General features: G+C 42.7%; 6 protein-coding genes, 3 non-coding genes and 1 pseudogene across 15 annotated transcripts in view; 7 read left to right on the forward strand and 3 right to left on the reverse strand.

The window, feature by feature from the left end:
• Positions 1-11,316: 11,316 nt before the first annotated feature.
• On the forward strand, positions 11,317-79,924 carry LOC106564483 (RNA-binding protein 20). Of its 2 annotated transcripts, none has more exons than XM_045691040.2 (14): positions 11,317-11,888; positions 53,585-53,813; positions 54,065-54,997; positions 58,871-58,932; positions 60,072-60,187; positions 61,101-61,192; positions 71,184-71,330; positions 73,005-73,136; positions 73,265-73,344; positions 73,522-74,245; positions 74,351-75,185; positions 75,307-75,417; positions 76,568-76,689; positions 78,262-79,924. In XM_045691040.2, exons 1-14 carry the CDS (start codon positions 11,755-11,757, stop codon positions 78,328-78,330), a joined length of 3,786 nt encoding a protein of 1,261 aa, XP_045546996.2. In that variant the 5' UTR covers positions 11,317-11,754; the 3' UTR covers positions 78,331-79,924. The 2 variants fall into 2 exon arrangements, with proteins under 2 accessions (XP_045546996.2, XP_045546997.2); XM_045691041.2 differs by having other exon boundaries at positions 60,075-60,187.
• On the reverse strand, positions 41,368-41,441 carry trnat-ugu (transfer RNA threonine (anticodon UGU)). Its single transcript has one exon. It is a non-coding gene; the product is annotated as a tRNA-Thr (tRNA).
• On the forward strand, positions 71,506-71,639 carry LOC123725785 (small nucleolar RNA SNORA18). Its single transcript, XR_006758298.1, has one exon. It is a non-coding gene; the product is annotated as a small nucleolar RNA SNORA18 (small nucleolar RNA).
• A 4,619-nt stretch (positions 79,925-84,543) lies between the features above and the next one.
• On the forward strand, positions 84,544-100,016 carry LOC106564477 (programmed cell death protein 4). 3 transcript variants are annotated; one of them, XM_014130590.3, is made up of 12 exons: positions 84,544-84,674; positions 85,253-85,357; positions 85,700-86,011; positions 89,882-89,976; positions 90,195-90,308; positions 90,560-90,781; positions 96,943-97,040; positions 97,805-97,919; positions 98,310-98,417; positions 98,620-98,730; positions 98,985-99,124; positions 99,219-100,016. In XM_014130590.3, exons 2-12 carry the CDS (start codon positions 85,315-85,317, stop codon positions 99,277-99,279), a joined length of 1,419 nt encoding a protein of 472 aa, XP_013986065.3. In that variant the 5' UTR covers positions 84,544-84,674; positions 85,253-85,314; the 3' UTR covers positions 99,280-100,016. The 3 variants fall into 3 exon arrangements, with proteins under 3 accessions (XP_013986065.3, XP_013986066.3, XP_013986067.3); XM_014130591.3 differs by having other exon boundaries at positions 84,602-84,704; XM_014130592.3 differs by lacking the exon at positions 84,544-84,674 and adding an exon at positions 84,697-84,717.
• Positions 100,017-100,311: 295 nt separating this feature from the next.
• Positions 100,312-101,549, reverse strand: LOC106564478 (uncharacterized). The gene is made up of 3 exons (XR_014379663.1): positions 101,480-101,549; positions 101,159-101,223; positions 100,312-100,597 (listed from the first exon to the last, which is right to left on the reverse strand). It is a non-coding gene; the product is annotated as an uncharacterized LOC106564478 (transcript).
• Positions 101,550-107,541: 5,992 nt separating this feature from the next.
• On the forward strand, positions 107,542-149,834 carry LOC106564476 (leucine-rich repeat protein SHOC-2). Its single transcript, XM_014130589.3, has 10 exons — positions 107,542-107,665; positions 131,386-132,069; positions 133,889-134,324; positions 136,376-136,513; positions 136,912-137,042; positions 137,129-137,317; positions 137,863-137,985; positions 138,229-138,366; positions 142,605-142,722; positions 143,340-149,834. The coding sequence occupies exons 2-10, from the start codon at positions 131,797-131,799 to the stop codon at positions 143,546-143,548; spliced, it is 1,755 nt and encodes a 584-aa protein (XP_013986064.1). The 5' UTR covers positions 107,542-107,665; positions 131,386-131,796; the 3' UTR covers positions 143,549-149,834.
• A 2,745-nt stretch (positions 149,835-152,579) lies between these two features.
• Positions 152,580-155,043, forward strand: LOC106564475 (alpha-2A adrenergic receptor). Its single transcript, XM_014130588.3, has 2 exons — positions 152,580-152,833; positions 152,975-155,043. The coding sequence occupies exon 2, from the start codon at positions 153,174-153,176 to the stop codon at positions 154,482-154,484; it is 1,311 nt and encodes a 436-aa protein (XP_013986063.1). The 5' UTR covers positions 152,580-152,833; positions 152,975-153,173; the 3' UTR covers positions 154,485-155,043.
• Positions 155,044-166,788: 11,745 nt separating this feature from the next.
• On the reverse strand, positions 166,789-195,039 carry LOC106564482 (glyoxalase domain-containing protein 4 pseudogene; annotated as a pseudogene).
• A 35,942-nt stretch (positions 195,040-230,981) lies between these two features.
• Positions 230,982-238,742, forward strand: LOC106564474 (ribonuclease H2 subunit A-like). Of its 3 annotated transcripts, none has more exons than XM_014130584.3 (9): positions 230,982-231,063; positions 235,230-235,396; positions 235,630-235,701; positions 235,910-236,036; positions 236,161-236,248; positions 236,673-236,810; positions 237,105-237,192; positions 237,538-237,661; positions 237,932-238,742. In XM_014130584.3, exons 2-9 carry the CDS (start codon positions 235,270-235,272, stop codon positions 238,095-238,097), a joined length of 930 nt encoding a protein of 309 aa, XP_013986059.3. In that variant the 5' UTR covers positions 230,982-231,063; positions 235,230-235,269; the 3' UTR covers positions 238,098-238,742. The 3 variants fall into 3 exon arrangements, with proteins under 3 accessions (XP_013986059.3, XP_013986060.3, XP_013986061.3); XM_014130585.3 differs by lacking the exon at positions 230,982-231,063 and adding an exon at positions 231,064-231,136; XM_014130586.3 differs by lacking the exon at positions 230,982-231,063 and adding an exon at positions 231,120-231,263.
• A 19,036-nt stretch (positions 238,743-257,778) lies between these two features.
• Positions 257,779-288,358, forward strand: part of LOC106564511 (microtubule-associated serine/threonine-protein kinase 1) — an 85,628-nt gene continuing 55,048 nt past the window's right edge. The window contains exons 1-2 of one of the 2 annotated variants that reach the window (XM_045691045.2): positions 257,779-259,035; positions 273,453-273,484. In XM_045691045.2, the coding sequence (XP_045547001.2) occupies positions 258,997-259,035; positions 273,453-273,484 (71 nt within the window). In that variant the 5' untranslated portion in view covers positions 257,779-258,996. Of the gene's footprint in view, positions 259,036-273,452; positions 273,485-282,445; positions 282,882-288,358 lie in introns of those variants that run through there. The other variant, XM_045691046.2, reaches the window with a different exon arrangement.

The following is a 288,358-nucleotide window of genomic DNA, read 5'->3' on the forward strand; positions in this document are numbered from 1 at the left end:
TGAAGTTACACCACGAGGTGTAACGAGGGACCTATAATATACATAGTGAATGTCTAGAGTGGCACAGAGATTGATTAGAGATCATGACACTTGAGCCTACTGGTGTTTCATACTGGAAGATGTAATATTAGACATGGGGATCATATCAGTGAAGAGGCTAGCTACCAGAAACCCAGTTGAACATTCAATGGCCACCATTGAATCAATTTCAATCTGCCATGCAGGGCTCCTAAATATGAGAAAGAAAATAGATTTCTACCAATGAGTCTGACAGTATTTCTGAAGTTGGTTGATAAAATGTCAATCTGAAACAGTATAGTGGTGTGACTAGTCAGGAAGGTAATGAAACCCAGATTAACATCTGATCAATGGCCCTAATTGAACCATTGAATGGATTTCAATCTGCCAAGTGGGACACCCAGAAGTTAATTGTGATCCTCTCGTCTCCTCACACTTTTTATTTTCTGTCTGATGAAATCCCCGTGACCTAGCCTGGCCCAACGTCTGTTTGGGCTGTCTTGCCAGTTACGGTCTCTCTGGGACCAGGGTAACCCAGTGCCCTGTTAGTGAATGTGAAAGGGTGTGACCCCCCCCCCCCCCCCCCAGACCGTGTGCCCACAGTCAGCCAGACATCTGGGATAGATAGTCATCTGCTTAATGACCCTACTGACCGTGACTACAGTACACTGATTACTGACCTAACTGACCACCAGACTAGTCTCACACCCTGCCAACAGAACACCTCATACCCCTGTGCCCTGCCAGGCCCAAGCCATTAGCCAGGGAACAGGCAATACTCCACACTCTCTCACTGTCCCTAGTCAGCTGATCTGAACTCGGTATTTCATCCAAGTGTCAAGTAATTGCTGTCAGATGATATGACATCTATCCAAGACTACCCAGGCAATGTTGCCCCTCTCTCTCGTCAGCTGAAATGAACTCAGATCACATCCTCTTCCTACCATCCATTCTCTCTGCCTCCTCCCTTTCGACTAAACAATATATCTATCATATTAAAATACAGGACTCTTTTCCTGCCCTCCACCTCTCACCTCTACAGAACATACAAAATCAAGTTTCCAACCTCCCCCCACTTCCTCTCTTCCTCCCCTCAGTGGCGGTTCTAGACCATTTCAACTGGGGGGGGCCAAGCTGGGGCCAGTTGTACTGTTAGAGGGGCCAGTTACATTAGACGTTATTGTTGTCATATCGTTTTGCATGTGGTACGATACTGTTGTGTTACGCCTAAAGCCGTCCCTCTAGAAAATGTGTGGGTTAAATTAGTGTTCCGCGTTGCCACTGTCTAATAACGGATGTAAAAAAAGAACGATAGCAAAAATAATGTATGTAAAAATTATTTCATACTCCACATTTAGGGGGGCCACAAGGGGGTCCAAAATTGTTGTCACCCCCCCCCCCCCCCAGAACTGCTGGTCAGTTAGGTGGTCGTCGTCCCCAGAACTGCTAGTGCCTCCCCTGCATGTTAGTGTTTTTTGTCATGAATCTTGTTCTGGAGGCAGCTCTGCACGGTGGTCACTAGCTGGCACAGCCACAAAGTCATAACATCGGATTTTAAACCAACCTTAACCACATTGCTAACCCTAATGCCTAAACCTAACCTTAACCACATTGCTAACCCTAATGCCTAAACCTAACCTTAAATTAAGAGTTAAATGTTTTTTTTTACAATAAAGCCAATTTTGACTTTGCAGCTGACCTATCTAAGGGGAAGACTCATGACAATAAATGTCAACCTGCTCCTCCCCTCCCACTCATCTACCCCTCATATCCTGTGGAATCAGAGCTACATGTTCTGCCCCCTATTCCCTTTATCGTGCACTACTTTTGACCAGGGTCCATAGGGCTCGGGTCTAAAGTAGTGCACTATAAAGTGTCATTTGGGATGCAGCCACAGTAATCAACAGATGATCCCAAGCCCATAATCAGGCCAGAGACATAAAGCGAGAGACTAACTTCAATAAACCACAACATAAATCTGTCCGGGATGTACAGCCATTCACACCAACAAGTTAATTTGTTGTCGGACAGGTGCCGTTATGCTGCTGGTACTGTACGAATCAGACCTGGGTTCAAATACTATTTGGAATATTTCAAATGCCCGATCAAATGCCCGTCAGGCGCAATTGAACCAATAGAATAGATACAAAATAGCAAATCCCACCCATCTGGCACTCCAGGCAGGTTAAAGCAATCGCAAAAAGGATTTGAAATGTTCCTAATACTGTTGAACCCAGGTCTGACTCTGTGGTGATGGTAAGGGACCCGTTATTAACACTGGATGCCCTGTCCTTGCACTGCGGTGGTCTGGTCTGACAGGATCTGTGCAGTGTCACACATCCAATAAACATGTCATGGGGAGAGGACGTCAGGGAGATGAGGAGAGAACAGTTGTTAGGCAAGCTACTAGATGAGAGTCATGTTCACAAGGGCACCTCATGTGCAACTCCAGGGTCATGTTCATTAGGGCAGGCAACAGAAAATGCTTTTTACGTTTTGTAATTGCAACAGAAAATGAAAATGAGCAGATAGTGATCCCTCCCTGTTAAGTCAGTTTAGTTCCGTTTGGTGCCTAATGAACCCAGGGCTATGGTTGTCTGTGTGGAGCTGGGGCTGGAGGACTGGGGTTGGGGCTGGAGGACTGGGGTTGGGCCGGAGGACTGGGGTTGGGGCTGGAGGACTGGGGTTGGGGCTGCCCTCCCTCCCCCTGTTGCCCTCGCAGGAGGCCAGTTTAGCGGTTCAGACACCATGGCGCCGGGGCCCCAATGGAGATGAGATGGATTTACCCTCTAATTCAATTACTGTAATATTATATCAGTTGCACTTTATTTGATGGGACTGGTATTAAACTAGTGTTTGTTTGGTAACTAACTACCCAGAACTAAATGGTGTTGGTTTCAATGTAGCCCTTAGAGAGTGAGAGATAAAATAAAGTTACAATAAATCAAACTACAGTTTAGTAATGATTCTTTAATAAATGTGTTGAGTGAGTTGTTGGATTAAACTACAGTTGAATAATTCTTCTTTAATACATGTGTTGAGTGAATGTTGTTCGATTCATTTTTGCTGTAGTTGGAAATAGTTTGAAAATGTGGTAATATAATTTTAATTCATAGCCAATGACCTACAGTATGTCTATGGCAATACACAACATTTATAGTCAGTAGTTGTTTACAGCTGTTACCCTAGCCGTAACCCAAACCCTCAACCACAACCTAACCCTAGCTTCATGTCCACATCCGGTTCCACCCTAACCCTAGCCTCAACCTTAACTCTTTACTCAGCATCAAACGTCATTACAATGTCCATAACATTTGTTTTGCTACTTCAATCTTTTGGTTAACAACACTAGGCTTGTTTCATCCTGTGCTTTTACAATCCTAACACCTAGTGTTAACTAAGTGTTGGTGTGTGAGGGCTGTTCAATTCCATAAAACGTTTTGAAGTGTTTACAAAGTCTTTTTTTCACTACCATTTAAAACAGTCGTCTTTGTACCTCTTCCTCAAACCTAAAACCCCACTAATATAACACAGGAGACGGCATATCTGAACCCAGTGCCATGTTCAGCGCCATGCTCTGTCACTATGTACTTTTAGTTCTCCATAGAAAAAATGCATCTGTCATACCCATGTGAACAACGGAATTTACGAGCTGTTGTCATCGGCGACGGCCGGTGCCTTCATTCCTTTTTTAAGCCTATTTTATGAGGTCAGGCGTTCTCCGCATAGATATGGAGGTAGCAACAGGGACCAACGACCAACGTCCTCTGTGGATTGGGGGGCCGGCTCCAGGCATAAGCGACTTAGAGCCCCAGGCCCCAGTAGGGTTAGAGTGAGCATGAGAGGGAGAGAGAATGAAAGAGCAAGATAATGAGAGAACAGACAAGGCGAAATAGATACCTTCTTCTCATGCCATGGCTTTAGCCACAGCTGACCGTGTGTGTGTGTGTGTGTGTGAGTGTGTGTGTGTATGCATACGTCAAATACCCGCCGTCGAGTCCAAACACAGAGGGTTTAGCATAATCCTCGACTAACCGGTGCCCCGGCACATTGACTCTGTACCGGTACCTCCTGTATACAGCATTGCTAGTTATTTTACTGCTGCTGTTTAATTACATGTTACTTTTATTTTCTACTTATCTATTTTTTACTTAACACTTTTTTTTACTTCTTAAAGCGTTGTTGGTTAAGGGCTTGTAAGTAAGCATTTCACTACCTACACCTGTTGTATTCGGCGCATGTGACAAATAACATTTGATTTGATTTGGTAATGAGGCATAAAGGTAGCATATTCAAATGGTTTTCATTATAAAGCTAAGCCTAGATAATGACTTCACACATCTGGTTTAATCCCCCGCAAAATAAACACACCCAACCCCTTCCTGGGAATGCCCTGCGGCCGTGTTCTGGGGAATGGAATTCTCAGCTGTACCCTCCGTGAACGTTTCTGTTCAGGAAAAGTGATCGTATGGAGAGGGAAGGGAGCTGCTCTTAACCAAGCAGGGCCGGGTGGATTGTTATGGTTGTCTGTGTTTTGGTGAATTATTGTGACGAAGTGATGAGACTAAACCATAGTCTGACAGGGACACACAGAGCTTTTGTTTCACTTTCATTTATTGTTTGTCAAAACGTGTTCTAATCCACAGGTTCCTCCCACCTCTCCCTCAAATCTACTGTTAAAACCAAAAACACACATGTATTGAAAAAAAGACTGGAAAATGTGTTTATTTAAAAAAGATGGGCAACTCTCAGTTTATTAAAAATGATTGGCATCTGTCAGTGCTACGGCATATTTCATGCCAATTTTTTATCGCTTTGGTGCAATTTTCACAAGTATGTGGTACATTTTCACAACTCTTAGTACAAAACTCAAAACAATCAAAAAGGCAGTTGTTTAATAACTCTAAGCACATTTTCAATCGACTAAGTACAATACACAAAATCATACAGTCACTTTTTCACCAAACTTAATCAGTGTTTCATCTAAATTACATGTTTCACATTGCAATATATGTTCATATAAAGTAATTGCCTTTCGCAACGCCCACGTTACTTTTAATATGATTCTCTTCTCTTTTGTTGGAAGACATTTTACTATTACTTAATCCAACTGCTCTTAAAAGATGATCACTTAAATGTTTGGTGAACCTGTACATTTTACATGTCAATTGGTTTGTCTACTACAGATTCTGAGAACTGCAGGTCCCCAAGAACACGGTGGCCTCCATCATTCTTAAATGGAAGACGTTTGGAACCACCAAGACTCTTCCTAGAGCTGGCCAACCGGCCAAACTGATCCATCGGGGGAGAAGAGCCTTGGTCAGGGAGGTGACCAAGAACCTGATGGTCACTCTGACAGAGCTCTAGAGTTCCTCTGTGGAGATGGGAGAACCTTCCAGAAGGACAACCATCTCTGAATCACTCCACCAATCAGGCCTTTATGGTAGAGTGGCCAGACTGAAGGATTCGGGACAAGTCTCTGAATGTCCTTGAGTGGCCCAGCCAAAGCCCGGACTTGAACCCGATCGAACATCTCTGGACAGACCTGAAAATAGCTGTGCAGCAACGCTCCCCATCCAACCTGACAGAGCTTGAGAGGATCTGCAGAGAAGAATGGGAGAAATACAGGTGTGTCAAGCTTGTAGCGTCATACCCAAGAAGACTTGATGCTGTAATTGCTGCCAAAGGTGCTTCAACAAAGTACATAGTAAAGGGTCTGAATACTTATGTAAGCGTGATATTTCAGTGTTTTATTTTTTATAAATTAGCAAAAATGTCTAAAAAATCTTTTTTTGCTTTGTCATTGTGGGGATTTATGAGGGGAAAAAACGATTTAATACATTTTAGAATAAGGTTGCAACGTAACAAAATGTCGAAAAAGTCAAGGGGTCTGAATACATTCTGAAGGCAATTGTAACTCAAACGTACTACTACGATGATAACTATTATGATTTTACTTTACAGTACATTTTTTACAAATCTGATATCGACAAGATCAGAGATGTACTTTATGTAACAAATGAAATAAAACTTTATTGGTCGCGCATTAACATGTTACAGCAGGTGCAGCAAAATAATTGTGTTTTCTAGCTCCTACGGTGCAGTAATACAATATCAATTCAATACGGAAATAATCCAGGAAGTCCAAAACAAGAAAGAAATGCATCCCTTATACAGTAAACATGTATCCAAAAGGAAGTTTCTGGGGTCTTTTTGATTGGTGGGGGTGGGGTCACACTGCTTTACTAAAATTGCATTGGCCAATACAGTACTGTAATACTGTAATATATGCCATTTACGTAGCAGACACTTTGATAAAAAGTGACAACAGTCCACACATTTTGGTATGTGACCCCAGTGGGAATCGAACCCACAACTCTAGTGCCATGAACTGAGCCACGTACAGTACCACTACAAAACATAAGTACAGTACAATACTGTAAAATACAATACACGATTACAATATAGGTAGAAGATGTATGTTTGCCATCCCCAAGAGCGTACAACCCTTCTTCAGGCCATGGATGAAGCATGCAATGATTTCACTCCAGACATACAGTACCAGTCAAAAGTTAGGACAAACCTTATCATTCAAGAGTTTTTCTTTATTTTTAATATCTTCTTCATTGTAGAATAATAGTGAAGACATCAAAACTATGAAATAACACACATAGAATACTGTAGTAAAAAAGTGTTAAACAAATCAACATATATTTAGATTCTTCAAAGTAGCCACTCTTTGCCTTGATGACAGCTTTGCACACTCTTGGCATTCTCTCAACCAGCTTCACCTGGAATTGAACTCTCAACCACTGAACATTCCTAAATTAAACTTTCAAACACTGAACATCCTAAAATAGAATTCTCAAACACTGAATATTCTTTTTGAATGTTTCATGACTCTATTCATCAAGGAAAAAATCAACATAAACATGTCGTCCCCCACGAATGATGAGAGGGACCTATGTAACGAATTTCACGACTCTCGGTTGAACGGGGTGAGGGCCATGACTTTTTAAAGTTTGCATTTTCAATCTCTTGTTATAGCGCCCCCAACCGGGCATTCAGTGTCATGTTGTAAATGTCAGATTTCTATGGCAAGATGCACCATTCACCCAAGTTTCATAAAAATTGGACCAATGGTGTCTGAGGTACCGTGTGGGACGTACGAACGTACAGAGACAGATCCACAGTCCCCTCCCCGATTTCATCGCAGGGGACAAAAAGCACCTTTCTTCCTTCTGTCACAGGCTCAATACAGTGGTAGTATCTCTCTCCCGGGCCAAAAATACACAGGTGTGTGTGCTCACACGGTTGAGCTACATTTACATTTAAGTCATTTAGCAGACGCTCTTATCCAGAGCGACTTACAAATTGGTGCATTCACCTTATGATATCCAGTGGAACAACCACTTTACAATAGTGCATCTAAATCTTTTAAGGGTGGTGGGGGGGGGGGTTAGAAGGATTACTTTATCCTATCCTAGGTATTCCTTAAAGAGGTGGGGTTTCAGGTGTCTCCGGAAGGTGGTGATTGACTCCGCTGTCCTGGCGTCGTGAGGGAGCTTGTTCCACCATTGGGGTGCCAGAGCAGCGAACAGTTTTGACTGGGCTGCATGCTCCCCCAGAGTTACCGGGGGTTGTCAACAAGAAATCTATCAGCTTTGCCATCACTCATCCAAACAGAGGATGTGTAGATGTAGAGTTGATGTCTCCTGTCCAGGACACTGGGCCCTGAGCGGCCTGTACTCTCGGCATTATCATGATTTATTTGTCTATCTAGTTAGAAGACATTTATCTCCCTGTCTGTGGTTCAAGCACATTGGGGAGGCTGATCTGTCATCACCCAGTCAGAAGCGTTATGGTTTGATTAAGAGACGTACATGTTTTCAGGGATACAGATGTTGTTATGAACATGACGCCGCTGAGTACACACTGGTTGAATAGACGTTCAATCGACGTCTGTGCCCAGTGGGAGATGGCACATTTAACGGAGTGTTATACATGTGAAATTGTGAAGTCCATTATGTTCCATCAGTAGGGTTAGGTTACAACTGAATAATAGAAACAAGCTTTTCAGGGAGAAAAAAATAGTCGCTACTAGTTTGAGACAGGTGATACATTAGACGGGTAATGCGGAGTCATACATGTGAAATTGTCCGTTTTGTTCCATTGGTAGGCCACTATTACATAAGGTGTGTTTTTATTCTGTCTGAATGATGTGGTTATATCATCAAGCCAGCCATTCAGGACTATCAAAGAAAACTGTTGTGCTTTAATACTATATCTGGCAACGAGAAGAGAGAGGAAATCCCAGTTTAGACAATCCTCTACTCTTGTCCTGTGGAAACAGGCCTAGGGTTGGTTGCCAGACATAATATTATCCCCCCGAATAACCGTTTCTTGAATCAACTCCTCTGTTTAACGTGCAATATTCCACAGTCTGCACTCACCCTCACCCTGTCCCTTCAAGCAGTGATACCACAGTCTGATCCCACCACCACCCTGTCCCTTCAAGCAGTGATACCACAGTCTGATCCCACCACCACCCTGTCCCTTCAAGCAGTGATACCACAGTCTGATCCCACCACCACCCTGTCCCTTCAGGCAGTGATACCACAGTCTGATCCCACCACCACCCTGTCCCTTCAAGCAGTGATACCACAGTCTGATCCCACCACCACCCTGTCCCTTCAGGCAGTGATACCACAGTCTGATCTCACCACCACCCTGTCCCTTCAAGCAGTGATACCACAGTCTGATCCCACCACCACCCTGTCCCTTCAGGCAGTGATACCACAGTCTGATCCCACCACCACCCTGTCCCTTCAAGCAGTGATACCACAGTCTGATCCCACCACCACCCTGTCCCTTCAAGCAGTGATACCACAGTCTGATCCCACCACCACCCTGTCCCTTCAAGCAGTGATACCACAGTCTGATCCCACCACCACCCTGTCCCTTCAAGCAGTGATACCACAGTCTGATCCCACCACCACCCTGTCCCTTCAAGCAGTGATACCACAGTCTGATCTCACCACCACCCTGTCCCTTCAGGCAGTGATACCACAGTCTGATCCCACCACCACCCTGTCCCTTCAAGCAGTGATACCACAGTCTGATCTCACCACCACCCTGTCCCTTCAAGCAGTGATACCACAGTCTGATCCCACCACCACCCTGTCCCTTCAAGCAGTGATACCACAGTCTGATCCCACCACCACCCTGTCCCTTCAAGCAGTGATACCACAGTCTGATCCCACCACCACCCTGTCCCTTCAAGCAGTGATACCACAGTCTGATCCCACCACCACCCTGTCCCTTCAAGCAGTGATACCACAGTCTGATCCCACCACCACCCTGTCCCTTCAAGCAGTGATACCACAGTCTGATCCCACCACCACCCTGTCCCTTCAAGCAGTGATACCACAGTCTGATCCCACCACCACCCTGTCCCTTCAGGCAGTGATACCACAGTCTGATCCCACCACCACCCTGTCCCTTCAAGCAGTGATACCACAGTCTGATCCCACCACCACCCTGTCCCTTCAGGCAGTGATACCACAGTCTGATCCCACCACCACCCTGTCCCTTCAAGCAGTGATACCACAGTCTGATCCCACCACCACCCTGTCCCTTCAAGCAGTGATACCACAGTCTGATCCCACCACCACCCTGTCCCTTCAAGCAGTGATACCACAGTCTGATCCCACCACCACCCTGTCCCTTCAAGCAGTGATACCACAGTCTGATCTCACCACCACCCTGTCCCTTCAGGCAGTGATACCACAGTCTGATCCCACCACCACCCTGTCCCTTCAAGCAGTGATACCACAGTCTGATCCCACCACCACCCTGTCCCTTCAGGCAGTGATACCCATACTTATTTACAATTGACAGAAAACGTGTTAATAATTTACAGTACAGGTGTTCATATTTTAGATCCAATATTCTATGAGATGTGCCAGTACAATTGAAGGACTGTCTTTTGTGTAAAGTAAGCAAGGGGAAGGTTGTTCACTGACTGCTGACACTCTCACTCCTCAGTCAGCCAGCACTATTCATCCTTAGGAAACCTGTAGAGAGGGTAGTAGCTGACTCTTTAAGGGTAAAGTGAACCGATAGAGAGGGTAGTAGCTGACTCTTTAAGGGTAAAGTGAACCGGTAGAGAGGGTAGTAGCTGACTCTTTAAGGGTAAAGTGAACCAGTAGAGAGGGTAGTAGCTGACTCTTTAAGGGTAAAGTGAACCGATAGAGAGGGTAGTAGCTGACTCTTTAAGGGTAAAGTGAACCGATAGAGAGGGTAGTAGCTGACTCTTTAAGGGTAAAGTGAACCGGTAGAGAGGGTAGTAGCTGACTCTTTAAGGGTAAAGTGAACCGGTAGAGAGGGTAGTAGCTGACTCTTTAAGGGTAAAGTGAACCGGTAGAGAGGGTAGTAGCTGACTCTTTAAGGGTAAAGTGAACCAGTAGAGAGGGTAGTAGCTGACTCTTTAAGGGTAAAGTGAACCGATAGAGAGGGTAGTAGCTGACTCTTTAAGGGTAAAGTGAACCGATAGAGAGGGTAGTAGCTGACTCTTTAAGGGTAAAGTGAACCAGTAGAGAGGGTAGTAGCTGACTCTTTAAGGGTAAAGTGAACCGATAGAGAGGGTAGTAGCTGACTCTTTAAGGGTAAAGTGAACCGGTAGAGAGGGTAGTAGCTGACTCTTTAAGGGTAAAGTGAACCGATAGAGAGGGTAGTAGCTGACTCTTTAAGGGTAAAGTGAACCGATAGAGAGGGTAGTTGCTAAGTCTTCCACTCAGTACTTTTCTTCCCCAGTAGTGATTTATGATTGAAAGGGGTCCCAGGACTTTTGGCTCAGGCAGAGAGGTGTAACCCCAGACGGACAGGCCACCAGAAAATGTGAATAATCTGACACTGTGTCCTAGGGAATTAGGGACTGGGAGCAGCCCCTACACACACGCATGCACACGCACGCACGCTCACACACACTCACACATACACACACATGTGCGTGCCTGCTTGCATGCGTGTGTTTGTCGGTGTGTGTGTGTGTTTGTGAGCATGAGGTGATAATCAACAGCATGGCGTAAGGAGGACTCTTCCCCTGTTATTACACACACCGTCTGAATATGATGCACACACTACCACCACTGGGCCAGCAGGCAGGGACTCCCAATTTGGTCAAGAGTCTTTTAATTTACCACACCCTCCCTCCCTCCCTATCCCACTCTATCCCTCCAACTCTCCCCACCTCTGTCGTTTCCTCAAACTCTTCATTCAACTGTGGTCGTTTTCCTTTGATCACCCTCCTCCCCTGGGGTTTTACTTTCTGTCACTGGGGAGAAGAGGAGGAAGAGAGAAAGCAGAGAGAGAGAGAGAGAGAGAGAGAGTGAGAGAGTGAGAGAGGGAGAGAGGGAGAGAGGGAGAGAGGGAGAGAGAGAGCTAAGGCCAGGGGCTTTGCTGGCTGCCATTGTCGCTGTCTGTCAGGAGAAGCACCGGGGAGAAAGAGAGAGAGAGGGAAGAGAGAGGAAAAGTTCCTGCTGAGTGGGACCGCGCGTACAGTATTCAACAGCCTCCCTAGGCTAACGGTCAGCAATCGCAAGGGAGAGAGAGAGTTACACCAAAGGATTTTTTATTTATAGCCCCTCCAACGGTGACAGTCAGTAACAACTTTTCTGAGGGGTGTGTGTGGTTGGTTAGTGAAGATAAAGGACTAGTTAGTGATTTTGTTTGGCCATGCAACAGGCCTGGGATAAGGCTCTCTTTGAAGCTCACATCGAAGGTGTCAAGAACGGCCAAACTGGTGAAATGACGGGGAAAAGCCAAGGAGGATATATGGGAGCCAAGACGTCCAACGAACACTTCCAGAGGTAAGGGAAATATTGCTGCAAATATATGCACATATACCGGTATGCTATGTGCCATAGACAGGCTATGGGAAGACATATATATATATATATACATGCCATGACTGTTATCCCAAAGGCATGTATGAAAATGAATTAGTTCCAAGGGGGATTTAGGAGGAACATATAAATTAATAAATGTCTCCTTAGCGGCATTGAGGGAATTCCAACTTCCGTGGAATAGGGATGGAAAATACATTTGCTGAAGGGAGATTTGGCAGGCTGGTATTCATGAATATATCTTTCTCTAACTAGTTATGGATGATGGAATTCAAACTTCTGAAAAATAGTTCCAAGGAATACTGTAGTCCGATGGTGGCAGATGAGTTGTAGTGTCTATACGCTTCGGAAAAGCTGTGGAAAGAGGAAAAAAACACTTCCCAAAACTCCTCAGTGTCATCCCTGTGAGCAAGATGGATGAGGTGGAAGGGGTGGGCTCAATGGCCTACAGTGTTTCAGTGTTCATTCTCCCATGGAGCGGAGTAGCACGGTCTCAAACAGAGTTTTACACACAGTCCTACCATGGAAACAGTCAGGAAGAGAGAAAAAGAGAAAACAGAGAATATTAGAACAAAGATCTTTTATAGAAGAGCTGTCTCACTCAGTCTCAAACACACACATACTGTGTATGTTTATAACAGACAGTAAGGTCTCATATTGAAACACAAGCAGTACTATGCTCTAAGTAAAGTAGGCAGGACGACCTAAAGGCAAAACAGAAAATATTACATTGAAGTTTTAATTTTGTTGAAATTAAAATACATTTGCTAGTCATAATTACATAGAACTTTAGTGTGTTGAAGAATGTATTAGTCGTTTCTCCTTATATTTGTGTTTCCTAAAACATTCCCTTTGTTTTGATGTTATTATACTTTTATTTGTTCGTTTTTTTAGTATTTCTTCTTTAGAGAATATTAGCACAAAAATCCTTTGGGTTAGACTGAAATCCGGGCTTATAGGAGTTGAGGAACATTAGAAGTAAATGAAAGTATTAGATCTCCCTCTTAAATAATGAATACATCATTGTTTTTGTTAAATAAATAAGAAATAAACAGCCCAAGAGATTCTACAGATGCCAGTAAAAACCCTGACTTTCTAAATGAACGTGAGCTAAATACGAGACCTTTTATTAACAACTTATATTGAGACCTTGTGATCACAACTTTATTGTTATTTATATAACTATAACGATATGGAATATACCATTCTCAATATAGTGTAGAATAAATCAGTATATTTGTTTTTAAGAGAAATCACAAATACAATGTTTACCACTTTTGTCATAGCCTTTAGCTTTAACTTGGCATTCAAACACATTACACAAGTTGTAGTAAATACATATTTTATTTACTTCACTAGTTTAAAATACAACAATATGTATTATCGATAATGAAGAGATGAATTGAGTTTATTGAAGACTATCTCATTCTATGAAAAGAAAACGGACAGTTTCCTCTAATCCCCCTACAGTGTAGTTAGACATCCCTTCATTTTATTATAATGTCCCATCTTATGCTTACATTGTCAGTGGAACAAATGTCATAGCAACAATAAATCGCTATTTGATATCAGATTCAACATTTAACTTTGTAATCTTATGTAAAAAATAATATGTAATAAATAATCGTACGTGTGCAATGTAATAGCCTTTGGTGCTACAGTATCTACGGTAACGACACACACGGAATTTCCCAACCATGATTATTTTCAGGTGTGTAAAGTTTACCAGCGTCAGTGTAATATAACTGATTATCAATCTTGTATTATGCAACCTTGACCTTGACTTACATCTTGAAAAAAAATGGTATTATCTTATTTGCTAATCATTGATATATTTTCCACTGATTAAATATCATTTTTGAATGTATATTAGGTAAGCTGGAATTATTGACTGTATTAACATTTAATTCAACATAGGTGTGAATACATATGCAAGGGTAGTTTGTACTGGATTTAGTCTGGTTTATAATAGATTATCAATGTTGACTCTTATATAACATTGATTATCAGTGTTAACTTTTACAATAACAAAGTAAGCCTTTGTTTTTGCTACTACTTGTAATAATAAAGTTGGACCAACTGTTTACTGGCATGAAGCCGCGGTACTGTCCATGTCTTTGTACACCTAGTGTACACCTACTGTACTGTCCATGTCTTTGTACACCTAGTGTACATGCAAAAGGGTACAAGCAGTATTTTAGTGCACTAATATGTACGATTTGATCATAGAAAACCCCACATTTTACCATGTGAACCAGTGAGCCGTGGTAAAGTAGGCTGTTTGAGGGAGGAATATTGCACAGTTTAAAGGTGTACCTTATTTGTGAAGGGAGTTTATGGGGACTTATCATGATGGAGTAACTAAAAAAGGGGAGAGATCATAAGTAATATGTCAGATTACATGTCTCGCGGCTTAAAATATATAAGACGTAATTCAGTATAAAAGTCGTGAGAGAAGCGATCTGCTCGATCAAAACAAGCGAATGCAGCACAGCACAGGTTCTTGATGTCTGTTTCTAAATCACTTTTTAAATGTCATTTTACCAACAAATGTACATTTATTTCTGTTACTGCAACCAAAATCTATATATATTTTTTTAGAATTATAGCCCAGTGAAATGGCACAGGTAGGCAATTTTTCTTGACGTTTCGATTTTTGATCGTCGTCACAGAACATAATATGAGTCTATGAAGTAGGCCTTATGTGTTTGAGTTTGAGACAGTAAATAGTAGAGTAAATATGTGTAATTCACACCGATGTTTTACACGCCCTCTGATTAACGATAAGGACAAGAGTAAGGATTTGACTGGGGATGGAACGGAAAATAGTTAATTGTGTGTGTGTGTGTGTGTGTGTGTGTGTGTGTGTGTGTGTGTGTGTGTGTGTGTGTGTGTGTGTGTGTGTGTGTGTGTGTGTGTGTGTGTGTGTGTGTGTGTGTGTGTGTGTGGTGTATTTGCGCACGTGTATGCACGCGTGCGTGTGCAGAGAGGCGTAGGATCAAGCGGCCATGTTTGTGTGTTGCTGAGCTAGAAAGTGAAATGTTAGAGCAGTCCATATATGGCTTGCCTGCCCACTCATTCTATTTTAAAACAGCAACAATTTCTATATACGCAGACCCCTCACCTGACACACAACATGGTTTATAGCCGTCCATCAATTAGAAGAACATAGAATGATTAACCTCTCTACACATGATTTATAGCCTACTCACCAGTCCTGACTAATAATACACATTCGTTTTGGGTCACAGGGAAAGTTCAGGCTATTACAAATGTAGACATTTGTAGTCTCTCCTTGACCATAAACTGCTTTAAAGATAAGAAAACAAATATGTACATTTGAAATTTGGTTGAACTGTCAACTTGCAACCATTTCTTGAAACGTGTGTCGTTACATGCCACTACATAGTAACCACAGTAGCAGCTAATTCAATGGAAAATGACCTCGAGCAGTGAATTGTAAATAAATCATTGTTTCATGTAGAGAATCTGCTTTAACTGTGGGCAGATGTGGAGATAACTGATTATTCGGATTATAGATCAAATGTCTTGTTAAAAGGAGAAGTCTTCAGTCGCGGTCTTTGTCAAAAACATTACTCCATTCATTTCATGTATTTTTCTGGAGAAATTTGTCTAGGTAAAGACACTGATGGAATTACTTTTACACATCAGTATACGCTAGTTGTTTGTATAAAGTTAAGCAGTAAACCCTTATGTGCTCTCTCTCTCTCATTACTCATTGTTGAGTCAGTTAAGTTTTGATGTAACCTAGTCTCAGTCCAGCTTTAGAGCACCTGTCATGCCTGTCTTCTACTTTTACAGGACACAGGTTTTCTATCTTAGAGCATAGGGGAATACCAGTTCCTGAAGCATCTTAACATATGTTAACGCTTCACACAAGTAGCCATAACATAACATAGCCCAGTACTGTAGTTTATGTCCTATACATTACTACTACCGCTGGTTGTTTTTTTAACATTTATTTATTTCACCTTTATTTAACCAGGTAGGCAAGTTGAGAACAAGTTCTCATTTATAACTGTGACCTGGCCAAGATAAAGCAAAGCAGTTCGACACATGCAACAACACAGAGTTACACATGGAGTAAAACAAACATACAGTCAATAATACAGTAGAAAAATAAGTCTATATACAAAGTGAGCAAATGAGGTGAGATAAGGGAGGTAAAGGCAAAAAAGGCCATGGTGGCAAAGTAAATACAATATAGCAAGTAAAACACTGGAATGGTAGATTTGTAGTGGAAGAAAGTGAAAAGTAGAAATAGAAATAATGGGGTGCAAAGGAGCAAAATAAATAAATAAATACAGTAGGGGAAGAGGTAGTTGTTTAGGCTAAATTACAGATGGGCTATGTACAGGTGCAGTGATCTGTGAGCTGCTCTGACAGCTGGTGCTTAAAGCTAGTGAGGGAGATAAGTGTTCTATATATTATGGGAATACCAGGCAGTTCCTCTCTTAACTGTTCCTGAATCAGGAACCAGGAACCATATGTTAAGGTTTTACACCCAAGTAGCCATAACATAGTACAATAGGGAAGTGTATGTATCGCCTTACACAGTGCTTCATTTATATCTATACCTCTCTGTCTTACACACTCTCCCCTTTCTCTCTCTCTCCTCCCTTTCTCTCTCTCTCCCCCTTTCTCTCTCTCTCCCCCTTTCTCTCTCTCTCCCCCTTTCTCTCTCTCTCCCCTTTCTCTCTCTCCCCCCCTTTCTCTCTCTCTCCCCTTTCTCTCTCTCTCCTCCCTTTCTCTCTCTCTCCTCCCTTTCTCTCTCTCCCCCTTTCTCTCTCTCTCCCCTTTCTCTCTCTCCCCCCTTTCTCTCTCTCTCCCCTTTCTCTCTCTCTCCTCCCTTTCTCTCTCTCTCCTCCCTTTCTCTCTCTCCCCCTTTCTCTCTCTCTCCCCTTTCTCTCTCTCCCCCCTTTCTCTCTCTCTCCCCTTTCTCTCTCTCTCTCATCCCTCTCTTTCCCCAGCTGTGTGCTTTATATCACCTTGACCAGTTTGTCAGAGAAGGGGAAGTTGCCTCTGACCCATCTTCTTAGGCAGCACTGATTAGCGCCCCAGACACCATTCTAGGCCCACAACTCATCCGCAGCCTGAAGCGCGGGGCTGTTTTTCTTCTGCCATTTAGTTCTCTCTATCTCTCTCGCTCTCACTTCCACCCTCTCTCTCTCGCTTTCACTTCCACCCTCTCTCTCTCTCTCTCTCTCTCGCTCTCACTTCCACCCTCTCTCTCTCACTTTCACTTCCACCCTCTCTCTCTCTCTCTCGCTCTCACTTCCACCCTCTCTCTCTCTCTCTCTCTCGCTCTCACTTCCACCCTCTCTCTCTCTCGCTCTCACTTCCCCCTCTCTCTCTTGCTTTCTCCCCCCCTCACCTACAGCCCCTACAAAAGGCCTGCCTCCTCAGTGAATGTTCTTCTGAGGCTGTAGAACATGTTGTTGTTATGGATGTTGTTGTAATATTCCTATTCTTCTCTAGCTGTTATTGTTGTTATGGATGTTGTTGTTGTTTTGCTATTCTTCTCTAGCTGTTATTGTTGTTATGGATGTTGTTGTTGTTTTGCTATTCTTCTCTAGCTGTTGTTGTTGTGATGAATGTTGTTGTTTTGCTATTCTTCTCTAGCTGTTATTGTTGTTATGGATGTTGTTGTTGTTTTGCTATTCTTCTCTAGCTGTTATTGTTGTTATGGATGTTGTAATATTCTTATTCTTCTCTAGCTGTTGTTGTTGTTGTTGTTGTTATGGATGTTGTTGTTGTTGTTTTGCTATTCTTCTCTTGTTGTGATGTAGTAGTTGTTGCTTCACACTTGAATGATGTGGTGAGACTCCTATTGCAGACACAGTATGGCCATACTGTAGTATGACTAATGATTTAGCCTAGCGAGGGGATAGCTGGCCGTACTGTAGTAGGACTAATGGTTTAGCCTAGCGAGGGGATAGCTATCCGTACTGTAGTAGGACTAATGGTTTAGCCTAGCGAGTGGATAGCTGTCCGTACTGTAGTAGGACTTATGGTTTAGCCTAGCTAGGGGATAGCTGTCCGTACTGTAGTAGGACTAATGGTTTAGCCTAGCGAGGGGATAGCTGTCCGTACTGTAGTAGGACTAATGGTTTAGCCTAGCGAGGGGATAGCTGTCCGTACTGTAGTAGGACTTATGGTTTAGCCTAGCGAGGGGATAGCTGTCCGTACTGTAGTAGGACTTATGGTTTAGCTTAGCTAGGGGATAGCTGTCCGTACTGTAGTATGACTAATGGTTTAGCCTAGCTAGGGGATAGCTGCCCGTACTGTAGTATGACTTATGGTTTAGCCTAGCTAGGGGATAGCTGTCCGTACTGTAGTAGGACTTATGGTTTAGACTAGCTAGGGGATAGCTGTCCGTACTGTAGTAGGACTTATGGTTTAGTCTAGCTAGGGGATAGCTGTCCATACTGTAGTATGACTAATGGTTTAGCCTAGCGAGGGGATAGCTGTCCGTACTGTAGTAGGACTTATGGTTTAGCCTAGCGAGGGGATAGCTGTCCGTACTGTAGTAGGACTTATGGTTTAGCCTAGCGAGGGGATAGCTGTCCGTACTGTAGTAGGACTTATGGTTTAGCCTAGCTAGGGGATAGCTGCCCGTACTGTAGTAGGACTTATGGTTTAGCCTAGCGAGGGGATAGCTGCCCGTACTGTAGTAGGACTTATGGTTTAGCCTAGCGAGGGGATAGCTGTCCGTACTGTAGTAGGACTTATGGTTTAGCCTAGCGAGGGGATAGCTATCCCCAAAGAATGACTGTAAACATTTGTATATCTCTGTTAAAGGTTCATAGTGCTGTTAATGCACTCTTAGAAGTAAAGGTGCTATCTAGAACCTTAAAGGGTTCTACGACTGTCCTAACATTTTTAAGAACCGTTTTCGGTTCCAAGTAGAACACTTTTGTGTTCCATGTGGAACGCTTTCCACAGAGGGCTCTACATGGAACCTAAAAGGGTTGTACCAGGAATTAAAAATGGTTCTCTCATGGGGACAGCCGAAGAACCCTTTTGGACCCTTTTTTTCTAAGAGTGTAGCATGCAGGATATGGTACTGGGGTGCGGCTGATGACGGATAATGGAGAACATGGAGAACATGTTCTGAATGCTTTTGTTATTTTGTTCTCTAAGCTTTGCTATGTGTCCCATGCCATGATGGTGTAGAGGGATTCCGCTGTAGATCTCAGAAAGACAAATGGTTGAAGGCATGACATTCATGTTCTTTTGCAAAAAGCGCTCAACTACATTAATATGCTATTAGAAAGCAACAGCATGTTATTACAACATTGTTACCATAGTAATTATATTGTTACTACACAAGTATTTGAACAAAATAATACAATAATCAGAAATACCATAAGGACCATAAATGTTAATTGCTGCAGTAAAGTGCTATAAAGTGAAGTAAAGTGCTGCAGTTGATGAGAAAGAAGGTGTCAGTAGTTCTGTCACACTGACCAGACAGATAGGGGGACATTAACCAAAGCTCTCTAATGTGTTTTCCCAGGTCCGACAAGGCATAGTACCCCCCTGCCAGGCAATAATAATGTCAGCTTTGACATTAATTAGTGGCTAGATGATTGATTAGTGGCTATATTAACAGCTCTGGGATAGTAGACTAACAGTAGAGGGATTGCTTTGAAATCCCTGTTTGCTTTAGGGGGACATCAAGTTGAAATAGCATTACCCCACTTTGTATTTCTTTATTCAGGGAAAGGCAGGTTTATTTTTATTTATATAACCTTTATTTAACTAGGCATGTCAGTTAAGAACAAATTCTTATTTACAATGACGGCCTACCCCGGCTAAACCCGGACGACAGGTGCTTGTCCTAATCCTCGTGCCTCTGTGAAAGTAAACAGTTTACCGAGTCAAGCCGGGGAATGGCAGTAAGGAGAGCGATATAAAAACAATACTCCATGTGACTGTTGCTTCTTATAAAATGGATTTACAAAATACCATTAGAAGGACGTTAGCAACATTAGCATGACACGCTAACTGCCTTGGTGCCAGGGGACAGATCTTATTTGCTCTGCCCAACCACAGTAGGCCACAGCTGCAACACACACAGACCACCGACTAAGGCCTATTTGTAGATAGGTGATTTTATTCTATCATGGTCCCAGATCAGTTTGTCCAGTCTTGCCCATTCCTATGGTCAGCTGGCAGGATAGCACAAACTGATCTGGACAGGGATCATTTAATTCCTCCCTTGCTACAGAAGTTGTGTATTTGGAGCAACACCTCCCCCTCTTCCTCCTCCTCCTCCTCTTCCCTCACCTTCCTCCTTCTACCTCTCCACCCCCCCCCCCCCCCCATCTAACCCTGGACCCTGAGCATGTGTTCATTGCTGTGTTGACACATGGCAGCAACTGAGCTAATCTTTATGTTACATGGCTGACAGGTCCGTGGCACTAAGAAAGTAGCATGGAGCTCCTTGACCATGATGCTTCAGTTAGTGCTCTTGACCTGACTCACTACCATGTGGTTTCACAAAGATGTGTTTAGAGCAGGTTGTGTTTGAACAGTGTTGTGGGCACCGGGCATTGGGAACATTTTATCAAGGGGAAATAAACAGATATTGGAACGCTAGAAGGTTAGGTGTTAGACAGTTGTTGGGGTTTCTGAAGCATTTTGCCCATGCTGTGTCAGTGCTCCTAACTCCTGACTCGAATACCACATGGTCATATTTACAGATCGATGTTGCTTCAACAGGTTTTAGAAAAGTAATGTCAAGCGAAAATATGTTGATCTTGGAAAGGTAGGCTTACCCAGGTCAACCTTTCTAATGTTTGCATAGTGTAACCCAGTGGAGTTAGTAGAAGGTGCCGGGCTGCGAGGCTGAGGTTTCTGAGGTCTTTGATGCCTGTCTGACTATCTACTGTGTTCTTTCACAAAGTTATCTTTCGAAAAATAAGAAACTGATATTGGAAAAGTACTCAGATATTTTGGTTGATAGTTGATACATGTGGAAGAACAAAGTTAGCCTCTCTCTTTTGTTCAAATGAAACCCTCTGTGCGTCTGTAAAACAAAATCTACACTTCTCAGGAATCTTTGTTACATCAGATAAATCGTTGTAACTTAACTTACGAAACTTTATGATTTGATTGGGGAAGTACAAAGTATGTGATGTCATAGAAACATTGCAAAGTAACAAAATATCCGTGTTCAGAAGAATTAAGGCTGGTGATCCCAATCTAGCAGGGATCTCTCTTACATGTGCTCAGTTTCCCTATCAAAATCCTTTGAGCTGTACTATACGATTGAAAGAGCCTTAAAGCAGCCAGAGAGATTAAACATAACCTTTAATTACACCATTGGTAATATATTATCCTATAGATACTGTGTATGACCCCTATGACACCAGAGCTACCCTGCAAGGTACAGATGTAGGATCGATCACCCTTCTGTTGCTGAGAATTCTTCTGCACAGCAGTAAATGCAAACCTGAAGTGTATTTGAGGTTTAGAAAGGCTTCCCTGCTGTAGCAAACTGCCCCCTACATCCATAGATATCAGAGATTAAGAGAGATTTTTGTTGGATATGGAAGAGTTTTTTTCCTTACGGCCTGGTCCCAAAACTGTCTGTGCTGTTGCCAATGATCAGAGGAGTTGACAAGACACCACAAAATGATCTGCGACCAGGCTAGGAAATCCAGAGCATTTTATCGAAAGCATCTTAGGAACAGGAGGGCTGAATAATAACCCCATGGTAAAACAAAATCAGAGTAGAGGTGTGGAGTGTGTCGACTTAACAGTACTAAGCATCTGGAACTTTGTTCAGAACGAGAGGATTTTGAAGGGGTTTAAACGTCTGTTTGATAAGTCAAGGTTGACAGGCGAGAGTTTAGCCGACTTTAGATAAGCGCTCAATGAAAGATTGTCCCTTGGCTTGTTGTTTCTTACACAGCCAAGAGCTTTTCACACACAGAGATGGGAATCAGAGAGACATACTATATTCATTTCCACAGATCATCACATTTTCAGCCTTTGTTGTGGAAGGCTCCTCTCTGGGAATTCTATTCCTTTACTACTACAGATATATAGTGGACATTTAGTGCTATTTGCAGCTGGAAATATCTCCTTTAAAGTACTCATTTAAGGTTTTAGATCATATGTCACCATAATGGGCCCATTTACTGGCAGGTCTTTGTCTTGTACTGTAATTCAGAAGGCCAATCTGGCAACATGTAAACGTCCCAGTCAGTGTTAAACAGTCTCTAAAATGAAAAGAGCTGTTCATGTAGATCACACTAGGAATGGTCATGGTGAATGTGGGACAGGCTGTCAACTTTATAGAAAATCAGATAGCCTTTATTTGACTGTAAAAAGACGCAGTGTACCATGGGTAACATTTCAGAAAACACGTGGACTCTTTATATAAGAGTTTACAATTCAGAGTGTACGTGTGCGTCAGCGAGTGTGTGATCGCACGTGTGTGTGTGGGCATGCTGTACTTTGTGTGTGTGTGTGAGAGTGTGAGCAGGCAGCAAGTACTGTGTATTAGTGTGTGCGTGCAGTACTTTGTGTGGGTAAGTGCGCCTGTGTGTGTGTGTGTGTGTCAGTCACACACGTTAGTGAGTGTGTTTCAGCCTCAAATCTTTCCATCCTCCCTTAACATCAACACTTGTCGTACTTTATAAACCTTATGAACTTAGACATCTAAACGATGATTGAAAAAGTAATACGACCAGCTCAGGTGTGTGTGTGTGTGTGTGTGTGTGTGTGTGTCTGTGTGTGTGTGTGTGTGTGTGTGTGTGTGTGTGTGTGTGTGTGTGTGTGTGTGTGTGTGTGTGTGTGTGTGTGTGTGTGTGTGTGTGTGTGTGTGTGTGTGTGTGTGTGTGTGTGTGTGTGTGTGTGTGTGGACAATCCATTAATCCATGGTTTATATCAGAGGTCGTCAGGCTTGCGTAGGCATATCAAAAAAGAAAGGGTTTCTATCGACCGAGCATGTCACCAAAATTCACTTGGTTATTATTAGTGACAAAGAGATCAGGGCTTCAACGAAGTAATCCCTATTGACTTGCTCTCTCTCCGTCTTTCTCTCTCTGTATCTCTCTCTCTCCGTCTCTCTCTCCGTCTCTCTCTCTCTCCGTCTCCCTTTCGCTCTCCGTCTCTCTCGCTGCCTTCTCTCCCTCAAATACGTACCAACCACCAGACCTGGGTACAAACATTAGACTTCCGGGAGTGCCAGATGGGCAGGGTTAACACTTTTGTGACTACTCTATTGATTGCAACAGGCAAGATCAATCAAGCACAGACAAAACATTTGAAAGGATTTCAAAATAGTATTTGAACCCAGGTCTGCACCCAACCACGTGTGTGAAATGCTGAGGACATCCCCTGTGTGTTCTAATGTAGAGAATGTACTGTATGCATGTTGCTGCCCAGGTCTACCCAGTGGGGATCCTCCTAGCAGAGGTTAGCCTAGCAGGGGTTAGCCTAGCAGGGGTTAGCCTAGCAGGGGTTAGCCTAGCGGGATAGCCTGTTTTAAAGAAGATAACCACCCTGTATGAAGTCCAGAGCCATGCTGTGTGTGTGTGTGTGCGCATGCATGCACGTCTGTGTGTGAGTGTATGCGCATGCGTCTGTTTGTGTGTGAACAGCTGAGGGACTGGTAGAGTGTGCAGCACCTGTGCTCACCCCAAAGGCATCCCTCTGCTTTCATCTACATTGGAACAGAATACAGGAAATCTAATATAAACCCTCACGTTTCACAATGGCAGCAGGCTAATGCTAGCAGGCTAATACTTCAACCAGTTGTTCATTGACGAATGTGAACTGCAGGACTGGATGTGGGGTGCAGACACTGTAAAGTCCTACAGACTTCTTTCTTCTACACTTATTTGATTGCTCTGCTCAAATGGGTCAAATTCCCATTTGTGGCAACAGTTTGGACTGTATAGAGTACATGTAGGTTTATAGCTGGAACAAACAGCCATAGCTGACTTCAGGAAGCTGGTCAAAATAATGTGCAAAATATCATATCATGTTTATGTAAATGCAGTCCCCCTCTACATACGAATATTAATAGCAGCCCATTCTAATTTAGTTACATCATCTTAGATGTCCTTACCGTGTTTAGGCTACCTCCTTTAGATGGACCTACCCCCTGAGAGCTTCCATTGGTGGGGGTAGTGTTTGTCCCAGTGTGAGAGCCCAGAGCAGAATATAGCCTGGCCCCGCGCTCATCTGGCACACGCTATTACTTCTAATGACTGTGTGTTATTGTCTAGTGCTAACCCCCAGTTAATACCACATTCTATTTTCAAAAACAGCCGCGTTCGAGAAGCTAATGGGGAGGATGATGAAACTGGATATCTCACACTTGACAATGCAGACATAACATCACTTTTGAGTCAACGTTACAGTGTTTTAGTGTTCCAAAGTTGTGCTGTTAGTAGATTACGTAACAAAAGAGTGAGTGTTTTGAAGATGACAGAATTAAGGATTCAATTGTATAACGGTCAGAGCCGTGGTGTCGTGCCCTCATCCTCTCCAAAGGTGTCCTGCTATCAAAAGCAACCCCTTCTGGCAGCGACACTGGGTTCAGACTTCTTGGCCGTGTAGAAGATTACTGAGGAGGGTGCGTGGATGTTTAGACTCGATGGGGGGCTAAAGATGGCGTGTTAATGAGCTGGTTAATTATTAGTAATCCACCAGACAAATTACAGACAAGTGAAACATGACTCATATTCCTGACGTCAATAGATGTCTAGAGTTACGTCTCTAGACTCTAGATGTATGTCTCTAGATTCTAGATGTATGTCTCTAGATTCTAGATTTACGTCTCTAGATTTACGTCTCGAGATTCTAGATGGACGTAATGTCATTATTGTCATTATTTGATATTAGTGTTAGTGCGTGTGTGCGCTTGTGCGCGAGTGTGCGCATGTGTGCGTGTGTGTGCGCGTGTGTGCGTGCGTGTGCGTGTGCGTGTGTGTGTGTGTGTGTGGGCGTGTGTGTGTGCGCAAGTATGGCTTCTATAAGCTACCGTCGTGCCTTGATATAGTAGATAAAACGTCCTGTGGATCAGGTATAGCTTTATTGAATGTTTAAACTATAAATATGATGACAAGGAAACTGAAATATGATGTCACGCAACCTCATAACTGTATGAAGCAGTGTTGTTAAGATCTAGGATGCTTTTCAGTGATGGTGTTGTGTGTTTTGACATGTGGTGGGGTTTCGTCCTCCTCTGAAGGTTCTGGAATGCCCCAACTCATTAAATGCTAGCTGTAAGATGCGCCAGCCCTTAAATGTACCTTCCTGTGCAATTATAAGGGGCGAAAAGCAGTTTTGACCCCTTAAGATAGTCATTTTGACAGATTAGGCTACCTCAACAAAGCAGACAGACATGTTGAAATAAAGTCCTTACTTCCTTCCTGTCCTTTGATTATCTTGTTCATATTTCATCATGTTTCAGTTCAATTACATTACTTTCTTCTCTATTAATACATGCCACGTTATGTTTGGAGGAAAGATGAAGGCAGAGAGAGAAGGCTGATACAATACTGGTATATGACCAGAAGCTAACAGGGCAACGTGTGATGGTCAAACTACAAGGTTAACGGCTATAACAACAGTTCAGATGTAAGTGTAGAACCCAAAGTGCTGAAAGGTTTACAGTTCTACCCTGAAGATGAGCGTTACAGTTCTACGCTGAAGATGAACGTTACAGTTCTACCCTGAAGATGAACGTTACAGTTCTACCCTGAAAATGAACATTACAGTTCTATCCTGAAGATGAACGTTACTGTTCTATCCTGAATATGAACGTTACAGTTCTACCCTGAAGATTCAGTTCTACCCTGAAGATTCAAGTTACAGTTCTACCCTGAAGATGAACGTTACAGTTCTACCCTGAAGATGAACGTTACAGTTCTACCCTGAAGATGAACGTTACAGTGCTACCCTGAAGATGAACGTTACCGTTCTACACTGAAGATTCAGTTCTACCCTGAAGATTCAAGTTCCAGTTCTACCCTGAAGATTAACGTTACAGTTCTACCCTGAAGATGAACGTTACAGTTCTACCCTAATGATGAACGTTACAGTTCTACCCTAATTATGAACGTTACAGTTCTACCCTGATGATGAACGTTACTGTTCTATCCTGAAGATGAACGTTACAGTTCTACCCTGAAGATGAACGTTACAGTTCTACCCTGAAGATTCAAGTTACATTTCTACACTGAAGATTCAGTTCTACCCTGAAGATTCAAGTTACAGTTCTACCCTGAAGATTAACGTTACAGTTCTACCCTGAAGATGAACGTTACAGTTCTACCCTAATCATGAATGTTACAGTTCTACCCTAATCATGAATGTTACAGTTCTACCCTGAAGATGAACATTACAGTTCTAACTTGAAGATGAACGTTACAGTTCTACCCTGAAGATGAACGTTACTGTTCTATCCTGAAGATGAATGTTACAGTTCTACCCTGAAGATGAACGTTACAGTTCTACCGTAATAATGAATGTTACAGTTATACCCTGAAGATTCAGTTCTACCCTGAAGATGAACGTTACAGTTCTATCCTGAAGATGAATGTTACAGTTCTATCAGGAAGATGAACATTACAGTTCTATCCGGAAGATGAACATTACAGGTCTACCCTGAAGATGAACGTTACAGTTCTATCCGGAAGATGAACATTACAGGTCTACCCTGAAGATGAACGTTACAGTTCTACCCTGAGGATGAACGTTACATTTCTACCCTGAAGATTCAAGTTTCAAGTTGTATTAGTCGTATGTACAGGATAGACTTTATATAAATCGTCCAACGAAATGCTTACTTGCAGGTTCCTTCTCGACAATGCAACAACAATAAGAAATAATAAAAGATGAGAATACGATATAGTTATAGGTAACATTAGGGTAGCATTAGGGTTATAGGTAACATTATGGTAACATTAGGGTTATAGGTAACATTAGGGTTATAGGTAACATTATACCCTGACTACACCGCTCGCGTTGCGTGTGCAAGCGTTGCAAAATAAATTTTGAAATCTATGTTATTCAATTATTGCACCCACACTGCTCGCGCGCGTCAACGAGTGTCTGCGTTGCCAAGGGCTAAAATAGAAGTCAGTTCTATTTCTGACGCAGATCGCGCTGGAAGTCCTGCCTCTCCCATCTCCTCATTGGTTTATAGACGCAGGTACCCACGTGCCATCTCCTCATTGGTTATACCCACGTGGGTGATTGAAAGACCAACTGGTTTGCCGGTCGTCGTAGTAAAACTATGAAAGTTTAGATGCCAATCACCATATAAGTTCAAAGATGAAAAAGCCTGGAAGGAGGAGAGATGACTAGAAATGATTCGGTTGACCGTTTTATGTGTGGATTAATTGTCGGAGTAGAGGACCTTATGCATTTCAAAATAACAACTCAATGTTTATATCCTAGGATAAATTAGCTAGCAACAGCAAGCTAGCTAAATAGGACAAATTTGCTAGCAAGTGCAAGCTAACTAGCTAAATTGCCATAAATGTTTAATGCTTTTCGACCTGTCCCCAAATGAATGTAATTGGTTCAGAGTTTGTTTTGATATTTTAACCTCTGTTTCGTGATCGCATTTGGTGTGGGGGGGACTAAATAAATGTATGCACGATGGCGCACGCGCGCAGCCGGTTTGAGTTCCGTGTTAGGGTTATAGGTAACATTATGGTAACATTAAGGTTATAGGTAACATTATGGTAACATTAAGGTTATAGGTAACATTATGGTAACAGGTAACATTAGGGTTATAGATGACATTGGGGTAACATTAGGGTTATAAGTGAGTGAGTGTGTGTGTGTGAGAGAAAGAGAGAGAGAGAGAGAGCATACTGCCCACAAAATGAGGTGGAAACTGAGCTGCACTTCCTAACCTCCTGCCAAATGTATAACCATATTAGAGACACATATTTCCCTCAGATTACACAGACCCACAAAGAATTCGAAAACAAATACAATTTTAATAAACTCCCATTTTTATTGGGTCAAATACCACAGTGTGCAATCACAGCAACAAGATTTGTGAAATGTTGTCCAAGAATAGGGAAACCAGTGAAGAACAAAGACCATTGTAAACACAACCCATATTTATGTTTATTTATTTTCCCTTCTTTACTTTAACTATTTGCACATCGTTACAACACTATATAGACATAATATGACATTTGAAATGTCTCTATTCCTTTTGGAACTTGTGTGAAGGTAGAATTTACTGTTCACTTTTTATTGTTTCTTTCACTTTTGTTTATCCATTTCACTTGCTTTGGCAATGTAAACATATGTTTCCCAAGTGAATGTTACAGCATATTCATGGAGCATTAGATGAGTTCATGAGAAGAGGAGGCCTTGCATGGAGATCTACGCGAACCAGTTATACTGTAGTCTGTATTCTCACACAGAGGAAACCACAGGAGTAGAATTAGAACAATTAGGATCACATGGGAGAAACTAGCTGCTAAAGATATAGCTGCTACAGTATATCGAGAGAGAGAGAGAGAGAGAGAGAGGGTGAGAGAGAGTTCACTTTTGTTTATTATCGATTTCACTTGCTTTGGAAATGTAAACATATGTTTCCCATGCTAATAAAGCTCATTAAATTGAATTGAAATTGAATTGAGAGAGAGAGAGAGAGAGAGAGAGAATCATCATCCCATGTCCTCTCAGTCTCCCCCCTCTCTGGCTTCAGTCCCTTTTTGACACCTGGTTCAACACAAATGGGAACCAACATGGGATTTCTCCCAAAGGAGTTGGGATGAAGGATGGAAAGGAAATGGGACAAGCCCGGGTGGCAACAGAAACGTTCACGCTGTCCAATGGATACTGAGGGTCAGGAAAATCGACTCCGGCCCAGCTCCGGAAATCCGACTCCGGCTGGTCAGCCTGTCACCGGCACCGGCCAGGCCCTAGCCGTATTATCTTTCCATGTAATCAGAGACTTGGAGGGCCGTGCCAAACTCTCCTCACCTGCTCCTCACCACATTAGCAATTGAATGAATGGCCCACACATGGATTTTGTTTTCACAGAAACCTTAAACTGAAGTCATTTCAATGTGGAACAGTTGCATTAGTGATTCTTCAGTCTATCTAGGTGGGTCCAGATGTGACCAACCGTTAGACCCAGAGCCATATACACTCTATATACAAATTAGTGGATTCAGCTATTTTAGCCACACCCGTTGCTGACAGTTGTATAACATTGTGCACAACAGCCATACAATCTCCATAGACAAACATTGTCATTAGAATGGCCTTACTGAAGAGCTCAGTGACTTTCAACATGGCACCACCACCTTTCCAACAAGTCCTTTTGTCAAATTTCTATCCTGCTAGAGCTGCTACGGTCAACTGTAAGTGCTGTTATAGGAAACGTCTAGGAGCAACAACGGCTCAGCTGCGAAGTAGTAGGCCACACAAGCTCACAGAACGGGACCGCCGAGTGCTGGTCGTCTGTCCTTGGTTGCAACACTCACTACCGAGTTCCAAACTGCCTCTGGAAGCAACGTCAGCACAATAACTGTTCATTGGGAGCTTCAGGAAATTAGTTTCCATGGCCGAGCAGCCGCACATAAGCCTAAGATCACCCTGCGCAATGCCAAGCGTCGGCTGTAGTGGTGTAAAGGTCGCCGCCATTGGACTTTGAATCTGTGGAAACGCATTCTCTGGTGTGATGAATCACGCTTCACCATCAGAGTCTGACAGATGAATCTGGGTTTGGCGGATGCCAGGAGAACACTACCTTCTCCAATGCATAGTGGAGGAGGAATAATGGTCTGGGGCTGTGGTTCAGGCCCCTTAGTTCCAGTGAAGGGAAATCTTAATGCTACAACATACAATAACATTCTAGACGATCCTGTGCTTCCAATGTTGTGGCAACAGTTACATTTTTTATTTTACCTTTATTTAACTAGGCAAGTCAGTTAAGAACAAATTCTTATTTTCAATGACGGCCTAGGAACAGTGGGTTAACTGCCTTGTTCAGGGGCAGAACGACAGATTTTTAGGTTACAAGTCCAACGCTCTAACCACTAGGCTACCTGCCACCCCGAGAAGAGAAGGCCCTTTCCTGTTTCAGCATAACAATGCCCCTGTGCACAAAGCGAGGTCCATATTGAAATGGTTTGTCGAGATCGGTGTGGAAGAACTTGACTGGTCTGCACAGAGCCCTGACCTCAACCCCATCGATCACCTTTGGGATGAATTGGAATGTCGAATGCGAGTCATGCCTAATCGCCCTACATCAGTGCCGAAACTCACTAACGCTCTTGTGGCTGAATGGGAGCAAGTCCCCGCAGTAATGTTCCAACATCTAGTGGAAAGTCTTCCCAGAAGAGTGGAGGCTGTTACAGCAGCAAAGGGGGACCAACTCCTTATTAATGCCCATGATTTTGGAATGAGATGTTTGACAGGCAGGTGTCCACATACTTTTGGTCATGTAGTGAATATAGAGAGTTAAGACATTGAGGTTTCTGCATTATGGTGGATTTACATGACACTACATTCCATGGCAGCCATGTTAGCTCCGCATGGGCAATATTGACCAATAGCAGTCCACTGAATTTTCTAAATTTTAAACAATGCGATGTACAAGAGTCCAAATTCTCATCATGAATGGATAAATTGAATGCTCAAAGGCGCTAACATGGCATCCATTCTAAAAGTTGGCCCAGCTCTCTGGTTAGTTCTATTCACCACTCCATTAGACTTTGGGTGTTTAAATCCCACAACTTTTTAACACATGAATCATCATTAGTCATGACCGGAACACGTGAAGACGATAAATATAATATGATTGCTCATACAGTTAATTACATACATTATTATTTCCCCTGACATGGAGGCATTTCTAATCAAATGTTGCTTCCTTCCTCTTCACGGGAGGTTATTAATAACTGAGCCTCTGCAAGTCCCTGGATGTGCCTACACTACCTTGAAACTATTAATTAAGTCAGACGTCGACGATTATTCCTGATTTTTCCTCCCGTTGGCGAGAGTTTGATCACAGCAGGTGCAAAGTCAAGTGCAAATAACAATTTTTTTTGTGGCTTCATTAATGTCTTTATTAATGTCTTTATTTCATGTATTTATTTAATGTGTACTGTTTGAAATAGCAAGCGGGGGTCTGGAAAGGGCACATAGCTGGTGTGGAACAGTGTTAGAGACCTGAGTCTATAGTGACTCATATGACAGGTTGGTTGGTGGGTCTGAGTGAGTCACGACTGACCGTCTATACTCCTACACCTTGAATAACACGCACGCACGCACGCACGCACGCACACCACACACACACACACACACACACATATGCACACACCCCACACACACCACACTCGCTCGCACACGCACGCAGGCACACAAACACACAAACCGCACACACACACGCACACACACTTTGGTACTACAATGATAACTGACTGACCGTCTATACTCCCACACATGCACACACACCACACTCGCTCGCACATGCACGCAGGCACACAAACACACACACACACCACACATGCACACACATGCACACACACCACACGCGCTCGCACACTCACGCAGGCACACACACACACAAACCGCACACACACACGCACACACACACACTTTGGTACTACAATGATAACTGACTGACCGTCTATACTCCTACACTTTGCATAACACACACACACCACACATGCACACACACCACACTCGCTCGCACATGCACGCAGGCACACACACACACACACACACACACACACACACACACACACACACACACACACACACACACACACACACACTTTGGTACTACTTTGATAACTGGTTCACCACTTCTAGGGGGGATGCAATGTGTTAGTTTGAAGCAGCAGGCCTATAGTATGTAAACCATACCATAACAACACTGACTGAAGCCAGAGTCAGCCATGTGGGTTATGAAATGTGTCGCTTTGTGTTGTCGGTTATTAAATGTATTCTGAAGTAACCCAGTTTGGAAAGTTTGGATGGAAGGATTTGAAAATGGAAACGCCTCTAAATGGCTGTTTGAAGTACGAAGGTCAGTCACAGTGAGGCTTTTATCTACTGTATGCTTTTCTATGTTGTTTGTCAAGTGTTCTATGCCTCCTCTGAATTGGGTGCTATGGACGAGTCTTTCATAACTTTCATAACTAACAATTCAACGTCTATTCCTCATTGGTTCCACATCATTTCATTGAAATGACGTGGAAACAACGTTGATTCAACCAGTGTGTGCCCAGAGGGAAGTGTATTCAGGATATCACATGTAGGCTACCTTCATTACAGAACATACAGTTATGACGTCATTAATCATTCTCGGCTTAGACCAACTGCTGTGTCACCGGTGGTGCCACCGTGCGTCCCTTAAGCAAGGGCTTAATGAGATATCCTTCTATGAAGTGTCCTCCTCCCCTTGGCTCTAATCACGGCACCTGGCTCTGGAAAAAATTCCCCGGACCTCAGAATGCTATTCCAGACCACTGCTATCACCCCTTCCTCTACAGCTATCTGCTAACATGGACAGATGAGTGTCAGGGACGGACGTGGCGAGAGGGAGAGACAGAAAGATAGAGAGGCAGAGAGAGAGAGAGAGAGGATGGAGAGAGAGGGGGAGAGCGAGAGTGAGAGAGAGGGAGAAAGAGCGACAGATATACACAGAGATAGAGACAGAACGACAGAGCGACAGAGCGTGACAGAGAGAGTGCATTGTTGGCGGCACTCATTTAACATCAGGCATGTTAATGGCCTACCCCAAAACACCCATATCGGACAACAGTGAGGGCCTGGAAAATGTTGGTCTGTCAGTACAAGGTCGTGACTCCAACTAAAGAGTCTCCTGCTTATTAACTCTTAGCTAATCACTGGGCCCACAGGGAGAGGAGTCCAGGGAAGGGACTGGGGGAGGTAGCTGATGGAGACCCGATGATAGCTGCTATTAAGTAATTGGACCCTAGTTGTGAATGTATTCTCGCTCTGCAAGACAGAGATGCCAACTTGACAAGTTTGATTGTGTGTGTATGTGAGGAGAGAGAGAGAGAGAGAGACTTTCCGTGGTGAAGATAGATAGATAGATAGATAGATAGATAGATAGATAGATAGATAGATAGATAGATAGATAGATAGATAGATAGATAGATAGATAGATAGATAGATAGATAGATAGATAGATAGATAGATAGATAGATAGATAGATAGATAGATAGATAGATAGATAGATAGATAGATAGATAGATAGATAGATAGATAGAGAGGGGTGGCCCTCCTGCAGCTTCCAGGCTAGCCAGCCCCTCATTCCAGGTTGTTAACTGAAGATAATAAACCCACGTTGCTTCAGTTTGAGATGTTCAACTACATCCGAGGTGGGTTAGTTCTTTATTCTTTACTATCCAGACCAGCATACCTGCAGAGATGATCTGTAGGTCACAGAAAGGGAGCTGAAATAGATATCAAACTCTTGGCCTGTCTTGTTGCCCTCTCATCACCTATGGCTTTAAGCCATACATAGACTGTAGGCCTGGCCTGCACACACCTGGGAAATATTTCTGATTATATCTTGGCAACTTTGGAATCTTTTCCGATAACAACGTCTGGGCAAACTTTGGTGAAAAACGTCAGTGACAGTATATTATCTTACACAGGACCCCCTCTGGCATGACAATCATGTACCTGTGAAATATATCTGATCATTTCTGACAGTATATTGTCTTACATGGAATGTGACAATTCCTCACTCATCATCCCTTCAAAACAGCAGCCAAGATCCATTCTGGTAGCACCATCAATAAGCATAGCACTAGCTACCACAGTGACAGGAGAGTAGGAGGGAGGGGGGAGAGAGAAAGAGAGAGAGAGAGAGGGCGAAGCACCAGCTACCACAGTGACAGGAGAGTAGGAGGGAGGGGGGGAGAGAGAGAGAGAGAAAGAGAGAGAGAGAAAGAGAGAGAGAGAGGGCGAAGCACCAGCTACCACAGTGACAGGAGAGTAGGAGGGAGGGGGGGATAGAGAAAGAGAGAGAAAGAGAGAGAGAGGGCGAAGCACCAGCTACCACAGTGACAGGAGAGTAGGAGGGAGGGGGGGATAGAGAAAGAGAGAGAAAGAGAGAGAGAGGGCGAAGCACCAGCTACCACAGTGACAGGAGAGTAGGAGGGAGGGGGGGATAGAGAGAGAGAGAGAAAGAGAGAGAGAGGGCGAAGCACCAGCTACCACAGTGACAGGAGAGTAGGAGGGAGGGGGGGATAGAGAGAGAGAGAGAAAGAGAGAGAGAGAGGGCGAAGCACCAGCTACCACAGTGACAGGAGAGTAGGAGGGAGGGGGGGGATAGAGAAAGAGAGAGAGAGGGCGAAGCACCAGCTACTACAGTGACAGGAGAGTAGGAGGGAGGGGGGGGATAGAGAAAGAGAGAGAGAGAGGGCGAAGCACCAGCTACCACAGTGACAGGAGAGTAGGAGGGAGGGGGGGATAGAGAGAGAGAGAAAGAGAGAGAGAGAAAGAGAGAGAGAGAGGGCGAAGCACCAGCTACCACAGTGACAGGAGAGTAGGAGGGAGGGGGGGATAGAGAAAGAGAGAGAGAGAGGGCGAAGCACCAGCTACCACAGTGACAGGAGAGTAGGAGGGAGGGGGGAGAGAGAGAAAGAGAGAGAGAGAGAGAGGGCGAAGCACCAGCTACCACAGTGACAGGAGAGTAGGAGGGAGGGGGGGATAGAGAAAGAGAGAGAGAGAGAGAGGGCGAAGCACCAGCTACCACAGTGACAGGAGAGTAGGAGGGAGGGGGGAGAGAGAGAAAGAGAGAGAGAGGGCGAAGCACCAGCTACCACAGTGACAGGAGAGTAGGAGGGAGGGGGGAGAGAGAAAGAGAGAGAGAGAGGGCGAAGCACCAGCTACCACAGTGACAGGAGAGTAGGAGGGAGGGGGGGATAGAGAAAGAGAGAGAAAGAGAGAGAGAGAAAGAGAGAGAGAGGGCGAAGCACCAGCTACCACAGTGACAGGAGAGTAGGAGGGAGGGGGGGAGAGAGAGAGAGAGAAAGAGAGAGAGAGAAAGAGAGAGAGAGAGGGCGAAGCACCAGCTACCACAGTGACAGCAGCATGCCCTCCTGTCAATATAACTGGGCCCGTTCTGATTTGGGATCCAGTTTTGCCTTTTGGATCACAATGAATAAGATTATATGGACAAGGGGGGAACTGATAATAGATCAGCACTACTCTGAGACTTGGCCGTGGTTGCCATTTTTCTTTGGACTTTGACAAGTTTGCATGTCTTCATCCACAAAGCGCTCTGATTTCCTCAAAGGTCTGTGTAGTGAATGAGGGATCATCACACTACCTTTGGGCCTGCATGGCTTTGATATCCAACTGGGTTCAAATAGTATTTATTTTCTTTTAAATACTTTCAGCGTTTAATTGAGACTGCCTGGAGTGTGAGAGGGAGGGAGTTTGTACTGTTGGGACTATTTAATTTGTTCCATTGTGCCAGGCAAGCTCAATGAAGTAGCAGCTAAATTATTTGAAAGAAAGCAAATACTATTTAAACCCAGGTCTTGATATCCAGCGCTAGATGGTGATTATATCAGGGCAAATCCAACGCGTTCTGTCCACTGGCTTTCACTGAGCTGGCTTTCTTTCCTGTTGAAGTTCCATGGCAGCTGTTAGCGAGATCTCTTTGCTCTTCTTATTGTTTACGTTTATTTGTGCTAATGGCTATTTGTCTATTTATGTGGTCTGAAAATGATCCCAATGGCTTCTGGGAAGGAGACATATGGGACCACATGGCTTGGCTGTCAAAATCACATCTGCGTGTGTGTGTGTGTGTGTGTGTGTGTGTGTGTGTGTGTGTGTGTGTGTGTGTGTGTGTGTGTGTGTGTGTGTGTGTGTGTGTGTGTGTGTGTGTGTGTGTGTCTGTGTGTGTGTGTGTTTTGCAAGGTTTTTCCTAAACTGTTTTTCTCATCCCATCTGTTCCTCTGTCTTAACTAGAAAGCTTAATCAATCTATCCCCTGTACAAAACCCCTGTATTTGTACTGTACTGTACTGGCTTACAGTATGTGAAAAATGTACAATTATAACATAATATTTCAATAGCTTTGGCTTTCACACATTAGACAACCACATCAATCCACTCTTACTGGTGAGAGAGAGAGTACATGAGAAGACCACTGTGACTGACCCAAAGCTTTGACTATGTACAGACTCAGTGAGCATAGCCTTGCTATTGAGAAAGGCCGCCGTAGACAGACCTGGCTCTCAAGAGAAGACAGGCTATGTACATACTGCACACAAAATGAGGTGGAAACTGAGCTGCACTTTGTAACCTCCTGCCAAATGTATGACCATTTTAGAGACACATATTTCCCTCAGATTACACAGACCCACAAAGAATTCGAAAACGTACCCAATGTGTGCCATCACAGCAGCAGGATTTGTGACCTGTTGCCACAAAAAAGGGTCAACCAGTGAAGAACAAACACCATTGTAAATATCCCTTTTGTACTTTAACTATTTGCACATAATATGACATTTGAAATGTCTTTATTCTTTTGGAACTTTTGTGAGTGTAATGTTTACTGTCAATTTGTATTGTTAATTTCACTTTTGTTTATTATCTACTTCACTTGTTTTGGAAATGTAAACATGTGTTTCCCATGCCAATAAAGCCCTTATATTGAAATTGAAATGGACTAGACTTTTTTACCTTACATCAAGGCAGGGGTAGTTTGGTCTGTCTGGTTTTCCAACTTCTGTGGTCATGGTGTGTTGACAAGACAACACAAAGAAATCTGGTACCAGGCTACCTCACAGCAGAAGGAATCCAATACAGTTGGAGTCAAATCCATCTTAGAAATATGAGTCATGAATTGAACTGCACTCCTGTGGAGAACGGCCATGTCTAATCCATCTGACAGAGATGGAAGGAGAGCGCTTATCTTACAACGTAACTTAACTCAAGTAGGCTCAACACTCCCTGTCAGGGTGGATACGAATGAGATGTGAAAAAATAGTCCCACAGGGTAGAGTGAGAGATCTAGAGATGTTTAGGCTATGCCTCATGTTCTCTCTCTCTCTGTATCCCACTATCTCTCTCTCTCTTTTTTTCTCCACTCTTGCTACTTTCCTGTCTTACACTCTCTCTCTTTTACCTCTCTCTTTTCTTCACTCTCTCAATACTCACATTTTTTCTTCTTCTCTCTCCCTTATCTCATCTTTCCTCTCTCTCTCTCTTTCTCTCTCTCTCTCTCTCTCCTCCCTCTCTCTCTCTCTCTCTCTCTCTCTCTCTCTCTCTCTCTCTCTCTCTCATTACCCCACTCTCTTCCCTGTCTCTCCCTTGCCTCAAACTGAATTCTTCCACTGATCTATGTTCCTTCAGTCTGAGACTGCCATCGTTGAAGTCATTTGTGGTGACGTCAAAATGAGGGGTGTTGTACAAAACAAAGACAATGACACATTTTCAAACGCCTCTGTACCCACGTGTGTTCTGACTCCGCTCTGGCCCAACCCATTGGTTTCTGGGACCAATCAGACGTTCTAGAATGGATTTCCATTCTATAAATCGTCTGGGAGGTATTCAGATCCAGACTCATTGCGGAGAAAAAACTAGCATCAGTGGGCGTGGCGTTGGCCGGAGCAAAAAGTCTGGGTAGACAGGCAAGCCTTTTCCCTCTCTCTCTTTACTTCATCCTCTCCATAGTCTACTTTTTCTTCCCTCTCTCATTTCTCTCTCTTCCTCTGCTCTGAACTGATATACACGGACTGCCATGGCAAAGGGATCCTACTCATCTGTGCCCAGGGCACTATCGCTTTCAAGGAGGGCATCTCATCTTTAGCAATGAGAGTGCAGAGATGTTTGCAGGCAGACCAGGGAGAGAGGCTGGAGAGGCCTTACCTCGCACCTCCTGTTGTGAGTGGCCATAGTTTTCCATGTGTGGACAGCAGGGGTGGTAGGGGTCAGGGTTGGGGGGAGGGAGGGAGGGAGGGGGTGAGCAGGTGGAGGGCAAACTGTGTTCCGATTGGCTGATGAGGCACACGTTGCCAGGGTGTGACAGGGTGAGATTGGCAGTCACCGGCTGATGCCGCTGACAGATGGTTAAATGCTACGCTTGCTTTGGATAGAGGGACGAGGGAGGGAGAGGGAGAAGGAGAGCGAGGGAAAGAGAGGGAGAAAGAGGGATGGGGAGGGGAGAGAGAGAGACAGAGGGGGAGATACAAATGCGTCACCCTGTACTCCAAAAAAAGCTCCTGTGTTGCTGTCTGCAGAGAGGGAAGACTCCTGAGTGGCAAGGAGCTGCACTTCATCCTTCAAATTGTCCAAAATGTCAGTGGAATATTGGTTTTCACTGTTGTTTTGACTGTGGAATTTCATCAGGGAAAAAAAATGGCTTTTTAATCTGTCACAGGAACAGCTCAGCCAATGAAAATGGAAAATTGATTCTCCACAAGGGGACACTAGTAAAGCTATAAATATATTTTACAACAGAACAGGAAAATTGCTTGTCAGACTCAGCTGTTATAGCAATGATCCCTTTATATTATAGCAAAAACAATTCACTGTCTGCGCGGACCCGGGAGACGAAAGCGGGGGTGAGCCCTCGGACTTCCTCCCTGCGCCTGCCCTTTCTGCCCTTCTTTCCGCGGCCCGGGGGGGAGGGTGGGCGGGTTGTAGCGTCGTCGACCTGATAGTGGAGCGAAGAATTGACCTATTGACCTAGAAGTGATCCCTAAGGCCACCCACTATAAGTAATGTCCGTTAGTTAGTTTTAGACATTCTCCATCTCATCTACAGTTCCTAGGGGCCTCCTGTGTCAATCTGTAGACGGTCCAACCACCTTAGACACACACACGCAGAGCTCTATGCACACCTCACAATGCAAACCGCAGAGGAGCATTCGATACAGTGGACAAGTACTGACGAACAGTTTCAAAAACATTAGCTGTATTATGAGCTAGCTTCGTGCTCAGAAACACCAGCTGAATAATAACGCTCTACTCAGAGACATTATCTAGCTACTGAAAAACGTTAGCCGTATTATGAGCTAGCTTCGCGCTCAGAAACACCAGCTGAATAATAACACTCTACTCAGAGACATTACCTAGCTACTGAAAAACATTAGCTGTATTATGAGCTAGCTTCGTGCTCAGAAACACCAGCTGAATAATAACGCTCTACTCAGAGACATTACCTAGCTACTGAAAAACATTAGCTGTATTATGAGCTAGCTTCGTGCTCAGAAACACCAGCTGAATAATAACGCTCTACTCAGAGACATTATCTAGCTACTGAAAAACATTAGCCGTATTATGAGCTAGCTTCGTGCTCAGAAACACCAGCTGAATAATAACGCTCTACTCAGAGACATTATCTAGCTACTGAAAAACATTAGCCGTAGGAATGTGTTATATTCATGCAGTACATGTATAAGTGTTGGTCCATTGAGAATCAATCAATTAGTCGTTTTTCTGAAATATGTTTTGGTTGATATTTTGTCTGGTTGAATTCAGACTATTTTTCTCTTAAATTGCAGTTAAAGTGAGCTTGCTACTTACTACTGTATGGTTACAATGATTGATAGTTATAATGAAGGCAATGATGGGTATAGATTAAGGTAAATCCATTGTTTATAACCTTAACTTCCTGTTTAAATAAATGTTTTATTTAATTATTGCAACAGGTGTCACTGTATTTCCATAGTACTCTAGGGAACAATTCCTCACTTCCACTGGTAATCAGTGTCAAACACTAATTTAGGTATTTCCACTGTGTGTTTTAGCAGGAAGGCACACACACACACACACACACACACACACACACACACACACACACACACACACACACACACACACACACACACACACACACACACACACACACACACACACACACACCGAAAAGCAGGAATGAACACACACACACACACACGTATGATCATTTTAGCAGGAATGCTCTTAGTGCTGAAACACAGTTATGGTCCAGCTGTCTTCGACCAGAAGATTCCATTTGACCTGCGTGTTTCTCTGTGACCCCGATATCCTATGTTACACCTTCCTAATAGCTGGTGGCTGAAATAAGAGCTATGGTGAGTGTGTGTGTGTGTGTGTGTGTGTGTGTGTGTGTGTGTGTGTGTGTGTGTGTGTGTGTGTGTGTGTGTGTGTGTGTGTGTGTGTGTGTGTGTGTGTGTGTGTGTGTGTGTGTGTGTGTGTGTGTGTGTGTGTGTGTGTGTGTGTGTGAGAGAGAGAGAGGATTTGTGAGAGTATGTGTTTGCTACCATGTGACTCAACATTTATTTGACAGCAGAGGACAGAGGGGACGTGATGCTTTTAGTGTGTGTTACCCTAAAGTAAATGTTTTTATTTGACTTAATAAAAACCCCACATTTAACCTGCAACATACATTTCCACCTTTTAAAAAGGTCAGGTGGAATGTGCCAATCACTGCCATTATACTTAGACACCACACACACACACACACACACACACACACACACACACACACACACACACACACACACACACACACACACACACACACACACACACACACACACACACACACACACACACACACACACACACACACACACACACACCACACACACACACACACACACTACCACAGCTACCACCCATCAGCCTCATGGAGCACCAGTCCTCCAGGCTCCTCAGGATCCTGCCCATGTGTCCGTGGCCAGGATTCCTCACCCGTTCCTGGGCAGCAATAAATCAGAGGCTCCCTCAGCTGTGCCATATACCATGTATTTGATCCCTTGGAGCTGCAAAGTCAGGCTCAATCTAGCTGACCCAGACCCCCCGGACTCGTCCATACATACTTTACCCCTAGCCCAGGCCTTACCCCAAACCACCCTCACCCTCACCCCTCCTCACCCTAACAAACATGTAGACCACATGATGAGTAATCTAGCTGACCCATCCATCCATAACTCACCCTCCCTCACCTCAGTGAACTTGACAACCTCGTGATGAGTAAGCAGTCGAGCGGTATGTGATGGATCTGTTGAAAACTTTCATTAGGGTTGTGGGAATGTGATTGACTGGTTGTTCCGTATTGGGAAAAGTCAAGGGGCATGGTTAGGGTTGATAGCTTGACAACCTGATCCATGTCTCTTCATGAGATTGGGGGGTTTGGGTGGGTGCGTCACAGGAGGTTGTCGGCACCTTAATTGAGGGAGGACAGGCTCGTGGTACAGACATTATTATTAGCCGTCCTCCCCTCAGCAGCCTCCACTGGTGTGTGTTCGGGTGAGACAAAGACAGCGTAGCGGCATACACCTGTGTTAGAGAGATGGTCATCATCCTAAATGCATTATTCTTTATTATATTAACTATCAACAGGCCAGTGATTTTATTTACATGTTAGTCATTTAGCAGACACTCTTATCCAGAGCGACTTACAGTAGTGAGTGGATACATTTTCATACTGGTCCCCTGTGGGAATCAAACCCACAACCCTGACGTCACAAGCACCATGCTCTACCAACTGAGCCACAAGGGACCATTTTATGACGTACTCTCTGCTTTATCTTGCATTCTAATACTACTTATGGCTGCAGTTTTGAATAATATAATAACTATCCAAAGCAACTTAAAGTTATGCGTGCATACATTACATACGGGTGGCCCCAGCCAGAAACAAACCCATGACCCTTGTGTTGCAAGCACCATAAGTTACCAACTGAGCCACATTGGACCACATTTCTATCAATAATCAAACTCTTAGAAGTTGTGAGGACAGACATGACAGAGACATGATAGACAGACATGTTTTTATTTATTTATTTCACCTTTATTTAACCAGGTAGGCCAGTTGAGAACAAGTTCTCATTTACAACTGTGACCTGGCCAAGATAAAGCAAAGCAGTTCGACACATGCAACAACACAGAGTTACACATGGAATAAACAAACATACAGTCAATAATACAGTAGAAAAAGTCTATATACAGTGTGTGCAAATGAGGTAAGATAAGGGAGGTAAGGCAATAAATAGGCCATGGTGTCGAAGTAATTCCAATATAGCAATTAAACACTGGAGTGATTGATGTGCAGAAGGTGAATGTGCAAGTAGAGATACTGGGGTGCAAAGGAGCAAGATAAATAAATAAATAAATGACAGAGACATGATAGACAGACATGACAGTTTAGATCAGAGATCTCCAACCCTGTTCCTGGAGAGCTACCGTCCTGTAGGTTTTCACCCCAACCCTGTTCCTGGAGATCTACCCTCCTGTAGGTTTCCACTCCAACCCTGTTCCTGGAGATCTACCCTCCTGTAGGTTTCCACTCCAACCCTGTTCCTGGAGATCTACCCTCCTGTAGGTTTTCACTCCAACCCTGTTCCTGGAGATCTACCCTCCTGTAGGTTTCCACTCCAACCCTGTTCCTGGAGATCTACCCTCCTGTAGGTTTTCACTCCAACCCTGCTCCTGGAGAGCTACCCTCCTGTAGGTTTTCACTCCAACCCTGTTCCTGGAGATCTACCCTCCTGTAGGTTTCCACTCCAACCCTGTTCCTGGAGATCTACCCTCCTGTAGGTTTTCACTCCAACCCTGCTCCTGGAGAGCTACCCTCCTGTAGGTTTTCACTCCAACCCTGCTCCTGGCGAGCTACCCTCCTGTAGGTTTTCGATCCAACCCTAACATAGCACACCTGATTCTAATAATTAGCTGGTTGATAAACTGAACTAGGTTAGTTACAACTGGGGTTGTAGTGAAAACCTGCAGGAGGGTAAGTCTCTGGGAAAAGGCTTGGAGAACCCAGGTTTAGATTCATCAGAAAGAGAATGGTGCCCTCATATGGTTAAATCCTATCTCCACAGGGACTCCTGGAGCCACAGAGCAAAGCATTTAGTGCCATCTAGTGGGATTAAATTAGACTAGGTTAATTAAAGATTGTATTCATATAGAGGTGATGGTATGGTGGAGTTGCTTTGAATAAGGGGCTTCATTGATAATCTGTCAATTTCATTTATTTTAAAGTGAACAGGTTTGTAGGTCATATGCATTAATTCTGCTTGTCAATTTTGCTTGTCACTTTTTTATATTCATGATGATTATTGTGATATTAATGTTGTACTTTTTAGGCAAACGTTCGTCCTCTGCAGGCACATTTCTTGGTAACTCAATATAAAAGTTTTATATTGCGCAATCAAATTGATGCTCCCTGAATGATATTTACGGTCAGCGAGGTGGGGAGTTTACCTGTAGGCCACAGGCGTCACCTTGTAGGCTGCTGTCCTGAGAGAAACTCGGTGGAAAGAACCGTGTTGCACGGTGCACTGTATTTAGGGCCTAACATTTTGGCCCAGTCATGTCCTGTTCCGGACTTTTAAAAATAAGTTGGAGATAGGCTCACTAAAAGCAGTTTGTTCTCTCTCTCCACCGGATGGACCGCCCCGAGCTAAACTGCAACAGATGGAGGGGATGTAAATCTGTTGCATTGGCACCTCACAGGGAATAGGATGCCTGGGAGTTTAGGTAAAATGCTTGTCTTTATGAGAAACTGGAAACCAATGCGCAAAAGTGGTGAGATGTCACCAAATGAACTATCCGCATGTTAATAAAGTAGGCCTACAGTTTATTGATTCGAAGTATGGCCCAATCATAATTTTTATTAATGCATAATAAGGATATATTAACAGGATATTAGACCTAGTCGCCTTCACCAATTTTCTGGCAAGTTAGGAATGTCGTCCGAAGTGGGTAGTGTTTCAAATATCGATCGAATTTAATTAAGATCTTTATGTTGAGTTTTGAGAATTCCAGTGTTGACAAACATGAGGCAGAATGATGTTATCTGGGGACTAAAAGGCACAACACAAATTGTACATTTTTCTTCAAATAGATGAAAAAGTTGGAGAAAAGTTAATTGATTAAAATAGCCTATATTGTCCGCATTTGCTAACGTTGTATTATAAGTCTGTGTCGTAGGCTTCTTATTAATTATGTTGAGTCTTCTTTGTTATAATAGCATAGGCTATGCATTTTACACAACCGACAATATCAAACATTATCCAAACATGCTATGAAACTTTACAACTTAATTAAAGTTAATGTAGGCCTATTAATTTACTTTCATTAATTTGCTTGTGGACATTTTATCTAATTCTGATAAGCCTAGGAAAATTGATAAAACAAAAATATATTCATAAAACACATTGGAAGATGCAATAATATTCCTTCGTTGTCAAATTAAAATACACAATCTATACGAAGTTGTGAACATTCTTTTTTGGGTGCAAACTGATAGATGAAGCAGGCCTATGTAGTTGTTAAAAAAGCATTACTACATTGTCAGTAAACATACAGTTTTAACACCTAATAATTCATAAAGCCGCTCGAAATATTATCTTAATGAAAAGGGGTTCTTTGTAAAAATAATAATAACAATAATAGGTAGAAGAATAGAAAGAACATTTATTCAATTATCAGCATACCTGCAGCTGTTTTTAATATGTGTGCAAAGAAAACGTTATGTTGCTTAATGTTTCCTATTATAAATGTACCATATGGTAAAATATTAATATAATTCTGTGTGTGTGTGTGTGTGTGTGTGTGTGTGTGTGTGTGTGTGTGTCTTTGTGTGTGTGTGTGTGTGTGTGTGTGTGTGTGTGTGTGCCTACCAAGGTGGATAGATGTGGATAACATTTTATTTAAGCTGTGTTACGGTCAGGGTTGAACATATCAACTAATAATTGTTTTCATATACGTTATAAAGGTATTGCACCTTTATAAATACCATCTTTAACTGACCCGATATTCCATCTTATATCTAAAATATCTATGTTATGATTTAGAAGAAGACATTTTTGTTTTATGTATTTAGATGTCTTATCGTTAACATTATATTAACTTGCAACAGCCAAGTAATTTAAATATAGTTTATTTTAAACCTATAAAATATACATCTTTTCTAAATACTGTATTTTTTTGTCATAGTGGAATCCTAGTAGAGTTGAGCCACAAAATGGCCCCCCATCTCTCCCAATACATCTGGTGGTAAATAATAAACCAGGTGGGCTGGGGGACCAGCTCAGGGAAGGGCCGAGGGTAGTGGTATAGTGGTAAACTTAGCATTAACAATATTGAACTTACATAGGGGCAGGGGCACTCGCATATGGAATGGCACTGGTAGTGGTATTGTGGTGGAGTTATAGTAAAAGAGACACTCACATACAGGGACTCACAGGGCAGTGTGTTAGACTATAGCGTCAGTACAGGGACTCACAGGGCAGTGTGTTAGACTATAGCGTCAGTACAGGGACTCACAGGGCAGTGTGTTAGACTATAGCGTCAGTACAGGGACTCACAGGGCAGTGTGTTAGACTATAGCGTCAGTACAGGGACTCACAGGGCAGTGTGTTAGACTATAGCGTCAGTACAGGGACTCACAGGGCAGTGTGTTAGACTATAGCGTCAGTACAGGGACTCACAGGGCAGTGTGTTAGACTATAGCGTCAGTACAGGGACTCACAGGGCAGTGTGTTAGACTATAGCGTCAGTACAGGGACTCACAGGGCAGTGTGTTAGACTATAGCGTCAGTACAGGGACTCACAGGGCAGTGTGTAGTGGTGGAGTTAAAGTTAACTACATAGGAAAGGGTTGGGGTGGTGGAGTTAATTTTAACTACATAGGAAAGGGTTGGGATGGTGGAGTTAACTTTAACTACATAGGAAAGGGTTGGGGTGGTGGAGTTAACTTTAACTACATAGGAAAGGGTTGGGGTGGTGGAGTTGGTGTACAGTTAGTCACAGTGCTAGTAGAGAGACGGGCAGTAAGCAAGTCTCATGCCTCCTCAGCCACTAGACATAGGTCATAACGTAACTACAGTAGCTGCTAGTGGGGTGTAACATAGACAGGACTCCTACAGTGCAACCGCTGCTCCAGGTTGGTGTGACTTTTCTGTTCCTCCGGGAGTGTTTCTGAGACTGGAGATGACTCTGTTGAGTATAGGAGTATAGGAGTATAGGAGTATAGGAGTATAGGGTCAAGGCTGTGTTGTACAGATTGATAGCTCTCTGTAGGCTCGCTGTGTTGTACAGATTGATAGCTCTCTGTGGGCTCGCTGTGTTGTACAGATTGATAGCTCTCTGTAGGCTCGCTGTGTTGTACAGATTGATAGCTCTCTGTAGGCTCGCTGTATTGTACAGGTTGATAGCTCTCTGTGGGCTCGCTGTGTTGTACAGATTGATAGCTCTCTGTGTTGTGTAGTGGTGGGTTGTAGCCTGCGGCCACCTACAGAGCCATTGGCGTCGGCTAATGGGGATCTTAATTCATCAAATCCAAAAATCGAATTGATATCTCTCTGTAGGCTTGCTGTGTTTGGGCAGTGGTTCTACATCTGCATTGTGCTTCTACATCTGTATTGTGTGTTTCTACGTCTGCATTGTGGTTCTACATCTGCATTGTGTTTCTACATCCGCATTGTGTGTTCTACGTCTGCATTGTGTTTCTACGTCTGCATTGTGTTTCTACATCTGCATTGTGTTTCTACGTCTGCATTGTGCTTCTACGTCTGCATTGTGTTTCTACGTCTGCATTGTGGTTCTACGTCTGCATTGTGGTTCTACGTCTGCATTGTGTTTCTACATCTGCATTGTGCTTCTACATCTGCATTGTGTTTCTATGTCTGCATTGTGTTTCTACGTCTGCATTGTGTTTCTACATCTGCATTGTGCTTCTACATCTGCATTGTGTTTCTATGTCTGCATTGTGTTTCTACATCTGCATTGTGTTTCTATGTCTGTATTGTGTTTCTACGTCTGCATTGTGTTTCTACGTCTGCATTGTGTTTCTACATCTGCATTGTGTTTCTACGTCTGCATTGTGTTTCTACGTCTGCATTGTGCTTCTACGTCTGCATTGTGTGTTTCTACGTCTGCATTGCTTGCTCTTTGGGGTTTTAGGATGGGTTTCTGTATAAGCACTTTGGGTCAACTGCTGATGTAAAAAGGGCTTTATAAATACATTTGATTTGGTTGGGGAAAGCATGGGCCATCTTGTTCCACACACTTTCCCCTTTTGAACTGTGCTCCCTAAATTGCTTCACTCACTCGGCACCTTAGGGTCCAGTTAAGTAGTATATTTCCTCTCATAAAGCTAGCGGGACTTGGCCTATTTGGTGTGTAGAACTTTATGATGAAGAGTTCTCTTTGATGTCTTCAGAAGTGTTCTAGGTTCTAAGTGTTGTGTAGAAGGAACTATGGATCTCTACTAGAATGGGACTGGTTGAGTAACTCTGCTTATGTCCAGACCATATGGACTTATATCCGAATATTGGACTTGGTTTACTATGTCTGATGATTCACTGGTAGACACTGGGGGTTTGGGGATTTGTTGGAAAGTGGGAGTGATTTTGAGTTTGTTTCAGATAGGTTTTGACTTTATTTTGCTAGTTTTACTTTTGTCCACAAATAATGTGTTCAAATGATTTAGTTCAGATTTATTTATCAAATTATGTAATTGGTGTCCTTTTAAATTATTCAATGAATCAACATGAAGCTTTATCCCTGGCATTTTTACTGCACTACTAATATAAGATAATTATTTTATTTGTTTGGACACACGATTAATTAATATCATATCTCCTTCTCCCTAAGTCTGTTCAATTTACTATTTCAGTTCTTACATATTCATTCAAGTTCAAGTGCGTGTTAATATTTTCAGCAGGAACACTTGGCTTACAGACAAATCTTTCAGCGTGAGACTAAAATATAGTGTTAATAATATATTGAGCTAATTAATATATACTGTTTCTATTCATTTAAAATATGTATGTGCTATATCGATACTATGTTCCTAGAAATGCAATCCCCAACATGCAGGCTACATATAGTATGTCCGTGTAATGCGCCATACATGCACACACTCCATACATATAGCCATACACATATACTGTATTTACTAGCAATGTACCATATATGTATGTAGTGTAAGTTACAGAGTCCATTATGGAGACATGCTACACGGCTAAGCTACTCTGTCCTCATTTGTTATGGAGTCAACACTCATTGGGCTTTGAGACAGTCACATAACAGAAACGGGTGATAATGGTTAGTACAGTCATCTATCAGGCTGCAGAGGAGAGGGGGACTGTGTGTTTGAATGTTGGTGAGAAGTCTGATCATGACAAATTGGTTATACACACAGAGGAGAGGGAACCAGCTGCTCCAAATAGTGTCTTGTGTTGCATGGGAGGAAAGAGGGAACAAGGGAGAGAGAGAAGGAAAGTCGGGAGCGGAGATAGAGGGACTTGCTTTTGCTGGGTTGTTTTTGTTCATTTAGAATGATTCATTAAGAATTTTTTGAATTTGTGAGTAACATTTTTGTGTACAGTATCTTTTACACAACAATATGCAATTTTGCTAGTAACACATTTGCTTGAAGTGTTGTTTGGACAAGTAATTAGTGTTTCATAATACATAAACTGTTCCTTGTGTAAATGTAAGTTATTGAATTAAGTAGAACCCAACAGAATGTGTGGGAAACAATAATAATCAACCAATTTGAATGCCCTTGCTCCTAGCATGCTTTTGCCCAAAACATATACTATTATAATTATACTTATAACATACACTGTGTAGAAAACATTAAGAACACCTTCCTAATATTGAGTTGCACCTCATTCATTTTGCGCTCAGAACAGCCTCAATTTGTCCGGGCATGGACTCTACAAGGTGCCAAAAGAGTTCCACAGGGAACATGGAAAAAGCAGGTGTTCCTAATGTTTTGAAACACACAGTGTATACAGTAAGTATAGGTTAAATACATATAACTTAGGTAATGTGGACATATACTTAAATAAAATACATAATAAAAAAATATAATTTTATATAAACTTTATAAAATGTATAATATTTGTGTCCTAGTAGCAGCACAAATACAAATATGTCTATCGTTCATTTATTTCAATTACTGCCCATTTTCTATGAATAAAACTGTAAACGGAAAATTTGCTAATAAATTATTATTAGCTTAATTGTTTTCTGTTAGTAAAAGTTAGACGGCAATATGGTCTCACTCAGCATGTTGAGAGAAACAACCCAATTCAAATGAATAACAAAATAGTGACTATATTTTTGTTTTTGAACGCATACACTTTAAGTCAATTTGACATCATTAACATTATTAGTATCCTGTTTCTTTAAATGACTGCTTATATGAATTACATTTCCAACATTTAACATATTATCACATATTACCATATACGTACAGATGTAGGATATTAATTTGATCACTCTTTTGTTGATGAGAATTTTCATGCACTTTAGGATATGCAGATGAGCTTCATGACTGACATGAATTCACTGAAAACCCGCACTAACACATGGTTGGTTACACTAACAGTATTGCAGTTTTCATGTAGCCTAATTTTGGCCAGCTAATAGCCTAACCAACGATCAAGCAACATTATGGACTAAATGTTCAAATTCTTTTGCTGCAGGATTATTTTGCTTTGACAATACTGGTGAAATTAAGATCCAACACCTGTATGCAGCATAACAAGGCCAGTGAGCTCTCCGCCCTTCCCTGTTTATAATAACTACTACTAATTAATGATGAAGCATGTGGCCATACCCACAGCACAACACCGTCCCGTCCACATTGTTACACCATTATAAACAGGAGCATGAAATAGTTTCACACGAGAACATGACAAATACCACAGTTAAAACTAGTCTGATTGGGTTGAATTATATATATAGGATTGGATATTGCTAAGATTATTTTGGATGATTAATAAGTTGTATTTGTGATGTATTTCTGTATTATATTTATTCACAATGTTGTCTCTGATATAGTGATTTAAGAGATCCTAATTCTATTTTAGTTGGTGTACAAATAGACATACCGGTATGTACCTGTTGAAAATAATAGCTCACTCCCTACGTCGTTATTGTGTTTCTAAAACCGAACACCTCCAGCTATACACTCAAGGTTGAGCTTGTTGAACCGTGGCGACATAAGCTAAGGCAGCAATGACGTCACCCTGTGTGTGCGAGTCTTTTTCTGGCGTATAGGAGACTGGGTCCAGCATTTATGACATGGTAAGAGATTCCCAGCAGACAGCAGACACACAATAGGACCTCAGACAAGCATTTGGGCCTAATAGCCTTGTCACGTCCTGGCCAGTAAAAGGGTTAATTGGTATTGTAGTTTGGTCAGGACGTGGCAGAGGGTATTTGTTTTATGTGGTTAGGGGTGATGTGTTTTCTAAAGGGTATTTGATTTATGTATTCCGGGGTTTTTGGGCACTGTTCCTTGTTTATGTAGTTCTATGTTTAGTCTAGATTATCTGTTTCTATGTTGAGTTAATTGGGGTTGGACTTCCAATTGAAGGCAGATGTGTGGTGTTGCCTTTGATTGGAAGTCCTATATTAGTTGGGTGTGTTTGTCTGTGTATTTGTGGGAGATTGTTCTGCGTTTAGCCTTATGCTTTGCCAGACTGTTTTTGTCGATCGTATTCCTGTTTGTTATTTTGGTGTTCATTTGGTACTTATTAAAACGTCGAAATGAGCATTCACATACCTGCTGCGTTTTGGTCCTCTTTAACCGACGACAAGCGTGACAAGCCTAGTCAGTTACAAGGTCATTAGCAAAACAACAGGGGACTCAGCGTTTTTTTTAAAACCAACAGTTTATTCCTCTGTAATAAAAAAACATGTTTAACTCAATTATAATGCAATTACTTAGGTACTATTTAATACAACGTTGTTGCTTTAGTTAATACACAGGTATAAGAGCAACTTACCATATGTAGCCATCTTCAGCTGAGGATCGCTCCAGAGAAATTCACAGTGTGACATTCATATTGTCATCAGTCAGTGTAATATACACTGTATCCATCTCTGATTGGTGTAAAGGCCTCCAATCCTTTAGAGCACAGCTAATGATCTATTATCAGATCACGCTCCAATACCCCTAACACCTGGTTTGAATTTATTAATGATTGTATGACAGGCAGACACACACACACATTCTTCAGGGGGCATCTAATGATGGCTTATCATACCACGCTCCAATATCCCACCACCTGATTTTAATTAATAAATTACTGTCCGGGACGACTTGACACCTAGGTTACGTCTTAAATGGCACCCTATTCCCTATGTGTAGGCCGTCATTGTAAATAAGAATATGTTCTTAATTGACTTGCCTAGTTAAATAAAGGTTAAATAAAATAAAATAAATGTAGAAAACTACTCCTGAAGAGGGCCCATAGTAAAAAGTAGTAGTATATAGAAAATAAAGTGCCATTTGAGACTCATCCATGGATCTATACCTCTACTACTAAATCTGTTTCGTATTACAAGATCTGAACAGGTCTGAAGTGGCCTGGCTAGCAGCACTCAGCGTGCCACACCTCGGTTCAAATAGTACTTTCTGTATTTAAAATACTTTAGCCGTTTGATTGAGCTTTGCCCTGAATGCCAGGTGGGCAGTGTTTGAACTTTTGGGACTATTCCACTGGTCCCATTATGCCAGCTCAATCAAGAGCAGCTAAAGTATTTGAATGAACCAAATACTATTTGGACCCAGGTCTGCTCTACTCAGAGCCAGCTGCCTCAGTAAGAGCCGAGGCCATATTTGTCTATTAAGGGCTGTGTGTCAGAACAGATGAGAGACTAGTATTTTTAGCAGCGAGTCATCGGCTGCGGCAGTGTTTATATGATCCATCAGCGTACTTGTACTGATAAGAGTGTGTACAACATGCAGCACAGGGGGCTGACTGCCCTGTCAAGTGTCCAAGAGATCTAGTTCAACACTTACTTACATAGCTTTTAAATAAAGTACATATTGGTATTGGTGCTCAAAGCATCTTGTGGAAAGACAACAATATGCTGCAAAGTATTTAAATTATTCAATCTTTTTGCTTCCTTAATAAACCTGTATTTATAAATCACCTCTCATATTGTCCTATGCTCTAGCACAAGTCACCCTGCTTATCCACCTATACTGTGACAATCACAGTCTTTATCCGTTTACTGGGTGACATGACATAAACAGCTTCATCTGATCTGGGCAGCTAGGCCTATAGTCTGGTCTGTTCTGACTGAGACAGAGGGTATCATTGTGACATTACTGGCACTTCAATCTCAGCTAACAGAAGGACGACGAGGGGCAACCGGGGCAGTTGTTGTTTGTGTGGTTTTACAGCGTGCAGGCCGTAAAGCAGGTCTTTTAAAGATGGCTACGTATACTACTAACTACAGAGTTAGCGTGTGGTGGTGTTGCCAGGATGGAAAGACAGACAGGCAATTAAAAGGGCAGCTGCTGTGGGGTCCTAAAGTCTTAGCCTCAGTACAAGCTAGTATGTAATTTAACACAAAGCTCTGGTGCCATGGTGCAAACAAAGTATGATGATGTTATACAGTAACATGTGACCGTAAGACCAAAGTCATAGTGATATGATATACACAGTAATACTGTATGAGGATGTCAATATGAGGTCATCTTGTGACCGTTAAGTCATAGCGGTTAATTGCCCAAGTTTGAATTAGGTCACTATCAGAAGTGTGTAATACGGTATGCTAATATCAAGATGTCTCTAAAACATGTAAGTTGCAGGTACACTATAACTGTGTATGATGTTAGACTATTTTGTAAAATAAAGAGTAGCCTAATACTATGGAAAGATATTATTTGAATAATCTATGAAATAATGATGGCATATGATCGTTCAAATCGGTTGTTAAAATGGTAAAATCTCAATAACAAAATCAACTCCGTGGTCTATAATATACCTGATGTCTAATTTAGCGACAGCACTGACGTGATGACTTTATGATGTGGAAACGTACATCTTCGTAAGACCATATGACCACTCTACAAGCCAGTAGCACCACAAACCAAGAGGTGCTAATCCTCACAAAGATTCAGTTGCTTCTCCATGTCCCGAACAAAACCACAACGATCTAAATATCTATATTAATCTCTTGTCCATATTTCAGAATTGGAACCCAGCAGACACTAACCCTGTGAAGAAGCTGTGTTGTTACGTTTCACAAACAAAATGTCCCTTATGCGGGGCTATAGACCTTCATGTATGTGAGAAAACAACATGGCTGCCGTGTCCATCAATGTCTAAAACAACTTTCTCTTGGGACCTTGCCCACCCCTCATCCAGTTGGTCTCTCGCCTTCTAGTTCTAGAGTGTTGGATCGGGGGTGATGGTTGGTCGGGTTGGGCTGTGTCAAGTCATGGGGTTCTATAGATGATTTGATTGATAGTGCAAGATACTAAATTTAGCCAGCATGTGAGCACATTCATCAGAACACGAAAGGACAGGGCCCAGTCAAATGCGTTTGCATCCGGGAAGGGTCTGGGGTTGTGTGGTGGGTATGTGGGTATGTGGGTATGTGGATAAGTGTTCATGTCTACAGCTGGTTGGAAAACGTTGTTGTCTCGTTTAACCATGCTTGGTGCGAAACAAGCTGTTACTGCTACTGATTCCTCTATAATGCAATGGTCTATGATCCTGATACCAATTGTAGTTCCTCCACAGAAGCTAAATGTTAAGGCTACATAATGTATTTATTTATTCATTTTAATCAGTGGGACCCGAACCTGTGATTAAAAGCTGTGTTTTATAGCTACGGTTGTTTACATTTTCTCATCCATCTTTTCCCTGTTTGTTTTTAGCACCAGCGTGTCCGACGGCAATGATAACAAGCCCCAGCCAGTGGGTGGTGGCCCGGGCCAGCTGAGTGGTGGGGGTGGGACCCACCAGAACACACAGCTCCTCTTGACACCCGCCAGCATCCAGCTAGCCCAGCTCCAGGCCCAGCTCACCTTCCACCGCCTTAAACTGGCCCAGAGTGCTGTGGGGGGCAATGCAAACTCTGCAAACGCAGCCAGCATCCTCAATCAGGTCTGTTACAGAATTGATTGGTTTGCCTGTATTTTTTGGGGTACTTTGGAATGTAAGCTTTTATTTTGAAATACTTACAGTGTCATACAGTTTCCTCAATCAAGTCTGTAACAGGGTTGGTTGGTTTTCTTGTATTTACATATCTGGGAATTTTATTCTGAAATGCAAACTTTTATTTTCACACACTTTTCAAATAACTCTCTGCTGTTTTCGAGACTTATGTTTTTTCATCTATCTTCTCCCTCAATCAGGTCCTCGCCAATGTGGCCATGTCCCAGCCCTTCTTCAACCAGCTCCGCGCCTCGGCCATGGTCAATAATACCCAAGCAGTTGGTGGTGGTTTCCACTCCAGTGCCCTAGCCTTCCAACTGCCTCCACCGCCGCCACCGCCGCCACCGCCGCCACCCCCCAACTCTGCCCTGGGGACTTTGGTAGGGGCTGGATTCAACCAGAATCATGGTAATGTGAGGCTGAACCATTACGGAGGTGGGGGTGTTTCTGGGAACCAACAGCAGCAGCAACAGGCCAACCAGCATGGTGGATCAGACTACGGCAAGAAAGCTGGCTCAACATACCCTTCAGATACGGATAGGCATCTCCAGTATGGCTTCATAGGGGGGACGTCGGTGGCTTTGAGTGAAGCTGGAGAGGGACAAGGACAGTACGTGCCGATCATGACTCAGGCAAAGAGTACAAACCAAGGCTTTCAGATTGACTTCTATGGACAAAACGGTCAGAGTCAACAACAACAGGCTGGGTTCGGTGTTGGGAATCAACATGATCAGAACAAGAACGCTTTTAATGAGCAGCAGTGGAAAAGCCCAGCTCACATGAGCCACATGGGAAAAGGGTTGGACATGGTTTCTAATACTGCCACAGTATGGATGGGGACTGGGCAGCCATTCCGTTCCAGAGAGGAACTGTACAATCCAGAGGAGCCAACCTCTGACCCCAAGTTAAATTCTGGCGGTGGGGGAGTTACTTCCTCGTTCGGAGCAGGAATGGGTGGCACCAAGGGGTTTGTGGGATACCACAAGCAGCCCCTGCAGGGGGGAGAGGAGATCCTGTCTACAGGTGGTTCTGTACAACTCCAACCTCACCAGCTGAATGACTTCCATGCTGTGACGCCATCCCACCTGCCCCACCAGTGCACCATCTGTGAGAAGAAGGTCTATAACCTCAAGGTGGGTGGAGCTCACTGGACGGGGATTATATAATTTCCTGTGGGCAGTATGTCACTTCCTGTGGAGAAATATGTAACTTCCTGTAAAGTCTAGACTAGAGAAATACTTACTTACATTGAACAAGCTTGGTGACACTCCTATCAGAATGTATTGCTCTTTGAAACTGAGATGCAGGCATAGACGATGTGGGATAACATGGTTTTATTCTAGTGAACATATATCATCAATACCTTTCAATTTTAATTTACTGTAGTGTGTGAAACATAGAGATCCTATTAAATTACTAGAGGGGCTATGTCATAAACCCTCAAAGTTCCAGAATGAAGTGAAAATTGCAGCCATATTGGTCAGGGAGATATCCAAACCAGTCTGATTGGAATGATTGGCAGTAGAGGCATAATCCTGATTTTAATTATGCAGGAAAATAAAAGTAAGGCGTGTGATATATCGGAAATTGTGTAATAGAATTATTGTCAACCTAAAATATTGTCATATTATTATAAATACAGTTTATACGGGTTTTATACCAATTGTCTGTATAAATACCCTCTAAAATGATCAGGAATCAAGGTAAGACCCAGGCGCAGACTGTCGAGGTAACAATGTTGATTGTCGCAACAAGGGCAGGCAAAGACAGGTCAAGGCAGGCATAGGTCGAAGATCCAGGGTAAGGCCAAGGTACAGGACGGCAGGCGGACTCAGGGTCCGGGACAGGCAGAGAGGTCAGGCAGGCGGGTACAGGGTCAGGACAAACAGAGATCAAAAACCAGGAGGACGAGGAAAGAGAGGCTGGGAAACGATAGGAGCTGACAGGGAAATGCTGGTTAGCTTGAGCGAACAAGACGAACTGGCAACAAACAAACAGAGAACACAGATATAAATACACAGGACATAATTGGGAAGAGGGGCGACACCTGGGGGGGTGGAGACAAGCACGAGGACAAGTGAAACAGATCAGGGCGTGATAGTACCCCCCCACCTCTAGGGATGCCACCTGGCGTTCCACCTGGGTGGATACCTGGTTGACTGGGGTGCCAGCAGTGAAAGTTGGTGATGAGGGCCGGGTCCAAGATGTCTTTAGCGGGAACCCAGCACCTCTCCTCCGGGCCATAACCCTCCCAGTCAACCAGGTACTGGAAACCCCTGCCCCGTGGTCGAACCCACAGGAAGCGTCTCACTGTGTACGCTGGCTGGCCATCGATGACACGGGGAGAGGGATGGGCCTAGAAACAGAAGACAATGGGCAGTCAGACATGGTTTTGACTCTAGACACCGAAAAGGCAGGAAAAATATGGAGGGTACAGGGCAACAGAGGACAAACAGGAGAGGGGCTAGTGATCTTGGAGCGGGGGGGACAGGTCTCGGCTTCCGGGGGTGTAGCCACGGCCCTAAAGCGACATGCCAGTGCCTCAGACTTGACTTCCTTGGATACCGGTCGGTGCTGCGGAAGCGCAGTGGCCCGGGTCTTACTGAACCCATCCCGGAGGTCCTGGTACTCTGTGGAGCTTGCGGAGAGGTCCAGGGCAATTTCCAAGCCCCCAGGAAGATGCAGGCAGAGCTGACTTCAGGCAACCAGTGTGGCAGGATGGGCTCCAGCCCACAATGGCTCCAGCCCACAATGGAGGGATTGTGTCACTGGAGCCAAGAGAATCCCAATACCACGGGAACCTGCAGCAACTCAACCAGCAGGAATTGGATAGCCTCGCTGTGGTTCCCAACACTCGTAGGCTGACGGGGGTGGCTGGTGGGTGACCCAGCCTATCAAGCGCCTGTCTGGCACTCTAACACCCATGGGAATGGGGAAGGGTTGAGTGGGGATGCCCAGCTCGGACGCCAGGGTATTGTCCATGAGACTCACATCGGCCCCCGAGTCGATAAGCACCTGGAGAGACTTGGACTGGTCGCCCCACAGCAGGGTGGCATAGAGAGGGGGGCGAGTAAGGGGAGAAGAACAATTATCTCTCAGACCCACCAGTGTACTCACTCCAACGAATGAGCTAGCTCTCTTGAAGGGACAAGTAGACACAAAATGACCAGCAGTACCGCAATGCAGACAAGTCTGGGTCGCAAGTCTGCGTTCGCGCTCGGCTGGAGGCAGCCAGCCCTGCCGAGCTGTGTCGGCTCGGGAAGAGGTGAATCGGCAGTCTCCGGAGGCTCTTGGAGGGACTCGGGTAAGCACGGATCCTTTCGGGGACATCTGGAGTTTATCAGCTGCAAGGTGGGATCCCTGAGTGAGCGATTGGGACCGCAATCGAACCTCTTCTCCCTCCTACATTCCCGTAGCCGACCATCGATTCGGATGGTTAAAGCGATGAGTGTCCAATGCTTGGTCGTGACGTTCGGCCGTGGCCTAAAACCCCTCCATCATACCGCGAAGTAACTCCTGGTGCCTACCAATGGCGGCTCCTTGGGAGGAGATGGCGTGGTGGAGCTGGTCCAGGTCTGCTGGGTCAGTCATGGCCAGTTCATACTATCAGGAATCAAGGTAAGACCCAGGCGCAGACTGTCGAGGTAACAATATTTATTGCCGCAACAGGGGCAGGCAAAGACAGGTCAAGGCAGGCAGGGGTCGAAGAATCAGGGTAAGGCCAAGGTACAGGATGGCAGGCGGACTCAGGGTCAGGGACAGGCAGAGTTCAGTAATCCAGAGGTGGAGCAGCGGTACAGGACGGCAGGCAAACACAGGGTCCGGGACAGGCAGAGAGGTCAGGGAGGCGGGTACAGGGTCAGGACAAGCAGAGATCAAAAACCAGGAGGACGGGGAAAGAGAGGCTGGGAAACGATAGGAGCTGACAGGAAAACGCTGGTTAGCTTGAACGAACAAGACGAACTGGCAACAAACAGACAGAAAACACAGGTATAAATACACAGGGGATAATTGGGAAGAGGGGCGACACCTGGAGGGGGGTGGAGACAAGCACAAGGACAGTTGAAGCAGATCAGGGCGTGACAAAAATATATGTAAACAGACCATTAATGTCTCAATTTTAGTTTTCTTGGAATGCTGTGAGTGCTATTATATGATACAATCAGTACTTGTTGCATTTACAACTTGTCTAAGTCCTATCATCAACTGATTTCAGCCAGTGTATGGCTGTGGGTTGACTGCATTGTTTGAATGGAATGTTGGCATATTGGCAGTTCATTTGAATAATTATTGGAATCAAAACTGGCTGGCTAGCTAGCTAACAAACACAGTGCAGATAAATTCTTCAAATTCATTATTTTACACAATATCTTATCACAACACTGGCAAACCATGGTTGATCAACTTCCTGACCAAAATGGCTGACCTTTATCCCATCATAAGAAGGTTTATGAAGATTCTAGTATACTAATTCCTAATTCTATGGTGTGAATATTGAACTCAATCCCTTTAGCATCTTGCTCTTTCTAATGTTAAGCTCTGTAATAGATCATTTGCTCAACAACTACTAGTTCATTCGTGTGTGTGAACTGAACTGTAAATGGCCTCTTCCTCGAATGGGGGTGTGAGGAACAGTTTAGTTTTACTGTGGTGTGCAGGCTGTAACATCATTACACCACAGAGCCAACTACAGTTAGCCTGGTCCCAGATCTGTTTGTGTGGTCTAGCCAACACTTTTGGGACTCATATATCCCATTGGCAGGACAAGTTGGCTATACAGCACAAACAGATCTGAAACCAGGCTAACTGTAGCTGCTCCAGAAGCAGTTGCTCTCCGCGCTAAGTCGTTGCCCCTTTAATTATAGTCCAGCCACCCATGATCAGGGCCAGACACACAGGGGGGGAATGTCGTTGTGCTCAAAGTGGGTGCACTGAGGTAGGGGTTAGCGTTCAGTGAGTCAGGGTCTATCTATCTGACTGGGTTTGGTTGGATGTGTGTTTTTCAGGACTGGGACCAGCACGTGAAAGGTAAACTACACCTGCAGAACCGCTTGCTGTACTCTGAAGGGTGAGTTATAGGGATGAGTTATAGGGAGGTCAAGTCGATTAGACAGCACGTTGATATGCTTCTGTGTGATCTAGAAACGGCTTTCTGCTTCCTGTCTAGGAATAGGGAGTGACTGACAACAAATGAGTAATGTGTAACGTGCTCCGCTCATACCGTGTGTTGTGAAGTACAGTATTGAGGGAGCCTGTCAGTTAGATACGGTATAGGCTAAAACAATTTCTTAAATGTGTTCTGTTTTGATCTTGTTTTGACATTTTGTGTAACGCGTGCTCCACTGTGGGTTTGAGATATAAGGAAAACACTCCTTACAATAGGGTACCGTTCATATAGAGTTTAAAGGGTTTATAACTACATTACTGGTTATTTAATCGTTTGTAAATGCATTATAAATCATTAATAACATAATGAGAAATGCTTTAGAAAGTGTACCTTATTGCAAAGTATTATCAAAAACGTTTCCTAAATGTAGTACATTTTTGTGTTGTGTAGCAGCTGTGTAGCATGTGCTTCACTGAAAGTTTGTTCTTAGGGTACTTTTCAGTCAGATATAGGCTACAAAATTGTAATAACTTTAATGATTAAGCCATGATACCTGTTTATACATGCTTTATAAGTTACTTAATGTATTAGTTTCTGTCCTTGTTTTGTAAGTTTAATCGTCATACTCTTGTGACCCTTAAGTCATGTCTTCACCTTATTCTGATCTCCTCCGTTATTCCCAAAGTAAATATCCCCGGACAGCCGAGGCATTTGATTTTACACTTGTGTTCCATATACAGTCTTAATGGCTTTTGAATATGAGACTTGAGGTCCCCCGTCACAAGATATAACAAGAGCCAGGCATGGACAGTCGAGGGACAGTCAGTCTGTCAGAAATCTAAAACTAGTCTCCGGTAGCGTCCCTGCAGAAGGGCCATAATGCCCAAAACATTGGTGTAATTAATACCCATTAAATCATTGGGATATACTGTATATAGAGTGTGCAACATTCTTTATTTAATTTTCTTTCATACGTTTACTTTTCCGTTAGTCAGCAAGATAGACTAGCCAGGGAGGACAGAGCAGTGCAGGTAGTCAGATCACTCAATCAGTTAGTCAGGAAACTAAAACAAGCCTCTCGTGGCGTCCGGTTCTGTCAGCAGTGCTACAATCACAGCCGGAGCCGTCCACTACGGTCCCGCCGGGTCGTCTGAAGGATGCCTAAACAACGTCGGGGTGAATAACTCCATGGCTTACTCTTCCACCGCCAATCAAGGTAGGTTGGAGTGTGTGTCTGTGTCTCAAAGACTTCGGGTTGGAGGTTGAAGGTCAATGTTGTGGTGTTTCTAAGAGGGGAAATATGTGATATGTGGTAGATATGTGGTAGATGGGGGTGGAACTGCTGCTATTTTTAGACTGCAGGGTGCATGGCATGGGTCTCATTTTGGATTTTTCGATCTAGGGAGTAGGGAGCAGATCGAGCTAACTTGATGTGTTGATATCATCTCAATATAGTACTTATAAAACACAAATAAAACTTGTAATATCGATGTAAATTACTATTACTAATTGTGAAACTTGTTTTTTTACACTATTTGTCTGGGGTTTATAGTTTCTTTTCAATAAAGATTACAGTATTTTGAGAGTACAACTTCTTTTTGGGCTCCTGAGTGTCGCACTGGTCTAAGGCACTGCATCTCAGTGCAAGAGGTGTCCCTACAGTCCCTGGTTCGATTCCAGGCTGTATCACATCCGGCCATGATTGGGAGTCCCATAGGACGGCGCACAATTGGCCCAGCGTCGTCTGGGTTTGGCCGGGGTATGCCGTCATTGTAAATAGGAATTTGTTCTTAACTGGCGTGCCTAGTTAAATAAAGGTTAAATAAAATAATAATAATAATAATAATAATAATAATAATTAAATAATAGAAAGGTGGTATTTTCTTATCAGAGCCAATATTCTTTATTTTTTATTTTTAAGGTGAGCTTGTGAAGTAGACTGGTCCTTTAATTTCAAGAACAGCCATGATACAAACATAACAAGCAAAACTAGGATAGCATGACAACATTTTAACATAGGTCATTGTGATTTTCTGGTTTCTTCACAGTCAAGAATTAACACAACATAACTTCCTCAATCCCATGTGTTTCATGGTCCTGTCGTTCCTGTTTCCTCCACATTTATCCAGATGTATCATCCGGAGCTAACCTACCAGCTGGAGTAATGAGGACCTATCCCATGTCAGGGGCTGGATTTACCCAACTCCCACCTGGGTCAAAGGTCAGACAAATGTTTTGGCTTTCGCTTATCAAGATTAGGGGATATGTGCTACTGCTGTGTGTGGATGTAAATACGTGTAGGCTACAACGACAGATTGTACAGTTTGTAAAAGGTCAGATAAATGTTTGGCTTTCTCTTATCAAGATCAGTTAGGCTGCTGCTGTGAAACAAAAACTGTAAATGCCCTACTGAATGAGATATAAGGACTGTAGTTTGGGGTAACGTTTTACAATAACTTTCATTAATAAGCATTATTAAACAATTTAAAGGTCAATGTTTTGGCTTTTGTATATCAAGATTAGTGAATACATGCTTTTGTGAAATACATATAGTAAATTTGGGCTGAATGACAGAAAGATTTTATGGTAACACTTTATAATAACTTTATAATATAAAATATTATTTTAATTTAACTAGTCAGCATGCATCAACTATTTATACATAGTAATAAATATACGATCAATAAATTAGTAGTAATAGTGCATTTATAAACATTTATAAGCATTGCAAATTCTAAGCATTATATGCATTACAATCATTTATAAAGCACTAAAAAGCATTTAGTATGGCTTATTAATTAAAGTTACGGAGTGGCTGCAGATCCATGTTTTCTGGAACCCTCTTCCCGACAGCTAAAGGTCTGAAGCTTCTTCGCATGTGCGGGATTCTCTACTTTGCGCACAGCAGAGATGGAAGAGGAAGAGAGACATCGCACTCTCTCGTTTTTTCTGTTTCAATGGAAGTCAATGAACTAAGTAGACCAGACTCATGCTATCACAGCTTAAGTAGACAGGAACTGACCATTTTTTTTCAATGGTAAATGGCCTGAGTGAAGTATTTTAATTTAACCACCATCTTTGGCGCACAGTCTCTGCTCTTAAAGTTATTAATATAATTGAATTGAATGTGTCTATTCCTACATAATTAATCAACGTATATTTCATTTGGTGTGTTGTGTCTCTGTGAGAAAGCTGGTTAGACACGTCACCTTGTTCCACCTATGCCCTGGCTTTCCTCTGTGCCTAGAGAGAGCATGGCAGAGGAAGGGCTTAACACGGGGGCCCAACATGGGGGCACATAGCAGGCTATGTATTTGTGCCAAGGTGTATTTTTCTTGTTGTATGGCAGTGTTTCTCCAGTCAGTTCTACTTATTTGATGTATTTTTAAATACAGTATATGTTTTATTTCAAGAACTAAAGAACCATATTGACTGAGATGTGCACTCTTGTTTTAGTTTGACCACTGGCTTCCATCCATATCTCTCTGGTTTTGAGCATACGCATTTCAGCTGTGTTTCAGCTATTAGGATATCTAAGCTGTGGTGGCGGATGGTGTTGTGTGTTGTGTTAGTAAATAATAACGGACCAGCGAAGGGCCTCGTTGACAGCTGTGGATCCAGAGAGCAGCTTTTGTCTTTGCTAGACAACTTAACTCCATTTAAACGGATATCTCCGGCAAACTATGTAATTAAATGCCTGGCTTGAAAACGCGTGTGTGAAATGAACAGATTTAAGCTTTCTCTTTAGTGATAAAACGGGTCTAATGGACTTTATCACAACCATATGCGAGGACTCTACAGTGCTAAACTGCAAAAAAATACATTGGCTGTGGCAAGATAGATTTTCATAATCCCGGTTCGTTTTTGCTTTTTATACTATTTTTTGTTGTTGTGTGTTGATTTGATTTCAAAGTGATATATCCTACAAACTATATAATTAAATGCCTGGCTTGTAAACACAGATTTCAGCTTTCTCTTTGGTGATGAAATGGGTCTAACTGATTCATTCGCAACCGTATGCGAAGATGTAGTTACACAGCTACAAAACCCCCGTAGGCTTTGGCCAGATAATAACGGTTTATACATGTAACTGTTGAATTTTTGGTATTCATTTATTTGGAGTATGAATAGATCTTTTTACGTGTGTTATTTCATTTTCACTATAGCTTTTTTTAAATGATAGATTCATCCTTTTACACCAATGATCCATTCTATTTTATTCTGTTATATTATATTATTTGTGCCATGTGGTATATGTAAGAAACAGTTGTTACACCCAGTTACACCATATGACAGCGCACCTTGACTTGGAGGTGCCACGTGGCCAAGACGCCCTCTCCATCAGGAGAGGTGGTGAGGAGAGGGGTGACGTGTGTGCCTGCATCCGTATGTGTGTGTGTGTCTGTGCGCATCTGTGTGTGTGTCTGGCAGCATACTTTTTGATGTGAGGTCTTACTTGGGTTTACTTGAGGTGTAGAGTATCGCCATGACGGCTCGTCGGGCTATTTCAGCGTGACATTTATAGGTGGCCATTTTATCTGTGGAATTAATTGAGGAAACTTTTTTAGCTATTTTTTGTCCGAGGTTAAGTATTTTTAAGTCGTTGGATTGAGGATTTGACTGAGTGATAGCCATCTATAGCGAGAAAATATGGAGCTCATGTCCCATCATGTTTTTTGTGTTGCGTGTCTGCTTTTTCACTATTTTGATTCAAACTGACAACTTGGAATAGGCCTCCGTCCCTTTCCACTATAAACATGTTCACATTTCTTCCTTGGAACAACACACTGATGCCTATTGCATTGCACCAACAAACATATGTCTCTATTGTAAACTGTTGTTAGGCAACACCTTTTATCATTGTCAACTGTTGTTAGGCAACAACTTTTATTGGAGATTTAAAAGCGTTTGATGTGAATTGTGGAACTCCTACAAAAAACTAGCCTGGCTCCCGACCTGTCTGTTCGGTCTTACCAAGTTGGCAAGCACAAACAGATATGGGACCAGGCTAGAAAGGCTTCCACAGAAACCTATGTATCTGTTTGACACCCTTTTATTAACGAGGCCTTTTATCATGTCAGTGGTGTGCTAATGTTAGCCCTGTAAACACTACACCTGTCCCTGCTACCAACAACCCAACAGATGGAGGTTGTGTTGTTCCTAGCAAAATACAAGCCTTGCAGGGTAGCCTATAGAAAAATGCCTTTGGTGGTCTGTTAAAAAATATATAATCGTCAACAGACACTCTATCAGCTAAACTGTCAACTAGTCTATGGCATGGTTTGAGAATTTTGTGATTTTGTAGTAGTACACTTGAATATCAAGTTAAAAATGATTATAACATAATGATTTGCGTTCATAGCCTAGGTCTTTGCAATTTGTTTTTCTCAAACTCAAAGTACCTGATACAAACACTGCTGATATCTTCATTTATCTTTAGTAGCAGTACTGATATGCAGAGTCCAATTAATTATAGGGCTGAACTACAATGCATTATACATGAAAACAATATGCAAAAGTGTCTTTCATTTAACGGCCAAACGTAATAACTGAAACAGAATTGAGACCTCAAGCACACACACAGATCCACAGGAGGGCTTGGCGGTGCAGAGAGGTTGAGTTCTAAACCAAGGGGACTCCACGGCGATCCAAGGCGTGGCCGGGCCCTCTGTTTTAGGAACGTGGTCAGCACCCTGGTCGTACAACGACAAGGATCTAACGTTCATCCAACGTTGGATAAACAAACAGGAATGTCTCTCGAGGGGAACAGCACGCTGCTAGTCATAACGTTTGGTTGAGAGTGTAAAGTGTAGAGTTCAAAATTAAACGTTGAGAGTGTAAAGTGTATAGTTCAATATTAAATGTTTAGTTGAGAGTGTAAAGTGTATAGTTCAAACTTAAACGTTTGGTTGAGAGTGTAAAGTGTAGAGTTCAAAATGAAACGTTTGGTTGAGAGTGTAAAGTGTATAGTTCAAAATTAAACGTTTGGTTGAGAGTGTAAAGTGTAGAGTTCAAAATTAAACGTTTGGTTGAGAGTGTAAAGTGTAGAGTTCAAAATGAAACGTTTGGTTGAGAGTGTAAAGTGTAGAGTTCAAAATTAAACGTTTGGTTGAGAGTGTAAAGTGTAGAGTTCAAAATGAAACGTTTGGTTGAGAGTGTAAAGTGTAGAGTTCAAAATGAAACGTTTGGTTGAGAGTGTAAAGTGGTCCATTAAATCGCAGTCAGTGTCTGGTGAGCATCATTTAAAAGCTTGGTCTATTGCAAACATGACTAGCTAAGTTATAAAATAGGATCTTACAGTGTAAGGCTTTCACACGGCAATTCAGAGAAGCAGATCCTACATTTAGTGCGCATGGAATAGAGTCATGAGAGCATTCAGATGCGTGGTCCGCGGCACATTGTCTTCACAATACAACAAACAGACTCATTCTGTTCAGGACAACCCAGGGTATAACACCATGTCATCTTGTAACTGGACATCAAACATGATATGGACATGTGAAGTGCACATTTGGACTGACAGATGTTTGGCTTGCTTGTATGACATCGAAGCGGTATTTATAACAATCCTCATCGTCTCATCTTTCAAAATACATAGAGTCCTCGTAATTTTCAGAATTTACCTCATTCAGACAACCAAACGTTTGCAAAAAGTTGGCCAATTAGCGTGAGGGATGGTTGTCATCATGTTCAGAATGGTTGTCAGTCAAAACCCATTCATAGCTGTGAAGCGCAAAGCCTGAGCTCTGACGTCATGTATAGCATGTTACTGTACAGCCACTGCTCTCCAATTTAAGCGCTTATTAGTGTCCAAATCTGCTACTTTCAACCCGTATACGGGTATGGGTGTAAAGGGCTGTGTTCTTTATTAGTGGTTTGTCTATGGGGCGGAACTACTGCTGAGACTGCTGAGAGTGAAAGTGGGAATTTGCAAGCATGTTTGATTGACTCTCGGTAGCAGTATCAAAACATTCACTGGTGCACGAAAACATCTCTCTCTCTCGATCTCTCTTTTTTTTCATCTGTCTTTCTTGTAATTGATTGCAAAGTCAATATCAATTGAACACTGACATCAAAGACCATCACATGTAAACCATGTGATAAACATCACAATGTCATATCATTCCAGTCACACGTTTCAAATGTGGTTTACTAGCCACAATGACATTTGCCAGGCCGGGCCTTTGGTAACTTGACTAACTGCCTCATGTATTACAATTGTAACTTCACTTCAGTTCCTGATGAATAGGTCACCAGACCACAAATACTATTTGAAATCTTTCAAATACTAACAGTTTGCTCTAGTCTGCCTTGAGTGCCAGATGGGCGGGGATTGCACTTTTACAACTATTCTATTGGTTCCATCGCGCTAGGTGAAGCTCAAGTAAGCCCAGATAAAGTATTAGAAATAGTATTTGAACCCAGATCTGAAGGTCAGATAGTGTGTGATTGTAATACAATCTCCCAACAGAAACGCAGCTCCCCGTACCCCAGTAAACCCAATCACGTTTACGAGATGTGTAAATCATCTGCCATTGTCAGCCTCCACACACTAATCAACAGCAACACTCCAGTCCATCCACAGCTGTTGTAGATCAGCTAAATTAGTAATATACACACTAACAATGTCCAATGTCAACGTAAGGACCAGTGGTTCCTTTTGGTCATTTTGGGGATCATTTATTTTTTTAAATCTGCAATACACTACAGTACATAGATTTATATTACAGAAACTGTCTTTAACCACTGATACAATGTCAGGCTTTTTTTTGTTACACCCTTCCAATGGTTACAATTGAAGCAAGGGGTAATGTCATTGCTACTGCAGGTAGCCTAGTGGTTAGAGCGTTGGGCCAGTAACCGAAAGGTTGCTAGATCAAATCCCCGAGCTGACAAAGTAAAAATCTGTCATTCTGCCCCTGAACAAGCCAGTTAACCCACTGTTCCTAGGCTGCCATTGTAAATAAGAATTTGTTCTTAACTGACTTGCCTAGTTAAATAAAGGTTAAATAAAAAAATGCTACAGCAGTGTTTAAGAAGTGTTGACACCTTTCCACAGCCCAAGAACATTTACACCGTATGACCCTCAAGTCAGGGGTAAGGCTCAGGCTGTATAAAGGTATGAACAAGTCTAGCCCATAACCACTGATACAAGGTCAGACAGGCATCCTCCTAATGGTTTATGACTAGGGTAATCTGATCCAAGATCCTAAAGCTGTGTTTAAGAAGCGTCAACGTCTTCCCCAAGCCCAGAAACAGACACTGTTTGACCCTCAATATATGGATCCAAAGGATGTAAAAGCATGAACAAGTGTCCAGATCGCTGGACCACATATTTCCAAGGCAAACACTCTGACTGATACAACCCCGAAGACCGGCCGGGCCGGTGGCAAGACTCTTGTTCCCTCTTTCACCTCAAGGACATTAACAGCCTGTTGCTGTCTATTTTTGTTGCTGTTTACTGACTGGGCTGCTGTGACCTTTCGTGTGTGTGTGTGTGTGTGTGTGTGTGTGTGTGTGTGTGTGTGTGTGTACGTGGGTGTGTGCACGTTAACTAGCTAGCTTAGCCTAGTGGTAGTTGGCACAGAGCCGCAAATAGAATTATCACTCTCGCATCTGAAACCGTTAAAATCAGGTGGCGGGCCAGACGCAGTTAAACGACAGTTATTTAACCCTGTAGGCAATCAGGGCTTTGGATAGATTAACATTGGGGATAGCGGATTAGTCTAGGGTAGCAGCACAGTAGCAGTGTTCTTCACATAAACTACCTACTGATCTTGGGGTGTAACGTTTTGCTTCTAATCTTAGGTTTTATGGGATGAGTCCAGGGTAGCAGCACAGTAGCAATGTTCTTTTCACAAACTGTATACTAATCTTTGGTTGTAACATGTTGGTTCTAATGTTGGGGTGTAACATGTTGGTTCTAATCTTGGGGTGTAACATGTTGGTTCTAATGTTGGGGTATAACATGTTGGTTCTAATGTTGGGGTGTAACATCTTGGTTCTAATGTTGGGGTGTAACATCTTGGTTCTAATCTTGGGGTGTAACATGTTGGTTCTAATGTTGGGGTGTAACATCTTGGTTCTAATCTTGGGGTGTAACATCTTGGTTCTAATCTTCTGGTGTAACATCTTGGTTCTAATCTTGTGGTGTAACATCTTGGTTCTAATCTTGGGGTGTAACATCTTGGTTCTAATCTTGGGGTGTAACATGTTGGTTCTAATGTTGGGGTGTAACATCTTGGTTCTAATCTTGGGGTGTAACATCTTGGTTCTAATGTTGGAGTGTAACATCTTGGTTCTAATCTTGTGGTGTAACATCTTGGTTCTAATCTTGGGGTGTAACATCTTGGTTCTAATGTTGGGGTGTAACATCTTGGTTCTAATCTTGTGGTGTAACATCTTGGTTCTAATCTTGGGGTGTAACATCTTGATTCTAATGTTGGGGTGTAACATCTTGGTTCTAATCTTGGGTTAAGGGGAGGATTATAGGGTAGCAGCATAGTAGCAATGTTCTTTTGACACAACTTTCCCAACTCATCACATCTACTAGTATTGTCTAGTTTTCTGTCTACTATCAAATGTAGCAGCATTCCTTATTGGAAATAGGTAGCTATACAGATACGCTGGTAAGAGTTCCCCCATTTTAGCCTGTGACCTGGTGTATAGGGACCATCAAGCACAATGCAAGTTGGGGGCAGTGAAAGGAAACTTTAAAAACAGAGCAACATCAGTACTTCAATATCCCTGTCCCCCTATCCTCTCTACCTCTTGTAAAACATCTGTTGGTGCTAGATTTCCTCTGTACAAGTTCCTTATAAAAACAACACCATCCCTGGCCCTGGCTACTGTTACTGACAGGCCCAGACCCAGGAGAATCAGATACCAGACTGTCGCACATGTGTGCCTGTCTGTCAGGCAGGCTGGGCGGCCCGTTCCTGGGGTAGAATCATGGTTCTCTGGGTAGTATCATGGTTAAGGACAGTTTAGGCCCGTCAGGCTAAGGGTTGCAAAACTACCGGTAATTTACAAAAGTTAACAGAACTTCAGTAATTTTGGTAATTAACAGGTAATCTGTGGAAATCTATGGTAACTTTGGTAATTTATACTTTAATAACTTTTTTTTTAAGTAGTCATTTTTTATATATGTATCCATATTGTCCAGTTTCAAGAGAAAATAGCCTAAATAATGAAAAAAGCTTCTAATCAACAATGGCATTATTTTCAATTAACTCTGCAACTCTTCCAACTATTGACTTTTTTCAAAACTGCAAAACATTTACAACAAAGACATATTGGCATAGTAAAATAAATAACTGTGTGTAAAAATAAATAAAGGATACTTCATGCTGAAACGCTCATATTTAACACCAATGGTATTCACTAAGTTGATGGTTTATATTTAGCATGTTGTACAGCTTTGTCATTCTATTTCTCTGTTTTAAAATCATCATTTTATTATGTTATATATTTTACATGTGATAACGCCACACTGAGGGCCAGAGATAATCTTAAATACCTAAAAAGGCCGCTATAAAATTCCATAAATGCCTTTAAAGTTACCAAACTTGTGGTAGTGTACTGGTAAACTTAGAAAGTTACCACTAATATACCCTCCCTTTGCAACCCTAGTCAGGCTACAGTGTTGTTCTTACATGTAAAGGTAATTTTTCCAGAAGAATTCCAGCACTACCGGACATTTTACAGAAGGCAGAGAGGACAAAGGGTAGAGGTAAGAGGTAAGAGGGGGACTGTCTGTCAGGCTAGCTGGGCAGCCTGTCTCTGGGGTAATGTCATGGTTACGGACAGATCAGGTCTGATAGGCTGCAGTGTTGTTGTTCTTATAAATCTGATCGGAAGAAATCCAGCACTACCTGACATATTGTACAGTAGAGAGGGCAGAGGTTAGGGGAGAACATGGAGGGATTTATGACCGTCCTGGGTAATATCATGGTCACCCAAACCCCCGGCTGTCAGGGACTGTCTGTCAGTGGTGTTTTATGTGACACATAAACACATTTTGCTTTGAAGTGATCTGAAGGTGAAAGTTAGGGTTAGGAACGATCCCGGTTTGGCCTGGAATTTCCAAATCCAAATCAAATCAAATTGTATTTGTCACATTCTTTGTAAACAACAGGTGTAGTCTAACAGCGAAATACTTAGTTACGGGTCCTTTTTCCAACGATGCAGAATGAAAGATTACAGATACATAAAAAATAAAGATATGTTAAATGTCTTCCTGTAAGTGAACATTAAATGTCTGAGTAGTGTACAGTACCATATGTTACTGTATATCCAGTGCTGTATCAACTGAACAACACAGTGGTTGATATATTCCATAGGTTGACCCATGATGCTGATTCCCATTACATCTGGTGTCCTAGCTGTTAGGGAAAAGTGTTGACGCCCTCTTCATTCACTTACTTTGTTGGCCATTAGTCAGTCAGACGAGAGGCCAATGGTTTTTACCTCAGAGCTGAGTGCTGCCCCTGGGTGTAAATTACACCACTCTGAGAGGGAGAGCGAGGGGGGAGGTAGGGAGGAGGTGGGGGAGAGGAGCGGGGGGTTGCTATACTTGGCAATCCAGAGGGATTAGTGGCAAAGATGACTAGGATGTCTGGGTCGGGTGTGTGTGTGTGTGTGTGTGTGGTGTGTGTGTGGTGTGTGTGTGTGGTGTGTGTGTGTGTGTGTGTGTGTGTGTGTGTGTGTGTGTGTGTGTGTGTGTGTGTGTGTGTGTGTGTGTGTGTGTGTGTGTGTGTGTGTGTGTGTGCTATGTATGTCTGTACCTGGTCAGCTGACATGTTCCCAAATCCAAGCGAGAAAGCTCTCATTATTATTGTCACGCTGTCACGGCGACCGTGTCGCTTCACCAGGGATCTATTTATATCAGAGCCACTGAGGTGGAGAGATACGCTCTAAGAGTGTGAGTGATAATGTTGAAGTGCTTTGACATTAGAGAGGAAATAGTTCCCCACAGTCTAGTCTAGGTCTACAGTCTGTGGCTGAAGTAGGTTCAAACATTTTCATTGACCTTAAAAAAGTTTTTTTATATTTGTAATTTTAGATAAGAGCATACCTGTAATTGACTATTTTAATCAGACTTTTACTAGTGTAAATAATACATGAAATACAGTGAAATATTACACAAATCGTATGATGTTTTAACAGTAATAAACATACTGATGCATTTTTCTTATTTCTCTTTATTTTAGCCATTTCCACCCAGGAAATCAATCACAGGACGGGTCGTCCACATCTGCAACCTCCCCGAGGGCAGCTGCACAGAGAATGATGTCATCAACCTGGGACTGCCCTTCGGGAAAGTCACCAACTACATCCTCATGCGCTCTACCCACCAGGTACAGTACAATGTTATTCTCTTAAAACATGAGTGTACAACTCCAAACACAAGTACACAACTCCAAACACAAGTACACAACTCCAGTCCTCCAGTCCCAGAAGGGCCAGAAAGTGAGCTCGTTTTTGGTCTTACCTGATGATTATTAAAAGGTGAATTAAACGATTAACTTAACAACTGAGGCCTACCCAGACAGACTTCCCACAGTGAGCCCTAGTCGTTGGAAATGCCTCAAAGAACAAACCTGTGGTTTCGCTTTACCCTCACAGCTACTGCCATTAGCCCTGTGGGATATCACTGCAGAACAAATACTCACTAATGTATACAGCACCACTAAGGAGTCAAGTCACACTTCAATGAACAAAGAACTGCCATGGAGAAACGCAAACCAAAGGAAGTGTGGCCCTTTGCGAACGTCTTGAAATAACCCTCGGTTGCTATGGACCAGATACCCCATTTCCCCCCCTCACAAACGTCTACTGCTCTACGGTGGAGTCTAGTCACAATATTAGTCACATATATTTGTTGGGAGAAAAGGGTCAATGCCCTTGACAACTGGAGCAGTTCTCTAATGTCTTCAAATACCCCTGTGTTGCAATGCACCAGTACCCCTGTGTTGCTATGCACCAATACCCCTGTGGTGCTATGGACCAATACGCCTGTGTTGCTATGCACCAGTACCCCTGTGTTGCTATGGACCAATACGCCTGTGTTGCTATGGACCAGTACCCCTGTGTTGCTATGGACCAATACGCCTGTGTTGCTATGGACCAGTACCCCTGTGTTGCTATGGACCAGTACCCCTGTGTTGCTATGGACCAGTACCCCTGTGTTGCTATGGACCAATACGCCTGTGTTGCTATGGACCAATACGCCTGTGTTGCTATGGACCAGTACCCCTGTGTTGCTATGGACCAGTACCCCTGTGTTGCTATGGACCAGTACCCCTGTGTTGCTATGGACCAGTACCCCTGTGTTGCTTTGGACCAGATGAATTGTTTCCACTTCATATTATCTTGTAATACGATAAGATGCCTTTTTCGCCTACGGTTTCATGGACCATTTTCTATTGTAATGTGATAATGATGTCTTTTTTTCCTATGGTCCATCCAACCATTTTATCACAGAACATGATGTCTCACTCAGTCTCTAGAATTTCATTTATCAGACACTGTATTAAAATGACTCATTAATGTCACCCACATCACATTCAAGGGGCTCGACTACACTAAAATCATGGGTGTTGGTTACCCAGAAATGTATCTGAGCAGATTGTAACTGTCTTTTTGATTTATGAGGCCAATGAAATATGATAAGCTGGCTGGGATATAGAAGATTTGCTCGCACCTTGTTTGACATATGTTATTGCAAAAATTTTATTTGAAAAAAAGGACGTTAAACTGTCACAAACAGTTGTCTAACACTGGTGTCTTTCTCTCACTCCACTCAACTGCTGTTGTGCCCTTGAACAAGGCACTTAAGCCCTAAAATCTGCATGGGGCGTTGCAGCCTGCACTGTGAATACCCTCTGCGCAAACATCTCCAACCTGTGTGTGTGTGTTTGCATGCCTTTAGAAGGGGTTGGGGGTAAAATGTAAGACACATTTTCTTGGACTGTAAGGGAAAATGGATCAATAAAGTATTCGTGCTCTTCCTCTTCCTCTTCACTCCACAGGCGTTTGTGGAGATGGCGTACATTGAGGCGGCCCAGGCTATGGTTCAATATTACCAGCTGACTCCAGCCACGATCAACGATCAGAAACTACTGATCAGGATGTCCAAGAGATACAAGGAGCTTCAGCTCAAGGTGAGTTGTACTGGGTTGACATTGTGGTGTTGAAATGTTTATTACAGTTGTTATTTAGCTCACACCAACTGTGTTCTTTATCTACTGTACAGTATCATGTTATGGTGTAAAACGCTCTGTTCATACAGAAACCAGGTAAAGACGTTGATTCAATCATCCAGGATATCAACTCTCTGAGGGAAAGGGACGAGATGCAGGAGATTGATCAGTAAGGCGACTTGTTTCATTCTTTCCTTGTACATTTTCTTAGCGGCAATTTTTTGTTGTAATATGCGATTGTCTATGTACGATCGATCCCCTGTAGAAAACAACAAATAATGGATGAAATTATCCAACACTACTTCCTGACTACAAACTGCATATTAATTATATTATTTCCTCCCAGCTACATGCCAGAGAGAGCGCGGTCCCGTAGTCCCATCAGCCGCTCTCTGAGCCCTCGCTCCCACAGCCCCAGCTTTACCTCCTGTAGTTCAGCCCACAGCCCGCAGGGGACACCCTGCCGAGGAGGCCCGGAACGGGGCTCCTGGACCGCCAAACACATGAGAAGGGGGGATGAGGACAGAGAACGAGAGAGGGAAAGGGAGGAGGTTCCATGGAGGAACGGAGGTACAGAGGATGACGACAGGCTGAACGGGAGGATGCAGGATCGACGGAACAAGCCGTACCTGAAACGCTCCGACCGAGACCGGATCAGTCCCAGATCAGCGGACGAAAGAGGAGGAGGAAGAGGGGAGGGGATGAGGGGGGGAAACAGGGGGGGAGACTGGTACCCCCACCCGCGGGGTAGCCCTCAGGGGATGCCCCCCTTCCCTTCGTACAGGAACATGGATGAGGACTCCTACAAAACACAACACGTGTACAAGTCAGAGAAGCCCCTGAGGCCACAGTACCAGAGACATGAGGAGAGAGTCAAGTCAAAGAGGAGGGATGGAGGGGACTACCACAGATCCAGACACTCAGAGTCAGAGCTGGGAGAGGAGTCTCTACCCACCAGGACAGGAGAAGACAGAAGACAGAGAGGAGTGTCCCCGACATGGGGAAGGAGCGAGAAACCCACCATGAGACACGGGACGGAGAAACCGGAAATAGAGATTACTGAAAATAACGTAAGTGATAGGATTTTTTTTTTAAGTAAATAAGATTTATACGTAAATCAGAAGTTGGACATGTACAGTATATCTTATTTACAAACAAATGCCATATCATTACAGGGAGAAACCGCTGAGGATCAGCGATCCAAAGAGAAGTCTGTTTCTCCTCAACGAAGTGGCAAGCATGAGAGAGAAAAAGACAGCGAGGCGGAGGAGTGGGAGAGTGGGGACGACACGGAGGGTGAGTGCTGGTACCCCAAGAACATGGAGGAGCTGGTCACAGTGGACGAGGTAGGAGAGGACGACTCCATCATCGAACCGGACCTCCCTGAGCTGCAGGAGCACGAGGACGGGTCAGCCTCAGACCTCCACAAGGATCCTACGGAGGAGGAGGAGGAGGAGGAGGAGGAAGAGGAGAAGGAGGGGGAGGAGGCTCCACGATCAACCTCCACCCCCAGTCCCAGGCCCTGCTCTGAGAAGGAGTTAGCCCAGAGAGAGGATACCGAGTTGGGCAGAGGAGGTGGGGTAGGTGGGGTGGTGGATCCTATACCTACAGAGGAGAAAGATGGGGAAATTAGCACAAACCCCAGCCCCACAGACCAGTCACTGCCACAGCCACAGCCACAGCCACAGCCACAGCCACAGCCACAGCTACAGTCACAGCCACAGCCACAGCCACAGCCACAGCTACCCATCCCAGTAGCCTCAGAACAGCTCAGTTCAGATCTGGATGATTTCCCCAACCCGGAGTTCAAGGCAGCCCTGGAAGAGACGTGTTTGGAAGCTGAAGTACTGAAGAGTGGAGCGCCGACGCAGGAGCTGGCGCAAACCAATCACGCTGGTGCGTATGAAAGCAGCAAGACCCAGGATGTAATACACAAGATGGAGGACGTGGGGAGGGAAGTAACGGTCATGGAGCCAGACATACAGCAGCACAAGGCTGAGACTCCTAGAGGTACAAATCAAATAAGCCAGTATCGGGATTCTGAATCGTCATCCTTGTTTCCTGTTTATTATTGTACAGATGTTATTCTTCTAGATTTTATAGGTAACTTATGTTCACTTCTCATTTACAGTCATCCAGAATTCAACACATGTCCCACGTCCTATAAACCTGATAGACATAGGGGCTCCCTCACCTTCTAGAGGGCAGGAGAAGATTATCAGTGAACACAGCATCCCTCTGGGTAAGGACCAAACTACTTTTATTTACATGAAGTATTGTTGTTGTTGTATGTATGCTATCTGCAATGTCATTTTAAGCCCAGTAACAATTGCCCCTTGGCCTTGGGGACAAATAAAGCTTATTGAATATAATATGATTATTAATCAACAACCTGTTATACCAATGCTATCTTTACCTGGAGTGAAAGAGCGCATGTGGTAGCATCAGCTGGCCAATTGTTGAGAGCACGGTGTTAAACGCACCCCTGAGATGTGTTTATTTAGGCCTGGAATGACATAGGCACACATGACCTACTGTGCCTCGTTGGTGAACGCTACACATGAGTGGACAATGATGGCCTTCGAGTGTGTGTGTGTGTGTGCACCGTGTGTGTGTATGTGCATCGTGTGTGTGTGCACCGTGTGTGTGTGTGTATGTGCATCGTGTGTGTGTGTGCTGTGTGCTGTGTGTGTGTGTGTGTGTGTGTGTGTGTGTGTGTGTGTGTGTGTGTGTGTGTGTGTGTGTGTGTGTGTGTGTGTGTGTGTGTGTGTGTGTGTGTGTGTGTTTGTGTGTGTGTGTGTGTGTACGTGGGTGTGTGTCAGTGTATGTGCACCGTGTGTGTGTGTGTGTTTCACAGCCAAATGCTACGGTCATTGACAGCATGGCTGAGATAGATTCACAATTGAGTGGTGTCTGGCTGCAGCGTTGTGTTCTCCCATGAGAGAGACAGTGACAGTGCAGCTGATCTAGATCAGCTTGAAGAGTTAACAACTTCCCTCTGTCACACTGACAACAAGGCTACTGATGAGGGGTGGAGGGACCATGCTGCCCGCTGACTTTCCTCCTAGCTGCCTTTGAAAACGTGTCTGTTTCAGACCTGGGAGTTAGCCCTGGGTAACCTCTCTAGCCAGTCAGTTACATTGGTAACACTACATTACGTTATTCTAGTCCCAGTGTAGTAACAATCTAATCACATTTGTAACAACTTTTAATAAGAGTTCTAGAGGTACATGGGCTGTGTTCTGATTGGTCTGATGCTGTTGTTTGGTCGGGGGATTCTCTTCTCTAATTGGTCTGCGGCTGCTGTAGGGGTACATGTTCTGTTCTCTGATTGGTTTGTGCTGTTCTAGAGGTGTATTAGCAGTTTTCTGATTGGTGTGTTGCTGTTCTAGGGGTGGAGTTCATCGTGCCCAGTACGGGGTTCTACTGTAAGCTGTGTGGCCTGTTCTACACCAGCGAGGAGACAGCCAAGACCTCTCACTGTCGCAGTACTGTCCACTACAGGAACCTTCAGGTACAGCAACACATTTACTATTAACATAGGTCGTTCTAATTAGACATGGTTATGAGGAAGAGGAAGAGGGGAGGAGGAGGAGGAAGAAGAGGAGGAGCGGGAGGAGGAGGAGGAGGAAGAAGAAGAGGAGGAGAAGGATGAGGAGGAGGAGCAGCAGGAGGAGGAGGAAGAAGAAGAGAAAGAAGGAAGGAAGGGGATGAACGATGATGATGATGATGATGATGATGATGAAGATTTTGATAGCAGGAAACACTAACCCTCTCCATCGTTAACTTACACTGCCCCTTGCAGAAGAGTCATGAACATATGTGCGACATGTATTAGTTATTACGGGGAACGCTTGGAAGCTTATCACTCAGTGACGTCATTGTGAGACCAAAAGTTCAGAAGAATGTCTTTAGAGTTGAGTTACAGTGTGGCACATGTTACCCAACCATGGGACAGAGCACGAGATACAGAGATCAGTCACTCACTATCTCTATTACACACACACACACGTCAAAACTGGCAGCACAATCCAAAGCTTTTTTCCCTCTTCACAGTGGGTGGCGGGGGGGGGGGGGGGGGGTCCTACAGTGGGGTGTCAGAAAATGAGACTTTCGATGAGTGAGTAGAGTAGAGGGTGTTAGTGTGGCGCCCATGGGAGTCTATCCATTACTTTACTTCCTAAAGGCTCCCAGCTGCTCTAGTCCTTCCTGGGGACCTACTTTGTATACAGGCAACGTGTAGACTAACTGGCGGATAGAAAGTCCTACATTTGTTAGACCCATTGTGCTCTTCAAGTAAAGTAAAAACATTCTGAAGGTTCCTTCCCAGTAGGCTCTTGGTTCAGCAGGCCAGGGTATTTCTGTGCGGCTGTGAACAGGCAGTAGAAGGGGCAGCCCATTGACTACAGGAAGGCCCCCTCACAGTGTTGAGTACTGGGAGTTGTATTAGGTTACCTATTAGTGCCCAATGCCCATCCAGGCACATCCACACACACACACACACTCGCACGCAAACACCCCACACACATGCAAAACTGCACAGCTGAAAGCAGCCAGAAGGGGAAAAGATTCCTTCACATTTGATGGATTACATTGCGAGGGTAAAAAACCTCAAGAACAGTTGCGCTGTCCGTCAAAAGCTGAGGGGTTTTGTGTGTGTGATTGTGTGTGTGGGGGCTCCCTGCTGCTGCCCGCTTAGCTGAGAGCAGGCTGGTGATGATGGTTTTAGCCTTTAACAGGACTGGGGAAACACAGTGAATGTAGAAACTAGACAGGTTAATGTCTGTTCAGGAAGCACCTGCCTCTCTCTCAGAACATTCCACTCTCTGAGGTCTCCCTCCTTCACTATTGTGTCAAACAGCAGTAGCTCTGGCTGAGGAGTTTCAGATAAATCAGGTCTCCTTATTTTAAAATTCACAGGAAGTCAGATGGAGTTGTAGTGTATCATAGTGGTAAGTGAAATAAAGGTGAAACGTGGATAGCCGTGTTATAGGCTAAGTATTTGAAGGCAGTTGAATATCCCATTTAAAGGAGAACTCTACAACGACGTACACAAAGCTAACTTTTATATTTGTGCTCTTCACAGAAGTACCTGTCTCAGCTGGCAGAGGAGAGTTTTCTTGGTGCACTAACTGACCCCTCAGCTACAGAGTGACCTCTGACCTATACTCATCATTCGGTACTGTCAAGTACCAGACTGAGTGATCTGAGATTGCCAAGGACCACTCAACGAAGGAGACATGAATAAATGACATATCGGATGGAAGTCACGGTAAAATGCACTGGACCCGGAGAGAAGAGCGATTGCTAAACTCATTGCTAAAAATCAAATCAAACCAAATGTTATTATTCACATGCGCTGAATACAACAGGTGTAGACTTTACCGTGAAATGCTTACTTACGAGCCCATTCCCAACCATGCAGAGTTAAAAAGAAAGAAAAATATTTGCTAAAGAAAATAGTAACACAACAAAATAACAATAACAAGGCTATATACAATGTAGCAATATGTTTGATTTTGTACATAGTATAAAAATACTGTAGTTTAAAAAGGTTAGAGTGTTAATATTTGTGAAAATGAAAACCGGTCACCAAAGATTTGTGTTAAAAATATATTTATCTATCTTTCACCCTTTGATTTATTTGTAGTAGAGAATAAATGTGTTTGTTTTTCATCACAGGAATAAACACAGCCTTCTTTCTAGTAATTATTGTAGAAGTTAGATTCTGTGATATAGTGAACTGAAACTCATCCATATTAGTATTTGTCCTGGTTCTGGTTACATGTTGTTCTATGTAGCTGTACTCCAAATAGTACTACAATCATTTGATTTAACTTTTAATTTTAGTCTGTAAAGTGTTAGGGATATTACATCCTATGTTTTTAGATACAAAGTGCCTTAGAACTTATCTGCCATTGGTAGATGTAGAAGTAATCCTCGGGTTGGTTTCATTCGGATGTTGAATTTTGAATGTATATTTCATTACACAGTGTTTTTGTGTATAACTGGAGGATAGGAAGGCCTACACTTGTTATACCTACTGTGTCTGTTCATTGAGACAAAATGGAATACGGTTCCCGACAGACATGGACAAAGACATATTAGTCTGAAAGATTTGTAACTTTCAAAATACAGAAATCATCCCTGTATGATGCATTTTGCATCAATTTTGAAAGTTACATATCTTGACAACTTAAGTGCTGTAAATGCTTTAGTCCCAAAATTCTGACAAGCAGAACATTTTGGGACTATATCAACAATCGACTAATGAAACAAATACCTAAATATATGTTTTTGTGTTGAATTTTCCTTTAAATTGAGATACAGTTTTGCCAAAGTATCGCCATACGTTTTCTTCAGGTTTTCTTCTATTGTGTTTTGTCCCGTATTTGATTTAATTTAAAAATACTTTGACAACTTTGTGAATTGTAAAGTTTGTCACAATCAGGTTCAATATTTTGCAAATGTCTAAATAATTTATACAGTGCCTTTAAACTGTAGAGAAACTTGAACTGGACCATGTGTGTTATTTAAGAGTTAAATTAAGTGTTAAGAGTTAAATTAAGTGTGATTTTAAGTCAGTATAATATATTGTCGAGGCAGGGTTTGAAACTTGCTCTCTCTCTCTCTGTTTTCTACACTGTGAATTTTGCTCCAAGTTTTAAGATTGTGTTTAAGATTTTGTTGAACTTTTCTTATGGTTATTTTCTGATGCGATCATTTGAATAAAAATGTTAAGAGAGAAAGCTGTTTGTGTATCAGTGGCGGAGGCTGAGGGGAGGACGGCTCATAATAATGGCTGGAACGGCACAAATGGAATGACATCAAACACATGGAAAACATGCGTTTGATGTATTTCATGCCATTCCACCTATTCCACTCCAGCCATTACCACGAGTCCGTCCTCCCCAATTAAGGTGTCACCAACCTCCTGTGGTGTGTGTGTTACCAAGTTAGCAATTTTCTCTATTTTCTCACATTGAATAATGGGATGCAAAATAATGAGTTTAGTTTATTAGACAATTTGGAAAGCAAAACACAGTAAAAAACTATGTGCATAAATAAAATCCTTGCGGATGAGAAAAACTGGTACTTCCATGTGCATGGGGCATTGTGACGTTCTACTGTTTGAGGGGAGCGCCCCCAGATGTTAAGGTAGGATATTACACTTGTCAGACAAAACTAATTCTATAATGATTATTCCTTTTGATAGCACAGACTTTGTCAAGTGAACTGCACCCTTGGACTTGATCATTGACATTACAAAAAAAAAATTATACAATAAACTATCTATCTTTGGACAGTTTCCCAGTAACAACTTGTTATGTATAATCGATTGGACTTTTCTCATTTACAGAACACAATGCTATACGTTTTGAAATGGGGAAAAGTAGTCTAGTAGAGATTAGGGAAATCGTGTATTACTTAAATATCTACAGTACCAGTCAAAAGTTTGGACACACCTACTCATTCAAAGGTTTTTCTTTATTTTTACTATTTTCTAATAATAGTGAAGACATCAAAACTATGGCATAACACATATGGAATCATGTAACCAAATAAGTGTTAAAAAAATCAAAATATATTTTATATTTGAGATTCTTCAAAGTAGCCACCTTTGCCTTGATGACAGCCTTGCACACTCTTGGAATTCTCTCAACCATTTCAGTTAACAGGTTTGCCTTGTTAAAAGTTAATTTGTGGAATTTCTTTCCTTCTTAATGCGTTTGAGACAATCAGTTGTGTTGTGACAAGGTAGGGGTGGTATACAGAAGATAGCCCTATTTGGTAAAAGACTAAGTCCATATTATGGCAAGAACAGCTCAAATAAGCGAAGAGAAACAACAGTCCATCATTACTTTAAGATATGAAGGTCAGTCAATGCAAAACATTTCAAGAACTTTGAAAGTTTCTTCAAGTGCAGTCGCAAAAACCATCAATCGCTATGATGAAACTGGCTCTCATGAGGACCGCCACAGGAATGGAAGACCCAGAGTTACCTCTGCTGCAGAGGATAAGTTCATTAGAGTTACCAGCCTTAGAAATTGCAGCCCAAATAAATGCTTCACAGAGTTCAAGTAACAGACACATATCAACATCAACTGTTCAGAGGAGACTGCGTGAATCACGCCTTCATGGTCGAATTGCTGCAAAGAAACCACTACTAAAGGACACCAATAATAAGACGAGACTTGCTTGGACCAAGAAACACAAGCAAATTTGAGTCCAAATTTGATATTTTTGTTTCCAACCTTTGGTTAAATACTTATCTAGTTAAACACTTGTCTACTTAAGTAAAGGTTAAATAAAAAATAAATTTTAAAAAGATGCAGAGTAGGTGAATGGATGATTTCTGCATGTGTGGTTCCCACCGTGAAGCATGGGGGAGGAGGTGTGATTGTGTGGGGGTGCTTTGCTGGTGACACCGTCAGTGATTTATTTAGAATTCAATGCACACTTAACCAGCATGGCTACCACAGCATTCTGCAACAATACAACATCCCATCTGGTTTGCGCTTAGTGGGACTATAATTTGTTTTTCAACAGGAGAATGATCCAACACACCTCCAGGCTGTGTAAGGGCTATTTGAGCAAGAAGGAGAGTGATGGAGTGCTGCATTAGATGACCTGGTCTCCACAATCACCCCACCTCAACCCAATTGAGATGGTTTGGGATGAGTTGGACTGCAGAATGAAGGACAAGCTGCCAACAAGTGCTCAGCATATGTAGGAACTCCTTCAAGACTGTTGGAAAATAATTCCAGGTGAAGCTGGTTGAGAGAATGCCAAGAGAGTGCAAAGCTGTCATAAAGGCAAAGGGTGGCTACTTTGAAGAAACAGAAATATTTTTTGATTTGTTTAAAAAAAAATTGGTTACTACATGATTCCATATGTGTTATTTCATAGTTTTGATGTCTTCAATTGTTCTACAAAGTAGAAAATAGGAAAAATAAAGAAAAACTCTGGAATGAGTAGGTGTGTCCAAACTTTTGACTGGTACTGTATGTTCTTACCCCTGGGCAACATGGGCCTGGGAAGCTCACACGGATATTGGTATCCACACACAGTACCTACTTCACCAATTATATTTCAACTCAATACTTCTTGTATTCGCCCAAATATATATATTTTTTTACATACATGTACTGTAATTTAAGCTTCAAAATTGCAAAGTTTTATCTTGGCCTCTTGGCGAAATGTGTAGAATTGCAGGATACTTCAGTAGTGCTAAACACGGCTCCTAGAATCTTGACTAGAACCCAACAATGTTATCATATTACTCCAGTGCTAGCCTCTCTACACTGGCTTCCTGTTAAGGCTAGGGCTGATTTCAAGGTGTTACTGCTAACCTACAAAGCATTACATGGGCTTGCTCCTACCTATCTTTCCGATTTGGTCCTGCCATACATACCTACACGTATGCTACGGTCACAAGACGCAGGCCTCCTAATTGTCCCTAGAATTTCTAAACAAACAGCTGGAGGCAGGGCTTTCTGCTATGGTGCTCCATTTTATGGAATGGTCTGCCTATCCATGTGAGAGACGCAGGCTCGGTCTCAACCTTTAAGTCTTCATTGAAGACTCATCTCTTCAGTAGGTCCTATGATTGAGTGTAGTCTGACCCAGGGGTGTGAAGGAGAATGGAAAGGCACTGGAGTGACGAACCGCCCTTGCTGTCTCTGCCTGGCCGGTTCCCCTCTCTCCACTGGGATTCTCTGCCTCTAACCCTATTACAGGGGCTGAGTCACTGGCTTACTGGTGCTCTTCCATGCCGTCCCTAGGAGGGGTGCGTCACTTGAGTGGGTTGAGTCACTGACGTGATCTTCCTGTCCGGGGTTGGCGCCCCCCTCGGGTTCGTGCCGTGCGGGAGATCTTCGTGGGCTATACACGGCCTTGTCTCAGGGTAGTAAGTTGGTGGTTTTAGATATCCCACTAGTGGTGTGGGGGCTGTGCTTTGGCAAAGTGAGTGGGGTTATATCCTGCCTGGTTGGCCCTGTCCGGGGGTATAGTCGGACAGGGCCACAGTGTCTCCCGACCCCTTCTGTATCAGCCTCCAGTAATTATGCTGCAATAGTTTATGTGTCGGGGGGCTAGGGTCAGTCTGTTATTTCTGGAGTATTTCTCCTGTCTTATCCGGTGTGAATTTAAGTGTGCTCCCTCTAATTCTCTCTCTCTTTCTCTTCTCTCTGAGGACATGAGCCCTAGGAACATGCCTCAGGACTACCTGGCCTGATGACTCCTTGCTGTCCCCAGTCCACCTGGTCGTGCTACTGCTCCACTTTCAACTGTTCTGCCTGCTATGGAACCCTGACCTGTTCACCGGACGTGCTACCTTGTCCCGGACCTGATGTTTTCGACTCTCTCTTTCTACCGCACCTGCTGTCTTTAACTCTGAATGACCCCCTATGAAAAGCCAACTGACATTTACTCCTGAGGTGCTGACCTGTTGCACCCTGTACAACCACTATGATTATTATTATTTGACCCTGCTGGTCATCTATGAATGTTTGAACATCTTGGCCATGTTCTGTTATAATCTCCACCTGGCACAGCCAGAAGAGGACTGGCCACCCCTCAGAGCCTGGTTCCTCTCTAGGTTTCTTCCTAGGTTCGTGCCTTTCTAGGGAGTTTTTCCTAGCCACCGTGCTGCTACATCTGCATTGCTTGCTGTTTGGGGTTTTAGGCTGGATTTCTGTATAGAACTTTGTGACATCGGCTGATGTAAAAAGGGCTTTATAAATACATTTGATTGATATTAGCTTTAAAGCTGCAACAACAAAAACATCTCTCTGCCCCATAACAGAATGTGCAGAATTGCAGGAAATTTGCTTGAAAACTGCTAAATGTACTTTCCGATGACAAGGTATGGGCCTTTAAAATGTTCCTTCCCAGGGCCGAGATTTGGTTCATCCGGCCATGCACTGCCAGTCATAGTACTCCTTGTATGCTATTTTTATCTCACTCGAGTTGTGTTCTGATTATGAGGGGGTCCCTGATGAATTTTCTATCACAAAAGGGGTCCCAGGCCCTAAAACGTTTGAGAACCCTTAGGCCTACACTATAATGAACAACATGTTCTAGCTATTTTAGGGTCTAACATTGCACAATTTAGGACTTAGGCTTATTTTGTTGGGTTTCAAATACAACAATGAAAGTTATTTGACCTTTTCTCCAACACAAAAACGCTTATTATAAGTCGTTATTATAGCAATAGCGTTATAGCAAGTGTTGAAAGTTTTACAAAAACGTATTGTTGCTACTCTGCAACCCCAACGATAGGGGGCAGCACTACATAATTAGAAAGTCGACCCTACAGAAAATACGAGAAGCCAGGTCTCATCCGAGATTTTGATTGGTGCCCTCTTTACAATAGGTTTGCAAGGTCAGCCAATCGGATATCTCAAACACAATTATATGCCAAGTGTTGCTGGGTATACAACATAAAAACAACAGAATTTAAAACCACATCAACTAGCAGCTTCAACGGCAGACACGGTCAGTGATTTTCCTTTGGACACGCAAGAGGTAGACAGCTAATGTATGACATTATGGAGCAGCTCTTCTAAGTCGACGATAAATAATTTTACCTACTGTAATATAGCTGGCTTTGTTGTTGTCGTGCATTTTCCCGTCGCTTGGGACTTGGGCTGCCAAGTGACAACAACCGAGGCAGCCTTCAACTTTGATACCTGCAAAGCTAATGACAATATACAAATTATCCCTGAAATATGAATTATATATAGTGCATCAACTTTAAGCTGTATTTAACTCTTGTTGTTTCATTGCTTACCATTTGTACCGTGTAATATCTCGTCATTGATTTCTGCACAACGATGCGGTCATTGTTTTGCCTGCATAGTGGTGCGTCGTCGCAGCAGGAGCTTGCGATTGACTGACAAAAGTGATTTGCTGTGCTGCTGTCCGAAAACATTTTGTTGACAGATTTGTATTTAGTCTGGAGATTATCAATGCATGAATTAGGTCAGGTGAAGGGGGGCTTGTCTGGACATGTTGACGTGCCAATAATATGAATGCACATCAAAATGAATTGACACGTTATTTGATCATTTTAGGTGTCTGCATAATTTTTTTTTTCGCACGCTTTTCCGCTGCTCCAAATCCCCTTTTTAAAACAATGGCAACTGACTGCGAGGCATGGCTGAACGCTAACCCCCTTGGTAAGTTATCTTTACCAGTCTATTCTGTCTGGACTTTTGATGCGGAAGTAGCTCAGTGATTACTGGTGACTCTAACTTGCAGTGACTGCAGCGTTTTCTGTAACCACTGATCATGATTTGTATTCTGCTGGCCTTACATTTTATATAGTCAAGAATAACAGTTTTAAAGTGATAATGCATTATAATAAATGAATGTTTATAAGACAATTAGTGCATTGTAAACATCAAATGACCTTATAGTTACCTGTAACCTCTCTCATGAAATATAACATCTGCAAATAGTATTTTCTGGTCAGTCAGTCAAACTGCCTTCTTACCTTGTCTTTCACCCCCCGCCAATAGACGCAGACGATCTGAGTGACTCTTTCCTATCGGGCGAAGAGGAGAATGGCATTATCACCAAAAACATCAAGAACGAAATAAATGGCAACTGGATTTCGGCACCTAACAGTATCCACGAGGCCCGTCTCAAAGCCAAAGCGAAGAGGAGGCTCAGGAAGACTTCTTCTAGAGACTCTGGGAGAGGGGACTCGTTTAGTGATAACGGGGACCCCTCCCGGGGTACTAACGGCACTGTACCCCCCACCAGCCCCAAGAGCAAACTGCTGGACAGGAAGTCTCGGGCAGGGAAGGGAAGAGGACTTCCAAAGAAAGGTATGGGGAGTTATGTAGATGTTAAAAACATGTAATGTTAAATGGAAGGGAAGAGGACTACCAGAGAAAGGTATGGGGAGTTATGTAGATGTTAAAAACATGTAATGTTAAATGGAAGGGAAGAGGACTTCCAAAGAAAGGTATGGGGAGTTATGTAGATGTTAAAAACATGTAATGTTAAATGGAAGGGAAGAGGACTATCAGAGAAAGGAATGGGGAGTGACTATGTGGTTATGTAATAAAGTGTTGTTAACATAGGCCTACTTGTGATCACGTGAAGTCACGGCTAGGGAAGGTAAGGCCATTGAAGCCTACCGAAGACCAGTAATGGGACGTTAACATTTCTAGAATAATGTAATACCTAACAGGTTTAATACTGTTGCTGCATTACTTGATAAGCAACAAGTTAGTCTATTAGTGTTTTGAGCAAAAATATGCTTCAAGGAATAGCCCATTGCCTACAGAGTTACAATGTCGTGTGTCCTAGTCTTGCGTGACCAGAAATCGCACCATATTCTTGTTGGCTGGAATCAAGGCTACACATGATCTAGTCCCCAAGAGATCTGTCCCTGCCTCTCCAACTGCCAGCCCAGTAGTAAATCAATTAGCATGTTAAAAAAAAAATGTCAAGGTGATGCTGATCCGATCACACTTACTTATATTAACACAACTCTTATCTCCTTTTGGCATCCATCCGCTGAAGGCTTTTTCCCCCCTAGAAGTTTCCACTAGGCCTATGACCTTGAAGGTGACTGTCTTTGTAGATTTGTGGGTGATGTATGATCCTTCCTGGAGTCAAAAAGAAAGAAAAATAAGATTGAGATCTTATTGCTTATAAAGGCTCCATAATTCAGCACATTATAATATCTGGTCTAAGATTTGGATAACTGAAACAAGATTGAGCATTTGTCCAAAGACATGCAAACTAGGCAATAAAGTAACCTAGATAGCAAGAGCATGGTGGTTTGTTGTAGATAACATCACCTCACCTTCCCATGGTGGCCAACATCTCCAACTAGCCTGGCTTGTTTACCAATAACATGAGTGACTCCTTTTAAATCTTATAGTTGCCTGCATATTAATCTTCAAGATGATAAGCTATTTACTACTTTGTAATCACCTTGTACATGCATGACGTTTCAGCGGTTATGTATAACTGGAGAGGAAGCTGCTTCTCTCAGCAGAGTCAAAGTATGTGTTCCAAATGGTACCCTATTATTTATATAGTGCACTACTTTTAGCCAGATCCCTATGGGCCCCGGTCAAAAGTAGTGCACTACATTGGGAATAGGGTGTCATTTGGGATGTGGTCAGGGCAGCTTGCCATACCCCCAGCTGTTTTACCTCTGGTTCCATATTGACAGTGACTTTCAGAGTAAGAGTGCTGATAAAGGATCAGTTTAGCCTTTTTAGATCTTAATGAATATGATTATGTGGAAAGGTGGGAATCTGATCCTAGATCAGTACTCATGCTCTGAGACACCTTTTGAACCGTTTAGTTCGGTTCTTATCTGATAAAATGAAACTGCAGTATTTTTCTTGGCCTTTGTCAGTCCCCATTGCCAAAATAACATCTTGCAGCAGCACAGTACAGTTAGTTATTTTCTGATAGAAAGGAACCGTGTTGGCACAGATGTATTTGAGTTGTTATTTAACCAAAGAACTGTGCCATGATGTCAATGTAAATGCCTGGGCTTCTGTCCCAAATGGCAACCTATTCACTATAGTAAAGGGAATAGGGTGCAATTTGGAACACAGTCTAGGTCCCGCTGTGGTTTAGGGGCTCCTGTTAAAGTGGTGTAAGGTTTTGGAATCGTAACAAACTATTCTATGGGTGGAATCTCTCAGGGCAACAAAGGTAATAGGTACATTATGTTCTGGAATCAGCCATGGCACAGACAACATTCTAAAGGGGCAGAGCTATATACAGGAGGAATGTTACGCACACACACTGGGTGGGACTTATAGGAGGGTGGGGGGTTAAAACATGTAGGCCTAGACAAGATGAGCTGCTTTGGAAATGGGTCTCTTCTTAAATAGACTGGCAATCTGTTTCTACAGAGCCACCAACAGATGTGGCTTTGTGTAACACTTACTTACTAATGAGGAATGACCCCTTTTAAATATGTGGTTTATGTCACCAGTTGAGCCTTTAAAGTGTTATACTGTCTGACAACACACACTATATAGGAAGTGTCATATAGAGGAAGTAAGGGGGTATTTTTGTGCTCACCACTTGTTCCTGTGTAGTTATAGGCCCACCATAGTGGTATGGATAAATTAAAGGTCTGTAGGAAATATTATTTATTTATCTGTACCCCTGTATGGTTAGGCCAGTTCCTGTTTGTAGTAATGTGTCATATTGGTTTCCGCAATCAGTAGCATCTGTCTGCCTGTGGTATTTTGACACTATGACGTCATATTCTGTCTTTCTGGAGAAAAGCCTTTTGAACTGAAGGTGGTTTTCAGTGTTTCACTTCAGTTGTATTGGAGACATCCTGTCTCAAGCACAGAATGCTGTGTGTGTGTCATGCTGTATATTGTACATGGGTTACTGTTGACCTCCTTTCCTTTGTCAGCACAGTGTTTGCTGTTCAAATGTAGGCTGCGTTGTAATGTCAACCCACTGCAGGTGACCACATATCGACTACTGGTTAGTAGTATGTTTTTGAAAGCTCTGGGGTGACGCAGATCTGGGATCAGCTTGCCTTCCCTAAATCCTAACCTTACCCTAAGACCAATGTCTAGGGATGACTTCACCTTAATCTGGGCAATGCACCAATAGTAGCCCCTTTTTATAATGCACATTGCTGAAGAAAGGTGCATTCTATGTGGCTATTTTTATACTGAACAAATGTATAAACAAAGATTTTACGGAGTTACAGTTCATATAAGGACATCAGTCAATTGAAATAAATCATTAGCCCTAATCTATGGATTTTACATGACTGGGTAGGGGTGCAGCCATGGGTGGGCCTGGGAGGGCATAGGCCTACTCACTGGGAAGCCAGGCCCAGCCAATCAGAATGATTATTTCCCCACAAAAAATACTTTATTACAGACAAATACTACTCAGTTTCATCAGCTGTCTGGGTGGCTGGTCTCAGATGATCCTTTAGGTGAAGAAGCTGGATGTGGAGCTCCTGGGTTGGCGTCGTTACACGTGGTCAGCGGTTGTGAGGCCTGTTGGACGTACTGCCAAATTCTCTAAAATGACATTGGAGGCTGTTTATGGTAGAGAAATGAACATTTAATTCTCTGGCAAGAGATCTGGTGGACATTTTTGCAATCGGCTTCCCAATTGCACGCTCCCTCAACCTGAGACGTCTGTGGCATTCTATGTGCACATTTTAGAGTGGCCTTTTATTGTCCCCAGTACAAGGTGCATCTGTGTAATGGTCATGCTGCTTAATCAGCTTCTTGTTATGCCACAACTGTCAGGTGGATGGATTATATTGGCAAAGGGGAAATGCTCACTAACAGGGATGTAAGCAAATTTGTGCACACAATTTGGGAGAATATGCTTTTTGTGTGTATGGGAAAACATGGGACCAACACTTTGCATGTGGCTATTTCTATGCTTCCTGTGAAGTTTTGTTTTTGCAGTTGAAAATACACAATGTTTGGCTATGGAAAAGATACTTCAGTGGTTTAGATGGTACAATGATTCTCTACACTATACTTGCTTGTTTTGTCGCAAACTATTTTAGCAACCAGGAAATGGCGGAGCGATTTCTGCATATTGCGTCTTTAAATCCCATTGCCAGATTATAATGATTTTTACGTTTTGCTACAGATTTAAACTATTTTGCACCATGAAACCGTTTCTGTTTTGAAAACATCACAGGCATTGTCCTTGTTCCTTGTCAGGTGGAGCGGGGGGCAAAGGGGTGTGGGGCCCACCTGGAGAAGTGTACGACCTGGAGGAAGTCGATGTCAAAGACCCCAACTATGACGAAGCTCAGGTATTGGACCTATGACCTTCTGAGTTAGGTATGGTTAGGACCCTGAGTTTTACCTGCTCGTGAGAACGCAAGGCCTTAAGTATACTATACTTAAGAAGAGAACTTGAGAACTTGTTCTCAACTTGCCTACCTGGTTAAATAAAGGTGAAATAAAATATACAACTTTTTTGGTATCCAGTCTTGATCGGCTTCATTCCTCTGCTTTCTGGTGTCTACAGGAGAACTGTGTGTATGAGACGGTGGTTCCTCCGCTGGAGGAAGGGGACTTTGAGAAGACGCTCACTCCCATCGTGCAGGAGTACTTTGAACACGGCGACACCAATGAAGTAGCGGTAGGTTCATTTCAACGGTTGAGTTTTCTGTAGTGCGAACTAGTGCTTTTAATGTCCTAAACACTGGTGGACCTGCTTCTGCCTTTTATCTGACTGTAGACAGAGTTAATTCTGAAGGATGTAGCTCTGTTCTTCTCTGATATGACCCTATGAGCCCACTCCCTCTTCTTGGCCAATACCCTCTCTCTCTCCCCATTACCGACTCTTTATTCCATCTGACCAAAACCCATCCCCCTCTCTCCCCTCCGTAGGAGCTCCTGGGTGAACTCAACCTGGGCTCCATGTCTAGCGGTGTGCCCATGCTGGCTGTGAGCCTGGCCCTGGAGGCTAAGGCCAGCCACAGAGAGCTGACGTCCAGGCTGTTGACGGACCTGTGTGGCCGCGTGCTGAGCCGTAGAGACGTGGAGAGTTCATTTGACAAGTTACTAAGGGAGCTGCCTGACCTGGTGTTGGACACACCTGGAGCCGCTCAGGTAGTGTTTGACATCGTGCCGTCTAAGAATAGAAGTGTTTGGGGGTATCTGTGAAAATGACTAATTGACCGTGGAGGCCAATGTGTAGGACCGTGTGCCCTTGTGAATGTTTGAGTGACTTAGCAGGCGCACTGCAGTGTGTATATGGTGTCTTTTATGCTTGTGCTGTCCTTCTGTGTTCTGTTCTGCATGCAAATCAGAGCAGTGTATCTCAGAACAGAACGCATATGTTCTGTTTGGAAATTCTATATGCAGGTCATAAAATAAGTAAGAGATTTACAGTTACTATAGCCATCTGACCGTTCCTATCGCGACTGTAAAGTCAACAGACACACTGTTCAAACATGGTATTTATTAGGGATCCCCATTAGCTGTTGCCAAGGCAGCAGCTACTCTTCCTGGGGTCCAAACACATTAAGGCACTTACATTACATATAAAACAATACATCATATAACATTATTACACCACTACAATACACAATGTATAATACCACCATACACCACTATACATCTACAATACAAAATGCATAATACCACCATACAACAATATGCATGTCTGTACCTTTTGTCTCTTCACAATCCCCGCTGTTCCATAAGGTGTATTTTTACCTGCTTTTTAAATCTAATTCTACTGCTTGCATCAGTTACCTGATGTGGAATAGAGTTCCATGTAGTCATGGCTCTATGTAGTACTGTGTGCCTCCCATAGTCTGTTCTGGACTTGGGGATGGTGAAGAGACCTCTGGTGGCATATCTTATTAGTCACATGCGCCGAATACAACAGGTGTAGACCTTAAAGTGAAATGCTTACTATCAGGCTGACCACACCGCTCGCATCGCGTGTGCGAGCGTTGCAAAAATAAATGTAGAAATCTGTTATTCAATTATTGCACCCACACTGCTTGTGTGCGCCAACGAGTGTCTGCGTTACCATGGGCAAAATAGAAATCATTTCTATTTCTGATGCAGATCGTGCTGCAAGTCCTGCCTCTCCCATATCCTCATTGGTATATAGAAACAGGTACCCACATGCAATCTCATTGGTTATACCCACGTGGGTAACTGAAAGACGAACGGTGGCGGTAATGCACCTAATTCACGAAAGTTGCCAATCGCAATTTAAAGTCAAGAGAAGGAAGAGCGATGACTAGAAACGATTCGATTGACCGTTTTATGTGTGGAATAATTGGCGGAGTAGAGGACCTTGTGCATTTCAGGTAAAATAACAACTCAATGTTTATATCCCAGGACAAATTAGCTAGCAACAGCAAGCTAGCTAAATAGGACAAATTAGCTAGCAAGTGCAAGCTAACTAGCTAAATTGCCATAAATGTTTAATGCTTTTTGACCTGTCCCCAAATTAATATAATTGGTCCAGAGTTTGTTTTGATATTTTAACCTGTGTGTCGTGATCGCATTTGGTGTGGGGGGGACAAAATAAATGTATGCACGATGGCGCACGCGCGCAGCCGGTTTGGGTTCCGTGTTATAAGCCCTAACCAACAATGCAGTTTACTTTTTTCCCCCCATATTTATTTGTACAAAAATATGATTAACCAATAAAAGTAACATAATTAAAGAACAGCAGTAAAATAACAATAGCGAGGCTATATACAGGGAGTACCGGTGCGTGGGTACTGGTTAGTTGAGGTATTATGTACATGTAGGTAGAATTATTAAAGTGACTGCATAAATAACAGAGTAGCAGCAGTGTAAAATGTCATCTGGGGTATGCGTTAAAGGTCGACTGACTATGCCTTTTCAACACCGATACCGAATATTGGAGGACCAAAAAATGTGATGCTGATTTTATTTGTAATATTGTTTTTATTTGTAACAATTACAACAATACTGAATGAACAATGAACACTTATTTGAACTTAATATAATACATAAATAAAATCTATTTAGTCTCAAATAATGAAACGTGTTCAATTTGGTTTAAATATTGCAAAAACACAGTGTTGGAGAAGAAAGTGCCATGTAAAAAAAGCTAACGTTGAAGTGCCTTGCTCAGAACATGATAACATATGAAAGCTGGTGGTTCCTTTTAACATGAGTCTTCAATATTCCCAGTTAAGAAGTTTTAGTTGTAGTTATTAAAGGAATTATGACGCGTCGACTATTTCCCTCTATACCATTTATATTTCATATACCTTTGACTATTGGATGTTCTTATAGGCACTATAGTATTGCCATCCTAATCTCGGGAGTTGATAGGCTTGAAGTCATAAACAGCGCTGTGCATCAAGCATTGCTAAGAGCTGCTGGCAAATGCAGTAAAGTGCTGAATGAATGAATGCTTACGAGCCTGCTGCTGCCTACCACCGCTCAGTCAGACTGCTCTATCAAATCATAGACTTAATTATAATATAATAAACACACAGAAATACCATTTAATATGGTCAAATCTGGAAACTATCATTTCGAAAACAAAACGTTTATTCTTTCAGTGAAATACGGAACCGTTCTGTATTTTATTGAACTGATGGCAACCCTAAGTCTAAATATTGCTGTTACATTGCACAACCTTCAATGTTATGTCATAATTATGTCAAATTCTGGCAAATTAGTTCACAGTTCGCAACGAGCCAGGCGGCCCAAACTGTTGCAAATACACTGACTGCTTGCACTGAACGCAAGAGAAGTGACACAATATCCCTAGTTAATATTGCCTGCTAACATGAATTTCTTAACTAAATATGCAGGTTTAAAAATATATACTTCTGTGTATTGATTTTAAGAAAGGCATTGATGTTTGTGGTTAGGTACAATTGTGCTTTTTCCGCGAATGCACTTTTGTTAAATCATCACCCGTTTGGCGAAGTAGGCTGTGATTCGACGCTAAATTAACAGGCACCGCATTGATTATATGCAACGCAGGACAAGCTAGTTAACTACACATGGTTGATGATATTACAAAGTTAACTAGTGATTCAGTGAAGATTTTTTTTTTTTTTTTATAAGATAAGTTTAATGCTGGCTAGCAACTTACCTTGGCTCCTCGCAGCCACAAGGTCCTTTTGACACTGCACTCACGTAACAGGTGGTCAGCCTTCCATGCAGTTTCCTCGTGGATTGCAAGACCGATTGTTATGAAAAGTTGAAATCGGTCGACCTCTAGTATGCATGGGTGTCCGAGCTGTGTGCTAGCAGTTTAAACAGACACCTCGGTACATTCAGCTTGTCAACACTTCTTACAAAAACAAGTAGTGACGACGTCAATCTCTCTTCCACTTTGAGCCATGAGATTTGCATGCATATTATTAATGTTAGCTCTCCGTGTACATTTAAGGGCCAGCTGTGCTGTTCTGAGACAATTGTCATTTTCCTGTCCCTCTTTGTGGCACCTGACCACAAGGCTGAACAGTAGTCAAGGTGCGATAAAACTAGGACCTGCCTTGTGTTCTTAAGAATCCAGAACAGTGCTTTATTATGGACAGACTTCTCCCCATCTTAGCTGCTGTTGTATCAATATGTTTTTACCATGACAGTTTATTCATTACAAGATTTGGTGATGGATTTGTCCCAGATACAATGCTTTTTTTGGTGTCACTACTGTGTGGGATGTATGTTGTTGTACTGTACCCTGTGTGCATAACAGAGCTGGGTTCAAACAATATTTGAAATACTTTCAAATACATTTGCCTTAGAGTGCCAGATGGACAAGGTTTCCACTTTGTGTTTCGTTCCACTGCGCCAGGCAAGCTCAATCAAGCCCAGTTGAAGTATTATCTCATCCAGCTTCACCTGGAATGCTTTTCCAACAGTCTTGAAGGAGTTCCCTCATATGCTGAGTGCATTTTTGCTGCTTTAATTCACTCTGCAGTCAACTCTCAATTTGGTTGAGGTCTGGTGATTGTGGTGGTCAATTGATGCAGCACTCCATCACTCTCCTTCTTGGTCAAATAAGCCTTACACAGCCTGGAGGTGTGTTTTGGGTCATTGTTCTGTTGAAAAACAAATGATAGTCCCACTAAGCGCAAACCAGATGGGATGGCGTATTGCTGCAGAATGCTGTGGTAGCCATGCTGGTTAAGTGTGCCTTGAATTCTAAATAAATCAGTCACCAGCAAAGCATGCCCACACCATCACACCTCCTTCTCCATTCTTGACGGTGGGAACCACACATGTGGAGATCATCATCTGTTCACCGACACTGTGGTTGGAACCAAAAATCTCAAATTTGGACTCAACAGACCCAAGGACAGATTTCCACTGGTCTGATGTCCATTGCTCGTGTTTCTTGGCCCAAGCAAGTCTCTTCTTATTGGTGTCCTTTAGTGGTTTCTTTGCAGCAATTAGACCATGAAGGCCAAATTCAGTCTCCTCTGAACAGTTGATGCGTCTGTTACTTGAACTCTGAAAAATGTATTTGGGCTGAAATTTCTGAGGCTGGTAACTCTCTAATGAACTTATCCTCTGCAGCAGAGGTAACTCTGGGTCTTCCTTTCCAGTGGCTGTCCTCATGAGAGCCAGTTTCATCATAGCGCTTGGTTACTTATTTTATTTAACTAGGCAAGCCCAGTTAAGAACAAATTCCTGTTTACAATGACTGCACTTGAAGAAATGTTAAGTTCTTGAACTTTTCCGTATTGGCTGACCTTCATGTCTTAATGTAATGATGGTCTGTCATTTCTCTTTGCTTATTTGAGCTGTTCTTGCCATAATATGGACTTTTACCAAATAGGGCTATATTCTGTATACCACCCCTACCTTGTCACAACACAACTGATTGGTTCAAAAGCATTAAGAAGGAAAGAAATTCCACAAAATAACTTTTAACAAGGCACATCTGTTAATTGAAATGCATTCCAGGTGACTACCTCATGAAGCTGGTTGAGAGAATTCCAAGAGAGTGCAAAGTTGTCAAGGCAAAGGGGGGCTACTTTGCAGAATCTCAAATATAAAACTTTTTATTTTTTTATACATGATTCCATATGTGTTATTTCGTAGTTTGTCTTCACTATTCTACAATGTAGAAAATAGTAAAAATAAAGAAACCCTTGAATGAGTAGATGTATGTAAACTTTTGACTGGTACTGTATATATTTACTGATAGCCAGGGGCACACTCGGACATAATTGACAAATGACGCATTTGTGTTTAATGGGTCCTCCAGATCAGAGGCAGTAGGGATGACCAGGGATGTTCTCTTGATAAGTGTGTATTGGACCATTTTCCTGTCCTGCTAAGCATTCAAAATGTAACGAGTACTATTGGGTGTCGGAAAATGTATGGAGTAAAAAGTACATTATTTTCTTTAGGAATATAGTGGCGTCAAAGTACAAAACTAAAGTAATGCTTTAAAGTGTTTTTATTTAGGTACTTTATAACACGGTGGTACTGTTTACTGTAGATGAGACTGTCTGTGAAAGAAAGCGATGGTGAGTTTCAGCTCTTTTCTTTCTCTTCTCCCCGTCCACACAGAGCAGACATGCGATCTCTCGCCTCATTGTCTCGGCAGCGCCAGGCACAAAATGCTAGCTCAGCGTAGGAGGCTGATAAAAGGGTTATTTATCATCCCTCACTCTCTCACTTTCTCTCTCTCTCTCACGTGTCTGTCCTCCTACTCGCTCACTTCCCTGCAAGGCCACCCTCTCTCTGTTCTTCCCCCTGACTGTGCAGTCTCTTTCTCTCTGTCATTCCTCTTTCCAGACTGGTTCTGGTCAGATGAGTTTGGGGCTCTCTTGTCTGCACAGACACAATGGCTTGTTAGCAACAGGCTTTGTCCAGTTTGTCCAGTTTGTCCTGTCCAGAACAGCAAGGCCAGCTCTTTTTTGTTTTCTTCTCCCCGTCACGCTCTCTCTCTCTCATCGTTCTGACTCATGTCAACACTGCCGCTGTCACCTCATCCCAAACAACACAAGTGTTTATGCATCTCTTGGCCTACTTTGATGCTAAATGTAGATGATTTGTCTATTTGCCTCTGCAGTAATTCATTATCAAATGAGGTTATAAAATGTGTTTTGTACTATAATGGTTGCAGTCAAGATATTTCAGGCCCATGGGCATGCTATTTGGCAACAGTTCAGTCTGTTCCTCTTTATTTTGATTTCTTCGTTGCCAGAGCTAACTTCCCGTTCTGTTGTTTTGGGGTGGACCAGAGAGAAGTGTTTGAGACCAGTGTGTGTTAACTGTGTTTTCTTTTTGTCTTTCAGCTCATCGGCCAATTCATTGCCCGGGCTGTCAAAGACAAGATCCTCTCCAAGAGCTACTTAGACGGCTACAAAGGGAGAGTCGACTGTGTTCATGCAAGGTATGTGTTGGTGTTATTATTAAACACGAAACGCCTTCTCCCATTTCTATGTGGTATGATCATGGAGATGTTGAGGGGGTTTACAGTATACCCTTATAGGCACAACAAGGCCCGGGAGGCACAGAGATCTACAATACTCCATCAATGATTCAGTTTTCAACTCAATACCAGTTTTTCAACTCTACTTCAAAATTGCCTGCTCCATGGGAAAATGTGTGGAGTTTCAGGAAATTAGCTTTAAAACGGCTAAATGTTCTCTCCCAGGTCTTGAGACTTAGCATGCACTGCAGCAATCGTAGTAAAAAATGTTTATCACACTCTGAAGTTGGAGTTGTGTTCTGATATTGAGGGGGCCCCTGATGAATTTGCTGTCATAAAAGGGGTCCCCCGGCCCCAAAAAGTTTGGGAACCCCTGGGTTGTTATGTTAAGTGTTTCAACTTGTAATTTGATGGGCATATTCATAGAGACCAATGAGCGACGCTTTTGGGGGAGTGTCATACATGGATTACAGAATAGTTGGCTTGTTGCTAGGCAGAGTTTACGTAATGAAATGTCTTCATTCTATGAATGCATTGAGGGAAATCTAATACATCCCGAGGGATGGTTCATGGGAGTTTGGAATGAGGGTATATACCGGGTGAAGAAGAATGAATGACTAAGGGAAGGATAATTCCATGAAAGAGGGCGGTAGAGATGTATGATTGACTGAATTATGACAGGAGAGTGTCCACACTGACTTGTCGCCGTGTGTTTTTCCATATAGGGCGGCCTTGGACCGGGCGGCGGTGCTGTTGAAGATGGGTATGGGCGGCCTGCGCATCGACAACCTCTGGGGAACAGGTGGGGGTCAGAGACCTGTCACCCAGCTCGTCAGAGAGGTGAGACCTGCTCATTTTATAGAGGACTGAATGAGCTGCTTGTCAAGTGTGTGTCCTCTATGCTCTGTTCTTTATGTATGTCTATGTTCTCCAAATGAAGTTATTGGAATGTAATTTCATTGAGCTTACACTATGAAAGGGTGAGGTCATCAAGACCTGCTTTAGAGTTTCGCTGATGTCTCCAGTGATCACATGATATCGACACGTCCATTACGGCTACTCGGATGTACAAGCCACCCTTCGTGAACATCTCAGCCGTTGCTGAACTATGGCTTAGTTTCATGTGTTCTTCCTATCTGTGAGCAGGCCTTTTTGTTGTCATCGATGAACCTCCGGTGTACAATGGGCATACATTGACTGTGGATATCCCTTTTTCTCTACTTGTATCAGATGACCCTGTTGCTGAAGGAGTATCTTCTGTCTGGAGACAACAAGGAAGCAGAGAGGTGTCTGAGAGAACTGGAGGTACCACACTTCCACCATGAGTTTGTCTATGAGGTAACTCGCGGCGTCCGTTGTCTAGTTTTTCTTTCCCCAATTTTCATGTTAACTTATCTTATATAAATGTATTACCTGTAGGTGCATTGGAAATGTACTCGCTGTTGGAGGGTTGTTTTGCTTGAATATCAAACTGACATACTGAATTTTCCTTAGTTGATTGTAAGAAAAGTTATTCATCTTTTCTTCCTATTATCAATAGGCCATAGTCATGGTCCTGGAATCCAAAGGGGAGAAAACGTTCAAAATGGTTCTGCAGCTGCTGAAGTTTCTGTGGGTGTCCTCCATCATCACTGTGGACCAAATGAGAAGGGTGAGCTTGGGTGCCACCTGGTGGTAACATTATACTACTGCAGTGCATATGGCGCCACCTGGTGTTGAAACTATTGTGGTTCGAGGACCAATGTTTTATTTATAAAATACTTTTTTACCCAAAAAGTTTTTTTTAAATAAATCGACTGCATCTCCTTGTTTACCATTGATTTGATCTATAAAATGTTCCACACTTATTTTTCATTGGAATTACATTGAAAGTCAATGTTTACATGATAATTATCTTGTTTGCAGGGATTCGAAAGAGTTTACATGGACATAGCTGAAATCAACATCGACGTCCCTCGTGCGTACTTCATCCTGGAGCAGTTTGTCGACAAGAGTTTCAGTGCTGGCTTCATCTGTGAAAAGCTGAGGGATCTTTGTCCTAGTCGGTAAGTATCTTTTTAATTTGCTATTTTTGTTTCTCTCTCACACATCCATGTTTTATGATTGATGGAGATGTACTGATTTTGGCCCTTTTCACAGGGGCCGGAAGAGATTTGTGAGCGAGGGGGACGGCGGTCGCTTAAAATTGGAAAGCTACTAAGAAGCCATTTTGTGCCAGAGATGTTCCGCAAAACTGAAGCTACTTTTTACTATGACCCATATGTCACTTATCGTTTTCCTTAACAGTGAAAGAATGTACATTTAAAAACAAATGCGTAAAATGGCACTTTGTTCTTTAGTTGAAGAAAAGTTAGACAATGCACCCATTTAAGGTGTTTGAGTATACATGTATAAGCTAAAACCCAGAAAGTGCCACACCTCAACGAGTCATTCCATGTTGTTTCTATATTTTCTCTTTATTTCACTGCCACTCCTTTCTTGTTCTAGATTAGTGTTTGTACAAGAATTAAACTGGTTGGTGTATAAAGCTTTCTAATGAAAAGGGGGGCAGATCGTTGGTTCAAAGCAACACCTTCCCTCACCAGCTGCTGTCTGTTTCTAGCCTGGTTTCAAGATCTGTTTGTGCGGTTTTACACAACTTCTACCATAGGAATTTGGGCAAGATGGCACAAACAGATCTGGGTACCAGACTAGTCTATTTCTATGCTGTGCTTGACTTTTTTTATTTTATTTTTTAATTACTCAAAGATGTCATTACTCCAGGCAATTAATAAAAAATAAAGTTAAGCTAAGAGATTGGGATCTGGTTACGATCATTTCACAACAAAATGGTGTCCAGAATGTTTATTTTTATATTTGGGGAACACTGTGACAATGTACCAAGTCTTAATTGCGCCCTGATTGTCAAAAGTTCAATAAATTGCTATACAAAATGTATGCTATTGTCAATGCATTTGTGAGTAGATGACTTGAGAATCATGGTGTGATCTAAATCTAGTACATTATAAACAGGAAATAAATCTTACTTTATTTGAAGAAAGTGTTCACAAATAACATTTACCTAAACTCCAATTCAACTTCTCTCAGAAATAAGACTTTCATATTTACAAGGCTATTATACATTCTCAGCAATTAAAATAATCCATGAGATTGATGCCAACAGTGATATCGCAATATTAGGTTGTGACTAGTGTGAACCTCTGCACTCCATTGTATCCATCTTAACTTCTGGCTGTAGTCCATTTTGTGTCTACTGGTGTTGCTACTGTCCTCCATTGTGGTTCCTGTTGCTTGATAATAAAACTACTCCGGCTATCATCCATTTTGTGTCTACTGACCCTACTACTCCTTGGGCTGCCATTGCGTGTCTACTGTGGCTCTTTCAGTGCCAGATCCTGTTGCTTGATGGCCTCCTGGGCCTCCAGTTGCATCTTCTCCAGTTTCTCCAGGGTGACTGATTTCAGAGGCATCAGCTTGGGCTTACACAGCACCATGGTGGGGACGTCCTCCATGGACAACTGCCCTTTGGATGGTAGCATAACCAAGAGTGAGAAGTTACAGGCTTGTCTTCTAGTTATCAGAATGCAAACAGAAAATAAGACACAAACCCAGGTTTGCTGCATGCCACAAGCCTAGGAATTAACCAGCTCATACACTTTACAAGACTGTCTTTAAAAGAGACTCATTACTATGACCAATAAAATCTGCATAATTCATCACACTATCAACATGGTATACTCTTGTAGTACTGTGCAGTTTTCCACTGAACATACTGTAGTTAAGTTTTCAGGTAAAGAGAGAATCTGGTGGGCTATGTGTAGGTGTATCTTTTGGGGTCAGTGACCGGTTTCAACAGTAGATGGCAGAGAGGTATTTTCAGTAGGAGTAAAAACCTGAAGGAACGTAACATCAGTTGGCAGTGTTTCAAACTGTTCCTTCTACTGAAAGGAATGTGTTTACAGTATTTTAGAGCATCTAACGTTACTGCAGAAGTTAAGGGGTGGCTGTGTTGAGTTGCATGATAGACGAAATTGCTAATTTATACCACACAGTCTTTATTGATAATGGTCATTACTCACCTTGTTTGGGCAACACTTCTCTAAACATCGATTTGACTTCAGGCATTATGTATTGTTAGGTCCAGCTGAAATAAAAGCATGAATATTTATAGTTGGCATCTGGCAAAAGATTAAGGCACGATAAGATGGCTAGCTACTGTAGTTAATGAGCTTAACTTAGTTAGCTACTACTAGCTAACTTTGCATCACACGAACAGCCGTTCCTGCACACACACGATTTATTTAGTCACTGATGATTAAAAACATATTTATCCATCAATCTTCAATCATATAGGTACGTGATGTTATCCACACGAAATTGATGTATAACCATAACATTACCTCAATTGACAGATTCAGGTTGCCAAGCCAAACAAACCAATGTATGTCCCCTTCCGGGATTGTCAGCTGGCGTTTTCTTCTACGGTTTTACGACCCGGTTTAGAAACAGTGCATCGCATTGCAGTCATCTGGTGGGCAGAGTTGGAAGTTTATATTGAGTTCATAAAATCTCAAAACACTACACATCATATAAATGTGATAAAGAGATAAATCACGTGTTTTCTTTACATAATTTAATTTAAACATATCTTATCTAGCCCAGAGAGAAAATAAGGAGTGAGAAGATATGTAATATGTAGAGGTAGGCAGTGCAGGGCTGCCAGCTTTTGAAGAAAGCTTGGAGTGAGATTTGCTATGTGAATTGCATTGCCTCCTGGCACAACCACTAGATGGGAGCTGGGGGTCCTCCACCAGTAAAATGTTACAGTTTTAAAGCTGGGGGGAGGCTTTGAACATTAAACGAGCTCTCAGAATTCAACGACTTTGTTACTTTGACATTTAAAGTATGCTAATTTTTTTGTAAACACGTTTTTTAAGTAATTTGACACTTGTTCAGACAATAATGAAATGAGATAGGGAGACAGGCAAACGCTAGAAACAGTGGGAAGGTTGGAAGTAGGGATTGATCCCTGTTCTCGGGTGGAAGGTTGTATGTGACATGTGCCAAGGACACGTACCACTACACCAAGGCTCTCCACAGGAAATGTTAATATTAAAGGTTGATGGCAGTGGGTAACCACATTATAGATTCCAGTGTCCTTGTCCATAGACTGCTTTCAAGGTAAGGACACAAACATTTGTATTTTGTAATTTGGATGAACTCTCTTTAAAATCAGGCTGGAAGAAAATTGAATTTGCTCTCCAAGAGGGTTGGCCACCCCTGACCTTGTATATTCTCCAAGTGCTAGGTGTTTGAACATGTTCTTGAAGAAAAATCGAATGAATATCAATATTCAGGTGGTTTATGCCTACTAGTTAAATATCAGTGGCATCATCTTACTCTACATAGACAAAAATATTGTCTATGTACAGTAAGATGATGCCAAGGATCTTCAACTAGTAGGCATAAATAAATGTGATATGATGAGTTTATGAGTTGTGAGACCCCCTACCATCTCAGCCTAGCATGCACACCAGTGGCGGATTTAGGCATAGGCGACATGGGCAGCCACCCAGGGTGGCATCTTGCCGGGGGCGGCATGGGGCGCCCACACACACAAAAAAACACAAAGAAACAACAAATATTCCGAATGGTGACATTTGTGCGATCGGTTTTCTATCACTCATTTGCACGTCATGTCAATGATATCATGTCACCGTGTGGGACTGTGGGTCAATTAACCTTGTCGGAGTGGGGGCCCTGATGCTAGTTTGTGAGCTAGGCAGGCTACTGCCTGGGAAGTTCTCCCACTCAGAAGTACGAGATGGAAGGGGGTGGGGGTAGGTTGACCTCAGGTCTCCCCACTAGAAGACAGAGGTAGGGGGAGCGGTGGTAGGTTGACCTCAGGTCTCCCCACTGGAAGCCAGAGGTAGGGGGAGCGGGGGTAGGTTGACCTCAGGTCTCCCCACTGGAAGCCAGAGGTAGGGGGAGCGGGGGTAGGTTGACCTCAGGTCTCCCCACTGGAAGCCAGAGGTAGGGGGAGCGGGGGTATGTTGACCTCAGGTCTCCCCACTGGAAGCCAGAGGTAGGGGGAGCGGGGGTATGTTGACCTCAGGTCTCCCCACTAGAAGACAGAGGTAGGGGGAGCGGTGGTAGGTTGACCTCAGGTCTCCCCACTGGAAGCCAGAGGTAGGGGGAGCGGGGGTAGGTTGACCTCAGGTCTCCCCACTGGAAGCCAGAGGTAGGGGGAGCGGGGGTAGGTTGACCTCAGGTCTCCCCACTGGAAGCCAGAGGTAGGGGGAGCGGGGGTAGGTTGACCTCAGGTCTCCCCACTAGAAGCCAGAGGTAGGGGGATGGGGGTATGTTGACCTCAGGTCTCCCCACTAGAAGCCAGAGGTAGGGGGATATGTTGACCTCAGGTCTCCCCACTAGAAGACAGAGGTAGGGGGAGCGGTGGTAGGTTGACCTCAGGTCTCCCCACTGGAAGCCAGAGGTAGGGGGAGCGGGGGTAGGTTGACCTCAGGTCTCCCCACTGGAAGCCAGAGGTAGGGGGAGCGGGGGTAGGTTGACCTCAAGTCTCCCCACTGGAAGCCAGAGGTAGGGGGAGCGGGGGTAGGTTGACCTCAGGTCTCCCCACTAGAAGCCAGAGGTAGGGGGATGGGGGTATGTTGACCTCAGGTCTCCCCACTAGAAGCCAGAGGTAGGGGGATATGTTGACCTCAGGTCTCCCCACTAGAAGACAGAGGTAGGGGGAGCGGGGGTAGGTTGACCTCAGGTCTCCCCACTGGAAGCCAGAGGTAGGGGGAGCGGGGGTAGGTTGACCTCAGGTCTCCCCACTGGAAGCCAGAGGTAGGGGGAGCGGGGGTAGGTTGACCTCAGGTCTCCCCACTGGAAGCCAGAGGTAGGGGGAGCGGGGGTATGTTGACCTCAGGTCTCCCCACTGGAAGACAGAGGTAGGGGGAGCGGGTGTATGTTGACCTCAGGTCTCCCCACTGGAAGCCAGAGGTAGGGGAAGCGGGGGTATGTTGACCTCAGGTCTCCCCACTAGAAGCCAGAGGTAGGGGGAGCGGGTGTATGTTGACCTCAGGTCTCCCCACTGGAAGCCAGAGGTAGGGGGAGCGGGGGTAGGTTGACCTCAGGTCTCCCCAATGGAAGCCAGAGGTAGGGGGAGCGGGGGTATGTTGACCTCAGGTCTCCCCACTAGAAGCCAGAGGTAGGGGGAGCGGGGGTATGTTGACCTCAGGTCTCCCCACTAGAAGCCAGAGGTAGGGGGAGCGGGGTATGTTGACCTCAGGTCTCCCCACTGGAAGCCAGAGGTAGGGGGAGCGGGGGTATGTTGACCTCAGGTCTCCCCACTAGAAGCCAGAGGTAGGGGGATGGGGGTATGTTGACCTCAGGTCTCCCCACTAGAAGCCAGAGGTAGGGGGATATGTTGACCTCAGGTCTCCCCACTAGAAGACAGAGGTAGGGGGAGCGGTGGTAGGTTGACCTCAGGTCTCCCCACTGGAAGCCAGAGGTAGGGGGAGCGGGGGTAGGTTGACCTCAGGTCTCCCCACTGGAAGCCAGAGGTAGGGGGAGCGGGGGTAGGTTGACCTCAAGTCTCCCCACTGGAAGCCAGAGGTAGGGGGAGCGGGGGTAGGTTGACCTCAGGTCTCCCCACTAGAAGCCAGAGGTAGGGGGATGGGGGTATGTTGACCTCAGGTCTCCCCACTAGAAGCCAGAGGTAGGGGGATATGTTGACCTCAGGTCTCCCCACTAGAAGACAGAGGTAGGGGGAGCGGGGGTAGGTTGACCTCAGGTCTCCCCACTGGAAGCCAGAGGTAGGGGGAGCGGGGGTAGGTTGACCTCAGGTCTCCCCACTGGAAGCCAGAGGTAGGGGGAGCGGGGGTAGGTTGACCTCAGGTCTCCCCACTGGAAGCCAGAGGTAGGGGGAGCGGGGGTATGTTGACCTCAGGTCTCCCCACTGGAAGACAGAGGTAGGGGGAGCGGGGGTATGTTGACCTCAGGTCTCCCCACTGGAAGCCAGAGGTAGGGGAAGCGGGGGTATGTTGACCTCAGGTCTCCCCACTAGAAGCCAGAGGTAGGGGGAGCGGGTGTATGTTGACCTCAGGTCTCCCCACTGGAAGCCAGAGGTAGGGGGAGCGGGGGTAGGTTGACCTCAGGTCTCCCCAATGGAAGCCAGAGGTAGGGGGAGCGGGGGTATGTTGACCTCAGGTCTCCCCACTAGAAGCCAGAGGTAGGGGGAGCGGGGGTATGTTGACCTCAGGTCTCCCCACTAGAAGCCAGAGGTAGGGGGAGCGGGGTAGGTTGACCTCAGGTCTCCCCACTGGAAGCCAGAGGTAGGGGGAGCAGGGGTATGTTGACCTCAGGTCTCCCCACTGGAAGACAGAGGTAGGGGGAGCGGGGGTAGGTTGACCTCAGGTCTCCCCACTGGAAGACAGAGGTAGGGGGAGCGGGGGTATGTTGACCTCAGGTCTCCCCACTGGAAGACAGAGGTAGGGGGAGCGGGGGTATGTTGACCTCAGGTCTCCCCACTAGAAGACAGAGGTAGGGGGAGCGGGGGTATGTTGACCTCAGGTCTCCCCACTAGAAGACAGAGGTAGGGGGAGCGGGGTATCTATCAAATAGAGCACCTCTAACTTTGTACAGTACTAATGTAATTAGTAATGCAATTAGTTGTGCAATTTAGTTGTGTGTGTTTCTTGTTTGAAGTTCAATAGTGCAATAATCAGGTTGCTATTCTATTTGTGTATTTGTGTGATATAGGATTTGTGCAATTTAGTTTTATTTGTGTGTATTTTGTTAGCAATAGGGTAATAGTTTAATAATTCAATTCTCTTTTTTATTTTTATTTATAAACTACAATTTGTTTCTATTTGTCTTTGTTACTTCTTTTTTATATTTATGAGTCTTATTTTTGCATATATATTTATATAGTTTAAATGTTATGATTATTTGTTTTGATTAAATTACAGTTAGTGCAGAATGGTGATTTTTTGTTTGTTTGTTGAGGCTGAAGAGGGGGTTTGCCCAGGGAGCCATACAAGCTAGAACCACCACTGATGCACACAATTCTAAAATGTCAAAAATGATATTTGATTCCTGGAGCATTTAGCGTATTTGTATGACTTATTCAAAACTGTTCATGAATGGCGGAAAAACTACATAGCCTCATATAATTCATTTTCAAAGACACAGGTCAGCATATCAGATTTCAAATATTTAAATGCACTGGCAAAATTGGGAAGAAGCAGAATAATAAAATAAGTGTGGGGAATAACAGTAGTGTTCTTGCTGACAATTTAGCCCAGTGTTAAGAATGAGAATTGTTCCACTGATCAGACTAAATAAAGTAAATAGACAATACAATCTCCTGAAAACCACATAAATCTACCCCTTCACCAAAACCAAATAATTGTTCTATTTATTGTCCCCCTTCTTGAATCAAACGTTACAGTTATGGGTTCACAATCTGTTTGACCATATAATTTGTTATAGTTACAAATTAGGTCACAATACCAAACTTCCCTACTAATACGGTGTGGGTCTGTCTGCTGCCTGTTCTTTGTCACAGCCTAAATGCCAACCACCAAACGAGGGGACTAATGCAAACGTGGATTAAATCGACATTAGTACATGCTGTCTAAAGGCTGCATTCTGCAATAGGGACGGGAGTAACAGCAACCTAATTTTGTTGACGACGTGGTACATAAAACAGTGCGCTACCGTGGTGCACACACCTCAGCACAGAACGTAGTGTGTGTGTGTGTGTGTGTGTCTGTGTGTGTGTGTCTGTGTGTGTGTGTGTCTCTCTCTCTCTCTCTCTCTCTCTCTCTCTCTATTTAGCGCCAGTCAAATCTTGAGGGGCGTTTCTTTAAAACATGCCTCCAATCCCATTGATCTCTTACATAATTAGGCCAATCATATGCTTCAATGTGCCGCTGTTCACAGTGCTGTGGCAAGACGAGGTTCTGCTCGTGATGTTAAATTGCAGGCGCAGATGCTCTGATTTCAAAACGATTTGGAGCACAGTTGAAAAGTGAACGCGCTGTCTATAATATTCAATAATTAGACAAATAAAATCAGTACTTTTCAATGCGTGTGATATGAAAGCTGTGCGGTGAGAGCATGAGAAGAGGGTCAAATGCGTGTCTCACCGCCAATGCGTGAGAGTTGGCAGCTCTGGTAGTGGCTAAAATAGATGCTCATGGAGCAGACCTAATCCAACCTCTTCGGGTGTGCATTGTTATTCTAACTGACTGTTTGAATACGATTATAAACGATTTTATACTAAACCTACTAGCAATATATGCTTGCTTCAAACATTCATTTTCACTCCCAGGAAAAAAGCTTTGAGTTATATTCCGGGGTTTTCTGACTTTTACACTTTTATGATGACAATAAATATGTCAGGTAGCTAAATTACACATTTTCACTTACCCAAACACCTTTTTCTGTTCAAGTAAGTCTCGTGATACATTGGTAATACGTGCGTGTGACGCAATTTGGTGGTAGGGAGGGGACCCAAGCAACAGCAGTGGTAGGAAAGAGGAGGAAGCAGGGATGGCAGAGTCACACCTCTGAAGGTAAAACAGTTATATTACTTCATACGTTTCAATATACCTGATGTTTTTATAGTAGGCTTCTTAAATGTCCCTTTTGTCATCCGCATAGCTTGGTTGATGACGCCTTTCCGTAGGCTGAGAACGCACTCTTTTGTTCCAGCTTTGTTCGGAATGGCCGCTGTTTGGAGAATGTTTTGTTTTTTCCTCATTTCACTACGAGAGCGAGAAAAGGGCGCTGCGAAAATGCTTGACGAGAAAACGGCCTTGAATGACCAAGTGTCAATCTGTAAACTAACGATTTTAACATAATAGTTGTTATTATTTGGGTGTCAGTACAGTTGAGGAAGGTAGCTCGATAGTGGGGTTGCGTGCTTGCTTATTTCCCCGTGATAGGCTCGCGATTGTCGGGATGGTTTTCCAAGTCTGACAGCTGCTTTGGTGGGGCCTACGGGAACCGCACAGTCAGAACGCTCGGGTATGTGAGCTTGGAGGTTAACGTTGGCCTTCTTATTTATAAAAAGAAATTGCTATCTAGCTACTGAGACTGATATTTGTTTCCTCTACCAGAATTGTACCTAGATATGACGTTGTCATAGTTGTTTCCTCCTCGATTTGACTGAATGGTTTCAAAAAAATGTTTGCCAGCCTCACTTAGCTTCTGAAGTTAGCTTGATGTGTTGACGTTTCGTTTTTTGATTTCATGACCAGTTGAAATGATTTAGCTAGCTTGCTTACAGATTTTGTTAGCACGACAAGAGTGACACTAAATTAAGAATAGCTAGCTGTTTGCGGCTACTTTTCCCAAACAATCAATAGCTAACTAGCTAGTTTGTTAGCCAGTTCGTAGGCTGGCTAACTAACCAACTTAACGTTAGTATGTGGCTTTGACTAGAACAGCAGGACCACCCCATCGTTTGCTGCTGTATCATACACACACAGGTTGGCCTGCGTCTCGTTTTTACGCATATCAATCGTGATCTTGAAGTAACTTGACTTCCACGATCTGTGGCACCGGTTTAATCGATAATCTCTTTCCACGGATTTGTCATTGGCACGGTTACATCCTGCTTGTGCTGTGGGCTGGTTATGTAGCTAGTAGCGGCCTGCCACCTCACCAGTGCATCTCTTGCCATCACTGTCAAATGTAGACACATTACAGGAGCTGCGTAGTATTAGGCCTATTGGTTGTAATCATTTTTGATAGTCAGTCAGTCAGTGAGACAGTTGTTAAGCCTACCTAGTTAGCTAAATGCTTTGTAAAATGAGAAAAGATATGCAAGGGAAAAAGAGCAGAAATAAACTCTGACTGTCATTCATTCAGGAGTGGACATGGGGAGATTGGGGGTTAAGGACTTTGGAATAATCAATGACAAATATGGCAGCTAAATGTATTTGCACAGTTGTAGTGATTGTATCATATCAAAGCCTAAACCTATGTGTTATTCCAATATTATTCCTATGATGATGATATATGCGTAGACTTATGCAATCCTCAAAGGGAGAGGACAGAGATGAGAGATGAAGAAAATTGGCCAGTCTTGAGCAAACATGACGCAACAACATGGGAAGACTTGGCAGGATTGGTAGTAGTGACTGCTTGCTTTGCCCAAGATGTCCACCAACTGGCTATAGGCTACATTATACAAGTAGAGGCTTAACAATTGGCACGTGAATTGATTAAAGCTACAGTGATGATTATGATGATGATGCTGGTGGAGGAAATGAAGGATTTGTTTATGATTTGGCATGAAAACTGTAGGGATTTAAATATTGACAGTTGGGTTTAGGTTTTGTTCCAGAAATATGTTTCATTAGCCTGTCTTGTCTGGTACACTGAAAAACCAGGTATGATGATGGGCTCACTCATCCATGCTCATGGCAAAATATTTATTTCCAAAATATGGAGTGGAATCTGGAATGATACATTTAGTCAGTCAGTGATGAAAAATAACTGGAAAGTTGCTGCGCTCCGTGACCCTTGACCTTATGTGCTTTTTCTACAGCATGACTTCACCCACAAGTAATTTTTCTGGAGTTAGGAGGGGGGGGAGGAGAGTGCTCCTTCGGTTCGGTCACCTGCATATTATTAAACTAGCTCTCATGTTTGTTTCAAACCTTTGGGTACATTTTATGATTTTGAAGAGGAATTTAAAGAATAAACAAACAATGACATCACACCCACTGCTTGTTTAGGTGAGAGCCAGTAGGTTAGTTCTCTGCTTGCCTTTGCCATGTTTATTGTTGGGATTTTGACACTTGATGCACCCCAGACTATGCCTGGTGACCAGTCCACATCTCTCTGGCCAAACGCCACGCTCATTAAAATGTATTCTCCACAATGAGTCTGCATTTGATCTCCTCCCAGAGGACTTCTCGAATGCGAACACGTTCAAACCGTTCTGGTTGGTCCCAGTAACCCATGGGTGTGGCCAGAGCCTGAAGACGTGGGTAAAGCGGCGTTTCAGAAATGGTCATTGCTTTTGATACTCTGATTGGTTAGAGACAATCCAATCGCAGATGACTTGTTTTGTATAACGCCCCTCACTTTGACGTCAGCAGAAAGGACTTCTACGATGGCAGTCTGACTGAATGATAGTTAGAGCAGCAAAATTAAATTCAGAATGAGTCGCCAGGCAACTCCAGACCCCACTGCTGTGTTGCCTTTATCCAAGACATGATTGATGTGATAGCCTACTTACCAATGCCACAAAGTCAAAATTGGCTGTATCGTAAAAATACTCTACATGAAAACAAAAATGTGCTTTTTTGTCTTAAGTTTAGCAGTGACTTTGTGGCACGGGGTTTATGACTTTTTGGCAACTAGTGACGACCCTATTTGAGGGACTATTCCCAAAAGAAAACGCAAAGAAGCTGCCTGCATTGATACAATCAACTATTATTTTATACTGTAATGTATTTTGATATTCAACATCCATCACCTTTCTCTTAGTTCATTATAATCTGGGTTGAGTCAGAGGTCATTCAGTGATTGATGCTTTGCTGTCGGCCTAGTTCACAGTATACAGTCTGTCACATTGTTATTTATGTATTTTTAATATTCACCATCTATTTTCTTATTTTATTAGTAGCCTAATATAGAGTTCACAGTCATCCTAAGTCAGTGCTGCTAGATACTTCTCTGTTGAGTGAACATAACTGTTACTGAGAAGAGCAGCACAAAATATACCTACACAGCAATATTAAAGACCCTGTGTAGTCAACATTCAGTTTTTCCTGTGTTTTTGTATAATATTGTACAACAGCTGATGAAACTAACACTGTAAAAGTGTGAACACCTTTGATCATTGTTATTTCCTGATAGTTGCTGGTTGAAAATACAATCTACACAGGACCTTCTAATCACTTGGTTTTGCATGGGTGGAGTTTCAGCTTGCCTGATGACATCACCAGGGGAAAATGAATTAATACATAAATAACAAAGAGTTACAAACCTCTAACCAATAACAGCAAGTTTCCAGTTTACCCACTCAGACCACTCCGACAGTCCTAGCAAATTATTTTTCGAGTTTTCTTTGTTGTTGCAAATAAAGCAATATTTGTTATTTTTTTACCATTTTTAATGGTGAGCTATTACAGAATTGATTTCATATAAAAAAAAAGCAGAAATTGGGCCTTTAAGCTTATCTCTTTGTCATTAAGAGGATCAACAGGACCCCTTTTTACCCCTATAGGTTTTATGAGTCTTATGCTTTGAAGACCGCTCCCTCCCAAAGATTAGACACACACAAACCCCTACTCTCAGCAGCAGTGCTAACCTTTCCCTTAGCTCTGATCTGTAGCCAAGCCTGCTCTTTTTCTACACTACACACACACCTAGAGCATAACAGACAATGACTTTATTAGGCTTCATACTGTAGCCTATTACTACATACAAATTATGCTACAACTCTACTACAGGCTGTGAGATGGAACCACAGAACTAGAATGAGGGTTAGAGGTTCCAAACCCTTCCTAGATAATCTATTTCTATGGACAGAACAAAGACACGAACCAAGAGACTTTGGTTTTATATCAATCATTTTGATGTTGAAGCTCTTGACACTTGTCAATTTGTCTTTTATGACCTTTAGGATAAGTCAGGCCAACCTACTTACCAGGTTTTCTCAGCATCACTTGTAGCTATTGTAGTACATTCATTGGCTTACAATGTCATCTCACTTAACATGTTGAAGTTGCCTATGGCCTAGCTTATTCACTAATAGAGCTGGGAATTGCCAGGGACCTCACAGTACAATATTATCACGATACTTAAGTGCCGATACGATATGTATTGTGATTCTATGTAGTTTGATTAGGGCTGTCCCCGAGAAGAAGAAAAAGTCTCAATTGACCAATATAGATGTCTGTTCTTTTGACCAATTATTTGGTTGACATTTTATAACGTGTATTTTTCCATCATATAGACACATCCTATGTGCTTTAATCAAATCAGATATGCACTGAGCTTGTCTGATGCTTTAAGCAAACTGAAATGGAACTACCGAAATGGAACGGTTTATTTGTTGTTTACGCTAATTATTCAAGGCTCGCTATATTTTATTTTAAAACTAAAATGCTTGATTGCATTTCAACTCATGAATGACTTGTATTCTGTGATAAGAAGGAATGAATGATTTATTGATGCAGTACTGTAGCCTATTGAAATACAGGCCTAAGTTACGGTATTATGAGTAAACAGGAAGTGCTTTTAGCCCTACAGCTCTTAGGCTTACAGCCTGGGGCAGCAGGTAGCCTAGTGGTTAGAGCGTTAGGCCATTAACCGAAAGGTTGCAAGTTCGAATCCCTGAGCTGACAAGCTAAAAATCTGTCATTCTGCCCCTGAACAAGGCAGGTAACCCACTGTTCCTAGGCCGTCCTTGTAAATAAGAATTTGTTCTTAACTGACTTGTCTAGTTAAATAAAGGTTACAAAAAAACAACATATGGCAAATAGAAATCAACTGGATGGTGTTCAGAGATGGATGGGAGGGGTTGAGTGGAGCTGAAGGATGGGACTAAAGACAAACAAAATCTAACTAATGTAAAATATACTGTGTCTGTAAAATGTATATAGTATGTATAAACTGGAAGTAGAAGCCTAAGTGGTGGTGTTCATTAGTTTAATCCAATTACAGGAGGGGTGGTAGGATTAAAGGACTAAAGACAAACAAAATCTAACTAATGTCAAATATACTGTGTCTGTAAAATGTATATAGTACGTATAAACTGGAAGTAGAAGCCTAAGTGGTGGTGTTCATTAGTTTAATCCAATTACAGGAGGGGTGGTAGGACTAAAGACAAACAAAATACAACTAATGTAAAATATACTGTGTCTGTAAAATGTATATAGTACGTATAAACTGGAAGTAGAAGCCTAAGTGGTGGTGTTCATTAGTTTAATCCAATTACAGGAGGGGTGGTAGGATTAAAGGACTAAAGACAAACAAAATCTAACTAATGTAAAATATACTGTGTCTGTAAAATGTATATAGTACGTATAAACTGGAAGTAGAAGCCTAAGTGGTGGTGTTCATTAGTTTAATCCAAATACAGGAGGGGTGGTAGGATTAAAGGACTAAAGACAAACAAAATACAACTAATGTAAAATATACTGTGTCTGTAAAATGTATATAGTACGTATAAACTGGAAGTAGAAGCCTAAGTGGTGGTGTTCATTAGTTTAATCCAATTACAGGAGGGGTGGTAGAATTAAAGGAAAATGTATGATTTTTTTTTTTTTTTTACATACACAGTACCAGTCAAAAGTTGACACGCCTACTCATTCAAGGTTTTTTCTTTATTTTTACTATTTTCTACATTGTAGAATAATAGTGAAGAAATCAATTATGAAATAACACATGGAATCATGTAGTAACCAAAAAAGTGTTGAACAAATCTAAATGTATTTTATATTTGAGATTCTGCAAAGTAGCCACCCTTTGCCTTGATGACAGCTTTGCACACTTGGCATTCTCTCAACCAGCTTCACCTGGAATGCTTTTCCAACAGTCTTGAAGAAGTTCCCACATATGCTGAGCACATGTTGGCTGCTTTTCCTTCACTCTGCCGTCCAACTTATACCAAACCATGTCAATTGGGTTGAGGTCGGGTGATTGTGGATGCCAGGTCATCTGATGCAGCACTTCATCACTGTCCTTCTTGGTCAAATAGCCCTTACACAGCCTGGAGGTGTATTTTGGGTCATTGTCCTGTTGAAAAACAAATGATAGTCCCACTAAACGCAAACCAGATGGGATAGCGTATTGCTGTCGAATGCTGTGGTAGCCATGCTGGTTAAGTGTGCCTTGCATTCTAAATCAAATGTATTTATATAGCCCTTCTTACATCAGCTGATATCACAAAGTGCTGTACAGAAACCCAGCCTAAAACCCCAAACAGCAAGCAATGCAGGTGTAGAAGCACGGTGGCTAGGAAAAACTCCCTAGAAAGGCCAAAACCTAGAGAGGAACCAGGCTATGAGGGGTGGCCAGTCATCTTCTGGCTGTGCTGGGTGGAGATTATAACAGAACATGGCCAAGATGTTCAAATGTTCATAAATGACCAGCATGGTCAAATAATAATCACAGTAGTTATCGAGGGTGCAACAAGTCAGCACCTCAAGAGTAAATGTCAGTTGGCTTTTCATAGCCGATCATTGAGAGTATGTCTACCGTTCCTGCTGTCTCTAGAGAGTTGAAAATAGCAGGTCTGCGACAGGTAGCACGTCCGGTGAACAGGTCAGGGTTCCATAGCCGCAGGCAGAACAGTTTAAATAAATACATCACTGACAGTGTCACCAGCAAAGCACCATATCACCACCACCTCCATGCTTCATGGTGGGAACCACACATGCAGAGATCATCCGTTCACGAACTCTGCATCTCACAAAGACATGGCGGTTGGAACTAGAGGTCGACCGATTAATCGGAATGGCCGCTTTAATTAGGGCCGATTTCAAGTTTTCATAACAATCGTAAATCGGTATTTTTGGACGCCGATTATTTTTTAAATATTATTTTTATTTTTTTGACCTTTATTTAACTAGGCAAGTCAGTTAAGGACCCATTCTTATTTTCAATAACGGCCTAGGAACGGTGGGTTAACTGCCTTGTTCAGGGGCAGAAAGACAGACTTACCTTGTCAGCTCAGGGATTCAATCTTGCAACCTTAGGGTTAACTAGTCCAACGCTCTAACCACCTGCTTTACATTGCACTCCACGAGGTTATGCGAATGCAGTAAGAAGCCAAGGTAAGTTGCTAGCTAGCATTAAACTTACCTTATAAAAAAACAAATCAATCAATCATAATCACTAGTTAACTACACATGGTTCATGATATTACTAGTTTATCTAGCCTGTCCTGCATTGCATATAATCGCTTAGGTACACGTTGCTCCAACCATAAACATCAATGCCTTTCTTAAAATCAATACACCAGTATATATTTTTAAACCTGCATATTTAGTTAATATTTAGTTAATATTGCCTGCTAACATGAATTTCTTTTAACTAGGGAAAATGTGTCACTTCTCTTGCAAACAGAGTCAGGGTATATGCAGCATTTTGGGCCGCCTGGCTCGTTGCAAACTGTGAAGACTATTTCTTCCTAACAAAGACAGCCAACTTCGCCAAACGGGGATGATTTAACAAAAGCGCATTTGCGAAAAAAGCACAATCGTTGCACGACTGTACCTAACCATAAACATCAATGCCTTTCTTAAAGTCAATACACAGAAGTATATATTTTTAAACCTGCATATTTAGCTAAAAGAAATCCAGGTTAGCAGGCAATATTAACCAGGTGAAATTGTGTCATTTTGCGTTCATTGCACGCAGTCAGGGTATATGCAACAATTTGGGCCGCCTGGCTCGTTGCAAACTAATTTGCCAGAATTTTATGTAATTATGACAACACTGAAGGTTGTGCAATGTAACAGGAATAACGTTTGGTTTTCGAGATGATAGTTTCCGGATTCGACCACATTAATGACCTAAGGCTCGTGTTTGTGTGTTATTATGTTATAATTAAGTCTATGATTTGATAGAGCAGTCTGACTGAGCGATGGTAGGCAGCAGCAGGCTTGTAAGCATTCATTCAAAATAGCACTTTCGTGCGTTTTGCCAGCAGCCCTTCGCAATGCATTGCGCTGTTTATGACTTCAAGCCTGTCAACTCCCAAGATTAGGCTGGTGTAACCGATATGAAATGGCTAGCTAGTTGGCCGGGTGCGCGCTAATAGCGTTTCAAACGTCACTCGCTCTGAGACTTGGAGTAGTTTTTTCCATTCCTCTACATGGGTAACGCTGCTTTGAGGGTGGCTGTTGTCGATGTGTTCCTAGTTCGAGCCCAGGTAGAAGCGAGGAGAGGGACGGAAGCTATATTGCTACACTGGCAATACTAAAGTGCCTATAAGAACATCCAATAGTCAAAGGTATATGAAATACAAATCGTATAGAGAGAAATAGTCCTATAATAACTACAACCTAAAACATCATCTTACCTGGGAATATTGAAGACTCATGTTAAAAGGAACCACCAGCTTTCATATGTTCTCATGTTCTGAGCAAGGAACTTAAATGTTAGCTTTTTTACATGGCACATATTGCACTTTTACTTTCTTCTCCAACACTTTGTTTTTGCATTATTTAAACCAAATTGAACATGTTTCATTATTTATTTGAGGCTAAATTGATTTTATTGATGTATTATATTAAGTTAAAATAAGTGTTCATTCAGTATTGTTGTAATTGTCATTATTACAAATCAATAAAGGGAAAAAAATCGGCCGATTGATCGGCAGCGGTTTTCCCTCCCAGCCCTCCAATAATCGGTATCGGCGTTGAAAAATCATAATCGGTCGACCTCTAGTTGGAACCAAAAATCTCAAATGTGGACTCATCAGACCAAAGGACAGATTTCCACTGGTCTAATGTCCATTGCTTATGTTTCTTGGTCCAAGCATGTCTCCTCTTCTTATTTGTGTCCTTTAGTAGTGGTTTCTTTGCAGCAATTCGACCACGAAGGCCTAATTCACACCGTCTCTTCTGAACAGTTGATGTTGATGTGTCTGTTACTTGAACTCTGAAGCATTTATTTGGGCTGCAATTTCTGAGGCTGGTAACTCTAATGAACTTATTCTCTGCAGCAGATGTAACTCTGGGTCTTCCTTTCCTTTGGCGGTCCTCATGAGAGCCAGTTTCATCATAGCGCTTGATGGTTTTTGCGACTGCACTTGAATAAACTTTCAAAGTTCTTGAAATTTTCCGTATTGACTGACCTTCATGTCTTAAAGTAATGATGGACTGTCATTTCTCTTTGCTTATTTGAGCTGTTCTTGCCATATTATGGACTTGAGCCCTATTTGGTAAAATGTATATTCTGTATACCCCCCTACCTTGTCACAAAAAAACTGATTGGCTCAAACGCATTAAGGAAGGAAATTCCACAAATTAACTTTTAGCAAGGCACACCTGTTAATTGAAATGCATTCCAGGTGACTACCTCATGAAGCTGGTTGAGAGAATGCCAAGAGTGTACAAAGCTGTTATCAAGGCAAAGGGTGGCTATTTTGAAGAATCTCGAATATATTTTGATTTGTTTAACACTTTTGGCTACTATCTATATACACTGCTCAAAAAAATAAAGGGAACACTTAACCTGTTATGGCTAGGGGGCAGTATTTTCACGGCTGGATAAAAAACGTACCTGATTTAATCTGGTTACTACTCCTGCCCAGTAACTAGAATATGCATATAATTATTGGCTTTGGATAGAAAACACTCCAAAGTTTTTAAAACTGTTTGAATGGTGTCTGTGAGTATAACAGAACTCAAATGGCAGGTCAAAACCTGAGAAGATTCTGTACAGGAAGTACCCTGTCTGACCATTTCTGGAACTTCTTTGCCATCTCTATCTTTTACAAAGGATCTCTGCTCTAACGTGACACTTCCTACGTCGTCCATGGGCGCTCAGAGCCCGGGAAAAACCTGAATGTCGTCATCCCAGCCCCAGGCTGAAACACATTATCGCCTTTCTCAAGTGGCCGATCAAGGGACTGTGGGCTTAGGCGCGTGCCCTGGCCGCCCCCGTCTTTGTGATTTTTCCTCTGTTTGCCGAAAAGGAGATTCCCGGTCGGAATATTATCGCTTTTTTACGAGATAAATTGCATAAAAATTTATTTTAAACAGCGGTTGACATGCTTCGAAGTACGGTAATGGAATATTTAGAATTTTTTTGTCGCGAATTGCGCCATGCGCACGACCCTGATTTACCATTTCGGATAGTGTCTGGGATGCACGAACAAAACGCCGCTATTCGGATATAACGATGGATTATTTTGGACCAAACCAACATTTGTTATTGAAGTAGCAGTCCTGGGAGTGCATTCTGACGAAGACAACAAAGGTAATGAAACTTTTGTAATAGTAAATCTGATTTTGGTGAAGGCTAAACTTGCCGGGTGTCTAAATAGCTAGCCCGTGATGGCTGGGCTATGTACTTAGAATATTGCAAAATGTGCTTTCACCGAAAAGCTATTTTAAAATCGGACATATCGAGTGCATAGAGGAGTTCTGTATCTATAATTCTTAAAATAATTGTTATGCTTTTTGTGAACGTTTATCGTGAGTAATTTAGTCAATTGTTAGCAAATTCCCCGGAAGTTTGCGGGGGGTATGCTAGTTCTGAACGTCACATGCTAATGTAAAAAGCTGTTTTTTGATATAAATATGAACTTGATTGAACAAAACATGCATGTATTGTATAACATAATGTCCTAGGTGTGTCATCTGATGAAGATCATCAAAGGTTAGTGCTGCATTTAGCTGTCTTCTGGGTTTTTGTGACATTATATGCTAGCTTGAAAAATGGGTGTCTGATTATTTCTGGCTTGGTACTCTGCTGACATAATCTAATGTTTTGCTTTCGCTGTAAAGCCTTTTTGAAATCGGACAGTGTGGTTAGATAAAGGAGAGTCTTGTCTTTAAAATGCTGTGAAATAGTCATATGTTTGAAAAATTGAAGTTTTTGTATTTTTGAGGAATTTGTAATTCGCGCCACGCCTATCATTGGATATTGGAGCAGGTGTTCCGCTAGCGGAACGTCTAGATGTAAGAGGTTAACCTCTATGGGCTAGGTGGGACGCTTGCGTCCCACCTACTCAACAGCCAGTGTAATCCTGTGGCGCGATATTCAAATACCTTAGAAATGCTATTACTTCAATTTCTCAAACATATGACTATTTTACACCATTTTAAAGACAAGACTCTCGTTAATCTAACCACACTGTCCGATTTCAAAAAGGCTTTACAACGAAAGCAAAACATTAGATTATGTCAGCAGAGTACCCAGCCAGAAATAATCAGACACCCATTTTTCAAGCTAGCATATAATGTCACATAAACCCAAACCACAGCTAAATACAGCACTAACCTTTTGATCTTCATCAGATGACACACCTAGGACATTATGTTATACAATACATGCATGTTTTGTTCAATCAAGTTCATATTTATATCAAAAACCAGCTTTTTACATTAGCATGTGACTAGCATGTGACTAGCATTCCCACCGAACACTTCCGGTGAATTTACTAAATTACTCACGATAAACGTTCACAAAAAGCATAACAATTATTTTAAGAATTATAGATACAGAACTCCTATATGCACTCGCTATGTCTGATTTTAAAATAGCTTTTTGGTGAAAGCACATTTTGCAATATTCTGAGTAGATAGCCCGGCATCACAGGGCTAGCTATTTAGGCACTCACCAAAGTCAGATTTACTATAAGAAAAATGTTATTACCTTTGCTGTTCTTCGTCAGAATGCACTCCCAGGACTTCTACTTCAATAACAAATGTTGGTTTGGTCCCAAATAATCCATAGTTATATCCAAATAGCGGCGTTTTGTTCGTGCGTTCAAGACACTATCCGAAGTGTAAATAAGGGTCACGCGCATGATCCATTACCGTACTTCGAAGCATGTCAACCGCTGTTTAAAATACATACAAAGTAAACATTGAGTCGACTCGGGCACGCGCGCCCCGTCCCATTGTCCTCAGATCGGCCACTTACAAAATGCGCTAATGTTTTTCAGCCATGGGCTGCAAAGCCACGATTCAGCTTTCTGGCGCCTTCTGAGAGCCTATGGGAGCGTTAGAAAATGTCACGTCATGCCAGAGATCCCCTGTTTTGGTTAGAGATGATCAATAAGGCCATGAAATGGTCAGAGAGAGCGCTTCCTGTTTGGAATCTTCTCAGGTTTTGGCCTGCCAAATGAATTCTGTTATACTCACAGACACCATTCAAACAGTTTTAGAAACTTTAGGGTGTTTTCTATCCAAATCAAACAATGATATGCATATTCTAGTTACTGGGCAGGAGTAGTAACCAGATTAAATCGGGTACGTTTTTTATCCGGCCGTGCAAATACTGCCCCCTATCCCCAACAGGTTAAACAACACAATGTAACTCCAAGTCAATCACACTTCTGTGAAATCAAACTGTCCACTTAGGAAGCAACACTGATTGACAATAAATTTCACGTGCTGTTGTGCAAATGGAATAGACAACAGGTGGAAATTATAGGCAATTAGCAAGACACCCCCAATAAAGGAGTGGTTCTGCAGGTGGGGACCACAGACCACTTCTCAGTTCCTATGCTTCCTGGCTGATGTTTTGGTCGCTTTTGAATGCTGGCGGTGCTTTCACTCTAGTGGTAGCATGAGACGGAGTCTACAACCCACACAAGTGGCTCAGGTAGTGCAGCTCATCCAGGATGGCACATCAATGCGAGCTGTGGCAAGAAGGTTTGCTGTGTCTGTCAGCATAGTGTCCAGAGCATGGAGGCGCTACCAGGAGACAGGCCAGTACATCAGGAGATGTGGAGGAGGCCGTAGGAGGGCAACAACCCAGCAGCAGGACCGCTACCTCCGCCTTTGTGCACTGCCAGAGCCCTGCAAAATGACCTCCAGCAGGCCACAAATGTGCATGTGTCTGCTCAAACGGTCAGAAACAGACTCCATGAGGGTGGTATGAGGGCCCGACGTCCACAGGTGGGGGTTGTGCTTACAGCCCAACACCGTGCAGGACGTTTTGGCATTTGCCAGAGAACACCAAGATTGGCAAATTCGCCACTGGCGCCCTGTGCTCTTCACAGATGAAAGCAGGTTCACACTGAGCACGTGACAGAGTCTGGAGACTCCATGGAGAACGTTCTGCTGCCTGCAACATCCTCCAGCATGACCGGTTTGGCGGTGGGTCAGTCATGGTGTGGGGTGGCATTTCTTTGGGGGGCCGCACAGCTCTCCATGTGCTCGCCAGAGGTAGCCTGACTGCCATTAGGTACCGAGATGAGATCCTCAGACCCCTTGTGAGACCATATGCTGGTGCGGTTGGCCCTGGGTTCCTCCTAATGCAAGACAATGCTAGACCTCATGTGGCTGGAGTGTGTCAGCAGTTCCTGCAAGAGGAAGGCATTGATGCTATGGACTGGCCTGCCCGTTCCCCAGACCTGAATCCAATTGAGCACATCTGGGACATCATGTCTCGCTCCATCCACCACAGACTGTCCAGGAGTTGGCGGATGCTTTAGTCCAGGTCTGGGAGGAGATCCCTCAGGAGACCATCCGCCACCTCATCAGGAGCATGCCCAGGCGTTGTAGGGAGGTCATACAGGCACGTGGAGGCCACACACACACTACTGAGCCTCATTTTGACTTGTTTTAAGGACATTACATCAAAGTTGGATCAGCCTGTAGTGTGGTTTTCCACTTTAATTTTGAGTGTGACTCCAAATCCAGACCTCCATGGGTTGATAAATTGGATTTCCATTGACTATTTTTGTGTGATTTTTGTTGTCAGCACATTCAACTATGTAAAGAAAAAAGTATTTAAGAAGATTATTTCTTTCATTCAGATCTAGGATGTGTTGTTTAAGTGTTCCCTTTATTTTTTTGAGCAGTATATATAAATGGAATCGAACCCACAACCCTGGCGTTGCAAACACCATGCTCTACCAACTGAGCCACAGGGAAGGCATTTGTTATAAAATATTATTATTTTTATTAGTGTAGCATCATTGTTCTTACATAGTATAACCATATACAATTTCAGTAGCATATGTCTTAGTGATGGACTGTGCCATCCCCACAATGGATCAGTCCACTCAAACAGGTGCCAATTTGACAGGTGTCTTGTACACCATTATTTATTTATTTATTTATTTATTTATTTATTTATTGCTACTGCTAGACTAAAAAAAAAATTGGTCGACCAAAAGCCAATCAACCAGTCGACTAAATGGGGTCCGCCGTAGATTCGATACTGTGATTTATTGCTCACCTCTGTCTGCTGCAGAGGGACAAGAGAGCAATGAGAGAACGATTTTGATCAGTCATGGAAATAAGTGCTGAATACAAATTGTCTCCCTATTTAAAAAAAAATAAATAAAAAAGATGGAGAGATATTATTGCACTGGCTCTATGCACACTCACTGGACTCTACCCACACACTGACTACACTGGCGCTCCAACACACACACACACACATTATGACACCACACACTCAGTCGCACATGGACACACTTTCACACTCTTCACATACGCTGCTGCCTAGTCACTACCTACATCTACATATTACCTCTACTCCTTTTATATAGCCTCGCTATTGTTATTTTATTGTTAGTATTTCATTTTTTTTCTTATTTGCTAATTCTTTTTTGTGTGAAAGGGCTCGTAAGTAAGCATTTCACAGTAAAGTCTACACCTGTTGTCTTCATGGCATGTGACAAATATATTTTGATTTGAACAAGCTATGAAGGAAAAATACTGTAGTTTTGGTACAGCCAGCTAGCTCAAATAATATTGCAATGTTATCAATATGATAGGATTTAGAGAACGACTGATAATCGTCCAAGCCCATGTATCGGGATGATATTGGCCTTTTCTATTCTATCGGCCCCTCTCTATCGGCTTTGCTAATAGTCCCTCTACATAGCAAAGCTGCTGCGATGCCAGCCTGAGCCATGAGCACTGCACATAGGGCTGGGCGGTATACCGTATTTTACAACAACAAAAAACAAGGCTTAGATTTGTTGCCTGTATTGTGCAGCCCTACGTGGCAGTGTGGAAATTCTCAAATAAGTGCAGGAAATGCAGAAAGAAATGTACTGTGAAAAATACCATGACATGATAGCCCTAGCTCTGATTGCACAATGCTGAGGAATGTCTAGCTGGGAAAATCAACCACAGCAGCAAGCTGGCTCATTCTTCAATAGAAAGGACGCAGTATTGAGAAATGCAGGAATTGACACTATGACCAAAATAAAATATTTGTTTAGTTAATTCACTAATAATAAGGCTTGTGTCGACATGCCCGGACATGCATGCATCCAATAGCCCCCACGATATGCAACTTTTCAGGGAAGTTAGGAACCAATATACACAGGCAGTTAGGAAATCAAAGGATAGCTTTTTCAAACAGAAATTTGCATCCTGCAGCACAAACTCCAAAAAGTTCTGGGACACTGTAAAGTCCATGGAGAATAAGAGCACCTCCTCCCAGCTGCCCACTGCACTGAGGCTAGGAAACACTGTCACCACTGATAAATCCACAATAATTGAGAATTTCAGTAAGCATTATTCTATGGCTGGCCATGCTTTCCACCTGGCTACCCCTACCCTGGTCAACAGCCCTGCACCCCCCACAGCAACTTGCCTAAGCCTCCTCAATTTCTCCTTCACCCAAATCCAGATAGCTGATGTTCTGAAAGAGGTGCAAAATCTGGACCCCTACAAATCCGCAGGGCTTGACAATCTGGACCCTCTCTTTCTAAAATGATCTGCCAAAATTGTCGCAACCCCTATACTAGCCTGTTCAACCTCCTCCTTCGTATCGTCTGAGATCCCCAAAGATTGGAAAGCTGCCGCGGTCATCCCCCTCTTCAAAGGGGGAGACACTCTAGACCCAAACTGCCACAGACCTATATCTATCCTACCCTGCCTTTCTAAGGTCTTCGAAAGCCAAGTTAACAAACAGATCACCGACCATTTCGAATCCCACCGTACCTTCTCCGCTATGCAATCTGGGTTCCGAGCTGGTCATGTGTGCACCTCAGCCACGCTCAAGGTCCTAAACGATATCATAACCTCCATCGATAAGAGACAATACTGTGCAGCTGTATTCATAGACCTGGCGAAGGCTTTCGACTCTGTCAATCACCATATTATTATCGGCAGACTCAACAGCCCTGGTTTCTGAAATGACTGCCTCGCCTGGTTCAGTGTGTCAAGTCGGAGGGCCTGTTGTCCGGACCTCTGGCAGTCTCTATGGGGGTGCCACAGGGTTCAATTCTCGGGCTGACTCTTTTCTCTGTATACATCAATGATGTTGCTCTTGCTGCTGGTGATTCTCTGATCCACCTAAATGCAGACGATACCATTCTGTATACTTCTGGCCCTTCTTTGGACACTGTTAACTAACCTCCAGACGAGCTTCAATGCCATACAACTCTCCTTCCATGACCTCCAACTGCTCTTAAACCCAAGTAAAACTAAATGCATGCTCTTCAACCGATCGCTACCAGCACCTGCCTGCCCGTCCAGCATCACTACTCTGGACGATTCTGACTTAGAATATGTGGACATCTACAAATACCTATGTGTGTCTGGTTAGACTGTAAACTCTCCTTCCAGACTCACATTAAGCATCTCTAATCCAAAATTAAATCTAGAATCGGCTTCCTATTTCGCCACAAAGCATCCTTCACTCATGCTGCCAAACATACCCTCGTAAAACTGACTATCCTACCGATCCTTGACTTCGGCGATGTCATTTTACAAAATAGCCTCCAACACTCTACTCAGCAAACTGGATGTAGTCTATCACAGTTAGAGGTCAACCGATTATGTATTTTTTTCTCGCCGATACCGATTTATTGGAGGACCAAAAAAATTCCGATGCCAATTTAAAAATAAATAAATAATCAAATATTGAAATTTTATATATATATATATATATATATATATATATATATATACTGCTCAAAAAAATAAAGGGAACACTTAAACAACACATCCTAGATCTGAAGGAAATGAATAATCTTATTAAATACTTTTTTCTTTACATAGGTGAATGTGCTGACAACAAAATCACACAAAAATAATCAATGGAAATCCAATTTATCAACCCATGGAGGTCTGGATTTGGAGTCACACTCAAAATTAAAGTGGAAAACCACACTACAGGCTGATCCAACTTTGATGTAATGTCCTTAAAACAAGTCAAAATGAGGCTCAGTAGTGTGTGTGGCCTCCACGTGCCTGTATGACCTCCCTACAACGCCTGGGCATGCTTCTGATGAGGTGGCGGATGGTCTCCTGAGGGATCTCCTCCCAGACCTGGACTAAAGCATCCGCCAACTCCTGGACAGTCTGTGGTGCAACGTGGCGTTGGTGGATGGAGCGAGACATGATGTCCCAGATGTGCTCAATTGGATTCAGGTCTGGGGAACGGGCGGGCCAGTCCATAGCATCAATGCTTTCCTCTTGCAGGAACTGCTGACACACTCCAGCCACATGAGGTCTAGCATTGTCTTGCATTAGGAGGAACCCAGGGCCAACCGCACCAGCATATGGTCTCACAAGGGGTCTGAGGATCTCATCTCGGTACCTAATGGCAGTCAGGCTACCTCTGGCGAGCACATGGAGGGCTGTGCGGCCCCCCAAAGAAATGCCACCCCACACCATGACTGACCCACCGCCAAACCGGTCATGCTGGAGGATGTTGCAGGCAGCAGAACGTTCTCCACGGCATCTCCAGACTCTGTCACGTCTGTCACGTGCTCAGTGTGAATCGGCTTTCATCTGTGAAGAGCGCAGGGCGCCAGTGGCGAATTTGCCAATCTTGGTGTTCTCTGGCAAATGCCAAACGTCCTGCACGGTGTTGGGCTGTAAGCACAACCCCCACCTGTGGACGTCGGGCCCTCATACCACCCTCATGGAGTCTGTTTCTGACCGTTTGAGCAGACACATGCACATTTGTGGCCTGCTGGAGGTCATTTTGCAGGGCTCTGGCAGTGATCCTCCTGCTCCTCCTTGCACAAAGGCGGAGGTAGCGGTCCTGCTGCTGGGTTGTTGGCCTCCTCCACATCTCCTGCTGTACTGGCCTGTCTCCTGGTAGCGCCTCCATGCTCTGGACACTATGCTGACAGACACAGCAAACCTTCTTGCCACAGCTCGCATTGATCTGCCATCGTGGATGAGCTGCATTACCTGAGCCACTTGTGTGGGTTGTAGACTCCGTCTCATGCTACCACTAGAGTGAAAGCACCGCCAGCATTCAAAAGTGACCAAAACATCAGCCAGGAAGCATAAGAACTGAGAAGTGGTCTGTGGTCACCACCTGCCGAACCACTCCTTTATTGTGGGATGTCTTGCTAATTGCCTATAATTTCCACCTGTTGTCTATTCCATTTGCACAACAGCATGTGAAATGTATTGTCAGTCAGTGTTGCTTCCTAAGTGGACAGTTTGATTTCACAGAAGTGTGATTGACTTGGAGTTACATTGTGTTGTTTAAGTGTTCCCTTTATTTTTTTGAGCAGTATGTATATGTGTGGTGTGTGTGTGTGTGTGTGTGTGTGTGTATATAATAATGACAATTACAACAATACTGAATGAACACTTATTTTAACTTAATACATCAATAAAATCAATTTAGCCTCAAATAAATAATGAAACATGTTAAATTTGGTTTAAATAATGCAAAAAGAAAGTGTTGGAGAAGAAAGTAAAAGTGCAATATGTGCCATGTAAAAAAGCTAACGTTTAAGTTACTTGCTCAGAACATGAGAACATATGAAAGCTGGTGGTTCCTTTTAACATGAGTCTTCAATATTCCCAGGTAAGAAGTTTTAGGTTGTAGTTACTATAGGAATTATAGGGCTATTTCTCTCTATACGATTTGTATTTCATATACCTTTGACTATTGGATGTTCTTATAGGCACTTTAATATTGCCAGTGTAACAGTATAGCTTCCGTCCCTCTCCTCGCTCCTACCTGGGCTCGAACCAGGAACACATTGACAACAGCCTCCCTCAAAGCAGCGTTACCCATGCAGAGAAAGTGACGTTTGAAACGCGATTAGCGCGCACCCAGCTACTAGCTAGCCGGTTCACATGGGTTACACCAGCCTAATCTCGGGAGTTGATAGGCTTGAAGTCATAAACAGCTGCTGGCAAAACTAAAGTGCTATTTGAATGAATGCTTACGAGCCTGCTGGTGCCTCCCATCGCTCTGTCAGACTGCTCTATCAAATCATAGACTTAACTATAACATAATAACACACAGAAATACGAGCCTTAGGTCATTAATATGGCCGATTCCGGAAACTATCACGTTTATTCTTTCAGTGAAATACGGAACCGTTCCGTATTTTATCTAACGGGTGGCATCCATAAGTCAAAATATTCCTGTTACATTGCACAACCTTCAATGTTATGTCATAAATACGTAAAATTCTGGCAAATTAGTTCGCAACGAGCCAGGCGGCCCAAACTGTTGCATATACCCTGACTCTGCGTGCAATGAATGCAAGAGAAGTGACACAATTTCACCTGGTTAATATTGCCTGCTAACCTGGATTTATTTTAGCTAAATATGCAGGTTTAAAAATATATACTTGTGTATTGATTTTAAGAAAGGCATTGATGTTTATGGTTGGAGCAACGTGTACCTAAGCGATTATATGCAACGCAGGACAGGCTAGATAATCTAGTAATTATCATCAACCATGTGTAGTTAACTAGTGATTATGATTGATTTGTTTTTCTAAGATAAGTTTAATGCTAGCTAGCAACTTACCTTGGCTTCTAACATGCAGGCTCCTCGTGGAGTGCAATGTAAACTAGGTGGTTAGAGCGTTGGACTAGTTAACCGTAAGGTTGCAAGATTTGAATCCCCGAGCTGACAAGGTAAAAAATCTGTCGTTCTGCCCCTGAACAAGGCAGTTAACCCACCGTTCCTAAGCCGTCATTGAAAATAAGAATGTGTTCTTAACTTACTTGCCTAGTTAAATAAAGGTGTAAAAAAAATAATAATAAAGAAATCGGCCAAATCGGCGTCCAAAAATACAGATTTCCGATTGTTATGAAAACCTGAAATCGGCCCTAATTAATCGGCCATTCCGATTAATCGGTCGACCTCTAATCACAGTGCCATCCGTTTTGACACCAAAGACCCATATACTACCCACCACTGTGACCTATATAATCTTGTTTGCTGGCCCTCACTTCATATTCGTTGCCAAACCCACTGGCTCCAGATCATCAATAAGCTTTTGCTAGGTAAAGCCCCGCCTTATCTCAGCTTACTGGTCACCATAGCTGCACCCACCCGTAGCACGCGCTTCAGCAGGTATATTTTACTGGTCACCCCCAAAGTCAATTCCTTTTATGGCCACCTTTCCTTCCAGTTCTCTACTGCCAATGACTGGAACAAACTGCAAAAATCACTGAAGCTGGAGACTCATATCTCCCTCACTAACTTTAAGCACCAGCTGTCAGAACAGCTCACAGATCACTGCACCTGTACATAGCCCATCCAACTACCTCATCCCCATACTGTTATTCTTTTTTGCTCCTTTGCACCCCAGTATCTCTACTTGCACATTCATCTTCTGCACATCTATCACTCCAGTGTTTAATTGCTAAATTGTAATTATTTTGGCACTATGGCCTATTTATTGCCTTACCTCCCTTACCTCATTTGCACACACTGTATATAGACTTTTTTCCTATGGTGTTATTGACTGTATGTTTGTTTATTCCATGTGTAACTCTGTGTTGTTGTTTGTGTCGCACTGCTTTGCTTTATCTTGGCCAGGTCGCAGTTGTAAATGAGAACTTGTTCTCAACTAGCCTACCTGGTTAAATAAAGGTGAAAAATAAAAATAAACTAACTAAGCACATAGCTATGTGACCTGTTAGCAAAGATAACGATTATTAGCCATTTCATCTGTGGTGTTAGCTAGCTAGCTATATTAGCTACTATGCTAGCTAGCTGGCTAGGTAAGCATGGTCCTAAGATATCAGATAGCTAGCTACGTTGGCTATTAGCTCCTAACATTAGCTGGTTATCATTTTTACACATGCACCATTTTCGGCAACGAGACATTTCCCCCTACCCTCGTTGTCCTTGTTAGATATTATGTACATTCATGACTTGGTAGCAAATGCCATTGCCATTGAGCTAGTTGTCATAGTATCAGTACACAGCACCAAGTGATATGAGCAATGGAAAGAGATGTGAAAGGAAACGGAGTTACAGCCTCACTCTATCTAATCGTAGCAGTAGGATACAAGTTAGAACCCGCCCATTTATTGACAGATGGCTGAACTAGCCGATTGAGTTGTTTTGGATTTTGTCCTGGTAGGTGAGTTGTTTACAGTTGTGTCCTGACAGCAGAAAACAAAATATTTTTCCCGATCACAGCAAATTACAAAAATACTAGTTTCATAAGCATCTATGATCACAAAGTTACGTTGAATAGATGTTATTTTATATCCTCAAACTAACAGCAGTGCCTACATGCCGGAGTGATGCTTCTATTCAAATGTTGTTGATCAGTAGGTATTCGGACCCCTTGACTTTTTCCACATTTTGTTACGTTGCAGCCTTATTCTAAAATTGATTCAATCGTTTTTTCCTCCTCAATCTACACACAATACACCATAATGACAAAGCAACCAAAAAGCGGAATTTAGAATTTTTTGGGTAATTTTTTAAATATAACTGAAATTTCAGACCCTTTACTCAGTGCTTTGTTAAAGCACCTTTGGCAGAGATTACAGCGGCAAGTCGTCTTGGGTATGATGCTAGAAGCTTGGCAGACCTGTATTTGGGGAGTTCCTCCCATTCTTCTCTGCAGATCCTCTCAAGCTCTGTCAAGTTGAATGGAGATTTGCACAACTTTTTCCTGGTCTCTCCAGAGATGTTCGATCGGGTTCAAGTCCGGGCTCTGGCTGGGCCACTCAAGGACTTTCAGAGACTTATCCCGAAGCCACTCCTATGTTGTTTTGGCTGTGTGCTTAGGGTCATTGTCCTTTTGGAAGGTGAACCTTCACCCCAGTCTGAGGTCCTGAGCAGGTTTTCATCAAGGATCTCTTGGTACTTTGCTCTGTTCATCTTTCCCTCGATTCTGACTAGTCTCCCAGTCCCTGCTGCTGAAAAACATCCCCACAGCATGGTGCTGCCACCACCATGCTTCACCGTAGGGATGGTGCCAGGTTTCTTCCAGATGTGACGCTTGGGATTCAAGTCAAATAGTTCAGTCTTGGTTTCATCAGACCAGAGAATCTTGTTTGTCATGGTCTGAGAGTCTTTAGGTGCCTTTTGGCAAACTCCAAGCGGCTGTCATGTGCCTTTTGCTGAGGAGTGGCTTCTGTCTTGCCACTCTACCATAAAAGTTTGATTGGTGTAGTGTTGCAGAGATGGTTGTCCTTCTGGAAGGTTTTCATCTCCACAAAGAAACTCTGGAGCTCTGTCAGAGTGTGGGTTCTTGGTCACCTCCCTGACCAAGGCCCTTCTTCCCCCGATTGCTCAGTTTGGCCGGGTGGCCAAATCTAGGAAGAGTCTTGGTGGTTCCAAACGTCTTCCATTTAAGAATGATGGAGGCCACTGTGTTCTTGTGGACATTCAAGGCTGCAGACATTTTTTTGGGACCCTTCCCCAGATCTGTGCCTCGACACAATCCTGTCTCTGAGCTCTACGGACAATTCCTTCTATCTCATGGTGTGGTTTTTGCTCTGACATGTACTGTCAATTGTGGGACCTTATGTGTGCCTTTCCAAATCATGTCCAATCAATTGAATTGACCACAGGTGGACTCCAATCAAGTTGTAGAAACATCTCAAGGATGATCAATGTAAACAGGATGCACCTGAGCAGAGGGTCTGAATACTTATGTAAATAAGGTATCTGACTCCACTGATCAGCCAAAACTAGCTCAATAACTCGATGCATGCACACACCCCTATTGAATATGCATTTACCTGTATTGTGAGAAGGCATATGCCATTTCATTTACATTTTATCAAGAGATTTACCATTCAAATAAAATTATTACCATTATGTTTTGTATTTGATTTTAAAATTGATACATTAATGCGTACATGGCTCTCTGGGGAAATTCTGTTATCAAAATGTTCACATTTTAAAGCGGCAATCAGTAGTAGAAACAATAGTAAAGCGTACTCCCCACCCCTGGTTCGGTAAAAAGCTGAGGCATGTTGCTGGAGACATTGAATCACTCTCAAATTCATAGACCGAGCTTTGGATGCAAGAATTGGTCATCCATGATATCAACATTAGTTTTAACCATGTTTTGAGGCTATATAGTGTTTGTTTACATTTACTTTGTTTACAAACATTGGAGTGAAATAAACTTATATTTGGGGTTCTGTTGGGGTGTGACAGTTGAATTAAGCTTATGAGGCATTTATACGTTTATATTCATCAAGAATCAATGGGTACATATCATTAGTCCAAAAATGAATATAGAAACTGCTGATTGCCCCTTTTAATGATATTGAATATCGGCCTAAAATATAATCCGTCTGCCTCCTTTTTTATAGATATTTTTTACCGCTGTTCACTAAGATATCAAATGTGATTTTGACTCGTCATTTCAAATATGATCACGTTGAACAGCCTTTTGACTCATTGTCTATGTTTTATTCAACAGCATTCAAAAAGCCCAAAGGATGAGAACATCGATGACCTTTCTAGTCTGAACTGGCTTCAAACCGAACTGAGGGGAATCGTCTACAGTTCAAACAACTAGGTGGCCCATGGCTGCCACCACCACTCCTGTCAAGTCACAGCTTCAAAGGATTTACTCCCCTATGGCGTTCTGAGAAACGAAACCGCTTGGATCACAGGGATTTATTTGTGAAGTAAATGTATAGGCCTACACAGGTATGTATCAGCTGGTGTGTTTATAAAGGTGGTCTCCTGCTCTTATCCCTCTCCACGCCTACTTGTCTGTTGACTGCTTTTTTGAGGGAAAACTCCAAACAAACCAAGGAGAGTGACAGTTGGGGTGTTGCGGTCCCATGAGAGACTCCGCAGGGGGACCGACAATCACGTCGACGCCATGAGTAGTACTTTAGGTAACAAAGACTGGAAAGAGAAGGACCTGAAAGGAGCTCCGACAGGAGGGAAAGAAAAGGAAAAGGAGGCCAAGGCGGCCCTGGCTGGCTTAGGCGGCAAAGACTGCGGCAAGGATCCCAAGGCCAAAGGGAAAGATGCCAAAGAAGGAAAGAAGGATGCAGGTTCCGCGTCGCCCGCCGTTGCCTTCTCCGTGGACAACACGATAAAGAGGCCCAACCCGGCGCCGGGGACACGCAAGAAGTCCAGCAACGCCGAGGTAAGATGAGATACTTTTTTAACAAAACACACAGCCTAACGTATCATAACGTACACATTATTTGTGACTGAAAATAATGTTTTTATCGAAACGCATATTAATAAGACGCATTATTTGTGTTCCTATGTGGTAGTTGGTAGAGCATAGCGCTTGCAGCGCTATGGTCAAGGGTTTTGTTTCCTGCAGGGGCTACTCATAAGAAAATGTATGTACGATACGATATACTTTATTGTCCATTTGCATGGAAATTCATTTTGTGAAGTTGCAGTGGCCAGAAACAAAGAACTTTCTTCTGAAACTCGTCAGTCTATTCTTGTTCTGAGAAATGAAGGCTATTCCATGAGAGAAATTGCCAAGAAACTGAAGATCTTATACAACGCTGTGTACTACTCCCTTCACAGAACAGCACAAACTGACTGACTCTAACCAGAATAGAAAGAGGAGTGGGAAGCCCCAGTGCACAACTGAGCAAGAGGACAAGTACATTAGAGTGTATAGTTTGAGAAACAGACGCCTCACAAGTCCTCAAATGGAAGCTTCATTAAATAGTACCCGCAAAACACCAGTCTCACTGTCAACAGTGAAGAGGCGACTCCGGGATGCTGGCCTTCTAGGCAGAGTTGCAAAGAAAAAGCCATATCTCAGACTGGCCAATAAAACAAAAAGATTAAGATGGGCAAAAGAACACAGACACTGGACAGAGGAACTCTGCCTAGAAGGCCAGCATCCCGGAGTCGCCTCTTCACTGTTGATGTTGAGACTGGTGTTTTACGGGTACTATTTAATGAAGCTGCCAGAATTGTATTTATTTTATATATATATATATATATATATATATATATATATATATATGTGTGTGTGTGTGTGTGTGTGTGTGTGTGTGTGTGTGTGTGTGTGTGTGTGTATATATGTATATATATGTATATATATATATATGCAACATGTAGTGTTGAGAGTTTCATCAGCTGAAAAAAAAAAAAAAAGATCCCAGAAATGTTCCACAGCACCAAAAGATTATTTCTCTCAAATGTTGTGTACAAATCATTTTTGTCACACTGCATGCTCACTCAACCATGGCATTCATGGTTGTCTCAAGTTGAGGGAGCTTGCAGTTGGCATGCTGACTGCAGGAATGTCCACCAGAGCTGTTGCCAGAGAATTGAATGTTAATTTCTCTAGTATAAGCCGCCTCCAACGTCATTTTAGAGAATTTGGCAGTACGTCCAACAGGCCTAAAAACTGCAGATCACATGTATGGCGTTGTGTAACTTTCGGATACAGATGTAAAGTATGTATAAAAGATAATGGACCAATATACTTTTCAATAAGATCATCTTTGAGAACAAATATTCTGTCTAAAATTTATGTTTGAGTCACTCCGATAGCATAAGCCATGGCAAAATGTGTAGAATTGCAGGAAATTAGCTTTAAAATTGCACATTTTCGTCTCCGCCTCATGGCAGAATGTGTAGAAATTTCCCCAAAATTGGGTTGGCGTCTACACCATTGGGGTCCACACCATGGCCACGCCCACCACCTAAGCCCAATTTTGATCCAGAAAAAACCTGTTTATTATTATTATTCTACATCACACAACACAGCGTTTCTCAACCTCAGTCCTGGGGACCCCAAGGGGGCACATCTTTTTTTATTCTAGCACTGCACCATTCATTCAAATAATCAAAGTTTGTTGATGAGTGGATTTATTTAAATCAGCAGTGTAGTGCTAAGGCAAACTACCCGTGGGTCCTCAAGACTGAGTTTTGGAAACACGTAACATGTCTTCAATAACATGGACACACAACTTCCCCATTCCCAGGTGATCAAAGAGCTCCACAAGTGCCGTGAGGAGAACTCCATGCGTCTGGACCTGTCCAAGCGTTCCATCCACATGTTACCCACCTCCATCAAGGAACTCACCCAGCTGGCAGAGCTCTACCTGTACAGCAACAAGCTCCAGAGCCTCCCCTCAGAAGTGGGCTGCCTGTCTGGCCTGGTCACCTTAGCCCTGAGTGAGAACTCTCTAACCAGCCTACCAGAGTCCTTGGACTCCCTGAAGAAGTTGAGGATGCTGGACCTGAGGCATAACAAACTGAGGGAGATACCGGCAGTGGTTTACCGGGTGACGTCGCTGACCACACTGTACCTGAGGTTCAACCGGATCACGGCGGTGGAGAGGGACATCCGGAACCTGGCGAAGTTGACCATGCTCAGCATCCGTGAGAACAAGATCAAACAGCTGCCTGCCGAGATAGGTGAATGAGGGAGGAGGAGGGAGGGAGATGGGGGAGGAGGGAAATGGAGAGAGGTGAGTGGAGGGAGGGATGTGGTGGAGGGAGATGGGTGAATGAGGGAGGGATGTGGTGGAGGGAGATGGGTGAATGAGGGAGGAGGAGGGAGGGAGATGGGTGAATGAGGGAGGAGGAGGGAGGGAGATGGGTGAATGAGGGAGGAGGAGGGAGGGAGATGGGTGAATGAGGGAGGAGGAGGGAGGGAGATGGGTGAATGAGGGAGGAGGAGGGAGGGAGATGGGTGAATGAGGGAGGAGGAGGGAGGGAGATGGGTGAATGAGGGAGTAGGAGGGAGGGAGATGGGTGAATGAGGGAGGAGGAGGGAGGGAGATGGGTGAATGAGGGGGGAGGGAGATGGGTGAATGAGGGAGGAGGGGGGAGGGAGATGGGTGAATGAGGGAGGGAGGAGGGAGGGAGATGGGTGAATGAGGGAGGGAGGAGGGAGGGAGATGGGTGAATGAGGGAGGGAGGAGGGAGGGAGATGGGTGAATGAGGGAGGGAGGGAGGAGGGAGGGAGATGGGTGAATGAGGGAGGGAGGAGGGAGGGAGATGGGTGAATGAGGGAGGGTGGAGGGAGGGAGATGGGTGAATGAGGGAGGGTGGAGGGAGGGAGATGGGTGAATGAGGGAGGAGGAGGGAGGGAGATGGGTGAATGAGGGAGGAGGGAGGGAGGGAGGGAGATGGGTGAATGAGGGAGGAGGGAGGGAGGGAGGGAGATGGGTGAATGAGGGAGGAGGGAGGGAGGGAGGGAGATGGGTGAATGAGGGAGGAGGAGGGAGGGAGATGGGTGAATGAGGGAGGGAGGAGGGAGATGGGTGAATGAGGGAGGGAGGAGGGAGGGAGATGTGAGTGGGAGGAGAGCGGGAGGGAGAGTCATCCACGAGAACAAGATCAAACAGCTGCCTGCCGAGATAGGTGAATGAGGAGGGAGGGAGATGGGTGAATGAGATGTGAGTGGGAGGGAGATGGGTGAAGGAGGGAGGGAGATAGGTGAATGAGATGTGAGTGGGAGGGAGAGTCATCCACGAGAACAAGATCAAACAGATGAGTGTTGAGGAGGAGGGAGTCGAGGCTGGCAGATTGGGTTCTTGATGACAATGACGATGCATTATCATTTTTGCCTACCATAAGCCGGGAGCGTACACACTATTTTGGCCCTGAGTTTAGCTGTCCCAGACAAGTTTTTGAGATCGGAGACAAAATCCCTATGTCGTTGCGTACTTGGGGTGCATGGCTGTCACCGACGCTCGGTTCAGTGATGCAATCCGAGGGCCACCGATCCCGTCTTTCACACGTCCCAATATTTTCAAAATCTCCAATGTAGTGTGAGGGGTGCAATGACAAGTTTTGAGAACAGTGATCAGCAATAGCCAATGAGAGCTCGCCAGAGAAGAAGCCAGTGAGATGATGATGATGATGATGATATTGCATCACATCACCCAGACTCTCCAGCAGGAGTGATTACTACTAGTATGTGTTTGTACTTGCCTTTAACCAAAGCCAAAGTATCAAATCGTTACAGCTCTGAAGTTCACTACCAATGTTATTCAATTCCAAATGTATTGGCTAGATATTTCAACTCTGTATGGCAAGCGTGAATGTCTGACTGAAAACGTTTGAGGCTTGTCTGAGCCACAGCTTGTTGTGGCTACGTTAACTATCTAATCACATTGTTTTCGCGAGACAGCGTGGTATGGAGAATCCTCACAACCAACTGAAGAGTCTTGTAGTGTGTGACACCCGTCTGTGCCACATCGTTTAGTGTGCGCACCACTCCGTTAGCCAGACAACAAGCTACAGGAAAGACGGGCGTTAAATGTGAGCAGCTCAGCGACGTTAGGATTTTGAAAGTCGTCTAGTCGTCTAAACCCGGCATTACAGAAGACACTGCTGCAGTGTTGTGAATAAGCTAAAGCCATAAGCTAAACCAGTCTTTTAATAACTCTGATTGCGGTTCTTGTCCAGATTAGTCATGTTTGTGTGTTGACTGTTGTATTGGCCCTGCCTCTCTGCAGGGGAGCTCTGTAACCTCATCACCCTGGACGTAGCCCATAACCAGCTAGAACACCTACCCAAGGAGATCGGCAACTGCACCCAGATCACCAACCTGGACCTACAGCACAACGAGCTACTGGACCTACCAGAAACTATAGGTGAGACTGACCGGGACCTCAACAGTCAAACGTTTTCTCCTCAATGCAATTTGGGCAATTATCTGCCTATACTCAGCCTACAGGATACCAATACTGACACAGCTGCACAGTGCACATTCTTAACTGTACATTGTGATGGCTAGGATCAAATATTTGAGAATTCTCATTAATTGAATAATCTACAGTTTTAGGAACTGCAAGTGCTGGTATTTAAGATAAGATGGTACTTTATTGATCCCCCAGAGGGGAAATTTGATTGCACCAGCCAATACATACATACATACATACATACATACATACATACATACATACATACATACATACATACATACATACATGATATCTAATATCTGACTTTGTTGATTGTCATTTTTGTATTTAACCTTCTCTCGTTGCAGGTAACTTGTCAAGCATAAACCGCTTGGGTCTGCGGTACAACCGGTTGTCAGCCATCCCCAGGTCGCTAGCCAAGTGCAGAGAACTGGAAGAGCTCAACCTAGAAAACAACAACATCTCCGTGTTACCAGAAGTGAGTGGTGCTTTTATTGATTGCTGCATTTTAATGGTATTGTTAGGGATATAGCAGATCTAGCTACCTCCTTCTCTCTATCCCAGGGTCTCCTGTCTAGTCTGGTGAATCTGACCAGTCTAACCCTAGCGAGGAACTGTTTCCAGTCCTACCCGGTGGGAGGACCCTCCCAGTTCTCCACCATCTACTCTCTAAATATGGAGCACAACCGCATCAACAAGATCCCCTTTGGAATCTTCTCCAGGGCCAAAGTCCTCAGCAAACTCAACATGAAGGTAAGGATGCTGTCCATTGTTAGGTGTTGTCATCTCATTCCCTCTTATTTTGATGACTTCTAGTAAGAGGACCAAGACGATAGTCCCAGACATTATCTAGGCAGAACAACGTCTCTTTCTTCTGACGTTAAAGGGATAGTTGGGGGATTTTGGCAATGAAGCCCTTTATGTACTTTCCCAGAGTTGTGGATACCATTTTTATGAATCTGCATACAGTATGAAAGAAGTTAATAGTAGTTTTGTGAGCCAATGCTAACTAGCGTTAGCGCAATGACTGGAAGTCTACAGGAACAGTCATTGCGCCAACACTAGATAGCAACTTCCTTCAAACTGCACGCAGAGACATAAAAATGGTATCCACGATTTCATCTGACTCTGGGGAAGTAGATAAAGGGCCTCATTGCCAAAATCCCGAACTATCCCTTTAAGGTTGACAATGGTTGGTGATGGTGCTTGCTTAGGTAAAGAGCTGACATGATGACCAATGTCTTCTTTCTGCTCTGATTCTAGAATTGTTGTCAATGTCGTTGTTTTTTTTTTTTCAGGACAACCAGTTGACGTCTCTGCCTCTAGACTTTGGCACGTGGACCAGTATGGTGGAGCTCAACCTGGCCACCAATCAGCTGACAAAGATCCCCGAGGACATCTGCGGTCTCATTTCGCTGGAGGTGAGGCCTTGATAGAATTCCCAGATGGGATCTTTCCTGAGAAATGTGGACTTAGTACTTTTCTGATGCTGTCATCAATTCATACATTATTCAAACTGACCAGAAAATCTGAATGATTATCACTCTCCCATTTCACCATACAGTAGGTGATCAACTATTTAGTTATTTTTAGGTCTGTAACACAAGCTACAGGTTGTAACAGTTCGCTTCAGTGTTCTGAAACATCTGTTGTTTTGTTCACAGGTCTTGATATTGTCCAACAATCTTCTCAAGAAGTTGCCACATGGTATTGGCAACCTGAGGAAACTACGGGAGCTCGACTTGGAGGAGAACAAGTTGGAATCGCTCCCGAATGAAATCGCTTACCTGAAAGATTTACAGGTTTGATACTATTACGCTATTTTCCTACACTGTCACGTAAGCATTTAGGCCTACCTTTAACCTCTGTAGGGGGTGTGGGACGCTACAGTCCCACCTGGCCAACATTCAGTGAAATTGCAGAGCGCCAAATTCAAAACCAGAAATACTCGTTATAAAAATTAATGAAACATACAAGTGTTATACATCGGTTTAAAGATTAACTTCTTGTTAATCCAACCACGGTGTCAGATTTCAAAAAGACTTTACGGCGAAAGCACACCATGCGATTATCTGAGAACAGCGCCCAGCAGACAAATCATTACAAACAGTAACCAGCCAAGTAGAGGAGTAACAAAAGTCAGAAATAGCGATAAAATGAATCACTTACCTTTGATGATCTTCATATGGTTACACTCCCAAGACTCCATGTTACACAATAAATGTTCGTTTTGTTCGATAAAGTCCCTCTTTATATTCATAAACCTCTGTTTTGTTGGTGTGTTTTGTTCAGTAATCCATTGGAACAAAGCGCGGTCACAGCAGACAGACAAATCAAAAAACTACCATAAGTTCGTAGAAACATGTCAAACGATGTTTATAATCAATCCTTAGGTTGTTTTTGTCATAAATAATCGATCATATTTCAACCGGACAATAGCTTCGTCAATAGAAAAGGGAAAAACAAGAAAGGCACGCTTCTGGTCACTCGCAGGACTCATGTCTGGAAATTTCCACTGTCCTCTCATTGAAAGTGGTGTTTCTCCCTCATTTTTCAGAGTAAAAGCCTGAAACGATGCCTAAAGACTGGCCACATGTAGTGGAAGCCATAGGGATCGTGAACCGCGTCATAAGTCTTTGTATGGTGGATAGGCTTTCAATGGAAAAACAGCCATTTCAAAATAATAGCACTTCCTGGATGGATTTTCCTCAGGTTTTCGCCTGCCATATCAATTCTGTTATACTTGCAGACATTATTTTAACAGTTTTGGAAACTTTAGTGTTTTCTATCCAAATCTACAGCTATTTTCAGGTCTCTCCAGATGTTCGATCGGGTTCAAGTCCGGGCTCTGGCTGGGCTACTCAAGAACATTCAAGAGACTTGTCCCGATGCCAGTCCTATGTCGTCTTGGTTGTGTACTTAGGATCGTTGTCTTGTTGGAAGGTGAACCATCGCCCCAGTCGTAGGTCCTGAGCACTCTGGAGCAGGTTTTCATTAAGGATCTCTCTGTACTTTGCTCAGTTCATCTTTGCCTCGATCCTGACTAGTCTCCCAGCCCCTGCCGCTGAAAAACATCCCCACAGCAAGATGCTGCCACCACCATGCTTCACCGTAGGGATGGTGCCAGGTTTCCTCCAGACGTGACGCTTGGCATTCAGGCCATAGAGTTCAATCTTGGTTTCATCAGACCAGAGAATCTTGTTTCTCATGGTCAGAGTTTTTAAGGTGCCTTTTGGCAAACTCTAAGAGGGCTGTCATGTGCATTTTACTGAGGAGTGGCTTCTGGCCACTCTACCATAAATGTGTGATTGGTGGAGTGCTGCAGAGATGGTTGTCCTTCTGGGATTTCTCCCATCTCCACAGAGGAACTCTAGAGCTCTGTCAGAGTGACCATCAGGTTCTTGGTCACCTCCCTGACCAAGGCCCTTCTCCCCCGATTGCTTAGTTTGGTCGGGCGGCCAACTCTAGGAAGAGTCTTGGTGGTTCCAAACTTCTTCCATTTAAGAATGATGGAGGCCACTGTGATCTTTGGGTCCTTCAATACTGCAGAATTTTTTTGGTACCCTTCCCCAGATCTGTGCCTCGACACAATCCTGTCTCTGAGCTCTACGGACAATTCCTTCTACCTCATGGTGTGGTTTTTGCTCTGACATGTACTGTCAACTGTGGGACCTTGTATGTGCCTTTCCCAATCATGTCCAATCAATTGAATTTACCACAGGTGGACAATGAAGTTGTAGTTTTTTTATTTTACCTTTATTTAACTAGGCAAGTCAGTTAAGAACAAATTCTTGTTTACAATAACGGCTTACCACGGCCACACCCTAACGACACTGAGCCAATTGTGCGCCGCCCTATGGGACTCCCAATCATGGCCGGTTGTGATACAGCCTGGAATCGAACCAGGGTCTGTAATGACGCCTCTAGCACTGAGATGTAGTGCCTTAGACCGCTGCACCACTCGGGAGTAGTAATATCAAGGACGATCAATGGAAACCGGATGCACATGAGCTCAATTTCGAGTCTCATAGCAAAGGGTCTGAATATTTACGTTAAAAAAAACTTTTTCGCTTTGTCATTGGGGGGTATTGTGTCTAGATTGATGAGGGGGAAAAAACAATTTCAGCAATTTTAGAATAAGGCTGTAATGTAACAATGTGGAAAAAGTCAAGGGGTCTGAGAACTTTCCAAAGGCACTATAAAGTGTATATATAAATATCATTTTTTTAATGCATTGGGCCTTTAAGAGTAGAAGAAAGATTACTTGTGTCAATGAAATTACTCGTCACAGCACTACAGTATCACTACATCTGTTAGTGGTCTTTGAATGGTTTATAACTCAACACATTTTAGTTAACCTCACTAGGGTAGCAACGCTCCCCATCCAACCTGACAGAGCTTGAGAGGATCTGCAGAGAATAATGGGAGGAACTCACCAAATACAGGTGTGCCAAGCTTGTAGCGTCATACCCAAGAAGACTTGTGGCTGTAATCTCTGCCAAAGGTGCTTCAACAAAGTACTGAGTAAAGGGTCTGAATACTTATGTAAATGTGTTATTTTCTAAAAACCTGTTTTTGCTTTGGCATTATGGGGTATTGTGTGTAGATTGAGCGGGGAAAAACTATTTAATCAGTTTTAGAATAAGGCTGTGATCTAACAAAATGTGGAAAAAGTCAAGGGGTCTAAATACTTTCCGAAGGCACTGTGTATATACAAAAGTACATGGACCCCTTCAAATTAGTGGATTTGGCTATTTTAGCCACACCTGTTGATGACTGGTGTATAAAATTGAGCACACAACCATGTAATCTCCATTGAACAACATTGGCAGTAGAATGACCTTAGTGTAGAGCTCCGTGACTTTCAACATGGCACTGTTATAGGATGCCACCTTTCCAACAAATCAGTTTGTAATATTTCTGCCCTTAGAGCTGCTACGGTCAACTGTAAGTGCTGTTATTGTGAAGCGGAAATGTCTAGGAGCAACAATGGCTCAGTCGTGAAGTGGTAGATCACACAAGCTCACAGAACGGGACCGCCGACTACTGAAGCGTGTAGAACGTAAAAATCATCTGTCCTCGGTTGCAACACTCACTACTGAGTTCCAAACTGCCTCTGGAAGCAACGTCAGCACAAGAACTGTCGGTCAGGAGTTTCATGAAATGGCTTTCCATGGCTGAGCAGCCACACACAAGCCTAAAATTACCATGCACAATGCCAAGCGTTGGCTGGAGTGGTGTAAAGCTCGCCACCATTGGACTCTGGAGCAGTGGAAACGTGTTCTCTGGAACGATGAATCATGCTTCACCATCTGGCAGTCCCCATCGAACACCTTTGGGATGAATTGGGACGCCGACTGCGAGCCAGGCTTAACCGGCCAACATCAGTGCCTGACCTCACTAATACTCTTGTGGCTGAATGGAAGCCAGTCCCAACATCTAGTGGAAAGCCTTTCCAGAAGAGTGGAGGCTGTTCTAGCAGCAAAGGGGGACCAACTCCATATTAAGGCCCATGATTTTGGAATGAGATGTTTGACGCGCAGGTGACCACATACTTTTGTATTTCCACACTGTAAGGTTGGAATAATGCTGTGAAATTGTAAAAATGATGATAATGCTATTTTAGTGTAAGAGCTGTTTGAAAAGAGCGTCTCTAAAATGTAAGCCTGTTTTGGTGGGTTGGAGTTTTGGCCTGACATCACCCAGCGGTAAATAAGTTAATAGACCAATAAGAAAGAGTCCCAAACCAAAAAGAGTTTTCACTTGTCCCCTCCCCACTCAGACCGCTCCCAGACACTCCTAGCAAAATTCTTGCTGGAGAAATTGCTCTTGGATAATAATCTATTTTTTCTTTTTAATTGAAAACAATCAAACAATTTGATATTGATCTGCTGCATTGGACCTTTTTAAATAAACCATTTTATATCTCCAGGGTTTGAACGATGGAGCTCAGATAGAATAATGTATTCACCAACGTTTCACAGCTAAGCTGTTTTCATCATGTGATATTGACATTCCATTTTTGCTTTTATTCTATCAGAAACTAGTGTTGACCAATAATCAGCTGACCACGTTGCCCCGTGGGATCGGTCACCTCACCAACCTGACCCACCTGGGTCTGGGAGAGAACCTGCTGCAGCACCTGCCGGAGGAGATCGGTAAATACATTTTACCTCATGCCACTGGGTACCGGTCTGTTTCTGCTGAGACCACTCCTTGTACTCTTGTCATTTGCCAAATATACAGAAAGACTGTTACCCAGGCTACATACAACTCAGACTAGAAGTGAATCTCAAAAGTACTTCCTTGATTCCTTCCATCCTCACCTGAACTCCAAAGGTCATTGAGAAACAAGGAGCTTATTGGAGGAGGAGGTCACAAGCTTTCATTTGGATACTTACACTTGACAGAATAGAGAGGGAACTACATGTGGTCCTTTGTAGGTCAGTTGGTAGACCATGGTGCTTGTAACGCCAGGGTAGTGGGTTAGATTCTCGGGACCACCCATACTTAAAATGAATGCACACATGACTAAGTCGCTTTGGATAAAAGCGTCTGCTAGATGGCATATATTTATATATTACATATAAAACGTAACTTCAGCTAAACAATTTAATTAGCATATTTTAGCCCCAGCAATCTACAGCCCATCAAGAATTACTGTATGTACCAGCTGATGATCTAGCAATCTGTGCCTCCAGGTAGAATATAACACTCCTGTATCCTCCATCCACCCCTCCATCCATCCCTCTCTCCATCCTTCCCTCCATCCTAGGTACACTGGAGAACTTGGAGGAGCTGTACCTCAATGACAACCCCAACCTGCACAGCCTCCCGTTTGAGCTGGCCCTGTGCAGCAAGCTGTCCATTATGAGCATCGAGAACTGTCCCCTCAGCCACCTGCCCCCGCAGATTGTCGCCGGGGGCCCCTCCTTCATTATCCAGTTCCTCAAGATGCAGGGGCCCTACCGTGCCATGGTCTGATGGGGCCCGGAGGCCAAGATTGTCGTCTGAGGGCCCAGAGAGAGGCTATGGTCTGAGAGCTGATTTGATGGCTGATATACCAGGCCCACGCAAGGCCCATGATCTGACAACGGACCACGCCCATAATTGGATAGACCACGCCCATATTCTGAAGGCCGACGCCCACCCATTCAGACACCCCACCCAATCCCATACCTATCCAACTACGTGTGTCATACACTGTAAAAAAAATATATATATACATCATAAAAACAAACTAAATGTACAAAAAGAGAGGAGGAAAACATTTTTCGGTTCATACATTATCTATCTATATGCGGAAAAAAAACTAAACAAGTACATTTATATTGAGACTGTGCTCCAGCGTTTCTGTTGAGGAATCATAGCCATTTAGAAGGCCAACTTCTCCAATATTTTATTCCCAAATCATGTAAGACATAACTTAAAGGGTCATTACACATTAAAACATTTTTTTTTTTTTTTTACATTCATTAACTCCAGCACCATACGATACATAATCTGTTTTCATACATATGAAGACACTGGTATAGGGCTGGAGGTAATGAATAGGATATTAAAAAGTGGTGGAATTGCCCTTTAATATCTCTACCACCTTTTGCCAAAACGGATCGTGTATATTGAGTAACAGTGGCTATGATTCTTTTAACATAGAACCCAGATTCCCAATGCCAACATATTTACAGTAATTAGGTATGTATATTAGGAGAGCTTAGGATACAACTATTGTATGCAAAAATAATATTTGAAACTTCAATTTTTATTGCTGCTGCCATTATCAATGTTCATTTTGTCATGTCTTTTTCTTTTTGATATGTATATTTTTTTTTTTACCACTTGACTAAAGATTTGTTATCGTGAGGTTTGAGGTTAAAGAACAAAGGTCTAATGTTTTTAATTTCACATTAATACGTAAAAAAACAGTGCCTATATGTCCAGGAAGGTCCACTGGTTTTTCTGACGCTCTAACACAATTCTCCATGAATATTATACAAAGGTATCATTTAGTTAAACAAATTTTCTTTCTAGAATTATGGTTTGTTAAAAAAAAAAAGGTTTTACATTTATTTTTTATATTAGTTCTATTATTGTTGGATGACAATGATTCTATAAAAGAAACCGATAAATTATACATTTGAATCAATGGCTTTGAGATTTTAAATTTAAAAAAATAAGCAGTAATCTTTAAACAGTAAACTAGTAATATATAGAATAAATGCGAAATCTTTAACGCTTTAAAAAATGGACTTTAGCAAGTTTGACTCAAACCTTTCCAAAATAGGCAGTAATGTTGCCCTCATGTTTAAGATATTAGATTTGTTTTTGCTTTGAGAAAAAGTTAAACTGTAAAGAGACAGGTGATTAGATAAGTGATCTGTAGTGATTTTTATATATTCTATAAATACTGATTGTTGCCTTGAGTGCAATTTGAGTCATTGTAATGTTTACTTTTTTTGCTATGTTGGGGCTGTCATACAACGTGGAAACGATTGACCAACAACAACATATCAGGAATGTTGAAGGAAAGGTGTCAATATAACTAATGACTAACGTTGCCATGGTTACGGTCATTAAGGTATGCCAAAAACATGAATCAAAACCCATAATTGACATTTTACATCCAGTTTCTTTGACTGCTTTTTTAATACGCCTCTTCACGAGATCTGGAAGTTTCTGTTACTTGGCCTCCTTCTTTTTTTTTTGTCCCACACTGTCCCAGCAATGATGCTGTTCTTATGCACTTTCTAAATGACATTGGCATCATCCTCTTTTAACAATGACAATATCCTTATCTCCATGGTTACGTTGAACTGGGGCATTTTTGTTTCACAGTGAAGAAGTATTTTATCTCTGAACAGTTTATCATGTACATTTTATAATGGTGTCAAATGAATATTAAGGATGAGATGACAAGCTCAAAATAAATCTAAACTAGTAAGTATGTGGAGCGTCGAATTCAGACGTTTTGGCTTTCGTCCTATCAATCTTGATGGAAAATATTAGCTTGAACTGTGTATGTCCAATAAGGGTCTTATTGATATGTTTAAAGATGTATTAAAGTACCCCATATCTTGCTCATATGTACTACGAGCAAAATGTTTTATGTCAAATTATTGCAATTCATTGAGATCCACATTGTAAAATTTAAATCATTTTCTGTTACTATAATTTTTTTGACACTGTATTGGGTTAGTATTATATCACGTGACTGTACATTAAAATCCCAACTAAGGTAGATCAAACCAAAAGCTTTTTTTGGTTTAGGAAATGAACGTGTTGCGTCCAAGCTTTGTACTCAATCATCTTTTAGTATTTATTTTCAATCAAGTGTGGGTCTAGTTTTTTGGCAGCAGCTTACGATTACAGTTTCGATGTGGGTTGTGGACTGCTAAGAAAAAAACGAGGCCTGGGCAGAGCACACACCCAGACAAAATGTATTGCTGCTTCTAATCCTACCAGCAGAACCTGTTGCTGCTTGAAAAATATGCTGTAAACGATTGATGGGGCAGGAAAAGTGAGATCTATCCTAAACAAAATCAACATCGATACACAAGACTTGTACAGTAGCCTGGCTGGGAAGATTGACCTCTGCCCTTGACCTCTGAGTTTGGGGTCACATGAGGTCTGGTGGTTTTCAAACAGATCAAATTGTTTGGACTGACGTACAACGAGGAAAAACCAAGGTGCATATTTGAGCCTATAACGACGCAGTTACAACACAATACTTTTTTGAAAAGACAAAATTTAAAAAGGGCTTTCTTCTCGTTCACGCTCAAAGAATACCACCAGAGGCATTGCATTCCTGGTTTTATATTTTAAAAAAGCTTCGGAAGAAATGAAAAATAAAAAAATCTGTAAATTGTTTTGGGGGATTGGTTGTGTATTTACGTTTTAGCTATAAACAAAATGGAATCATTATGTGAAAATGCCTTCAGTGTAAGTACTTAAGTGAGATGTGCATTAGGGTATGCAGCGAGAGAAACGCTGTTATCCCGTATAGTGTTGAGTCTGTTTTTGTTCATATTTGTATCTATGTGCCATTTGCAAGGTGAGGGGTGGATGACTGACATGTGTAGAGAACCTGAGACATAATCGTCATTATTCAGAAAAGCATTTATCAAAACAAGGAATGTAAGTTAAAACATGCTTTTTGGAAAAGAAATGTGTGACTTAGTCTAGGTTTGGGGGTGGTCATATTTTGGATTCTTGTATCTGAGGTTGATGAAGAGGTATTGTTCTGATGCATCCTAATGATTTGGAGACGACTAGGTGGTGTTTATTTTTCAATCGTCTGATTTTGGGTCATAGTGTGTAATAATCATGGCCTTTTTTTATTTTTTATTGTTGCAAAATGTATTTTGTGTCTCAATCCTTTTTCTTGCCTGGCTATGTTGTGTAGGAAACCAAGCATGTTGAAAAATAATTTAACATGTTTTTTTTGTCTGGGTCGGAACTACGTTGGGGTGGCGATTCGTTGTATATAGAAGACCAGATAATGTTGCTACTATTTGGTTATCTGCTAAAATGTTTCCTGTAGATTTTATGTACATTTCACAGTATTTGAAACATTGTGCAGCCAGCAATGCTTTACCTACCTATTCTTTATCAAGCAGCCTTAACTGTTAAAAACCTTTTTGTTATTAACCCTTCTTTGTGTCTGTGGCTGTAGTAGGTAACTTTCATTTTCTGTTCTTTCTTCCTTTCTAGCTCTGTGCATGCATATTTTAACCTGGCCTGATGATTGACAGTTCACATAAGAACTCTCCAAACTGAATTCTGTGTTCAGTTTCATTATTCTGGAACACTAGTGAGCAATAGTGAAACGACACAATTCAGTTCGGATTCCATGCTAGCTACAGGCCACCCCAAACAATCCCTATACCAGTGGTCTCCAACCCTGTTCCTGGAGTGCTACTGTCCTGTAGGTTTTTGCTCTAACCCTAAACTAACACACCTGATTCTAATAATTAGCTGGTTGATAAACTGAATCAGTTTAGTTCCAACTGGGGTTGGAGCAAAAACCAACATTCATTTGACTGCCTTAAGTCGTGCACCAAGCATCACCTCTCCCTCAACTTTCACCCAGTCAGACCTTCAATTACTTGGCTATTTTTAATCATGTAAGACAGAAAATCAGTTTGATATAAATAGGGGAAAATGCTTTTCCCAACCTTTGAGACCAGTCACCTGACCAGTAAAAACTAAGGCTAAGAGTTATAGCCAATAATAACTATATGGCCCAGGACCCCCCCCCCCCCCTTCTCAGGTCACAGCAGGATTATGAATAACTCCTGGGTCTATACATAACAAGTGAGTTGACTGTTTAATGGTCAGAAATTAGATTGAGCGACTATGTTCCAGAACTAGAACCCCAAGTTATTTTTTAAAGGTTCTCTTTTCTGTCTATACCAATATGAGTACGGTATATGCAGACGTGACTACCTGACTACGGTGGCCACCATGGTCCAAGTTGAGTATGTAAGAGAATTGGAAAAATGGTGACATGACAAATTTATTTTACCTTAACATCCTACTGTTTAGTACCAAGAGACATGCCTTTACTGAGTATTACTTGGCAAATGAAATTAGAAAAAGGATTTGTTTGCTTGGTTGTAAATGACACAATTAATCAAAGCCGACCCATTGTAAAGAAAATTATTCAGACTCCTAAGTTTGCAAAATGGGTGAAAAACTGCAATGTTTGGTGACGTTCTGCATGTATATACATAAATCTTTTTAATTAATAAACCTATAAACATTTACAAATTGAAAAAAAAAGTGACTTGTAATTTTTTATTTTTTTTGCTTTCACCAAAAAGTACTGCAAAATGAACATGGTTGGTTGTTTGCCGGTCACATTGAGAGAGCAGAACAGAGCTGCCTATGTCCTCAAGTAATTTCTATTTTTGTCTGTTCTTTTTTTTCCTTCTTCTCTGTAACTGAATTTGTATTTCTTTTCAAAACACATGAAGCAGCATTTAAGCCAAGAGTCCTGCACAGTATATTACCTTTTAGCAATGATTTGCACAAGCACAGCAAGGGCACAATTTCAAAATCCCAATCATACAGAAGAGAGTGTTTACACAGGCAGCCCAATTCTGATCTTTTTTTCCACTAATTGGTCATTTGACCAATCACAGAATATTTTTTCACATCAGCTCTTTTTCAGAGCTAATCTAATTGGTCAAAAGACCAATTAGTGAAAAAAGATCAGAATTGGGCTTCCTGTCTAAACGCAGCCCAAGTGTCTGTCTCAAAGTAAGAGTGCTGATGTAGGATCCGTTTCGCCTTTTAGATCATATTGAATAAGATTATATGGACAGGTGGAGACCTGATCCTAGATCAGTACTCCTACTGTGAGATGCTTTTTGAACACTGGCCCAGGGTCCCACCTGTCCATGTAATCTTATTCAGTATGATCTAAAGGGCAAAACTGATCCTAGATCAGCAGCACACCTACTCTGGAACACTTGATATGTAGGGTGCCCAAACTTGTTGCCTGAAGCTAAATGAAAAACGAATCGCTTTGGATTGTTGCTATACCATCTAGGCCCAGAATGCTTTTGGGCTATGTAGATTCTAGAAGCTTTAACTACATTATCCGGCCCTAGCTACATTGTCTGGCCCTTTTGCTAAAGGTACAAATTTGTTCAGTATATATCTTTGGTAGTGAAGTGCATTCAATATCTCTCTCTGTCTATTATAGACAGCAGTATCAGCTGGAGACCTTTGAACAGTATATATTGTATGTTAGTCAGCAGGGATCCATTTCAATTCGGTTAATTCCTGATATGTTTGCTGAAATTACATAGAGGAGCATTGAGGGAAATGTGATTTTGTTGTACTTCTTGACTGAATTTAAAATGGAATTGACTTTTATCCTGTTAGTCAGTTAACCCCCCCCCCAAAAAAAAAATCAGTTGAAATGTTTCCCACCTTTCAAAAAGAGACAGTATTGTGCCTTTTTTATTATGTTCAGGACTGGGCTGTTCTCTCTCAAATGTCTCTTTTGTACCTAGAAAAATGTGTCATTTGTTGTCATTCGAGTGTACAAACTTTATCATTTCAGAATATTCTGATGTTTGTATATTACTCCTGTCATGCCTGCACAATGCTTTGGTTTTCATTTTATATTTTGGAGGTTTTCCCACTATTTGTCAAATTGTGGAATTTAAGCTCTGAAAAAAACTGATAAATGTACTTTTAATCCAATTAATTGTAATGTGCAGTTTGTTACTTCACCAATATAAAGAAAACGGTTACCCTGTCTTGAATTTATAAATTATTTTGTATGGATGTGTTGTTCTTTCAAATGAGAAAATATAACTGACCACTATATCGGGGACTGTGACACAGTTTCCCGGCCAAATATTAAGCCTGGTCGTGGACTAAAAGCTAACTCAATTAGGCTTAATTAGTGTGTGGGGAAACTGCCCCTATATTGTCCAATTGGATAAAGCGATAACAAATTCATAGATGGGTAAAGTTGTAAATACTGGTAGTGTCTTGCTTTTTCAATACAGTCTTACATTAGTTCAATATCTTCCTCTTTACTTCACTTATGGCACATGACCGTTTATCCCAAATGGCACCCTATACAGTGCACTGCATTACTTTTGACCAGGGTCCCTAGGGTTACGGTCAAAAATAGTGCACTATATTGGGAAAAGTGTGCCATTTGGGATGCACACATACAGTAAGGTTAAGTCAGACTGACCAATGAAAGGTCTAACCCGCAATCGAAGAGCAATAACAGGCACGTAGAATATCTGAATGACTAACTTTGTGTAGAGCTGTAGTCGAGTGGTAACATGGCACGTGTACAACTCCCCACTGTTCAATCTCACATCCACTCATTCTTCTGTACTGCTGCTTCCCTGCCTCCCACTGTTTCCAAACTGTCTAAATAAAAACGATATACATAATTACACTTTCTATTTATATGGATAGGGTACGTCTGACTTTGATTCAATATTACGGTTGATGAATTATGAATAACTAGATAGATATGGTCTGTGTAATAAAACAGGAAATTGTACTTCTCAATTTCGACACGTTGTTCCATTCTATTGCACCTGTACCCAGAGAGGCGTATAAACGGCTCTGCCTGTCCCAATACAGGAGCGTCCCCTACTGGATAATTGAAAACATGGTCCCTCACATATCGACTCCAGTCAACATCAATTACTATCACCCTTCAACTTCTAAATGTATTTGAATTCTAGTCAGATTGAGGTTTTTGACTGGGGGTTCAGAATACATTACATTAGACATATTACAAGTGAGGTACGTTTTTTTTTTCTCGTTTTTTTTCTGTCTTGTCGTTTCCCATTTAAGCCACCACGAGAAAATGGAGACAGGAGTTTGGACGTTTTTCAACAACTGGTAAAGTATCACAATACTTCATGTGTCATCTGAACTGGCAGTCTAAATTTGGACTGCACTTAGCACGTGATGATGATGTACATTACAATTTAGTGCATTAACCAAATACCTTGCCTAAAGATTTACCTAGGACAGTCCTGTCTTAATTGAAATAGGTTATGTCAAATATGTGACGCTTTTGCATTTTAAAACATGTTTTATGGGAGAACAGAAGTTGGAAGCACCTATGGTCTTATTAGAAAAGTTAAAACGCATAATAGTTAATATTGTTTTCAGTAAAAGCATAGAGTACTATGTGGTATCATTCGATACAAAACGGTAGGTTTTACAATCCTGAATGTCACATAACATCAGTGGTGATGGCGCGCCTCTGGCTATTTCTTCCAAAGCGAATCCGAGAGAGACCGACCCCGGGCGCGGAAACTGTTTCAGAGATACGACAGGTGTCACTGTATCCTCGCGCTCCATCCGCGCGCTGACGCATGATAACTAGCAGTGATGTTTACTCTAAACACAGAAGTCCGCTGTCATGATATCACACTAACAACACCTTCCTCCATTCCCCAAACACACATGATATGGTAGAAAAGCTATGTTATTGAAAGCACCTGTTCTAAAATGGAAGAGTGGCTAAATTGGGCATAGCCTACCTCTTGGTGTTATCACTCTTTAAGTTGATCCAATGCGGTCTGTCTCAATAACATACGTTACAATATGCAGAAATCGCTCTGCCATTTCCTGGTTGCTAAAATTCTTATAGCCTAATTTCAGTTTGTGACAAAACAAGCACTTGTATCATCTAAACTGCTATGAAATATGTTTTCAATAACCACAAATATTGTTTTTCAGCTGTTTGAAGCCGAAAATAAAATACACTAAAACTAAACTTAAGAACAGGAAGCATAGAAATGGCGCACATGGAACAGATCTATCGCTTCTTAGGCTTGCTTTCAATGAAAATGACAGATCTGTAACTCACATTTCGCAGTCGTCCAAAAAGTTACATATTGCAGCGTTAAACAATGGAGATACATAAAACGCCCATGATTAGGATATTGGCTACTTTTATGCAGTGACCAAATCATATGTTTTTACATGTTTTGTGCACACTTAGGAAAGTATCAGACCATGTTTAATACTAATACAATAATGTGATGTTCTATGCAAGAGCCTTTGCAAATGCTTAATAAATATTGATCAATGAGCATCACATAGGCTGACATTGGTTATTTTACCCTATAGGCTAACTATTAAGCTTAGGCTAAAGCCAATGTTGACTGGTCAATAGTTTACTGCTTAGTAGGTCTAGACTATAACTATCTTACCATTGACTATGAGCCCCTTTAGTTTTTTTTTTAGATCATTTTAACAGTTTTAGAATGGTTGGTGTGACAATAAATGGTGCTTAAAAGGGGTCGGTTCGTGAACGGAATGGAGTTAGCGCGCGCCAAATAAATAAAAAAGCCTATGTTTAATTTCCACGTGGTGTGGGCTCCGGATGCTGCTATAGCAACGCACTTCTGGGATGTTGGGGTTATAAATAGAGGGCGTGGCGTAACTGAGCTTGGAGCGGCCAACAGTAGCATAGTAGGGCGATAGTCTCCACTCATAGAACTGACGGCAGGAGCAGCAGCCACAGGATAACGTGATTACGGCTCTATTAGCTCTCCGCTAGTGAGACAGACTTAGATACGGAGCGGATCATTCTGTGGAGAGGAAAACTGACTGTGAAACCTTAGCTCGCGCTCCTCCACGGAACATAGAAGAGATGCGCGAGAAGCCAGCTGATTCGGGTAACTGACCTGCGTGAAGAAGTTACTCACTGTCCATTCTATTGTCGGCCACTCAAAAGGACCCAAGTGACACAGCACAATGCTTGAGGTAAGAGTTGTATTTAGTGTGTACCTGCAATATTCTTGGAAAGTATAACTAGAGAGTTATGTTGTATTTGTATAAATTGACAGTTAAGGCATCTCCAGTTCGGGCTTTTTAAAATTCTTACTTCTGCCTCCTATTTTTCAGATGAAGTGACAATCCACTGTATTCAACCTAAACTGTTCTTGATCGACCACCATGCAATGGAGCGAAAAATAACTACAGAAAAACCACTGAAGAGTCCCACACCCTCACTTTCTAGTCTTCCAGTTGCAAACTACATGGTCTCCTGGATGACATTTGCTGACCTTACATGATTGGATCCCTGAGGATCTAAGGAGAATCAATGGCGGGGTGGGATAACATGACAAACGTGACCAATGAGACTTTTACAAGCATGAGCAACATGACCAATGACACCATCCTTTGGGGTCCGCTCTATAGCCTCCAGATCTCGTTGCCCCTAACGATTCTGGTCGGGATGCTCATCCTATTGACGGTCTTCGGCAACGTCTTAGTGGTCATCGCTGTGTTTACTAGCCGGGCCCTGAAGGCCCCTCAGAACCTCTTCCTGGTTTCGTTGGCGTCGGCGGACATTTTGGTTGCGACCCTGGTCATGCCCTTCTCCCTGGCCAACGAACTCATGGGCTACTGGTATTTTGGTAAAGTCTGGTGCGAGATCTACCTTGCACTGGACGTTCTCTTCTGTACGGCATCCATCGCCCATCTGTGCGCCATTAGTCTGGACAGGTACTGGTCAATCACCCAGGCCATTGAGTACAACCTGAAACGGACACCGCGCAGGATCAAGTGCATCATCGTCATTGTGTGGGTCATCGCCGCGGTGATCTCGTTCCCGCCCCTCATCACCATGGAGAAGGAGAGCGATAAAGAGGAGGGGCCGGTGTGTAAGATCAACGAAGACAAGTGGTACATGATCTCGTCCAGTATCGGCTCGTTCTTCGTGCCCTGTGTCATCATGATCCTCGTTTACATCCGGATCTATCAGATCGCTAAGAAACGGACGAGGGTACCACCGGGCGACCGGAATCCCAAAATGGCGGCCGCGGTGTCGCCGGTGACAGGCAAGAAGGAGAACGGGGCTGGGGGAGTCGGAGGTGACCAACACACTTGTCACGAGAAGCTCAACGGAGAGCAAGGAGACAGAGAAGGGGATGAACACAGAGGAGAGGACGAGAAAGAAGGGGAGATAAACGGCGTGGACATGGAGGACTCCTCATCGTCTGACCACCAGGTCAACAACCCCTGTTCTATCAAGAAGAAGAAACACACGGCTAAAACCAAACTGAGCCAGATCAAACCAGGACTGGACCACCCGGCGCTGCCCAAACTGGTGGTGAGACAGAGCTCTAAGGGGAGTCGATGGAAGGGGAGACAGAACAGGGAGAAACGTTTCACCTTCGTCTTGGCTGTGGTCATTGGAGTTTTTGTCGTTTGCTGGTTCCCCTTCTTCTTTACCTACACTCTGACGGCGCTCTGTGACTCGTGTTACATACCTGACACACTGTTTAAATTCTTCTTCTGGTTCGGCTACTGTAACAGTTCAGCCAATCCCATTATCTATACAATCTTCAACAATGACTTCCGAAGGTCTTTTAAAAAGATTCTCTGCAGGGATAACCGAAGAATGGTATGATTAGACTTGGGACTTTTTAGTTGTTTGTATGTTTTTTTTTAAATAAATTGTTATCATGCATGGTCGGATCCGTGGCTTTAAACAAATAATGTACCTACTTGTGACAAAACATCTACATGTATTATGTTGCAAAGGCTTTTGGGGGAAAGACTAAAACCTACAACAGTACGTGCAGTAAAAGCATCAAAATGTTGTTTTTCCAAAAGGTCGGCAGCACTACGCCACACCACAGCTTGGAAACAAACTATCCTGTGAATACAGACTTTAAAAAAGCTCAACCATTACAGCCACGTTCATCCAACATTCAACCAATGTTTTTCTACAGTTTTGTGAATGTTTGAATCACAACATTGGATAAACGTGGTCAGGAGTATGATAATATATGTAGTATTTTATGATGTTATGTTGATATGTTGAAATAATTGTCTCTTTCTGAGCCACCTTGGTGTGTTCTATTCATTGTTATTGAAACACACTGCCATTTTATATGATATCAAGTTACAACTGGGAGTATGGGTTACCATAGTTATGTTAAAGAATAAACATCGCTCAATGGCCATTGTCATGGTTTCTGAACTCTGATATGAAGGTCAACTCTGAGATGACAGCATCACAATAGTATGCGTGGTCACACACACACACACACACACACACACACACACACACACACACACACACACACACACACACACACACACACACACACAGGTAGTTAGGCAGTTATGAGAGCAGGTCTCATCCATGTTGCAGAGTAACGTATCATTTAGAGTTCCACGTACCGCCGCCTCACGCATCATTAAACCCAGGATGTGGATCTAGCTGGCTCATCAAACCAGAACCTGATAGACTGGTCATGGGCAGAACACACACACACTCACAAACAAACACACTCTCTCTCTCTCTAACTACTGAGCTCACATTTAAAGAAGACATCAAATGATAGCTAGTTATAAATGTTAGTTTAGCCCTAGCTATGAATGTTAGTTTAGCCCTAGCTATGAATGTTAGTCTAGACCTAGTTATAAATGTTAGTTTAGCCCTAGCTATGAATGTTAGTTTAGCCCTAGCTATGAATGTTAGCCTAGACCTAGTTATAAACGTTAGTTTAGCCCTAGCTATGAATGTTAGTCTAGACCTAGTTATAAATGTTAGTTTAGCCCTAGCTATGAATGTTAGTCTAGACCTAGTTATAAACGTTAGTTTAGCCCTAGCTATGAATGTTAATTTAGCCCTAGCTATGAATGTTAGTCTAGACCTAGTTATAAACGTTAGTTTAGCCCTAGCTATGAATGTTAGTCTAGACCTAGTTATAAACGTTAGTTTAGCCCTAGCTCATAGAGGAGCACAGCATGGTTTTAAAATGCCAATAAGATATTGGCTACGTTCCCTCATTTTCAGGCAGAGAAAAATACCGACTTCTTTGGTAGATTTTTTACTCCAAACAAACCACCATGCTCTGTGTTCGTTCACTTGGGCCACATAACAAGAACCTCATATGAATCAGCTCAACTGGTAAGTCTACAGCCCTCCCTTCACACACACACACACACACACACACACACACACACACACACACACACACACACACACACACACACACACACACACACACACACACACACACACACACACACACACACACACACACACACACACACACACACACACACACACACACACACACACACACACACCTCATGGTAATAGATCAACAAACCTGAGTGCTCATTTGTCACCAAGAGGGCCCAACCAATCAAAATACATGAATAAATGTCACCTTCTTTCCTGCCATCTCGGACATATCAATTGAAGTTAGGAGGAGATGCTGTCGAGCTGGAATCACATTTGACCTGACTGCCTCACTGGTGATGTCATAATACCGTATAGTGGTGGAGGGAAATGATGATGAATCCAACACACCTGCGTAATACTCTGAACTCCAGTGCACTTTCAGCAAAAAACATCTGCTTTTTTAAGGGGCCTACCCAAACACACCAAACAATATCATCATGGCAGAATAGGGCAATATTATTATGGGCATTGATGTGATGACGAATTGTACAAAGCTGAAAACATACGCACATCCAGGTACTTTCTGCAGGTGCTGGAGTTGTAGGCAAACTCATGGAAAACAGAAAGGAAAACGCTGCACACTGCTGCTCATGCTCCCAGGTGATATTTATTTACAACAACGTTTCGACCCTTAGGTCTTCATCAGGCATCCATATCCCAGGTGGGGGTGGAAGGTCCTATATATAGGGGCAGTACTCAGTGACATCACTTCCTGAAACAGGAGGTAAAACAAATTATAACATAGTTTCCCAATATTAACATTCAATTTATCAAAATATATGATCATACACAGGGAATGTGATCAATATTTACAGTAATATACATACACATACAATATTCAATTAGGATTTAAAAAAACACAGTTTAGACATATTGAAACTATAAAAACGGTTTCAAGTAAAACTCCTCATTAAGGCCAAGAGGAGACGGTGTGTTCAGCCTGTGAATCCAGAAAGATTCCCTTTGAAGAAGTTTCCTCTCAATGTCCCCTCCCCTGCATGACATCTTGACCATTTCTATTCCAATATATCTCAGAGAACTAATAGGATGTTTATCTTGTACAAAATGAGCAGCAACCTGATTTTTTTGTCTCACCTGTCCGTATGTTGCTGGGGTGCTCACTGATCCGTGTCTTAAGGCTTCTACGGGTGTTCCCTATGTAAGACAGACCACAAGGACGTTTCAACATGTAAATAACATTGGTAGACATGCAGGTAATCAGGCCTTTGATCTGAAATCTTTGTCCTGTGCGGGGGTGGGTAATGAGTTGCATTTGTACGTAAAGCTGCATTGAGCACATTGGCCACGTTTGTAATTACCCTCCGGAACCTTGTCCAAAAAGGTTTCCCTTTTCTCTGGTGGGAAATCAGATTTAACCACAGTATCTCTCACGTTTGGGGGTCTTTTAAAAACCATACGTGGGGGATATTTAAAAATGGGTTTCAATTGTGGGTCAGTATCAATAATGTACCAGTGCTTCCTGATAATGTCCTTAAATGCCTTCTCCAATGGTGAGTATTGGGTAAAGCATGAATTGACTTATAGAGAGACTGAATAAGTGGACGTGGATGAAAGCTGTAACCTCTTAGGAGGGTATTCCTGTCCGTAGGTTTCCTATAGAGATCTGTAGAGAGGGAGGTTTTGTCCTTAATAACCATCACATCAAGAAAACTGATTTGTGATAGGTCATAGTTAATGCTGAAGTGAAGGTGTTCATTCATAGAGTTTAGGCAAGCATGGAAGTCCAAAAGTTCTTCCTGGGTGCCTGTATAGATCACAAAAATGTAATCCAATCTCCGATTGGAGAATATTGGAGAGAAAAGGGTTAAGGTCTGGATTCAGCACCACCTGTTTTTCAAGCATACCTAGATATAGGTTAGTATAATTAGGAGCCATAGTGCTCCCCATCGCTGTCCCTTTGGTCTGGAGGAAGAAGTCTCCTCTGAAGAGAAAATAGTTCACAAGTCCACAATACAATTGGTGCTGGGTAGAGCATTAGGGGGACGTACATCAAGGTAGAACATGAGGGCCTCTAGGCCGCCCTGATGGGGGATGTTAGTATATAGACTGGTAACATCAAAAGTACACAGAGTAGAATTTTCAGGTACAGTTGAAGTCGGATGTTTACATTCACTTAGGATTGGAGTCATTATAACTCGTTTTTCAACCACTCCACAAATGTCTTGTTAACAAACTATAGTTTTGGCAAGTCGGTTAGGACATCTACTTTGTGCATGACACAAGTAATTTTTCCAACAATTGTTTACAGACAGATTATTTCACTTATAAAACTAGTCCTATATTGACATAACCTGAAAGGCCGCTCAGCAAGGAGGAAGCCACTGCTCTAAAACCGCCATAAAAAAGCCAGACTACGGTTTGCAACTGCACATGGGGACAAAGATCGTACTTTTTGGAGAAATGTCCTCTGGTCTGATGAAACAAAAATAGAACTGTTTGGCCATAATGACCATCATTATGTTTGGAGGAAAAAGGGGGAGGCTTGCAAGCCGAAGAACACCATCCCAAACGTGAAGCAAGTCGTGTTGTGGGGTTGCTTTGCTGCAGGAGGGACTGGTGCACTTCACAAAACAGATGACATCATGAGAAAGGAAAATTATGTGGCTATATTGAAGCAACATCTCAAGACATCAGTCAGGAAGTTAAAGCTTGATCACAAATGTGTCTTCCAAATGGACAATGACCCCAAGCATACTTCCAAAGTTGTGGCAAAACGGCTTAAGGACAACAAAGTCAAGGTATTGGAGTAGCCATCACAAAGCCCTGACCTCAATCCCATAGAAGATTTGTGGGCAGAACTGAAAACGTGTGTGCGAGCAAGGAGGCCTACAAACCTGACTCAAGTTGCACTAGCTCTGTCAGGAGGAATGGGCCAAAATTCACCAAACTTATTGTGGGAAGCTTGTGGAAGGCTACCCGAAATGTTTGACCCAAGTTAAACAATTTAAAGGCAATGCTACCAAATACTAATTGAGTGTATGTAAACTTCTGACCCACTGGGAATGTGATGAACGAAATAAAAGCTGAAATAAATCATTCTCTTTACTATTATTCTGACATTTCACATTCTTAAAATAAAGTGGTGATCCTAACTGACCAAAGACAGGGAATTCTTACTAGGATTAAATGTCAGGAATTTTGAAAAACTGAGTTTAAATGTATTTGGCGACGGCGCATGTAAACTTCCGACTTCAACTGTATATGGTCCACGGATTGAAAAAAATTGACGATTTGTAAAAAAAAAGAAAAGAACAGAGAGAGAGAGAGAAAGAGATACATGAATGTATTGTATTTGGTTACCTGTGTTTTCCACACTGAGAATGTAGTCTACGTGGTGGTAGAATGCACTCCAAAATGTTGATGATTCATCTGATTTAAAACCTGTTATTAACTTCCAGTAGGCCTAACTGGTTGAAATGACGTCAACTTAATACCTATTATTAAATATTTTAGCTTAATAACTACAACAATCTATTTGCAATTAGTACTGTTAGTACACTGAGATTGTAGCCTGGAGGTTGGACATACCAACAACAGGTCATGATAACCTTAATAATAATCTCCATGACAACTACATTATAATTTTTTATTTTATTTAACCTTTATTTAACTAGGCAAGTCAGTTAAGAACAGATTCTTATTTACAATGATGGTAGCTACTGTATTTTAGTCTGGGTGAACACATAAAGCTATTATTCACTTAAACTGGAATAATCTAATTGATAATAGATTGGGCTGTATGTCCAACACATGATTAATATATGCCAACACCAGTTTATGGTTAACCTTAATAATAATCTTAATAATCTCTTTGATAAATACAGGGAAATGCCAAAATAATGGAAGCACTTGAGGAAATGAGGGATACAAAGTATATTGAAAGCAGGTGCTTCCACACAGGTGTGGTTTTCTGAGTTAATTAAGCAATTAACATCCCATCATGCTTAGAGTCATGTATAAAAATGCCCAGTTGCCTATTATTTTGGTTACCATGGCTAGAAGAAGATCTCTCAGTGACTTTGAAAGAGGGGTCTCAAAGGAGCATAGGGGCTATAAAGTATGTGTGTGTGTGCGTGCGTGCGTGTGTGCGTGCGTGCGTGTGCATGTGCGTGTGTGTGTGTGTGAGAAAGAGAGTCAGTCAGTCAGTCAGTCAGTCACCGGATCTCAACCCAATTGAACACTTATGGGAGATTCTGGCGCGGCACCTGAGACAGCGTTTTCCACTAAATGATGGAATTTCTCGTGGGAGAATGGTGTTGCATCCCTCCAAGTGTTCCAGACACTTCTAGAATCTATGCCAAGGTGCATTGAAGCTGTTCTGGCAGCTCGTGGTGGCCCAACTCCCTATTAAGACACTTCATGTTGGTGTTTCCTTTATGTTGTCAGTTACCTATATATGATAGTACCATAGAAATATAATTAATATATATATTATATATATATATATATATATATATATATATATATATATATATATATATATATATATATATATATTAAATGAATAGATCTATCTTTCTATGAATAGTACTGTATTAGGCTGGGTGTATTGTATACCAGGATGCCCAATTCCCTAAACACAGATTTCCCAGAAAACTATTTGGGTAGACAATCTATTTTCCAGAGCTCATTATTACCGAACGCAATTATCTCTCATCCTCTCACAGACAAACAGAAGACATTTGGGGATTTGATTATTGAACCTTCCTGCCATTCTGAAACACACACAGACGCACATGCACGCATGCATACACACACAGACACACCCACATACTCAGCCGTGTCAGGCTCTCTCTCATTTAATCTCTCTTTTTTCTCTCTCTCTTTTTTCTCTCTCTCTCTCTTTTTTTTCTCTCTCTCTCTCTTTTCTCTCTCTCTCTCTCTCTCTCTCTCTCTCTCTCTCTCTCTCTCTCTCTCTCTCTCTCTCTCTCTCTCTCTCTCTCTCTCTCTCTCTCTCTCTCTGCCATCGATGGAAACAGGAAGATTTCCTGTTCACTCTGATACGACACATAAAATTGATGTTTTCAGTCGCTCACAGTTGCATTAATGAGGCTTTAACAGAATACAGCAAAGACACACACACACACACACACACACACACACACACACACACACACACACACACACACACACACACACACACACACACACACACACACACACACACACACACACACACACACACACAAAATCATAAAGGAAATTCTTCCCATGAACAAACGTCAATCATGGACATTACTGTAGAGTATATTACATTATAGGGTATAATTTTGATATAATGATAGATGATTATAACAGTTATATTAAGACCCATTCCTATTGGTGCTCTCTGATCCAGTGTTCCGGGTGTTCCAATGTTAATTTCTCACTGTATGAGGGTATACTGTATAAAGACTGTTGTAAAGGAGGGACAGCGCTTCACTGTGTTCTCAAATTCACGTTCAGGGAGAGATATTATTATTTTAATCTGAAGTCACATTTATGTGTGTGCGTGTATATGTGTGTGTGTGTATATGTGTGACCACACATAAAATTGTGATGCTGTCATCTCACAGAGTTGACCTTCATAAAAGAGTTCAGAAATCAGAACAATGTCCATGAATCCATATTCCCTGTAACTTGATATCAGGAGGGACAGAGCTTTACCATAATCAACACAGTCTCTCTCTCTCTCTCTCTCTAGAGAGAGAGAGCTCTAATCTTCTATCCAGTGGGTGGTGATGGACAGCTTGTGGGTGTGTGATGGAGATTAGACCTAAGTACTCTCCTATTTGGCAGTCTGTAATGGCCTTAAACATAAACTGACATTTTGTTAGTTGTAAACCCATGTCCTCATAGTCTTGTACAAAGGAGATGTTTTGATTTTCAAACTTGATTCTCAAGCAGTGATAGAGTAGTTTGGGTGTTCTCAATAAAATATTTTTTATGAAAGCAGGGCGTGATGGTTTAAAGTTAGCCATTATCCTTGAAGTCTTGTAGAGGCAGTCTGTGATAGCTTGATGGTGTAAATGGCAATTTTGATAGTAGTGCGATGTCGTGCAACATCATAGTCGTGTACAAAGGTGTTTTGGGTATTTTCTATGAAAGCATCTCTAATATGTTTGTAGTAGAAATTAGAGTAATGATCAGTGTCAGTCTGGCTGAAAAGAGGCCGTTATGCCTCCATCCACAGAAAACTGGAGCAGGTCCATATCCACATAGCAGCTCAGAATAGGAGTGCTGATCCAGGATCTGTCCATATAATATTATTCATTATGATCTAAAAGCCAAAACTGATCCTAGATCAGCACTCCTACTCTGAGACATTGTGGATACGGGCCCCTGATATGGTTGTCTTATGAACACAGAGGTGGTGAAAAGTAAAGGCTCTCTGATTAACAATGAGACTGAACAAATACATTGACAGGAAGCAGTGTTGCCAAACATAACTAGTGACCTTAATTCATCATTAGGGTTAGACTGACATTCATAGCTAGGGTTAAACTAACATTCCTAGCTAGGTCTAGATGAACATTCTTAGCTAGGGCTAGACTAACATTCCTAGCTAGGGCTAGACTATCATTCCTAGCTAGGGCTAGACTAACATTCATAGCTAGGACTAGACTAACAACCCAAAAGGCAGACTATTATGTGTCAGCCATCTACTATGGTGGGAAATGAAGACAGCAGTTGACAACTTATGATAAGGCTGAGGACTGCTGGCAGAGTTAGCGAGACAGAGGAAATGACTATTCACTAGTTAAAGGACCAGTTTAGAATATTTATTGAGGAAACAGAATGGATGTGATAATGAGGATTCAGGAAGTCAATGAGAATGGAACGGATGAAGCAGAGGGTTGCAGATGAAGGATCCAGAGGGTTGACTCTGTAGAGTTTGGCTTGGAGTCTCAGGTAGATGTCACCGTCAGGCTGTGGAAGTTAGGCTGCTGTGGTGATGCATTGTGATCATAACTCATTGCAATCGCCTGTTACTCACACACACACACACACACACACACACACACACACACACACACACACACACACACACACACACACACACACACACACCACACACACACACACACACACACACACACACACACACACACACACACACACACACACACACACACACCTCGCGTTTCCTGACGTATAGCTGAACACTCCTGTCTGGTGACACAGTTGACACCGTCTGTCTCTGTCCTATTCAGACACAGTCGGTAAATTTACCACGGTAACTCTTCCTCTCTGTCCGTTGGTTTATAATGAGACTATACACCAGCCTAGCTCTCTAGTCTCCAGCAGAAACAGACCGGCTGTAGGGCAGTTCGGCAAATGCCAGATGGGCTGGTCCATTGTTAGCTGAGTGGGCATGTCTAAATAGTTTTTTCTTGAGCAGAATTATCATTATTTGGCTAATACTGGGGGCCTTGAAGAAAACAATGGGCCAGAGTGGGGGCCTCAAGGAAAACCGGTGTTATAAATGCCCAGGCCGATTTCTGGTCCCACTCCGTCTCTGGTCTCCAGCCCATACAGCATTATATTATATTAGATTATATTTTACAAATCTCTCATGTCATTCGCTCTCCGCAGTCTCTCCGCAGTCTCTATGGGTTTTTTTCATTACTGGTACCTACTAAACGAGAATGCTAGAAATGAATGGAATGACTTCTTATCCTATTAGAACCCAATGGCCTGTGGAAAGTATTGGAGGCACACACACACACACACACACACACACACACACACACACACACACACACACACACACACACACACACACACACACACCACTTCCCTCTGTTATCGCAATGCGTCATTAGAAGTTTTATACATTTTTCTAGAAAAAAATCATGCCGGTGATTCATAAATGCAGCTTTTTTTATACAACTGCATTTTTCTATGAGTCTCTTGTTGTAGCTGGAACCTGATGCACCGGAGGGAGGGATGTGTGTGTTAATGTGTGTGATGAACAACAATCAGCCAGGAGCAGAGAGCTCTGAATGGGATGACATGAATGAAACAGATATTGTGAAGTGGCAAACAGATATTGAAGAGGGCCAAGCGTGTCATGATGAATGTATTATTCGACAAATTAGATATTTTCACTCATCTTTGGTAAAAAAAATAAAAATAAATTAAAACATTGTTCCATTTCAACTGACACTGTATTTTTTGTGCACGTTATAAGGAATAGGGTGCATTATATAGGGAATAGGGTGTTATTTGGGGTGCTTCCTAGAATGCAATTCAGGCCCCTAATCTAGGTCAATATATAGTAGGAGGAAGATAGCCTTACTGTCATAGTCCGACTTACTACCTGTATGTCAGTTGGGATAGTGCCTTGAGTGCAGGTTGGGCCCTAGCCTGTCAGAGATGTCTTCATGGGTCTGTTCACAGTACCACAGTGTAGGAGGAGGATACTAGAGGATAACCTTCCTGTCACAGCCTGTGATTTATTACCTATCTGTCTGAAGGGGGGCTCCAGTCTCTCACTCATTCAATTACCACTGTTTTATGACTCGCAGACCATCCACAGAGCACACATGCGCACACGCACACGCACACACACAGCATCCCCCAGAGTAAACACAGTAATCTCTGCTCAATCAAATACAGCCAGAGGGCCTCGTCCAGATCGGATAACTCACAGTCCTGAAGATGCCATGCTGCCAGGCAGTCCCTACTCCCCACCTTTATTGGTTTGTTTGGGCTTTTACAGCAAATAGCTAATAACTGAGTCTGTCTGGTCTCTCTACCCGCTGCTGCCATAACACATCACAACACAACAATACAAAAAATTGGCCTGTTTTTTTACACTCATTTTCTCCTGGCTGTCACTGAGGGTAAGAGCTGTTCGGTTGTTCATCGATAATCTGTTCATCAATATGTTTCCAAGCCCACGACCAAACATAACATCATGAAATGTTCTACCATCTATGTTGGAGATGAGGACAAAACAACAATCGTGATATTGATGATTTCTCAGACATTTTTGAAAATTTCCTGGCTGTCACTGTAGAAAGAGCTGTTTGTCTGTCCTTTGATAAACTCGACAAAACTTTCTACCGTTAGTCCAAGTAATCACACATTACAAACATCTCGTAGACCATCTATGTTGGAGATCAGAACAAAACAACAATTATCACTGTCTAGCCTTTTCCTTATTGGTTCAATGAATCTCAATCACATGCTGGTAATGATCATAACAATCTCATTCCACACCTTGCAATAACCCTGATGTAACGTTGGCGCACTGAGACATCCTCCTCCGGGAGTCTCTGCAAACCTAAGAAGGATGTTCAATTGAACCCTCGGTCGGTTGCCTGACTGCCTCTAATTTCAACCATTTGAAACATATCTGTAATCTTTTCCTGCTGCATTACCTTCGGGGTGTGTGTGTGTGTCTCTCCAAGGATGAGGAGCTTCTGAAAGAACAGATACTCGTTATCGCTTATCTCCTCAAGCGCTGCCGCGCCGACACCAGTCGGTGACGATGGTGGCAGGCCTGCATAGCCTACAGTACAGCCTTGAGTACCACTCTCTCTTCCATGTTTGTGTGGTTTTATTGGACGATAGGACAGTGAAAAGAAGTGTGAGACAGAAGGGGACTGGGTAGAGTTTGAACCCATGCCAAATCAGGCCAATCAGCGTCCTGTCCAGGGGGTGTACTTATACATCAAATTGCCTCAAGTTACAACAAGAGATAAGCTCCTGACCAATGAGCCGTTCTGGCTCCTGACCAATGGGCCGTTCTGGCTCCTGCCCTATGGGCCGTTCTGGCTCCTGCCCTATGGGCCGTTCTGGCTCCTGCCCTATGGGCCGTTCTGGCTCCTGCCCTATGGGCCGTTCTGGCTCCTGCCCTATGAGCTGTTCTCAAGCGAGGCTACTTACTTTACTTACTACAACTCAGGCTGCTACGTGTTGTTTTCATTTTACAGCTGAAAGTTCCCACTTAGCCACTTAGCAGGGGGGAGGAGTGGTCCCCAGATGTGAGGGCAGTGGAGGGATGGATGGTGGAGCTGGAGAATGACTGGGGGGGGGGTTTGTTAGTAAGAGGGACCAGATTAAGCTGGCTGTTTGTTATGTTGGCCCCCCGGGGACCCTTAGGATAGACTACTAGGGAACTCTGGACAGGCTCCATCTGGCTCCATGCTGAGTGGGTCAAAGAGATAACACACACACACACTCTGGACCAATCGCTGGGGGATGACACATCCAGAAAAACATTCCTCTCTCTAGGATCACATCCTTAAAGTGGGTTATGGGGTAATGTTTCTGTTTATATATATCTCAATATGGGATCAGCACTTTTCCTCGACCCATGAGACCTGAGAAAATACTCCAGTTATAAGAGAACTAAAAGTGTGTGAATGTTTAAATGAGGCCTCTGACTGGACATCATACTGTACCACATAGTAGTTCATGAAAAATGGAATACCACGGGCTATCTGCTGCTTTTTGGGGTCATTTTTCATTTCGTGAAAGATTTGATCTCACTATTTTGCTGAGAAAATCCCCCATGGTCTGAGTAATTCCCCATGAAACAAACAAAACTACCAACATGTGAGCAGAGAAAGAGAAAGAGAACGAGAGAGCAAGAGAGAGAGAGAGTGTAGAGAGCAGAGCAGAGCAAATGGTTTCCCTCCCCTAAGCTCTCCTCTCCACTTTTCCTGCCGCTGCTCGGATGGACAGACCTGCCTGTTGTGAGGAAAGAAGGATCAAATGATTACTTCATCAGCATTCCAAGCAGCAACTCATACGGACAGCTGATTCTCTCACTCCTCTCCCTGTACATGGCCCCGTCCACACTCAGGTTGTACAACTGACGTACAACACATTTGACACAACTGTTTTAATACAGCAGAGAGTTTGTCTGCACAATTTTATTTAAACAAAGGTTGTCAAGAATCCGCACAATGGTTGTGTAATCGTTTTTGTGCAGTGAAGCTCTCCGTTGTCCCACAACAATACCAGTTGTAACACAACCGTTGTGTCAAATAACTTGTGCATCAGTTGTACAACCTGAGTGTATACAGGGCCCCTGATTAGCATTTGACCTGCTTTGTGTCTTATTTTTTATATTCCCCACATCCATCCATCCACCCATCCTTCCTGACCACCCATCCTTCCACTAACTACAAGCACAAGCATTTCGCTACACTCGCAGCTGCTAACCATGTGTATGTGACCAATAAAATCTGATTTGATTTGACCCGTCCGTCTCCCCATCCATCCATCCACCCATCTATCCACCCATCTATCCACCCACCCATCCACCCATCTTTCCTCCCATCTTTCCTCCCATCTACTAACCATAAGCTCTAAGGATATAAGGCTTCTTTGTAAATCAAAAACATGAGGCATATTTCTGCCTTTTTCTCAGCGATTGTTGATGTAGAAGATGTATTTAAAAACTTCCCATTTGTCTTTCCCTGTGGGAAGGGATTGAGGGAGGGGTGAGAGGATGGAAGGATCAGAGGATAGAGGGCAGATGTGGTTGGAGCGGTAGAGGAGAGGAGAGAGAGAGCATGGAGTTGCTTCAGGGCCCAAGGCTTATTTCTAAAATGCACTTTTTGAGAGAGAGAGAGAAACACACACACACACACACACACACACACACACACACACACACACACACACACACACACACACACACACACACACACACACACACACACACACACACACACACACACACACACACACACACACACACACACCTGTATTGATTAACAATGTGTTGCTCAAAGAGAGCTACAAACAAAGTGACTCAAAGTGATAGTTTAAAAGTATTTTCTTCCCAAATAGTAAATAAATACATGGGCTCACAAGTGGGATGGAATACAGTTTTCCACTAGCTGTCAGCTGTATTTGAATATTTTATTTTTATTTTTAATTTAACCTTTATTTAACTAGGCAAGTCAGTTAAGAACAGATTCTTATTTACAATGACGGCCTACCCCAGCCAAACCCAGACGACGCTGGGCCAATTGTACGCCACCCTATGGGACGCCCAATCACAGCCGGATGTGATGCAGCCTGGCTAATAACAATGGATGGATAGGTTCTGAAAACAAGTTGAGCTATCAAGTGGAATAGAATAATCAAATTACACTAGCTGTGAACAAGTATATTTGAAGAATAGAGCAAAGCGTGAGAGATTGTTTCATTATGGTTGTCCAGTAGGCTTAGAGTTAAGTCAATAGACTACGTAGTTACTGTGGATCAACTATCTCAGAGCATATGATCATCTCCTGTTTATGACAAATGATTATTATTTGATGTGGATTAGGTCCTATTAAACAGTAGCCAACTGTCATTGTTAATTCAATCTAAAGATTGATAAAAGCGTCCAACTGAACCTATTTGCCACCCATTTTCCAGATCAAATAAACGTACAGTATAAACGCACACACACACACAGAGAGAGAGAGAGAGAGAGAGAGAGGAGAGAGAGAGAGAGACACACACACACATACACACACACACACAGCCTTGTAACAAATACATATTTGCTAATGCACCTGTTTTTCATTTTAAGTGCCACGCGACAAGGCTCATTCCCAGCTTAAATATTTGCTCGTCATGTAGGTTTAACATCCGCATTGTTATTCTAGCTCTCTGAGGTGCATTAAATAACATGTACAAGTAACCACCTCTCTTAGAGTACGTCCCAAATGGAAACCATTCCATCCCAAATGGCCGATAGGGCTCTGGTCAAAAGTAGTGCACTATGTAGGGAATAGGGTGCCGTTTGGGAAGCATCCCTTTAAAGCTCTCTCATGGAGCGCAGCACAAAGCAGCACTCCAAAAACCAGCCCAAATACAACACCCCTCACTGTTTATATCCTCTCTTTCTTTGATAGATATGAACATGAAGGTTGTATACGATAACAAATATACTAATGCTCAATTTTACATCATATTCATTTATGTTTTGTGTTTTCTTTATATTGTTGTCTACATTTACCCTTTTGTGGATCAGTGGAGTAATTTAAGATCAGTCTTATGTTACCTGTCTGTCTGGTATACTCATAACAGCAATGACATTTATATTGTGTGTTTTCCTTTAATCCTGTAACAGCAATGACACACAGCCTGGTATGTGACTGGTATCAACGTGAAACATGGTCAGTCGCCTTTTCCAGGAAATACAATTATTTAGATGACGTACACAGTGTGTGTGCCACAGGAGGCTGCTGAGGGGAGGAAAGCTCATAATAATGGCTGGAATGGAATCAATGGAATGGCATCAAACACATGGAAATCACAGGTTTAATGTATCTGATACCATTCTACCTATTCTGCTCCAGCCATTACCACGAGCCCGTCCACCTCAATTAAGGTGCCACCAACCAAATCAATTTAGAGTTTTCCTCTTTTCAATATAAATGATTATAAAAACGTATTGCAACCAATAGAATGGTATATATATGGGGGATACAACCATCCCAGCTCTGCAGATTTTGCTGCGAGGAGACAGAACCATTAGATCTGTTTTGATCCAGGAACGGATGAAGAATTGCAACATGTACCTGGAGTTAACTCTGGAGATAGGGTGATCTGAAAAATCATAGTCAATCCATCAATAATATAATAATACTCTAAGCAGAAATGTTTTTCTTTCATTTATAATTTGTAGAAACTATGAGAATAGAAAGGTTCAGAACTTTTGTGAAATGGCACAGTTGGAAAAATATATGGCAAATAGAAATCAAAACTAGATGGTGTTCAGAGATAGATGGGAGGGGGATGAGTGGAGCTGAAGGATGGGACTAAAGACAAACAAAATCTAACTAATGTAAAATATACTGTGTCTGTAAAATGTATATAGTACGTATAAACTGGAAGTAGAAGCCTAAGTGGTGGTGTTCATTAGTTTAATCCAATTACAGGAGGGGTGGTAGGATTAAAGGACTAAAGACAAACAAAATCTAACTAATGTAAAATATACTGTGTCTGTAAAATGTATATAGTACGTATAAACTGGAAGTAGAAGCCTAAGTGGTGGTGTTCATTAGTTTAATCCAATTACAGGAGGGGTGGTAGGATTAAAGGACTAAAGACAAACAAAATACAACTAATGTAAAATATACTGTGTCTGTAAAATGTATATAGTACGTATAAACTGGAAGTAGAACCCTAAGTGGTGGTGTTCATTAGTTTACTTCAATACGGGAGAGGTGGTAGGGTTAAAAAAAAATAATAAAGGAAAATATATATAAATAAATTATAATAGATCTATATCTATATTTTTAACATAATATATACACTATATTTATACACTACCGGTCAAAAGTTTTAGAACACCTACTCATTCAAGGGTTTTTCTTTATCTTTGACTATTTTCTACATTGTAGAATAATAGTGAAGACATTAAAACTATGAAATAACACATATGGAATCATGTACTAACCAAAAAAGTGTTAAACAAATCAAAATATATTTTATATTTGAGATTCTTCAAATAGCCACCCTTTGCCTTGATGACAACTTTGCACACTCTTGGCATTCTCTCAACCAGCTTCACATGGAATGCTTTTCCAACAGTCTTGAAGGAGTTCCCACATATGCTGAGCACTTGTTGGCTGCTTTTCCTTGACTCTACGGTCTGACTCATCCCAACTATCTCAATTTGGTTGAGGTCGGGGGATTGTGGAGGTCAGGTCATCTGATGCAGCACTCCATCACTCTCCTTCTTGGTAAAATAGTCCTTACACAGCCTGGAGGTGTGTTGGGTCATTGTCGTGTTGAAAAACAAGTCATAGTCCCAATAAGCCCAAACCAGATGGGATGGTGTATCGCTGCAGAATGCTGTGGTAGCCATGCTGGTTAAGTGTGCCTTGAATTCTAAATAAATCACAGACAGTGTCACCAGCAAAGCACCCCCACACCATCACACCTCATCCTCCATGCTTTACAGTGGGAAATACACATGCAGAGATCATCCGTTCACCCACACCGAGTCTCACAAAGACACGGCTGTTGGAACCAAAAATCTCAGATTTGGACTCCAGACCCAAGGACAAATTTCCACCGGTCGCCTCCCGAGTGGCGCAGTGGTCTAAGGCACTGCATCGCAGTGCTAGCTGTGCCAGTAGAGATTCTGGGTTCGAGCCCAGGCTCTGTCACAGCCGGCCGCGACCAGGAAGCCCATGGGGCGGCGCACAATTGGCCCAGCGTCGTCCGGGTTAGAGAGGGTTTGGCGGCAGGGATATCCTTGTCTCATCGCGCACTAGTGACTCCTGTGGTGGACTGGGCGCAGTGCACGCTGACACGGTCGCCAGGTGTACGGTGTTTCCTCCGACACATTGGTGCGGCTGGCTTCCGGGTTGGATGTACGTTGTGTTAAGAAGCAGTGCGGCTTGGTTGGGTTGTGTTTCGGAGGACGCATGGCTCTCGACCTTCGCCTCTCCTGAGTCCGTATGGGAGTTGCAGCGATGAGACAAGACTGTAATTACCACGAAATTGGGGAGAAAAAAGGGGTGAAAAATCCCCCCAAATAAAAAAATATTAAAAATCCACCGGTCTAATGTCCATTGCTCGTGTTTCTTGGCCCAAGCAAGTCTCTTCTTCTTATTGGTGTCCTTTAGTAGTGGTTTCTTTGCAGTAATTCGATCATGAAGGCCTAATTCACACAGTCTCTTCTGAGCAGTTGATGTTGAGATGTGTCTGTTACTTGAACTCTGTGAAGCATTTATTTGGGCTGCAATTTCTGAGGCTGGTAACTCTAATGAAATTAACCTCTGCAGCAGATGTAACTCTGGGTCTTCCTTTCCTGTGGCGGTCCTCATGAGAGCCAGTTTCATCATAGCGCTTGATGGTTTTTGCGACTGCACTTGAAGAAACTTTCAAAGTTCTTAAAATATTCTGTATTGACTGACATTCAAAGCTTAAAGTATTGATGAACTGTCGTTTCTCTTTGCTTATTTGAGCTGTTCTTGCCATAATATGGACTTGGTCTTTTATCAAATAGGGCTATCTTCTGTATACCCCTCTACCTTGTCACAACACAACTGATTGGCTCAAACGCATTAAGGAGTAAATCAATTCCACAAATTAACTTTTAAGAAGGCAAACCTGTTAATTGAAATGCATTCCAAGTGACTACCTCAACTATCTCAAGCTGGTTGAGAGAATGCCAAGAGTGTGCAAAGCTGTCATTAAGGCAAAGGGAGGCTACTTTGAAGAATCTCAAATATAAATATATTTGGATATATTTAACACTTTGTTGGTTACTACATGATTCCATATGTTATTTCATAGTTTTTATGTCTTCACTATTATTCTACAATGTAGAAAATAATACAAATAAAGAAATACACTTGAATGAGTAGGTGTTCTAAAACTTTTGACCGGTAGTGTATATGGGGGATTGGAAATGATGGAGACAATTAAATCTATCTGCAATATTAAAGCTGATCCACCCCCTAAAAATAAATCATTAAAATAAAGTGCCACCAACCTCCTGTGGTCGGCTCTCTCTCTCTCTCTCTCTCTCTCTCTCTCTCTCTCTCTCTCTCTGATGCACGTACGCACACGCACACACACACAGAGCGTCACAGGTTGTCGAACAGAGAGTGAGCGGAGCGTGAGAAAGAGAGAGAGCGTGAGAAAGAGAGAGAGACAGAGAGAGAGAGGGGAAACAACCCTTACAGAAAAAACATTTCGAATTTCACTTCATCACATGTGAAATGTTCCAAAAACAAATGTTTTCATGTGATCACATGGTCTTATGTAAAGTTTATATGATAATGTGACAACATGTAAACCAACGTGATAACATGGAACTATACGTGTTAATACACATGTGATCACATGTGAAGTGTTCCAAATGAACATTTTCACATGATTTCACATGTGAAATTTCATGTGAAATCGTGTGATTTTCCAAATCAAATTTATTTATATAGCCCTTCGTACATCAGCTGATATCTGAAAGTGCTGTACAGAAACCCAGCCTAAAACCCCAAACAGCAAGCAATGCATGTGAAAGAAGCACGGTGGCTAGGAAAAACTCCCTAGGAAAAACTCCCTAGAAAGGCCAAAAACCTAGGAAGAAACCTAGAGAGGAACCAGGCTATGAGGAGTGGCCAGTCCTCTTCTGGCTGTGCCACATGTTCCACATGTGAAATGATGTTTTTTCTGTAAGGGAACTTGATGAATACTATAACATGAAGCTTAAATGACGCTGAAATGCATTGGTTGGATCTTTTTCTATTCAACTTCATTCTCATTGTCCCATGAGGGGGTGGCTAAATTAATATTGTCTTTACAACAGTACACACACACTCACACTCACACACACATACAGTACACTAGTTGCGGTCGGTGCCGTTTAAGATAAGGGAGGAAGATAATTGTTTTTATGAGCATGGCCTTATTTCCATTACAGCATATTGGATGACTGTCAGTCATATTCCATTCACCCACCTCATTGTAACATCGATAGGTTTAGACTACTACAGGATACATTTTCTCTATACCCATCATGAGGTTGCTACAACCTAGCCTATGAATGAAAGTTTACGGTGTAGGTGCACAGGTAGAGAGAAACATTTGAGTAATCAAAGTGACAGACAGTGACAAATTCAATATCACCTTGCACACGCTTGCATGCATCTAGCGTGTATTCATTAGCCCAACAGTTCCAAACTATAGTTTAGATTGGAGAAATTCAGGTGTGTTTATCCCTGTTTCATTCCTTTTGCTTCCGTTTAAGAAACGTTTTCCAACCGAATTGGCGGAATGAATACACCCCTGATCACACGCAGACACAGTTCACTTTCATAGCAGCCACATACAAACAGCATGACAGCACGTTGTATAATTCCTTCTCGCATCTACGCACTCTCCTCCTCATCGCCCTTTGCTTGTGGACTTGAGTGCACAAAACATCAGCTGGTTGTGGCCAGGCGAAAAAAACTTTCCAAACCAAATCTTTATATCATAACCACTAACCGCTACACACAGCCTACATTGTTGTCACTTAATTAGCTTACATCAGATTAGTCAACATAGCTATTGGAACTAACACATTATTAAACTCACTACAATCATGCAGTACAGTATAGTCAGCAAGCAGTTTAGCGGTTACACAGGCGGGCCCTGTTGGCAATAAATTAATAAAACCAAAAGCTTACCTTAACTTGGAAGAGTTCCAATGTTGGATAGCCGTAGCCAGCTAGCTAACATAGCATCCCTTTCGGTTTGAGCCAGGTGTTTGAGTAGGCTAAACTAGCTAGCTATATTCTCTAGCTAAGTGAAAGTGAAAAAAATACAACGACATATTGTGGGCTCTCTCTCCTGCTTCTCATTCATTTTAAAATAAATACATTTGTTCAAAACTGTTCAACTATTGTCTTTCTCGCTCTTTGAGTTGACTACTCACCACATTTTATAAACTGCAGTGCTCGTTAGCTGTAGCTTATGCTCTAAGTACTAGATTCATTCTCTGATCCTTTGCTTGGGTGGACAACATGTCAGTTCATGCTACAAGAGCTCTGATAGGTTGGAGGACATTCTTCAGGAGTTGTCATAATTACTGTGTAAGACGTAAATATATTTTGTATAGTTTTATCTAAAAATGATAATTATTATAATGTTTCACAATTTTTTTTTTTTTTATGAAATTCACTGAGGAGGATGGTCCTCCCCTTCCTCCTCTGGGGAGCCTCCACACACACACACACACACACACACACACACACCACACACACACACACACACACACACACACACACACACACACACACACACTCAGTCAGTGAGTAATAACGTTACAGGTCAAAAGTAGTGCACTATATAGGGAAAGGTTGCAATTTGGGATGCAAACAATGTTCCTTTTTGGAAAAATAAATCTGTTTTAATCAGAGTGACATTTTAATCAGGTTGACCTTACAGTATATAAACCTTTTTTATGTGTGTGGATGTGTGTGTGTGTGTGTGTGGTGTTGACGACACCCATAGGTGGACAGTGATGGCACGTAATACAGTGAAGCACATGGGGGTCATTCATAAAGGTCTGTTCTAATTAACTCTGTTTCATTTCAATGTTCCTTTGTGGGACTGTCTGAGTGTCATCAGTCTCCTCGTTCATAGGTGGAGAGAGATGGTGACACGGAATACAGTGAAGCACACTGGGGGAGTTGGGGTCGTTCCTAAAGGTCTGTTTTAATTAGCTGCATTGCATTTCAATGTCTGCGTGCCAAATGGTTTCCTATTCCCTATGGGACCTGGTCAAAAGTAGTGCACTATATAGGGAAAGGTTGCAATTTGGGATGCAAACAATGTTCCTTTTTGGAAAAATAAATGTTACTTTTTGAAAGAAAATGTAATTTTCAATGTAATTACTCTTAAGCCATTTGGTTGGTCGGTCATGGATGACCCGAACTAACATTGGAGGATTTTACAGTTTTTTTTTGTTACACTTATTGAAAACCCACACTGGTATTTGAACATGAAGACATTAAAACACATGATCTACGACCCAAATGGCACCCCATTTCATTTTTAGTACCCTACATTTGACCAAGGCCCATAGGGCCTCCAGAAACAATATTGGGTGCTGTTTGGGATGCAACCATTATCGTTGCCACAGAAGGTTTTGTTCTCGCTTTTATAAGGTCATACAGTACCAACATTCAATGTAATTTACGCTAAACGTAACACTCCATAAGCCATTAGACCGATCACAGCATGCACCTTTACACTACGTGATTTGTCAGAAGGGCTGCGATGTTGGTGTGTGTGTGTGTGGGTGTGTGTTGCTGTCAGAAAGGAAGGGGAACCATTTGTAATGCTAATGAGAAATAGTGAATTTGAACATTTAACTGGTGCTAATAGAAGAAGATAAGAAGTTTTACATTATTCAAAGTAAGTCATGTTTTTCACTTGAAGCGAGAAAAAGACTTGTTTCCTCTACCTTCTTGCTTGTATCCGACTATGGGGATACCTTGTACATGCATGCCCCTATTGCGTCATTACGCATGCTTGACACTGTGTACCATGGGGCACTGAGGTTTATTACGAACACCAAAACCCTCACTCATCACTGTACCCTCTATATGACAGTGGCTGGCCTTCCTTAGCTCTTCAGGGAGACAGAGACTATGTCATTGGTATGTTTTTATTTATAAGGCCATACTGAGACAGCTCCCATTTTACCTGTGAATCTACATTGTCCAGCAGGCTAATGGCAATTATCTCCTACGCTCACAGGAATGTGTCTAAGGCCCGTACAGTGCTAGGTAAAAAAGCATTCCAGTAGCCCACTCTGCCCCCTCTACTTGGAACGAGCTACAAAAAGACTTGAAAGTACAGGAGCTCGTCTCCTCAAATTATTTTACAGCTCGGGTAAAATCTATTGTGGAAAATGATTTAGCGGGATGTAAATGTTTTGACCCCTATTTGAACCCCTCATCCCAAACCCTATGTGCCTGTTCAATGTGTAAACTGATGTTTTTCAACTGTAGTGCTTTGTGTTTTATGTTGTAAATGACGGAAACTTTGTGTTGCTTTTTTGGCCAGGTCTCTCTTGGAAAACATATGTTTAATCTCAATGAGCCTAACCTGGTAAAATAAAGGTAAAATAAAATATATATATTCATTTTTTTCACATTGATCTGCTTGCTTCTTCTTACACACACACACACACACACACACACACACACACACACACACACACACACACACACACACACACACACACACACACACAAAATCAATATTTAACATTGCATTCACTGTTGACACATGCAAGAACTCTTAGTACAGTGCAAAAACAACAGAAATAGTCAGTCAGGTAAATGAAGACACATTTCAGTTGAATGGATTCAGTTGTGCAACTGACTAGGTATCCCCTTTCCCTTCCCTTCACTTCCCTACTCCTATTCTCACGTTAGACAGCCACGCTTCACACTAATTGCCAACACTGTGCGTGTATGTGTGTGTGTGTGTGTGTGTGTGTGTGTGTGTGTGTATGAGTGTGTGTGTGTGTGTGTGTGTGTGTGTGTGTGTGTGTGTGTGTGTGTGTGTGTGTGTGTGTGTGAGATATGGTCACGCTTCATAGACCACTATAAGCCAAGCATGGGCAGTGTTCACACAGTTGTGTGTGTTCAGTCAATTTAATCATCACAAAGTGCTACAGATCCTGCTCAATATCCGGATAGGTTTAGAGTTTATCACGCCAACCTTATCAACTATGTACAGTTGAAGACAGAAGTTTACATACACCTTAGCCAAATACATTTAAACTCAGTTTTTCACAATTTCTGACATTTAATCCTAGTAAAAATTCCCTATCTTAGGTCAGTTAGGATCACCACTTTACTTTAAGAATGTGAAATGTCAGAATAATAATAGAGACCTTTTATTTCGTTCATCACATTCCCAGTGCGTTAGAATTTGACATACACTCAATTAGTATTTGGTAGCATTGCCTTTAAATTGTTTAAGTTGGGTCAAATATTTTGGGTAGCCTTCCACAAGCTTCCCACAATAAGTTTGGTGAATTTTTGCCCATTCCTCCTGACAGAGCTAGTGCAACTTGAGTCAGGTTTGTAGGCCTCCTTGCTCGCACACACGTTTTCAGTTCTGCCCAAAAATTGTCTGTAGGATTGAGGTCAGGGCTTTGTGATGGCCACTCCAATACCTTGACTTTGTTGTCCTTAAGCCATTTTGCCCACACCTTTGGGGGTATGCTTGGGGTCATTGTTCATTTGGAAGACCCATTTGCGACCAAAGTTTTCCTTTCTCATGATGTCATCTATTTTGTGAAGTGCACCAGTCCCTCCTGGAGCAAAGCACCCCCACAACATGATGCTGCCACCCCTGTGCTTCACGGTTGGGATGGTTTTCTTCGGCTTGCAAGCCTCCCCCTTTTTCCTCCAAACATAATGATGGTCATTATGGCCAAACAGTTCTATTTTTTTTTCATCAAACTGGAGGACATTTCTCCAAAAAGTACGATCTTTATCCACATATGCAGTTGCAAACTGTAGTCTGGCTTTTTTATGGCGGTTTTGGAGCAGTGGCTTCTTCCTTGCTGAGCGGCCTTTCAGGTTATGTCGATATAGGACTAGTTTTACTGTGGATATAGATACATTTGTACCCGTTTCCTCCAGCATCTTCACAAGGTCCTTTGCTGATGTTCTGGGATTGATTTGCACTTTTCGCCCCAAAGTACGTTCATCTCTAGGAGACAGAACGCATCTCCTTCCTGAGCGGTATGACGGCTGCGTGATCCCATGGTGTTTATACTTGCTCATTATTGTTTGTACAGATGAATGTGGTACCCTCAGGTGTTTGGAAATTGCTCCCAAGGATGAACCAGACTTGTGGAGGTCTACAATTTTTTTCTGAGGTCTTGGCTGATTTATTTTGATTTTCCCATGATGTCAAGCAAAGAGGCACTGAGTTTGAGGGTAAGCCTTGAAATACATCCACAGGTACACCTCCAATTGACTCAAATTATGTCAATTAGCCTATCAGAAGCTTCTAAAGCCATGACATCATTTTCTGGAATTTTCTAAGCTAAGCTGTTTAAAGGCACAGTCAACTTAGTGTATGTAAACTTCTGACCCATTGGATTTGTGATACAGTGAATTATAAGTGAAATAATCTGTCTGTAAACAATTGTTGGAAGAATTACCTGTGTCATGCACAAAATAGATGTCCTAACCGAGTTGCCAAAACTATAGTTTGTTAACAAGAAATGTGTGGAGTGGTTGAAAAATGAGTTTTAATGACTCCAACCTACGTGTATGTAAACTTCCGACTTCAACTGTATGTGTCATATGAGGAAAGGATGGGTTGTGTGTGTGTGTGTGTGTGTGTGTGTGTGTGTGTGTGTGTGTGTGTGTGTGTGTGTGTGTGTGTGTGTGTGTGTGTGTGTGTGTGTGTGTGAGAGAGTGTACGGAGGACTAAAATCACTAATGGAACTCAAAGAATAGAACTACCCCATAGAGTCGATTGACGTGCCCATGCATCAATCTAATTAGCATCATACAAAAAATCCTCATCAAAATCCATCCGTTTTAGAGAGAGATATCCGTTTCTGCATGGGCTACTGTCCGCAGACCGTCAGCCTTCCATCTGCGGTGGAACCTGGTAGAGCTACACCAGGAGACATCCCGGAAGTCTGTCTTCTCATGTAAATGTCTGTAGCGACCAAACAGTACGCGCTACAAACTAATATGACCCCACTGTAGAAAGAGGAGACTCTCACGAACACGTACATGTCAGATTTTGTTTTTCGATGCTTAGAAGCTTCACAAGATTCATCTGAAGTGACCCTGTACCAGTTAAAAAAGGAATGGAAGTATAGAGTAGTACTTTAGTGCCAAAAAAAGGGTTAAATATGGGTAAAAAATATATAATCATTTCCTGAGCTTTCTTATAGCTCTCAGATATAAGACACTTCAAAATATGCTTCCTTTTCATGTATTTTTGGACTATCTGTTATTCAATGTGTTGTTATGGGCTATTAAGGGCTAATAGCAGGAAAGCCAAATGTAATGTTTCATCAAATTATTATTTTTGTTGGGTCCTAAAATTAAAACAATTCCTTGGTATGACCATCTTAAAACAATTACATATGTTAGCTTATTAGAAACCCAGCCCTGGGCCCTTAGACTCTAGGGGGTTTAACGGGAAAAGAGCCGCAAAGAACCGACAGCAGTGCCAGTAACAATAAACCATGTCTACAGGATGACCCCCCCTGTCCTCACTGAGACAACCTCTGCACGTCACCGATTGGCCTATTCAGCCATCTCCAGACCAATAGCAAGCCAGACCCACACCACAACCCGAACACAGTATACTTGGAAGGAATCATACTGGACTAGGAGGGATCCCAAAGGAAGGTGTGTGATTATGCACACCCGTGTGTGTGTGTGTGTGTGTGTGTGTGTGTGTGTGTGTGTGTGTGTGTGTGTGTGTGTGTGTGTGTTTGTGTGTGTGTGTGTGTAAAGGGCTTAATATGTAGAGAGATTAGCTGTACATGTCAGCTTACTCTGAATTTCATGAAAACATGGTACTGAGTGTGCTAACAGGGTTGAAATTTGTCACATTTTACTCAGTGGATACATTATATTTGCATACTCTCTACATGACATTTTTGCATAATTATTTCAAATGGGTAAGATGCTCCACAGCTCCAAGATGAAGGAACCCTTTGATTCTAACACAGCCGTGACGTACTATGTTCTTTGTGTACGTGACAGGAATGTGAAAAAGGAATGTGACAAACGTACAGTCCCTGAACTCTACACCGGCATAAAGTACTAGGGGTTTCATTCTTAACTTCAATGTGACGACTGTAAAGTTCAGGAATATGATTCGTTGAATGTTGGTTGAGTCCAAAACAACAGTCGTTCTTAGCAGTGCTTCATACAACTATATTAAATAATAGGAATTTCAGTCTCAGTTACGTGTCGAACACATACATCTTGTTGAAAACAACATCTATTACAATGACTTATACAAGTCCTTGACTCTACAGGACACAAAAATACTAATTTCCATCTTAAATTCAGCCTGACAACCAAACACACGTACACTCACTGAACTTGTACATAATCCATTAAACGCCAAGTCTAATTCATCAGTCTAAAACAACAGCCATTATGGTGATTCATATCAACACACAACACTGAGGGGGAGAACCAACCATCCATCCATAATGGAGTGGACCTGTAGCTGGCCCATTATCCCCACATTAGAACTTGGAGAAATGCCTTATTTGTCATGGTTACGTTTCCTGTCTGTCAGCGTGTTCTGGAACACGCAGCTCCAAATTACCCATGAGAGGGATACTTGGAGGGGTGTAATCACCCAGGTGCTACGACCTCCATTAGGTTCGCTAGTACACACACACACACACATGCAAGCGCATACGTGCACCGTGCATACAGAACACGTGCGCGAACACACACGCAGGCATGTACACATATTTCTCTCTCTCTCTCTCGTGTACAGTACGTTCCATACCTGAGATATGAGATGACAGTGTGTGTGTGTGTGTGTGTGTGTGTGTGTGTGTGTGTGTGTGTGTGTGTGTGTGTGTGTGTGTAATAGTTGTGTTATGTTCAGCTAAGCCTTCCAGCCATTATGTTCGGTAAAGGGAAGGGTGAGGTACATTATAAGGAGAGGTGACAGATGATTCCGACATCAGCGGCTGATTTGCGCCGGACCTTTGTCAGACTCTTGGACTTCATCCACCTTTATCATCCTCCTCCACTAATGCTATAGAGGGTTGAAAGGTCACTCATTCACTGTTGTTGGCATTAGATCATCTACTGTTATATTTTCACATTGTTTATCAGTTGGATGTAAAATGTATGGACCTGGTTGGTCATTTGATCTCGTGGTGTGGTTATGAAATATGGACCCACCTGGTGGAATTTTATCAGCTATCATTTTTTGCCGTTGTTTATTGGTTGTTATATGTGTATCTATGGACCCCGATGACCAGCTGCATTTCATCATATACTATAGATTTTAAGGAAAAGAATCCTGAAAATCTAATTAGAACCTTGTATGGCAGAAGAAGATTTGTACAAAAATCTAATAAGTATCTGGTAAGCTGTTGAATGGTTTTCCTGATATAATGCCTTCGGAAAGTATTCAGACCCCTTGACTTTTTCCACATTTTGTTGCCTTATTCTAAAACTGATGAAATTATTTTTTTCCCCCTCAATCAACACACAATACTCCATAATGACAAAGCAAAAACTGTTTATCAAATTTAGGAAATGTATAAAAATAAAAAAAGGAAATTAAACATTAACGTAAGTATTCAGACCGTTTACTCAGTACTTTGTAGAAGCACCTACGGCAGCAATTACAGCCTTGAGTCTTCTTGGGTATGACGCTACAAGCTTGGCACACCTGTATTTAGGGAGTTTCTCCCATTCTTCTCTGCAGATCCCCTCAAGCTCTGTCAGGTTGGATGGGGAGCGTTGCTGCACAGCTATTTTCAGGTCTCTCCAGAGACGTTAGATCTGGTCCAAGTCCAGGCTCTGGCTGGGCCACTCAAGGACATTCAGAGACTTGACCCGAAGCCACTCCTGCATTGTCTTGGCTGTGTGCTTAGGGTCGTTGTCCTGTTGGAAGGTGAACCTTCGCCCCAGTCTGAGGTCCTGAGCACTCTGGAGCAGGTTTTCATTAAGGATCTCTCTGTACTTTGCGCAGTTCATCTTTGCCTCAATCAGTCTCCCAGTCCCTGCCACTGAAAAACATCCCCACAGCATGATGCTGCCACCACCATGCTTCACTGTAGGGATGGTGCCAGGTTTCCTCCAGACGTAACGCTTGGCATTCAGGCCAAAGAGTTCAATTTTGGTTTCATCAGACCAGAGAATCTTGTTTCTCATTGTCTGAGAGTCTTTAGGTGCCTTTTGGCAAACTCCAAGCGGGCTGTCATGTGCCTTTTACTGAGGAGTGGCCTCCATCTTGCCACTACCATAAAGGCCTGATTGGCGAAGTGCTGCAGAGATGGTTGTCCTTCTGGAAGGTTCTCCCATCTCCACAAAGGAACTCTAGAGCTCTGTCAGAGTAACCATCCGGTTCTTGGTCACCTCTCTGACCATGGCCCTTCTCCCCCGATTGCTCAGTTTGGTCAGGTGGCCAGCTCTAGGAAGAGTCTTGGTGGTTCCAAACTTCTTCCATTTAAGAATGATGGAGGCCACTGTGTTCTTGGGGACCTTCAATGCTGCAGAAATATTTTGGTACCCTTCCCCAGATCTGTGCCTCGATACAATCCTGTCTCGGCGCTCCAAGGGCAATTCCTTCGACCTCACGGCTTGGTTTTTGCTCTGACATGCACTCTCAACTGTGGGACCTTATATAGACAGGTGCGTGCCTTTCCAAATCATGTCCAATTATTTGAATTTACCACAGGTGGACTCCAATCAAGTTGTAGAAACGTCTCAAGGATGATCAATGGAAACAGGATGCACCTGAGCTCAATTTCGAGTCCATAGCAAAATTGTCTGAATACTTATGTAAATCAGGTATTTCTGGTTTTTGGGTTTAATAAATTTGCCAACATTTTCAAAAACCTGTTTTTGCTTTGTCTTTATGGGGTATTGTGTGTAGATTGCTGAGGAAATTGTTTTATTTAATCCATTTAAGAATAAGGCTGTAACGTATCAAAATGTGTAAAAAGTCAAAGGGTCTGAATACTTTCCGAAGGCACTGTGTGTCAGTGGTGTAGTTGTTTATGTGTTAACTTCTATGCCTTATATGACGTATACAATTGTTTACATGATTGTGGTGAATTTCCTACATGAACATGGTATGACATATTTGAGACAAAATATATTAATTACATGAGTCATCTATGAATATTATAATACAATTGTATGTTCTGACTGTCAATTCTACAAAATAAATGCTTTCCTTATAGGTTTCACATTGTTTTTATAAGTTAACATATAAAAACAAAGAAAATTCAAATATTTGTATATACACTGAGTGTACAAAACATTAGGAACACATTGAGTTTGTCCTCAGAACACCTCAATTCGTCGGGGCATTGACTCTACAAGGTGTTGAAAGTCTTCCTCAGGGATGCTGGCCCATGTTGACTCCAATGCTTCCCACAGTTGTGTGAAGTTGGCTGTATGTCCTGTGGGTGGTGGACCATCTTGAGACACACAGGAAACAGTTTAGTGTGAAAAACCCAGCAGTGTTTTAGTTCTTGATACACTCAAACCGGTGTGCCTGGCACCTACCTTCATACCCCGTTCAAAGGCCCTTAAATCATTTGTCTTACGCCTTCACCCTCTGAATGGCACACATACACAATCCATGTCTCAATCGTCTCAAGGCTTAAAAATCATTTTTTAACCTGTTTTCCCCCTTCATCTATACTGACTGAAGTGGATTTAACAAGTGACATGTATAAGGGATCATTGCTTTCACCTGGATTCACCTGGTCAGTCTATGTCATGGAAAGAGCAGGTGTTCCTAATGTTTTGTACACTCAGTGTACATTTTCAGATATGAGTTTCCATGGTTAAGGCTGGGCAACACCTCCTACTGGACAGTTCATTTATCTACGGTCTCCCTAACCTAGCCCAGCCCTGCTTAGCTTTGATATTTGTCATTGTCGCTGACCAATGTGCGAACAGGAGAATGATTGTTGAGAGATCTCCACTAAATAGAAATAGAGATTCACTACTGCTATGAAAGTCATTCCTCCTCTTCTCCCTCCTCCTCCTTCTACATTCCCCCTTCCTCCTCCTGCTTCTCCTCCTTTTTCCTGCTCCTTCTCTTCCGCCTCCTCCTTTCTTCAATACATCAGACAGTGTCCTATGTATGTGAGACCTTAGAAGCCTTAGCTTTCATGTCTCTTGTATGTTTTTATATAATACATGCAGTGTTTTGTAACGTATACATTTTATCTACTCATATAAGTATATATTACAAGAACATTCTATGAACCTTGCATGTGTATTTGCTGCCATATGTACAAGTTCCAGGAAAACATAAGAATCTTGTTAAATTCTCTTTTCCATATGGGCTGGCAGGTTGCATTTGTACATCGTTTTATATATTGACATAGTGTATCTTGTCACTATTTCCAAGAACAGTATTTTGTCATTTATATTTTCTAACGCTTCGAACACACCGACTGCGTCATTGCGTAGACTTGACAGAAAGTAGCAAAATGTGAATGTTGAATTTTTGTTGCACACATATCCAGTAAAACAAATGTGGGACTACATAATAAAAACAGTTTGACTGGAGAATTTCATTACATTTTTTATTCATTTATTTGCCAAGTATATTATTTATTCGATGACATCCACAAATTAATTGTGAGAGCCTATAATATAATTTCCCTCCAAAATGCAGCTTTGGAGCGAAATGCATAATAGTCAAGATAGCAGAGTCGGCTCTTTCAACAATGAGACCAACGTTGAGGAAGATGGTCTTGATCTCGCTGTTGGGCCGGGACCAGCCCCGCCGAAAGCGCTGGTCTGTGTGGGTCCAGAGATGGTTAAAGTCCCGAAAGCAGGCAGGGGAGCTCCACCGTCTCATTCAAGAGCTTCGACTGTTTGGAGAGGAGTTCTGAAGTTACTTTCGTCTGGACCGAAGCCAGTTTGATCACCTGCTCCAGATGGTTGGAGCCAGGATCATCCGGATGGATACCAACTACCGGGAGTCCATCAGCCCAGTTGAACGCCTGGCGATTTGTCTCCGGTAAGATACATTCTAGTACATTTTTAAAGCCTTTGATACCATAATTGATTGATATTTGACATTGTTTTTATGTGCAACCTAGCTAGCTAAAGGGCTCTCAAGTTAATAGTCCCTATTTGACATCAGATGTAATTTTACAGAATGTTCAGTAGGACTATAACTTTTCCCAAAGTTGGTTTAGAATCCTTTTTTAATTATGCAATGTTACCAAATGAAAAGAAAATTGGGGTGCCTTCTGCTCTGATGAAGGTAGGCTAGTCTTCTCCAGGACCCATTGTTGTGGGTCACGTTAACTAGCCACATCTAGCACAAGCTCACTACTAAACTGACCTGGCAATCCTACTATCATGGACACTTGTCTCCAAGCATAATTTTTGTTGTGTTTATGTCCCTGTAGCTGTCAGCAGTAGTGTCAAAAAGACACGGTTTTGAGGAAACTGCGAAAATGATTCTCTCCTCCATGTGTCCAACCGCATGCGACCATCTGCAAAAGATACCTGCATCAGTATTGTTGCCTAGCTGCGCAAAATGTTACGTAGCAGTGATGCAATGACGCAGTCGGTGTGTTCGAAGCGTAAGAAATTGATTATGATGCATGCAGCAGAGTTCCAGAGCTCTGAGAGTCATGAAAGATGGTTTCCAATAGGAAGAAGTGAAACCCCGAGACCAGAGCCATATAGTGGGATACACCAATACTAGTCTTATAACTAGTATTGCATCATCCAATATTACTATTCTTATGTCCAGAATGTACTTCCCACCACCATCACCCACCATCACCACCCACCATCACAACCACCACCACAACCACCACCACAACCACCATCATCACAACCACCACCATCATCACCACCACCACCACCACCACCACCCACCATCACCAGCACAACCACCACCAAGACACAGTAATGCTAGCTAGGCTGTAAAGGCTGCTAGGTTAGCCACGTGGGAATCCAGCAATGCCTTATTTCCATGCCCAGGATCTACCAGTGGAGGCAGGTGGGAAGAAATATAGGAGGACGGGGCTCATTGGAGTGGAATAAATGGAACGGAGTCAAACGTGGTTTCTATATGTTTGATACTGTTCCGTTGATTCCATTCCAGCCATTTCAATGAGCCCGTCCCTCTATAGCTCCTCCCACCAGCCTCCACTGGAATCTACCCACGACCCAAACCACCCCGAATCCCCAGTAACGTTATGCAGCAAAGGCTCTTGGCCTCATCAATTGGGTTCAATCATCCAGCAATACTGGTCTTATACCCAAACACGGGCACGCAGGCATGCACTCATTCACACACACACGCTCTAACATCCCCAAGCATAAGAAACAGGCAAACAATTAGACAAAAGAGATGAGGGAAGCTGAATATGAATATGTCAATAAGTAGTTCTCATTAATTAACTTAAGTTATGATTACCATACATTTTCATCACATTCGGTAGGTAGACTACTTGACCTCAGATAGGCAAATACTTTTTGGGGGGGAATAGGTGTATTGTGCCTATTAGAAAATACCACTGGTCATTAGATCACTGTACCAGACAGAACATTTAGAATGTTACATTTCCTCTTCTCTCCTTTACTCTTCTCCTCTCCTCCTCCCCTCTCCTCTCCCCCTTTATCTCTCCCCTCCTCTCCGTCGCCTATGCTGTCCTGATCTCCCTCGCCTCTCCTAAATTATTGATCTTCCTGGCAGCAATACTGAGAGGGGAGATGTATTGGGTCTATGGGTGAAGGTTAGAATGTGCAAATGAGGTGCGATCCGAGTCGTACTTCGTTAAAGGATGCCAGTCATCAACAGAAGGGTGTGTGTGTGTGTGTGTGTGTGTGTCAATGGCAATAAAAAAATGCATTGTCTGGATGGTACATTGGGTTCTTTAGTTTGTTCTCTGGACTGACATGAAAGAGCACAGAATATATTATCATAAGTATCCATGTGTCTTTATGCTACTGAAAATATGATCCAAGTTTTGGCACGCCTACTTTCTCCATGAAATGACTAAACATTTGAAGAATATCTGATCTGTCTGCACAGACAGATCATACAGCCTATTCTGTGTCTTTCTGCAAACTCTCTTTCTGCCATAAACTGTTTTCAAAAATTATATCAAAGTGATGGTGCTATTTCCTGGAGTGTGTTTGCACCGGCTCACGCACAGCAGCGCAAGGAAACCCACAGCGGAATCACAATTCTCCACAACCTCCAATTTCATGTGAACGGTAACCAAGCAACCCACGGAAACACAATTATCATTCATGCAGTGTGAGCATTCACTTTTTATACCATTTTCCTTTCCTCCCTTCCTCCCCCCCTCAATTTACAGAGTTAGCATCCCAAATGGCACCCTATTGCCTATATAGTGCACTACTTTTGACCAGAACCCTATGGGCCCTAGTGCACCATATAGTGAATAGGTGGCCATTTGGGACGAAGGCGAACATAAAAGCGATATTTGAATAAAGGGAGCGGTATTGTCAATACTCGTGGGGGAATGGCGGTAAATGTAATTTCCTGCAATTTACACCTAGCAGCATCAACAGACAGATAGTCCTACCTGTCTATCTTGTCCTGAAAAAGGGGTGGAATCAACAATGTTCTATGGTGAAGAAGGCGACAGGAGACACTTGTCCTCAGATTTGAAAGACACATACTATATTGGAGAGAAAGACAACAAGAGAAGGGGAGGGTAAAATAGAGAGAAAGATGGATGGGAAGGAGGATAAGAGAGAGACTGAGGTAAAGAAAGAAAGAAAGAAAGAAAGAAAGAAAGAAAGAAAGAAAGAAAGAAAGAAAGAAAGAAAGAAAGAAAGAAAGAAAGAAAGAAAGAAAGAAAGAAAGAAAGAAAGAAAGAAAGAAAGAAAGAAAGAAAGAAAGAAAGAAAGAAAGAAAGAAAGAAAGAAAGAAAGAAAGAAAGAAAGAAAGAAAGAGATGGGTAGAGAAAGAGAGAGATACAATAGAGAAAATATAGCAAGAGAACAAAAATGTGTGAGAATGTAAGGGGGAACCCCCCCCCAGCGTTGTTAGCCAGGCTCATATAGATTAGCCTGATTCTGCTGGCTCATTTGGCAGCTCTAGTAGGTCTAGTACACGTTGTACACACACACACACACACACACACACACACACACCACACACACGCACCCTCCCCCCCACCCCCCACACATACACACTGCTTCATTTGGCAGCTCTAGAAGGTACTCTGTACTCCTGTTCTTCTGGGTCTGGTTCATTATGCATCAAATGATTCAACAACAATAAAACAGACTGAAATGGAGGGTCTTTACCTGAACTTGTCCAATAAAAAATGCTCGTTTTAGTTTCCGGTTGCAAAACATTTTGCTACAGTGTGCCAAATGAACATGAACCTGTACTCCTGTCCCCATCCCCAGTCCCAATCCGTGGGTGGACACTTCCTGATTAAACAGATTGGGTAAACACTGGCGAGCAAGGAGGCAGGAGGCTGACTCCCAATTGGCACCCTATTCACTATACAGGCCTATGGGGCTCTGGTCAAAATAAGTGCACAATATAGGGAATACGGTGTCATTTGGGATGCATCCCCTGCTCCATGATAAGGGTTAGGATGTTCTGTACATAACGTGACACATGGTGAAGAGTTGAGAGAAGAGTAGGGTGTCTAGACAGTTCGCTCTCTCTTTCCCTCTCCCTTTCTTTTGCTCACTCACTATCACTTTCTGTCGCTCCACCTCTTGCCTTCTAAAACCAACAACATATTTTGTAAGGGAGGAGACTTGGGCATTAGACCAATTTTAGAATCAGAGGAGGGGTGGTAGGAGTATCTTTTTGTTTGGGGAGCTATCTACAGTATCACAGTGACATGGAAGGAGCAGCTTGTTCTGTCCTTGTGAGTGGTGTTACAGACAGAAGGAGAGAGAGGGAGAGAGAGAACGAGGTATTGGGACTCAAACACAAACAGACCCCACAAAGCCCCAGGACAGCAATACAATTAGCCCTAACCAAATCATGAGAAAAAAAATAGATAATTACTTGACACAAAAACTGAGCAAACTGGAAAGCTATTTGGCACTAAACAGAGAGTAGACAGTAGCAGAATACCTGACAACTGTGACTGACCCAAAATGAAGAAACGCTTTGACCATGTACAGACTGTCACACCCTGATCTGTTTTACCTGTCTCGAGCTTGTGTCCACCCCCCACCAGGTGTCTCCTATTTTCCCCATTATCCCTTGTGTATTTATACCTGTGTTTTCTGTTGGTCTGTTGCCAGTTCGTCTTGTCAAGTAGTCCCAGCGTGTTTTTCCTTCTCTCTAGTCTTCCCGGTTCCCTTTCATCACATTCCCAGTGAGTCAGAAGTTTACATACACTCAATTAGTATTTGGTAGCATTGCCTTTAAATTGTTTAACTTGGGTCAAACATTTCGGGTAGCCTTCCACAAGCTTCCCACAATAAGTTGGGTGAATTTTGGCCCCTTCCTCCTGACATAGCTGGTGTAACTGAGTCAGGTTTGTAGGCCTCCTTGCTCGCACACGCTTTTTCAGTTCTGCCCACAAATTTTCTATAGGATTGAGGTCAGGGCTTTGTGATGGCCACTCCAATACCTTGACTTTGTTGTCCTTAAGCAATTTTGCCACAACTTTGGAAGTATGCTTGGGGTCATTGTCCATTTGGAAGACCCATTTGTGACCAAGCTTTAACTTCCTGACTGATGTCTTGAGATGTTGCTTCAATATAGCCATATAATTTTCCTTCTCATGATGCCATCTATTTTGTAAAGTGCACCAGTCCCTCCTGCAGCAAAGCACCCCCACAACATGATGCTGCCACCCCCGTGCTTCACGGATGGGATGGTGTTCTTCGGCTTGCAAGCCCCCTTTTTCCTCCAAACATAACAATGGTCATTATGGCCAAACAGTTCTATTTTTGTTTCATCAGACCAGAGGATATTTTTCCAAAAAGTACGATCTTTGTCCCCATGTGCAGTTGCAAACCGTAGTCTGAGATTCTGAGATTCTGGAGCAGTGGCTTCTGGTTATGTCGATATAGGACTAGTTTTACTGTGAATATAGATACTTTTGTATCCGTTTCCTCCAGCATCTTCACAAGGTCCTTTGCTGATGTTCTGGGATTGATTTGCACTTTTTTTTGCGTGGTCCCATGGTGTTTATACTTGCGTACTATTGTTTGTACAGATGAACGTGGTACCTTCAGGCGTTTGGAAATTGCTCCCAAGGATGAACCAGACTTGTGAAGGTCTTGGCTGATTTCTTTTGATTTTCCCATGATGTCAAGCAAAGAGGCACTGAGTTTGAAGGTAGGCCTTGACATACATCCACAGGTACACCTCCAATTGACTCAAATGATGTCAATTAGCCTATCAGAAGCTTCTAAAGCCATGACATAATTTTCTGGAATTTTCCAAGCTGTTTAAAGGCACAGTCAACTTAGTGTATGTAAACTTCTGACCCACTGGAATTCTGATACAGTGAAAGATAAGTGAAATAATCTGTCTGTAAACAATTGTTGGAAAAATTACTTGTGTCATGCACAAAGTAGATGTCCTAACCGACTTGCCACAACTATAGTTTGTTAACAAGAACTTTGTGGAGTGGTTGAAAAACGAGTTTTAATGACTCCAACCTAAGTGTATGTAAATTTCCGACTTCAACTGTATCTAATACCTCTCTGAGACTCGAACCATCTGCCTCCTGTGTCTGCATCTGGGTCTCATCCGGTGTCTGCATCTGGGTCTCATCCGGTGTCTGCATCTGGGTCTCATCCGGTGTCTGCATCTGGGTCTCATCCAGTGTCTGCATCTGGGTCTCATCCGGTGTCTGCATCTGGGTCTCATCCTGTGTTGTTGTAGACTCAGTGAGCATAGCCTTCTTATTGATAGAGGCCACTGTAGGCAGACCTGGCTCTCAAGAGAAGACAGACTATGTGCACAAATGAGATGAAATCTGAGCTGCACTTCCTAACCTCCTGCCAAATGTATGACCATATTAGAGACACATATTTCCCTCAGATTACACAGACCCACAAAGAATTTAAAAACAAATCCAATTTTGATAAACTCCCATATCTACTAGGTGTGCAACCACAGAAGCAAGATTTGTGACCTGTTGGCACAAGTAAAGGGCAACCAGTGGAGCACAAACACCACTGTAATTACAACCTATTTATATCGGTTTATTTATTTTCCCTTTCGTACTTCAACTATTTGCACATTGTTACAACACCGCACATAGCCAATAATGTCATTTGAAATGTCTATATTATTTCAAAACTTTTATGAGAGTAATGTTTACTGTTAATTTCAGATGGTTTATTTTCCTTTTGTTCATTATCCATTTCACTTGCTATGGTAATGTAAACATATGTTTCCTATGCCTGTAAAGCCCTTTGAATCAAATTGAATTAAAAGACAGTGTGTGTAAGAGAGATGGATAAAGATAGTGTCAAAGAGAAGCAGAGAGAGAGAAAGAGAAGCAGAGAGAGAGAAAGAGAAGCAGAGAGAGAGAGAAAGAGAAGCAGAGAGAGAGAGAAAGAGAAGCAGAGAGAGAAGTAAAGAGAAGCAGAGAGAGAAGTAAAGAGAAGCAGTGAGAGAAGTAAAGAGAAGCAGAGAGAGAGAAGTAAAGAGAAGCAGAGAGAGAAGTAAAGAGAAGCAGAGAGAGAAGTAAAGAGAAGCAGAGAGAGAAGTAAAGAGAAGCAGAGAGAGAAGTAAAGAGAAGCAGATAGATAAAGAGAAGCAGAGAGAGAGATACGATATTATAAAATCCATGTACACAAACAAGTGTGCGATTAAAATTGGCAAAAACACACATTTCTTCCCACAGGGCTGTGAGGTGACACAGGGATGCAGCTTAAGCCTCACTCTCTTCAACATGTATATAAACGAATTGGTGAGGGCACTAGAACAGTCTGCAGCACCCAGCCTCACCCTACTAGAATCTGAAGTCAAATGGTCTACTGTTTGCTGATGATCTGGTGCTTCTGTCCCCAACCAAGGAGGGTCTACAGCAGCCAGGACCCCAAATACAAATTCCATCTCGACACCGTTACATTTACATTTTAGTCATTTAGCAGAGGCTCTTATCCAGAGCAACTTACAGTACTGAATGCATACATTTCATTTCATGCATTTTTTTTTTGTACTGGCCCCCCGTGGGAAACGAACCCACAACCCTGGCGTTGCACACACCATGCTGGCGTTGCAAACACCATGCTCTACCAACTGAGCCACAGGGAAGGCTAAGGTAAGGCTAGGCCGTTGCCCTAGAGCACACAAAAAAACTATACATACCTTGACCTAAACATCAGCGCCACAGGTAACTTCCACAAAGCTGTGAACGATCTGAGAGACAAGGCAAGAAGGGCCTTCTATGCCATCAACAGGAACATAAAATTTGACATACCAATTAGGATCTGGCTGAAAATACTTAAATCAGTTATAGAACCCATTGCCATTTATGGTCGTGTGGTCTGGGGTCCGCTCACCAACCAGGAATTCACAAAATGGGACAAACACCAAATTGAGACTCTGTATACAGAATTCTGCAAAAATATCCTCTGTGTATAACGTAAAACACCAAATAATGCATGCAGAGCAGAATTAGGCCTATTCCCGCTAATTATCAAAATACAGAAGAAACGTTAAATTCTACAACCACCTAAAAGGAAGCGATTCCCAAATCTTCCATAACAAAGCCATCACCTACAGAGAGATGAACCTGGAGAAGACTCCCCTAAGCAAGCTGGTCCTGGGGCTCTGTTCACAAACACAAACAGACCCCACAGAGCCCCAGGACAGCAACAAAATTAGACCCAACCAAATCATTAGAAAACAAAAATATAATTACTTGACACACTGGAAAGAATTAACAGAAAAGCTGAGCAAACTAGAATGCTATTTGGCCTTAAACAGAGTGATAGAATACCTGACCACTGTGACTGACCCAAACTTAAGGAAAGCTATGTACAGACTCAGTGAGCATAGCCTTGCTATTGAGAAAGGCCGCCGTAGGCAGACCTGGCTCTCAAGAGAAGACAGACTATGTGCACACTGCCAACAAAATGAGGTGGAAACTGAGCTGCACTTCCTAACCTCCTGCCAAATGTATGACCATATTAGAGACACATACTTCCCTCAGATTACACAGACCCACAAAGAATTAGAAAACAAACCCAATTTTGATAGACTCCCATTTCTATTAGGTGAAATACCACAGTGTGCCATCACAGCAGCAAGGTTTGTGACCTGTTGCCACAAGAAAAGGGCAACCAGTGAAGAACAAACACCATTGTAAATACAACCCATATTTATGTTTATTTATTTTCCCTTTTGTACCTTAACCATTTGCACATCGTTACAACACTGTATATCCAGTATACACATAATATGACACTTGTAATGTCTTTATTCTTTTGGAACTTCTGTGAGTATAATGTTTACGGTTCATTCTTATTGTTTATTTCACTTTTGTATATTATCTACTTCACTTGCTTTGGCAATGTTAACATATGTTTCCCATGCCAATAAAGCAGAGATAGTTAGTGAGAGAGAGAGAGAGTCAGCCCAAATGACCACTTCTACTGTAGCCTTCCCAGGGGTTTCCAGGCTAACCAAGAGAGTAAGGATTTTGTGGTTTCCCTTTGTCATCAAGGGTTCAAGATCTGCCAACTGCTCACATGGACACTAGAATGCTATCCGCTCGAAAGCTGTCCCATGATCTACTGTCCCAACAATGTTGTGAATCTCTAGTTTACACCGAGTGTCTGTGAATCCCATCAGCACAGTCTTCTTCTCCTCATTTCTCTCTTTCACCTTCATCCCCAGAAGGGAGGAAGCAGCGTATTGATTTCTGCAGGTCAGACCCCGCCAGACACACCTTCTGTACAGGATCATTGGGAGGCTGTTCTTTGTCCACCAGGTAGAAGCGATAACCTCCTGGGGTCTCAGCCAGATAGAGGCCCTTTCCAACCTCAGTGAGGGGCCAACCAAGCCGCTTAGCATTGCTGACAACCTGACTAGACTGCAGAGTCAAACCGAGGCAGTCATTGCCTAGGCGATATCCTCCCACTCCATAATAGTAGATCAGTCGAGCCACAAAGTCATCATTCTCTGGCCCAAAGCCGACCGTTGTCTTGGTTCATGTTCCATCATAAGGACCCTTACAAGTTGCCTTCTTCAAACTCTTTGTGACGCAAAATCTTCATGCCGAGCACATCTCGGTAAAAAGGTGGCCGTTTTGCTTCTGTCACCCACTATGAAAACGAAATGCAAGGCTTGCCTCAAAGCCAATGTAATCCAAGTGAGTTTGCTGTGTACTGTACGATTATATATCACGCTCAGTTTGTCTACGTTGATTGGGGATCCTTGCAATTGATTGCCGTATAGAAAAGAGAAAGGAAAAAACAGAAGAAACCACAGAGAAACGAGAGAAAAAACAGCCTATGATCATGATCAGTTTTGATTTTCTCTTAACCTTACCACGTTTCCCACTACCTTTTGCTGCCGTGACAGCAGTAACATATTTCCTCAAGTGGAAACGCTTCTTCACACTCAACTGGTCTAACCCCACCGTCTCCTGTAACACCACAGCTGACCTCACAAACTTATCAACATCAAAGAAATGTACATCCGCTAAATTGTAAATTGAGTCGTCACCAGCTGCTATCATATCAACAGAGATGTCCATATCATTCTCCTGAACCTCCTCAACTGAGGCAACAGACCACTGACTCCCCACAGCCACATCACTCTGAACACTCCCCACTTGCATCCCATCACTCGTACCGGGCATCTCCTCCACTACCTGGGAGACTAGCCCCACCTGAACCCCATTACCCGTAGTGGACATCTCCTCCACTACCTGGGAGACTAGCCCCAACTGAACCCCATTACCCGTAGTGGACATCTCCTCCACTACCTGGGAGACTAGCCCCACCTGAACCCCATTACCCGTAGTGGACATCTCCTCCACTACCTGGGAGACTAGCCCCACCTGAACCCCATTACCCGTAGTGGACATCTCCTCCACTACCTGGGAGACTAGCCCCACCTGAACCCCATTACCCGTAGTGGACATCTCCTCCACTACCTGGGAGACTAGCCCCACCTGAACCCCATTACCCGTAGTGGACATCTCCTCCACTACCTGGGAGACTAGCCCCACCTGAACCCCATTACCCGTAGTGGACATCTCCTCCACTACCTGGGAGACTAGCCCCACCTGAACCCCATTACCCGTAGTGGACATCTCCTCCACTACCTGGGAGACTAGCCCCACCTGAACCCCAACACTCGTTCTGGGCATCTCCTCAGCAGTCTGGGGAATTGCCTCCCCAAATCCATCCTTACCTCCTACAACAATATTTTTCTGCTGCATAACAGACGCTATGTTCCCCTCTGGTACAAGCTGCAACTCCGTACCCTCAACACGGACAACTTGTTCCTCAGCAACAGGTGCTTGTGACTGCTCTATCACTGTCGGCCCACTTCTCCCTACATCAGTGGGCCCAGGCGTTACGAGGACCACCTCTCTCTACATCAGTGGGCCCAGGCGTTACGAGGACCACCTCTCTCTACATCAGTGGGCGTTACGAGGACTCCCTCCGCCTTCTCCTTTTTCAGGCAAGCATGTCGCTTATGGCCAACATCCCCACACTCAAAACACCGTTGACTACCCGTACTAAGCCATACACAGTCTGCTGTCATACTTTACTTTAAATCAGTAACTACAAAGTCTGCTCCGGTGAGTCCAAAATCAAACACCGGTCGCCGAAACAACATAACCTGTTTCAGAGCCGGGTGTGAAAGACATAACCTGTTTCAGAGCCGGGTGTGAAAGACATAACCCGTTTCAGAGCCGGGTGTTTGAAACGACATAACCTGTTTCAGAGCCAGGTGTTTGAAACGACATAACCTGTTTCAGAGCCGGGTGTTTGAAACGACATAACCTGTTTCAGAGCCGGGTGTTTGAAACGACATAACCTGTTTCAGAGCCGGGTGTTTGAAACAACATAACCTGTTTCAGAGCCGGGTGTTTGAAACGACATAACCCGTTTCAGAGCCGGGTGTTTGAAACGACATAACCTGTTTCAGAGCCGGGTGTTTGAAACGACATAACCTGTTTCAGAGCCGGGTGTGAAAGACATAACCCGTTTCAGAGCCGGGTGTTTGAAACGACATAACCCGTTTCAGAGCCGGGTGTTTGAAACGACATAACCTGTTTCAGAGCCGGGTGTGAAAGACCCAACCCGTTTCAGAGCCGGGTGTTTGAAACAACATAACCTGTTTCAGAGCCGGGTGTGAAAGACATAACCCGTTTCAGAGCCGGGTGTGAAAGACATAACCCGTTTCAGAGCCGGGTGTTTGAAACCCAACGGGACAATTTGAATTGAACTTGCAAACTTCCCAAAATGCAATAACTTTTTAAAGTAATGATAACCTTAATCATGCCTAGAAAATGGAAAACCACCAAGAAAATGAAAAACATTATAAAACACAGGCGATGTAACTCCACACCAAACACTCAGAATCCCCAAAAACTCCCAGCATGCACAGAGAGAGAGAGTTAGAGATATATAGTTACAGAGAGATAATTAGAGAGAGAGATAGTTAGAGAGAGACAGGGCAACCAGTGAAGAACTAACACCATTGTAAATACAACCCATATTTATGTTTATTTATTTTCCCTTTTGTACTTTAACAATTTGCACATAATTACAACACTGTATATAGACATAATGACATTTGAAATGTCTTTATTCTTTTGGAACTTTTGTAAATGTAATGTTTATTTTTGTATTGTTTATCCATTTCACTTGCATTGGCAATGTAAACATATGTTTCCCATGCCAATAAAGCCATGAAATTGAATTGAGAGAGAGCCAGAGAGAGAGCCAGAGAGAGAGAGAGAGTGAGAGAGAGAGTTAGTGAGAGAGAATGTGAGACAGAGACAGAGCGTGAGAGACAGAGCGTGAGAGACAGAGCGTGAGAGACAGAGCGTGAGAGACAGAGCGTGAGAGACAGAGCGTGAGAGACAGAGCCTGAGAGACAGAGCCTGAGAGACAGAGCCTGAGAGACAGAGCCTGAGAGACAGAGCCTGAGAGACAGAGCCTGAGAGACAGAGCCTGAGAGACAGAGATAGTGAGAGAGAGAGAAAGAAGAGAGAAAGTGACAGAGATAGAGAAAGAGAGATAGACAGAGATAGTTAGAGAAAGATGAGGTGGAAACTGAGCTGCACTTCCTAACCTCCTGCCAAATGTACGACCATATTTCCCTCAGATTACACAGATCCACAAAGAATCAGAAAACAAATCCAATTTTGATAAACTCCCATATCTATTGGGTGAAATACCAGTGTGACCAAAAGAATAGGGAAACCAGTGAAGAACAAACACCATTGTAAATACAACCCATATTTATGTTGATTTCTTTTCCCTTTTCTACTTTAACTATTTGCACATCGTTACAACACTGTATAGACATAATACAACATTTGAAACGTCTCTTATTTGGTGAGTGTAATATTTACTGTTGAAATGAATTGAAAGAGAGAGATAGTTAGAGAAAGACAGAGATAAAGAGAAAGAGAAAGAGAAGCAGAGAGAGAGAGAGAGAGTCAGACAAAGAGAGAGAGACAGGTAGGTAGAGCGAGAGAGCGGTAGAGAGAGAGTGAGAGCGGTAGAGAGAGAGTGAGAGCGGTAGAGAGAGAATGTGGGGGATTCTTGAGTAAAACACTTTCCATCCATCCAGGACCAGTCGTGCCAAGCTTGTAAATAATGAGCTAAAGCAATGAGGTAGAGGCCCGAGCACTAACGTCTTAAATTCCTTATTGATTTGGACGGATCGGCCAGAGCTGCCTCCCGACTCTGTCCAAACCAGAGAGTTGTTTTTTTATATATATATATATATATAGATATATATGTATTGCCATTTTTCAATTTGGAGAAGAAGTCATTTTATTACACTTCAACAGAGCGAGAGAACAAACATAATAATAAAATGTAGGCATATAGGTGTAATATAGTGTATTTATGATTTAGAACATTTCATAAACTCTGGGGGTTGGCGTTTGTGTACGATATCATGGTGGCTGGACTTGTGACAGTCATTATTATTTATTTAGTAAAGAAATGTGTCACATCCCACACACTTGCATGCTCATGGGCAGGCACAATAGGCACACTCTCTCACACACACACACACACCTCTCACTGTCCCGTCACATCCCCCCACCACACGCTCCACTATACGACGTCACACACTGCAACAAGAGCAACCGGGAAAATGATGCCATTATCCCTGCAACACAAACATTAATAACGTTTTCATTGACACCGTCGCCAGCCGTGACCGCCCGCCAGGCCAGATAACACACACACAAACACACATCCATCTAACACGGATGGTGTAGTGAGCCATTTTGCACCATTTATCTTGGTGCCTGTTTACTTTGGGTATATCACACACACAGTGCAGCTGTTGGGGGGGTTAATGACATCTCACAACCCCCCGCCTGGCCACACCACACACACGCGTGTGTGTGGCTGACCCGTATTGTGTGGCTAATGTGGTTGTGGTGGCCATTAGCCCAGGGCATGGCCTCTCACTCTTTTTCTCTCACCCTTGTTTTTTTTACTCTTTCTCTCTCTCTCTCTCTCTCTTTTTCGCGCTCTCGCTCTCTAGCTTTGTCAGGAATTCTATCACTCTTCGGTCTTTCTCTTGATCTATCTGTCTCCTTCTCTTCTCCCCTCTCACTCATTTTCATTTTCTCATAGACACTTTCTCTATTTTCCTCTTTCATATTCCCTCTCACTCCTCCTCTCATCAGAACCCTTTTACAGAGCTCACCAACAACATCTCACAGTTTGACTTCAGTATTCAACGTTTGTCAAGGTGGGAGGGGATAAACGTCACAATTTGACGGTTAAGTTTAGGCATTCATTCTGAATGGTTGAGTTAAGGGTTAAGGTTTGGGATAGGGTTCAATAAGTGCCAAGCACTGGGATTGAACACATGACCCTCGGAGCCCCGAGCTCGCAGCTTATCCGCCATCCCCATCGCCCTTGTCGCAAGCCTACTTGATGGTAACGGAGCTCAACGTTGCCTCTAGTGGCCGGTTTTGAAGGCATCTCCCGACATCTTGGGGACATGGATGAACGTCGAATATCGCCTTGGATCTTGAGTGACCTGACTGCCCTCACACTCCGTCTCTCCTCAGAACCATTTTTTCCAGATCACAGGGCTTTAGATGGATTTCGTTCTCCTTTCATCTCTCTCTCTCTTTCTTCCTTTAACTGTCCCTCTCTCTTTCCCTTTCTTTCTCTATAGACGTGCCTACACCCGCAGTGTGGAAGGCTTTGCGGAAAAGAAACCTATTTTCACTCCATTTTGTTTTTCTCAATACCCAGACTTACTCAGCCCTAAAGGTCCACATATCTATTACCAAGAAGGGAGAGAAGCCTAGTGCTCAAAGTGGGATTACAACCCTGAGTCAGAACAATAATAAAGTCTCAAAGTTTGAGAAATAAAAGTAAACTTTGGTTCAAGAGCATAGATGCATGTTTTAGCATAGCTGCTCAATGAAGTAGAAATCTTAATGTCTTAAAAATGCCATTATACTCTCTTCTCTCTACGGACGTGTTTTTCTATTTCACCCTCTGTTGCGAGCCATTGAGTGGAATTAATTCATAATGGGTAGGGTTGCAAAGCTACTGGCAATTTAGCAAAGTTACCGGAATCTTCAGTAATTTTGGTAATTAACAGAAAATCTATGGCAATCTATCATAACTTTGGTCATTTATACTTGAATAACAAAACAATATATATTCATATATAGTATTAATTTATTATATCTGTGTCCATATTATCCATGATTTTCTAGTACATAGATCATACTGTTCAAGAGAAAATAGATTATTCTTTTCATGAATGATGCTAATCAACAATGACGTTATTTTCAATTAACTCTGCAACTCTTGCAGCTAATGACTTTTTTCACAACTGCCACCAGTTTGACACCAAAACATTTACAACAAATACATATTGATATAGTATTTTTTTTTAAAGTTTTATAAGAAAAAGTTTGTGAAAAAATATATAGGGATATTTCATACTGAAACCCTCAAATTAAACACCAATCATCACTAAGTTGATGGTTTATATTTCAGATAATGTTTTATAGCTTTGTCATTCTTTAAAAAAAAAATCTTATTCAATTATTTTATATATTTTACATGTGATAAGGGCACACATATTTACATACCTGTGACAATGTGAAGTACCCTAAAGGGCCACTAGATGTGATAAATTAGATAAAATCCTTGTAGTTTAGTGCTAAACTTTGAAGGTTTCCATTAACATACCCTCCTTTTGAAATCCTAGTTATGGGTCTCTGGGATATTGCGGCTGAAATATTGTCACATTAAGCCTCCTCTTCCTCGTCGCATTTATCCCATCACCATGGAAACCATCTCCCAGAAGTCCCCTCTCTGTACAGAGAGAATAATGATAATTGTGAGCTAGACTCAGCTGGAAGTAAAGAACACCCCTCTCCAGGTTTCCCAGACTCATAAAACTAACTTCAAGGTTTCATTTGATTAGGTGAGTAGTGTTGTCTTTTGTCAACATTCTTCCCCAGTGTGATTATCCATAGGCTACAATGACTGTGGGGTCTTTATGCTGTTTCGCTTCCTCTATCTACACTACCGTTCAAAAGTTTGGGGTCACTTAGAAATGTCTTTGTTTTTGAAAGAAAAGCACTTCTTTTTGTCCATTAAAATATCATCAAATGGATCAGAAATGCATGTAGACATTGTTAACGTTTTAAATGACTATTGTAGTTGGAAACGGCTGATTTTTTATGGAATATCTACATACTGTAGGCGAGGCCCATTATCAGCAACCATCACTCCTGTGTTCCAATGGCACATTGTGCAAGCTAATCCAAGTTTATCATTTTAAAAGGCTAATTGATCATTAGAAAACCCTTTTGAAATTATGTTAGCACAGCTGAAAATTGTTGTTTTGATTAAAGAAGCAATAAAACTGGCCTTCTTTAGACTAGTTGAGTATCTGGAGCATCAGCATTTGTGGGTTCGATTACAGGTTTAAAATGGCCAGAAACAAAGAACTTTCTTCTGAAACTCGTCAGTCTATTCTTGTTCTGAGAAATGAAGGCTATTCCATGCGAGAAATTGCCAAGAAACTGAAGATCTCGTACAACGCTGTGTACTACTCCCTTCACAGAACAGCGCAAACTGGCTCTGACCAGAATAGAAAGAGGAGTGGGAGGCCCCAGTGTACAACTGAGCAAGAGGACAAGTACATTAGACTGTCTAGTTTGAGAAACAGTCCTCAACTGGTAGCTTCATTAAATAGTACCTGCAAAACACCAGTCTCAATGTCAAGAGTGAAGAGGCCTTCTAGGCAGTGTTGCAAAGAAAAAGCCCCATCTCAGACAGGCCAATAAAAATAAAAGATTAAGATGGGCAAAAGAACACAGACACTGGACAGAGGAAGATTGGAAAAAAGTGTTATGGACAGACTAATATAAGTTTGAGGTATTCGGATCACAAAGAAGAACATTCGTGAGACGCAGAAAAAATGAAAAGATGCTGGAGGAGTGCTTGACACCATCAGTCAAGCATGGTGGAGGCAATGTGATAGTCTGGGGGTGCTTTGGTGGTGGTAAAGTGGGAGATTTGTACAGGGTAAAAGGGATCTTGAAGAAGGAAGGCTATCACTCCATTTTGCAATGCCATGTCATACCCTGTGGACGGCGCTTAATTGGAACCAATTTCCTCCTACAACAGGACAATGACCTAAAGCACAGCTCCAAACTATGCAAGAACTATTTAGGGAAGAAGCAGTCAGCTGGTATTCTGTCTATAAGGGAGTGGCCAGCACAGTCACCGGATCTCAACCCTATTGAGCTGTTGTGGGAGCAGCTTGACCGTATGGTACGTAAGAAGTGCCCATCAAGCCATTCCAACTTGTGGGAGGTGCTTCAGGAAGCATGGGGTGAAATCTCTTCAGATTACCTCAACATATTGACAACTAGAATGCCAAAGGTCTGCAAGGCTGTAATTGCTGCAAATGGAGGATTCTTTGACAAAAGCTAAGTTTGAAGGACACAATTATTATTTAAATTAAAAATCCTTATTTATAACCTTGTCAACGTCTTGACTATATTTCCTATTCATTTTGCAACTCATTTCATGTATGTTTTCATGGTAAACAAGGACATTTCTAAGTGACCCCAAAATCAATCAATCAATCAATCAATAAATCAATCAATCTATAGCATGACAGCAAATAATGAAAAGGAAATGGCATAAAAACAGCAAGCTGGCTATTTAGGTGGCAACCCCACAGATGGTAACTTATGTTATGTTCATAGGTCCTTTGAGGTGAATGCTGCCTATCGTGTTCCTTTATGATGCTAGTTGAGAAACATATGGCCTTCATAAAGATATTCCTGCTATGAAAATGCACTCACTTTTGCGTTAAAGCATCTGCTTAAATGGCATATCTTCCCTTCCCTGAAGTAGCTATGTTGAAGTAGGAAGCACGCAGAGTTAAAAGCATAACTGACTGGTATATCTTCACTTCAATGTTGACTGATGCCTTTTGCACATACTGTCCCTACCCGAGAGATCATGAAATATAACTCATTTTCATCACTACTATTAACCTTTCGCCTTTCCTACTAGTGTTGGATCTTAATGTGATCACCCTGTTGCAGGAGAACATTCCTGCAGTGCAGGACATTTAAAACTTGTAGTGTATTTGAGGTTTAAGAAGGCTTATGAAGTTTGTAATTTCTACTTTGAAATTTCAGACTTAAATTTTCCGTTAAGAAAAATATATCAACCCCTACAGAAATGTCCATTAATTATAATCCACATAATAATTCACATTTCCTGTTGCTGTGGAAATATTTTCCTGTTGTAGCAAACTGGATAAAATTAAGATTCTACATCTGAATGGAACCACTTTACATGTAAATGTATATTGCTTCTATAGGTGTTGGGCAAGGTTTAAACGCTTTCAGTCTGGTTTTAGACCCCATCATAGCACTGAGACTGCACTTGTGAAGGTGGTAAATGACCTTTTAATGGCATCAGACCGAGGCTCTGCATCTGTCCTCGTGCTCCTAGATCTTAGTGCTGCTTTTGATACCATCGATCACCACATTCTTTTGGAGAGATTGGAAACCCAAATTGGTCTACACGGACAAGTTCTGGCCTGGTTTAGATCTTATCTGTCGGAAAGATATCAGTTTGTCTCTGTGAATGGTTTGTCCTCTGACAAATCAACTGTAAATTTCGATGTTCCTCGAGGTTCCGTTTTAGGACCACTATTGTTTTCACTATATATTTTACCTCTTGGGGATGTCATTCGAAAACATAATGTTAAATTTCACTGCTATGCGGATGACACACAGCTGTACATTTCGATGAATCATGGTGAAGCCCCAAAATTGCCCTCGCTAGAAGCCTGTGTTTCAGACATAAGAAAGTGGATGGCTGCAAACGTTCTACTTTTAAACTCGGACAAAACAGAGATGCTTGTTCTAGGTCCCAAGAAACAGAGATCTTCTGTTGAATCTGACAATTAATCCTGATGGTTGTACAGTCGTCACAGTTTTATTTGAGAAGGACCTCGGCTTTACTCTGGACCCTGATCTCTCTTTTGAAGAACATATCAAGACTGTTTCAAGGACAGCTTTTTTCCATCTACATAACATTGCAAAAATCTGAAACTTTCTGTCCAAAAATGATGCAGAAAAATGTATCCATGCTTTTGTTACTTCTAGGTTGGACTACTGCAATGCTCTACTTTCCGGCTACCCGGATAAAGCACTAAATAAACTTCAGTTAGTGCTAAATACGGCTGCTAGAATCCTGACTAGAACCAAAAAATGTGATCATATTACTCCAGTGCTAGCCTCCCTACACTGGCTTCCTGTTAAGGCAAGGGCTGATTTCAAGGTTTTACTGCTAACCTACAAAGCATTACATGGGCTTGCTCCTACCCATCTTTCCGATTTGGTCCTGCCGTACATACCTACACGTACGCTACGGTCACAAGACGCAGACCTCCTAATTGTCCCTAGAATTTCTAAGCAAACAGCTGGAGGCAGGGCTTTCTCCTATAGAGCTCCATTTTTATGGAATGGTCTGCCTACCCATGTGAGAGACGCAGACTCGGTCTCAACCTTTAAGTCTTTACTGAAGACTCATCTCTTCAGTAGGTCCTATGATTGACTGTAGTCTGGCCCAGGAGTGTGAAGGTGAACAGAAAGGCTCTGGAGCAACGAACCGCCCTTGCTGTCTCTGCCTGGCCGGTTCCCCTCTCTCCACTGGGATTCTCTGCCTCTAACCCTATTACAGGGGCTGAGTCACTGGCTTACTGGTGTTCTTCCATGCCGTCCCTAGGAGAGGTGTGTCACTGGAGTGGGTTGAGTCACTGACGTGGTCTTCCTGTCTGGGTTGGTGCCCCCCCTTGGGTTGTGCCGTGGAGGAGATCTTTGTGGGCTAAACTCGGCCTTGTCTCAGGACGGTAAGTTGGTGATTGAAGATATCCCTCTAGTGGTGTGGGGGCTGTGCTTTGGCAAAGTCGGTGGGGTTATATCCTGCCTGTTTCGCCCTGTCCGGGGGTATCATCGGATGGGGCCACAGTGTCTCCTGACCCCTCCTGTCTCAGCCTCCAGTATTTATGCTGCAGTAGTTTGTGTCGGTGGGCTAGGGTCAGTCTGTTATATCTGGAGTATTTCTCCTGTCTTATCCGGTGTCCTGTGTGAATTTAAGTATGCACTCTCTAATTCTGTCTCTTTCTCTCTCTCGGAGGACCTGAGCCCTAGGACCATGCCTTAGGACTACCTGGCATGATGACTCCTTGCTGTCCCCAGTCCACCTGGCCGTGCTGCTGCTCCAGTTTCAACTGTTCTGCCTGCGGCTATAGAACCCTGACCTGTTCACCGGACGTGCTACCTGTCGCAGACCTGCTATTTTCAACTCTCTAGAGACAGCAGGAGCGGTAGACATACTCTCAATGATCGGCTATGAAAAGCCAACTGACATTTACTCTTGAGGTGCTGACTTGTTGCACCCTCGACAACTACTGTGATTATTATTATTTGACCATGCTGGTCATTTATGAACATTTGAACATCTTGGCCATGTTCTGTAATAATCTCCACCCGGCACAGCCAGAAGAGGACAGGCCACCCCTCATAGCCTGGTTCCTCTCTAGGTTTCTTCCTAGGTTTTGGCCTTTCTAGGGAGTTTTTCCTAGCCACCATGCTTCTAAACCTGCATTACTTGCTGTTTGGGGTTTTAGGCTGGGTTTCTGTACAGCTCTTTGAGATATCAGCTGATGTAAGAAGGGCTTTATAAATACATTTCATTTGATTTGATTTGGTTTAGCATCGTGACTTTAGTGATTTTACCCGGCATTATGAAGGAATATTATCAATACATGTGAACTTGGGCTTTTCTGCACATGGCCCTCTGGAGAACAAATGAACACTGTGTATGTGTGTGTGTGTGTGTGCACATGTATGTGTGTGTGTGTGCGTGCATGAGTGTGTGGGTGTCACACAGCTATCAGTCAATCTCTTAGATTATTATCACTAATGACCTTAATAATAAAAGACAAACGGAATCATAGAACATGCAAATGACTCACAGTGGAGAGAATAGCAATGAAGAGGTCAACTCTCCCCCTCTCTCTCCCCCATCTCTCTCCCTCACTCAGTAATGACGGTGGAAAACAGGCCTTAGAAAAACAGTCAAATGTTTTAGAGAACATTTTTTCAATTAGTTTAGTTATAATCACATTTCATAAGATCGCACCAGTGACCACGTGTCGCTAATGGCAACCAACTGGTACCCAAGGGAGTTGGGAATAGCAAAAACCTTATTTGAATGATGTAGAGTCATATTTATAAGCCATTAGCACTCCCTACTAGGGAGAACATTTGAGAAAATGAACACCAAATACAAGGCAACAGATTTCAAGGTAAGTCATTTTTAATATACGCTACTGCTCAAAAGTTTGGGGTCACTTAGAAATGTCCATGTTTTTGAAAGAAAAGCACTTATTTTTGTCCATTAAATTGACATCAAATTGATCAGAAATACAGTGTATACATTGTTCATGTTGTAAATGACTATTGTAGCTGGAAACGGCTGTTTTTTTATGGAATATCTACATAGGCGTACAAAGGCCCATTATCAGCAACCATCATTCCTGTGTTCCAATGGCACGTTGTGTTAGCTAATCCAAGTTTATCATTTTAAAAGGCTAATTGATCATTAGAAAACCCTTTTGCAATTATGTTAGCACAGCTGAAAACTGTTGTTCTGATTAAAGAAGCAATTAAACTGGCCTTCTTTAGACAAGCTGATTATCTGGAGCATCAACATTTGTGGGTTCGATTACAGGCTCAAAATGGCCCGAAAACAAAGATACTTTCTTCTGAAACTCGTCAGTCTATTCTTGTTCTGAGAAATGAAGGCTATTCCATGTGAGAGATCTTATACAACGCTGTGTACTACTCCCTTCACAGAACAGCGCGAACTGACTGTAACTAGAATAGAAAGAGGAGTGGGAGGCCCCGGTGCACAACTGAGCAAGAGGACAAGTACATTAGAGTGTCTAGTTTGAGAAACGGATGCCTCACAAGTCCTCAACTGGCAGCTTCATTAAATAGTACCCGCAAAACACCAGTCTCAACGTCAAGAGTGAAGAGGCGACTCCGGGATGCTGGCCTTCTTGGCAGAGTTCCTCTGTCCAGTGTCTGTGTTCTTTTGCCCATCTTAATCTTTTCTTTTTATTGTCCAGTCTGAGATATGGCTTTCAGACCCCTTGACTTTTTCAACATTTTGTTAGGTTACAGCATTATTCTGAAATTGATTACATTGTATTTTTTCCTTATCAATCAACACACAATACCCTATAATGACAAAGCAAAAAGGAGGTTGACAAAAACCCTTGAAATATCACATTTACATAAGTTTTCAGACCCTTTACATAGTACTTTGTTGAACCACCTTTTGCAGCAAGTACAGCCTCGAGTCTTCTTGGGTATGACGCTACAAGCTTGTATTTGGGGAGTTTCTCCCATTCTTCTCTGCAGATCCTCTCAAGCTCTGTCTGGTTGGATGGTTGGATGGGGAGCGTCACTGCTCTGGGTGGGCCAGTCTGAGGTCCTGAGCGCTCTGGAGCAGGTTTTCATCAATGATCTCTCTGTACTTTGCTCCGTTCTTCTTTCCCTCGATCCTGAGTAATCTCAGGCTTCACTGTAGCGATGGTGCCAGGTTTCCTCCAGACGTGACACTTGGCATTCAGGCCAAAGAGTTCAATCTTGGTTTAATTAGACCAGAGAATCTTGTTTCTCACGGTCTGAGAGTCTTTAGGTGACTTTTGGCAAACTCCAAGTGGGCTGTCATGTGCCTTTTACTGAGGAGTGGCTTCCATCTTGCATATCTACCATAAAGGGCTGATTGGTGAAGTGCTGCAGAGATGGTTGGACGGACAATGACTTCGACCTCACGGCTTGGTTTTTGCTCTGACATGCACTGTCAACTGTGGGACTTTATATAGACAGGTGTGTGCATTTCCAAATCATGTCCAATTAATTGAATTTACCACAGGTGGACTCCAATCAAGTTGTAGAAACATCTCAAGGATGATCAATGGAAACAGCATGCACCTGAGCTCAATTTTGAGTCTCATAGAAAAGGGTCTGAATATTTATGTAAATAAGGTATTTCTGTTTTTTATGTTTTATACATTTGCAAACACTTCTGAAAACCTGTTTTCACTTCATCATTATAGGGTATTGTGTGTAGATTGCTGAGGATTTTAATTTAATCCATTTTAGAATAAGGCTGTAATGTAACAAAATGGGGAAAAGTCAAGGGGTCTGAATACTTTCTAAAGGCACTGTATATATATTTTTTTTATTGGCCTTCAGTTAATAAAAAAGTAAGTAGGTCAAATAAAATATACAGTGGAATATGTTGCTGTTTATTCAAGGGCACTCATCCAAATGTATAAAAGATATCTAGACATTATGGTTAAATTATTTAAGTTGCCTTGTACGACCTGAATTCATATCGCTATCAAGCTCTGTAACTGAAGTTGGAATGTAGATTATCAAACTGTTGACTGTTCAGTGAAAGTTAGAAATGAATCCTTTATGGTGGAACAGTACACACACATACACACAGAGAGAGGGAGAGAGACTTTGATACTGGTAGTGATAGCTCAGGGATTCTTATATCTCTCTTTTCGGTTTCCAGGTTGAGGTTTGGGGTTGGGTGGGAGACTAGGGTGGAGGGACATTGTAGTTCACCTTTTCTTGTTGTTCTCAACTTGACTTTTATTAAAACAAACTTTATTGAGTTTAAAAGGTGTAAAGAATAATGAAGATATTGACATAAAAGTGAGGGTAAGGTTGTGTTGGGTATAGGATACAAACCTGGTTTAGGTTTGGGGGTAGGGTTGGGTACATGATATGAACCCAGTTTAGGGTAAAGGTTTAGAGGGTAGGGTTGGGTAGAGGATACGAACCCGGTTTAGGGTAAGGGTAAAGGTTTGGGGGTAGGGTTGGGTATAGCATATTAACCAGGTTTAGGGAAAGGTTAAAGTTTTGGGGGTAGAGTTGAGTATAGCATATTAACCAGGTTTAGGGTAAGGGTAAAGGTTTTGGGGTAGGGTTGAGTACAGGATACGGACCCAGTTTAGGGTAAGGGTAAAGGTTTGGGGGTAGGGTTGGGTACAGGATACGGACCCGGTTTAGGGTAAGGGTAAAGGTTTGGGGGTAGGGTTGGGTACAGGATACGGACCCGGTTTAGGGTAAGGGTAAAGGTTTGGGGGTAGGGTTGGGTACAGGATACGGACCCGGTTTAGGGTAAGGGTAAAGGTTTGGGAGTAGGGTTGCGTACAGGATACGGACCCGGTTTAGGGTAAGGGGTTTGGGTTGGGGGTAGGGTTGGGTACAGGATACGGACCCGGTTTAGGTTAAGGGGTTTGGGTTGGGGGTAGGCGATACTTAACTTGGTGATCTCCCCCGCTAATCACCACAAAAACAAATATCGGCAGATAATGCTACCAGACAATAACCAGCAGATAATGCTACCTTCAGGGCCATTTGATGCTTGAAAAGCCCAGCTAGACATGAGGGGACACGAATGGGGAGGGTTTTTGAAAATGCATTAGAACTCATGAAACAAAGATGCACCGGCGAACCGGTGACCTCGACCCCCTCAGATCATCCATCCCCCTGCTGATCGATTTGAGACACACACATGCCTGCCTGCATGCACATAATCTCTCTCTCAAACACACACACACACACACACACACACACACCAGGTTGCCCATCCACTCTCCGATCTCAGCAGGGTACATACTCCAGCCGTCTAGCATAACATTAAAAAAAAGGTTGTCTGATAGCATTTATATCATTGATAGTGGATATAGGGCTACTTAATGGCTGAATCCCTATGGGCCAGGTCAAAGCTAGTGCACTTAATAGGGAACAGGGTCAGAGCTCGTGCACTTAATAGGGAACTGGGTGCCATTTGGGACGTAGACAATGTCTAATCTGTTTGTTTCAGACTTTGCACTAATGTCATAGCATTAACAAAGGTCCTAAACACAGATACATATAGATCACCTAAAGACTGATATTCCCTGTCGGCTAAACCCACAGCAGACATTGTTATTTCCTGTTTTGTTTACTCATTGAAAGTGAGTGCATGTCATAGCATTAGTGAAAGGTTACGCTACTCGAAACCTAATATGTTAATTTCAAACTTTCCACTAACGTCATAGCATTAGTAGCAAATGTTCTACTTCGACCGAAACAGCCTATGCTCTAACACTCCCCATGGGTTAAAAGCACAGCAGTGTTATTTTCTCTTACCGCTTGATGGAAGTTGATGTGTTTTTAAATGTATTTATTTCACAGAGGCAGAATTATTGAAGCACCCATGCACCTGCTCTGAATGCATATATCAATGGGGATATACACTACACAGCCAAAAGTATGTGGACACGTGCTCGTCGATCATCACATTCCAAAATCATGGGCATTAATATGGAGTTGGTCCCCCCTTTTGCAGCTATGACAGCCTCCACTCTTCTGGGAAGGCTTTCCACTAGATGTTGGAATTTTGCTGCAGGGACTTGCTTCCATTCAGCCACAAGAGCATTAGTGAGGTTGAGCACTGACTGGCTCACAGTTGGCGTTCCAATTCATCCCAAAGGTGTTCAATGGGGTTGAGGTCAGGGCTCTGTGCAGGCCAGTCAAGTTCTTCCACACCGATCTAGACAAACCATTTCTGTATGGACCTCACTTTGTGCACGGGGGCATTGCCATTCTGAAACAGGAAAGGGTCTTTCTCAAACTCTTGCCAAAGTTGGAAACACGGAATTATCTAGAATGTCATTGTATATTGTAGCGTTAAGATTTCTCTTCACTTGAACTAAGGAGCCTAGCCCGAACCGTGAAAAACAGCCCCAGACCATTATTCCTCCTCCACCAAACTTTACAGTTGGCATTATGCATTGAGGCAGGTAGCGTTCTCCTGGCATCCTCCAAATCCAGATTAGTCCGTCGCACTGCTCGATGGAGAAGCATGATTGATCACTCCAGAGAACGCGTTTTTCACTGCTCCAGAGTCCAATGGCGGTGAACTTTACACCACTCCAGCCGACGCTTGTGATTGCGCATGGTGATCTTAGGCTTGTGTGCAGCTGCTCGGCCATGGAAACCCATTTCATAAAGCTCCCAACTAACAGTTCTTGTGCTGACGTTGCTTGCAGAGGCAGTTTGGAACTCGGTAGTGAGTGTTGCAACCAAGGACAGACGATGTGTGTTGCAACCAAGGACAACGCTTCAGCACTCGGCAGTCCCCTTCTGTAAGCTTGTGTGGCCTACCACTTCACAGCTGAGCTGTTGTTGCTCCTAGATGTTTCCACTTCACAATAACAGCACACCAGGGCAGCTCTAGCAGGGCAGACATTTGACGAAAGGTGGCATCCTACTGTATGATGGTGTCACATTGAAAGTCACTGAGTTCTTCAGTAAGGCCATTGTTTGTCTATGGAGATTGCATGGCGGTGCACTCGATTTTGTACAACTGTCAGCAACGGGTGTGGCTAAAATAGCCGAATTCACTCATTTTAAGGGATGTCCACATACTTTTGGCCATGTGTGTATTTCCCCATTGTAATTTTCAGATTCTTTACTTGTCTCCAGTATATTGATTTGCTTCATCTTATTTAATTGATTTTTGCTAACCGTGGAGTTTATGGCATAGATTAAACTATGAAGTCATGAAAAACTAACGTTTTATTTACTTTCATCTGATTTTGGCAGCAGCCTGAAATCAGATCCGGGTTCAAATAGTGTTTGAAAATATTTTCAAACTCCAGGCAGGCTAAAGCAAATGCTAAAAGTTTTGAACCCAGGTCTGCCTCAAATCCAGATCAAGTTTGTTGAATAGTAGTGACACAGGAGTGACACAAATGTTTAAATCAAATAAATGAATGTGTGAACATCTATTTACACTCATCACGTTTCTCAGAGGGCAGTCATTTACTACATATGATGCATGTTATGTATCTTGGTCAAACATTTAATAATAAGCAGACAGCTAGCAGAACGAGGGGAGGTACAAAGGTTGGTTTGTTGACACGGTGCAACAGGAAGTAGACTGTCTGTCTACTGACCAGACATTGGTAAAGACGGTTGGCCAAAGACCTCCATAAATGGAGAGCCTTTGTTGCTGCCTTATCATTTTTTTTCATGTATTTATTTAACCGTTATTTTGACAGGGAGACATGCTGAGACCAAGGTCTCTTTTACAGATGAGCCCTGAATATACATCAATACACTATACACATCAATATTCACATCAATACACAAAAGCAAAATACAGTCATAGAAAACAAACACATTCTTCAGTAAAAAGGTTTTCAATCAGCCTTTTGAATTGCCCTAGAGACACCAATTCATCCAATTTCAGAGCGCGTCTGAGATTATTCCAGTAAGGTGCAAGAAAACTAAATGGAGATTTACCTAACTCAGTGTCGATTGAAGGGATCTCCATACATGTTCAGTTGAAGTCGGAAGTTTACATACACTTAGGTTGGAGTCATTAAAACTCGTTTTTCAACCACTCCACAAATTTTTTGTTAACAAACTATAGTTTTGGCAAGTCGGTTAGGACATCTACTTTGTGCATGACACAATTATTTTTTCCAACAATTGTTTACAGATAGATTATTTCACTTATAATTCACTGTATCACAATTCCAGTGGGTCAGAAGTTTATATACACTAAGTTGACTGTGCCTTTAAACAGCTTAGAAAATTCCAGAAAATTATGTATGGCTTTAGAAGCTCCCGATAGCCTAATTGACATAATTTGAGTCAATCGGTGTATTTGTTGATGTATTTCAAGGTCTACCTTCAAACTCAGTGCCTCTTTGCTTGACATCATGGGAAACTCAAAATAAATCAGCCAAGACCTCAGAAAAATTTTTGTAAACCTCCACAAGTCTGGTTCATCCTTGGGAGCAATTTCCAAACGCCTGAAGGTATCACGTTCATCTGTACAAACAATAGTACGCAAGTATCAACACCATGGGACCACGCAGCCGTCATACCGCTCAGGAAGGAGACGCATTCTGTCTCCAAGAGATGAACGTACTTTGGTGCGAAAAGTGCAAATCAATCCCAGAACAGCAGCAAAGGACCTTGTGAAGATGCTGGAGGAAACAGGTACAAAAGTATCTATATCCACAGTAAAACGAGTCCTATATTGACATAACCTGAAAGGCCGCTCAGCAAGGAAGAAGCCACTGCTCCAAAACCGCCATAAAAAAGCCATACTACGGTTTGCAACTACACATGGGGACAAAGATCGTACTTTTTGGAGAAATGTCCTAGTCTGATGAAACAAAAATGGAACTGTTTGGCCATAATGACCATCGTTATGTTTGGAGGAAAAAGGGGGAAGCTGGCAAGCTGAAGAACACCATCCCAACCGTGAAGCGTGGGGGTGCTTTGCTGCAGGAGAGACAGGTGCACTTCACAAAATAGATGGCATCATGAGGAAGGAAAATTATGTGGATATATTGAAGCAACATCTCAAGACATCAGTGAGGAAGTTAAAGCTCGGTCGCAAATGGGTCTTCCAAATGGACAACAACCCCAAGCATACTTCCAAAGTTGTGGCAAAATGGCTTAAGGACAACAAAGTCAAGGTATTGGAGTGGCCATCACAAAGCTCTGACCTCAATCCTATAGAACATTTGTGGGCAGAACTGAAAAAGCATGTGCGAGCAAGGAGGCCTAAAAAACCTGACTCAGTTTCACCAGCTCTGTCAGGAGGAATGGGCCTAAATTCACCCAACTTATAGTGGTTGGCTACCCAAAACGTTTGACCCATGTTAAAAAAAACTTAAAGGCAATGCTACCAAATACTAATTGAGTGTATGTGAACTTCTGACCCACTGGGAATGTGATGAAAGAAATAAAAGCTGAAATAAATCAATCATTCTCTCTACTATTATTCTCACATTTCACATTCTTAAAATAAAGTGGTGATCCTAACTGACCTAAGACATGGAATTTTTACTTGGATTAAATGACAGGAATTGTGAAAAACTGTGTTTAAATGAATTTGGCTAAGGTGTATGTAAACTTCCGACTTCAACAGTATGTACATATAACTAGGAAAAAGTGACAGATAGTAAACAGTAGCAGCAGTGTCATATGATGAGTCAGAAAAGTTTGTGCAAAAAGGGTCAATGCAGACAGTCCAGGTTGCTATTTGGTTAACTATTTAGCAGTCTTATGGTTGTTCAGCTTCCTGTTGGCTCCAGACTAGGTGCATTGGTACCGCTTGCCATGCGGTAGCAGAGAGAATAGCCTATGACTTGGGTGGCTGGAGTCTGACATTTTTTAGGGCCTTCCTCTGACACCGCCTGATATAGAGGTTAGGGAGCTCAGCCCCAGTGATGTACTGTTGTTAACTAGACTTATTTTAGGAAAAGGACTTTAAACATGGCAGAGATTTTAAATGTTAAATTCATATGCAGTCAAAATGACTGCCTTGGCGCTTCTAGTGTTAAATATTCATAAATAGTATCAACAGCATCCGCCAATGCAGCGGGGGGCAGCAATTCCCCTGTGCCACAGCCAGGAGGGGGGCAGTAAATCCCCTATGCCACAGGGGGGCAGCTTGCCGTTTTAAGAGGGGCAGTAAATCTCCTATACCACAGTCGGCGCTACGAGGATGAGTGATGAGCCTTTTAAAGCTGTCAGTGTGGGAGCTTGAGGGGACAATGCTATTCAGTTGACTAATTAGAGGAATATAGGGAAATACAGAGAAAAGAAATAGGCCTACACGAACAGTACTAGTCAAAAGTTTGGACACACCTAGAAATACCTTATTTAGGCTGAGCACTTGTTGGCTGCTTTTAGTTCACTCTGTGGTCCAACTCATCCCAAACCATTGCAATTGGGTTGCGGTCGGCTGATTGTGGAAGCCAGGTCATCTGATGCAGCACTCCATCACTCTCCTTCTTGGTCAAATAACCCTTACACAGCCTGGAGGTGTGTTGGATCATTGTCCTTTTGAAAAACAAACGATAGTCCCTCTAAGCGCAAACCAGATGGGATGGTGTATCGCTGCAGAATGCTGTGGTAGCCATGCTGGTTAAGTGTGCCTTGAATTCTAAATAAATCCCTGTCAGTGTCACCAGCAAAGAACCACACATGCGGAGATCGTCCATTCATCTTCTCTGCGTCTCACAAAGACGCGGCGGTTGGAACCAAAAATCTCAAATTTGGACTCAGACTAAAAAGAAAGATTTCACCGGTCTAATGTCCATTGCTCATGTTTCTTGGCCCAAGCAAGTCTCTTCTTCTTATTGGTGTCCTTTAGTAGTGGTTTCTTTGAAGGAATTTGACCATGGCCTGATTCACGCAGTCTCCTCTGAACTGTTGATGTTGAGATGTGTCTGTTACTTGAACTCTGTGAAGCATTTATTTGGGCTGCAATTTCTGAGGCTGGTAACTCTAATGAACATTTTCTGTGTTGACTGACCTTCATGTCTTAAAGTAATGATGGACTGTTGTTTCTCTTTGCTGATTTGAGCTGTTCTTGCCATGATATGGACTTGGCCTTTTACCAAATAGGGCTATCTTCTGTATACCACCCCTACCTTGTCACAACACAACTGATTGGCTCAAACGCATTAAGAAGGAAATAAATTCCACAAATGAACTTTTGACAAGGCACACCTGTTAATTGAAATGCATTCCAGGTGACTAACTCATGAAGCTGGTTGAGAGAATGCCAAGAGTGTGAAAAGCTGTCATCAAGACAAAGGGTGGCTACTTTTAAGAATCTAAAATATGTTTTCACTGTCTTCACTACTATTCTACAATGTAGAAAATAGTAAAAATAAAGAAAAACCTGTGAATGAGTAGGTGTGTCCAAACTTTTGACTAGTACTCTACTGTTCGGCAGGTAGCCTAGTGGTCGGAGCTTTGGGCCAGTAACCGAAAGGTTGCTAGTTCAAATCCCTGAGCTGACAAGGTAAAAATCTGTTGTTCTGCCCCTGAACAAGGCAGTTAACCCACTGTTCCTAGGCCGTCATTGAAAATAAGAATTTGTTTTTAACTAACTTTAACTTTGTTAAATAAAGGTGAAATAAAAAATGTCAGGTAGACATACAGCATACTACTCTCACACTTTGTCTGTATTGCTTACTTGAAATATTTCCTTGAATTTCTGACTACCCCACTACATTTGAAACATAGTGAAAAGCGGCAATAAAGGGAGAACCATGCACAGTAGTGATCATAATGGTCTACCTTCTATTACAGATGTACTTTAGAAATGGTATTTGTAAACCAAAGACTAAGCTAATATCCAGGAGCCAAGACCAAGATTTATACCAGGACATTTGTCCAAGATCCAGAGTTGAGAACATGACAAGTTAAAGACAAAATGTATGTGGTCTCGAGGCCAAGACCACTAGATCAAGAGTCCATGGGCCCTTTCTTCAATTGTACAGTAGAGCACAGTACAGTAGAGCACAGTACAGTAGTAGAGCACAGTACAGTAGAGCACAGTACAGTACAGTAGAGCACAGTACAGTAGAGCACAGTACAGTAGTAGAGCACAGTACAGTAGAGCACAGTACAGTACAGTAGAGCACAGTACAGTAGTAGAGCACAGTACAGTAGAGCACAGTACAGTACAGTAGAGCACAGTACAGTAGAGCACAGTACAGTACAGTAGAGCACAGTACAGTACAGTAGAGCACAGTACAGTAGTAGAGCACAGTACAGTAGTAGAGCACAGTACAGTACAGTAGAGCACAGTAGAGCACAGTACAGTACAGTAGAGCACAGTACAGTAGAGCACAGTACAGTAGTAGAGCACAGTACAGTAGAGCACAGTACAGTACATTAGAGCACAGTACATTTGGAGCACAGTACAGTAGAGCACAGTACAGTAGAGCACAGTACAGTAGAGCACAGTACAGTACAGTAGAGCACAGTACAGTAGTAGAGCACAGTACAGTAGAGCACAGTACATTAGAGCACAGTAGAGCACAGTACAGTAGTAGCGCACAGTAGAGTAGAGCATAGTAGAGTACAGTACAGTAGAGTAGAGCATAGTAGAGTAGTAGATACATATATATAGTGTCAATTGTTTTGTTTGTGATCGTTCAGTTTAGACAACTGACTTATGTTGGACGTGTGTGTTTTGGTAGTGTGGACGTGTGTGTTTTGGTAGTGTGGACGTGTGTGTTTTGGTAGTGTGGACGTGTGTGTTTTGGTAGTGACATCTACAGGTGGGACATCTTTTTTAGAGAAAGATTTCTTTAAATAAACAAAACTACTAATTCGATCAGTATCTTTCAATATAATAATACAACAACTCAAGATGTTCTATTGAAATAATAGAGTTACGTTTTTTGGTTTTTCAAAAAAACATTAATTACTTTACAACACGAAGTTTAGGAGTGAGGGTTTGGGACAGCCAGCTCTCAGTACAATAGGTGTCTAAACAATAACTTTGTACTATTAGATTAATTCACCAATATGTTTGTAATTGCCTTGTCCTAAGTTTGGATACTTAAACATACACTATGCAGAAATCGCTCTGCTATTTCCTGGTTGTTAAAATTCTAATAGTTCGCCTAATTTCAGTTTGTGACAAAACAAGCAAGTATAGTGTAGATAATCATTATACCATCTAAACCACTGCTAAATATATTTTCCATAACCAAAAATATTGTATTTTCAGCTATTTGAAGCTGGTGTACAAAACCGAAACTAAAAGACGCAAAAACAAACTTACAAATGAAAGCATAGAAATAGCCCACATAGAACAGATCTATCGCTTCTTAGACTTGCTTTTAACGAGAATGACAGATCTATAACTCACATTTCTATGTTAATTCTGTCAGGTTGCTCACAAAGTTACATATTGCTGCTTTAACGGTTTAAAAAAAATGTTTTTAATGGGTGGGAAAGCAATTTTTGCCACTTATGCAGAATCACCATATACCATATACGGCCTGTCTTGTATAAAAAATAATTTCACAAAAGTAGTCCTCGACTCACACTGCATAATTCAATATAGCTGGAATCAGGGTCAGCAGCTCTGTGAAATAGAGGTGAAACAATGATGGTGGGTGTTGGACAAGGTTAATGTTTCAGGTGTTTTCTCCCCAATTTTGAGAGCTCTTGGCTGTGAGAGATAAATATTGACATCAATTGGGTAGCACACACACACACACACAGGTTGAAGTACACACACACACACACACACACACACACACACACGTTGAAGTACAACAAGATCTCTGTTTGTTTGGAGCAGAAGCGTTACAAAAAACACTAAATTGCTGAATTAGCTTGGTGCCCTTGGATAAACTTTTCAGAATCCATTATCGGTCTTCCCCCGATGTGGAGGACACACACACACACACACACACACACACACACACACACACACACCACACACACACACACACACACCTCTCTGTACATTGCTCCGTTCATCTTTCCCTCGATCCTGAGTATTCTCTCAGTCCCACTATTTTCCCATGGTCTGAGAGTCCTTTAGGTGCCATTTGGCAAACTCCAAGTGGGCTATTATGTGCCTTTTACTGAGGAGTGGCTTGCGTCTGGCCATTCTACCATACAAACCTGATTGGTGGAGTGCTGCAGAGATGGTTGTCCTTCTGGAAGGTTCTCCCATCTCCACAGAGGAACTCTGGAGCTCTTTCAGAGAGACCATCGGGTTCTTGGTCACCTCTCTGACTAAGGCCCTACTCCCCCGATTGTTCAGTTTGGCCGGGCGGCCAACTCTGGGAAGAGTCTTGGCGGTTCCAAACTTCTTCCATTTAAGAATGATGGAGGCCACTGTGTTCTTGTGGACCTTCAAGGCTGCAGACATTTTTTGGTACCCTTCCCCAGATCTGTGCCGACACAATCCTGTCTCGGCGCTATACGGACAATTCCTTCGACCTCATGGCTTGGTTTTTGCTCTGACATGTATTGTCAACTCTGGGACTTAAATATAGACAGGTGTGTGCCTTTCCAAATCATGTCCAATCAATTGAATTTACCACAAGTGGACTCCAATCAAGTTGTAGAAACATCTCAAGGATGATCAATGGAAACAGGATGCACCTAATCTCAATTTCGAGTCTCATAGCAGAGTATCTGAATACTAATAAGTTATTTCTAAAAACCTGTTTTGCCTTTGTCATTATGGGGTATTGTGTGTAGATTGATGAGGATTTGTATTTATTTAATACATTTTAGAATAAGGCTGGAACGTAACAAAATGTTGAAAATGTCAAGGGGTCTGAATACTTGCGGAATCAACTGTACAGGAATCAACTGAACAGGAATCAACTGTATAGGGAATCAACTGTATAGGGAATCATTGTGCTGTTTGGGTTGCAGATTGTGTGATAGTACAGGTGCATGTTTTGACATACAGTACAGTATGTGTGAATGAATGTGCATATATTTAACTCTGGACTGTTTGAGGATTTGAGACATTTGTACTGATGCCATTTGGAATTTGAAAGGCTTCTGGAATGTTTCCATATTTTTTTAGGAACTTTGTTGTTTTGTTTGCTCTAAGAAAAGAAACAAATGAGCTTAGTTTATTGGCTCCTTTATGAAGAAAAGAAACACAGACACGAAAGCTGCAGCTCCTGGCAGTTCGAAGCCTATTATTCTCTCCGAAAACTGTTCCCAAATGATAGTTTATCAAATGATTGTTTATCAAATTAGCTCTGTTTCTCGCTGAGTCTCTAACCTGGCAAGCAAGGTAGGCTACGGAAAATTAATTGTCCACACACACACACACACACACACACACGCACGCACACGCACACGGACGCCCGCAGCGTACGCAGCACACACACACTGTAGACACAGTCCCTGATTGCATATAGTGCAGCTGGTGAAAATGAATACTCCCTCTCTCTAACTCTCTCTCTCTCCTACGCTCTCTCTCTCTCAATTCAATTTAAGGGGCTTTATGGGAATGGGAAACGTGTGTACATTGCCAAAGCAAGTGAAATAGATAATAAACTAAATTGAAATAAACACAAACAAATTTACAGTAAACATTACACTCTCTCTCTCTCTCTCTCTCCCTCTTTCTCTCTCCCCCTCTTTCTTACCTTCCTCTCCTCTCTGTCTCACCATCTCTCTCTGTTAACTTGCCTTGTTATTCAGTGTGAAGGAGGCTACCATTTTACCAACTAAACAGACGCTTCTAAACTGGGTTCAAATACTATTCAAAATCATTTCCAATACTTTATCTGTGCTTGATTGAGCTTGCCTGTAGAAATGGAACCAATTACAAAGCCTCACATGCACAGACCCCACCCACCTGGCACTTGAGGGCAGACTAAAGCAAATGCTCAAAGTATTTGAATGATTTCTAATCGTATTTTAACCTAGGTCTGAGTCACTGAGCCCCAATCCTCTCGCTGCTTGCCTTCATTAATTTGACTAAATGTCAATGGCTGCTGGCGATTAAAGACGGTGATCATTTACCGGTCATGATTTTGATAAGGGCAATTAGCCCACAAGCTGCTGGAGAAAATCAATGTGGAAAGTAAAGGCAAGAAAGAGAAGCCAGGATGAGGAGAGGAGAGGCAGGATGAGAAGAAAGGAGACGCAGGACGAGGAGAGGCAGGATGAGGAGAGGAGAGGCAGGATGAGGAGAGGAGAGGCAGGATGAAGAGAGACAGGATGAGGAGAGGAGAGGCAGGATGAGGAGAGGCAGGATGAGGAGAGAGAGGAGAGGCCGGATGAGGAGAGGCAGGAGGAGAGAGAGGAGACGCAGGGTGAGGAGAGAGAGGAGAGGCAGGATGAAGAGAGAGAGGCAGGATGAGGAGAGAGGCAGGATGAAGAGAGAGAGGCAGGATGAAGAGAGAGAGGCAGGATGAAGAGAGAGAGGCAGGATGAAGAGAGAAAGGCAGGATGAGGAGTGGAGAGGCAGGATGAGGAGAGGCAGGGTGGACAGCAGAAGAGCAGCACACTCCTGGATGGCCTGACTGCCAACACTAAGGCCACATACTGTACATAAAGCTTATTGGGATATTTCTACAGAATAGAAGAAAGAGATAGGGCTAGATACTATTTGCATGTCTGCACTGTCTTTATGATATAGGCAAATCAATGTGTCAAGGATGAGAAGGCAAGGTAGCACAGTAGACTCCCGATCTGACTAGAAACTCCTATTCCAAAGCATATAGTGTGAAAGAGGCTGGGGATTTTCTACAACAAAGACACAGCTATATGTGATTTCTAGGGGGTTCTAGGTTTTTATGGCTATTGGCTACTTGTTTCTATCTGATTAAATCAATATGGGAAGTCAGGGAAGGCAACACAGCAACGTACTCCTGGGTTGACTGGAACCCCCCAAAACCGACTACCTACAGTCCACACAGATAATCAGTCCACACAGATAATCAGTCCACACAGATAATACTGTATATAAAAAGTTCTGATTAGTTTATTAGGATCTCCATTAGCATGCAGCAGCTACTCTTCCTGGGGTCCACGTAAAATACAAATACATGACATTAAATTCCCCAAATAATATACATTAAAAAACACACACACAGTATATGACACCAAGAGACAGCAAAAATGCTATTTACACACTATTCATACGGTATTTACATATTCTTATATACAGTAGTTTAATTAGATCTTTAGAAAGAGAAGAGGATGCATTGTGTTTTTTTTTTTAAGTTAAACTTGTTGCCTGAGTAACCTCTGGTGGCAGAGCATTACATGATGACATGGCTCTATGCATAAAATATATATTTTTTAACCTGTATTTAACGAGGCAAGTCAGTTAAGAACAAATTCTTATTTACAATGACGGCTTACTCCGGCCATACCTGGACGACGCTGGGCCAATTGTGCACCGCCCTATGGGACTCCCAATCACGGCCAGATGTGATATAGCCTGGATTCAAACCAGGGACTGTAGTGACGCCTCTTGCACTGAGATGCAGTGCCTTAGACCACTGCGCCACATAACTGAGCAACGCATTAAATCTGGTTTTGGTTTGGGTACCGTGAAGAAACCCATAGTGGTGTGTCTGCTGGGGTATATATGTCTTTCTGAAAGTCTAGCATTGGAGAGATTTTAGATTTTATACAGAATACACACTGTTACTATGATTTTGTACTGTATGCCATTGCTTTCTTTGGGAATCAGTGTGGAAGGCAGGGCAGGCAGCACAATTCTGGTCTGGAAACCCCTAACAAGAATGCCAAGTGGCAACACACATTAGATGTGTGTGTGTTATTTTTGATTTACACAATACAATATATAGTTTTCCATCTTGTATCGATCTGTTTTATGTCCCTGGAATCCCTCAATACTGACAACTTAAGACACCCCCAAGTGTAAGGTGTCAAGTATTGTATTGTGGTAATACTGCTAACCTTGGCCATACGGCATACACAAGCCTTCTGTGAAAGATCTCTACAGAGTACAATAAATAGACAATAGCTGAGGTCTGTGTGCCTTCTAAGTGTTTTATTATTATTTTTTATTAACTTTATTTAACCAGGGGAACCCACTGAGACCAGGGTTTCATTTCCAATGATGCCCTGAGAACAACAGTTCAAGCAATGTAAGCAACAAATAATCAAGTTTTAGAGTGACCTGTAGGTAATTCCAGGACTGAGGGGCATAGTAACTGAAAGCAGTTTTTCCCTAACTCAGAGGAGACCCGTGGAACCTCTAGAACCATCCAGTCTAGAGTCTAATAGTTACTAGATTTCCCATTTAGAAGTGAGGTGAGGTAGTATGGGAGTTTCCAGAGAAGTGCTTTATATTCAATAATAGCCAATGTCGGAGCCCTTCTGGTCGTCAGAGACTCCCAGCCAACAGAACTATTTAAGAGACAGTGATGCGTACAGAAATGATCACCAGTGATAAAACGCAAGGCTGAGTGTTAGACTGAATCTAGAGGTTTTAACACAGAGGCTGCATGTAGATTGAGTCGCCATAGTCAATTACTAAGAGGAGTGTTGCTTGAACAATCTTCCTCCTATTTTCAAAAGTGAGACATGACTTATTTCCATACAAGAAATCAATCTTTACTCACAACTGTTAAGTCAGCTTATCAATGTGTGTTTTAAAGGACAGCTTATCATCATTCCAAATACCTAGATACTTATAATGGGGGACCTGCTCAAATTGAGCTCTACTCAAGATAGATACGTAGGTATTTAGTATAAAAATATAAACTTGGTTTTATCAACATTTAGCACTAATTTAAGATCGGTGATCAATTCTTGAATTGAATCAAAGCCAAGCTGAAGGTTGTGAATGAGCTTATCTGCAATATACACTGAGTAGACTAAACATTAGGAACACCTTCCTTAATATTCAGCTGCACCCCCCTCCCCCTTTAGCCCTGTGAACAATTCGTCCAGACTCTACAAGGTGTTGAAAGCGTTCCACAGGGATGCTGGCCCATGTTGACTTCAATGCTTCCCACAGTTGTGTCAAGTTGGCTGGATTCTTGATACATATGGGAAACTGTTGAGCGTGAAAAACCCAGCAGCGTTGCAGTTCTTGACACACTCAAACCGGTGCGCCTGGCACTTACTACCATACCCCGTTCAAAGCCACTTAAATATTTTGTCTTGCCCATTCACACTCTGAATGGCACACACACACACAATCCATGTCCCAATTGTCTCAAGGTTTAAAAATGTATTCTTTAACCTGTCTCCTCCCCATCGTCTACAGTGACTTGAAGTGGATTAACAAGTGACATCAATAAGGGATCATAGCTTTCACCTGGATTCACCTGGTCAGTCTGTCATGGAAAGAGCAGTCTTGTGAGCAGTGGACACAATGGGAATGTAACAGTGCCATATAGTATCTCACAGGATATTGTGAAGTTGTTTTCATAATTGAATATTGGCATCAACAGACATTTCAGTAACATAGTAGCGGGGATAGTTGACATATAGGCCTACATGATCTAAAGTAGACAGTTAAATAATTTGTCTTTGAGGCTTTCAAACGTTTTCTTTTTACAACAAATTGCGCTCAAGCCATACTTTTGTTTGTCGCAATCATATCATCTCCTAATTATTTTAGTTTTCCAAAGAGATAAGCGCACACAGTAAGTAATCATGGTCTGGTTCCTATCCACTATCCACCCCTTTTTAAACATGTCTCTCCCTATCATTACAATTGGTTTTATGTCTGAATGTAGTTACATGAAACAATAACTGTTTCACTGTTCTGGTTTTATTTCGACAATTAAAACATATTAATTTCAGAGCTGACTTCCAGTCATCTACTATCTAACTGCCATCATCCCCCTTTCTTTCCCTCATCATCCCCCTTCCTTTCCATAATCATCATCCCTTCTTTCTTTCCATAATCATCATCCCTTCTTTCTTTCCATCATCATCCCTTCTTTCTTTCCCTCATCATCCCCCTTCCTTTCCATAATCATCATCCCTTCTTTCTTTCCATCATCATCCCTTCTTTCTTTCCCTCATCATCCCCCTTCCTTTCCATAATCATCATCCCTTCTTTCTTTCCATAATCATCATCCCTTCTTTCTTTCCATCATCATCCCTTCTTTCTTTCCCTCATCATCCCCCTTCCTTTCCATAATCATCATCCCTTCTTTCTTTCCATCATCATCCCTTCTTTCTTTCCCTCATCATCCCCCTTCCTTTCCATAATCATCATCCCTTCTTTCTTTCCATCATCATCCCTTCTTTCTTTCCCTCATCATCCCCCTTCCTTTCCATATTCATCATCCCTTCTTTCTTTCCATAATCATCATCCCTTCTTTCTTTCCATCATCATCCCTTCTTTCTTTCCCTCATCATCCCCCTTCCTTTCCATAATCATCATCCCTTCTTTCTTTCCCTCATCATCCCCCTTCCTTTCCATATTCATCATCCCTTCTTTCTTTCCATAATCATCATCCCTTCTTTCTTTCCATCATCATCCCTTCTTTCTTTCCCTCATCATCCCCCTTCCTTTCCATAATCATCATCCCTTCTTTCTTTCCCTCATCATCCTCCTTTTCCCCCCCTCATCATCCTCCTTTTCCCCCCCTCATCATCCCCCTTTCTTTCCATCATCATCCCTTCTTTCTTTCCCTCATCATCCCCCTTCCTTTCCATAATCATCATCCCTTCTTTCTTTCCATCATCATCCCTTCTTTCTTTCCCTCATCATCCCCCTTCCTTTCCATAATCATCATCCCTTCTTTCTTTCCATAATCATCATCCCTTCTTTCTTTCCATCATCATCCCTTCTTTCTTTCCCTCATCATCCCCCTTCCTTTCCATAATCATCATCCCTTCTTTCTTTCCATCATCATCCCTTCTTTCTTTCCCTCATCATCCCCCTTCCTTTCCATATTCATCATCCCTTCTTTCTTTCCATAATCATCATCCCTTCTTTCTTTCCATCATCATCCCTTCTTTCTTTCCCTCATCATCCCCCTTCCTTTCCATAATCATCATCCCTTCTTTCTTTCCCTCATCATCCCCCTTCCTTTCCATATTCATCATCCCTTCTTTCTTTCCATAATCATCATCCCTTCTTTCTTTCCATCATCATCCCTTCTTTCTTTCCCTCATCATCCCCCTTCCTTTCCATAATCATCATCCCTTCTTTCTTTCCCTCATCATCCTCCTTTTCCCCCCCTCATCATCCCCCTTTCTTTCCCCCATCATCCCCCTTTCTTTCCCTCATCATCCCTTCTTTCTTTCCCTCATCATCCTCCTTTTCCCCCTCATCATCCCCCTTTTCCCCCCTCATCATCCCTTCTTTCTTTCTCTCATCATCCCTTCTTTCTGCTTTTATATCTCCACCATAATGATTATCTGAGTGCAGCTGCCTAATTATATGAAACAATAGCTATTTCATTTTTCTGGTTTTGTTTCAACAATAAAAAAAAGAATAATACTTTCAAAGCTCACTTCCATCCACCCCCTACCACTCTTCTGCCTATCATTATGACTACCTCTGTGTGTGACTGCCCAGAACACAAACACACACTCACACATACAATGCACGCATGCACCCCCCATACATACCTGCCCCCCCCCCCCCCACACACACCATTCTAAATATGTATCAATGTGATTGCTTCTCTCTGAGTGACTGATTCACATCAGTGATTCACAGAGCTGATAACCCAGCCCAGGGTAATGAAATACTCACGGGCTGACAGATGACATTTTTCACACAGCAGCCCTTATTCGATTTGGCCCCCTATTAAATGTCTTCCACTCTCTGTGGCTTGTGTTGGTTTGGTTCACTCCTGCTGTTGTTGTGTGTCTCATATGCCTCAACTATATAATAAGGTTTCAGAAATGATTAACTGGTCTTGATTGACATTTTGCTCGGTCCTGCATGCTCATCACACATTTCTGGATAAGATTTGGTCCACTCTTAAATGTCTCCTCCTCTCTGAGGATTGGCTTTAGCCTGGTTAAACCAACGTGAATGATGTTCTCATAATGGTGAACACAGCATTCCATTTGGTTTAGGCTAGCTTGGCTCAACCTTACGTTTTCCACTGCTGTTCAGACAGATTTGGTCTTCCTGTTTAAATGGCTTCTTCTGTGTTTTTGTTTGGCTAAGACTCACGTTTAAGACCCATATCAATCCACAGGCCTATCCGTCTTTTTATTAAGGTTTAAAGGGAGGGGAAAAGGAATTAAATCAACAATCTGGAGTTGAATTGCAGGGGTATCTTACTGTATTTTCACCAGCAGGAAACATCCCTGTTACTTTAACGGGAGTAAAAAGGTTCATGGTACCAATCTACACATTGTCGTTCCAAATTTCACTCATTTATGGATAAAGACTTTAATCCAGTTAAACTTTGTCATAAAAGTCACCCTCTGTGGGAACATACAGCACAAGCTCAAATCGGATCTGTTCCGCAGTGTGGTGCATGGTGGGTATTTTTCTCTGATAATTCCAGGAAAAGAGCACAGTGTTTCCACCCAGGAATTGCTTTCTCTCACCTTTTGTACCCACTAGCCAGCAGCACTGACACATGAGCACTGATTTTGCAGATGGTATCTATTTTGCAGAAAGTTTTACTTGCAATGATTGTGGTATGTGGTTATACTACCATATGTGGTTATACTACCTATAGTTGAATGCACTGATTGTCAGTAGTTCTGGATAAGAGCATCTGCTAAAGGACTAACATATAAATGTAATGACTTGCCTAAGGATTGCCTCTGTAAGAGCTAAGTGACAATCAAGGGAAAATTGTGTTTTTTGTATTCTATCCATGTGCTACTTTCTTCTACTTAATAATCACCTGACACAGTAGCAGCAGTACAACTTAATGTACTACACACAGACACTACACACACCAGTGGAGGCTGCTGAGGGGAGGACGGCTCATAATAATGGTTGGAATGGAGCAAATGGAATGGCATCAAGCCATGTGTTTGATGTATTTGATACCATTCCACCTATTCCGCTCCAGCCATTACCACGAGCCCGCCTCCCTAATTAAGGTGCCACCAACCTCCTGTGACACACACACTAATGTACAGCGTGTACCGTAGGCTCTCCCTCACGTAAGGTGGAAGAGAGGAGAAAGAGATGTCTGCCCTTGGTAAGGTGGAAGAGAGGAGAAAGAGATGTCTGCCCTTGGTAAGGTGGAAGAGAGGAGAAAGAGATGTCTGCCTTGGTAAGGTGGAAGAGAGGAGAAAGAGATGTTTGCCCTTGGTAAGGTGGAAGAGAGGAGAAAGAGATGTCTGCCCTTGGTAAGGTGGAAGAGAGGAGAAAGAGATGTCTGCCCTTGGTAAGGTGGAAGAGAGGAGAAAGAGATGTCTGCCCTTGGTAAGGTGGAAGAGAGGAGAAAGAGATGTCTGCCCTTGGTAAGGTGGAAGAGAGGAGAAAGAGATGTCTGCCCTTGGTAAGGTGGAAGAGAGGAGAAAGAGATGTCTGCCTTTGGTACGGTGGAAGAGAGGAGAAAGAGATGTTTGCCCTTGGTAAGGTGGAAGAGAGGAGAAAGAGATGTCTGCCCTTGGTAAGGTGGAAGAGAGGAGAAAGAGATGTCTGCCCTTGGTAAGGTGGAAGAGAGGAGAAAGAGATGTCTGCCCTTGGTAAGGTGGAAGAGAGGAGAAAGAGATGTCTGCCCTTGGTAAGGTGGAAGAGAGGAGAAAGAGATGTCTGCCCTTGGTAAGGTGGAAGAGAGGAGAAAGAGATGTCTGCCCTTGGTAAGGTGGAAGAGAGGAGAAAGAGATGTCTGCCCTTGGTAAGGTGGAAGAGAGGAGAAAGAGATGTCTGCCTTGGTAAGGTGGAAGAGAGGAGAAAGAGATGTTTGCCCTTGGTAAGGTGGAAGAGAGGAGAAAGAGATGTTTGCCCTTGGTAAGGTGGAAGAGAGGAGAAAGAGATGTCTGCCCTTGGTAAGGTGGAAGAGAGGAGAAAGAGATGTCTGCCCTTGGTAAGGTGGAAGAGAGGAGAAAGAGATGTCTGCCCTTGGTAAGGTGGAAGAGAGGAGAAAGAGATGTCTGCCCTTGGTAAGGTGGAAGAGAGGAGAAAGAGATGTCTGCCCTTGGTACGGTGGAAGAGAGGAGAAAGAGATGTCTGCCCTTGGTAAGGTGGAAGAGAGGAGAAAGAGATGTCTGCCCTTGGTACGGTGGAAGAGAGGAGAAAGAGATGTCTGCCCTTGGTAAGGTGGAAGAGAGGAGAAAGAGATGTCTGCCCTTGGTAAGGTGGAAGAGAGGAGAAAGAGATGTCTGCCCTTGGTAAGGTGGAAGAGAGGAGAAAGAGATGTCTGCCCTTGGTAAGGTGGAAGAGAGGAGAAAGAGATGTCTGCCTTGGTAAGGTGGAAGAGAGGTGAAAGAGATGTTTGCCCTTGGTAAGGTGGAAGAGAGGTGAAAGAGATGTCCTTGGTATGTAAATAAAATGATGACCTGGCGCTATTTACACACTGACGAAGATGTAGTGTGTGTATGTGAGGATGAGGATATACGTTTGAGCGTGTGTCTCCGCGTGCGTACGTCTGTGTCACGTAGACTGAGCCACCCGGCGACCTGATGAGATGTGCTACTGCCCATTAGCTTGTTTTTTTCCCTCCCTTGCTGAGTAACGAAGTCAAATCCCCCGCACGTATCCTAGGATTACGACATCACCTCAGCAGGTGCTCGTCTTCATTACAGGAACCCGACAGCGAGGCCATCAAAAAGAGCAGCATCGCATTAGTGGAAACCAAGACTGTTCTCAGGGCAGGCCTGGTTGTAGCTAGATATGTTACATTTTAGCATTTTAGCTAACCCTTTTCCTAACCTTAACCTAATTATCTTAACCGGCCACGTTAATTGTCCTAACCTGCCACGTTAATTCTCCTAACCTGCTAAGAAAAGTCACTTCTGCTAATCAAAACCGGCAGACCTGCCCTGAGAACAGTCTTGGTTTTCACTAATGAGATACAGTTCTAAAAAGAGAGGGGGGAAGAGGGTCCACTAGAGAGTGAGTGCACCTGACCCTCGAGAGGGGGAGAGAAGGGAGGGGGGAGGGAAGACGGTCCACTTAGTAGGGGTGTCACCCCCTCCAGCCCTCCTTCTTAGTTCCATACACACAGTGGTCAATTACAGAGGGATGGGGGGTGGAACTAGAGAGATAACCGGGGGAAGAGAAGAGTGGGGAGTGAGGTAGAGGCAGAGAGAGAGAGAGAGAGAGAGAGAGAGAGTGAGGTAGAGGCAGAGAGAGAGAAAGAGAGAGAGAGAGAGAGAGAGAGAGAGAGAGAGGTAGAGGCAGAGAGAGAGAAAGAGAGAGAGAGGTAGAGGCAGAGAGAGAGAAAGAGAGAGAAAGAGAGAGAGAGAGAGAGAGAAAGAGAGAGAAAGAGAGAGAGAGAGAGAGAAAGAGAGAGAAAGAGAGAGAAAGAGAGAGAAAGAGAGAGAGAGAAAGAAAGAGAGAGAAAGAAAGAGAGAGAGAGAGAGAGAGAAAGAGAGAGAGAGAAAGAGAGAGAGAGAAAGAGAGAGAGAGAAAGAGAGAGAGAGAGAGAGAGAGAGAGAGAGAGAGAGAGAGGTGAATGAGACAGAGACAGCACAAAAAAAGAGAGACACACAGAAGGAAAACAACCCTTCTGGTTTGTCAAAGAGAGTGATTGGTCTACAAACCATTATCAGAGAGGACCAGAAAGACCACACACACACACACGTCCATCATCTAGGAGGATCAGAGAGGTCAACATGACTAACGACGCTAATGCTCCATGAGTACGTCCTCACGGTCACCACCGCTCTCTCACACACACACACACACAACACTAGGCTGCTAGACGTGCGCTAACCACTGCTAACTAATTAGCACCCATTGAGGGGGACTTGTCGTTCCGTTGGATGAAATTGAAACGTTCAAGTGGGAACAACAAATGAATGTAGGTTAATAAATTATATCAGTCATCATGGTGGTTGGTGTAATTAGGAGGGTTAATAGTTTGACATGTTGTACAATCAGACTGAGAAGAGAGAAAACATGAAAAGAGACTTGAGAAGAAGTGTGTTCTTTCAGAGATGACATCCTGTGACATGGTTATAACCCCTAACATATCTGGACTGCAGGTAAATGAGGCTACATTAAATCTAGATGTCACCGCGTAATCCCGGCAGCGAGGCCATCAAGAGGGAGGGGGAGGCGGGGGAGGAGGAGGGAAAGGGACCACTTAGGGAAGGCCATGTATTTTGTTGTTGTACCATGTTAACATTTGCTTGAATACCAACCTAAGTGATTCGGTCATGTGTACGTACCTACAATGGGATTTATTTTTTGTGTGAAATATTTGCTGTTCATAGGGGCCAACATGTGCGAACACACACACACACACACACACACACACACACACACACACACACACTCACACACCCCTCGTTCAACAGAGTGACGTTGTTGTCACTCATGTTCAAGTTTCAGGTTTTATTTGTCACATGCACAAGTAAGGAAATGCTTAATTAACATGCAAGCCCTTGAGTTAGACCAGTAAGATGGAAGACTATTGCTGCCATCCTCCGAGTGTAGAGGTACTGCACTAAAAGAATAGGCATACAACCCAGAGATACCGTGGATGGGACTACAAATCCCACGAAGCCTCGCATGAGGGTCATGTCAGAGATTCCGCGCCAAAATTGACTGACCACCAGACAGGAACATCAACAACACACGGGGTGAGTGGGAATTTTATGTGCTTATCTTTCCTTTTCACTTGCTAAACGGCGTGCATTATTCAACTCAACGCAAGTAAGAAACTAAAATGTTTCTAACATGCATTAAACAAACTGCTTAGCTAGACAGTTAGCCCTAGATCACGACTCTAAGTTCCATTACTAGTACACAAGTCATTTGAGGAAGGCGTCTTCTGTATGGGGTGAAGTATATTTTCAATAAACAAAAAATATTGTTTTTTTCCAGGTGTTTGAAGCTGGTGCACAAAAACGAAACTCATGCACGGGAAGCATAGAAAGCGGTAGACCTGTTATGTGCTCGATATTTGACTTGCTTTAATGAAAGTGACAGATCTATAACTTACATTTCTATGTGAATCTGGGTCACCCAAAAAGTTACATAATGATGCTTTAAAAAGGTGCACTATCGCTCTGCCATTTCCTCGTTGCTAAAATTAATGGTTTGCATTGTTTGTTTGACAACACAAGCAAGTATAGTGCAGAGAATCAATGTACCTTCTATACTGCTGTAAAATATATTTTCCATAACCAAAAATAATGTATTTTCAACCGTTTGAAGCAGGTGTACAAAACCAAAAGTAAGATGCAAAAACGAAACTTAAGAACGGGAAGCATCGAAATAGCGCACATAGAACAGATCTGTCGCTTACTAGACTAACTTTCAGTGACTGACATCTCTAACTCACATTTCTGTGAATTTGGTCGGGTCGCCTAAAAAGTTACATATTGTAGTATTAAGAGCCACGATGCTTGGTCTGAACATTAACATGCATCGCTTGAGGTACGGTATTGGAATCATAAGGACTTTATCTTTCTTACCAGCGATAAATAATTTTCAAAAAACGAAAGGTTGAATTGATACGACTTTTTATAGGGTTAATGATCCCACAAGGCCATATCTCCATGTTACAGCGCTTGTTTATGGGACATTTATGGAAGACAGAGGCGACCACCTGGGTCAATTCGCTATCTAGCATGCACCGAACCCCTGTGTGTAAGCGTAACTCGGGAAGTGTAGTTTCTTTGGATGGAGCCACCCATAGTTGTATGGATCTGTGCTAAACTGCTACAGTAAGTGTATTTTTTTCTTTGAAAGATTCTTTATTGCTGGTGAAAAATAAGGGTAAGGTGTCTGTCCACCCACGAGGTTTGGTGATGAAATGTCAATTATTTATGGTATAAAATACATTTTACCAAGACACATGATTCTTCATGTTCTGAATCGTCTAGTGGTGTCTTCATTTAACATTATATCCAAAAAGTCAGATTTCGTAACCTAATAAATCCGATAATAAGCACTGAGCTCTGTTAGAGCGTGCAGCTTTCTCGCAGCGATTTTAGAGGATTTACATGTTGTGGTATTCTGCAAAGTTGTTTCCACTGGTCACAAAAAGCTAAATTAACATGACACGAGCGGAATTAAATATCAAAGGCTTTGAAAATAAAAAGCTTGCGGTGCTCCGTTGACATTTCAGAGATACGCTTGTTTTTGTGAAAAATCTTAGAAAAATTGAATTTCGCAGTAATATGAAAAGCGTTTACTAAAATATAAAAAATAATGCATGTCGTCTTAAAATCGATATCTATCTTACCTCTATATTGTTTTATGTCCCCCGGATTTGAGAAGGATGACTAGTTCAACGGTGAGCCTGTCAGTTAGCCTTAATTCTCGCACAGCATCCAGCCTAGTTGACGCAGTGCGATTTCCATATTCTTTACCACTTTTTATCTCATGCCTCCATTGAATTATTCACCCTAATTTTGGACCTCCTACAAGGGTAAAAACTCCAATAACATTTGAATGAATTATGATAGAGACATGAGGTTTGGACCATTGGTTTTCTTAGAGGTGAAATTATGCGGTTTTGATTGGACACCCTATTAAGGGCCATATATTTCGAAAGCTGTATCGCAAGCGCTGATTGACGTTTCTAAATGGTAAAACACAGCGTGGGGATTGTATACTGAACAAAAATATAAATGCAACATGCAACAATTTCAAAGATTTTACTGAAGTACAGTTCATATTAGGAAATCAGCCAGTTGAAATAAATGTATTAGGCTCCAAATCTATGTATTTCACATGACTGGGAATACAGATATAAATCTGTTGGTCACAGATACCTTAACGAAAGAGGTAGGGGCGTGGACCAGAAAACCAGTCAGTATCTGGTGTGACCATTTGCCTCATGCAGCATAACACATCTTCTTTGCATAGAGTTGATCCAGCTGTTGATTGTGGCCTGTGGAATGTTGTGCCACAAAGTTGCTGGATTTTGGTGGGAACTGGAACACCACTGTCATACACATCAATCCAGGTCATCCCAAACATGCTCAATGGGTGACATGTCTGGTAAGTATGCAGGCCATGGAAGAACTGGGACATTTTCGGCTTCCAGTAATTGTGTACAGGTCCTTGTGACATGGGGCCGTGCATTATCATGCTGAAACATGAGGTGATGGTGGCTGATGAATGGCACGACAATGGGCCACAGGACCTTGGACCTAAAATGCAATTGTGTTTGTTGTCCATATCTTATGCATGTCCATACCATAACCCCACCATGGGGAACTCTTTTCACAACGTTGACATCAGCAAATCCCTCACCCACACAACGCCATACACGTGGTCTGTGGTAGTGAGGCCGGTTGGCTGTACTGCCAAATTCTCTAAAATGAGGATGGTAACATTAACATTCAATTCTCTGGCAACAGCTCTGGTGGACATTCTTGCAGTCAGCATGCCAACTGCAAGCTCCCTCAACTTGAGACATCTGTGGCATTGTGTTGTGACAAAACTGCACATTTTAGAGTGGCCTTTTATTGTCCCCAGGACAAGGTGCACCTGTGCAATGATCATGCTGTTTAATCAGCTTCTTGGTATTGCACACCTGTCAACTGGATGGATTATCTTGGCAAAGGAGAAATGCTCAGAGAAATAAGCTTTTTGTGCCTATGGAACATTTCTGGGATCTTTTATTTCAGCTCATGAAACATGGGACCAACACTTAAAATGTTGCGTTTATGTTTTTGTTGAGTATAGTTGACATGGGCCAGTCGTGGGCGAAGCTAACCGCTGAAAACTGTAAGGCAGAATGCCGCCTAGAGTTTGAGAGCTAGCTCTGGTCCAGGCCGTCGTTCGGCTGCACTCTCACTATCAGCCTGACTTCTTTTAGTGACTGGCTTAAATGTACTTTCGTAACTCACCAAAGTAAAGATGTTAGAGTGCTGGGTCACGGTTGTCATTTCTCCAAAATACTTTGCATACTGCCACAGACTAGCTTAAATCCACGTGCATGCATCGGATTTGCAGTACTACCGACACATGCACGTGTTACTTCTACTGTGAATTACTAATAAGCCATCCACAACCACTTGACTATATGTGATAAAGTGAAAATCTGAGGCCCACATCCGACCCTAACCCGCTAATACAGAAAAGGTGGTGTAGGCTACAGTCAGAGACAGCGGAACGATTTTTTTGTCAGGGGGTGCAAGATTTTTTTTACGTCTATGTTTGTGTTTATAATTTCTGACATTTTTCTTGGCTATTTGTTTGTCAACTTGTCTATAATTAGATACATGCAGCTTCTCTTCTGTCATTATATGATGCTCTAAAAGTAAATCCTTGCTCACCAGAATAATATATCGATAGAATGAATGCTTCAATCTAGTTGACATCAGTAAAGTTTTCTTTGTCATTTTTGCTTCTTTCACAGAGGAAAGACGTTTAGGGACCAGTGAGAGATTTAAAAAAAAATATATATATATATATATTTTTTTAATGGGAATGATTTTCTGTGCAACATTTCCAAATTATACTCGTTTTACCAGTTGTAAGGAAACAGAAAGCTGTGTCCACCCATGCTCCCTTTCCCTGCGGATATAACCGTGGGGAGTGCGGATTATGAGTCAACCCACCCATCACTATTCTACTGTTATTTCTAGCTGGTTATATCTTGAAATTGCTTGCTTACAATTTGATTGCTATTTCATGTTTCAAAATGTCAACATAACTACTCACCAAGACCCTTGAAATGTTAGTTACAGTTGTTTAGGCTACTTATCCTTTACAGTTGTTTACAGATCACTTGTTGTTTACAGTGTACTTTCTCTGTACAGTTGTTTACAGCTCTTGTTGTTTACAGTTGATTACAGACTTCCAGAAACAGACAGTGGAAGGTCACCATGGATCTCGGTGAGTTTGAAGCAGACAACTCGGTGAGCTGTCGCCTGGCTTCAGCAATACCTGACGTCTGCAAGACAGAAGACTGCTGTTTGGGCATCGATGAAGCCGGCAGGGGGCCTGTCCTGGGTGAGTGGGCCTCCTTTTCAAATGTCATGGATCACTAGTCCATGTTAACTAATCTATTTTTCCATTTCCATTTTGGTAATTTAGCAGATGCTATTAAAACAATGGATTGGCTCCTATTGAAACGCCATGGATCCCTTACTAGATCACTGAATACCTGTTATCCTCTTACAGTTAACTAGCTGCTTGGTCATCATTTGATGTTGCTTGCTAATATCGTGCATTCGCTCCACCAGGACCCATGGTCTACGGAATATGTTTCTGTCCCGTCGCCAAAAAGGAAGATCTGAAGGACTTGAAAGTGGCAGGTAAGTTCATGATATTTTTTTTTAAAGATATACAATATAAATTCAAGAGTAATCCGTTAAATAATGAATTCATATACGTATGAAGGATGCCTGCGTGACTGTATTGTCCATGTCTGTGTCTCTAGTGACAAACCTTTTGAGGATCAACAAAGTTGATTCATGCATCTGTTTGTTGTACAATGATGAGTTACTGTGTCTCCTTTTCTAGACTCGAAGACATTGACAGAGGCACAGAGAGAGGATCTATTCCGCAAGCTGGACGAGGCCAAGAGCTTTGTAGGCTGGGCTCTTCAGATTCTCTCACCCAACACTATCTCTACCAGCATGCTGCAGAGGTATTTAAACACATACTGTACCACACACACACACACACACACACACACACAGAAAGAAAGAGACACAGAGAGCGAACAACCGAACACACACACAGATGATTCTAACCGTTCTGTTCTTCCACAGGTCAAAATACAACCTGAATGCTCTCTCTCATGACGCAGCCATTGGCCTGGTACAGTTCGCCCTGGACAGTGGAGTACAGCTCAAAGAGGTACGGTACAAAGCATCTTGGTTATTTTAAACCATACATACAAACACACCAATATCATCAATACAACATAACAAACCCTCTAAATGTTCTTTCTGCCCTTCTCTTTTCTCTCGCTCTGTCTTTCTATATTCTATTTTATGTCTCCCTCCCTCGCTTTCTCCCTATCGTATTCACTACCCTTCCAGCTATATAGACATGTTCTTTTTACTCGTTATTTACTGTGTATTTATTCCTTTTGTCACTATTTCTGCTTTTGTTGTTTTATTGTGTATCTTTAACTGCATTGTTGGAAAAGGACCTGTAAGTAAGCATTTCCCTGTTGTTTACGAAGCATGTGACAAATGAAATGTAATTTGATTGACTTGACCAACCTTTTATTACTACCCTGTCCCTTGTCCTCCCTCCCTCTCCCTGTGTGTGACAGGTGTTTGTGGACACGGTGGGTCCTGCAGAGAAGTACCAGGAGAAGCTGTCCCAGCGGTTCCCCGGGGTGGATGTGACCGTACGACCCAAAGCTGACTCCCTCTTCCCCATAGTCAGTGCTGCCAGTATCTGTGCCAAGGTTAGATGTCACCTTAATGCCAAACTCTTCCTTTGTTTTTTAATAGTTTCCTCTCTTTGTCTCCTGTACCTCGAGACCAGGGATCTGAAAGTACTGGAGTGAAGGGTTTTGTCCCAGATTAGCAGTCCTCTTCAGGAGCAGGATTGAGGTAGCCTGAGTGACAGTTTGTTTGTGCTATCATGCCAACCTCTTGTCAAACCTTGACAGCGATTAAGCTGACAGGTGCACGAACAGACCTGGGACCAGGCTAAGAAGGAGGATCACTGGCCTAAATGATCTCTGCTGCTCCCTCAGGTGGCCAGGGACCATTCAGTAAAAGACTGGAACTTTCCAGAAGACCTAGGAGAGGTGGATGCAGACTACGGCTCCGGCTACCCCAACGGTCAGTAGGGAAACACGTTAGGGAAAATCTTCACCCATCACACACAATTTTTAATGGCTTGGAAACAATATATGAAGTTCAGCATCTTGTATTGAATCCTAGTTTAGTCAAATTTGATGCATTTTGTCCTTTAATGGTAGAATGTGTTTTAACACTAGAAGTGCAGGGACTGTCATTTAAATGTTGTATTCTGCAATTTTAAAAGTTATGGCTGGTAAAGGATGGAGGCCCATCTTTTCTGTTACATAGAAGTTTGTAGAAATACAGTAGTGTTTTAGTGCTGTAATGGTAAAATTTGTTTAAAATACAGTAGAATTGACCTTTTTCTTGTTGTGTGTCTTCCAGACCCGAAGACGAAGGCGTGGCTGTTGAAGGAGCTTGACCCGGTGTTTGGCTACCCTCAGTTTGTCAGGTTCAGCTGGAGCACCACACAGACCCTGCTGGACAGCAAGGCTGTCACCGTACACTGGTGAGGAGAGATGGGCTAGGGGAACTGGGGTGGGATTAGGGTCTTTGTTGAGAGAGGGGGTACAGGTGAAGAAGGGGTTGGAGAGGGGCCAGGGAAGGGAGTGGTAGATGGTGAAAAGTGCTCTGTGTTTACCCTATATTCTACTAATGTATTTTAGTACTATACAAGTGTTTCAGCTTTGTGAAAAGGGAAGAGGCTATTGTAATGTGAATTGCTGTGTTTGTTTACATTCAGTAGAACAAGATCACATAACTATTTGTGTGTAATCAGGGATGATGATGAGGAGGATGGGGAGAAGGCTGCAGCCCGTCAGAACAACACCTCCATGCTCTCCTACTTCAAGGCAGGCTCCAAGACCTCCGCCCAGCAGAGCAACACACACCAGACACACCGCTTCTTCACAGAGAGGAGACTGCAGAGCCTGGCCACACTCTGAGACAAGGAGAGGAATACACACACCCGCTGAGACATGGTGCAGAACACACACACACACATTCTGTTTAAAGTCTCTGTCCACTGTTTCCAGATGTATATGAAATGTGACCTATACTTAATTACAATATTACTGAAATAGTGTTCCTTCCAAAAAAAAAGCCGCTTTTCTGTGTTGGAATGGTGTGGGTGTACCCCAACAGCAGAAGGGTGTGGTTGTATACTGGTCATTAAAGATATTCACGCGAGTAGACCGCCTACTTGCCAGCTCCTCCTCTCAGGAGGCGTGGTTTTCTGTGGGGTTTTTTCTCCAATTTATTATTTGGCCACAAATATGAGTATAGGACGAGTCAACAACATTATTTGCGTATGAGTTAACAGAATATTAACTTTCAAAAAAGGGACATTTTCACTGGACAGTTACTTAAAGATATGTAGAGGAGCACACACATACTTAACTGCAGATGTAGAATACTAACGTTTAAGGCTGTGTGTATGACCACAAACTTTTCTATAGACCGTTTGCTGTGAAGACCACTGACTGATGATCGATTGAAAAGGACTTGGAGCCCAACTTCATGAACTTTGTTGTTATTTGAATAATACTTTAATGTGAAATGAACAATAAATATATATTGTTTCTAAATAATTGTCTATTTCTTTCATAGAGTTCAGGAAAGGAAATGGTGTTTAGTTCAGGTATATTTTTATTATTGCATTAGTGAATACTGTGGTTGGTAGGTAGTGCTCAACTTTCATATTCCCACACTGCCCCCAAGTGGTGAAAAACATACAGTTCAAGATATGTTTCATGTAAATCCTCTCCCAAACAATCTTGCTGTTGCCTTTATAGGAGTGATACACCACAACGTTCCATAGGCACTGGAAATCACCTTTTACTTGAATAATTAGGAAGTGTTCAGGAAGTCTTAAAGGTAATATGTTGTGTAAGCATAAGTACAGCTATTATGACTGCCTACTATTAATCTAATGCTTCATACTCAGTGACAGACTTAAGACAAGTAATACATAAGCCTACAGTCATCATGCACAATGCACATTAATACAAGATATACTATACTGAGTTTCCCTGAGAAAATACCAGTGATATTTGCGTAGAGTAAATAAAGAGACCGTTGTGTAAGTTACATTTATACGCAATAGATTAGGTACACAAGTCTGACTATTGTCTTGTTAACTAAAAAGATAGCGAGTTTGGCATCGCATCAAGTGTCCGCTGGTAATTTTCTGCCTCTGAATCTCTGAACTCAACTCATTCAGTCTTGGGCATCCTCTTGTTGACATGGCAACCAGGTTTACATCATGCGTCTTATATAATCTTCAGAAATTCCATCTTCTGTTTTCCCCCTGGGGAGTTGAGTGTGACTCGGGTAAATTGAAATCCCCTGCATCTCACCAAGTTTTCTTCTGGGCTTTATTCAGCAGACACTAGTCAACACAGGTGTCTATAGGTATGACCAAAATACATACAATAACAAGTTAGCACAAGTGTTCAGCTACGTAACTAAGGCGTTAGCTAGCCTATTCATTGTCCGTTAGCCTTCATTGCCCTTCTGCTTGGAATCCACTATCTTCTTCCCCATGTTCATAGCCACAGTGGACACAGCGAAGGAGGAGAGGATGATGATGGATGTGCCTACAAACTGTGTGGAGGCCCCTCTGGGGGCTACCTTCATGGCCCTCCTGGGGAGGGAGTCAGGGTCTGCAGCCTGGGCCGCCATGGTCTGGGCAATGGGCTCCATGGATTTCTCTGGTGGTCTGGTAGAGACTGGAGCTCAGATACTTCTGGAGCTGATGGTTAAGTCCTCTTGCCCCGCAAAGAGCTGCTTCTGGGGCTGGGACTCTCTTTGGTCCAGTGGAGCTCAGGCAAACATCCAGGGACTGGAGGAGGCTAAATCCACTTGCCCACTCCGAGAGCTGCTTCTGGAGCTGGCGTTCAACAGTCTCTGCCTGGATCTCTCTCTCTCAGCTGGAGCTCAGTCAGGCATTCATCCAGAGACTGAAGGCTAGGTCCACCGGCCAACTTCGAGAGCTGTTTCTGGGCCTGGAAACTCAACACTGACTGCCACTTCTGGAAGCAGGTAAACATCCAGTCTACAGTCCACACAGTAAGTAATGTCCTAGTTCAGCCTTGATCCCTCTAGTCTCTCCTGTCTGCCTTTTATAACCTCCCAAGCCTGTTCCCATGGAGCTCTACCTCAAATCCCTCTGAGTTAGCGCTGTCTGTGTCCAGCTCCGTCAATGTGATTGTAAATAGATTAGGACAACTGGCTGACATTGGAGAGGGCTAAGCTTTATCAGTGTCATGACTGTCCTGTGAGGATCCAAATAGGTCAGATCAGCTTTGCAATAAATAACTTCAAGCAGACCCCCTCTCACCTGCAGAGGGGGGGGGGGGGGGGGGGGAACTGGTGGGGGTTCATTGTAAATCAAGGACCGAACATTCAGCATCTCCCTCTCCAATGTTCACCAGAAGAAGATTTTTCCCACCAAAAATCTAAAACTTTCAAATGCAACTATTGAAGATAATTTCTAACATAGAACATGGGGAATGGGCAGAGGTGACCTAAAATAACACTAATGTTATATTGTGATGTCATTACAAATGTTATAAAGGAAATACTGTAACTTGAAAAGTATACACACTATAAGTACGAAGTTTCCATCCTCTGCGATGTGCATGCTATATGAAAAATGATTAAAGTATTTTTGTTAAGAGAGTGACATGATTTTAGGAGCCATAAGAGATAATAGTTTTACATAACTTTGCACAGTGACAAGACACGCCCCTGAGTGAGGTCAGAGAGCGTGTCAGCCTGACAGAACCGCCCTTTCTAACAAACTGTATGAAATTATGGGTAAAGAATTACCATATCAGACCAGAGAGACATTGAGCTGCAGCTCACGTTTAAAGTGGTTTGAACTCTGAATCTCAACACGAGGTAGAGATGATAAACCCCCCTCCCGGACAATCACAGGTACGGCTTATTAGCTGTCCTAAGTAAAGTATCTAGAAAAACGAATTTAAGTGGGACAATTCTACTACTCTCTTCAAACCATCAGATTCCATTACTCTCATCACCCCACTGGGAACCATCAACACGGCCGGCTAGCCTATCTTCAAGAAGCATCTTCCAGAGTGAATGGAAGTAGAATGAACTCTGTAGTTCTGCTCAGGACTACACGACAAGTCACCGGATACCGGACGACTGCAAAGGAGAACAACAGTAGAAGATGGGTGGAGACCCCTTTTGGACAATCAGAGCCTTACAAGCGTGCAGCAAAAAGGCCCAACACCCTTTCCAAGAAGACCCTGTCTACCGAGAGAAACAAAGGATTTTCATGTAAATACATTCATGATTGCTTACTCCAAGCGGCGGTGGTTCGTGTGCAAAGTGAGAGTAGTTTCTAAATGTACCAACGTTAAGTGTCTTTGTCCCTTTCTTTCTCTCTCTCACCCTCGCCATGTCTTTTTGTAACAAGCAGCCATATTGTTGTCAGTCCGCTAGGGACCTGTTTCTTATGTATTAAGTGTGTATGTTTATCCTGTGTTACCATTTAGTTAACTAGTAAATAAATAATTAAACCATTTTGTGTAGTACTGAATCATAAGTAAGGCTCTGGGTTTTCCAGATACAAGGTTATGACTGTCCAGAATGATGATATGATACGAGGTAATAATTAATACGTTGACTGTTTATGGATGTGATAGGTAAAGACCTTTAGAGTTTAACTCGGTAGATGGCAACTCTTTAAAGAACCCCTCTCGTGGTGCCCCAAATCCTAATGAGTTAATGGTTACATGATTAATTGAATCGGGTAACAATTAAACGTAGTTAGCTGATTAGATAAATAACAGTCATCAGATTAATAAAAGTAAGGTGACAACACCAGCATCAGTGGCCAAAGTCACTCAATGGGTTTAATAGTATTGGAACAACCGCTGCTGTGCCAAACTGTCAGAGGTGAATGGAGACGATCAGAGGATAGCATTTCCTTCTGTTGCTGTGGGTGTTTATGTGTTGTCCACTGTATTAACGCGAGTAGGACTCCCTGGCCTCTCGATCCAGTATCGTCCTGACCTAACCTCTGGTAGAGACATAAGAGGGTATTCTTCAAAGCACGTTCAATGAGTTAGTCAGATAACTTCATTAAACATCCAGATATAACTATTGATATTCTGGTTCATTAAGAAAGCTGAACTTAGATATGTGTTTTTGGTTGTTGAATCAGTTAGACCATACCTATTCTAAGCTTATCTTAAAATATTCAGGCAAGTTAGCTGGCTAAGTTATTGCTCCTGCTTTGTAGTATACCCCTCTGGTGGTCCTCCTGGGGTTCATAAAGTGGAAAACATAACACACTAACACCCACAGAAAACGAGAGAAGGAAATGGTACAGGTCAGGTCAAGAGAGTAAGCTACCTAGCCATCCAAATGAGGGGCTTTATTATCTAATATTGCTCGTTTTATATAGGCTAATGTCTGTGCTTGTCCTAATAAAGAAAGGAAAAACACTTATGTAAAACCAGTGGCATAGGTGAGATTAGGTCACGTGTCTTGTCTAACAGTCATAAATTCCCCTACAAGCCACATTTTTTCTTCCTTGAACAGAACTTGATAAAAACAGTGGCTAATTAAATCAGTGCAATAGGATCGCGTGTCAGTGGCGAAATAAACATGTATACGGTAACCGTGCTCCCCTCACAGAAAACAAGGCAATGTACGGTTTTGGGACCAGAAGATGCATCGAGGTGACTGGGAAGTTGGAACCTAACCAAATAAGTTACGATAACTCACCAGGTGCAACGTTCGAATCGTAGGCCGTTATATAGCAGCAATACAGCAGAAACATCGGTCCTTAGCTCATGCTTTCAGCACGGCGGACAGCGTCATGGCGCCAGGAATAGGGCTACCTCGGTAACCTAGGCAACGCCGGGTCCACGGTCCCTAATCCCCGCGGCTCTTAATTGTATTAATGAGATTGGTATGTTGGCTGTTCTTTTCCGCTTCTGGCATAGAACACTGAACACATCATGAGTCGTGACATTAGGCCTCTGAACCTGGGAGAACCTTCTGTTATGGAAAATTACACAAAATCGCCAGGTTTTAGGGTGTTTCACATTTGCACATTTTTGTCATTTAACAGAAGCTCTGATCAAGAGCGACCTACAAGAGCAATTAGGGTTAAATGCCTTGCTCAAGGGCACATTGGCAGATTGTCACCTAGTCGGCTCTGGGATTCGAACCAGCGACCATTATGCTACCCAGTTTATCATACGCCACCATCTATTGTCTCAGCATCAGATTCATTCCAGTCAGGGTTTGGGTCAATACCATTTCAATTCCAGAAAGTAAACCCAATTCCAATTCTCTTCAATGCTTTTCCATTTTCAATGAGGAAAATGTGCAATTAGAATTTGGTTTACTTTCTGAATTGACTGGAATTGAAATGGGAATTGACCCCAACCATGATTGCAGTTTTTCATAATGTAGCTACAAGCAATAATACATCACCAGCCAGGTGGTGCCCATAGAAGATGTGTTAGGATTTAAGTGATGATCAAGGCATTGTGAACAACAGGCTAAATCTGACCCCTGATGCATAGGCCTATGTTTAAAGTCCCTTTATGACACCACCCTGGAGATAGGATCAAATAGTATGAGTAGGACAACACTGATGACACAGGAGCTATGAACACGATACATGATCAGTCGGGATTCAGAGATGTGTAATGCACTATTCAGAGGGGTTGGGTTAAATGTGGAAGACACATTTCAGTTGAATGCATTCAGTTCTACAACTGACTAGGTATCCCCCTTTCTCTTATATGGTATATAGGGTGCCATTTCAGACACACCATAGAGTATCTGATTTCTCCATCCTTTCTGGTTGTATTGTGTCCATGGCATGCACGCCATATCCAATTCATCACTGGCCACCATGGTAATCTATTGGTTTGGATGGAATAGAAGAGAGGGAACATTTCCAGTTAGCTAGACATGCCTGTGCAATACATACTCTGGGGGTCAGATCAGGTCATGCCCAGTTCAAAAGAATAGAGATGAGTTACATAGATCTCAAGTTAAAGAACAGAGTCCCAGGTTAAGAGACATTAGTAGACATTCCAAGTGAAATTCCAAGTGATTCTGTGTCAAGGACCACCTGGTCCACACTGACTCAGGCAAATGATCTGGAAGACATGGATCTATCTGGATTAAATCCTCCTATTAGATCTCCGATCTATGACATGTTGTAGTGTCAATAAATTGCCTACTGAAAGAGCCCTGCTATCCTCATCGTTGCCTTCCAACAGATGGCGAGATGGTGGCGAGGAGAGAGGACGCAATAAAATAGTTTTGCTGTCCTAGCGGTTAGTGCTGCGAAACCCGACACGCATGTACATCCGAGTGCTACCGGAGTCGGCATGGGTTCGAATCTGACCCATGGTCTTTTGACTCGCAAACTCTCCCTCCTTTCCTGTGTCCTCTTCACTATACCAAACATACATAAAACCCTTAGAAAATATACATGTCAAGAAAATACTTATGATTTGATTTTCATTTGAGATTCACCTCATGAGAATCTTGTGTGGACAGACTAGGTAACATCTAATTTGCAGAATTACACGAAATTGAAATGCTGTATTTCCGAGATGAATAACCCCATGGTCTGTCTTACTGCAGGGACACCCCTCTACCACAAGGTGCTGCTGTTGCACTGTAGTCAATATGTATTGCGTGTAAACCACCTTGTGTGACAATGTAATACAGTAATCACTGTGGATGATGTAGACATCAATAAAGCCCAGTGGGTTATGGTGACATGCTGTTAGTCACTGCTCCTGTGATGTTCTGATGTCTTGGAGGGAGGGAGGGAGGGAGGAAGAGAGTAGGAGAGTGGGAGAGAGGGAGAGAGAGAGAGATTAAAGTGTATTATGGTATCAGGCTGTGTACAAAGGGACACCTTCACAGTCAGAGATGAGGGGAAGGGATGGAGTAGTACGAGTCTTTAACACAGCCAGGTACAGGTCTACAACAGATGTCACTGCCAGGTACAGGTCTACAACAGATGTCACAGCCAGGTACAGGCCTCCAGCAGATGTCACAGCCACATAGAGGCCTACAACAGATGTCACAGCCAGGTAGATGCCTACAACAGATATCACAGCCAGGTAGAGCCAGGTAGAGGCCTACAACAGATGTCACAGCCAGGTACAGGCCTCCAGCAGATGTCACAGCCAGGTACAGGCCTCCAGCAGATGTCACAGCCAGGTAGAGCCAGGTAGAGGCCTACAACAGATGTCACAGCCAGGTACAGGCCTCCAGCAGATATCACAGCCAGGTACAGGCCTCCAGCAGATGTCACAGCCAGGTAGAGCCAGGTAGAGGCCTACAACAGATGTCACAGCCAGGTAGAGCCAGGTAGAGGGCTACAACAGATGTCACAGTCAGGTAGAGCCAGGTAGAGGCCTACAACAGATGTCACAGTCAGGTAGACGCCTACAACAGATGTCACAGCCCGGTAGAGGCCTATAACAGATGTCACTGCCAGGTAGAGCCAGGTAGAGGCCTACAACAGATGTCACAGCCATGTAGTGGCCTACAACAGATGTCACAGCCAGGTAGAGGCCTACAACAGATGTCACAGCCATGTAGTGGCCTACAACAGATGTCACAGCCAGGTAGAGCAAGGCAGAGGCCTACAACAGATGTCACAGCCAGGTAGAGGGCTACAACAGATGTCACAGCCAGGTAGAGCCAGGTGGAGGCCTACAACAGATGTCACAGCCAGGTAGAGGGCTACAACAGATGTCACAGCCAGGTAGAGCCAGGTGGAGGCCTACAACAGATGTCACAGCCAGGTAGAGGGCTACAACAGATGTCACAGCCAGGTACAGGCCTCCAGCAGATGTCACAGCCAGGTACAGGCCTCCAGCAGATGTCACAGCCAGGTAGAGCCAGGTAGAGGCCTACAACAGATGTCACAGCCAGGTAGAGCCAGGTAGAGGGCTACAACAGATGTCACAGTCAGGTAGAGCCAGGTAGAGGCCTACAACAGATGTCACAGTCAGGTAGACGCCTACAACAGATGTCACAGCCCGGTAGAGGCCTATAACAGATGTCACTGCCAGGTAGAGCCAGGTAGAGGCCTACAACAGATGTCACAGCCATGTAGTGGCCTACAACAGATGTCACAGCCAGGTAGAGGCCTACAACAGATGTCACAGCCATGTAGTGGCCTACAACAGATGTCACAGCCAGGTAGAGCAAGGTAGAGGCCTACAACAGATGTCACAGCCAGGTAGAGGGCTACAACAGATGTCACAGCCAGGTAGAGCCAGGTGGAGGCCTACAACAGATGTCACAGCCAGGTAGAGGGCTACAACAGATGTCACAGCCAGGTAGAGCCAGGTGGAGGCCTACAACAGATGTCACAGCCAGGTAGAGGGCTACAACAGATGTCACAGCCCGGTAGAGGCCTATAACAGATGTCACTGCCAGGTAGAGCCAGGTAGAGGCCTACAACAGATGTCACAGCCATGTAGTGGCCTACAACAGATGTCACAGCCAGGTAGAGGCCTACAACAGATGTCACAGCCATGTAGTGGCCTACAACAGATGTCACAGCCAGGTAGAGCAAGGTAGAGGCCTACAACAGATGTCACAGCCAGGTAGAGGGCTACAACAGATGTCACAGCCAGGTAGAGCCAGGTGGAGGCCTACAACAGATGTCACAGCCAGGTAGAGGGCTACAACAGATGTCACAGCCAGGTAGAGCCAGGTGGAGGCCTACAACAGATGTCACAGCCAGGTAGAGGGCTACAACAGATGTCACAGCCAGGTACAGGCCTCCAGCAGATGTCACAGCCAGGTAGAGCCAGGTGGAGGCCTACAACAGATGTCACAGCCAGGTAGAGCCAGGTAGAGGCCTACAACAGATGTTACAGCGAGGTAGAGCCAGGTAGATGCCTACAACAGATCTCACAGCCAGGTAGAGGCCTACAACAGATGTTACAGCCAGGTAAATGCCTACAACAGATGTCACAGCCAGGTAGAGCCAGGGAGAGGCCTACAACAGATGTTACAGCCAGGTAAATGCCTACAACAGATGTCACAGCCAGGTAGAGCCAGGTAGAGGCCTACAACAGATGTCACAGCCAGGTAGAGCCAGGTAGAGGCCTACAACAGATGTTACAGCGAGGTAGAGCCAGGTAGATGCCTACAACAGATCTCACAGCCAGGTAGAGGCCTACAACAGATGTTACAGCCAGGTAAATGCCTACAACAGATGTCACAGCCAGGTAGAGCCAGGGAGAGGCCTACAACAGATGTCACAGGCAGGTACAGCCAGGTAGATGCCTACAACAGATGTCACAGCCAGGTAGAGGCCTACAACAGATGTTACAGCCAGGTAAATGCCTACAACAGATGTCACAGCCAGGTAGAGCCAGGGAGAGGCCTACAACCATGTCACAACTGGAAACAAATGACTGGAGACAAATTATACATTTCTTCATTACATTTTCAAATAATACATTTGTGACATCAATATTTGAAACAAATATATACACTACATGACCAAAAGTATGTGGACACTTACTCTTTGAACATCTCATTCCAAAATCATAGGCATTAATATGGAGTTGGTCCCCCCCCTTTGTTGCTATAACAGCCTCCACTCTTCTGGGAAGTCTTTCCACTAGATGTTGGAACATTGCTGCGGGGACTTGCTTCCATTCAGCCACAAGAGTATTAGTGAGGAGTATTGGGTGATTAGGCCCGGCTCGCAGTCGGCGTTCCAATTCCTCCCAAAGGTGTTTGATGGGGTTGAGGTCAGGGCGCTGTGCAGGCCAGTCAAGTTCTTCCACACCGATCTCGAAAAACTATTTCTGTATGGACCTTGCTTTGTGCACGGGGCCACTGTCATGCTGAAACAGGAAAAGGCCTTTCCCAAATGGTTGTCACAAACTTGGAAGCACAGAATCTTTTAGAATGTCTTTGTATGCTGTAGCGTTAAGATTTCCCTTCACTGGAACTAATGGGCCTAGCCTGAACCATGAAGAACAGCCCAGACCATTATCCCTCCTCCACCAAACTTTACAGTTGGCTCTATGCATTTGGGCAGGTAGCATTCTACTGGCATCCGCTAAACCCAGATGCGTCCGTCGGACTGCTCGATGGTGAAGCGTGATTCATCACTCCAGAAAACGCATTTTCACTGCTCCAGAGTCCAATGGCGGTGAGCTTTACACCACTCCAGCCAATGCTTGGCATTGCGCATGGTGATCTTAGGCTTGTGTGTGGCTACACGGCCATGGAAACCCATTTTATGAAGCTCCCGATTAACAGTTCTTGTGCTGACGTTGCGTCCAGAGGCAGTTTGGAACTCAGCAGTGAGTGTTGCCACCAAGGACAGACGATTTTTATGCGCTATGTGCTTCAGCACTCGGCGGTCCCGTTCGGTGAGATTGTATGGCCTACCACTTCGCGGCTGAGCCGTTGTTGCTCCTAGACGTTTCCGCTTCACAATAACAGCACTTACAGTTGACCGGGGCAGCTCTAGCAGGACAGAAATTTAACTAACTGACTTGTTAGAAAGGTGGCATCCTATGACGGTGCCATTTTGAAAGTCACTGAGCTCTTCAGTATGGGCCATTCTACTGCCAATGTTTGTCTATGGAGATTGCATCGCTGTGTGTTTGATTTTAGAGCAACGTGTGTGGCAGAAATAGCCGAATGTACTAATTTGAAGATGTGTCCACATACTTTTATATATATATATATATATAGTGTATTTAAACATTTATCAAAACAGTAATATGAGATCTGGGCTCTGGTCAAAAGTAGTGCACTATATAGAGAATAGGGTGCCATCTCGGACGAGACCTAAGTCTAACCAAACACTATAGCATGAGGCTAGATTTATGATGGGTTGAATGTTTATGTTAAATATACAGGATACAAACATTCCATTCCAGCTAAACAAAGGATATATAGCATTTTGCAACAAAACCCATTTTAATACACATCTGAAACCTATTCATTTAAAATCTGGAAAACAGTAATATTTTACAAACAAATAAAGCTACCCATAAGCATTCATTTCTGATGTAAAAACACAAATGGGAAACATTTGTGTAAATAGCGTTTTGGAAATAAACTCTTCAAATCTACCTTCCCGTTCCAATTCCAATTGTCTTCCATCCACTCCTATTTCTGTATCTGATTCACTAACATTCTCCTTGTCTCTGTAATGATCTGATAGGTCTGAGCATTATGTCAGATGTCAACTATGCCACCTGCTGTTGCAGATCAAGGAAAGGAAATGAGGAGGAAGGAAGACAGTTTTATTTTGAACTCCATCACCTCCTCACTCTGTTTCTCTCCTCTCCACCCCTTCTCTCTCTCTGTCTTTATCTCCCCTCATCTCTCTTTCCCTCTCCACCCCTTCTCTCTCTCTGTCTTTATCTCCCCTCATCTCTCTTTCCCTCTCCACCCCTTCTCTCTCTCTGTCTTTATCTCCCCTCATCTCTCTTTCCCTCTCCACCCCTTCTCTCTCTCTGTCTTTATCTCCCCTCATCTCTCTTTCCCTCTCCACCCCTTCTCTCTCTCTGTCTTTATCTCCCCTCATCTCTCTTTCCCTCTCCACCCCTTCTCTCTCTCTGTCTTTATCTCCCCTCATCTCTCTTTCCCTCTCCACCCCTTCTCTCTCTGTCTTTATCTCCCCTCATCTCTCTTTCCCTCTCCACCCCTTCTCTCTCTGTCTTTATCTCCCCTCATCTCTCTTTCCCTCTCCACCCCTTCTCTCTCTCTGTCTTTATCTCCCCTCATCTCTCTTTCCCTCTCCACCCCTTCTCTCTCTGTCTTTATCTCCCCTCATCTCTCTTTCCCTCTCCACCCCTTCTCTCTCTCTGTCTTTATCTCCCCTCATCTCTCTTTCCCTCTCCACCCCTTCTCTCTCTGTCTTTATCTCCCCTCATCTCTCTTTCCCTCTCCACCCCTTCTCTCTCTCTGTCTTTATCTCCCCTCATCTCTCTTTCCCTCTCCACCCCTTCTCTCTCTGTCTTTATCTCCCCTCATCTCTCTTTCCCTCTCCTCCCCTTTTGTTCTCTTTCTGTTTCTCTCTCCCTCATTCCCTCTCTCTCTCCATCTTTCCCTCCTCTCTCTCTTCTCTCTCTCTCTCTTTCTCCCTCTAGTCTATGGAGTCTGACTGACGATGGTTCTCCCGTGGGACTTGTAGTCTGCTGGTATTTTATTTAGTGCCTCTTCTCTTCTCTCAGGCATTTAGCAAAGCTGTAGTCTGTGACCCACTTCCACACAGAGAAGAAGAGGAGTGTGTGTGCGTGTGGCCTGTGTGGCCTGTGTTAGTGTCTTTGTGTGTGTGTATGCCTTAAGAATTTTCATGCACCGCAGGAAATGCAAACTTGTAGTGTATTTAAGGCTTCTAAAGTTTGTCATTTCCACTTTAAAATGTCAGACTTGATTTGCCCAAAAGAAAAATGTATCAACCCCTACAAAAACATGTCCATTAATTAGAATCCACATAAAAATTCTAATTTCCTGTTGCTGCAGGATTATTTTCCTGCTGTAGCAAACTGGCTGAAATGAAGATCCTACATCTGTATATGCGTGCCTGTGTATACACACTGCCAAACACTAGAATCAGAGCGCAATGAAAAGAACACAATGTACAGAACATCACTGTAACAAAAAGCTAGTTTCTGCTCTAACTCACTGACACACACCACTAGCTCTGATTAGCCCACCTGACAATGTTGTTGTTGTACTTGTATTCACTGAATACGCTCTGCATCATGTTACTTGTTGTTGCTAAACTATTAGAAAAAAAGGTGCTATCTAGAACTTAAAAGGGTCCTTCAGCTGTCCCCATAGGAGAACCCTTTGAAGAACTAATTTTGGTTCCATGTAGAACCCATTACACAGAGGGTTCTACATGGAACCCAAAAGAGTTCAACCTGGAACCACGACAGGTTCTACCTGGAACCAAGAAGGGTTCCCAATACAAACTAAAGGGAAGAATGTCAGCTATCTTCTGAAGTGATGTGAGGTGATGTGGCCCTTGTTGTAGACACTGAATGAGGAGAGGGAGAAAAGATAAAAAAACACATTCTAAATATTCCAAGGGCTTTGCCTTGTCAAGTTGTTTGTTACCCCAACCCCCACATGCATCATTTAGGGGATGACATCACCCCTTTGAGCACTATGGCACGGTATGCACTGTGACCTAGTTGGAATGCGGTGTATGGGGACTTTCACTAAGGCTTTATTCCATTGGGCCATTCGGGTATGCTGGGTTTCCTTCCATCCCAATAGTTCCTAATGAACATGAAAATGTCAAATAAACATGTCTCCTATTCATTATTGAAGAGGAAAAGTGTTGCTACATATTCGGGATGAATTAGACAAACAGGCAACTTGGTAGTAGTCTAGGATCCCATTTCGTTTTTTTTTTATACTAGCAGACTGTCTATGCAGGAGGAGTTTGAAGCTTTTGTTAAGACAACAACAGTTCGATATTGTTAAAATATTAAACTTTTTTCATTGTCATGGTTTTATGACAATAGCAGCCCAGGTTAATTTCAGTTCCTGAATGTGTGTGTGTGTCTGTGTCTGTGTGTCTTTGAAAGTCGGTTGTTCACAGACAGAAGACCCAGACCAATCTATCAAGAGCAGCTAAATCCCAGAGTGAGAGTCTCTAAACCAGACACACACACACACACACACACACACACACACACACACACACACACACACACACACACACACACACACACACACACACACACACACACACACACACACACACACACACACACACACACACACATCCAGTTATCTATACTGACACACACCATGTGTCTGCCTGATCTCCTTCTGTGTTTCCTGTGAACAGCTACTAGTGGATAAACCTGAGAGAGGTATTCAGGGCAGCCAAATTACATGCTGTCACTGTGAACCACCGGCCATGCAGTGATGTTGTACACACATACACACACACAGACACACACACACACAGACAGACAGACAGACAGACAGACAGCAGACAGACAGACAGACAGACAGACAGACAGACAGACAGACAGACAGACAGACAGACAGACAGACAGACAGACAGACAGACAGACAGACAGACAGACAGACAGACAGACAGACAGACAGACAGACAGACAGACAGACCATTAAGGCAATGATGCTAAAAGCCACTAAGTCCCTCTGTCTTCAGCCCTATAAACCTGGATCGGAACCAGCTGCCCTCTTAAATTGGCTGAGAATTGTGTGTATTTTACACATTTTTTTACTGGAGGATGAAGCTTTTGTTAAGGCAACAACAGTTTGACATTCTTAAACCATTTCATTTTTCATTGGCATGGTTTGAGATTGAGAGAGAGCTTGCGTGTGTACGCTTTGCAAGTGTGTCTGATGTAAGCATCTCTTATATTGTGGCAAGGTTTAACAATGAAATGTCATACGGACATTAAATATATACTTATACTGTATCACATTATGTGGGCATGATGAACGTTGGACTTGTCTTTCCCTCAGCAACATGCCCTTGTCCTCATCCAGTAACCTTGGTGACAGAGAGAACTAGAACACCAAGTCAATGGTCACTCAAATCACTAGGTTGATGGGTCATTTATAACAAAATCTTTTGATATGGCCAATAATTTCAAGAAGTGAAATGACAACATTGAACATTGAACCATCATATTTGTGTATTGAAGATCTAATAATGAAAGAAAATGATTGCTGTTTTGAATTTGGTCAAGTTTGTGTGGAAGGGGTGGAAAAACCAATTGTTATCCATCGATAATGATAAGCCACCAGGTATAGACAGCCTAGATGGGAAATGATTAAGGAATGGTAGCAGACTATATTAACACCAGGTATAGACAGCCTAGATGGGAAATGATTAAGGAATGGTAGCAGACTATATTAACACCAGGTATAGACAGCCTAGATGGGAAATGATTAAGGAATGGTAGCAGACTGTATTAACGCCAGGTATAAACAGCCTAGATGGGAAATGATTAAGGAATGGTAGCAGACTATATTAACACCAGGTATAGACAGCCTAGATGGGAAATGATTAAGGAATGGTAGCAGACTATATTAACACCAGGTATAAACAGCCTAGATGGGAAATGATTAAGGAATGGTAGCAGACTATATTAACGCCAGGTATAAACAGCCTAGATGGGAAATGATTAAGGAATGGTAGCAGACTGCATTAACACCAGGTATAGACAGCCTAGATGGGAAATGAATAAGAAATGGTAGCAGACTGCATTGCCACCCCTATTTACCATGTCTTTAATCAAAGCCTATAAGAATGTGTGTGTCCACATATTAACAAAGTTGTTGTGAAGATGGGAGAGGCATGTCTGTTAAAAAAATATGTTCTGCGTTTTTAACACAAAGATCAACTGTACTAGTTGTTCAGGGTCTGACAGTGTCCCATCTTGATTACTGTCCGGTAATATGGTCAGGTGCAGCAAAGAAAGACCTATCAAAGCTGCAATTGGCTCAAAACAGAGCAGCACACCTTGCCCTTAACTGCACACACAGAACTAACATCAACAACATGCATGATAGTCTTTCATGGCTGAGGGTTGAGGAGTAATTGAACACGTACTCTCTAGTCTTTTTAAGAAACACTTGTATGTTGAAAATGCCTAACCACTTGTATCATTTATTTGCATACATTTCAAACAGACATACAGTGCATTCTGAAAGTGTTCAGACCCCTTGACCTTTCCACATTTTGTTAAGTTACAGCCTTATTCTGAAATCTCTTTTTCTTTTTATATGTCTAATCAAACTACACACAATACCCCATAATGACAAAGCAAAAACTGTGTTTTTGAAATATTAACAAATGTATTACAAATAAAAAACAGAAATACCTTATTTACACAAGTATTCAGACCCTTTGATATGAGACTTGAAATTGAGCTCAGGTGCATCCTGTTTCCATTGACCATCCTTGAGATGTTTCTACAACTTGATTGACTCCACCTGTGGTAAATTGATTTGATTGGACATGATTTGGAAAGGCACACACCTGTCTGTATAAGGTCCCATAGTTGACAGAGCATGTCAGAGCAAAAACCAAGCCATGAGGTCGAAGGAATTGTCCGGTAGAGCTCCGAGACAGGATTGTGTTGAGGCACAGATCTGGTGAATGGTACCAAAACATTTCTGCAGCATTGAAGGTCCCCAAAAATACAGTGGCCTCCATCATTGTTAGATGGAAGAAGTTTGGAACCACCAAGACTCTTCTTAGAACTGAGCAATCCGGGGAGAAGGGCATTGGTCATGGAGGTGACCAAGAACCTGATGGTGACAGGGCTCCAGAGTTCCTCTGTGGAGATGGGAGAACCTTCCAGAAGGACAACCATCTATGCAGCACCCCACCAATCAGGCCAGTATGGTAGATTGGCCAGACAGAAGCCACTCCTCAGTAACAGGCACATGACAGTCCCCTTTGAGTTTTCCAAAAGGCACCTAAAGTCTATCAGACCATGAGAAACAAGATTATCTGGTCTGATGAAACCAAGATTGAACTCTTTGGCCTGAATGCCAAGCGTCACGTTTGGAGGAAACCTGGCACCATCCCTACGGTGAAGCATGGTGGTGGCAGCATCATGCTGTGGGGATGTTTTTCAGTGGCAAGGACTGGGAGACTAGTCAGGATTGCGGGAAAGATGAACGGAGCAAAGCACAGAGAGGTCCTTGATGAAAACCTGCTCCAGTGGGCTCAGGACCTCAGACTGAGGCAAGGTTCACCTTCCAACAGGACAACGACCCTAAGCACACAGCCAACACAATGCAGGTGTGGCTTCGAGACAATTCTCTGAATGTCCTTGAGTGACCCAGCCAGATCCTGCACTTTACCCCGATCGAACATCTCTGGAGAGACCTGAAAATAACTGTGCAGCGAAGCTCCCCATCCAACCTGCAGAGAAGAATGGGAGAAACTCCCCAAATACAGGTGTGCCAAGCTTGTAGCGTCATACCGAAGAAGACTCAAGGCTGTAATTGCTGCCAAAGGTGCTTCAACAAAGTACTGAGTAAAGGGTCTGAATACTTATGTAAATTTGATATTTCCGTTTTTTATTTTTTATAAATTGACAAACATTTCTAAAAACCTGTTTTTGCTTTGTCTTTACGGGGTAGTGTGTGGAGATTGATGAGGTAATTTATAATTTTTTTTAAATACATTTTAGAATCAGGCTGTAACCTAACAAAATGTGGAAAAAGTTAAGGGGTCTGAATACTTTCCGAATACCCCACCAGACACGCCACTATGGGTTTCTTCATGGTACCCATAAACAGATTTAATGCGTCGCTCAGTTACACTACAGGTCAACATTTTAGAACACCTCCTCGTTCAAGTTTTTCTTCATTTTTACTATTTTCTACATTGTAGAATTGTAGTAAAGACATCAAAACTATGAAATAACATATGGAATCATGTAGTAACAAAAACAGTGTTTAACAAATCAAAATATATTTTATATTTGAGATTATTCAAATAGCCACCCTTTGCCTTGATGACAGTTTTGCACACTCTTGGCATTCTCTCAACCAGCTTCATGAGGTAGTCACCTGGAATGCATTTCAATTAACAGGTATGCCTTAAAAGTTAATTTGTGGAATTTCTTTCCTTCTTAATGTGTTTGAGCCAATCAGTTGTGTTGTGACAAAGTAGTGGGGGTATACAGAAGATAGCCCTATTTGGTAAAAGACCAAGTCCATATGATGGCAAGAACAGCTCAAATAAGCAAAGAGAAACGACAGTCCATCATTACTTTAAGACATAAAGGTCAGTCAATATTTCAAGAATTTTGAAAGTTTATTCAAGTGCAGTAACAAAAACCATCAAGTGCTATGATGAAACTGGCTCTCATGAGGACCGCCACAGGAAAGGAAGACCCAGAGTTACCTCTGCTTCAGAGGATAACTTCATTAGAGTTACCAGCCTCAGAAACTGCAGCCCAAATAAATGCTTCACAGAGTTCAAGTAACAGAAAAATCTCAACATCACCTGTTTAGAGGAGACTGTGTCAATCAGGCCTTCATGGTCGAATTGCTGCAAAGAAACCACTACTAAAGGACACAAATAAGAAGAAGAGACGTGCTTGGGCCAAGAAACACAATTGGCCAAGAAACACATTAAACCAGTGGAAGTCCAAATTTGAGATTTTTGGTTCAAATCGCCGTGTCTTTGTGAGAAGCGGTGTGGGTGAACGGATGATCTCCGCATGTGTATTTCCCACAGTAAAGCTTGGAGGAGGAGGTGTTATGGTGTGGGGGTGCTTTGCTGGGGACACTTTCAGTGATTTATTTAAAATTCAAGGCACACTTAACCAGCATGGCTACCACAACATTCTGCAGCGATACGCTATCCCATCTTAGTGGGACTATCATTTGTTTTTCAGCTGGACAATGACCCAACACACCTACAGGCTGTGTAAGGGCTATTTTACCAAGAAGGAGAGTGATGGAGTGCTGCATCAGATGACTGGACCTCCACAATCCCCCGACCTCAACCAAATTGAGATGGTTTGGGATGAGTCGGGCCTCAGAGTGAAGGGAAAGCAACCAACAAGTGCTCAGCATATGTGAGAACTCCTTCAAGACTGTTGGAAAAGCATTCCAGGTGAAGCTGGTTGAGAGAATGCCAAGAGTGTGCAAAAGCTGTCATCAAGGCAAAGGGTGGCTATTTGAAGAATCTCAAATATAAAATATATTTTGATTTGTTTGTTTAACACTTTTTTGGTGACTACATTATTCAATATGTGTTATTTCATAGTTTTGATGTATTCACTATTATTCTACAATGTAGAAAATAGTAAAAATAAAGTAAAACCTTTGAATGAGTAGGTGTTCTAAAACATTTGACCGGTAGTGTATGTATAGAGCTATGTCATCACGGAATGCTCTGCCACCAGAGGTTAATTAGGCAACAAATTTAGCTTGAAAAATCTAATAAAAAACATATTGTATCACAGAGCCTCTCCTCTTTCTAAAGATCTAATTAAACTGTACTGTATATGACTTGTTAGCGTATCCAATTACCAAATCAGGGCTAAAAACAGGTCAAAGCTGCCCACTTGGAGATAGATATAGCCTTGTTAATATCTAACAATCCTCATAACCCTTTAACCCTTTAACCTTAACAAATGGTGGGAGTTTGGTTGTGTAATGTTCCTCCTAAGGTGACAGACAGTGAATGTTCTGAAGGTAGACCTAAACTCTGTGAGACAGTAATATGTAATACTGCAGTGTCATGGGATGAAAGGGAAGTCTTATCTATGGTTCATAATTCATATTTTAAGCAACTGAAGGTTTGCTTTATTTTTCGTAGGACATTATGTTCAATTAACTTGACTGTTAACTATTTAACATTTCACATCATGATTTATATAGCTGCAGATGGCTCTGACTTCTTTCTTTCATATTAAGGTTTAATACAACAATGCCTGTCCCTTAAAGTGATACATACCTACATTACATATGGCTGGCTATAGGACCTACATTTCTCTCCACTATGGAGAATGGCGAGGAGATTCAAGGGAGGGAGGGGAAATCTGGTCGCTGAGGGGTTAACAAACCAAAAGTGATTCCGTTGTGTTTAGAAGGAGGTGGGAGGTAGGGAATGGAATGGCGAGAGATATATCACGATATATATTACAAACCACTTCGTCTTCAGGGTAAACATCATTATACAGTGGATATTAAAACTATAAGGGATGAGAGTGACACGTTCAGAAAATAATATGGCAGCACCTGCGCGCGGATGAGATGAGGAAACGGTATGTAGCTAATAGCCCTAATCTGTGGGATAACACAAGGATTATACACGAAAAAGCGAGCAAAACGCTTTTGTTTTAAGCAGTAAACTCTGGGGTAGTATTCAGCATGGATCAGAAATGAATGTATAAGGTTGCGTGTTTTGCTCCTTATGGGAATCCATAGAACATCGAACAGATGTCAAACGAGTGTACCGGATGGGGTTTGCGTGTTGGGAGGATTCGAAGATGCGTACACGTGTCGCTTGATCTGCGCGCTGAGGTTCAATCTGCATACATTTTACTGTAGCTATGATTGTAGCCTATATGGCGTGTTTCTCCATTGCATATGCTAGTAGTTTACAGTAGTCTACATTAGGCTATTATAACAACAAATGCGTTATAAAGGGGGCTTTTGGACACCAGATTAATTCAACACAGGACAGAAATCCCGAAGTGCTGAAGTGAATGGACAGCCACAGTGCAATGAAAACATCACCATAGGAATAAACACAAACATGGAAATAAACAACAGACATTCAATCAAATAATTGAAGAATTATAATCATATGAAAACCTGCATATTTAAATCCACTACTGAAGGTGCACTACTTTTAACCTAAAGTACTTTCCATAATTGATACGCTATTTCTGTCTATATATTTTAATTTAATGTGTGTTAGCCTACATTTTAAAAAGTAGGCCACAATTAAAATTCGACTAGGCTACTTCAGGCTCCTCTCTATAGTCCAATGTATTAAGGACATTAGGTCATGCTGGTACCTTCAGGAACTTGCTTCATTAGCACTTGCTAGAACAGTAGTTTAGGGTACAGGACCAGATGTTAGTCTGGCGGAATGGGTTTTTGGTTTGTGAGTTGAGCAGACTAGAGGCTTTGTCGCACCAGTGAAGAGGAGAGAGACGGGAGTGTTCTTGGCCAGTGCCACGCGGGAACTCCATGCCCTGTCCCGTTACCTGGAGACACCAGGTGACCACACCGGGCCACGAGACCAGGTGATACTACTCCAAAGCACGCGACTCGCATGTTCCCGCCAGTGCCATGGATGACTCTGGAATCATTCGACGTCGGAGGCTCCAGGTGAGAACTTTCTTGTTTCAAATATTTTCGGTAAAAAATTGGATCACGGAAAAAAAAGACATTAAAGCGAGAGTCCTTAAAAGAAACAAAAACAAAGCGACTCCCTGCTTTTGTTTTTGTAAAACGTTTAGGGATGGGCCTGGAGAAATGTAACTACTATCAAATTCAGAACGTTAGATCTATCGATGCAAAGACATCCGTGATGTCAACAATATAGTTTTAACTATGTTTTGAGGCTATACTGTGTTTACATTTATATTGTTTACAAAGGCTATACAGTGAGGCTATACAGTGAGGCTATACAGTGTTTACATTTATTTTGTTTACAAACATTGGAGTTAAACAAGCTTATATTTTGGGTTCTGATGGGGTAGGCCCACAACAGTTGAACTAAGCTCATGAGGCAAATTATATTCTTCAATAATCAATGGGTATTATTCATTTATCGTTCCAAAAGGGGATGTAGCAACTAAGCTTTAAACTAGTAAAATGATATATTTAAAGGTACATAATATTTTACAAACAAATGAAAATAAACTATGTTCTAAATTGGCTAGCCTTAGCCCCTATGCCTAATGCAGGAGACTAATGGAATATCAAGTTACAATTTGATGCATTAGCTCATGCTGTATGACAGAAGGCAGTAACTACTTTTTCCTAAGGGGATTATATTCACTTACTACAGGAAGCAAATCGTGTCTAGTTAATCTCCCCCTCCCCCTCCTAGGTCCTGGGCCCCCTCCCTGCTTGCACATTTTTTTTTGGGGGGGGGGGGGGGGCAGAACCCTGCTCTATGGAACCCTTCTGTCTCTTGTGACCATCAGAGATAATTCCACCAAGGTTGACATGGGCCATAGTACTAAAAACCTGATTAAACACCATAAAGTGTTACAACGTTCTAGAAGACATTTTCTTAGAAGTTTGAGCAGAGATGCTGAATTCTAGGAACAGCGTATGAATGTTCCTGTTATTCCATGAGGACCTTATGGCCTTTTCTTGTAAAAAAACAATTATCATAATAATCAGAATCTCTTTCGGACAGCCATACACACAGAATGTATGCATTCAGACAAACAGTATATACACATACATACATATACACATACATACACACACACACACACACACACACACACACACACACACACACACACACACACACACACACACACACACACACACACACACACACACACACACACACTCCTCCACACACAAGCCCTCTCTCTCTCTCTCTCTCTCTCTCTCTCTCTCTCTCTCACAAACAGGACGTAGACAGACATGCATTTGCAAGTCAAACCAGCACATATGATCATTAGCTCAATTCTCAATGGAGTGTGTGTGCGCATGCGCGTGCATGGATGTGTCTATTCGTGTGTGTGTGTGTGTGTGTGTGTGTGTGTGTGTGTGCTGAGTGGAAACCCGTTCCCATTCAAGACATCAATATCCACACACAGGCTAAATGCTAGTGGGAGATGTGAGGATATGGTCCTCCTCTACTCTTAAAGCCCATTACTAGGCACTAGTACACTAATATTAGGACTAATGGTAGGACTAATGGTAGGACTAATGTTAGGACTAATGGTAGGACTAATGATAGGACTGTTAGGGTTCGTTTCCTCGTTTCCTTATCAATCAGTTACTCATTGGTGAAATTAGCATTATGACAATATCTTTAATTAAATAATTCAAAAACCTTTATTAATGTAATTGCAGACAGAAGTTGGCAAACAGGAACATAGCACGAATGTTGCTGAGTAAGTTCTGCATCAAACAAAAGGTCTCAAGTTGTTTTATTAAACCGAAGTCCCGCCTTAGTGATGTCACTGACTGCATCATTACCTTTTTACTTCTGAGACCAAAACCCTGCATCCATAGCTATACAAACATAGAGTTTCAGTGTTTATCTAAAAGCTAGGCAATAAATGTCCCCTCCCCAAAGTTGATTTATTGTGGAATGTCTGAGTAGTCTCTTATCTCCCACACTCCCCTGCAGAGTTCTGTCTCAGTCACACATTATGAGAGAGAGAGAGAGAGAGAGAGAGAGAACAACTGTGGAACAATTCTAAAACTATATAATGAATATATATATTGTTCATCTGTAGTCTAGGACCCTATAAATGTAAGGAGGGAGGGGTCTTATAACCCCTCCCCTTCTATTAATATAACATAAGCATAATCAATTATTCTAATACATCAAACATAAGACTAGTGGTAGGACTAATGATCGGACTAATGGTAAGACTAATGGTAGGACTAATGGTAGGACTAATGGGAGGACTAATGGGAGGACTAATGGTAAGACTAATGGTAGGACTAATGATAGGACTAATGGGAGGACTAATGATAGGACTAATGGTAAGACTAATGTAGGCTAACAGCTTTTTGCCCAGAGGGAAGGACAACCAAGGGGCCGTCACACACACACATACATACACACATATAGGGCAGGGGCAGCTTCTGTTGGCTAGACCCCAGCCTCAGTAAAGTGGCTGGTAATTCCCCAGGCTGGCTCCACTTTCACTTGTCACTGCCAAAGGGTGTAGAGGGGGTGGGTGAAGCCAGAGAAGCAAGGGGTAGTCAGTGCCAGGGGACAAGGAGGGGGCAGAGGTCATGGACTCAAACCCAGACAGATAGTGTAATGTGTGTGTGTGTGTGTGTGTGTGTGTGTGTGTGAGTGTGTATTCTCAACTCTAATCCTCTCCCTAGGCCACTTCCATAAGCCAGTATAACACAGGCATCTCTGTGTCTTTGCTTGCTTGTTTGTGTGTGTGGGTAAGTAATCACTAGGAGCAACGAAGACTCCTGTCATGCTCCAGATTGACCCGTCGAACCACCCACGTGTGTGTTTGTGTGCGTGTGTGTGTGTGTGTGTATGTGTGTACAACATCACTGCATAGCCGGTGGTTCACAGTGACAGCATGTAATTTGGCTGCCCTGAATGCCTCTCTCAGGTTTATACACTAGTAGCTGTTCACAGGAAACACAGAAGGAGATCAGGCAGACACATGGTGTGTGTCAGTATAGATAACTAGATGTATATTGTATAAGTCAGTCATGTCAGTGGCAATATGTTCATGTCAAGATAGATCACTGTATAGATGACCATCTACATGTATATTGTAGTAAGTTATGCTAATGATATCATGTCAATGTCGACGACATTCGACAAGCTTGGCACACCTGTATTTGGGGAGTTTCTCCTATTCTTCTCTGCAGATCCTCTCAAGCTTTGTCAGGTTGGATGGGGAGCATTGCTGCACAGCTATTTTCAGGTCTCTCCATAGATGTTCAATCGGGTTCAAGTCCGGGTTCTGGCTGGGCCACTCAAGGACATTCAGAGACTTGTACCAAAGCCACTCCTGCATTGTCTTGGCTGTGTGCTTAGGATCTCTGTTCTGTTGGAAGGTGAACCTTCGCCCCAGTCTGAGGTCCTGAGCGCACTGGAGCAGGTTTTCATCAAGGATCTCTCTGTACTTTGCTCGGTTCATCTTTGCCTCGATCCTGACTAGTCTCCCAATCCCAGCCACTGAAAAACATCCCCACAGCATGATGCTGCCACCACCATGCTTCACCGTAGGGATGGTGCCAGGTTTCCTCCAGACGTGACGCTTGGCATTCAGGCCAAAGAGTTTAATCTTGGTTTCATCAGACCAGATAATCTTGTTTGTCATGGTCTGAGAGTCTTTAGGTGCCTTTTGGGAAACTCCAAATGGGCTGTCATGTACCGTTTTACTGAGGAGTGGCTTTTGTCTGGCCACTCTACCATAAAGGCCTGATTGGTGGAGTGCTGCAGAGATGGTTGTCCTTCTGGATGGTTCTCCCATCTCCACAGAGGAACTCTGGAGCTCTGACAGAGTGACCATCAGGTTCTTGGTCACCTCCCTGACCAAGGCCCTTCTACCCTGATTGCTCAGTTTTGCCAGGCGGCCAGCACTAGGAAGAGTCTTGGTGGTTTCAAACTTCTTCCATTTATGAATGAGGGAGGCCACTGTGTTCTTGGGAACCTTCAAGACTGCAGAAATGTTTTGGTACCCTTCCCCAGATCTGTGCCTTGACACAATCCTGTCTCGGAGCTCTACGGATAATTCCTTCGACCTCATGGCTTGTTTTTTGCTCTGACATGCACTGTCAGATGTGGGACCTTATATAGACAGGTGTGCGCCTTTCCAATCAATTGAATTTAGCACAAGTGGACTCCAATCAAGTTGTAGAAACATCTCAAGAATGATCAATGGAAACAGGATGCACCTGAGCTCAATTTCGAGTCTCATATCAAAGGGTCTGAATACTTATGTTTTTGTTTTAATACATTTTTAAAAATGTCTAAAAACCTGTTTTTGCTCTGTCATTATGGGGTATTTTGTGTAAATTGCTGAGGATTTTTAAAATGTTTTATCCATTTTAGATTAAGGCTGTAACGTAACAAAATGTGGAAAGTCAAGGGGTCTGAACACTTTCCGAAGGCACTGTAGATGACAGTTTAAATTTCACTATATTGTGTGTGTCTAGGGTTGCAAAGGGTCAGAAACTTTCCGGTGAATTTCAGACATTTTTCCGGAAATTTTACATGGGACGTTTGGGATAGGTGGGACATTAGCGTCCCACCTGGCCAACAGCCGGTGAAATTGCAGAGCGCAAAATTCAAATTAAATTACTATAAATATTAAACTTTCATGAAATCACAAGTGCAATACATCAAAATATAGCTTAACTTGTTGTTAATCCAGCCAAGGTGTCAGATTTCAAAAAGGCTTTACGGCGAAAGCAAACCATGCGATTATCTGAGGACAGCGTCCAGCACACAAATGCATAACAAATCATTTTCAACCAGGGAGTTGCGACACGAAAGTCAGAAATAGCGATATAATATATGCTTTACCTTTGAAGATCTTCTTCTGTTGGCACTCGATAAAGTCCTTTTTTATATCCATAAAAACTCAGTTTAGCTGGCGCGCTTCAGTCAATAATCCACTCGGTTTCCCTCTTTCAAAATGCATACAAATTGAATCCCAAACGTTACCAATAAACTTATCCAAACAAGTCAATCAACATTTATAATCAAGCCTTAGGTACCCTAATACGCAAATAAATAATCAAATTTAAGACGGAGAATCGTTATTGTCTTTACCAGAGATAAACAAAAAGAACGCGCTGTCTCACGGCCATGCGCTTGGAAACTACAGCCAAAATGGGAGCCACTTAGAAAAACTACACCTTCTCCCTCATTTTTCCATAAACCAAAGACTGTTGACATCTAGTGGAAGCCCTAGGAACTGCAATCGGGGACGATTTCGCCCTATTATAAAAGTGCCAGGCATTGAAATCAGTGGTATGCTAAACTTAAAAAAAAAATGTTTTATCGTTTGTCCTCGGGGTTTCAGTTCTGTTATACTCACAGACATTATTTTAACGGTTATAGAAACTTTAGAGTGTTTTCCTATCCAAATCTACCAATATATGCATATCCTAGCTTCTGGGCCTGAGTAGCAGGCAGTTTACTTTGGGCACACTTTTCATCCGGACATCAAAATACCGCCCCCTATCCCAAAGAAGTTATAAGCCCGGGAATTTGGAGATTTTTGCTTCAATTCATCAAAAAAGTTAGCTTATAACAGTGAACCTTTTTTGTGGGATACACATAAGGCAATTCTAGGTCTGGTGGCATATTTTGGTTAATCTATCCCCAATTCAATGGCATTGCAACCCTCTGCATGCACAATGCATTCTTTCATCACATGTACAGCTGATTCTCAAGATCTTGCACACTAATGAGATGCTATTGAGCCCACACTACTACACTGTCTGAGCCAAGGACTACATGCTTTCTGGTAAGTTTTGATTACAATACTGGGTGGGGTGAATATATTTTATATGACAAACATGATTTTTTTTGTTAACTAATAAATAGTAGCCTACAGCAAAGTGTGTTTAAATAATTTCTAACTTGTTAACAATTTCGGCTAGTTAGTTTTTGCTTCCATGTGGGTTTTCACTTGCTTGAGCCTGCTAACTGAGGAGTGTTAATTCACCTGTTTCCATACATGTTTCATTTTAAAACATGTATCTTACAAAGGAGTTCTTTAATCTAACTGCTTAACTATTTATCTGTACATGGAATTGTTTATTTTCTTTTACTATTTTTTTCTAATCTTTACAGGAAAATACCACGGGCACTATCTGATGTGTGGAGACATTTCACTGCAGCTAATATAGAAGGAAAAGCTGTTTACATTTGCAAATACTGTGCCAAATCATATGTGAAGAATTATCTGGACAAGTGCATAAAGTTCCTTCAGTGCTCACAACAAGCAACCTCTGACAAAAGTCCCTCTACTTCTATTCGAAGTGAAAATGATGAATCAGACATCTTATCGATAGCAACAGCTCATGGTCCTCCTGGAATCAGAAGTTTTTTTGTCTCAATGGAGGAACGTAGTCAGAGAAATGGTGATGAATGTCTTGCTCGAGCTGTGTATGCAACTGGTTCACCTCTGATGCTCACAGGCAATGTGTATTGGAAGAGATTTCTGAATGTTCTTCGCCCAGCATACACCCCTCCAACCAGACATGCTTTATCTACTAATTTTCCGGATGCTGAGTTCAAGTGAAGATCAAGCAAATCATAGAGAAAGCAGACTGTATTGCAATCATATCTGATCGGTGGTCGAATGTTCGTGGGCAAGGAATAATTAACTACATCATCTCCCCCCCTCAACCAGTATTCTACAAAAGCAGCTACACAAGGGACAACAGATAAACCAGTCTCTACATTGCAGATGGGCTGAAGGCAGTCATCAATGACCTTGGACCACAGAAGGTATTTGCACTGGTGACAGACAATGCTCCGAACACGAAGGCTGCTTGGTCTAAAGTGGAGGAGTCCTACCCTCACATCACACCCATTGGCTGTGCTGCTCATGCATTGAATCTGCCCCTCAAGGACATCATGGCACTGAAAACAATGGATACACTACAAGAGAGCCAAGGAAATGGTTAGGTATGTGAAGGGTCATCAAGTTATATCAGCAATCTACCTCACCAAGCAAAGTGAGAGGAATAAGAGCACCACACTGAAGCTGCCCAGCAACACCCATTGGGATGGTGTTGTCATCATGTTTGACAGTCTCTTGGAGGGGAAGGAGTCTCTCCAAGAAATGGCCATATCACAGTCTGACGATATGGACAGCCCCATCAAGAGGATCCTCCTGGATGATGTATTTTGTGAGAGAGTGGTAAGCAGCCTGAAATTCCTGAAACCTATAGCAGTAGCCATTGCACAGATTGAGGGAGACAATGCCATCCTGTCTGATGTTCAGACTTTGCTTGCAGATGTAAGAGAAGAAATCTGTACTGTCCTGCCACTTCACTATTGCTGCATGCAGAGGAAACTGCAGTTCTGAAATACATCAAAAAGCGTGAAGACTTCTGCCTGAAGCCCAAACACGCCGCAGCGTACATGTTGAACCCCAAGTATGCTGGTAAGAGCATCTTGTCTGGTGCAGAGATCAACAAGGCCTATGGTGTCATCATTACCGTGTCTCGCCACCTTGGCCTAGATGAGGGCAAGGTCCTTGGCAGTCTGGCGAAGTACACTTCCAAGCAATGGCTTTGGGATGGAGATGCAATATGGCAGTCGTACCAACATATCTCATCAGCCACCTGGTGGAAGGGACTTTGTGGATCTGAGGCTCTTTCCCCTGTTGCCTCCATCATCCTCCAAATCCCACCAACCTCAGCCGCCTCAGAGCGCAACTGGTCCTTGTTTGGAAACACACACACCAAAGCATGCAACAGGCTGACCAATACAAGGGTTGAAAAATTGGTGGCCATCCGGGCAAATTTGAGGCTTTTTGAGCCTGACAACGAGTCATCCTCCACAAGGTTGGAAAGTAACAGTGAAGATGAGGCCTTAGAGTCTGATGTTCAAGAGGTGGACATTAAGGAGGTCCAGGGAGAAGACATGGAAGCCTGAGAGGAAGACAACCAAAGCTTTAGTTTCTAGACTATCGTTTTAGAGATGTATGTTGAAAACATTTTTGGGAGATGCGATGGATCATTGGGGATCATTCAATATTCCCTTTCTTTTGTTGTTCAGTGAAATCATCCATGTGAAGAGTCAACTCATTTTACCTTATCATAACTAGACATAATTGCAGATGATTAAATCCTTCCAATAGAAATAAAAAAAACTATTTAGTTACGAATTGAACTTTAATTAAAGGTTTATGTTTCTGTCTCCATATGATATGGTAAATATATCCAATGCAAAAAACATCTACATTTAAATGGTATTAATATTAATTTGCATATATTTCCGTTAATTCCCATATATTCCCGTTAATTTCACCTCTGAATATTCCCAAAAATGTGCAACCCGATGTGTGTTAATCAGTCAGTCAGTCATATTACGGTAATGACAATATGATCATGTCAATATAGGTTACAGTGTTTGCTTTAGGACTGATTGACTCAGTAGCAGCAGCAGCAGTCACTCTTCTCACTACATCAGTCTTCATTATGTTAAACTGTATGTACTGTAGTTACAATCTAGAGTGGGATGATAGGTGGTCCAAAACTCTGTTCTGGGCAAGCTGCCAACTTTCAATTTCCTTAACAGGAAGGGATAAGAATTGGGTAATTTGAGAGGAGAGAGGACGCAGCCAGTATACTACTGTCAGTCACTGATAAAAAAAAGGATAAACTTGTAAGGCATAGGCTATCCAATACAAAAATTGATTGTTGAAGTTAAAAACCCTTAATTCATTTGTAATTTCACCATCGGGAATGTTGAAAGGAAACAAAATGGCTACCGTGCCTGGCTCTTGTCACTGAATATTTTATCTGCTGTTTTGTCTTCTTATAGGATTCCTTTAGGTGTTAGTAGCCTAAGATTATCATCAGACAGCTAAAGTTGTTCTGCAGGGGAGAAGAAAGTGCTAGCATAGTGATATTCTATTATATCAGGTAATGCTAATTTATTGGTTCTTGACAGTGTCAGAGAGACTTGTGCTACATGAATTCACGCCCACATTCAGTCTGCGACCCAAATGGCACCCTATTTGCTATATGGTACACTACGAGCCCTGGTCAAATGTGGTGCACATTGTAGGGAATAGGGTGCCATTTGAAACGCAGTCATAGTCTAATCTTTTCCACTAAAGGTCATTAAATATACGTGTACAAGTGAGCTGTTAGAATATTAAGCTGAGGAACAGGGATGACATTCACAAAATCAAGCAACTGTAACTTGCTACATTTATTTGAGTGTTGGCATATTACTACTGAAAAAGGTTTGTTTTTTGTCAAACTCTCAAATGACAAATGGCACCCAATTCCTTATATAGCATACTTCTTTTGACCAGGGCCCATAGTGTAATCTATTCTGCCAGAAAATAACTGTTAGTTTCAGAGCCCCAGCGTACCAACTACAGAGAAACGTTATGATTATGTCCACATTTATTTCAAAGTGTTGGCAGTTGGCATTTTACTGAAAAGAGGTTATTTCTTTTCAAACACACCTCTGTCTCTCTGTCTCTCTCTCTGTGGGTAATTATGAGCTAAAGAAATGTTACGGAATTAAATGCTGTACGAGTTGCGATACTTTTTGTGAATGTCTTAGCTGAGAAGTGAATCTGTTTTGGATGGTGTGTTTCATCTTATGAAAGAACAGAGCGAATGAGGGGGGAACTCACAGAAAGGACTCGCACTTAACCACTAATGACAAATAATAGCATGGAGGTCCACATGCATAGTTGAGTGAGAGAGCCTGAGAGGGGTGTGGGGAGATGTTTGTGTTTGTGTGTACACTACAGTGTGTGTCTGTATGTGTGTACACTACAGTGTGTATGTCTGTATGTGTGTACACTAAAGTGTCTGTGCGTGTGTGTGCGTGTGTGTATTTGTGTACACTACAGGGTGTGCTTGTGCGTGTCTGTATGTGTGTACACTACAGTGTTTGTGGGGGTGTGTGTGTTCATTGATTAACATGTGGAAAGGCTGAAATGCAGAGACACAGGTCTGTCATTGTGATGGGGTTCTTATCCACTATCAGGAAATCAGGAAATGGCTCCTCACAGTTAGGCATTCCCATGATGACTCACTGAATTCATGCAAAGTTGCTCCAGTTTCAACAGTTTAACCCATGAAATATCCAGTTAATGTACTGTACTACCAATACATGTAGTTATGTTCTTCTATTTGCTAATACATTTAGTTCTACAGTAGTTGATGTTATTTTGCCCATGTTTATTAGACATGACTGAATATATACTGCTCAAAAAAATAAAGGGAACACTTAAACAACACATCCTAGATCTGTATGAAATAAATCATCTTATTAAATACTTTTTTCTTTACATAGTTGAATGTGCTGACAACAAAATCACACAAAAATAATCAATGGAAATCCAATTTATCAACCCATGGAGGTCTGGATTTGGAGTCACACTCAAAATTAAAGTAGAAAACCACACTACAGGCTGATCCAACTTTGATGTAATGTCCTAAAAACAAGTCAAAATGAGGCTCAGTAGTGTGTGTGGCCTCCACGTGCCTGTATGACCTCCTTACAACGCCTGGGCATGCTCCTGATGAGGTGGCGGATGGTCTCCTGAGGGATCTCCTCCCAGACCTGGACTAAAGCATCCGCCAACTCCTGGACAGTCTGTGGTGCAACGTGGCGTTGGTGGATGGAGCGAGACATGATGTCCCAGATGTGCTCAATTGGATTCAGATCTGGGGAACGGGCGGGCCAGTCCATAGCATCAATGCCTTCCTCTTGCAGGAACTGCTGACACACTCCAGCCACATGAGGTCTAGCATTGTCTTGCATTAGGAGGAACCCAGGGCCAACCGCACCAGCGTATGGTCTCACAGGGGGTCTAAGGATCTCATCTCGGTACCTAATGGCAGTCAGGCTACCTCTGGCGAGCACATGGAGGGCTGTGCGGCCCCCCAAAGAAATGCCACCCCACACCATGACTGACCCACCGCCAAACCGGTCATGCTGGAGGATGTTGCAGGCAGCAGAACGTTCTCCACGGCGTCTCCAGACTCTGTCACGTCTGTCACGTGCTTAGTGTGAACCTGCTTTCATCTGTGAAGAGCACAGGGCGCCAGTGGCGAATTTGCCAATCTTGGTGTTCTCTGGCAAATGCCAAACGTCCTGCACGGTGTTGGGCTTTAAGCACAACCCCCACCTGTGGACGTCGGGCCCTCATACCACCCTCATGGAGTCTGTTTCTGACCATTTGAGCAGAAACATGCACATTTGTGGCCTGCTGGAGGTCATTTTGCAGGGCTCTGGAAGTGCTTCTCCTGCTCCTCCTTGCACAAAGGCGGAGGTAGCGGTCCTGCTGCTGGGTTGTTGCCCTTCTACGGCCTCCTCCACATCTTCTGATGTACTGGCCTGTCTCCTGGTAGCGCCTCCATGCTCTGGACACTACGCTGACAGACACAGCAAACCTTCTTGCCACAGCTCGCATTGTTGTGCCATCCTGGATGAGCTGCACTACCTGAGCCACTTGTGTGGGTTGTAGACTCCGTCTCATGCTACCACTAGAGTGAAAGCACCGCCAGCATTCAAAAGTGACCAAAACATCAGCCAGGAAGCATAGGAACTGAGAAGTGGTCTGTGGTCCCCACCTGCAGAACCACTCCTTTATTGGGGGTGTCTTGCTAATTGCCTATAATTTACACCTGTTGTCTATTCCATTTGCACAACAGCATGTGAAATTTATTGTCAATCAGTGTTGCTTCCTAAGTGGACAGTTTGATTTCACAGAAGTGTGATTGACTTGGAGTTACATTGTGTTGTTTAAGTGTTCCCTTTATTTTTTTGAGCAGTGTATTACTAGGGTCTAGTGGTCTGTGTTCTGTATTGTCCATTCTAACGTTTGTCCAGGGGGCTTGTATGACCTGTATGACAGCACACACAATCAGGATAATGCCAAAAGGTGTGTCCCAAATGTCACCCTTTCCCTATAAAGTGCACTACTTTTGACCAGAACCCGATGGGCCTGGTCAAAAGTAGTGCACTAAATAAGTAATAGGGTGCAATTTGGGACGGAACCCAAATTCATGGGAGATTTCACAGATACACTATAAAAGTGGGAGGTTTAATAGGTGATTGACTTCATAAAGAGGGAGCCATCACTTTCCCTTCCTAATCCTATGTATGTGCCCTACCTAGCCATTACTTAATATGTGCCCTTCCTAGCCATAACTTAATATGTTACCATGTTATCCTTCCTAGCCATAACTTAATATGTTCCCATGTTATCCTTCCTAGCCATAACTTAATATGTTCCCATGTTATCCTTCCTAGCCATAACTTAATATGTTCCCATGTTATCCTTCCTAGCCATAACTTAATATGTTCCCATGTTATCCTTCCTAGCCATAACTTAATATGTTCCCATGTTATCCTTCCTAGCCATAACTTAATATGTTGCCATGTTGTCCATCCTAGTCAAGTTAGATTATGTCAGTGTGTCCTTCCTTTGTTTGCTGCTGTCCTTCTTTTCCTTTTCATACAGCTTGGCTTTTCTTTCGTATTCTCTTCATCCATTCCTTTATACATTCTTTCCATTCAACAGACCTGAGAGATCTCAAGGTTGATACTGTAGTCAAGGTGGATTTCAAAGGCCTATGGTAACACACACACATGCACACACACATATACAAACACATGCATGCACTCACGCACACACAAATGTTCCCCCCATCCATTAGTCCTGCTCCAAGGCGCCACGCAGAGCTCCATTTTAGTCACATCAGTTTAGGTCACTTCCTGTCTGTGGCCTTGATGATGTAACATATCCCAGGGAGAACGAAGATGGTGAATGATGTCACCTTTCTTTGAGAGAAGTGGAGTGTTCTGATTCTCTAGCCCCACTCCCCAGTCCCCACCCTGTCTATGCCTTTGTTGACTGGCCCCTCATGGATTTAAAAGCTTTAGAATAGGTATAAGAGATCATGCTTATAGCATCATACAGATGTAGGTTCTTAATTTGATCAACCTGTTGCAGGTTTAAAAAGCCTTATGAAGTTTGCAATTTCCACTTAGAAATTTCAGACTTGATTTTCCCTCATGAAAAATGTATCAACCCCTACAAAAATGTGAATTAATTATAATCCACATAATAATTCACATTTCATGTTGCTGCTGGGTTATTTTCCTACTGTAGCAAACTGGCTGAAATTAAGATCCTACATCTGTATATAGCTGACGCTGATCCAATGCTATCAGATGTTAGAGGGCAAGTCAACAAGGGCAAAGAGAGGAGACATGGATTGGAGATTCAGATGGGACAGAGAATGTTCCCTAGCTGGGTCTATGTCCTTATCATAGGAGGCTGCTGAGAGGATTGCTCATAATAATGGCTGTAATGGAGTGAATGGAATTTTATCAACCACATGGAAACGATGTGTTTAATGTGTTTGATGCTATTACATTTATTCTGTTTTAGCCATTACTATGAGCCCGTCCTCCCAAATTAAGGTGCAACCAGCCACCTGTGGTCTGTATACACTGTAGTTCGTCTGTAGTCTCCACAACCACACTTCCTCCCTAATGCACACTAGTCTAGGGACGAGGTTAGACTATGGTTGCATTGCAAATGGCACCCTATTCCCTATATTTTGCACTACTTTTGATGAGGGCTCTGGTCACACACACTACACATGCAATCACACACACACAGGTACAAACACACACACGGTATTGGTTCTGCGTGGGAGGAGATAAACTCTCATGCTGTCCTTGTCCCTGATAGAAACTGACAGGAGCGTCAGGAGAACAGCAGTTTATCTATAGAATAACTTCATAAAATGTCCTTTTATTGCCTTATAATAGAAACAGTACTGTAATATGATCCTGGACTGGGGATCGTGTTAAGGGAGCACAACATGGAGACTATAGGAGAGTGTTTCTCTCTCAGATCAATCCCAATGGATCGTAATCACGTTAGTTTCCTGCTTCTCTGTCCCCAATGTTGTAAACAGGGCGACCATTTTGGATCTGACTGGCTCCACTCAGCCTGTGAGTGTGGTAATAATAATGTAATATGTCATCTGTGAAGGGTTGGGGAAGCTGGATTTAGAGCATGAAGTGTTTGAAGTTACAGATATGGCAAGAGGTTGTTGGGGTTAGGCACCTTCTTTCAACAGTATATTGCCCCAATGGCCCCTAAACTAAAGGGTTGATTGTGTCTATATACTGTACAATGTATAGTATGTATAACTATACACTAAGAAACAAAGGGTTCTGAAGGGTTCTACCTGGAACCGAAAAGGGTTCTCCTATGGGGACAGCTGAAGAACCCTTTTGGAACCCTTTTTTCTAAGAGTGCATAACACTAATCTGATATTTTATTTGTGTCCCCTCCTCTTTCTCTTTCTCTCTTGTTCTCCAGAAGGATCTGCCTCTGCCCCAAAAAAGTAGCAGGTGAGTTTACGTTTTGGGTTCATTGGGTAGTGCCTTGGTGTGTATGTGTACGTGTGTTATGTTTGGGAGAAACATAGAAAAGCAGTACTCTGTAAATGGGAGCATATTTTAGCCCCAGTGAACCTCTTTACCTGTGGATTTTTTGTTGTAAATCTAAACTGACGCTCAGGAGACTCCAAGTTTGGGCTTTATTTGATTTGCCTCCACATGAATGTGTCTGTAATCACGGACTTCTAACGTCAGTTCACTGGACAGAAATCGGTTTTGCCCCAAGAAGCTTTATACCCCACACTACTTTTTTGGGGGGGTTGTCTTGTAAACCCGACACACTGACAATCTCATGCACAGTTGAGCTCTGAAATAGCAGCACTATAGGAAGTCTCTTCACACTTCACATGTTTCTGGAGAGAGGGGTTAGAAGTTGTCAGCATGTGAGAAATGGGGGCTTTGAAAGGATGCAGACTCACTCTCGTACACATACACACACACACTCGGGATCGTAGTGACTTGTAGCTTGAATTTCTGAGAGCTTGTGTGTGTTGCTGTCCATGGTGCTGAAGTGTTCCCTCACTCCGGGCTTCCCTCCTTTCTCTCAATCGTTCTCTCTCTATGGTGCTGACGCGTTGCCTCACTTACATTGTTCTTCTGACTCATCTCTCTCGCTCTCCCTGTCTGTGGCTTTCCCTTTCCTCAGTGTGTGTCTCTTTCACTAATTGAAGTGAGGAGGAAAATGCTTGTATATCAGTAGTACACCTGCACACAGTTACTAAACAGTCATTAAGTACTGTATTCAAAACAGAACTGAATGAAGATTTGAGTGATGGAAAGTCCTCTATCTATTAGCTGAGTAAGTATGACTAAACTGTTTTATTTTGCACCATACTACTATATCTAAACTAGGCTAAGGTAGGTTTTAAATAGGGCTGGGCGTTATACTGTATTTTACAATATACCGGTATTGATGCATGGACCGGTTTGGGTTTTTACTTCACCTTCTATAACGGTATTTGAATGTTTGATTTGTTAAATGTGATATGCCGTGTTTAACGTCCATTTTTATAGTTTACTTCGCTACTTGAGTCATCTCTCTTTGCTCTCTCTCTCTCCATGCCGTTTTCCACACAGACCTAGCCCCACCCCCTGTCACTCAAGGAGCGCATTTGTGTTTGGTCGAGACACTTGCGTTCAGTCTGCATGGACAATGCAGCACATGCAACAATGTTGATGACAACAATGCTGTTTTCATTTTGCTTCTTAATATAAATCCACTAGTGTTCTATAATTACACCATTAGTTTGTGTTGCTTACATCTGCAAACAGCTAGTTTGTCTTTTCTTAGCAAGTTGGGCTGCAAGGAACTACAGACGGTAGTGCGAACGGCCCAGTACATCACTGGGGCCGAGCTTCCTGCCATCCAGGACCTCTATACCAGGCGGTGTCAGAGGAAGGCCCTAAAAATTGTCAAAGACCCCAGCCACCCCAGTCATAGGGATTTTTTTTACTAGGATTAAATGTCAGGAATTATGAAAACTGAGTTTAAATGTATTTGGCTAAGGTGTATGTAAACTTCCGACTTCAACTGTATTCTATCTATAGAATTAGAATAATCATTCTATTTCCATGATTCCAACATATCACCCAAGTGTTTTGCTCTAAATCATAAGTAAAATCACTATTGCAACATTTGGTTCAAAATCAGGTTTAGATTGTTTGCCCATATCATGCAGCCCTACATGGCAGTGTGGAAATTATCTCAAATGAGTGCAGGAAATGCAGAATTTTTCAGAATCAGAATGGAGAAGGACCCATTGACATCACTTAGAATGTATGTATTGCCACCCTAAGGTCATGCACTACTTATAAAGAAAATGTTGAAATGTAATAATTTAAAATCATAAATACTGTCAAGTATTGTCATACCGTCAATTCAAAATAAATAAATCCTGTGATATAATATTTTGGCCATATCGCCCAGCACTAGTTTTAAATATCCTCACCTTTTATCTGAGTAGATAGTGAGTTCCCTCCTCTATACCTGTAGAGATGGATTTAGAGTAATGTTGCTGGTAAATGCTAAAATTGCTTTTCTCTGGATTTGAATCTGTGGCTACTGGCTATTATGCCACTGTGGCATGTAGGCCTAGCTAGCTGCTGTGCTGTGTGTATGTTAGCCACATAGATTTATCTCAATACATCACATTTACTGTAAAATCCCATTGTAGCACAGAAGGTACCTGTTATTGTATGGGTGAAATGAATATGATATGAATACGGAATGAATATAAAGCATTTGCAGAGGCGTTTTTCAAAAAGCATTTCATTTGCATTTTGTTTGATTTTGCGTGCTCTGCAGTCTGCAGTCTTTCCTGTTCTGCCTCTGGGCACGAATGCTGTCTGGAGGTGTTAGGCATTTCAAAAAGCTGAGGTATTTGGTGTGTGTGTGTGTGTGTGTGTGTGTGTGTGTGTGTGTGTGTGTGTGTGTGTGTGTGTGTGTGTGTGTGTGTGTGTGTGTGTGTGTGTGTGTGTGTGTGTGTGTGTGTGTGTGTGTGTGTGTGTGAGACATCTTCCGGACTTGTTGACATGTCTGGTATTTATCTGTGTGTGTGTGTGACATTTTCTAGTAATCAACTTGGACAAGGGTTTGAGTGGCCAGTGAGTGAGTTACTATCAGTGTGGTATTTAGGCTATGTTTAAGTGACCCAAATCAAATTTTATTGGTCACATGCACGTTGTTAGCCGATGTTATTGCGGGTGTAGCGAAATGCTTGTGTTTCTAGCTCCGACAGTGCAGTAATATCTAACAAGTAATATCTAACAAATTACACAACATATTCCCAATACACACAAATCTAAGTAGGAATGAATTAAGACTATATACATATGGACGAGTGATGTCAGAGCGGAATGGACTAAGATACAGTAGAATAGTATATAAAAACAGTATATACATATGAAATGAGTAATGCAACATATGTAAACATTAAGTGACTAAGTTACCGTAGAATAGCAAAGAATACAGTATATACATATGAAATGAGTAATGCAAGATATGTAAACATTATTAAGTGACTAAGATACCGTAGAATAGTATGGAATACTGTATATACATATGAGATGAGTAATGCCACATATGTAAACATGATTAAATGACTAGTGTTCCATTCCCTAAAGTGGCCAGTGATTCCTAGTCTATGCCTATAGGCAGCAGCCTCTAATGTGCTAGTGATGGCTGTTTAACAGTCTGATGGCCTTGAGATAGAAGCTGTTTTCAGTCTATCAGTCCCAGCTTTGATGCACCTGTACTGACGTCGCCTTCTGGATAGGGCTGGGCGATATGGCCTAAAAGTAATATCTACATTTTTTTTCAGAGGTTTGGACGATTCACGATATATATCTCGATTTCTTGTTTTTCTCTAAACAAATTAAAAAAGGCCAAGACATAATTCTTAACTGAATTTTCTTTATTAAAATAAAAAATATACAAGGCCCCAAGGCCTATTTGTGCAAAACAAATGAACAACACAAATGAACAACACACACCCACACGTCTATTCTATTGTTTAGGAATGTTTGACCACTAGCTGTTTGAATATGTAATTTATTTCATGCTTTTTTGATTGAAAATGTATTCATTTATTTAATTTGTTGTTATAATTAAAACAGCCTGTGGTTATTTGCTATTGGATTGGCAGAATGACACAACTACTAACACATTAGCCTACAGCTGGCCTGAACATAACTTTTTTGAATGCACTTTAATTATCCAATGTCACACTTATCGATGGCGAGGTGAAGCCTGTGCCCAAAGCACAGCAGGCGGGTCCAGTTGTTCAAGCTCAATGCTTTTATCATGTTGCTCCTACTGTCAGTTGTCATGCACACCTGTCGGTCTTCTCTATTCTTCCACGATGCCAGAGAGTCTTTGAGACCCTAGGCTATTACTTCACCCATATGATAATCGGGGAAGAAAGACATCTGGAGGCAGACATTTTGCAATTTCCAGTCTTAATTGATGTAGTGGACTGTCAAACTTAGGTATGGCACTGACGTTCTGCTCGACCATAGATCGGCTGTGGTGGAAAAATAAGAAACACTAGCCAGCTTCTCTGCCACTCTTTCGTAGTCGCGGCAGGGCTTCTTCCGTGAAATACTTGCGGCTTAGCAGCTGATATTTGTGGTCAACTGTACCTAGCAGCTTTTTAAAACCTGGCTTTTCTACTGTAAAGATTGGAACCATATCTTTCGCTATGTAATAGGTCACTGCATCCGTTATCTCCTTTCACCTCAAACCTTTCTTGTCATAAGGGATTATGTTTGAAAAGGATAGGATATAGTAGTTTGTCTTTTAGCATACGTTTTGGGAATCGGGCGACTGGAATTGGCATTGCGTAGTCTCACGCATTCCTCCCATTCCACCGCGTGTTTCGTTTGCAGGTGATGGAAGGGGTTGGTTGTACTGCTGCTTTTCGTAGCAATTGTCTTTCCACACATTTTGCACAGGACATTCGTTTGCTGAATATCAGACCTCTTAAACCAGAACCACTTCCATATTACTGAAAAAACATTGCTGCCCTTTTTGGGGATGATTTCATCCTCACGAGAGGCTGAGCTGGCTTCCTCACTTTCCATTTTGGTGGAACTCTTACCCCCGCTACACTTCGTCGGCGTGGTTACAATTTGTGAAAGGCTGTCTAGGGTTGTGATTGGTGGATAACCTCTGTGCACATGTCGTCATGCAATTGGGACTTGATTCGACGTTGAGCTGACAGAGAAGAGACCGTGAGATGCTGCATTTGTAAAACGTTACAACGTAATAACAGAACCTCAATTCTTGTTAATCCTCTCACCAGGCTCGAATATGACTCTCACAATATTAACTTATGCAGAGTATCTCAGCAGCATGGGATGTTAGGTGAGAAGGACATCTCCAATAAGAATTCCTATTGTAAACTATCTAGGGTTATGACAATAGGGTATTAACTTCAGATTAAATGATTATAGGTTTCTGTTATTGAATCAGGATAAACCATCCCATGCATTAAATTAAATTGAAACAATCAATGACTCCACCAAGACAACATACATAACGTTCCATATGTGTATTAAAACATTTTGAAACACAAATACATTTTCAGACACAACATCAAAAGAAATAAAAAATAATAAACCCCAATGAGTTGTGCACAACCCGTGTCCAAATTATTTCAAGTTTGCTTAAGTAAACCGTTGGCGCGCGTTGGAGCTCAAAAAAATGACGACACCCAAAATATCCTGAAGCACCTCACGATGTGGTTACTCACTACTTGGTAGATATTCCCTCAGTGAAGTATGGTAGTTCCATGCAGGTTGCCTCACAAAGTCCAAGGCAAGCACAGCTACCCATGCAGACAGTACTCCTTAGCCGTAACCGATATCCCATGGGAACACGAACTCGTTAAGCTTCCCAAGCAATTATCTCCCGGTGTCACCCGATGCTAGGCTAACCTCAAGGCTGGCAAATACCTCCACGACGAGACGGTAGCTTCAGTCTATTACTAAGTTTTAACAAAATTACAACAACTCTTTTAGAAAATAAAACATGTATTTTCCTTCATGTCTTAGTAGGTATGGGTTTTGTTCTAGTTCTGTCGTCTTCTTTTATAATTTTTCTTCACCAACCGGCCTAAGGTAAAACGTCCATCCTTTCATCAACGTCTTTTTCCCTCTCTTTTTTTCCCCAGGCCTCCCGTTAACCAGGTCAACTCCCATTGGCCACAACTTAACAAGCGACCTAATTGGTCAAAACTTAAACTTCAAAGTAAAACAAACTATTCACTTATAAATTAAATAAATATTTCTTCAAAAAGCATAATGCATTAACAACATTACAGTTTAGGAGCAATTCAATCATCTTTTAAATATAATACCAATTAATTATAACAAATAAACTAAATACCTGGTTCAAACAAGGGTATTACACTTGGATACAGACATTTTCCATATCGCGCTAAAACATAAACTCAAATATATCGTTTTTTTTTTTTATTAATCACCCAGCCCTACTTCTGGATGATAGAGGGGTGAACAGGCAGTGACTCAGGTGGTTGATGTCCTTGATGATCTTTTTGACCTTCCAAAGACATCGGGTGCTGTAGGTGTCCTGGAGGGCTGGTAGTTTGCCCCCGGTAATGCGTTGGGCAGACCGCACCACCTTCTGGAGACCCCTGCAGTTGCGGGCGGTGCAGTTGCCGTACCAGGCGGTGATACAGCCCAACAGGATGCTTTAAATTGTGCATCTGTAAAAATTTGTGAGGGTTTTAGGTGACAAGCCAAATTTCTTTAGCCTCCTGAGGTTGAAGAGGCTCTGTTGCGCCTTTTTCACCACACTGTCTGTGTGGGTGGTCCATTTCAGTTTGTCAGTGATGTGTACGCCAAGGAACTTGAAGCTTTCCACCTTCTCCACTGCGGTCCTGTCGATGTAGATAGGGGGGTGCACCCTCTGCTGTTTCCTGAAGTCCACGATCATCTCCTTTGTTTTGTTGACGTTGAGTGAGAGGTTATTTTCCAGGCACCACACTCCCAGAGCCCTCACCTCCTCCCTGTAGGCTGTCTCGTCATCGTTGTTAATCAAGCCTACTACTGTTGTGTCGTCTGCAAACTTGATGATTGAGTTGGAGGTGTGCTTGGCCACGCAGTCATGGGTGAACAGGGAGTACAGGAGGGTGCTGGGCATGCACCTTGTGGGGCCCCATTGTTGAGGATCAGTGGAGTGGAGGGGATGTTTCCTACCTTCACTACCTGGGGGAGGCTCGTCAGGAAGTCCAGGACCCAGTTGCACAGGGCGGGGTTCAGACCCAGGGCCTCAAGCTTAATGATGAGCTTGGAGGGTACTATGGTGTTGAATGCTGAGCTATAGTCAATAAACAGCATTCTTACATAGGTATTCCTCTTGTCCAGATGGAATAGGGCAGTGTGCAGAGTGATGGCGATTGCATCGTCTGTGGATCTATTGGGGCGGTAAGCAAATTGAAGTTGGTCTAAGGACCAGTGACTCACAATATGTATTTTATCATCATGGTGATCGGTGACCCTCCCCACCATGTCAGGTCACTTCCTGGTGGGTGTTGTCCATGACCTCTGACCTTTACCTCAGAAGATGTCACAACAGGACACTGAACATGGGTGAAGCTAGGAACTCCTGTGTCGCTTTCCCAGTGTCTCTCTCTCTCTCTCTATCTGTAAGATCAGACTCCTCCCTCTGTCTCTCTGTATATTTGCTTACTGTGTTTCCCCAAACTACCATGTCAGCAAAGCAGTACAAATACACACACACTTGTACATTAGTCATCATTAGTGTCCATAAATCCTGGTTTGAGGTTCCGGATTACCTGCTTATTCCTTCCTGATTCTGGGATATCTGGAAAACCTGGGGATTTTTGGAAAGTTACCTGAATTTTGCAACCGTATTAACCTCCCTTCACTGATATGCACGAGTGCTGTCTCCCCCTCTTGTATATTTCAGCCACAGCCTTTATCTCTCAGCTCAGACTCCCTACTAGGCTGCGTCCCATATGGCACCCTATTCCCTATATAGTGCACTACTTTTGACCAGGGCCCATAGGGTGCCGTTTGGGATGCTGCCCTAGTCTACATTAGAGGGACATCTGTTATTGAATTAGTCCCATCAGCATTGCTGTGCAACTGTCAGTCCTGGTCAGCATTTAGTATCATCTCATTTGCTATGTGGATAAGATTTGTTGAATCATTTTGTGCTCTCTGTTCCTATCTTAGCACTCCATGATGACGTTCTCCCTTGACTGTGTGTGTTTGTGTGTGTTTTGCGTGTGTGTGTAGTATTGCAATTGGACTGTCGGATTTGTTTAATTATTTTGTCGAGTGTGTGTGTGTGTGTGTGTGTGTGTGTGTGTGTGTGTGTGTGTGTGTGTGTGTGTGTGTGTGTGTGTGTGTGTGTGTGTGTGTGTGTGTGTGTGTGTGTGTGTCCGTGTGCCTGTGCACTTGTGTGTGTGTCCTCATGATGACGTTTTCCTTGGCAGTATGTGTGTCCTCATGATGACGTTTTCCTTGGCAGTATGTGTGTCCTCATGATGACGTTTTCCCTTGGCAGTATGTGTGTCCTCATGATGACGTTTTTCCTTGGCAGTATGTGTGTCCTCATGATGACGTTTTTCCTTGGCAGTATGTGTGTCCTCATGATGACGTTTTTCCTTGGCAGTATGTGTGTCCTCATGATGACGTTTTCCCTTGGCATTGTGTGTGGTGTTGTTGCACTCAATGCTCCTTTCTGCAATAACTAGTGCAAATGTATGATGTCACAGATCATCATACATTTGTTGGAGAAAAATAAGGATTTTATGAAATGGCAGGGTGGTTGTTTGTTGGAGAGAGGGAGGGAGGAAGGAGAGAGAGCAAGAGATGAGAGGAGAGGGAGGTAGGGGAATGAACGAGAGGGGTAGGAGAGGAGAGGGGTAATGTACAAAATGACATATCCTATTGCTGTTGTCATCCGATCCTCGGCTGTTTCAAGCTTTCCAATAAGTACCAATCTCTGTTTTTGTAGCTGCACCACCCGTGCTGCTGTCATCACACACACACACACACACACACACACACACACACACCACACACACACACACACACACACACACACACACACACACACACACACACACACACACACACACACACACACACACACACACACCAAGCTGTCACCTGATCCCCCTCCCTCCCTCTCTCTTGCTCTCTCTCTTCCTCTGTCTTGTCATTTACATTAGTCCACAGTCCACTGCTCTCTGCTCTCTTCCCTCAGATAGCTTTCACAGTCACACACATCCCTGCTGTTATTACTCTCTATACCCCCCCCCCCCCCCCTCTCCATCGTTCTACACTTCCTGCCCTTGAGAGCAGCCCTGGAATCCTCCCTCTTTCCGAGAGGGAAGCAAGGCAGTCTGTTCCCTCCCTCTTTTTCTCTCCTCCTCTCTGTCTTGCTCTCCCTCTCTCGTTCTCTCTATGGCTCTCTCTCTCTCTTTCGCTGTCTGCAGCTCTGCTGACATTTCCTCTCCACCCTCTCTCTTTCCCTCTCTCTGACACACACACACTCCCCGTCAGGCTGCCATGCTGGTGCTGTGGAGTGTGTATTCAGCCTCTTGACCGCCTAGCTGCTTCTCTGTCTGTCTGTCTGTCTGTCTGTCTGTCTGTCTGTCTGTCTGTCTGTCTGTCTGTCTGTCTGTCTGTCTGTCTGTCTGTCTGTCTGTCTGTCTGTCTGTCTGTCTGTCTGTCTGTCTGTCTGTCTGTCTGTCTGTCTGTCTGTCTGTGTGGCTCAGCTAGTCTCCTGTGGGTTTGCCAAAGCAGCGCCTCACAGTGCATCCTGTAGCAACATGTTTCGACGCACGAAAAGGTAATGGCAGAGCTTCTCTGTTTTTTTCCCTTCTACTGTAGACATGGTGTCATCCCTCTTTCTCTCTCCTTTTATCTCATTGCTTATCGGTCTGTCTTCTCTCAGTTCTTTTCTAGTGTCAACCCCCTGTCTCTCTGTGTAGTGATAACGTTAACCGCAAAGCTCTCTGAATCTCTCTCTCTCTCTATTTCTCTGTCTCTCACCGTGGACCTGGTTTCATCTCCCTCTCTTTCTGTCATAGCATTAGGTGGAGGTTTAATAAAGGTGTTGTTGTTGTTGTTTTGATGGTTGTCAACCTCCGGCCAGCTCTCATGCTGTGTCACAGTTGTCCCTCTGTCTCGTATTGGCGTGTGTGTGTGTGTGTGTGTGTGTGTGTGTGTGTGTGTGTGTGTGTGTGTGTGTGTGTGTGTGTGTGTGTACACATTTTACTATACTTGTGAGCACCAGAAGTCCTCACAAGAATAGTAAAGCAACTAAAATTCAGAGAAGGGAGGACATTTTGCCGGTGCTCACTTTAAAAAGGCTATTTTAGGCTTAGGGGTTAGTTTAGGGTTAAGGTTATAATTAGGGTTAGGGGTTAGGTTTAGGGTTAGGTTTAGGGTTAGAGGTTAGGGAAGATAGGATTTCGAATGGGAATCAATTGTTGGTCCCCAAAAAGTCCTCACAAGTATAGTGAGGTATAAGGCGGCAGGTAGCCTAGCGGTTTAGAGCATTGGGCTAGTAACTGAATGGTCGCCGGTTCGAATCCCGAGTCGACTAGGTGAGTAATCTGTTGATGTGCCCTTGAGCACTTAATCCTAAGTGTGCACGCATGTGTGCATGATTTGCTCTGCTCCATATGATGTAATGAACCTCCCTTGGTAAGCATGTTGGTGATGCACATGTATTTGGGATGTTGTAGGTCAGTGTTTCCCAACCCTGGTCCTACAGGTTAGTATAGCCCTGGACAAACACACCTCCTTCAACTCATTGAGGGTTTGATGATTAGTTGACACATTGAATCAGGTGTTCTTGTCCAGGATTACAATGACAATGTGTTCTGTTGGGTGTACTGGAGGACCAGGGTTGGGAAACACTGTTGTAGATGATTGATAGACATGTTACACACACAAGCAGGCAGTCATAGACCGGACTCTGGAGGTTTGTGTCTGGTCAGTGGCCTAGCCACTTGTCAGAGATAGGATTCAATGCTGTGCTATAAATACTGTGGTGTCTGGGTTAGAGGCTTCTGTGGAGGAGGGTCAATGCTGTGCTATAAATACTGTGGTGTCTAGGTTAGAGGCTTCTGTGGAGGAGGGTCAATGCTGTACTATATATACTGTGGTGTCTAGGTTAGAGGCTTCTGTGGAGGAGGGTCAATGCTGTACTATATATACTGTGGTGTCTAGGTTAGAGGCTTCTGTGGAGGAGGGTCAATGCTGTACTATATATACTGTGGTGTCTAGGTTAGAGGCTTCTGTGGAGGAGGGTCATGGCTGCACTATATATACTGTGGTGTCTAGGTTAGAGGCTTCTGTGGAGGAGGGTCAATGCTGCACTAAATATACTGTGGTGTCTAGGTTAGAGGCTTCTGTGGAGGAGGGTCAATGCTGTACTATATATACTGTGGTGTCTAGGTTAGAGGCTTCTGTGGAGGAGGGTCAATGCTGCACTAAATATACTGTGGTGTCTAGGTTAGAGCACCTTCCCCATCTCTACCACTATTTTGTATTCCCTCCCTCCCATCATTCCCTCTCTCTCTATCTGCCATAGTACACAATCCCAGTTGTCCTGCAGCGTTTTATTTCTGACTTCATCTCATCTGCTCATAGGAGGATTAGTATAAATCCCTTTGTCCGATGGCATCTCTGTGTGTGTGCATCTGTGTGTGTGTGTGCATCTCTGTGTGTGTGTGCGCACCTCTCTGTGTGTGCATATCTCTGTGTGCGTGTGTGTGCATGTGTGTGTGTATCTCTGTGTGTGTGAGTGTGTGTGCAGTGTGTGTGTGTGTGTGTGTGTGTGTGTGTGTGTGTGTGTGTGTGTGTGTGTGTGTGTGTGTGTGTGTGTGTGTGTGCGTGTGTGTGTGTGTGTGTGTGTGTGTGTGTGTGTGTGTGTGTGTGTGTGTGTGTGTGTGTGTGTGTGTGTGATAATACCTCCAGCATCCTGTCTCAAGGTTTCTTCTACAGCTCTATCTCTGTAATCACTTTGTATGAATCTCCCCCAGGAGGAAACATTGTTCTCTGATCTTATGATGCTTGATCTTCATTAAATTGCTCTCCATGTAGTAGGTCAGAGATTTGTTGTACTTACTTGTCATGCAAGGCATGTTTGTGTGTGTAGCTAGTAGCATAACGTGGGTGGTAGTATGTCTTATGTTCTTATCAGTGTTTATGTACAGTATGTGTGTGAGTGTGTGCCACTGTCTGCCTGCATGTGTGTGTGTGTGTTTGCAAGCTGCTCATTCTTGGCCGACTCTCTCAGGCTGTCTCAATTAGAGAAGGAAGATGCTTTGTGCCCGTGCCCGGAAGGATAGATGGAACGAAGCGGAGGAGGAGTGTAGAACAGGAGAGGGGAAGAAGGAGTGGGGTGTAAAATGAAAGGCAGAGCCTGAGGTACAGTCTGGGCCTACATTTAACAGCAGCCCACTGGGGTTAACTCAGCACTCTAAAGAGATTATCTCTTTTCTTTAGTCTTTAGTTTTTCTTCCACTCTTTTTTCAGCTGTACTCAAAATGTAGCTATACTCAAAATTCATTCTCTCTTTCTCTCTCTCGATCTCTCTTTTTCGCTCTCTCTCTATTCTGTCTTCCTCATAGAATGTAATTTGAAAGCTAGGAAAGAGGGAACACGAGAAAGAAAGAGTGTGTTTGCATGTAACCCCTCATCAGGTGTGTGTTCTATAGATTTACATTGCAACGTGGTTGAAGTCCAGATTTACATTGCAGTCATATCAGTTGTGTGCCACCATGTTGTTAACCCTACGCCCCCAGTCAATCAATGCTATTGATGTTGTGGTTATGCACAGAGCCTTCTCTCCTCTGTGTTAAGCTACGTACACTAGCAGACTAGCTAACGTGAAAGCAGGTTGGCGTAGTTCTCTCTGTGCGCTATTGGAATCTGACTGCTACAGATGTAGGATCTTAATTTGATCACCCTGTTGCTGGAGAACTTTCCTGCAATGCAGGAAATGTTTAACTTGTTTAACAGACTTGATTTCCCCTCACGAAAAATGTATCAACCATTAATTATAATCCACGTAATAATTCACCTGCTGCAGGATTATTTTCCTGCTGTAGCAACCGGCTCAAATTAAATCCGTGAAAGTTTGCAATACATAAATAACTGAATTGACAAAACAACAAACCGTGACGCAGAGAGAAACAAACACTACTCAAAATATATATCACCCACAAAACCAAGGAAGAAAAAAACCCTACTTAAATATGATCTCCAATCAGAGGTAACGAGGACCAGCTGCCTCCAATTGGAGATCAACCCAAAAAACAACAACATAGAAATAGAAAAACTAGAACTTAAACATAGTAATAGAAAACATAGAAAAACACAAAACACCCCCCTGTCACGCCCTGACCTACTCTACTATAGAAAATGACATCTTACTAGGGTCAGGACGTGACAATAGCTGAGTAATAATCTTCTCATCCATCTGTATTTCACAACATTGATATGGTAAACAACTGACTGTAAAGATAAACAACGTGCTCCACTCCACCTTATATAAACTTAGATCAGGTGCTGGGTACTTGTCGAATTATGGTGATATTGATTGCTGTTGCCTCATATGCACGCTGAGGAAAGGCTCATACCCGTGGCAATAAAAATATGTTCATTTAAGTTTATTCTCTGGAGTGCTGTCCTATTTTTGTTCTTTAAACAACTGACTGTAGCGTATGTGGCTTGTTGATGGAAAGGAGTCCATGTTCCAAGGCTAAGCATTATAATTCAATCATTGTCATAATAAGAAAAGTATTAGTGTTAATATACACTAGTACAGTATTTTACATAAATGTATTATTCAAAGAACATGGTTTTCCGTAGTGGAGGATTTGACAACCACTTAACCATACGCATCATCAATAATGATATTAAATGTCCTTTAGACTTGGTGTGTATGACACTGTCTGCTTCTGTGTCCCAAACAGCACCCTATTCCCTATGGGCCCTGGCCTAAAATAGTGCACTACAGTAGATAAGGAATAGGGTGACATTTGGAACGCAGACTATTTCACATTTTTTACAAGGTAATAGTTTCAGGTCATTTACCCTGTGTGAGTCTCAAATTTCACCCTAGATAGTGCACTACTACCGTATGAGCCCTGGCCAAAAATAGTGCACTACATAGGGAATAGGGTGACATTTGGAACGTAGACAATTATATTTTAACGAGGTAATAGTTCCAGGTCATTTACCCTGAGTGAGTCTCAAATGCCACGCTATTCCCTCGAAAGTGCACTACCACCGTATGGGCCCTAGTCAAAAGTAGTGCACTATAGGGAATAGGGTGCCATTTGGGATGCAACCCCTGCCTGCATAAGGTTCTGTTAACCATAGCTATAGCCGATTCAATGCACCACCTCCCAGTCTCAGCTCAATATAGCTTTCAGTCAATACACAGTACACAAGATAGCACTGTCCCTCCAAGCTTCTGATGATTGCTGTGTCACTCTACCTCGAAGACACATTGACATTTTATTTTTTACACCTAAAAAAGCCTAACCTTGTCATCAATAATAATAGGAACACTCAAAAGGGGGAAAACATTTACCTCAGTTTAGTCAATAGATATTACAGTAAAGATATTTCAGTGCCTCAATTCGCTTCTGATTCTGCTGTGTCACTATGGCTGCCTTTAAGAATAGCCTACATAACTTTGTCATAAATCATGATAGGAGAGTTCAAACGGGGTAACTGACTGCCTCAGGCCCACAGTATGACCACAAAGCATAACATAGCCTTTTCATTATCCTGTTTGTTTTAAACCTACGCGCCTGTGACTGACATCATTTTGAATTAAAGACTATAATAGAGCGCAGTTGCCCACCCATTGTTTCAAAAGCATAACAATAACATAACAAAAATTGTGTCTTAAAGAGGCATATCACCTTTATAAAGGGTCATGATAGTCCTTTCCTCTTTGAGAAAAATATCTATAGGCCTTTCTACATCTGTGGAGGAACATTTGCATTAACATTTTGTTAGCATTGTCGCTAGCTCATTGTATGGGCTTGAAGAGCTGTGACATGGACCTAATATCCCTGTTGTGGACTGTCCTATTGCTGTTAAAGTGTGCTAGCTGTAGCATTTTGCTAGCTTCCGTCGTGGCTAGCTCAGTCAGTATATTTTGGTTTAACAGCCTGGGCTCCAGATGTGTTGTAGTCAGACTCACTGATGTGTTTCCTAACTAGAACTCCCCTGGAAGGCTACTCTCTCTCTCTGACAGCTCCATGCCCCATCATCTTAAATAGACAGACAGACAGA

This window comes from Salmo salar, chromosome 12 (assembly GCF_965601325.2).
Source record: "Salmo salar chromosome 12, fSalSal1, whole genome shotgun sequence".
In the NCBI taxonomy this organism is placed as follows: domain Eukaryota; kingdom Metazoa; phylum Chordata; class Actinopteri; order Salmoniformes; family Salmonidae; genus Salmo; species Salmo salar.

What these genes read in the sequence shown, in the direction of transcription:
- LOC106564476 (XM_014130589.3), top strand. Translation starts at nt 131,797, where the DNA reads ATGAGTAGTACTTTAGGTAACAAAGACTGGAAAGAGAAGGACCTGAAA. An exon ending in GCGGTCTCATTTCGCTGGAG is followed by an intron (nt 137,986 to 138,228) that starts GTGAGGCCTTGA and finishes TTTTGTTCACAG; the next exon opens with GTCTTGATATTGTCCAACAA. An exon ending in CTTACCTGAAAGATTTACAG is followed by an intron (nt 138,367 to 142,604) that starts GTTTGATACTAT and finishes TTATTCTATCAG; the next exon opens with AAACTAGTGTTGACCAATAA.
- LOC106564474 (XM_014130584.3), top strand. Translation starts at nt 235,270, where the DNA reads ATGGATCTCGGTGAGTTTGAAGCAGACAACTCGGTGAGCTGTCGCCTG. An exon ending in CGGCAGGGGGCCTGTCCTGG is followed by an intron (nt 235,397 to 235,629) that starts GTGAGTGGGCCT and finishes TCGCTCCACCAG; the next exon opens with GACCCATGGTCTACGGAATA. An exon ending in AAGGCTGTCACCGTACACTG is followed by an intron (nt 237,662 to 237,931) that starts GTGAGGAGAGAT and finishes GTGTGTAATCAG; the next exon opens with GGATGATGATGAGGAGGATG.
- LOC106564477 (XM_014130590.3), top strand. Translation starts at nt 85,315, where the DNA reads ATGGCAACTGACTGCGAGGCATGGCTGAACGCTAACCCCCTTG. An exon ending in AAGAGGACTTCCAAAGAAAG is followed by an intron (nt 86,012 to 89,881) that starts GTATGGGGAGTT and finishes GTTCCTTGTCAG; the next exon opens with GTGGAGCGGGGGGCAAAGGG. An exon ending in CCAACTATGACGAAGCTCAG is followed by an intron (nt 89,977 to 90,194) that starts GTATTGGACCTA and finishes TGGTGTCTACAG; the next exon opens with GAGAACTGTGTGTATGAGAC.
- LOC106564483 (XM_045691040.2), top strand. Translation starts at nt 11,755, where the DNA reads ATGCAACAGGCCTGGGATAAGGCTCTCTTTGAAGCTCACATCGAAGGT. An exon ending in CTCTTCCACCGCCAATCAAG is followed by an intron (nt 60,188 to 61,100) that starts GTAGGTTGGAGT and finishes ACATTTATCCAG; the next exon opens with ATGTATCATCCGGAGCTAAC. An exon ending in TCCACTACAGGAACCTTCAG is followed by an intron (nt 76,690 to 78,261) that starts GTACAGCAACAC and finishes TGCTCTTCACAG; the next exon opens with AAGTACCTGTCTCAGCTGGC.
- LOC106564475 (XM_014130588.3), top strand. Translation starts at nt 153,174, where the DNA reads ATGGCGGGGTGGGATAACATGACAAACGTGACCAATGAGACTTTTACA.